The 287618-nt window shown below is 35.5% G+C and overlaps 20 protein-coding genes and 1 long non-coding RNA gene across 30 annotated transcripts; 12 read left to right on the top strand and 9 right to left on the bottom strand.

The window, feature by feature from the left end:
- The first annotated feature begins 12275 nt into the window (after nt 1-12275).
- On the top strand, nt 12276-17258 carry LOC129795859 (cationic amino acid transporter 2-like). The gene is made up of 6 exons (XM_055837375.1): nt 12276-12566; nt 12669-13524; nt 13753-14156; nt 14307-15114; nt 16533-16802; nt 16863-17258. Exons 3-6 carry the CDS (start codon nt 13793-13795, stop codon nt 17230-17232), a joined length of 1812 nt encoding a protein of 603 aa, XP_055693350.1. The 5' UTR covers nt 12276-12566; nt 12669-13524; nt 13753-13792; the 3' UTR covers nt 17233-17258.
- A 2360-nt stretch (nt 17259-19618) lies between these two features.
- On the top strand, nt 19619-30640 carry LOC129795841 (high affinity cationic amino acid transporter 1-like). 2 transcript variants are annotated; one of them, XM_055837351.1, is made up of 6 exons: nt 19619-20423; nt 24502-24790; nt 24858-25142; nt 25216-25711; nt 26665-27356; nt 30215-30640. In XM_055837351.1, exons 2-6 carry the CDS (start codon nt 24544-24546, stop codon nt 30316-30318), a joined length of 1824 nt encoding a protein of 607 aa, XP_055693326.1. In that variant the 5' UTR covers nt 19619-20423; nt 24502-24543; the 3' UTR covers nt 30319-30640. The 2 variants fall into 2 exon arrangements, with proteins under 2 accessions (XP_055693326.1, XP_055693325.1); XM_055837350.1 differs by lacking the exon at nt 30215-30640 and adding an exon at nt 27563-29059 and having other exon boundaries at nt 19685-20423.
- Nucleotides 30641-30759: 119 nt separating this feature from the next.
- On the bottom strand, nt 30760-32935 carry LOC129795909 (ORM1-like protein). The gene is made up of 3 exons (XM_055837458.1): nt 32668-32935; nt 32432-32583; nt 30760-31151 (listed from the first exon to the last, which is right to left on the bottom strand). Exons 1-3 carry the CDS (start codon nt 32836-32838, stop codon nt 31016-31018), a joined length of 459 nt encoding a protein of 152 aa, XP_055693433.1. The 5' UTR covers nt 32839-32935; the 3' UTR covers nt 30760-31015.
- A 1464-nt stretch (nt 32936-34399) lies between these two features.
- On the bottom strand, nt 34400-38156 carry LOC129795856 (cationic amino acid transporter 4). Its single transcript, XM_055837370.1, has 4 exons — nt 38067-38156; nt 37596-37932; nt 35415-36449; nt 34400-35322 (listed from the first exon to the last, which is right to left on the bottom strand). The coding sequence occupies exons 2-4, from the start codon at nt 37930-37932 to the stop codon at nt 34757-34759; spliced, it is 1938 nt and encodes a 645-aa protein (XP_055693345.1). The 5' UTR covers nt 38067-38156; the 3' UTR covers nt 34400-34756.
- Nucleotides 38157-38254: 98 nt separating this feature from the next.
- Nucleotides 38255-40487, bottom strand: LOC129795853 (THO complex subunit 5 homolog). The gene has a single exon (XM_055837368.1). The coding sequence runs from the start codon at nt 40414-40416 to the stop codon at nt 38326-38328; it is 2091 nt and encodes a 696-aa protein (XP_055693343.1). The 5' UTR covers nt 40417-40487; the 3' UTR covers nt 38255-38325.
- A 2105-nt stretch (nt 40488-42592) lies between these two features.
- Nucleotides 42593-44206, top strand: LOC129795886 (lipoyl synthase, mitochondrial). Its single transcript, XM_055837413.1, has 2 exons — nt 42593-42764; nt 42832-44206. The coding sequence occupies exons 1-2, from the start codon at nt 42738-42740 to the stop codon at nt 43912-43914; spliced, it is 1110 nt and encodes a 369-aa protein (XP_055693388.1). The 5' UTR covers nt 42593-42737; the 3' UTR covers nt 43915-44206.
- Nucleotides 44207-45950: 1744 nt separating this feature from the next.
- LOC129795850 (transferrin-like) lies at nt 45951-50339 on the top strand. Its single transcript, XM_055837365.1, has 5 exons — nt 45951-46191; nt 46826-47718; nt 48535-49555; nt 49643-49905; nt 49969-50339. The coding sequence occupies exons 1-5, from the start codon at nt 46131-46133 to the stop codon at nt 50143-50145; spliced, it is 2415 nt and encodes an 804-aa protein (XP_055693340.1). The 5' UTR covers nt 45951-46130; the 3' UTR covers nt 50146-50339.
- A 5960-nt stretch (nt 50340-56299) lies between these two features.
- On the top strand, nt 56300-80761 carry LOC129795843 (uncharacterized). Its single transcript, XM_055837353.1, has 5 exons — nt 56300-56521; nt 60858-61297; nt 76293-76601; nt 76672-76877; nt 78194-80761. The coding sequence occupies exons 2-5, from the start codon at nt 61153-61155 to the stop codon at nt 80639-80641; spliced, it is 3108 nt and encodes a 1035-aa protein (XP_055693328.1). The 5' UTR covers nt 56300-56521; nt 60858-61152; the 3' UTR covers nt 80642-80761.
- Nucleotides 63388-68708, top strand: LOC129795833 (uncharacterized). Its single transcript, XM_055837328.1, has 2 exons — nt 63388-68015; nt 68095-68708. The coding sequence occupies exon 1, from the start codon at nt 63424-63426 to the stop codon at nt 67684-67686; it is 4263 nt and encodes a 1420-aa protein (XP_055693303.1). The 5' UTR covers nt 63388-63423; the 3' UTR covers nt 67687-68015; nt 68095-68708.
- A 1026-nt stretch (nt 80762-81787) lies between the features above and the next one.
- Nucleotides 81788-82965, bottom strand: LOC129794474 (protein yellow-like). Its single transcript, XM_055835226.1, has 3 exons — nt 82390-82965; nt 81885-82103; nt 81788-81805 (listed from the first exon to the last, which is right to left on the bottom strand). The coding sequence occupies exons 1-3, from the start codon at nt 82963-82965 to the stop codon at nt 81788-81790; spliced, it is 813 nt and encodes a 270-aa protein (XP_055691201.1).
- A 1556-nt stretch (nt 82966-84521) lies between these two features.
- On the top strand, nt 84522-87771 carry LOC129795870 (beta-1,3-glucan-binding protein-like). The gene is made up of 4 exons (XM_055837387.1): nt 84522-84819; nt 85440-86007; nt 86868-87231; nt 87299-87771. The coding sequence occupies exons 1-4, from the start codon at nt 84684-84686 to the stop codon at nt 87713-87715; spliced, it is 1485 nt and encodes a 494-aa protein (XP_055693362.1). The 5' UTR covers nt 84522-84683; the 3' UTR covers nt 87716-87771.
- A 12849-nt stretch (nt 87772-100620) lies between these two features.
- Nucleotides 100621-102918, top strand: LOC129794473 (probable cytochrome P450 313a4). The gene is made up of 8 exons (XM_055835225.1): nt 100621-100624; nt 101300-101488; nt 101579-101648; nt 101718-101844; nt 101934-102128; nt 102210-102364; nt 102436-102512; nt 102572-102918. The coding sequence occupies exons 1-8, from the start codon at nt 100621-100623 to the stop codon at nt 102916-102918; spliced, it is 1164 nt and encodes a 387-aa protein (XP_055691200.1).
- Nucleotides 102919-119862: 16944 nt separating this feature from the next.
- On the top strand, nt 119863-180969 carry LOC129795835 (SH3 and multiple ankyrin repeat domains protein 2). 4 transcript variants are annotated; one of them, XR_008751155.1, is made up of 13 exons: nt 119863-120564; nt 133499-133743; nt 147725-147850; nt 147919-148250; nt 158476-158644; nt 164201-164395; nt 164517-164583; nt 166431-166628; nt 167147-167525; nt 167603-167804; nt 168849-170242; nt 170309-175116; nt 180244-180969. XR_008751155.1 is itself a non-coding variant. In XM_055837333.1 (12 exons), the coding sequence occupies exons 2-12, from the start codon at nt 133561-133563 to the stop codon at nt 170997-170999; spliced, it is 3936 nt and encodes a 1311-aa protein (XP_055693308.1). In that variant the 5' UTR covers nt 119863-120564; nt 133499-133560; the 3' UTR covers nt 171000-175385. The 4 variants fall into 4 exon arrangements, 2 of the variants coding, with proteins under 2 accessions (XP_055693308.1, XP_055693309.1); XR_008751154.1 differs by having other exon boundaries at nt 170309-175135; XM_055837333.1 differs by lacking the exon at nt 180244-180969 and having other exon boundaries at nt 170309-175385.
- Nucleotides 180970-181441: 472 nt separating this feature from the next.
- Nucleotides 181442-182242, bottom strand: LOC129795914 (uncharacterized). Its single transcript, XR_008751165.1, has 3 exons — nt 182231-182242; nt 181778-181845; nt 181442-181699 (listed from the first exon to the last, which is right to left on the bottom strand). It is a non-coding gene; the product is annotated as an uncharacterized LOC129795914 (long non-coding RNA).
- Nucleotides 182243-187865: 5623 nt separating this feature from the next.
- LOC129795898 (ras-related protein Rap-1b) lies at nt 187866-206059 on the top strand. Of its 5 annotated transcripts, none has more exons than XM_055837442.1 (6): nt 187866-187982; nt 189051-189270; nt 195126-195354; nt 196908-197105; nt 204902-204994; nt 205101-206059. In XM_055837442.1, the coding sequence occupies exons 2-6, from the start codon at nt 189182-189184 to the stop codon at nt 205344-205346; spliced, it is 855 nt and encodes a 284-aa protein (XP_055693417.1). In that variant the 5' UTR covers nt 187866-187982; nt 189051-189181; the 3' UTR covers nt 205347-206059. The 5 variants fall into 5 exon arrangements, with proteins under 5 accessions (XP_055693417.1, XP_055693416.1, XP_055693418.1 ...); XM_055837441.1 differs by having other exon boundaries at nt 189048-189270; XM_055837443.1 differs by having other exon boundaries at nt 187866-187985; nt 189082-189270; nt 205101-206043.
- Nucleotides 206060-206101: 42 nt separating this feature from the next.
- LOC129795873 (somatostatin receptor type 2-like) lies at nt 206102-233289 on the bottom strand. The gene is made up of 7 exons (XM_055837393.1): nt 232989-233289; nt 220632-220865; nt 220358-220548; nt 220064-220288; nt 214164-214386; nt 209845-210234; nt 206102-209781 (listed from the first exon to the last, which is right to left on the bottom strand). Exons 2-7 carry the CDS (start codon nt 220813-220815, stop codon nt 209702-209704), a joined length of 1293 nt encoding a protein of 430 aa, XP_055693368.1. The 5' UTR covers nt 220816-220865; nt 232989-233289; the 3' UTR covers nt 206102-209701.
- A 372-nt stretch (nt 233290-233661) lies between these two features.
- LOC129795904 (THO complex subunit 7 homolog) lies at nt 233662-234584 on the top strand. The gene is made up of 2 exons (XM_055837453.1): nt 233662-233774; nt 233842-234584. Exons 1-2 carry the CDS (start codon nt 233765-233767, stop codon nt 234513-234515), a joined length of 684 nt encoding a protein of 227 aa, XP_055693428.1. The 5' UTR covers nt 233662-233764; the 3' UTR covers nt 234516-234584.
- LOC129795903 (alpha-ketoglutarate-dependent dioxygenase alkB homolog 6) lies at nt 234527-239779 on the bottom strand. The gene is made up of 2 exons (XM_055837452.1): nt 239633-239779; nt 234527-235545 (listed from the first exon to the last, which is right to left on the bottom strand). The coding sequence occupies exons 1-2, from the start codon at nt 239660-239662 to the stop codon at nt 234892-234894; spliced, it is 684 nt and encodes a 227-aa protein (XP_055693427.1). The 5' UTR covers nt 239663-239779; the 3' UTR covers nt 234527-234891.
- A 6968-nt stretch (nt 239780-246747) lies between these two features.
- On the top strand, nt 246748-287263 carry LOC129795872 (homeobox protein SIX3). 2 transcript variants are annotated; one of them, XM_055837391.1, is made up of 6 exons: nt 246748-247571; nt 247688-247794; nt 249366-249532; nt 249638-249720; nt 285127-285416; nt 285584-287263. In XM_055837391.1, exons 1-6 carry the CDS (start codon nt 247273-247275, stop codon nt 285961-285963), a joined length of 1326 nt encoding a protein of 441 aa, XP_055693366.1. In that variant the 5' UTR covers nt 246748-247272; the 3' UTR covers nt 285964-287263. The 2 variants fall into 2 exon arrangements, with proteins under 2 accessions (XP_055693366.1, XP_055693365.1); XM_055837390.1 differs by having other exon boundaries at nt 247688-247806.
- On the bottom strand, nt 276392-277841 carry LOC129795876 (uncharacterized). Its single transcript, XM_055837399.1, has one exon. It carries the CDS (start codon nt 277781-277783, stop codon nt 276512-276514), a length of 1272 nt encoding a protein of 423 aa, XP_055693374.1. The 5' UTR covers nt 277784-277841; the 3' UTR covers nt 276392-276511.
- LOC129795910 (uncharacterized) lies at nt 279496-280486 on the bottom strand. The gene is made up of 2 exons (XM_055837460.1): nt 279962-280486; nt 279496-279902 (listed from the first exon to the last, which is right to left on the bottom strand). Exons 1-2 carry the CDS (start codon nt 280289-280291, stop codon nt 279879-279881), a joined length of 354 nt encoding a protein of 117 aa, XP_055693435.1. The 5' UTR covers nt 280292-280486; the 3' UTR covers nt 279496-279878.
- Nucleotides 287264-287618: the final 355 nt, after the last annotated feature.

Raw genomic sequence — 287618 nt, 5'->3', positions numbered from 1 at the left:
ATGCAATAATACATTTCCTTTTGTATTAAACTTGTGCTGGAGAACAATGAGAAATTATTCTACTTTTGCTTCTCTTATTAATTCACATTTAGAATACCACGCAACGTGTCCCAATTTTTTTTTGCCTAGAATATGAAATTGTTGAGAATATTCCGCACCTGTGATAATCCCTACCACGAAGTTTTGTGTTTCGTTGTTTATTTTTATGGGAATTTCGGCCTGGATTTCGGGGTAGGAGAAATGGCCTCGCAAAAGGTGATAAGATGGTGAATTTAGAGGAAAAGCTCATGGGGTATGTGATACAGTCTTGAATATTAAGCAATGCTCATTGCATAAATCTCAGCCCCACTTTGGTCAATCGTAGCGGGGATGTCGTGTTGTCCCCGAGGGTGGTCCTTTTTTTGCCTAAGAACTTTCATACTTATACCTTCATTCATTTTTTCTTCCCCTTAAAATTAAGGTGGTGGGTATCTTAGCAAGAATATGAGAAACTTGATCTCGAGCACGTTTCTGGGTTGGAGGGAACAGAGGTTGGGTCGTAAAGAAAGCTAAGGGTTCTTCCTACTTTTTGCCTGTGACTTAATTAATTATGAAAACACGCGCCACTTTGCGGATGCCGAGGGTAGCTCACAAGGAAAAATTTAATAACATCATGAAAATTGCTGCTGGCTCAAAAATTATCCCATCAACATTAATTTATTGTTTTTCATGGAGAAAACTCTTTTCCACCCACTCTCACCATCCGGCTCAGTTGAGAAGAATAAAATGAACCTCCTTTTTTTAAGTTATGAGCCCTACGAGATTACAATGTTTTTCTCTTTTGCTTGAAAAATTTCATTCAAAAGCTTGAAGAAATATTTTCTTGCACAGAGAAACTTTTTTATATCAGATTTAAGTGAATTATTTTGTTCATTTTCTTGGAAATGATTTGAAAATTCAATAATTTAGAAGTTTAGAATATCGTGTATTTTACTTAATAAATTATTAAGAATTGTATTTACCAAAACACCCTCTGATATTTACTGTACTTTGTAAGCTTAACTCTGTGAGAGCTATATATAAACATCCTCAGAAACTAGAGCTTTAAAGTTCAACTAAAAATTAATTTTTCACACAATTCTCGACACATTCGCATCCAAAATTCTCCATTTTACTCTAAATGATTTTTAATAATTAAATAGGGTAGGTGGGAGCAGAATGTTTTACTTTAGGAGAATTTTATTCCTTTTTAATAAATCATGAAGCTTTTTTGAGGAAAAAAGTTTTAAAACATTTTCATTGCTTTTTTTTGAATTGCCAAACCGTTTTGACGCTTCTTAGTTAGTCAAATCTTCTTCTTCTTAATATATAAAGCTGAAATTTTTGTTTGTTTGTCTGTCTGTGGCACATGAACTCCTCCTAAACCACTGGGCCGATCTTGATGAAATTCAGTATGGGGGTAGAGGGGGTCAATACGAGTTGCAAGCGCTATATGGGATTCCGCCCCGACTCCCCTTTATAGCGCCCCCACAGAAAAATTGATTTTTCCCATTTTCTACCTGCTGAAGGGTCAAATAACGGGATTTTTTTATTTTTAGAATTTTTCGGTGTACCGTATTATTCATCCCCCTACTAATATACGCCCCCCTTTTATAGCTTAAAATGGAGTTTGCTCACACGTGATTGGGGGCTCGGGTTGACTAGTAGAGTATAAATTTAATAAGAGAAAATCTCTTAAATAGCCCCCTTTTGAAATTCCCAAAGTTTTCCTTTAACAGAGTCAGAGCTTTTGGATTTTGCAGTTAATTTCTCGCAAAATTAATCCTGGTTTTATCCCTCAAATAAACACCACGAAATTATTTAAATCAATTTCCTCTTCTCCACCCACAACTTCCACCTCGGCTTCCGGAGGAGATTTTCCTATTTTAGCAAAACACGAACGCCATTGTATTGATCCTTGGGAGCGTAATTTGTATGAGAGCGGATTCATTTCTTCTCTTGCTGGAAGGCATGCCACAGTTTAGCAGGTGTGAGTTGGGGGTGTTTCGGGAGATTGAGGGAGGTGATTTTTCTGAACGTGCTGCAAAGCTGCAAATAAATATCTTGCGGGGGAAAGATGAATGAATTCCCAAGCAGAGATAATTGGGAGTCATCAATTGAGTGGCGATGCACTCTACACTTGTATATTTTCCACAGTCGTGGTCTAATGAGGAAATTTCTATTTGTATATACTTTCTTATGGTGCTTTCCCCATCGTTTTCCACCATCTTTAATCACCAACGCTAAGCTTCTTTGCTTTTCTTATTCTCCAATCGCTTTTCCCGGGGACTTAAGAATCGTGAAAATGGTGAAGACAGTATCTTCCGTATTTTCAGACTTCTTTAGCTTTCTCTTTTATTGTAGAACTGGAGATGGGGAAGGGGGGGGGGTGAGAGTTATTTTACTCCCACACAGAGTTTTCCTTTCCTCTTCATTCTCACCCTCTGTCCAGCGTATATGTGTGTGTGTGTGCAAATGTAAAATGAGAAGCGGAAAATGCGGAAAGAGCCCATTATGTGGGAGTAAATGTGCCAATCGAACCCACGTTAGCTCGAAAACCCATTCAAATTGATATATGTGTTTGGAAACCAAAGAGAACCCCTCTCGACTTGGACATTTTTCTGCACCATTACCACTTTGAATCTTCGCAAAGGGATTTTCTCCAATTGCCCCCTTGAGCTGGGGGATTGCTATATATGTATATTGGGCTAGTTCACACATGAGAGATGATACACCCTCACTGTGTGATTTACTAAATATATATAAATATACAACCCATAAACGCACACAAAACATCCCCTAGCACACACCCTTAGTAAGGAAAAAAAAAGAGTGCACCACCGAAAGGCATCCCCCTAAAAACAGATTTATTACCGCTTTCGTATGAAATTGATTCAAAAGCTTCTGAATTATTGCTTTTCCCAGCCAAAATTGTAGCTTTTCTTTGTGCTCGAAAACGAGCGGGAACGCGCACAGAGTTGCGGACTCTCTGAATCCATCAAGATAAATTAGAGAATATTCAGGGAGGAGGGAAGTAAGAAAAAGAGCCATTCATTTGCAGAAATCGATCTTCAAAGACACATTGAAAGAAAGTTTGGGTGAAGAAAAGGTCATTTTAGAGTCATTTGTAGAAAAACTTCAATTCTAGTACCTCGTTAGCTCCTTCAGCACGTCGAGCAGACAACATTACGAGGAAAATGTTGGGTGAAAACTCTTACAGAACATATGAGAAATAATATACGATTTAATAGCTTATTCATTTTAGCATTATGATGCTTTTTTACCTTTGAAAAAAAAAGAATTACGATAAAAAGTTTGTTAAATTTAAGTAAAAATTTTCAATAAAATTATCACCGCACATTGCATGAAATATTTAATGATTTTTTGAGCAATATTTCTCACTCAAAACAGTTTTTTAGTTTCTGTATGGAAAAAACATTCATCTTAAGAACTAATCTCGTATTCTTATATAGAGAATTAAGAAACAATAAGAAATCGCCTGAGACTCACTGAGAATTGCTGAAAAAATCTCTTCAAAAATTTGCTCAAAAATGCAAAAACTGACGTCACAATTTAAAAAAAATTATCAATGAAATTAGCGCGAGTACTTCATGTGATAAAAAATCAGATTAATGACGTCATTGTTTGCATTTTCCTGCATTTTTTTTTGAATTTTCACAACTGATTCCAGGGGAAAATAGGAAGTTTCCTTGATGATTTCTTATTATTCTTTTATTCTCTGTAATACTACGCGAATTAAGATTGTTCCCTCGAATAAGAGCCTTTTTCATTCATAGGCGAGTAAAAAAAAAATTTTAAAATAAGAAAAGAAAAAATATAAATATATAAAAAATGTAAGAACTTTAAACAAAAAGGATATTTTTAAAAAAAAAAAGTTAAAGAGTCACAAATTCATTTATTAGATTTAATGAGTTTTTTTCTTGCATTTTTTCGGTGGGAAAAGCGATGGCTAAAATATGTCAAGAGTACTACTGGAGAAGCGCTTTACATAGAGCTTTAATATGGTGTCGAAATTCTTCCCAAGCATAAGGGTGGGTGCGAATGCTGTGCAGTGTAATTAAGCAGTGTGTCTCATGGTGGTTTTTGTAAATTTCCATGGAAATGCTGAAGTGGTCGCTTTTGGGGGAAATTCCACTGAGATTACAGAGGAGCTCCATCACTCCCGGTTGGAGCTTTTGTGTCCCCATCGTGTATTCTTATGACATGCTAAATCAATGGGGTTGGGATTGTGCAGGATGAGGCATGGGAAGGGGGTGGATTTACAAGAATGGAGATGATGTGGCATCAGCTTAGTACAAACCCCCATCCGTAGCAATCCGCAGTCTCATCTGGGCTAGTGTGTGGGTTCCAGAGAAAGCTTGGCTGGCCCCAAGAAACCCAAAAGAGGGGTTTGTACTCGTGGATGTGGGTATACGAGATAGTGGGGTACGGTGGTAAACAGGCAATGGTAATAATTCATACAAATGATACGCAAGGCAAGAGAAGGGAGATTTTCCGTACTACGAAGGGATAAGCTCACCGACGATGGGGACGTCATTAGGGGTGACAAGTGGGGCTGAATGGGTTCGAGAGAAATTCACGCGGTAGGTGGAATAAGCAAAATATGCGGGAACACCTGCTACACCGCCCCCATGACTCCCACGGAGCTCACAGGGTGAAAAAGGTGGAGAAAAAAATGTTGAGGCATTGCAGGCCACTGCAGCTGACTTCAATAATTCACCACACCGAAGAAAATTGGCAGGTACAGCGTGAAATCCAACACTTTTGTGGCCATCCCAACGAACAAAATAAGTTCTATAGTATTCTCATTGAATACTTCAAGTAAAATTTATAAAACCATGAATTTCCTAGAGAACGCTTGTAGATAGCACATATATGTCTCTCAGACCATTATGAGCCAATCTGGCGCACTAATAAGGGCCTACAAGAATTCTCCAGGTTTATCCTATAACAGTCTTATAACTGTCTATAAAAAATATTATAAGAAATTTTGATTACTTATTAGTGCGTCTTATAATATACTATGAGAAACTTATAGCACTGCTTATAGGAACGTTATAGAACTAACGAAAAAATTCGTAAAATTTTTAAAAAAGATTTTTAATTATTATTTTTTTCCAATTTTCTATATTATTTTGATTTTTTTGATATTTCGTATTTATATATCATATTATTTTGTGATTATATTTTATGATTAATTCATTAATTCATATGTATAATTGATGAACATATGTCTTGGATAACTTCCTCTGCATTCCGGGAACATATCTGAAAGAGTTAAGAATACACACATATCTTGCCAGCCAAATGTGTGAATTTCGTATTTAACAAGAACCTTCTGAGAATTGAATTCTTATAACGATCTAGTTAGCTCCTCAAAAATGCTCTCTATTAAAATTTCGCATCTCCCTTGAGAAAGTATTGTACGTACGCGATAAATTTACTTTTTCATGTGAAAATTTGCCTTTCTCAGCTACTATACTTTTGCATGGTAGAGGCGATATGTCAAAGCTAATTAAATACGAGAAAAAATATTTTCTTTTTTTTCCTTTGAAAAATCAACTAGATGATGTATTGTTGCGCATATTAGACCGATTAGATCTCAAATAATAACTTATATTTAGCAATAAAAATTAAACTTTAATAATAATTTTTCATTAAGGGAGAAAGAGGTTTCATAAAAATTTTATAAGCAGTTCTATAAAATTCTTATTGAATGCTATAAGCTTTCTTTTGAGTATTTTTAACTTATAATACCCCATTATGAAACATATTTTCTTGTAGATGATTGATCCTATATGGATGGGCTGTAGGCTTTTATAAGAAGAGACTATTGGAATTATTTTCTTGAGAACAAATGACTCATATCGAAGTCCTATAGAGAACTACAATCGTGGCTTATAAGAGCAAAATTCTAGTAGAATATATAGCCTATTTAATCCCTTTATAAGACAAAAAGTTCTGTGTTACACCATTATAACACCTTTTTAGAACTTTTAGTCTTTTAAGCCAAATAAAATGTTTGTTGGGATATTACACCACAAAAGCGTCACGTGAAGCTCTGAAAATTTAATTGGGGCAATTCCACGAGTTGGGGGTGAATAAATTTACCCGAAGAAATGCGTTTTGTTGGTCAGTGTGATTTTTTTTTAAAATGAAAGAGAATAATAAATTTAATGAAATATTTGACATTTCTTTTCTAACGTTAAACGTTTATTTGTGGCGATTCGATGTTTTTCTATCTTTCGGCACATTTTTTCATGTTTGAGAATCTTTTATATCGCTTCAAATTTATTTTTTAACGTATGAAAATTTTTAGCTACGAATTAACGTTTCAATGTTAAAATTCTATGTTTTTTTCTATCATTTGACATTTCTTTTCTAACGTTAAACATTTCTTTGTGGCGATTCGATGTTTTTCTATCTTTCGGCACATTTTTTCATGTTTGAGAATCTTTTATATCGCTTCAAATTTATTTTTTAACGTATGAAAATTTTTAGCTAACAATTAACGTTTCAATGTTAAAATTCTATGATTTTTTCTATCATTTGACATTTCTTTTCTAATGTTAGAATATTTTTCACATCGTTTGATTTCTCATACAACATTTAAAGTTTCTTTTCAATTATTTGACGTTATTTGTTAAGGTTCAGCATTTTTCTATGTTTTGACATATCTTTTCAAATGTTTGATGTTTATTTCTCTCGTTTGTTGTTTCTTCTAACGTATGACGTTTTTTCGGAAAAAATATAAAATTTAATTTCTCTACTTAAAATAAAACCATTTAGATGACTTTCTATCATCTAATTTGAGTCATTCTATCTAATAGAAAAATGCAAATGTTATCGTCACAATGCATTCACAGTATCAATGCGAACATTGTTGACATTATTTAGGACATAGTTGATACAACACCTGAGAAATTGAGAAAATTGGTAAATAGGAAGACGATATAAGATATTGCCAATGAAGTTCATTATCTCAATGAACTGAAATTTGGGTGTTATCCAGCCCCGAATGTCTGTTGCAGCAGCGAGTTCAATTAGATTTTAGAGTGCCAGCAGACACGATAATCAAATATTGATAGGTGCGGGGAGGTGGTAGAGAGGGTGGGAATCAGTATGGTGCACCAGAAAAGCTCCCCAGCCGCAGAGGAATTGAAAATGAAGTCACCATTGTGTGGCACACACACGGGGTCTACGATGGGAGGGAAATCCACCCCCACAAATGGACTCTCCATACCTCACGTTAGCAATTAAGTGATCAATTGCGGATTCATGTCCTACAGCTCTTCCACGCTGGACATCATGGAACCAACAACCGGATGGGTGCACAATTGAATTCTCGGAAAATTCGGGGAGTTCTTGTTCGTTCAAACTGGCCAACGCGAGCCGAGGACTCATTGACGGGGATACCATTTAATGGGCAATTTTCGGTGGTGAGGAAGAGGCATATTTTGAATTGAGTTGCAATGCTTCAGTCTAATATCAATTCTCATGAATAACTCTAAGTCTTGCATGCATACCACCCTCATCCCCACGTATGCATTTCCTTTCCCACCCCAAACTACCCTCAGATTGTGTGGAAATTTCCAGGAAATGCTGTATTTGCCTCTGCGTGGATGGAAAAGTAACCACATGTATAACCACTTGAATTTCAATGGAGTTGTTAAAACGGAAATTCAAGTCAATTTAAGGGAGATTTCTCAGAATTTGACGAGGGATTTGTGTTATGCATACTTTCATAGGAATTCTAGTATTTTCTGATACATTTTTGTTGTACATCACAATCATTATGCACCCTATATAGCTCATTGACGGTGAGGGAGAGAAGATTTTAAGTTCTACACTGAAAATGGGCTAAAAGTTTGCATGTTTGAGAATATTTTTCAATAGAACATTGTGTGCTCTTTTTGGGGATATTTGAACACATTAATTCACGATAAAATTCATAAAATTTCTCTTTGCACAACGATTGAAATTCACAATGGAAATAACTAAATTTTTCTTTCCTTTCGATTGAATTTTATAGTATTTTATTGACTGAAATTTGATTTTCAATTCATGAAGAAAAACCAAAAGATTTAATTTTCAATTTTTCTCTTAAAAGAAAACCCAAAAGGCATTTTCCATGCCACTGGAGAAAATTTCAGCATTTTTTCTAAATCTTAAAATTTAACTTTTCAACTGTATTTTAATATCCTTTAATGTTCGCGAATGATTACATTGTGCCCATCGGGGAAATTGAAATTAAATTGGAAGGTTTTCCGGGAATTTGAAAAAGCAATAAACACTCTTTTAGAAAGAACATTTTAAGGATTGGGCTGGGGGTGAAAATAAGATATTTTTAAGGGTTGAAGAATAACAAGAATCTCACGAAAACATCCGCAAAACAACATTCAAAGTAACTTTAGAATGTATTTTTGGGGTCGTTTTTTTTCGTGTAACTTTCCTTGTGCAGACAAAATCATTTAGACACATTTTCCGCACCTGAGAAACTTCCCATGTCTTTTTGGCCAAAAGAAGAACTTGCCTCAAGTAATTCCTGAATTCTTTGGAATTCTTACACCAAAACCTTTCTGTAACTTTCTACATAAACCCCCCGAAAATACCCTCCCACGCAAAATCTGCTCAATTTTTGGGAAAAGTCTCCCAGACTTTTCCTCCAGAAGCTATCAACTTTTTCCACTTGAGTGCCTTTTCGCACCACTCAATGGACCTGGAATTTTTATTGCACTTTCCTTGATTCCAATATATGTGATCCACCACCCCCACCGCCCACACGTGGAAATGGGTTATTTTCCACCCGAAAATCTCAGCAATAAACCTTGAAGCATGATTCCCATTCATTGTGACGTATTTTATGGAACAACAATGCGCTCCTTTTTGTGCTCATGTGGGAGAAAATTGCTTAAAAACTTTCATCATTAGCCCCTTTTTTCTCATGAACTTTTGGGTTGAAAATGTGGAGGCGGAGAAGGGACCATCAAAAATATGGCACGAAGGTCATCTAGGGTGGTGTAGTCATCGAAAAGGGTGAGATAAGATAGGCTAATGTTCCTCATATCTTTACATTTTTTCCACACTCCTTCTCCAATTTTTTTGGGGAGAAAAAGTTTCCCAGATGATTCGGTGATTTTATTTTCTAGAGATTCAAGGCATTTTTTTAAATTAAGTTAAGGCGGAAAAGCAAAGGGAAGAAGAAACGATAGCTTAAGGATATTTTTGAACAGATGGGGGCGTTGTGAAAAATATTATTTTTTTTTAATGATTTTAACCCTTTCCGTAACCATTGGGTCGCTTTTGTCAAATTAAATAATATTTTTTGAAATTAAAAAAAATTGAATTGTACGTGGAAGGACAAAAGAGATCATTTTAGCTTTAAAAATATTCTCTGAGGGCATTCATAGAAAGTATCGTAATGCAATGTGGAAAAATGTTTTAGAAAAAAATGAAGGAGCCGATTCTGACAAAAATCTTTTTATTTCTTTTAAAACAAGAAAATTTATGTAAAATTTTGACAGTTTATTAGCCGTGATACTTTCTTCAATTTTTTAATCGTTCTTTTGCAATGTTTTAGATAAAAATAAATAAAAGCCTTACTTTTCCAACAATTTTGAAACTCTTTCGAGTCTACGTATGTTTTTCAATCAGAACGTTTACTTTTGCCTCTCTTTCGTGAATTTAATGCATTTCAAACTTAGAATGTTTCACGTTTGAGTCTACGTATGACCCAAAGAACGTGAAAGATTTAAAAAGTTCCTAAAGAATTTTTCTAATAATTTTTAATAGGATCCATCTAAAAGAAGAGGACAGATTTTTTTTTTTTAAAGTAATTTTTCTTTTAAATAACGAAAGAATAGACCTTAAAGATTTCTTTCTATATAAGAAAATCTTTTAAGAATTCTCAAAAAAAATTGTCAAAAAAGTCTTAAATTTTTCTAAAAAAAAATAATACCTAATTTGTAAAATATTTTAAAAATTTCTTCTGATAACAAATAAAATATCCCTCTCAGTGTTAAAATTTTGTTGACAGAAAAATGATGTGGCGGCAAAGAGACCATGCCCATTATTGTTAAATCAATTGAGTAGAAAAATGGTGCTAATTATGCTGGCGGTTTACTCTCCCTTTTGCCAATTGATGGTTCCCTCTCAACAAAAAAAAATGAACGTGCCATTCCAACCAACCATCACTTGGGCTAAAAAAGGCCATTTAATTAAATTGAGTCGAATGGGTCAAATGTAAATAATTCACTTTTCCACTTTCTCTCGCTTTCTCTCATCGCGAAATGGAAATTATTAAGGGAATTCAATTAAATTGAAATTTTCCAATCGATAAATTTACCTGTACACCACTTTTTTTGCACCCTAAAGTGAAAATTAAATTGCACTTTGTAAATATTCACGCGCGCGGAAAAACTTTCTCCCTTTGGCGAAAATTTTTCATTTACAAATTACATGATGAAAAAACATACATAGCGTTAGTCAGAAAATTTTCCTCTGGCGTGATAATCCAGTGTTGGAAAAAAAGGCAGTAGAATCCAGAAGAGGAAAATATGAAGTTTGTAGTGAAAGCTAGAGGGGATTTTCTTTGTGCAATGAACCTAAACCCCAAGCAGGTGTGGGGGGTGAGGGTTGAGATTAAGAAAATGACGGTGAAAAGCTCATTGGGAAAAGTTTTTGAGAGAAGGAACACACACAGGGAGAGAAAGTTAATATTCCAACGACAATGGCATCACTGAAAAACTTTTAATTTTAATAAATATGTGAGAAGATGAACGGATGCATCTTCTGAGGCAACTTCTTTTGGGGGTTCTTTGTTGGAGGTCGCACCATACTCATACTTATTTTTGGATTAATGCGAAATGTGTCGCCGAGTGTGAATAAAATTGTATAATTATTCCATTTTTGGGATTACTTTGTGGAAATTTCACGAGGAAATTTTGCGCAGTTGTCGAGATGTTGGTGGATGATGGGTTATGAATGAAAATTACGCGACTAATTCATAGAGAAAGGGTAATTCACATTGAAACGTAAGAAAATGTATAAGTTGTGTAAAACTCAATTAGCGTAAGTAAAGATTTCATCCATATCTTAGCTATTGAGATTTTATGTGGGATTCTACCCCTTTTTTCCTTTCACTTTTTGTATCATTGTAAGGATAAGATAACAATATTTATGGTTTAAAAAACGCAGCTCGCGCTTTCCACATGATTTTCCTTGAAAGGTCATACACGAGATTGGGAGCACGAATTAACTAGTTTTATTCTTAAAGGAAAAACTTTACTAACAATTCATGAATTCATATTTCCCGCTGGAAAGGAAGAATTTTACACTGTTTCAAAATGGCGGGTAGCGGCCATTTTGAAAGTTGAAAGATTTCTTAAAAAGTGCACAGTGTTAGACCAAATTTAGCCAGAACACTCAAGATTTTCTTTATTGTTTGATTTTCATGAATTATTAGAATAAAGAACTTTTATGAAAATTTAATTTTACAGTGTACCATACATTAATTTTTACGCATAGCTGCATAAACTAGCAAAACGATAATACATTTTTTATTATAATGTACTTAAAATTAATTTAAATACAAAGAAAACTCAATGAGCTCAATCTAGAAACTTAAAAAAAAGAAACAAAATTTTTGTACGTATGTTCTTTGTCACATCCGGCTTAAAACAATGCAGGTAATTCCTAAGATTACTGAATTTTTTTGTGTTTGCAACAATTACTAAATACCACGTATGTGATACACTAATTTGACAACCCCGAAGACTATAAAAGACAGAAATATGGTCATAATCTTCGGGCGTGTCGAATTAATTTTCAAGCAGTATATTAATTGATTTTTTTTTCAATAAAAAGATGATGAATATTGACCAAAAAAATTGATAGTGTAGTAATTACTCAGTAAACAAATTTTGCCAATAATTGATCAATTATTGAGCTCAATATTGAGTCACTGTAGGTTCCCATAGACTATCAATTATTGAGCAAATAGTATTAACCTGAGATTAACCAAGTCAATTGACTGGCTAAATTGATTTATCAGTTACTGTTCAATCGTTGATCAATCTGATTGATTCAATCATAATTGAGCATTGGTTGACCTAATCATTTGTTTACTGGGTAACATAATTTTCCTCACGTTGCTTTCAAGGTGAACAAAATTTCAATATTCGATCACAAGCTTTTTTAATAAATTTAATTTAATCAACTGGATGCTACTAGAAATTATATTTATCCAATTGGAATGATAAAAATAAACGCCTAAATTCAATTTTATCATTCAGTACCGTCGCGACAAGTGGAAAGAAATCTTTGATTAAATATCAGGAATAAGGTGAAGAAAAATGTGCAAAATATAATTTGATTTAATTGGTGAATGTTTCTATTGCAAAAATTTGTTATATAATTAATACTATTTGAAATTGAAAAGCACAATAAAAAATTCGGAGAAAGTGGTATAAAGATGCGTTTCTTGATCTTATTCCTTTTGGTGGAAATTTCATCTCCTTCCGTGTATGGTGAGTTATTTAATCAATTTATTTAATTAACTTTTAGAACTTTTAGAAAATGTAAAATGAGTTCAAAATAGCAGAGTTATTCTCTTTTTTTTTTAATTTTAGGTATTCCTGTACAGCATTATCCAACTATAGAAACACAAATAGAGGCCCCACCAACTGAAAGGCAATTATCTGTATCAGAAGACCAGCCACAGGAAGAGACTCAGCCAGAATCTCAGCGTCAACCCCAGCCTAAATCTCAACAGTCAGAAAGCTTGAATGAATCAGTTTTTCTTGATAGAACCAACGTAAAGACTTTCGTCGAAGTTACTGGAAATGTCATTGAAACTGGCGTAAAAACTGCTGGCAATGTCGTATCTAGATTATTCAGTGTTCTGGGTAATCTCTTCGGTTAAGTGAAAATTAATGCATTAACCGTCTTGATGTGAATTCAAAAGAAATCTTATCTCTCCAATTAAAAAAAATTGTTTTACTGCCATAAACTGATATGTTGGGAAATAGGTGGTTATCTCAAAGCAAGACCTATTCGGCGGATATTGTAAGAATTATTCGGGGTTAACTGGTTATTTGAATTCTTCAGGGTTAACCGCAGAACACATTACTTGAGAATTTTCTTCGCCAATTATTCGGTTTATTCAGAAATATTCCTTTTGATAAAATTTTGAATGTGAGCAAAACACCCAAAAAAATCCATTTTGGTGCTGCAGTAAAGCTTCAATAGCGACACATTGAGATTGATTGTGGGGGCGATTATCAATTTTCCATTTGTTGTTTTATCTCTCTTATTGCTTCTTGTCCGATGTTAATTAATCTCAGGTAAATACTTTCATCATTAACGTCGGCATATCTCTCTCGATTGGTGGCGGTATTTACAACGTATCATACCAACCAGGTATTTAGTATCACGACAAATCTTTCTCAGTGTAGTCGTTCTTCTGTGAGCAAGTCTCAAAGGTTGGTAGGTATTTAAACTTTCATTTGAAGCTAATGATGTATTAAATGTGTAATAATTTTATTGTAAAAAAATTTATTACGTGATTTATTTACGTCATTCCTTCATAAAAGAAATTTAACAGAAAAATGTGATCATTAAGAAGAAAAAATTCAATGTAGAACATGGTCTCTGAGAAGGTGCGCGCAGAGTTTATGTGCTTGAGAATCTTATCAGATTTGGAATTATTTGCAGAGATTCTGCCAAGTATATTTAAGTACTTCGCCATTGAACCATGAAGTGCGGACGTGCCTACGAGATTCTGCGTAGGAAGAAGCCTCTCGCTGAGACTGTTGATGCCACCACAAAGCTTGCTAAGGTTCTCTCCACCCTTGACCTATCTGCCCTTGGAATTGGCAGTACCCTCGGCGTGGGTGTCTATGTGCTCGCTGGTGAGGTCAGTAAGACAACCGCCGGCCCAGCTGTGGTCATTAGCTTTGCCATTGCGGCCGTTGCATCGGTTTTTGCTGGGCTATGCTATGCGGAATTCGGAGCACGTGTCCCAAAAGCAGGATCAGCCTACATATATAGCTATGTGACTATTGGGGAATTTATTGCTTTTGTTATTGGATGGAATTTAGTGTTGGAGTATGCAATTGGTGAGTAATTGCAAAAGACGCCTGTTTGAGAACATTGATACACTCTCTTCAATTAAATAAAAAAAAGAGCCCCCACGTTGTGAAACATCCTAAAAGCCCCCTACTACTCATTAATTAAATGAATTTCTCTATAAATCTTCATTTACAAAGGTGCTGCAAGTGTGGTTAAAGGACTCAGTACGTACTTGGACTCTTTGATTGATCACGCCATGAGTGATGCCTTCAAATCAATCGCATCAATGAATGCTAGTGCTTTGGGCGATTATGTGGATTTCTTCGCATTCACAGCAACAATGACCTTTGCCATTGCTCTGTCGCTAGGAGTCAGGGAGTCCGTGGTCATTAACAACATCTTCACGCTCGTGAATCTCGCCGTTGTCTTGTACACCGTTGTTACAGGAGCATTTCGTGCTGATCCCGCCAATTGGAGTATTCCACAGGAAGATGTTCCCACGACGGAGGATCAAGATTTCGGTGAGGGTGGTTTTGCACCCTATGGCTTTGCGGGTATAATTAAGGGTGCAGCAATTTGTTTCTACGGCTTCATTGGCTTTGACTGCATTGCAACAGCCAGCGAGGAAGCTCGCAATCCCAAGAGATCCATCCCACTCTCAATAATCATCTCACTGAGTGTCATCTTCGTGGCGTACTTCAGCATCTCAACAGTTTTAACCATGATGCTGCCCTACTTCGAACAGGACGTTAATGCACCCCTGCCACATGTCTTCCGAGTTTACGGCTGGACCGTAGCGCAGTACATCGTGAGCATTGGCGCCATCTTTGGGCTATGTGCAAGCTTAATGGGATCAATGTTCCCACTACCACGCGTCATCTATGCCATGTCCATCGATGGTTTGATTTTTGAATTTATGGGACGTGTCCATCCGCGCTTCAAGACACCCATGATCGGGACTCTAATTGCTGGATTCCTCACAGGGACACTTGCGGCAATTTTCAAGTAAGTCCTCAAACGGTTCTCGCAGCGTTAACACTGAGCATAATCTGCAAAGCTTATCACACGCGCTTGTCCCATAAAAATAACCTAATAAATTAATTATGGGGTTCTTACGAAATATCGCGCTTTGTAATTTCCATTAAAAACACCTTTAATGGATGTAGTAAAAAGATATCAAGTTGTGTATCAATGAGACAAAGTGTTGTTTTCAGAGCTTCAAGAATCAATGGACGAGTATGTAAATATGCGACAATTTCTTTTTAACACGACTAATATTAATCATTTCACGCATTTCAACAAAGCTATTTAGAATAATTTCTCATGACAAACATTGCAAGTAAATGCAACATTATGGGAATTTTCCGCATGGCCTTGTGGCTTTGTGAAAGGCTTGGTGAAAAAATTCAATTTTTTTTGCAAGATGTTTGTCGTCAATATTGTTGATATTTTGAGATTAACTTGCTGTATGAAATGGTATTAAATTTGTTTACAAAATTTATTTAAAATCAACACAATTAACAAAGTTATTGTTAGCATGAATGTGCAAGTATTTGAGAAAGGATCAACAATTAATTAAAGACAGAATTATTATTCTAATATGCACAAAACACAATTTTAAGGATAAAAAAAACGTTTTTAAAAAAGCGAACAAAGTACGATTAAGGCATATACTAAAAAAATAAGCTTTAAAACAGTGAAAAATATTAACTAAATGTGAAAGGTGCAAAAAACGACGAAAATGCCTAAAATACGCTTAATAAGTTTATTTTGTGAATTAAATGTTATAAAATGCTGTAAAAGACGCGTAAAATGTGATTAGTTTGGAATTAAAACACACAAAAGATAAAAAATTTAATGAAACATGAAAAAAATGAGAAAACTCTGAAAAAATGTTATAAAATTTAACAAATAACAAAGAAAACGTTATGGATGAAGAGAAAAATGCGTAAAGAGTAATTAATTTGCAATTTAATTAAACAAATTTTAATAAAATTTACGATGTACTTAAACTTTATAAAAAAAATCACAAAAAATGCGTATGATAAAAAATGCAATTTCTTATGCTCATTATGTACAAAACATTTTGTTCGTAATTAAAATTCAGTTTTAAAATAAAAGAAAGGATTCTTTTTCTAACAATTGCGGATGTTCATTTATCTCATTTTACAGTTGAAAATTATATAAAAAATTAGAATCAAAATTAGTCAGTAATCAAAAATAGATGCTAAGTTTATACAAAAAAAGTTATTTTGTATATAAAAAATATCTTAATGATTTAATCAATCCCTAGACTCGAACTCTCGTCATTTTGACAAAGAAAACTCAATGCGATTAGAACCTCTCGGCTATTTAAGTTCTTCTCTACACTTTATTACAATTAAAAAATTTAATGATTTTTTAAATCAATATTTTTCTTACAGTTTAGATCAATTAGTTTCAATGATGTCAATTGGAACACTCCTTGCATATTCTATGGTAGCTGGATGCGTCCTTCTCTTGCGCTATGAAGTTGACGATCAATCTACTAAGAACTCTTCATTTTCACTTCGACAATTACTTAACATGGATCATCAGGAAGTTCCCACAAAAACCACATCAGCCCTTGTTACATGGGCAGTTACGATCTACTGCATCTGGTGCTTGGGACTGTCTTTAGTCATAACACAGCTTGAAGGCTTTATAGATCAGTGGTAAGACTTTAAGGTCTCAAAAACTTTCTTTCGAGGCTAATATAATGACTCTTCTTGTAGGTATTCAATCTTCCTGCTATGCTTATTTGCTGTTCTGATCATCCTGACCCTCTTCATGATCAGCCGTCAACCACAATCAAGAACGGAGATTGTCTTCACTGTACCCTTCGTCCCGTGGCTCCCTGGACTTTCCATACTCATCAACATCTACCTCATGACACAGCTAGACTGGATGACGTGGATTAGGTTTGGAATATGGATCATTATTGGCTTGATCATCTACTTCTCCTACGGCATGTGGCATAGTGAGTTACGTCTGAAGGCAGGGCCGTGCAGTAGTGCAACAAATAGTCGAAGCAATCTCGTATCAGATGACAAATCCTTCGAAGGTTTTGGAAAGGATGATGGAACACTAGCGACGAGACTGTGAGAAAATAAATCTCCCTCACATTCCAATGTGTTTGTTTGCCAGGGCGCGGGAAAAAAACCCACGCGGGAGATTTGCAATACAGCATGATGATTGAATCATCCAACGGCGAGTCAGGGTCATTTTGGGCAGCGAACACTGCAAATCCTCTCTTCCTGCTTCCAGTGACCCGAAGACATGCTGTGGGGGAAAAAAGCACTGCCATGGCACTTCCGACATATCGGGCAATGTTTCGCATCAACACCATTTATGTGCGAAATTTTTTGTTGCTGTTACTTTTTGAACTTTCTTTGCGCGCGCAAATGCAAAAAAAAGGTCGATCTTGAAGTGTCTCAGATAGGGATGGTGGGATTTATCGTCAAACGGTCGACGATCTTCCCTGACCATCCTTGACCATGCTGAGAAAAAAATCGTGACTCGCTGCTCTTTGCGATCTGCGTTGTTGGACATTCCAGAGAAAGCGGATTCATCATTGTTGTAAGTAATGAAGATTGGAAATTTTCCATGAAACTTTTCCCCCTTTTATCCCTTTCCTCTCATCGCCCTCAATGAACTTTTCTTCCTCAAAAATTCGCTTTTCATTTTATTTCTTAAATTATAAAATTGATTTTTATTACCAGCCAAAAGGTCAGAGGACGCAATTCCCCCCAAGGGATTATGTTTTCATTTGAGCAATCACACCCAATTTGATATTGATTGGAAATTGGGAGCGTGAGAATATGATGAAAAAATCCGGCAAATACAAATAATAAATATCATGTCAATGTCAGGCAATTTGAGGAGTTCAATTGCGCGATAGTCGGTGCAAAAATGCCCCATCGAATATTTAGTCCAACGCCTGATAAGTCGTTTTGCTCGTATTTTAGGTCAGAAGAGCGTGTTTTGCGTAATCTTGCGGTTCACTCCACCTCATCTTCCCAGAGATTTTCTCCAGCAAGCATTCCAGGGAGCTTTTTTTTGTGTCTCTCCTCCAATCCATTTCGTTCTCGCCAGTGCGTTGGAACTTGCGATTGGGAAGCATGAAAGCTCCGCTGGATGCTTGGAGAAATACTTATTTAATTTTAAAATTGTTTGTTAACCCTTTCGCGTTTTTTTGAGTCATACATAGACCCAAACATGAAACATTATATTCTCCCAATTTTTTTATCAATAGGGGAGACCGGGGTTAAAAAAAGTCACTTAAGGGTTTAGAAAAAGCTCAAAATATCATATTTCCCAAATAAATAAAGCGAAATGTATAGCACATCTCTTTAGGAAATATACTGCCCTATAACTCTTTCTCAGATCATTTTGTTCTATCTAGCAAGGAAATATGATATTTTAGGCTTTTTCTATACCCTTAAGTGACTTTATTAGCCCCGGTCTCCCCTACAATTGTTTTTCCAAGTTAGAAATACACGTAATTCACGCAGAAGAAGTCGAAGAAGACATTTTTCCTGATAAATGACCTCTGATCATTGAATAAATATCGTGATAAAAGAGCGTATGTTTCAATGTTTTTATGTTTCACGTTGGACGTGAAAGGGTTAAACTAATGAGAAAATATTTAGTAAAATCATTCTAAAATTTCCTGGTCTTGATCTTAATCTTTTGATGAAGGATTGTTAATCTTTAATTTAAAAAAAATCAAAAATTATTCATTGAAGCATATGCTTTATGCATGAATTTAAACTTTTTTTTTTTTAAATTAGAAATGCTTTAAATTTTCTTTCAAATGCCAAGGAAGGTGTTTTGACGAAGTACTGTACTGATATCTTGGAATATTGTATGAAATTCACTAGTCAGACAGTCTTAAGTTTTCTTAAGAAAACTTTAGATTTCTCAATTCAGGCTGAATTAGTCTAAATGTTATATTTTTTGATGATTTTTTTTAAAAAGAATTTTGATGTCTTAAGACGATCAAAAGTTTTTTTTTCAACTTAAGAAATAGAAAATTCTTAAGTTTTCTTAACTTTTCTTAAGTTTTTCTTTGTTTTTTAAGAAGAGTAAATATCGACATGAAAAGATTAAATGTTTCAACGATGTTTCATGAGGTCACAAAACTATGCTCCGCCCACATTTCATAAAACTAGGAGGAGCTTAAGTGCAAAGTAAGTTAGAATAGTTCAATGACACAGGTGAAAATAAAACAAAACAAGTAGCATAAGTGCCCAAATCCCAATTAACTGATGAATAACTCATCCCACTTGAAATCCCCACGAGATGGCGGGACAATAAACAAATCATTATGGGGTATGATAAGGGGGTCTCTCAGGCATTTTTTTTTTAATCATGAAGCACCACTTTTTTTTGCTCCATCTGTGCTCCTATCTCTTTCCAAGCTTGCCTATATCGCGCGAATTTGTAACGAAAAAGTACTTGAATGAGCCAATGGCAGGGGACACGAGTGTTTCGTGGTATCAGGGAAGGCATGCTGGGTGATGTTATAAAGTTGGAGATGTAGGCTTTGGTGGGCAAACAGAGGCAGTCAGTCAGTCGCTCTCCGGGAATCTCGTCGCATCTTCAAGATACTTGGAGAATTTTTCCACCACTGCAGTGGTCACCAGGCAGTGGACTGGTGGGAAGTTTTTTCTTTGTACTAAATTTCATTCTTAAAAAAAGTAGAGAAACTCTTTGGACAAGCAAAGGTGCTCTATATATAGGATTTTCATTTTTTGGCGCCTTAAGTGCACAATTGTGTTTTTTTTCGCGGGATACTATCGCAGCGCAGAATCTGCAAAAAAAAGAGTGGTGCTCGCGAATTGGCCGTGTTCTGTGGAGGAGACTCATATACTACTCATCAGAAGGAATTTGGTGTTCGAGGGAGGGACATCATACAAGTACATAGTACAGGGAGCGAGAGCCCAACTATATCAAGTGCGCCAAGTGAAGAAAAAATGCCTACGAAATTGGAGCTGCCGCGTATCTTATCGCTGTGGTACTATAGAAAACACTTGGTTTTGTTTATCACCACATATTGCTGGTAAATAATCACGGGAGATTACAATTAATTTGCCATTGTGTGAGGCTGAACGCGAGAACATTTTGAGGAGGGTTTCAGTGTGAGCCACCAACAGACTAAAACCGCCAAGTGATTTTTTTTTCTTCATAAAAAGCATAATATTGTGCAAAGCTCCCCCGCAGGCTCTGAATTACCATCAAAATTGACGCAAAAGATACCTCAATCGCATCATACACAGAGGATCCCTCTCTAGGTGAGTCACAGTGATGGTCATACCAACGTGAAAGACTTTCCACATAGCATTACTCATCGCCGCATGATCACATGTTTCTCAAGAGCGATTTTTCCTCTCGTGGGGAATTCTTATCGGTAATGTCTCTTTGGACGAAATATGGTGGTGTAATCAATAAATGTACAGTGAATTACTTTTTGTCGATAATAAGCAATTTTTTCTTCCCTCTGTGATCATTTTATATCACACATTGTTTAATAAATGATGCGAAAATAAATCAGAAAATTAGCGCGGAGAAATCAAAGGGAAAATTGCTTTCGTGTGCCGATTTTTTAAAGCAAAATTTATTTCCTGAAAAAATTCGTTGTAACAAATAGATTTTTGGTATTTAGGGAGAGATGGTCCAAGTTGGACCTTCTGTGATTTTTTTTAAAGAAAACATGGAAACGAAAATAATAGAAAATGTGAAGAGAGAGAAAGGAGTTTTAAAATAAAAAATTCTTGTTGATTCTGCTAGATAATTCTTTGAGGAAGTTTTTCAGAATATTTGAGAAAGTTTAGTAATTTTAATCGTCTGGTAATCACTGAACGCCTCGAAACGTTAAAAACCGGTAAATTCTAGCAGTTTGAAAGAACTAGCCAGTGGGATGCCTTAAGGTGTCTAGTAGTGGCTCTTAGGGATTAAAATTAATTAACTTTCCTAAATATTCTAAATATTTCTTAAAGAGTTATTTAGGAGAATCAAGAAGAAGTCTTGTCAGTCAAGAAACTGCTAAAATTTGTTGATCCCGAAAGTGTTAAGAATATAAAGAAAACCAATTAGATTAGTCTGATGAAGAAAATGTGATAATCGGTCCTGCTTAGCGACCACTTTGAAATTTCAGAACAAATTCTTGAAATTTTAAAGATTTCTTGGTCGCAGAATAGAATTGTTCTAACATTCCAAAAATTGAAAAGACTGCAATAATCGGTCCTACTCCAATGACCAAGAAAACTTTCATATCGTTTTACTTTGTTCTGAAATTTCAACGATTTCAAGGGTTTCTCGGTCGCAGAATACGAAGCAATATTGTAAAAATATGATTTATATTTTATTTACAAATTATTGTATTTTTTTTTTAAATTTTAATTCGCAATTTTTTCAAAGAAATTCTACAGATAAATTCCGCTGGAATTTTACTAAATCTCCTCAGAACTTAACTAGCAGATCTTTACGATGCATTTTTTTTGTATAATCAGTTACTTGCTCGTCAATGTTTCCAATTAGAGTCGATTAATGATAATTTTATTTAGTTTTCCACATATATTTAGTTGAACATTTTGCAACAAAGTTTGTTACAAAACAAAAATGTATAGAAAAAGATGATTAATTATGTTTGTTTTTTAATCTGATCTAGGAATCTGATTACCCAGCCGGCACAAAAGGTCATTATAAGGTCTAATGTGCCGAAAATGATCGTTAGAATAACGTTGATTATTCGTCAAAAATAAGTCATTTTACGTGATAATGGGGAATAAAAAAGACCCACGTTGAAAGTCAGTACACCGTCAGAATAACGTTATTGGAAGAAATTTCTGACCTTTTTCTTACGTTCTACTGACCTTTAAAATTTGAGACCAAAAGGGGAAATTTTTGACATGGCATCCCAAAAAAAATTTCCCAAACATATTTCTCTCTCTAGCATACATGGTAGCATAGGATAATGGTGTCTGCTCTATTTCCCTACCAATATACCATATTTATTAATATGGGAAGGAATATTTATAATTTTTTTTCGAAATTTCCTATATCTCAAATTTATATGCCGAAATACTTTACCGTCGCAAATAAGTCAAAAAGAACCTAAAATGGACCTTTCATTAAAAATTAATTATTTTTTATAAAAGTTTTTGAAATATTTCTGATGATGGAAAATAGACTTTGTCTTTACTGCTTATTTAAAATGTCTTGGACATCCTTCCTATTGCTTAAAATGCTAACCCGGCTTGATTCAAAAGCAATTAAATATCCTGAATTTCGCGATAAAAATTATTGATACTCCCGGACACATAAATCTACGCCATATCTCGTAGCTTGAAAATTTTTGTAACATATATCGTAATTGACCGAAACGTTAAAATGAACAGATAAATGATATATAATGTAGAGGAAAAAGAGACCTTTCATAATAAACTTTATTATATTTTTGAATAGATTTCGTATATCATCGAATTAAATCAAAAAGCAAAGTTTGCATCAATAAATTATTTTATGTAAAACAAAAACATATTAAATGCGATCAAATTAAATATTACTTAATCTTCAAGGGAAACAAGGTTTAACCTGAACCCATTTTCTCATAAGTATTTCTTTAAAAGTGGGTACCCAAAATGAAACCTAAGCATAATACATTTTGTCTTATACGGATTATGACCTGCAAGCCTGCAATAAACATTTAAGAGATAATGAGAGCAACCCTTGTAAACTGCAAAGCAAGAGCAATTAAATTGCCTACCTGGGAATAATTTAGGGTTTTTAAGGACCTTAAATATTTATTTTGAAAAGAAAATGTGAGATTTGGCAATTAAAGTTTATGCAATACATATTATATATACGTTAATGTATTTTTTCTCTTATTCTAGAAAAAAAAATTGAAATAAATTGTAGGAAAATATTGCAAAAAATTGATGAAAATCATTTCTATCAAATGATCTTATGTATCTAATAGAAAAAATAATTTATGATCTTTTTTATTGAAAAGAAGACAGATTAATTATTCTTAATTTTGTGCACGCGATAGGTTTACATTTGAATCTTAAGAAATTCTATGCGGATTTCCTTACGTTCGGATGTCCCTTTTTGAACGCTCGTTTCTTCTTAGGGAATTTCTGAAAAGGTCTTCCAAGACACCTACGCACAATCTTGGTCACCCGCATAAGCATTCTTCCCTATAGTTATATGACATGCGCGAAATACTCAAATTGCGGCAATAAATGACGAATTTCTTAATGAACAAGACCTGGCGCACCCTCATTATGATCTCCTTTAACGATTTCATTGATCATTTTGCTCATTTTTATTGATTTATTCGAGAAAGTCGTGAAAAACCTAAACCAAAACAAACGCCTGTCAAAGGTCAAAAGAAGAGTGCAGAAATACAAAAAAGAAATATCCCACGCAGTCTTTCTCTTTCTGTCTCTTCCTCAACACCAAAGGTTGGTGGAGGGTAAGTATACTTACGGTATTCTGACGTTGAGATTTCGGCAGGAATTTTGGCCAAAGTTGATGGAGGGTCAGAAATTTTGTGCTTTCTTACGGTATACTGACGTTCTCAAGGAAGAAATTGAAAGTATATTTTTATATAATAAATGAGATTCTTCTGCTCAAAAAAGCTTCTAAAACTATTTGCTCTCTTTCAAACAATCATTTTAATGCATTTATATGCCATTTTAATTAGTTTTTGATGATAGAAAAAATGATTGATTATTCATCTTACTGACCTTTAATGACTTATTTCTGACGATATTCCAACGTTTACACAAAAAAATTGAATTTATGCAAAAAAAATGAAGTAAATAAAGCAAAAACGTCTTTTAATAGCTTTTTGATCATCTACAAATAGATTTGTAATGTTTTAATTACTAAAACTTTGATTTCTGCAAAATGACTAAAAATGCCTCAATTTTTACTGACTTTACTTACCAAATAATAACGTTATTCTGACGTTAGAATTTAGTAAGCTAATGACGAAATTCTGACCATTTTTTACGATAATATAACGTTATTATAACGTTAATAAATAGTAAGTAAAGTCAAAGTTATTATGTGTTAGCTGGGTACCTACTTTTTCTCTAAGATTTCTAACGACTTTTTGTAAGTTTTAATTGACTAATTTTATTGCAGAATAAAAGAAAAAAAAATAAATTAAACATAAAGTTATTTAATAATTTAAAAAAAAATAAGAGATAATTATACAAAAATATTTTTTATCAAACTTTAAGTCATATTTTTTTAAGGATCATGTGGTTAAGAAAAAATCCTAAAAGAAAAAAAACAAAAATTCTTATCCTACTTTTAAGAAATAAATAAAAACATTTAACAAATAAATTTTCTTCCCAGAATCATTAGAATTGACGGAGAGAGTAGGTGAAGCACGTCAAAATGTCTATGCCGTGGTGGCGTATTCTCACACGTAGGAAGAATCTTCCTAGTAGGACCCAGCCAGGGGGTGCTGATGGGGAAACAAGACTCGGCAGGGTGCTGAATACATTCGATCTCACAGCCCTCGGTGTGGGAGCTACCCTCGGAGTGGGTGTCTACGTATTGGCTGGTCATGTTAGTCGTGATCAAGCTGGTCCAGCTGTGATCCTTTCCTTCCTCATTGCTGCTGTTGCATCCTTTCTCGCCGGTAAGGCTGTCCTGTATCCCTTCCTCCGTGAATAACTTTATTTAACAAATAATTTTTCCTTCGGCAGGACTCTGCTATGCGGAATTCGGAGCTAGAGTTCCAAAAGCTGGATCAGCCTACATCTACAGCTACGTCTGCATTGGGGAATTTGTAGCCTTCATCACAGGATGGAATCTCATCCTGCAGTATATCATTGGATCTGCTAGTATTTCAAGGGGCTTGTCTCTGTACTTGGACACACTAATTGGGGATATCCTCAAGAATACCTTTAGAAACATCGCGCCCATTAATGCATCCTTTCTTTCACCTTACTTTGACTTCTTTGCCTTTGCTCTGCCCATCCTTCTTGCAGGTTAAACATTTTTTCTTCTTTTGCCCTTTCAGAGAAAATTATTAATTTTTAATGAAATCGTTTCTCTCTTCAGTTGCTCTGGCATTTGGATTGAAAAAGTCCGCAGTGATGAATAATATATTCACATTAACGAATATAGCAATTGTGCTCTTTGTAACAATTGCTGGAGCTTTTAAGGCTGACATTGCCAATTGGCAGGTGGATCCTTCCACATTGAATACCACCATCACGGAGGGGCTGAACATCGGCGAAGGGGGTTTCTTTCCTTTTGGCATTGAGGGGATGCTAAAAGGTGCCGCAACGTGCTTCTTTGGCTTCGTGGGGTTCGACTGCATCGCAACAACGGGGGAGGAAGTTAAGAGTCCCCAGAGGGCCATCCCACGTGCCATACTCTTCTCTCTCATCATAATCTTCCTGTCCTACTTTGGAATCTCCACAGTTCTCACCCTCATGTGGCCATACTACCTACAGGATGTCAATGCACCCCTACCATATGCCTTTGAACAAATCGGGTGGTCAGCAGCAAAGTGGATCGTGGCTATTGGTGGTATTGTTGGACTAATTACGAGGTGAGAGAAATATTTGTTATTTTTTTCCTTTCAATTTGTTTGTCTCCCAAGCACTCGCTTAAATTTAAATTTGATCTCTCTGACCCGTGTGGATTAAAACTAGTCACGATCGTGATCTTTTGCCACTGCCAAATCTCATTACGTATGTAACGAGCATTGCGTCTCTATGGGAGGTTGCTATGAAGTCACGCTCGTTGTATCTTCTATCGCGCATTCCGGGAAATTAAAGCATATAAGTTTCTGTTGAGAATTTAACGATTATTAAAGAACTATTTCAGACACTAGATGGCTCTGCTTTAGAATTAAGCCCTCTGGTGGAAAAACCGTTTTTTTTCTTTCAATCAAAAAGCTAGAATGATTTAACTTCTTAAATGAATAAAAAGAGAATATTTCTACTTTACAGAAAAAAAGAATAAATAAATGAAAGAAAGTTCTAAAGAACAGCAATATGGCTTTCTGGGGCTTTCTTGAGCTTCTTAAGAGAATTATTCAAGAATGAGACACTTTATGACGAAAATAAGACTTTTTACTACAAAAAAATCTTTAAATGTTCTAATAGTACTAACTTAACTAATTTTAAAAAAATATATAAATTATACATACCTAATTAGAAAAATGAATTCTTTGTTCAAAATTTGACGTTGCATGCTATCTTGAATTTATTGAACATTTTACTGGAAATTCTCTTGACCAAAAAATCCTATCTAACTATTTGTTCGTAGCAGTAAATTACAGAATTTCTGGGCCTTGAAATTGCTCATCAGCTTATTTCAACACAAAGTAGGTAGTCAATTTTACAAGCAGCATCAGAGATTCATCTGGAATCTCAGTGTGCGTCATTAAAATGATAAGAGAGAGATAAGACCGCGTATAAGGCGTGCTTGAGGAAGGAAATGTCTGCTAAAGCGCGGAATAAGCAAAAAATGATTTTTTTTTCTAAAAATCTTTTACAGCCTATTTGGTGCCATGTTTCCACTTCCGCGAATAATCTACGCCATGTCACAGGATGGGCTTGTCTTCCGCTTCCTAGGGCAGGTACATACGCACTTCAAGACTCCTGTTGTGGGAACAATGTGTGCAGGATTGCTAACAGGTCTTGTGGCTGCTTCGCTGGATCTCAAGCAGCTTGTTAGTATGTTGTCAATTGGAACACTCCTGGCGTACACTGTTGTCGCCATTTCCATTACAATCCTTCGCTTTACAAATCGCGAGGAGACCTACATTGAAGCAACAGAGTCCAGTTCATCCATTAAGATGAAGAAAAATTCATCCTTTACCGCAACTTTACTTCAAATCTTCAACTGTCGCGTGCTCAAGCATCCAACGAAGCTTTCTTCACGTATCGTGGGTGGAATGATCTTTCTCTATACGATTTTTTCACTCGTCCTTTGCCTCCTGATTGTGCATTCCAAGAAGGATTTAGCAGGAGGAGAAGTGTGGGCGATTGTTGTTTGGAGTATCATCTGCTGCGCTATCTTAATCACCCTGATTTCCATGGCGGTGCAACCAAGAGACGCCTCAGAGGCACCTTTCAAGGTTCCCCTGGTTCCACTGCTTCCTGGCATCAGTATTTTCATCAATATCTACCTGATGCTAATGCTGGACACCTACACGTGGATCTTCTTCAGCATATGGCTAGTTATTGGTGAGTTTCTCATACAAATTTATTTCTTTGGGGTTTTAATGCTTTTATGCTAACATTAAACTAACAATCCTGGAAGCTTTGAGGATCATTTGTAGTACAAGAAAAATTATGCTTCAATGCTCCTCAGATATTCCTGATAAATTTTTCTGGCTCTTAACTGCATGCGCTTGAGTTTTGTTACTTTTTCTCCTCCCTCGCATGGCCAGGACTTGCCATTTATACAGCCTCTGCGTACCTCTATGGTCAGGAGGAAGTTGATCAGGAGAGTGAGAAGAAGGAACCACACAGTACTAGTGTTACAGCATCATGTAGTGGATCCCTCGGGGAGCCACATAAGCTGGAGAATGGCCACATTGGTCGGATGGCTAATGAAGAGATGCCCGATGATTACGATAGAGTGGCCAAAGTGAAGCTATCTGAGGATTTAGATCAAGAATCCGACGTCGATGAGGCTGGATCGACGTCAACGATGGCAAAAGTTGAGGAGAAAATACAAAAGACTGAAGGAAATGCCGAATTGGATAAGAGAACTTCATCCCTGGATGAGATACATTTGGTCAGTGAGCTCTCAGATACGCACACAGAGAAGAAGGAACCAAATGGAACGTCTTACTTTGTTGAGGAAGCTCGAACACCATCTCCGCCGCAGGATAGGGAAGCCAGGGTACTTGCCTTCCTCGATGGGGTGATTGAGACAGAGGACACGAGTCCACCAGCAGATAGGAAGAACTCAATGGACTCCGTGATGGACGATGAAGTCATTGAGAAGTCTACAGTGGCGATGATTCACTGCGAAGACACACTCAAAGAGGAAGACGAGGAATGTACTGATAAAGTGGATGATACGCCAGAGGCCACGGCAATTGCGGAAGTTGAGGGATCAGGGGGTGATGTGGTCACTGCCACAGTCAATACACTGCCAAGGAAAAATCACGATGAGACAAATAGGATGAAGCAATCAAAGAGCGAGTCAGACATGCGGGCACTTCTCATGCGTGAACTCCAACAGAGGCAACCACTAAAAGAGCCCGATATACCACCAGCTGACTATGATCCACGGGATAGCGTTGAGAAATCTCCAGAAGCTCCCAAAAGGGCTTCGGAAGATTCAGCAATCCCAAAACCGCCAATATTTGATCCAATCCTGTACAATGCAACCACAAAACGAAGCCCAAAGCTCAATATTCCCCGACCTAAGATTATATCAGCACCGCCGATGAGTCCTGGAAAGGTAACACCGCGGCAACGACCATCCTCAGAGCCACCACATGCACAGAATTCACCAGCAGAAGAGGAATCAGCCGAGGAAGCTGATGAGAACAACAATGGGAAAAAGTTTGCAAGGATTAAGGGGAAATTGGAAGAGATTCTTCGTCGAGGACCTCCACTGCTTTTCCCACGACCCCGTTCGAAACCCCCAGAAAATGTTCCACAATCCCCAGAAGCACCTGCAACGCCCACAGTGGATGAGGAAGAGCCCGTCTTGACGCCATCCATTGCAAATCCTACCAAACCCTTCGATACGTTCCACAAACAGAAAATTCTCTTCAATGATGTCCTTAAATCCATCCATCCTGACACAAGACCCAGTGTTATTCGCAATGAATCCCTCAATCGACGATCTGCAACATCCGATAGCCCTGTTGTGCTCGATGTTCCGGCTAGTCTCCCTGAGAAAGACTCACTAACTCACTAACTTACAAGTAAAGGCCTTGAAATACTAATTAGTTGATATTCTTAATCTTAAGAAGCTTATTCTTGGTAATTTCCGGCTCAAAAGACCAAAGATTTCAGCAGCAGGATGTAAAGAACTTCTACATACTTGCTCTTCATTCTTTGTGTGTAAATTAACGAACATTTTGTATTGGTTTGTCTAATATTTGTTCGGATTTTTAACCTAACATATTCACATTAAATTCAGTCCAATTTTGATTTTCTTGAATTTAACGAAAATATGTTAGGTTAGAAATCCGAATAAATATTGGAAAAAACCAAAATTTTCTGAGAAATAGTTACATAATTAATGGTGCTATACTTTTAACCTAGATTTGAAAAATCAGGATAGTATAACATCATAATTTAGCGTCATTGGGTGAAATTCACTTGTCAGACAGTCTTAAGATTTCTTAAGTTTTATTTAGATTTCTTAAGATTTATTTTTAAATTTCTTTAAGAATGAATCTTAAGTTTTTTTTTTTAAAGAAAACTTAGCACAGTCAAATTTAATAAATCTTAAATGTGGCTTAAGAGTTCTTCAAAAATCTTTAGTTTTTCTTAAGGAAGCATATTTTTCAATGACTTTTACGAATTTCGATTAAGTCTGACTTAAGAAATCTTAAGTTTTTCTTAAGTCTTATGGCTTGAAAAAAAAATTTCTTAAGTTTTTCTTAATAAAATTCATGACATTTTTAAGATTAATAACTTAAGAAGTCTTAAGAAAACTTAAGCCTTTCTTAAGAGATTTTAAGACTGACTAATAAACACCTATATTTGCCTAATGGTGTTAAATAAATTTTGACTGCACTTAAATGAAAATATTTTTGCCTTTTATTGGTTGGTCAATGTTTACGAAAAGGCTAACCTTATTCCGCTTGGAGATTTTTCTAGCGAAACAATAGGAATTCCATCTATTAATCTTTGGAATATTTTTATAAAAATTAAAGAGAAATGTTGAGCAAACAATAAATTAACGAAATCGTAAAGAAAAAAAAAACAATTTATAACGTAAGAAAACGAAAAGTAATAATGTGAGGTTATGTAACAATGGCTGAAGAAGGTTTTGGGAAAATTAAAACACATTTTTCCTTTTTTTTTAATGATTTTTATGTCACAACTTTCTTTATTATTTCTCTTTCCAGGATTCATTCTATACACGTGCTATGGCTTCCGCAATTCTCTGAGATTTACAGAAATGGAGCCTCTGCTGCGCAGTACCAATCGCTTCAAAATTTACACTGTATAGTTTGCAAATTATTTTGTCCTTTTGAGCGATCAAAAAATCTTTGAAATTTTAATGATTTCAAGAATTTCTTGATCGCCGAATACGACCCATTATTTCATCTCTAGCGAGAGGATTTTTTTTGTATATAAATTTTCCTCTCCACAATGTGATTGATAGATGAAGAACTCCTTGAGAAAACTTTCTTTTCTTGGGATATTAATACTATATACTATAGGTATATAATTATTATAAATGATTGCGTATTTTATAAGGGTTTTTTGTTAAATATCTATGTATATAACTATGTTATTAATAAAACAACGAATTTTTATCAAATACATCATTTTTCTTTTCTCTACCAAACTCCAAAAGGAATCCCGTGGGAAGTTTCATGGACTATCTACATAAACATTCTCTATCCTTTTGTAATTTCCCGAAAAAAAAGAAGAACAAGAGACAATCTCTAATATCACGAAATTATGTATTTTATATTATTTTTCTTTCTCTGTCGGAATAATCTCTTCGGGGTTTCTTTTTTTTTACTTTTTTTCCTTTAGAGCACAACCTTCTGAAAGTTTTGTTTTTCTTTAAATAATTTTTATCTTGCGCACAATTTCCCCATACATTCGTTGAATAAATAAAGGATGATAACAAAAGTCTTCGCAAGATAGAATAAAAAAAAATGTTAAGTAATTAGGTATGACGCCAAGAGCTGTCTTCAGTACTTGTTGATTCCAAAGAGGCGGACTCCGTGGAATTGGGGCATCTTCGGCAGAAGTACCACGACGAGTGATAAGAAATTTGCCACAAAGTGATCATTGTCGTTCCTTGTGTACATGCAGGTTAAAAGGAATCTGCAAAATTTTAATCAATTTTTAATCAAATTCTGCTGACTTTTTATCCATTTTTTTATCGGCTTATAAAATTCTTTTTATAAATATTTTTAACCTTGATGAGTCAAACTTAATTTTTTGTTGAAAATTAAGTGAAAAATCAACTTTCAAGCAAAATTTTTTGAAGACTTCGTAAAAAAAATCAAAAGAATTTTTTCTATAATATTTTTTAAATATTAACTAAAAATAAGACACGTGTTCCATTTTTGAGTCTTAAAGGCTCCAACAGATGGACGAGAAATTCCTCGTGCGGTGCGGTGCGGCGAGGTTTTCGGCCAATCAGAAGCGAGAGATGGCTCACACACTCTCACCGCACCGTGTGAGAACGTTTTTCGGCCAATCCGAAGCGACGATGGGCCACGAAAACCTCGCCGCGCCGCACCGCACGAGGAATTTCTCGTCCATCTGTTGGAGCCTTAAGAAAGACTAATCGTTTTTAAAGAGGTACATTCTTCTCTTCTTTCTAAAAAAACTTGTTAAAATTAACCCTGGAAGATTTTACTGGCCATCGCGGCATTTTTTTTTTTAACATTTCCTGATAAATTGAACATTCTGTGTAATTTGTAGCTCAATTACTTCAAATTCGTTGAAAGAAAACTTGGAAAAAATGTTCTTTTGAAAAAAATTAGGGTCAAAGATTTGGAGGTTAGTAACATCGATCCTCAAAGGGTTAAACGGGTTAAACAATCTGTGATATAACTATTTTTTTATTCTTCAATTTTTCAGATCACCTGTTGCATTAACGTTGGTATTTAGCAAATTTTAAACAAATTTATCAAAATCGGTTTAGCTTTTATGTTTTACTAACCGTTTTTTTTGTTAACAATTGAATACTTTTTATTGGTTTTTAATATTTCTTTACTTAATTTTTTAATTAAATAAAATAATAATTTTTAATTAAAATTTAATTTTGATAAAAATTTAATAAAAGATCAAGAATAAATTCACCATTTTACCCCAGGTTCCCCTATGTCGTTTAAGTTTCTTTCTTTTTTTTTAAATAATTTTAAGCTCAGATCATAAGCGTGGATAAAGGTGAATGAAACATTAAGTAATTAAAGTCACAAAAAAAATTCACGCAATAAACTACTATTTTAAGAGCTTTAAAAGACATTAAAAAAGGAATATTAAATGTTTTTTTTATAGTTTGAACAATTCAGTGACTAATCAGATTTAAAATTGTTTCTAATCCGGAAGTTAAAAGAGCTTCAAAATTCAAAAAAAAAATAGAAACAACTCACAGGATAATGGGCAGAGCCGTGAGGAATTTTCTTGTGGCCGTAAATTGTTCCCCATTGTTGATCTGTTCCCAGTGGGTGAGGAGGCTGCAACTGTCTGGATCCGTACTCATCCATGGGGCCCCCTTAATTGAATGCAGGAAGTAGAGATGAGCCTATTTTATGGGCATGAAGAAGTAAAGATTCATTTAGACTAATTTTCTTCTTGAAACAATCCTTCCACTCCCAGGATAAATTACCAAATTGTGGAGGAGATTTGTGATTGTCCAGGCCATGGGGATTGTGACGAAGGGAATGGCCAGGAGGATGACATGGAAGCCAAGAACAATGAGAATGTACACCAGCCACATCCCACGGGAATCCAGCCAGGATGTATTGGGATTGGGATCGCCGTGTCCTCCAGCAATCATTGTGTTTATTTTTGCGCACTAAAATTATCAAAGAATTCCTTTCTGCTCACTGATAACAAACTGAGGTAACGTCGCGTAATCTTCTGCCCTAAGCCTGTTGCTATATCAAGAAGTGAAACTATTCACTCAATGTGCGTTGAAAGATTATTTATTAGCTGGAAATATTTATTTATTTTTTTTTTGGAGAGGATAAGAAATTGAGAAATTGGAATATAATTTAATTTACTTATTCTTAAAGATAAAATATTGAGATTTTCATTTGAAAATTTTTAAATTCAAAATGGTGGACACATTCAACTTTTTTTTACTACTTCCGCCATAAGAGTTGAAATTCACGTAAAGATGTGTTTTTATCTGTTTTAGTCTTTTGCTTAACGATAAATCAAGCAAATAACAAAACCCAATAGTGAGGCGCCCTGAATAGGGGGGCGCCACAGGGCTTTGGTCAACTCCTCTAGTAACCTTAACCCTCGTAGTCCTCAAACTAATCTATAGAGCACTTTACACGCACAGCCATTCCCGCACAAGGCTGAGCTTCGACTAACTGTCTCTACAGCTCTACACACATCAGCACTCTTTGCCGTTCTACACTAATCAGCACTCTTTGCCATTCTCTCATCTAATTACTCTCTCAGTGCTCTCCTACATTCTCTTGTGGATTCTCATATTCTCTCGCCTAGTTGAGGGTTTGTAACCTAGAGGCAGAAGCCGTTGCCGAGGGAGGGGCAATCGTTACAGTTACCGCCAATCTAAGGGTACTCACTCTATGAGCAGGTTAATATTCGCTGGATAGTGAGTCGGGCGCTACAATAGTAAGTAAAATTCGAAGCGATTTGGAAGCATAAATCAAAAACCGCTTGACCGATATAAATAAGAGCCATATTCAGCGTAAAAGATCTTTTACGTTTATTTTATGAACTTTTATCGTAAAAGTCGTCAAAAGAATATTTTATAAGATAAAAAAATATTTTGTCTCGTAATTATAAAAAAAACTCTTGGGCTCTCTAAGATGTTAAATAAAAATAACAGATAAAAAAATCTTGAATAAACTTTGCTAATCTTTGACCATAAAAAACTCACTCACAAATTCGTCTTTCAAAAATCTGTTTTCAAAACTATCAAGGATCACAAATAAAAGATAAAAAAGAATTTCCAAAAACACTTTTTTTCATTTTTTATCAAATATTTTATTTGGGTTAATTGCAATATCAGGGACTTTCTTCAACTGAATTTCTTTCATTGCTATATTTTGTTATTTATCCCGCAAGAGGTCAGCACTAGCCCATGAATTTTCCACCGATACCACAAAACTTGTCGTTAAAATTGAATTCAAATCCAAAACCGCCAAAAAGTAACGAATTTTATGATCTTTAAAATTTTTAGAAAAAAAATTAAAATGGAATTTGAAGTAAAAATCCTTATTAAGTTTACGAACAAAAGCGATTAGAAAACTACTGCGGGACACTACTGTATGAATATTATTTAATGGACGAATGAAGAGAAAATTGAGGGATTACAGGGATTAAAAAAAAAGAAAATGTCTGAAGAATATTGCATGAAATATAACATTTATAATTTTATTTTCTTTGTTATTACATAGATAATTATATGTATGATCTCAAGGATCTCAACAGTAATATGTATTATATAGAGCTTCTACACTCATTTTTTTATGATTATAAAGTTTACATATTTTTGTATATATATAATTTGTAAGTTGTCAGAGTGAGAGCTTCCTTATCATACTGAAAGGTGAAAGATCTTTTAATCTCCTTCCAGGATGTGGCTGGTGGAAACTTTCTATCTCCCTTGGCCCATGTAGGATAAGTTCCAGACTTTTTTTCTGTTTTTTTTTGGGCTTTGTTAGTCTTCTTCAATTTGTGCTAGAAGATGAGCACGAGAATCTCAATGGAGGAATTTACTCAGGAACTTCCTCTTCCTCAATAATAGGCGCTTTGTCTTCCTTTGGAGACTTTGCTGATGATGAGGATTTCGTCTGAAGAGCTCCCCAATGCCCTTTGCAGGCTTCTGCAGAAGTCATTAACATTGAATAGGATGTCCCGCAGTCCTCTGCCTCTTTGCTATGATGAATCCCATAGAGGAAGTACACGAGCATACCGATGGCGATCCAGATGAAGAAGCGAATCCACGTGAGGAGACTCAGGTGCACCATTAGCTCAATGTTGCAGAAGATACTCAATGCTGGAATGTATGGGACGAGGGGAACTTTGAAGTCCAACGAACGAACATTCTGATGATGCGCAGCAATCACCACAACGCAAGCCACGAGGCAGAAGATGAGGAACCCATAGAGACCAAGAGCCCACCATGTGCCATGAACAAGCTCCTTCCAGGAAACCTTCAGCTGGAGACTAACGGCCACGCTGAAGACCACAAAGAGCAACACACCAGCTGATGCAGCTGCTCCTGGTTCACAGCGTCCCAAGAGTGGTTCCAACCAACGAAATTGTGGCCTTAGGCGACCTAAAAATAAAATGGCCGATTAACGGTTTTAATCCGCCGTTATTCCGCCATTTTGTATGCCAAAAACAAAGTAGAATAATTTGTAAACTTACCTGTAAGAGCTAATTCAATGACATCACTGGTAGGAGAGGCCGTATCAATGCTGGATTGTGAAGAACGATCATCATCAGGGGTATCAGGGGCAAAAGCATTCCCAGGATCAACATGAGGAGGTCTATAGCGCAGTATGATGACACTAGCGCTGACGATTGTATACGCAAGAAGTGTTCCAATTGACATAAACTCCACGAGCTTCTCCAGATCAAACAGAAGAGCCAGAAGGGCGCTCAAGAAGCCAGCCACTGCTAAATTCAACAATGGCACCTGAGTTTTAGCATCAACATTCCCAAAGCAATTGAAGAGGAGCCCATCAGACGCCATGGCGTACATGCACCGCGGTAGAGCAAACAGGGAACCAACCAGGGTTGTTGTCATACCACACAGAGCGCCCAGTGAGATAGCATACTTAGCCCAGGGCAAGTCAAGAGCACCAAAAGCTTCGGGAATAGCAGCAGTTGGATGAATATTCCTTATGGGAACCATGAGTGTGAGGGCAGCACTCACGAGGATGTAGACAAGGGTAACAGCGCTCAAGGAGAGAATTGTAGCCAATGGAATTGATGTTGCGGGACTTCGTGCTTCCTCACCGGATGTTGCGATGCTGTCAAAACCCACAAAGGCATAGAAGCATGTTGCAGCACCTGCAAGAACTCCCGTCATCCCGTACGGTAGGAATCCCCCTTCAGCTTCTGACCAATTGTGGAGGTCAGCATACCAGAAGCCCAGCGCAATAACAACCACCATCACGAGGAGATTAACAACAGTCAGGAGGCCATTGATGACGGCTGTTGCCTTTGCACCAGCAGCTAAGCCAACGGCGTAGCTGATGCAGACGAGGAATGCAAGAATGTCCGGATATTTGGCCAGAAGTTGCTCGTGCATCTCTCCCGTGATGCTTACGGTGATGTTGGAAACAACCCCATCGAGCATTGAGTCAACATATCCACTCCAAGCACGTGCAACCGATGCAGCACCCAACAGATGTTCCAAAAGAATATTCCAACCAATCACAAAGGCCCAGAATTCGCCTGAAAAAAAAGGAAATTGAGTTAAAATAATGAGAAGATTTTGATAAAATTAAAGAGAAGATTTTTATATAAGTAAAAAAATGTTGATTAATTTCTTGAGAATATTTTAATAAAATTAAAGAGAAGATTTTGATAAATCAGTGGGAAAATTTTGTTAAAATTCTTAAGATTTTGATAAAATAAATGAAAAGATTTTGAACAGAAAGTGAGAAGATTTTGATAAAATCATTGAAAAGATTTTGAACAAATTAGTGATTTTTTTAAGAACAGATTTTGAATAAAATTCATGAGAAGATTTTGATAAAATTAGTAAAAAGGTATTGTTAAATGAGCAGATTTTGATAAAATTTTTAAACAGATTTTGTTAAATTAGTGAAAAAATTTTGATTAAAATAAATAAGAAAATTTTAATCTTTATGTGAAGATTTTGAACGAATTAATGAGAGAAGACTTTGATAAAATTATTGAAAAGATTTTGATAAAATTGGAGAGAAGATTTTGATAAAATAGATGAGAAGATTTTGAACAAATTAGTGAGAAGATTTTGATAATTTTTTTGGAAAGATTTTGAATAAAATTAATGAAAAGATTTTAATAAAATGAACGAGAAGATTATGAATAAATAAGTGAGAAGATTTTGATAAAAATAGCTAGAAGGGCTAGAAGATTTAGATAGAATTATTGAGAAGATTTTAATAAAAATCGTCAATAAGTCTTTATAAAATTAGTGAGAAGATTTTAATAAAATTTAAAGAGAAGATTTTGAACGAATTAATGAGAAGATTTTGATAAAATTATTGAAAAGATTTTGATAAAATTGGAGAGAAGATTTTGATAAAATTCTTGAGAATATTTTAGTGAATAAAGAGAAGATTTAAAAAAAAATTAGTGAGAAGATTTTGATAAATTTTTATAGAAAGAGTTTGAATAAATTAATGAGAAGATTTTGAATAAAAAAATTAAAAAGATTTTGATAAATTTCTTGAGAATATTTTAATAAAATTCAAGAGAAGATTTTGAACAAATTAGTGAGAAGATATTGATAAATTTTAATGGAAAGATTTGAATAAATTAATAGACAAGATTTTGATAAAATTATTGAGAAGAATTCGAATTTTATTGATAAAATTTAGATGAAATTCTCACCAACTGAGACGTAGCAGTAGATGTAAGCACTACCAGCTTTGGGTACCCTCGTCCCAAATTCAGCGTAGCAGAGAGCCGCAAGGAGGGAGACAAATCCCGCCAGGATGAAGGAGATTATTATCCCCGGACCAGCTATTTCCTTCGCCACTGCTCCTGTTAGCACGTAGATCCCTGCTCCAATCATATGCCCAACACCCAGGAGCGTGATGTCCAGTGTGCTGAGGCAGCGATTTAGCGGAGTCTCCAGGATATCAGCTGGGAGACGTTTAGTGCGATTCATCTTGTGGCAGATGCCGCTCATCACGTGTCCCAGGATCATCCTCCTTGCCGTCGGCATCTGAGAGTTAGAAGAAAAAAAAATTCATCACGAGCTGCTGAGGGAATTGTGCTAACCATATGTTGCTCTGGGAATGTCTTTTTGTGCTTCCTGGAAGTGATCCTTGGGGGTGGATTAGCTGAGAGATTTGCTACCTTTGCCTTTTCACTGTCCTGGACAGTCCTGCTGCCCGTGGGCGTGATTGAAACCAAATTCGCCTCGTCCACAAAACTCCTCTCTCTGGGCCTTTCCACGTCAAATATATTGGGAAATTCGACGCGTGCGTCCTGCAGCAGTTTTCCAGCAATTTTCATTTTGGCGGGAATTTATTAAGAATTCAGGCTTTTCATGTTTAAATTTCATTTATTTCACATTTATTAATTCAAATAGTTCAAAGAAAGAAAGAAAAAAAAGTTAAATTTGTGTATAGAAAACTCCTCCGCCATTTTCAATCATCCTGTACGGGCGGGATCTCTGCTTTCCCCGGAAGGCCTTCAGGAAGGTTTTCTCAGCCGGAAAATCAATCTTGGCGTGCATTGTTGACTCAGTCTCGAGGAGGATGTCCAGTGAAAGCATTGCCCGACGCAGCTGACTGACCAGGATGCAGGCTTTGCGTGGCTGGGAGCCCTCATCGAGCGAATTCACCCAGAATTCCATTTCCCTCAAGGCGGGATTATTTGTCGCGTCGTGCTGACCATTCCACGTGAGTCGAAGCACCCACACCGGGAGCTGTGCTGGGAAATCACATCCCACAGCCAGGGAACAAATCATCTTGGCTGCATCCCGCACAATGGTAGCTTGGAAGAAGAGATCATTCTCCGAAACAAGACGCTCCTCGAGGAATTTCGCCGCAGATGGGAGAGTACCGAAGTCATGGTACGTTGTGGCAATCCACGAGGTGAGACGACTGGAAATCCTCACGGGAATCTTCTCATTGGGATGATTTTTGGGGAAAGCAATATTCCCGGATTCCAGGGCGATGATTTGCTTAAAGAGCGCCACCCGGGATGCCCACCGGGAGCGAATTTGACGAATAATCATTGACATGGAGTTCATGGAGAGTTCATCGGATGCTTTGACATCCCCATTGGGATTCACTTCCAACCCACAGACACGCTGAGCCCACCCATAGGGCTTTCCCAGCTTCTTCTCCACGAGCATCGCGATGAGACGTCCGGGTTCCAATCCAACAGCCTCCAGTTGGAATTTATTGCGCTTCAGGGGGCTCTCAGTGGCAAAATCATCCGGATAGAGTTCATTGAGGATGTGCCGGGGATTTATGACGTCACCAGCACTCACTCCAGCACTCGGAAGTTCCTTTGTCTTGCACCGAATTGCGATGATTCCCAGCTCCGGGATGTAGTTGAAGATGACACTGAGTGTGCCAGCATCGTTCTTTGTGGAGAAACTAACCACCACACGGAGGGGATGGGGTTTCAGGAGATTAGCACGCTTCCTCTCGAGCAGAGCGGACTTCGAGAGGCGCCCCCTGTGGTGACTTTTCCCCTCATTTTCCTCATTATCCGAATCTCCGGCATTGTCATCGCTCTCATGCTGGGATTGGAGTTCCTTGGCCAGATCCTCAATTTGCTTTGCCTCCTCCTCATCCCCATCAATTGTCACTGTCATGTACTTGTCACACGCATCAGCATACCCCTGAGCATTGGCGAAGAAAAGGTACAGCGGACGCGGAAGAAGCCTGGCGAGTCTGTGAATTTCCCATTCTTTCTCCTCATTCATCTCCAGCGCTTCCTGCAGAGGGCGCGTAGCCTTCAGCAGGGACTGCAGGCGTGGCGCCAGGGAGGCCAATCGTGCTGCCTTGTTGCTTATATCCTCAGCCACCTGTTCCGTGGATGCCTGGAGATCCTTGTAGAGTGCCGTGAGTTCCTTCCGTTGCTGCAATTCCCACTCCAGCCGTGCCAAACGCCGTGCATGCTCATCCGTCTTTGTTTTATCCGGACGCGAAATACTCTCCGGAGCCTTCTCATAGAACTCCTCCACTGAAACGAGATCAATATCCTCATCCTGACTCTTAAACTGATAGCAACGCTGCACTTCGCGCTTCAGGTGATCCGCCTCGTACAGCAAATTCTGCAGCTGCAGCCGATTGCTGTCAACATTGAGCTTCTCCCGGTGCAGGGCATCCCGTCCCGAACGAACACGCAGCTTATCCAGGCGATTGAGCTTCTTCAGCAGAACAACCATCATTGACCCATCAACGCGCTTCTCGGCAATTTCTGCCTTATTCTTCTCCGGATCCTTCTTCAGGGCATACACATCGGCGAAGATTTTGCGCAAATCCTCACAGGTTTGATGGTAGAGCTTTGAATCCTTCTCCGCGGATCTCTTCGTGGCTTCGTGCTCCTCAAACTTGATGGCATTCATGTAGACATTTTCCTCTTTGGGCACCTTCAGGGGGGTCACATCACTCGATGAGGAGGATGTTGTGGTCCTGCGGCGCTTCTTGTCACTCGATTCCTTCTCAGATGATTCCTGCTTCACCATTTTCAAGCCAAAAAAGCCTCCACGAAAATCTTCCGGAACAGCAAACACAAAGTTGTGAAAAAATTTGAGGTTATGTTGCGCTTTTTTTCCAAGGGGTGTGCAACTGGTTTTAAAAAGATCACGGATTCTCTTTTTGTTGAGAAATTATTCGGAATAAATAGTTAATATTGCTTCTTTTAAATTTATTATATACTTTCTTTAATTTCCCTGCTTTGACATAAAATAAAATAAAAAAAATTTTTTGAGTAAAATATATGGCGGTATTCTGAGATAAATATGTAAGATCAAAATAAAGAAAAAAACCAGGGGGTAGACAAAGCCCTTTTTTACCCGAACACCAAATAATGGCGAACGGTTTGCAAAGAAATTAAAGGAAGAAAATGACGTCACTTTATTTCCAAAAAGTGCATCAAAATTTTTAAAATCAGTTTTAGTGCATTAATCTTCGTGAGACACCCCTCAAAAGCTATCAATCGATAGAATATTAAATTATCTATCCAGTGGTGGTGGATTTTTTTTAGATTGAAGCATTTTCCTGGGTGTCTCAGCGAGTGAGCAGTGAATTCCTATGGAAATAGAGTCTTTGTCTACCCCCTGAAAAAAACCAAGATTTGGTATTCTACTTTAAAATTCAAAGAAATTATCAGGATAATCTTGGAAATTCAAAATATTTCAAGATTTGGTATTCCAAGATAGAGATTTACGGTCAAACCATAACCTAAAAATCTTGTTTCTTCATACAACTTCCAAGACTTTTAGTATTCTGAGATGCGAATCAAAATCAAAATAAAGATTTACAAAATGAGTTGTCAAAAGAGACTTGGATAAAAATATTCCAAGATTCTGTATTCCACGATAGAGATTTACGGTCTTATTATAACGTAAAATGTCTTGGATTTATGTGAAATTCCAAGACTGTTTAGAGGTTGCCTGAAAACTTAGTTTTTAAATGAGGTAAAGGCAAAGTAATTCGCTATGCGGGATATGAAAACTCTTGGACAAATAGGGTATACAGATGCAAAATGATGGGTTTTTTGCCGGATTTGTGTTCACTCCATCTTGCTAATGATAGAGTGACCTCCGGGTTGTACCAGGATTGTCAAATCTTGGACAAATATGGGATGTTGGTGAAAAAATTTCTGTTTTTCACTGGAATTGTGGTCACTTCTCCTTTTTAATGGTGGAGTGACCTCCGGATTGGGGATCTCATCTCCGGATTGTCACATCCTGGACAATCCTGGAATGCTGGTGCAAAATTGTGGGGTTTTCGCCGGAATTGTGGTCATTCCTGATTGGTAATGATGGAGTGACCACCGGATTGAGGATCTCATCCCAGGATTATCAAGTCCTGGACAATTAGGAGATTCTGATGCAAAATTGTGGGTTTTTCGACGGATTTATGGTCACCTCCCATTAGTAATGTTGGAATGACCACTACTCTGGCGAAAAACCACAATTTTGTACCAGCATCCCAGGATTGTCCAGGATGTGACAATCCGGGGATGAGATCCTCAATCCGGAGGTCACTTTAACATTACCAATGAGAAGTGACCACAATTCCGGCGAAAAAATTTAAAAAATTGCCCCAGAATCCTAGGATTGTCCAGGATATGACAATCCTGGGATGAGATCCTTAATCCGGAGGTCACTCCATCAATAGCAAGAAGAAGTGACCACGATTCCTAAGAAAAATTCAAAATTTTGCAGTAGCATACCCCCCCCCCCCAGTTACCTCCAAAATTATCATAATTTGGAGGCAGAAAGCACCTCTCCGACAATATTCATTCCATTCCCGGAGCAATAATGCCTGGAAATAATAGCCGAGATTATACAATCAAGGCTCCTGGATGTAATGGTCATAAGGAAGAAATTCCCATAAAGTGTTTAAATTTCGTTCAATTGTCATCCGAGAGCGAACGAGAAAGTGCAATATAAAAAATTATTGTGTTAGAAAGAGATATCGCTAAAGTTTTCTTGGCGCGAAGCTGAAACCAAGAAACTGACAAGTAGGATAACGCAAATTTTGATTTTACTTTCCTGGATAATTCGTCGTAAAGTAGAATACCGACAGTCTTGGTCTTTATTTTGATTTTTATCTTGATCTTGAAAGGTGTCTCTATCCTAGAATACCACCCATAGTCTTCCTGTGCATAGAGAAACCCCTTGATTTTGTAACTCCGCGAATTCCCGCAAGAGGGCTCTTAGATCAATCAGCTGTGCAATATTCGTCGTTGTTTCATAATTTAATAATTTATTTTCTTATCAATCTCGTGGTGAAAAGTTATCAAAACAAGCTGAAAAAAATCTCGAAGTGTGTGAAAATGTTGCGACAACCTTCCAAATTAAACGTAAGAGGAAATTTTGTGGAAATCATTTTCTTTTTAGGCTTAAAAACTTGTTTTTACCCCCTTCAAGGTGTTTGCCAGGTGTAAACATACAACGAGTAGCAGCATAGAGCAGATCCGGGAGCGCCTGGCTGCAGGACCGACTTTCCAGGACTTTGTACAGAACCCCACACATACACGAAGCGAATGGGAGGATTATGAAGGGAAGCTGCGAAGGGAGAAGAATGAAACGGAACGCCTGCGGTTGCCGCCGTGGTTGAAGACAACAATCCCCTCGGGGGCGAATTTCAGCAAGATCAAGGCACAGCTGCGGGAATTGAAGCTCGCCACGGTGTGCGAGGAAGCACGTTGTCCCAATATTGGAGAATGTTGGGGTGGTGGAGAGCATGGGACGCAAACTGCAACGATTATGCTCATGGGGGACACATGTACGCGAGGATGTCGCTTTTGTTCGGTTAAAACAGCCCGAAATCCACCCCCGCTCGATCCGGGAGAACCCGAAAAAACCGCCAAAGCCATCGCCAGTTGGGGATTAGACTACATTGTTCTCACATCCGTTGACAGGGATGATCTCCCGGACGGTGGAGCCACACACATTGCTACAACAGTCAAGGAGATTAAGAAGCGCAACGGAAATATCTTCGTTGAGTGCCTCGTTCCGGACTTCCGGGGTAATTCAGACTCTGTGCGCGTTATTGCAAATTCCGGCCTTGACGTGTATGCCCACAACATTGAGACAGTGGAAGCACTAACGCCCTTTGTGCGAGATCGCCGTGCAAACTACCGGCAAACCCTCAAGGTTCTCAAGGAAGCCAAGGAAGTGAATCCCAATCTCGTGACAAAGTCCTCAATTATGCTGGGTCTCGGTGAGACTGATGAGCAAATTGAGCAAACACTGAAGGACCTCCGGGAGGCAGGAGTGGACTGTCTCACCCTGGGGCAGTACATGCAGCCCACGAAAAGGCATCTCAAGGTCAATGAGTACGTTACACCGGCTAAATTCAAAATGTGGGAGGAGAAAGGAGCCCAATTGGGTTTCCTCTACACTGCAAGTGGTCCCCTGGTGCGGAGTTCGTACAAAGCTGGGGAATTCTTCATTACCAGCATCCTCAGAGGACGCCGCGAAAAGTCTGCATGCACGACAGAACAATGATGAGCTTTTCCATGGAGAATTATTGTAAATTTACTTTAGTGCAAGAAAATCTCGAAAGAGGGAGTAAGGAAGAAATAAAGTGAAGAATCAAGCCCTTGCTCCTGTGCTGGTCACAAACAAATGTCCGGAAGATTCCTTTCTCTCCTCTTTCAGTTTTTTTTGTTATGAAATTTATTTTGTTTGTTTGTTCAAAAGAACTTTGCACCGAAGCTCCACATGGAAAAGCAAAATTGTACAAAAATAAATTCAACCAATAAAAGTTCAGCTCTAGTTTATCAACCAATCAGAGAGACCTTTGAATTCTTCTTCTTATTTATTGTTATTTCAATACATATAAAAGAAGTTCAATTCGAGTTAATTAAATGGAGCTTTAATGCATGAAAATGAGAATAAAATTGTTATTTTTAGACAAAACTTAAAAGAAAAGTAAAAAATAAACAAAATTATAAAAAGTAAAACACCATCACTGTACCAGTCGGGTAATAAAATAAAGTTACCTACAATAAATATTTTTGTGCAATAAATCCGTTTTTTTAATAAAAAAAAAAACGCAGAAAAGGCTCAACTTTGATTTTGTTGAAAATGCAAGATTTTTTGGGAGATATTCTGTGAAAAAGATTTAAAAGCTTTGACCGTTTTGACAATAAAAGAACTTAATCTTTAGAATCCATTTACATAATGATTTAATTTTTTTTAAATAAAGAATATTCAGCAACTCCATTGCAGTTTAAAAGAAAAAGAAACCACAAGAATATAATTTTTTAAGTTCTAAGAATCCTAACATACTCTTACTTATAGATTTGAACCTTAACTAGCTTAACTAAGAAGTCAGACAACACTACAAATTACGGGATAGATTCTATAAAAAAATCTTTTCTATTCTTATAACTAAAAAACTCTTTATAAGATTTTGACAGTTGATGCCTTAATCGTTCTATCTTTGTAATTTTCGTACAATAAAAGAAAATTGAAAGATTTTCTGTTTCGCAAATCTTTCAGAAAAGTGTTCAAAGTGTTTAAGATTTATAGAATTTTTTTTTAATTCTTTCAGCTCGTTTTTCTATGAAATATTAAGTTGTCAAAATCTTATAATATTTATTTTAGAGAATACCAAAATTCGTACAATTCTTAAAACTCTCGAACAGTAAAAAAAAGATTTTTGACAGAATCGAGTCCTTCTCAATATCTCACAATTAGGCATTTTAATTCAATTTTGTCAAGGGAAGAAAATAAGAATCTTCTTAGAATAAAAAAAAATATTGAAAGAAATTCATTATCCGCGTTTTTGGCGCCATTTTGAAAAAGAAACTTATCAAAGTACTATTGGTTGATTTTTTTTCGGTTTTATTGGTTAGAAGCTAGAAAATTTTCAATTTGTGTTTTCAAATCGTTCTTAAAGTCGTGCTTAAAAAAAAAAATATTTCCATTCCGCCTTATTCATTCGACCTAGAAACCCTTGAAATTCGCTTAAAATCTTGGAATTTCAGTACAAATTTTAAAAATTTCAAGGATTTCTTGTTCGCTGAATAAAGTCAATTCTTTATAAATAAATCAGGTGCCAAGCCAACCCATATAAGGTTGAATAGGCTCTTTCATTCTATTCAAGAATGTATATCAGTGTAAGACCCTATGGCTCTCAAAGGGTTAATTATTTAAAAAACTTTCCAGTGAACTTTCTTGAAAATTATAAAAACAATGAAAAGTTGTTAAATACATAAAGAAAATTCCCCAATGTTAAACAAAAAAAATCAAAGAATTCTTCTGATGAATCCATCCCATTTGTGACTCTTCCAATAAAGGAAATGACTAAAGGATCATTCAAGCTTTTCCGCGGAAACTTCTCGTGACTCAATTTAAATGTTGAGAGTCAATTTGAGATCGATTTTTTTCTCACAAAATACACGAAATAAAGCACTTGAGGAGTTTTCTTCTTATCAATTTTTATTTGTCGATTTTCTTATCAGCAATGGGATTGGTTTTCCTGCACGCTATTCTCTGGCTCTTTCACTCCTTTGCACCTGGCCAAGGTATGGGTTGCCAGTATGTGATAAGATAACACCTCGCGCACTCCAATTTAATCTCCGTCCACGGAGTTTTAGTTAATTCAGAACCGTAGCAGAGTGGAGTTTTCTCTCTATTTTCTTGTACAAAAGTGCTACCAATTTGGGGAGAAAATTACAAGAGGAAAATTTGTGTTTTGTGAAAAATTTTCCAACATGGCGTGGAAAATTGTTCTTGGATTATTTGCAACACTTCTCAGCATCGCAGCAGCGCAAGGTGAGAATTTTCTCCGATTAGGTGTGGCCGGTGCACTGAAGAAAAAATCTCCCTTTTTACCTACTTTCGCGCTATCACCTCTCCTGGCCTTATCTAATCTTACCACGGTCATGGAAACCAATGAGGATTATCCTCCTTCTCAATAGCCACAACGTGAGATATGTTTCTGTTACGCAATGGCGTTAGATTCATCCCGTAGGCATGACGTCATCTCGCGCATAACCGTCATATTTGAAAAAAAAATGAAAAATGGATGATGACTGTTTCACTGTGTCAGGGAAAGTCATTTTCAGATTGTTTGGTCAGTGCTATCAGCTCTTGAGTCACGGTGTGTTGTCTCAAAAGATAAGGCGATTCATCAATTATTCCGCGAAAAGAGTGCTCTGTACTCAAAATATACCAATATAGCTGCATTTTGATAACTTTACCGCGCTGTCAAGGAAATGTCAGCTCACATGAGATGTTTAAGTTGCTAAAAATCGCACAAATCCTCCAGAATTGATTCAAACTTCTTGTAATTCGTTTTAGAATTTAAGAGCACAACTAATGATTCCAATACTTTATAATATTCAGCTCTAGATTACCTAAAATATTTCAAAATACAGAAATGATGACATTTTCATAAATTTTCCAGATGGCCGCATTCGATTTTGTTCCTCAATTCGTTTTGCCGCCGAATGTGAGCAAATGGATCGGGGAAATTCTCAAGTTGAATGTATACGTGTCCAGGATAGCATTGAATGTGCACAGAGGATGCTGAACAACACAGCAGACTTTGGTATATTTAGTCCTGAGAGCGTCCTGCAAATTGGAGCACTAGCATGGGATGGGATGACGGTGGTGAAGGAGTTACGTCATTTAGATCGCGCAGACAATGTCGTGGACTACGAATCCGTCGTTATTGTACGTAATGATCACCTAAATGGGCTCGAGGGACTCCGTGGAGCAAAATTCTGCCATCCAGGACTCTTCTACGATCGCTCACAGAGGTGGTCGGAGCGATTTCTCAAGCACTTCGAACGTACCGTGGTTCCCGTTGACTGTGAACACGATGGTGTGTCCCCAGCTGAAATTGAAGCATCCGCCATGTCACGCTACTTCTCAGCAGCCTGCCGACCCGGTGCATGGTCCAATAACCCAGATGAAGATGCCCGACTCAAGGAGCTCTATCCAAACTTGTGTGAACTCTGCAATTCTGATTCTAACTCTTGTGACTACGCTCGCGATGGATCTGGATCGGAAAATTCTCACGCGGAAGCTCTGCGTTGTCTAATCCGTGGTGGTACAGCAGCATATGTTGCACTCGAAGTTGTTCAAGATCTCTTCAATGGGGAACTCAAAGAGCACGTTGACAGCTTCCACTACCTCTGCCCCAATGGTACGCTGCAGAGTATTAGCTTCAATGAGCAACCTTGCGTCTGGCTCCGACAACCGTGGCGTGTGATTGTTTCCAGTGATCCAATGGCCGTCCAGCTGCCACAACTCATGAATGATTGGTTCAATACGGGAAGGAGTGAACCATGGAAGGTTAGTCCTTGCCTGCTTAATTTTATTTAAAAAAACGTTTGCTTAAATCTTGTATTTGAAGCCTGTTTTACAGACTTATTTGAAGTCTGTTTAATAAAATCTGAGGCCTGTTTTTAGATCCTTTTTGAAGCAGGTTACAAGACTTTTGGAAAACGGTTTTATAAGAATTATTGAAGCCTTAATACAGGTTTAATTAAAGCTTGCTTTATAAGCTCAATAACAACCTGCTTCACAGGTCCATTTAAAGTCTTTAATAAGTCTGCTAGAAGCCTTACAGAAGCTTGTTTTACAGGCTTGCTTAAGGCTTCGTTGAGGTTAAGTTTGAAGCCTACTTTACAAGTCTATTTGCAGTCTGTTTCCCAAGTCTGTTTGAAGCCCTTAGAATTTTGTTTCACAAACTTGACTGAGGTCTGTTTACCAGACTAGAATAAGGCTTCTTTGAAATCTTTTCTAGAACCATTCTTCAAGCCTGTTCATAAGCATATTAGAAGCTTCTTAAGAGCTTTATTGAACCAGATTTTACGCGTCCAATTAAAGATTTTATGAAGGCTGTTTAAAAGAATTTCTAAAGTCTGATTTAATACTGTTTTACATATCAGATTAAAGACTATTTGAAGACTGTTTTAAAGACCTGATTAGAGCTTATTTGAAACCTTTTTAGGAACTTATTTGAAGCCTGTTTTGAGGCTTATCTGGAGTCTGAATGAAGCCCTTTTTTTAAACATTGTCTGTTGATCAGTTAAGATCGTTTAGATCAGACTCAAGGAGCTCTTTTGCTACCAGCCTTTACCCATACGATTTGTTTTCCATCCTCAGGATGCCATCAAGTCAATCATAACGTCGGAAAGTTCAGTAATCCATCGTCCCCAGTCCCTTCAGAGACTTCGTGACTACGTTCGAACCATTCGTGAAATTCCCATTGACTTCAACTTCTGCTCAACACGTTCAACATGGTGTACAACGTCTGCTGATGAGTATGAAAAATGCAGAGTAATCTCTGCCGGTGGCTTAACATCGGGAATTCTTCCAACAATTGAGTGCCGATCCCCAAGATCCAATGCTGTTGCCTGTCTCAATGATATCAGTACAAATGGATCTGACTTTATGGGTATTGATTCAAATTATGGCTTCCTGGCAAGGCAGGTTTACAATCTGTCCGCGGCTATGTATGCAGAAACTGAGAGTAACAAATACTCATCTGTTGTCATACTGGTACGAGCAAATGCAACATTTAATGGGCTGGAGTCTCTCAGGAATGCAAAGGCTTGCTTCCCAGAATACGGTGGAATTGCTAAAGTTACCTTCCTCACTGCAGCTGTTAATCAGAATATCTTCCCCAATAATAATTGCAACTACAGCGTCCTTCTTGGGGAATTCTTTGGATCATCTTGCGTTCCAGGGGCACGAGATCCACTCCATGATCCCGCAGGTCATACTCCAGACAACATGTGTAGCCTGTGCCGGCACAATGTGGCGCCACTACGACCGATTGTTGATGAAGATGCATCAGTTGCAAAGAGATCCGTTCCCAGTGAAGATGATGGTGAAGTTAAGCCTGCTGAAGATGGTGAAGAGGCTCCGGAGGATGCTCCGGAAGATGAAGAAGTAGCACCGGCAGCTGATGAAGAAGAAACCCCTGTTGAAGATGAACCGGAAGAAGAAGAAGCCCTTCCGGAGGAGACGGAAGAAGAGAAGATAGCACGACGCAATAGACTCAATCAGATTGCTGGAAACTGCAATGCAGACACTACTAATCGTTACTTTGGGAATCAAGGGGCACTCAGGTGTCTAGCTGAAGTTGGTGATGTTGCCATTCTTGAGCTGCAGTACCTCAGACGTGAGTTTTAATTTTCTAATCAGCTTCAATAGCCTCCATCTTGGCTTCCATTTTGTTGCAACTGATGATTGTTTTGATTTATTCCAGAGCACGCTCATGAACTCTTCCTCAATCCAAATGACTTTCGTATTATGTGCAAAAATGGCAGCTTGGCAGCCTATACAGGCTTCAATGTAGATCCAGGATGTGTCATGACGACCATTGTTGATGGAGAAATTGTCGTTCGGCGCAATTCAACAAGACGCGATGGGATTATCAATGCTCTCACCTCCCTTGATCTCTACTTCCAGAATCAACCTGACTTCAAAATGTACAACATTTTTGCAGGCGTCAAGCATCTTCTATTCAAGGTTGACTACTGTTTACATAACCTCCAAAATTTCAATTACCGATTTTTTAAAATTAATTTCCAGGACTCAACAATCGGGCTTGTGCCAGCTAATGCAACCGATGTGAGCTCAAGTGTTCAGAACTACATCGATCTCTTTGATAGCATTGAAGTTTGCCAGAGAGGAAGCGCTCTTACGATATCCATAAGCAATTTCCTTCTAGTAGTCCTTGCTTTCATTACAATAGTTCGATTGCGATAGAATCCTCCATCTTTTTTTTTTGTGGGTGTTTGGAGTTCGAAAAGTCCTTGTCAGCACATTCAGTTCAGCCTTATTACTTAAATCACCAACGAGAAATCCATCTGGTGCATAGTTTTCATTTTATTTTAAGGAAATCGTCAAGATTATAGAGATGTATCGGGGAGTTTTTAATAAAAATTAATGAATTCACTTGACTTTTGCCAGGATTTTTATTTTTTTATCTAGCTTTTTTTTGGACGAAATAACCTCCAAATTATTAGATTTTTGATAAAATTAAACAGGTAAGAAATACAATAATGGAATAATTTTATTAAATTAATTATTAAAATTAATAAATTGAAAAGAAAGATGCTTTTTTGAATTTATTTAACCCTTTGAAGACAATTGGGTCTTGTATTGATTAACATTTAAAATATTCCTAATGTTTCATTGATCCTTATCTAACGTTTCAATGTGCCATTAAAAAAATAATTAAAAATTGCCATTAATCATAATATTTGCTTAATTAATCCTTTTGCGATCGCATGAAGCATTGAAACTTTCAGTCTTTTTATTAGAATTTTTCTGTAGATACTCTCTTTTGTAGTCTTCTCTTCATCATAATGATTTCTGTAGCCTTACCTACGCTAACGTGTTTCAAACTAAAAAAACGGTTTAACTCTTTGAGGACCATTGAATGATATGCTGACTCATAGGTGAAACATTAAATTTTTTTGAATTTAAGTTAGTATTTTTTAATGTTTTCTTACTGTATCTATTAAAAGATATCGTGATGATAAGACGTGAATATTTCCATGTTTCATGGGATCATGAAAACATTATAACTAACCCTTTTGCGTCTGCGAAAATAAATGAAAACAATTAGGAAACATATATTAATGTTTCGTGTTATGTATAAATGTTTCATCTCTGTTTCACCAGTCGTAAAAGATTTTTCTTGGATTGTTTGAATTTCATTTTAACTCTTATATTAACCGCGTTCTTTGGGTCATACGTATACTTAAATGTGAAACATTTTCTTTTCTCAAGTTTTTTTTATGATAGAAATAGGTAGTTGAAATGCGTTAAATTGACGCAGAGGAGGCTAAAGAAACCTTTTTTCCTGATAATAAAAGGATCGCCAATATTTCTGTATTTCATGTGGACACAAAAGGGTTAAAAAATAATCCAATTCAAAATTATAATTAGTTTTTGGGATCTCTTTACACTTTTACGCAAATACTTTGAAATTTTACAAAATGATTAGTGAATTCCCGTAAATGATTTATATTTATGATTATTTCTCTTGCTTATCTGTTTAATTGGCAATTACAATTTATGTATTCAATAAATTTCTACCATTGCTGTTGGAATGTGCATTTTGTAAGGCCAATTCATCAAGCTCTGTGTGAGATACTCGAATGCTAATCTGTCTCTCAGATCAGCTATTTGAGTGCATTTGTTGAGTTTTGCTTGGGAGGTGAATGAATTGCGTGGGTTGAGCATCAGATGGCATCCAGCCATCAATCACCAACTTTGTCCCTCTTCCTCTTCTCACGAAATTCTTATTTGAAAAAAAAAAAAAAGTAATTGGTACACCACAGCAAGGTTTTGCGGCCCCTTGTGCAAAATTCCTCCAGTAAGCGCTAAAAGTTCTTTTGGGGAGGGAATTAAAAAGCTTCGTCAAATAATGAGGAATTTTTTGGAGGGTCATTGGCATATTTTAGGAGAGGAAAATAAATAAGTTATTGATTTCCGAATCGATGAAGAAAACAAAAAACACGCGGCAATAAAAAAAAACATGGGAGCGTCGTAAAATGTCTCGCGGATTTTTTTCTCTTAGCTCACCACCGGTTGGATGGATTCATTAAAATATTCCCGTGTGGCACTTGGAAATGATTTGGTGATGGTTGTGTGGAGGAAAAATTGAGGAAAGCCGTAAATCAATTGAAATTATGTGTAAAATTCACAAAAAATATGTATGTGCTGTGCATGCATTCCCTGGGTGCAGAAGTGGGTTTCTCACTTAAATGCAATTGAAGTCTTTCGTAATATCTCATTGCTGCGGTGTCTCTGCGCACCACGAAAATACGAAAATCTTCATCTTTCCATGCGCGCACGGAGAGTGCCCCAAGAAGTGCGCACGGTGTTGCCCCTGTGTGTGTTTGCTTTGGAATGCAATTAAAGGTCCAATCCCTCGTTTTTTTTGTTACCTTCCTTCGCTTTACCTACCTCTTCAGGTGCAACAGTCCAAAGTTGATTTCTCAGTGAAACACCGCGCGCACGCCTGTGTGTGTGTACGGTGGTAAAGTACCACCTGAGACGCACCTTCAATCCACCCATAGATGGTGGGTTAGCAGCAGCACATGTGGTACCCATAGAGACCTCTCTGTATATAGCCGAACCACCAAAGGAGCCACAAACCTTCGTTTTTCTCTCACATATTAGAGGTAGATTCTTTTTTTATTTCATTTCATTTCTTAAAGAAAAGAAACATAAGCACAAGAATGTGGGCAGAAGATCTATTCCCCCATCCCAACACACCAGAAACACACTTCTCCAAAAGTTTCTCTATGAGCATCGAAGAAAAAAATGTACTGGTAAGCTGACCAAGCTTACGGGAGCTGTGTTTCTTTCAGTGTACCAATTTTGTGAGAGCAAACTAGAACGCGAATTAATTTAAATACGCGCAAAGTCGGGAAAAGTTGAAAAGTCATACCCTAAGAAATGTTTGGAAGGCCATATCTCGAGAACGGATCCATAGATTTTCATAAATTTTTTTTGTTTGAAAGGTCTTGAAGTCAGCTATAACATATCGAAAAATGAAAAAAATTTATGTCGCCATTTTCGAAAAATTCGAGTTCGAAATTTTCGAAAACTTTGTTTCTGACTTTAGCGCCTCTTGCGGTCATTTCTCGAAGTTGCAATGTTCTAGACATTTGTAGGGTTTCTCGAAACCTTTCATTTGCGCTTGAGTTGATCAAGATCGGACTTGTAGAACCCGAGATATGACATGCCAACTTTAGAAGGCTATATCTCGAGAACGGATCCATAGATTTTCTTCATTTTTGGCATGAAGCTAGATAATATGGTCAGCTACAACATATCAAAAAATGAAGAAAATTTATGTCGCCATTTTCGAGATATTCATCGAAAACTCATCGAAAATTTTGTTTTTGATTTTTGGCCCCCTAGCGGTCACTTTTGAAACTTCGGATGTTCTAGAGAGTTGTAGGGTTTGTTGAGATCTTTCATTTGAGCCCGGGTTGATCAAAATCGGTCAAGCCGTTTTCGAGTTATGATCGATTTTCGATGAAAAATTGTGGCGGCCATATTGACTAAACGGCTTGACCGATTTTCGAAAATGAGGTATTGTTGGAAAGCTCTTGATGGCCCCTACAACATATCAAAATTTCAGCCCTCTGGCTATAATAGCGGCTGAGATATAGCGAAAACAAAATTTTGAGGTTATTCAAAATGGCGGACGGGGGGGTGGGGGGTAAAATTTGACGTCATAATCGGACGTCTTCCAGTCGACTTTTAAACTTTGCCGTTTACCGCAAGTCTCTATCTATTACCGTTCTCTTGCAATTTAACGTTGTACTACGGACGGCCGGACGGCCGGACGGCCGGACGGCCGGACGGACGGCCGGCCGGAAAAAAATTTTTTTTGGCGCATACGTTTTTTGGAATGTGGGGACCCTAATTCGTGCTCATCCCAAGTTTGAGCCCGATCTGACGACTTTCGATTTTGCTCGGTACACAAAAGCTGTGTCTGAAAGAAACACAGCTAAAATCATTTAGATGTGAATTTATTGTAATTTTGTCTTCTTTTCTATTTGGGATGCGATTCAGTCTCATCCACATTCCACGCGCAGAGACATTTCCATCTCGATGGTGTCTCTCGCATCTTGAGGAATCATCAATCAGTGTATGGAGGTATTTCTGAGCCATGGCGAGACACACAAAACGCATCTCGCGATCGTGACAAAATTCTCTACACGCGTGTCAACTTTATATACCCACAAAGCAAGCCAAAGGTAATCAATATGGCATAAAAGTGAGGCATGAGACATGAGAAAGTGCAAATAGATGATGAGAAAATCACACCTTGTTGGTAAATTGCAATAGAAAATATAGGGTGGTCAAGATAAGATGGACCGTTCTTATGGGCTAAACCTATAAAAGCGGTCCATGTTATCTTGACCATCCTATATATTTTTCTTTCAAGTACAATATTACATTGAAATGAATTTTTATTTATACAAATGAAAGAGGAAGTTAAGGGAAAACTTTGGCGGAAAATTCACTACATTCGTGTCTAGAATTCTAGAATCTGATGAGTTTTGTGTCTGAATCAAATATCATAAAGGAGAAAAAGAATTTAATTTAGAATCTGGATACAATTTCAGCAATCAAAAATTTAAAAAAATCAGATTTTGGATAAAAAGTGTAATATTTGGATAAAATATTCAGAGGCTGGATAAAAGTCAGTGAATGAATAAAACATCGATAATTCCATAATCTAATTCACTCTCAAAATCTAGAATCTAACTTTAAAACAGGATAATTGAAAATTTAAACAGAAACTATGGAAAATGAAAGATAAAATTTACTGCCCGTTCAAAAAATCCTAATCTGGATAAAAGATTTGGGAATTAAAGAAAAATTTTAAAATCGGTTACTTTAACAGAAAATGTGAACAAAACTTATAATGAAAACTCGGTATTGGATAAAAATTTTTATCAACATATCAACCATATTTTGATTTTTTTCTTGTTTTATATTTTTTTTTACATTATGATTCTTTTGTTTTAAATTTTGGAATTTAATAAATATACACATTCTGCATTTTTGCACTGATTGTTATCCCGATTGTACTGAATTTTTATCCATATTTTAAGTTTTTTTTTCAGGTGAAGAATTTTTCAAAGTTTTAGGCTGAGTGTGGTTGGGGAAAAGGACGACGTGCTCAAAAGGAAGTAAAAAGAAAAACTCATTTTTTTAACCAAAGTCGGATTTTTAATTCCTATTTTTTTTTTACAGTTTTCTTTTTTTTATATACAGTGGGACCCCAGTACAACGACCACTCGGATGTACTCTTCACACTCATTAATTTCAATGCGCGAGAGTAGTTCAACCAAGCGGTCGTTGTATTGGGGTCCCACTGTAGTTTCTGAATTTTTATCCTTAATCTTAAATCTCTCTAAAATATATATTTTTATCCAGATTAGGAATACCTATCTTATTCTACTACAATCTGTACTTGTTGCATTTTATCCGTTTTCTGATTTTTTTTACTTAGATTATGATAATGGATATTCAAAATGCTAAATCTGGAAACTTTAAGACCCTAAATCTCTGCCAAAGATTAAGAATTGAAATATTAAAATTTAATTGTTTTATTCGTATTCGGGATAAAAGATTTCAAAATCTTGATTTTTTAAATTATATTTTATGCTGAATTTTAGAACAAACAATATTCAAGATTGATTTAAAAAATTAACAAAATGTTTTTAAAAAAACCCGGAGAATGTACTAAATATGACACAGTCCCACTTCAGTCAACAATTCAGCGTCATAAACAGGCACGTAATGTAAGAGCTGCCCAACACTTGTGCCAGTTTTGAAAAGAAACGCGTGTGTGTTTGGGAAAGATGATGGGAAGAAGTGGTTGCAGGAGGTATAAAAAAAGTGGTCAGAGATTCTCTTCTGACGCCTAACACTGTGTCCCCATCATTTATTCATCAGCATCAAGTATAATGTTTCGAGATTGAAGATGATGAAATTGGTTAAAGATTGACTAGAGAAGGTTGAGAAAATGGATTTTTTTCTTCCATCTTGGATTGGAGCGGAAGCTGAAAGGGAAGGTTTTTTTTTCAGGTGGAAAAGTTTTTTTTTTATCTTTCTAGCGGACTAATTGAAGGGTTAGGAGTGGGATTCAGGTGAGTCTTTCGGACAGGTATGTTTGGAAAAGCAATAATATGGAAGTTGGCACAGATCTTGTTGCGCACACTCTCACAGATTTTCCTCTCTCACTCACTCTCTCTGGGAATCTCTCACCTGTGTATGGGAACAAGCTTACCTGGGAGTGGAGCGAATGAATGTGTATGGAAAAGTGCCAAGGTGGTGGTGGGTATGGCGGTTGAGGTGGAATGTTCAGAAATTCAAACACGTAGTCAACTTCTGGTACTCAATTGAGGTGCTCCACGCAGATCTCGCGCTTCGGTCGTTTTTTTTGGATGTTGAGATTTCAGTGGGAAAGGCGCAAAAGGAGCTGAGTGTACTCACCGCCCAGCAGAACACGGATTTAGTCTGTGAAGGAATATTCAAAAAAATAAATTCAGAGCAGCACCTTTCTGGGTGGATCCAGCAAATCCATCCCAGGAAATAAAAAGTGAGTGTGTTTGAGAAATTCCTCGTTTGTGCGCATATTTTTTTTCCCTCCAATCTTTTCACTGCATTCCTCGAGGTGACAAACAAGTGATCATAAAAGCGAGTTCTCATGCTGAATTTCTTCGTGCAAGAGAGCCGCCTCAGTAAGAGAATTCTCCGTGGCACGAAGCCCATGTGAAAAGTGTAATCATTTCCCAACAATATTTCTGCATTTTATTCTCTGCATTCGACACACTCTAAAATTCCACACTCTGGAATTTCGAGAGGCGATCGAGCGCAGAAAAGATCAACTTCGATCACCGTCAGCGGTGGACTCACTATTCCAAAGGATAGAATGTTGTGTGGCGTAGAAGTGTTTTTTTTTCATCTCTTCCCAGTTGCTAAAATTGATGATTATTTTTCTCAATGATCTATCATGTCAATGCTAATCACTGGAAAATGTAGTGAGAGTCAGTTAAAAAGTTAATGACAGATTTTTTTAAAATTACTTTTAAGCCATTAAAGTTGTTGAAATCGTGTAAATTAATGAATTGTTGCTACTTATTCTAAAGTTAATTTTCAAATTTGTTTTAATATTTATATTGTGGGACTTTGTAGAAAAAATGAAGATCTTCAAATCTTGATTCTAGAATATTAATTCTTTTTTCTCGTCTCTTATAATTCAAAAGTGAAAATGTCTCGTATTCCATGAAAAATATTGTAAGATTTGGCCTTTTATTTAATTATTTTGATGTGTTCAAAAGGAAAAATGATTGCCCAGATAAATTTATAATCCGTATTAATAACGTAGAAAGAATAAACATAAACTGTGAAAATCTTACAAATATTTTTTAAGTTGTAATAAAGAAAAGAAAAAAAATTTGACTGAAGCGAAAAAACTGAAGAATTTTACTAATTCCTAAACGTTTAATGAAACTTCCGGAAAAAAATTCGAAAGAATCACAAAAAACATTAAGAAAATAAAACAAATCATAAACAAAAAAGATTAGAAAATTTAAAAATAAATTGAAGCTTAAGTTTCAACGGCATGAATTATTATACTATTTAAAAAAAAATAAAAATTTAGATAAAGAAAACAGGAGGAAAAAATTTTTCGTGGTTCTCTTTAAGAAAATCTTAGAATAGATAGAAGGAATGTCTTTATACATTCTACGTGCTACCTATCTCTTATATTTTAAAGTGATACTACCTTAGTTTTAAATTTAATTCATTCTTTTGCATTTTAGTCTTCTTCCGAACAATTGACGTGTTTCTTAAAGAAAATTCATATTTCTTATCCGTATTGATTAAAAAAAGAAATTCTTCAAAGGATTTTTTTTAGTATCCAGACGAGTTGAAATAAAATGTTTTCTAGATTCAATTTTCTTTTTCAAATCAATCTTGTTGTGTTTTTTAAGGATTTAAATCTATAATACCGATCTAAACTAGTTTTAGTGCGAGTTTTAATCAATCATTGATAAAAATCTCATCTAATTCTTTATTAAAACCTCTCACAACGAATTCTATTTACTAAAACTTTTTTGGTTTAGTTATATACCTACGTCAAATAGATGATTTTTATCTGTGAGATCCTTAAATGTAGAATTCTCCTTTTAAAACTATATACAACTTTAGCAATATATATGTATATATAGCAGACATTGCAAGTTTGTTGCACATTTTCATACCTGGAATTCCTATGTTGTTTCTCGCCGAACAGATACACCCAAAGTGCCCCAGAATGCTACATCAGTGGGAGACAAGAGTTTGGTGTGTTCTCGGGCAAAAAGAGAAAGACGCATTTGCTCGGCATGATTGACTTTCGAAAAATTAAAATCAAATGAATTGCTTACAAAATGCTTTGAAACAAAGTTTAGAAGAAAGAAAAAAAAACCTGACTGAAATGCCTGACTTTGCTGACTACAGACATTGATGGTGCTTAAAATTCAATACCAATTGGCAATTGTCTTGTATCTCTCACACACAGGTGAGGGGCTACATATAATACATATTCCATCCTTCACGTAGACAGAGATGATGCAGGTGAAAAGATGAAAACAAACTCCTCTGCATGAATTCAATCACGCATTCGAGAGAAAGTAAGACAGAGTATTTATTGGAGAGAATTGAGGCAATTTTCTATAAGAGAGACGATCTACCATAAGGAATGCAAATGATTGCACCCAAGGAGAGGATGGCATTTTACTTTTTTATTTCTTGCACAATCCGAACGTTTCAAACTGACAACGTCAAGTCACGAAAATGAATATTTTACATATCTTCCATTTCCTGTCTATCGTTGAGAAGGAGGGGATTTTCCGACAATTGCATGAGAATTTATTGAAAATAAGCAAAAGGAAATGAGATGTCCTCGATGTCTTTAGTCGAAGATTTGTAATTTTCTTTCGATATTTTCTTTCAGTTAGAGATTCTTTCAATTGAGAATTTTTTTAAATTCTTTTTATTGTTGAATAAATGTTAAGGGACATTATGCACGATGTATTAATAAGTTCTTTAAATTGGAGATTTCATTTTTTTAAGTCCTTGAAGAATATTATCAAAGATTCGTGAAAAAGGAACAATTTTCTGAAAAACTGTGAAAATTATATTTTCTCATTAATTGGCGAAAAAATGGATTTATTCTTTCTTCAAACGATTTATATCAATGATATCGGGTTGTTCAATATTTACACGAATTTCTAAGATACTCACATAAATTCAGTACAATTTTGATTTTCTGTCTCATTCATCCCCATTGAATGTAATGGTAAAAATGTTGGGTTAGAAATCCGGATGAATATTGGACAAACCAATATTAATTAAGTAGGGGAGGACGGGGTAATTTGGCCACTTTCGATTTCTAAAAATGGTATTACCGCTAATGCTAGAAAATCCATTTCTTCACAGTTTATACTCCCTATAGGGATAACCAATTGTACCAAGTTTGGGGAAAATCCGATCATTAGATTTTCTTTTATTTGATAAAAACCATTTTTTCCATTTTCAAGTGCTTTTGGCATTTTGGAAATTCGACTCTTCCGATAATTTTTTAATGCTTAAAAATTAGTTTATACGTCACTAAGGGCCATTGATTCCCCATAAACACGATAGTGACATCCATTTTCCGATATCTCAAACAGATTTTCCTGTGGAAATGGTTTTATCCGGAAAATTGGAGTGGGGTAATTTGGCCACTTGAGTTTTTCCGGCACTATTTTCCGACGCATGTTCATGATATTCACTATGGTTGTGCCTTTTAATGATTTATTTATGATTATAAACAATTTATACCAAAAAATTTTAGCTAAAAAAAGAAAGTTACGAAAATCTGAAAAACGGCTACTTTTAGTTTTTGCTCGTTTATGGTTCAGAAAATGTTAAAGTTTGAGGCTCTGTTAAATATTTTTATCTGGCAAATTACTGGAAATGAATCTTAGATAAATGTCCTATCTTCCAATAAAATAATCGGAAAAATAAAATTATTTTATTGTCCAAAAATTTTTATGTTCAATAATTCATGCGCCAAAGTGTCCAAATTACCCGTGCTCGGGGTAATTTGGCCACTAAGCTAAGGGTCCAGGAAAATGGAAAATTCACCCATTTCTCATCGAGATAGAGAAAAGTGTTATATGGGAAAGTTGTAGGCCGGAAAATTTCCTACAAAATAGGGCTATTTGTTTTTCTTCGTACTACCACACTTGCTTGATATATCCCAAAAACCCCCAAAGTGGCCAAATTACCCCGTCTTCCCCTACCTATATCTAAATCCAGGAAATTTTTCATTAAATAAATATTCTATTCTATTCTTTCATCAGTTTAATTAGATTAGGAATTTTCTATTATATTCAAAATTAGGCGTTGAAATAACTTAAAATAAAGAGGGGTCGATTCTGATGAAAATCTTTTCTTCTCTAACAATTTAAAGGTTGTTGTGAGATTTTGACAATAAAAAATCAAGTTTTTAAATCATTCTTTTGTCGTTGAATATAAGAAAAAAACAAAGAATTTGTTGTTCCATAAAAAACTTCAAAGATCCCTGAAGAGATAATTTTCCTACAAAAACAGAAACAAATAAAATGTCAAGTTTTATAAGATTTTTCCCAGAATACCAAAAATCTTGTAATTGACGAATTGTAATAAGAGAAAAGAATATATTTTAATCAGAATTTACTTTAATAATTCTTTTAAACTGCAACAAAAACTTCAAATAAAACCACAACACGAACAAATGTGAATTGACTCCTTTTCTTTGCATTTTTATTGTTAAAAATGTTTTTAAAAAATCATTTCAAATTCCTATAATTTACACCTTTGATGGGAGATAAAATATTTTGAGTCTTCTCTCATTTTCTTTTTAGGCATTCCAGGTGATTGTTCGTCGACATTTTGGAATTTCCTGCAGATCGTCGGCCCAAATGGAAAGGCATGTGATGGGAAAAGTTTCACCATAGGAAACACTTTATCATCATCTTTCCCGAAAATAACGTGTGCAGTGTGTGTGAGAAAAATTCAGTGGACATTCTCACGGCGGAAACTTGGGAGGAGAGAACCTAGTTTGTGTGTTGAAAAAGAAGTTTTTTTTGTAGTTGAAGAATTCCACGTTAGTTCTGAAAGTGAATTAAATTAAGAAAAATTAAAAAAAAAAAGTGAAGAATGGATGCAAGTGGAACAACAACGACGGAGACGTGCTACGGAGGCGGAGATCTGGCCAGTGCCATAATATTGACCATCATCTTTGGGGTTCTTTTGCTGCTACTACTTCGGTGGCTGTACAAGAAGTACTGGATTAATCGGAAAGGTAAGCTCATTGAGTATTTCACGTGCACATTCCCGGGAATTCTTTTTTAAAACACAACTTCCGCCAATATTCAATGGAAAACTCGCGCCACAAGAATCTCCACTCTTTCCTTTTTCCATTATAACAAACCTTTAATGCCAATGAAGAATTTGCCGTTTGTTGGTGGTAACAAACTTGCATACTAAACATACTTTTGGGCTATTGTAAAAAATCTATAAGGTGTGCACACACCTTTTGGGTGGTAAATATCCACATAATAGAACTTGACCCCGCACTCGCGCGACATCTTCCACCCACCGTACAACCCATCCAGGTAAACACAAACGCGGCGCTATACGTAGCCGACCACCAACGGTCTTGTGAGAGAGAGCACCGCACAACAAAAGCCACTTAATTACACAGAAAATTGTTAGTTTTGCCAGGCACACGTGTCCGAGGAAAACTCCTCGGAGTTTTTGCGTTTTATTCTTTAATGGGTAGACAACATGTCTACTTTTTGTCTTTTTCATAACCTACAAATGAGTTCAATGTGTGAAAACGTGTTTGCTAATATTTCTTTAAAATAACTTGTATTTTCTTTGAATTTATTAAATAAACGTAGTTAGAAGTATCCATTGAGTATATAGTTGGATTTAGTGAGTGCGTCCACTACCTAGGAGAAGAGAGATACACACCAGCTGCAATTTTCCGTCGCTTCAAACCGGATGCTTATTAATTTTATGCTATATCGTTCAAGGTGTGTACTCCCGTGCTGGACATCTCCGGAAGGTTAAATCTTTGTTCCCCACTAATCCTGTACCAATATATATTTAAAGGTCTGTGTTATTCTGACTGAATCTACCTCCCACGCCAATTGGAGAGTATTACTAATATATGCTGATATACTTAAAGGTATTTCTCGCTACATATCTGGTCCTTCAAACCGGATGCTTATTAATTTTATGCTATATCGTTCAAGGTGTGTACTCCCGTGCTGGACATCTCCGGAAGGTTAAATCTTTGTTCCCCACTAATCCTGTACCAATATATATTTAAAGGTCTGTGTTATTCTGACTGAATCTACCTCCCACGCCAATTGGAGAGTATTACTAATATATGCTGATATACTTAAAGGTATTTCTCGCTACATATCTGGTCCTTCGTCCATCACGACCCGCCCATTGGGGATACAGCAATAGATCAAGATGGCATCAAATATTCCTTTGAGCGCCCTAGAACGGAATCAGCGCGCAAATGTGCGAGAACTCACACGCATCGTTGCCACTCTACATGAAGCCTCCACCAAGTCGTTGGCAAAATGGACAGCCCTGCGCAGCACCCTCGAGGAGGTCAAAGCAGCTTACATTTCAACACAGATGGGCATTTTTCAGTGGAACGCTGGGAATGATGCTAAGTTGGCACTATACGAAAAGGAATATGCAGACAACCTTGATCATATATCTGAAGCAATGCTATTTGTCAGGGAGAAAGTTGCGGAAGCGGAAGCGGAAGCTGGCTTCACCTCTAGTGGCCAGCAAGGAGCGACAAATTCATCTGAAGAGTTGAAGGAAATCCTGAGAGATTTGGTCGCAGCCACTTCCGGGCGTCCATCTGGTGGCGCCAAGCCCAAACTTCCCCAACTGGAGCTTCCAAAATTCAACGGGGAGTATTCGAATTGGCAATCTTTCAAGGACGCTTTTGAGAGCACAATTCATACCAACAATGATCTCTCACCCGCACAGAAGCTTCAGTACTTGAAACTATCTCTCACAGGGGATGCGGCAAAGTCTGTGCAACATGTGAAAATCACAGACGACAACTACCAGCAACTGTGGGATAGTCTGCAAGATCAATACGGAAAAAAGTCCCATATTGTCAATGAATGCATTGAGAAGTTTTTGGCTCAGCCCAAGATGAAGGAGGGCTCCTTGCAGGCGCTCAAGGACCTCACCGTCAACAGCAAACGGATCATCTGGGAGCTGAAAAATATGGGAAATGAGTACTACAATCTTGATTCATGGCTCATCTACTTGATGAAAAACCTCATGGATGAGGATACTCGAAAGTCTTGGGAAGAGAAGCGAGTTGACAGCGACTTGGCTTCCATTGATGACTGGTTCGCTTTCCTGGACAAGAGGATCGACGCTATGGAGCTTTGGGCACCCAAAGGCACAATCTCGAGTGGCAAACAAGAGAAGAAACCGCAGCCCAAAGGCACTGTGAAGTCGCACCACACTGAAACCTTGAAGTGCCCCAAGTGTTCTTCATCTCATCAGCTGTTTCAATGCGATGCCTTCAAAGCCATGACTCTTCCAGACAAGCGCCGATTTGCATTCGCTCAGAAAGTGTGCTACAATTGTCTGAGGACAAACCACATTTCTGAAAAGTGTCCATCAAAGTCGACGTGCCGTGAATGCAATCAGAAACACCACACAATGTTGCATCCCAATGATGCTCCCAAACCACAGACGCCTCCTGCACAGCCTGCGGAGGCACCCGTGCCTGCCTCCAGCATCACTTCCCACCACATGTCAGCCAAGAACCGTGTTCTACTCCCAACGGCATTGGTGAAAGTAGCGGACAAGCATGGCAATCAGCAGGAATGTCGCATTCTCGTTGACACTGGGGGAGAATGCACATTCATTTCCGAAGCATGCGCTCAGCGACTTGGTCTCCCTCGGCGCAACGGCCGACTTGGTGTGAATGGCCCCGGGGAAGTCACCGTCGCACACACAAAAGGATTGGTCAGTCTTGTTCTCTCCTCCATACATGATCCCGGGGAGCACATTCAAGCGGATGCTTATGTGCTCTCCAAGCTCACGTCTATGTTCCCTGGCGAAAAGATTGTTGAGCCAAAATCGTGGCAACATTTGAAAACGCTCCAGCTAGCCGATCCCACTTTCGGCACTCCTGGTACGATCGACATCATTCTGGGAGGTGACTATGCGCTGGCGATCAATTTGCCACAAATTCTACACAGCGAGACTGGCGTTCCAGTGGCTCAATTGACTATTTTTGGATGGATTTTGGGCGGCAAGATCGGAGGTCAAGCTGCGAAAGTCACGTCGTTCCATACTTCGGTCAATCTTGACGCCGCATTGACTCGCTTTTGGGAACACGAGGATGTGCCCCACCCGAAAGCAAAATTCCTCTCGGAAGAGGAACAATTCGTGGAAAAACATTTTGTGGAAAATGTCAAGAGGTTGGATTCTGGTCGTTACGAAGTCCATCTTCCTTTCAAGCCCAACCACCCGGACTTGGGCAACTCGAAAGCAGCAGCTCTCCAGCGACTGCGAGTGATGGAGAAAAAGTTCACGAGGGAGCCCATCTTTCAACAGAGCTACGTAGACTTTATGAAAGAATACTTGGAGATGGGTCATATGGAGCTTGTGGCGGCGGAGGAATGTTTTGAGAACGCCAAATCATACTTCATTCCTCATATGGCCGTCCTCAGGCCCTCCAGCACCACCACGAAGCTGCGAGTCGTGTTCGATGCGTCGGCGCGCACGAAGCCGACAAACGTCTCGCTGAACGACATCCTTGCGATCGGGCCAACCATCCAACAGGATTTGGTATCCACCCTTCTAAAATTTCGGACCTACCGGTACGCATTCGCAGCAGACATTGAGAAGATGTACCGGCAGGTGAGTGTAGCACTCCCAGACAGAGACTACCAGCTGATCCTCTGGCGTGATAGCATCCAGGAGGCCATCAGAACGTACCGTCTCACAACTGTTACATACGGCACAGCCTGTGCGCCGTATCTTGCAACTCGAGTCCTCCAACAGATTGCGTTGGACAATGGAAAGGACTTTCCGGAGGCATCTCATGCAATCCAGATGGGGTTCTATATGGATGACCTTCTCTACGGGGCTGATACAGTGGAGTCAGCGATGCAGTTGATGCACGATATTCATGCCATCCTAGCCCGCAGCGGGTTTCGTCTTCGAAAATGGTCATCGAATTCATCGGCAGTACTCAACGAAATCCCTCCCGAAGACTTGGCAGTTACCCCAGCGGATGTAGACAACTGCTCCAAGTCAATATCAACTCTCGGTCTTCAATGGTCACCCGGCAGTGACACTTTTGCTCTGACAATTGAGAAAATTCCACCGGTCACAACAAAACGAGAGCTTTGTTCAGCAGTGGCGAAGATTTTCGATCCGCTAGGGATCATCTCTCCCGTCACTTCCGCAATGAAGATGATCTTCCAAAAGTTGTGGCTCTGCGATGCGGACTGGAATGACTCTTTGCCAAACGCAATCATTGATGAATTCAACTTCTTCAGGGACGAGATCGAGTGTCTCACTGAAGTCAAGTTGCCTCGTTTCATTCCACATGGAGATGTGATGGAACTCCACGGTTTTTCAGACGCGTCGGAGAAGGGAATTGGAGCCGTCATTTACGTCCGAGGATGCAATCAAGACGATGAGACCACAGTTCGACTCTTGATTGCCAAAGCTCGCGTAGCACCTCTGAAACCCACATCTATCCCGCGCCTGGAACTTTGTGCGGCCCTCCTTCTTGCAAAACTGTTTGAGAAAGTCAAGGAGGTGTTCTCATCCCGATCAATCGCAGTCACTGCTTGGTCGGACTCAGCAGTTGTTCTCCACTGGCTTCATCATCATCCCAGCAGGTGGAAGACCTACGTGGCGAATCGCTGTGCTGAAATTCTCGACATTGTTCCTGCAGCTCAATGGAGACACATCGCATCCGCCGATAATCCAGCAGACTGCATCTCTCGAGGCTTGACACCAAAGGAGCTCAATCAGCATCATCTATGGTGGACAGGGCCACCCTGGCTCGTGCAAGACAGTGAACAGTGGCCTCCAAGTCTCATTGATCTGCCAAGTTCTCTTCAGACTGGTGAGGAGAAGCCACCCAAAGTTACGTCGCATCTGGCGACACCACCGAAAACACTTGAGCTCTTCCACAAGTACTCTAGTGTCTCTACATTGATACGCATTGTCGCTTACGTTCTCCGCTGGAAACGCAAGTATCAGGGTGAGCAATTGAAAGGACAACTTTCAGTTCAGGAACTTGACAATGCACGTCACTGTCTCATCAAGATTGTCCAAAGCGAGGGCTTTCCGGACGAACTGAAGCATCTGCAAAAGGGTCAGCAGATGAAGAGTGGCAGCAAGCTCCGCTCTCTGGTGCCATTTCTCGACAGCGAAGGAATTATCCGAGTCACGGGCAGAATTCAGAACTCTGAGTTGGGACCTGAAACGCGACATCCTATTCTGCTTCCCGGAAAACATCCTTTCACCCTGAAGCTCATCGAGAATGTGCATATCTCTCATCTACATTCAGGCCATACACTGACTCAGAGCATTCTCAGGGCACGGTATTGGATCATCGGAGAACGTACCAGTGTCAAGTCAGTGATTCACAAGTGCATCCCTTGCTTCAAGGTGAAGCCAAAACCGGAAACTCCTATGATGGGAAATCTACCAAAAGTGAGAGTCACCGCAGACGAAGTATTCAAAAATGTGGGGATTGATTACGCAGGTCCCATTCGTCTGCGATCCAGCAACTTGCGAAAGGCTCCAACTCTGAAAGGTTACATCTGCCTCTTCATCTGTATGGCAACCAAAGCCATTCATCTGGAAGCCGTGTCGGATATGTCAACAGAAGCATTCAAAGCAGCTTTGGCCCGCTTCACTGGTCGACGTGGACACCCGGCTCATATTTATTGTGACAATGGTTCAAATTTCCTTGGCGCTGTTGAAGCAGTTGGAGGCAAGGAGAATCGCAAACGTCAACAGGACAAAATTGTGAAATTCATGTCTGACACCGGAACTCAGTTTCATTTCATTCCTGCGTACTCCCCTACGTTTGGTGGACTTTGGGAGCGGGGCATCGGAAACGTGAAACATCACCTGAAACGAGTTCTTACGGACACACTCCTTACTTTCGAGGAACTGGCCACAGTACTCATCAGAATCGAGGCATGCCTCAATTCTAGGCCTTTGTGTCCCCTCTCTCCCAACCCAGATGACTTCGAAGCTCTGACTCCAGGGCACTTCATTGCGTTGAGGCCGTTGACACAGCCTCCTTCAACAAATTACCTCAACACCAATCCCAACCGGCTGACCCGATGGAAGTACCTACAGAGGCTCTCTCAGGAGTATTGGAAAAGGTGGCACAGTGAGTATGTTACTTCTCTACAACAACGACCGAAGTGGCAGATCTCCCAGAGGAATCTTCAGCCCGGTGACCTGGTGTTGGTCAAAACTGACAATCTATCCAGTGGTGATTGGGAACTAGGAAGAATTGTTGAGGTACATGTGGGTTCTCAAGGAGCAGTTAGAGCGGCCACCGTCAACATCAAGGGCAGCATCTCATGTCGGGCTGTCAACAAAATGGCAAAACTTCCTGTGGATTCAAACCCGGAAATGGATTCTTGAGTTAAACTCAACCCGGGGAGAATGTCCGAGGAAAACTCCTCGGAGTTTTTGCGTTTTATTCTTTAATGGGTAGACAACATGTCTACTTTTTGTCTTTTTCATAACCTACAAATGAGTTCAATGTGTGAAAACGTGTTTGCTAATATTTCTTTAAAATAACTTGTATTTTCTTTGAATTTATTAAATAAACGTAGTTAGAAGTATCCATTGAGTATATAGTTGGATTTAGTGAGTGCGTCCACTACCTAGGAGAAGAGAGATACACACCAGCTGCAATTTTCCGTCGCTTCAAACCGGATGCTTATTAATTTTATGCTATATCGTTCAAGGTGTGTACTCCCGTGCTGGACATCTCCGGAAGGTTAAATCTTTGTTCCCCACTAATCCTGTACCAATATATATTTAAAGGTCTGTGTTATTCTGACTGAATCTACCTCCCACGCCAATTGGAGAGTATTACTAATATATGCTGATATACTTAAAGGTATTTCTCGCTACAACACGATAAAAGTGAATTGAAGCGAGAATTCAAAACTGTATTAATTACAATTTCCACTGTTGAGCATGTTGGAGCAGCAGCTCCACAAGTGTTCCATAGATTTGTAATGTATTTCCCCCGATGTTGTGTGTCGGACAAACCGGGAAAATGAGCAATTTTCACGGTACAATAAAAAAAAACCTACAAGCAAATTGCGCGCTTATTTGCTATTCTAATTTGGGATTTTGTTTGAACACCATGTTTTACAGCCGTAAGAAAATCTTTACATAAGATTAGAATCCTCCATAGCACCTCTATGCTCTTCCCGCACTGGAGACACTCCTAAGTCTCGAGAAAAGTGTCACAGAGGTTTCTTTCTCTCTTTAAATTAAATTTCTTCATCGTGGAGTTTGTGGCACACACACGAAAAAAATTGACTAATCGTTTGAATAAAAACTTCCGTGTTTTCTACTAAAACAAACATTATTTTTTCAGCAGAAATTTGAGATTTTATATTTTTGAAAGGGAATGCATTTTTGACCTTCGAAAGCATTAATGTGCTCATTTTTTTTCTATTTTTATTTCTCATTTTTCAATCGTTTTTATTTATTGAAAAATTGTATGAAATATTTAATTGTTGTATTGAAAAAGATAGAAATGTTTCTTTTTTGAAAATCAACTATTGGATAAGAAGAATCCTTGGTTTACTTAGGACACTTTGGGATATTAAATGCATTTTGAATATATTTTGGATAAAAAGGATAACGTTAGAAATTTATCGATAAATAAATCTAATGTTAAATGTTAAGAAAAAGTACATATTAAAGATTAGAAATTATCCAGGGATAAGAGACCAAGCTTAGAAAAATCATGGATAAAAAGCTAACGTTAGAATTTTATGGATAAATTAAAAAGATAAGACATCAGACATGTTATTATTATTAAATGTAAGAAAAGTAAGATAAAAATTTCAAAGCTCTCTAATAATCTTCAAATGAGCTCAAAATAGATTAAAAAATATTCATAATACAAATTAAGAAATAGAAGAAATTAAGGACAAAAAGAACACGTTAGGAATATAGGAATTCAGGGATGGAAATAACAGAACTACATAAACTAGACGAACTAAATAAACAAATATTCTGGGATAAAAGAACAAATTAAAGATTACTAACGAATTAAATGATAAGACGTTCTTTATATATATTTCGGTACATATAAAACTTAAAATATCTTGGATAAAATTATCTTATTGATAAAAATTCAAGGATTGAAAATATTAAATAAAATTCCAAATAAAAAAGTAAACAAGCTCAGAAAACGTTAGAAATTCTTGTTAAATATGTACTTCAACGAAAAAAAATTAGAATGAAATTAAATTTTAAAAGAAGAATAAAAGCATAAAAATTATTTGTTTAAAAAATTAAATTAAGTTTGTGCTGAACTAAATAAAATTTAGTCTTTCTAAAATCCATTTTTTTTATACCAAAATTCATTAGTCAACGTTATAAATTGACAGAACAGTAGTAAAATGAAAAATCTACTAAAAGTAAATTTAAAAAAAAATCAATTCTAAGTTCAATTATCCATATTCTAGTCTTAAGAAATTCATCAGGAAGGTCAATATGTATCACTTCAAGTCTTTTCTTTTTGGATTTTTTGCAATCAGCTACAAAAAATATTTCTTCTCGATTTCGAGGGATTTTTTTTAAATGGGATAATTTCCTTTCCTAAATTTAATTCCTTAGGAAACAATAAATTAAAATTTTATCTTTAAATTAATTTATGAATACCTAACTCCATTATTCCGTCAATTTAGTTGGTATTCTTGCCTCTTCACTGCTCGTGTGAATATTTTCCTAAAAAAAAAACAATATTTTACCCGAAATTCCTTCCTCGTGGAGCTTTTTTTCGTAGTGCTGACAAAGAACCAAAAAAAACACACAATTCTTTATTATCGCGACTTTACAGTTTGTATGCAAATAATACAATTTTATTCCGCTATCATCAGTGGATCACCTTGAAGAAATTCGCTCTACCTCGTGTTTTTAAGCCACGAGAAATAAAACTTCTGGGATTTTTGTTGATGTGCTTGGATTCCTCTTGGTGCTCACAGCTTGAGAGCTTTTTCATCCTGCAAACAAAACACGGGTATTGATCGTAAATTTTAGGGGATGGACGATGTGGGCTTAATTGGAGACCATTCTTGTATGCTGCGGGGGTTCGTTGAAGAAAGAGAAATTGACGATGTGTGAGAGAAAACCTTTGTTCTCCTAGGTCATTTAAATTCCTTACAAATTCAAGAAAAAAAATAAGGAGGTGCACCACATGTATCCAATCCTCACCCAATCTATGGAAATTCCACAGTCATTTTGTTAAGAACGCGCCAATGCAGGAGGCACTCTATCCATCTTCTCATGGCATCTCCATACCACCCCCCACACCTCTCGCGCAGCCCAACGCCATCGTCTTCGTATGATGGCGCAGGTGGTCGCACTAGGTGAGACTCACGGGGAACAAAATCAATTCCAACACGCCGGAATGGATTTGCTCTCGCGATCCAATGGAAGAAAAAAAGGCTCAACAAGTTGTTTATGCTGAATGAATTCATGTCAGCGATTTCTTTCAAGGTCAGTTGCCTCTCACTCACTCCACGCTGTCTCTCTCTTTCTCTCGTTTTACAATGATTTAAAAACTTAATGACAATTTTCCAATTTTATCCACCTCTTTTTGTACTTTCCTCCAAATGCTTTTTCTGCCGCACATCAGGTGAGAAAAAAAGCTCACACGATGTAAATCAAGAAGCTCGCCTCATTAGTCTCAAGGTGGAGAGAATCTACAGTATAGGAATGAATTGGATAAGATTAGCAATTGGTTGCACGCGAGGTGAATTAAAGACATAGAGAATGATTAAAGGGTTCATTTTTTTCATACAAATATTCAGGTTTTGTTAAAATGAAATGGAATAAATTAATAAGATTCATCTTTTGAAGAGATAATTAATAAGTATTTGCAGGAAATAATATTTAATTTATTTACTAAACTGTGAAAACTATTGGCCAGCCGGGTAAATTATTTTGACACAAGGTACTGATTTTTTTACGCATCATGTAAAATATTTGCAGGAAATAATATTTAATTTATTTACTAAACTGTGAAAACTATTGGCCAGCCGGGTAAATTATTTTGACACAAGGTACTGATTTTTTTACGCATCATGTAAAAAATACGCGGGATTGAGAATGTTTTAGGGAAAAGTTTAAAAAGGAATTTAATTAAAAATTATATATCAAAATGTGCAAAAGATAGCACATATTAGGTAATAAAATATGTTTTTAATACTTCCTGTAAACCTTTCCTATATATTTTCTTATTTTTATTATCCAAACATTAGAAAATAAGCTTTAAAAGAAAAGAACTAACAATCGTTGTAATACTTGTAATGAGAAAGTCAATTTATAGAAAGAATCAACGTCAAACAATTAAAATGAGAAGTTAAACGTTATGAAGAGTATGTCAAAGTTTGAAATATTGAACGTTAAAAAAACATCAAACGTTAAATTTTCATTTATTGTCAAACTTGTCAAATGGATTCTATCCTTTTAATGAAAAACTTTTCTATAAAAGAATTTGCAAAAAAAAATCATCAGAAAAAAACATTTTAAAAACATCAAAAATCTCAGCGAACCATTGACCAGCCGGGTAAACTTTCTCAATAGAACAGTCTATTTATTACATGTGGTGTAAAAAATATTTCTTGGTTCTCTCTTAATTTTTTTCATATAATTCTATTGTAGTTTAACTAAAATTCTCTTCAATCTATTCTAAATTATTAACTTTGTGATTCTTCTTCTTTATTTCCTATTAACAAAAAAAATTGAAAAGAAATTCTTCACAGCTTCACAATGTCTTAAAAAAGCATACATAGAAATATTTGCTAAATAAATACGGTTGATTGACGTATAAAAAAGTCCCATGTTTATTCTTCTGCTCTCTCTTCACGTGAACACACCTTTAGTGCTTATTTTTTATTATTTATATTAGCATTTTTTTTTTACTTTTAGAAAACTTCTTGTCTTTTTGTTCTTTTCTAAAATTCTTTTTCAATCACCTAATCCAAGGAAAAAAAAACAAATTAAGATTATTTAGGCCGGAATTGCAATCCTCGAGGAATCTTTTGTGATTTTTTTTGTTTTCTTTGAATTTTCTCAATTGAATTCTGTGTGTGTGTGTGTGCTTTTTTCATATTGTTTTTGGGATGATAATAAGAAGAAAAGGAATAAAGATAAAAAAATGCTTAAACACACAAAGGCTCCACAGCAGTGACACCGTGTGGTGGATTATGTTTCTCATCCAACAAATAACTTCCATTTTCTCTGCGTACGCGAATGTTGGACAAATATTGAAAAATAAGGTGTCAACAAGGTGGTGGAATCTCACAAGAAATTTATAATTATTTCCCATCTCATTTACTCACGAAATTTCCATTTTATAGTGGAGTCTTCTCTCGCAGCTTCAGCAGGTTGAAGAAAAAAGATCTCATGGAGAGTAGGACAAAATTACTCAAAATGGAATGATCGAGTTTTTTGAATTTATATCTAATGCCATCGATTGAGAGAGAGAAAAAAAAAACAACCAATTTCTTCCTATTTTGGAAACAAGACGACGGAGAATAAAAAAAAGTAAGATACTCACTGAGAGAAAGATGCGAAGAGTGGTTAGAAGAAAAAAAAATCTCGAGACGATTTAAATGAAAATAATTTGAAACGAGTTCTCGATCATTTTTGTAAAAGAGACTTGAGGTCTCTTTCGTACCTCCTTCCTCATGTTGCGTTCCACCGCATTAATACCTGTTGGCATGGCATATCATGTACATATGCATACCTATGTAGCATATAACTATATGTAATACCTAATGTATGTAAAGGCAAGTGAAATAAGGCACAAACACAGCGAGATTGCTCAGCATCACTGGGAGGCACATCACCAAAGCAATGTTGATGATCAAAATGTACCCCAGCTATGGTCAGCAACGTGCCACAGAAATTGTGCCATACAAATACTCACTTTTCCACTCAGCAGGTACCACAGGTTGTCAAAGTGTGAGATTGGTGAAAAATTAAGCGCAATCTTTTGATTGTCGTGGAATAAATTGAGGGAATGCTCTACTTTCTTCACATTTGTAGGGTAAGGATCTGTGTAAAAAAATCTATTGAGGCTTTTTATGATCTTACTGATCCTTTATTAAGGCTTCCAGAAGGAGTAGAAGTTTCCAAAAAAATGTTTTGAATTGTTAAATTTCTATTCAACTTAAAAAAACAAAACTTCTTATGAGTTCTAAAAAAATTTAAATTATCACAATATTTATTTTAATATTAAATGTATATAATTAATATTAAAATTCTTTTTAGGTTTGATTTGCTTATTTGATTTAAAAAATTCGTTAGTGTTGAAATTCACAATTTTATTGGAAAAATTCACTCATTTAACAGAAAACGCAGAAAATCAGTTTATTCATTTTTGTTCTTGTGCATTGTTTTGTAGAGTATCAAAATATTTAATTGATGCTAGATTGATTTTCCACAAGAGGGATTTTCCGGAAATCCTTGTAAGATGCAAAGTATGTAATCACGTTCAAATTTTACCTAATTTTCATCAAAACATGTTTCAATATTCCTGAAATCTTTGAAACTTTCTGTTTTTTTTATCCATCTTTTTATCTCTCTTTAAAGTCAGGAAAATATATAAAGAAACTCTCAGAGATAGATTAACAATCAGAACTTAATTTTCACTGCTTAATTTTGCATTACATGATTGACTGATGTATTCCTGGTTGCGACGAGAAATTCAGAAAATTGATGTTGAGAACTAGTGGTGCCATCTAACAAATGTGCAGTATAAAAAATCCCGTAAATGAAAAGAAATTTTCTTAATTTTTGGCAAAAGTTCTGCTTACTTTTGAAATATTAATTTAATTTTTATTTTCAAAGAAACCTTATCAAAAATCATGGACAAAGCATAAGCATTAATGCTTCGTTCGTCCAAAGAGGCAAAAACCATGTAAATGACGTCATAATATGCATTTTATTCTTAATTTTTATGAATTTTTATCGTTCTAATTCACGCGTTATTATCAATTATCAATCACTTTATGTAAGCTTTCCACTAAAATTCATTTGCCTCATTCGCAATATTTCACTTCCATGTGAATTTATGCTTCTTTAATCGCCCATATAATCAATGTTTAATGACTAATCAGTAGGTAACTAAACCCAGTGAAATTTCATCAATATTGGTAATTTTTGGATGATTTTGAAACGTGTTAATGGAAATTTAATAAAACAAATTTTACGGCTCAATTTTTGGGTGAGAAATTTAATTTCCACCTCTGAAATTAGCAATAAATTAAATGAAAAATTTCTCTTTGTCTTTTTATTCGTCATTATGTCGGAAGGTAGCTCATTATTAAAAAAAAAAACTTAAATTCTTTTATTGCTTTTTGGGAGCTTTCGTTGAAGTTGAAAGATTTTTGAATTATTGGCAATTTCGTGTGGTTCAGATTGAGAAAATATTTGAGCACTTGAGCATAAAATAATTTAAAAAGTATAATAAAAATGTTCAACAAAAGTCGAAGATGCATGGAATTTCTGCAGAGTTGAATTGGCTGGGTATATGTATGTTGGAATTTGCTGGTATTTTTGGATCGCAGGGAGGATCGTCAAAATCATGCGAAGAGGAAGGGACGAGGACGTCTTTGGGGTCGCGGTATGTGGAGAAATTGCATTTAGTTGATTGCATTGAATTGATCTTGTGCCGATAATCGAGATCTCACAGCGGTATATACGAAAAGATGAGTCTGCGAGGATTTTCTGCGGTGCGCACCTGAGTTGTTGGTCATCTTGCAAGAGTGTGGTGTGTGACACTTGCTGTGAGTCTTTCACATGCCATCAGCATCTCCGTGGTGGTACATAAGCAAGTCAAATTGGGGCCCCCGGGCGGTGTGCAACGGGAAATCACTGGGTAACCAGCGAAACCAGGGAAGATCAGTGTCAATGAGACATGGTTGGAAAAAAAAGAGGGGCAAGATCACCAAAATAAACCTCTCTCGATCACTTGAAAGAGCATCTTCTGAACCATTTAAATGTTTTTCTTTTTCATTTAAAAGAAAAATCTATCCCATTTAGGGCTATTCTCTGTATGTATTGGCGCACGCGATTACCCATGGGACGATCGTGGCATTTGATCCTCCTCCTCCAAAATCGATCGCACGATTTGTCAATGACACAAATATTATGTCTTGAGAAATTTCACTTCAGCATCTTAGCAAATATTTTCTGCTTTTTCTACAAATCCGTTAGATTTTTTTCTCTCTCCTCTCGCGATCACTCAAATTTGGACCAAATTACCAATTCAACTTTTACTTGATCGCGCATCTCTTTTGATTTTTTCCCAATGATAATTTGTCAATAAATCGCACACTTCTCAATCGCAGAAATTCTCCTTGGCCATCAATATTTGTGACAAAACCTCTTTCATTTGGTAATCTCGTTTAAGCGTGTTTTTTTTTGCTGTTGCTCTTTCCTCAAGATCACTGGAACACCGTCTTTCACACGAAAGAAAGAAAGTGGCAAGCTTGAAAGCCTCAACGGCCGTGTTAATATAGCCTATAAATTATATTTTTAATTAAATTACCGCCCGCAATCGCTAAACATTTTAATTTGTTGCAATTTGTCTGCGTAATATTTCTGTATTATTAATTAAAATTTTTCCTAACCGACAAAACCCTCAATTAGGTAATAATTTTCAGTATAACATTATGTGTAGTTAATGTAACTTTCCCTGATTTTTGTATTGCTCTTTTCAAGTGGTTTTTGTTATCTAGTAAAGCATTATTAAATATCTGTATAGGAAGAAGAAGTTTTAGTTGAGTTGTTGATGTGGAAGATTGAAGATTTATGATCTGAATTAATTTAATTTGCTATACAAAGAAAAAAAGTTAAATTAGGCTACTTTGACATGGAGATCATATGCTTCATTGAAGTATTTTATAAAAATTTTCAAGCAGTAGAACTTATGCTTCTTATGATTGACAGAATTTTAATAATTTTGTAATTTTTCTTAATTCCAGGACCACATTTGGTGCAGGAGGACGTGGAAACGGGAAAATCGGCCGAATATGCATTCGATAATCCCGCTTTTAAGACTGAAGCCAAGGGTGGGAGCACAAGTGGAGGAACATTGGAAACCAAGTGGCTGTCAAAGGAGAACGGAAAGGCCATTGATGAGGGTCCAACAACTCCAGTAGCCACCAGGAATGTCTCACTGCGTGGTTCAGACTTCACAGGATTGGGCATTGAGCTCAATGGTGGCCTCAAGGAGGGTATCTACGTGCGAAAGGTTGCATCTCAGGGCCCAGCGGCTGGGATCGTCAATATTGGTATGAAAAACATTCAAAGAATTTTCTTTTGGATGAAGTTTAATTGGCTCTAATTGACTCCTATTTTCAGGTGATCGTATCACCAGCATTACAATTGATTTCCGACATATTGTCCAAGAGGATGCTGCGGCAATCCTCAGCTATGCATCCCCGTACAATGTGAGGCTGGAATTGGTCGAGGGGAAGGGAGTCGTTGTGACACCAAGCCCCAAATCTGGACATACATCCATGGCTCAGCAACTGGGAAGGACCAGTAGTCAGTCAGATACGAGCTCGGTAAGCAATTCGATTTTTTTTTAAATTATTCGGAATTATTCAGATTATTCGGAATAACTGATCAGAGATGAATTTTTCAACAATTCGACTGCATTAGAATAGGCAGCAGTATAATTCATAAAAAAATGATATTAGTTTGAAATCAAAAGAATATATTCGTAAAATAATCAAGAATATTCGTCGATTGGATGAGCAGTATTCGGAATATTCTGGCTCCTTGTGAATATTGGGAAATTATCATATATCAAAAGATAATAACCTACAAGAATATTCAAAAATATTCCACTATATCCGAAAAATGAACAGATTATATTCCTTATATTCGGAATATTCTTATTCTTTATAAATATTTGGAGTTTTCTCTTTAATAAATATTGATACTGTATTCACAAATGATCAGCAAATGTTCTTAAACATTCAACGCTTTTAGTCAAAATAAGTAACAATATTTCTTTAATTCAATAACTTTAAAAACAATTTAAATATTCTATTCTATATTTTATTCTATTCTGGTTCTTTGTCAATATTCGGAAGTGTTTTTAGGAAACCCATTAAAAGACAAAAAGTTTCCTTAATATTCGCCAAATAAACGAAATTTGTTAATAATTCTCGTTGCTTGTCAATAAGCAGAATTATTCGTTATATTCTCCAATATATTCGGAATATTTAAATAAAAACTCCCAATATTTATTAAGAAGTTAAAGTACTTAAGCTCAGTAATTAAATTTAATCGCGTGGGAGAGATTTAATTGCTTTTAAAGCACCAAATGACTTCCTTTCCAACCCAAAATGCAAATTAGATTCCTTTTTATGGGAACACTTGCAGTCGCATTTTTAGTACAAAAACTTATGCAAATACATAAACGATCATTAAATTTTTTTACGACGTTTCAAATAAAAATCTTCTCTAGCATGTCCTATTAGAGATCTTTTGCGACCGGCGCGTGGGTTCTAACCATCATTATTAATATTTTCCAAAAATGATCTCAAGTGATCATTCATGGGAAGTTCGAGAAGATCGTGTGGAGATCACACCGCTCTCATACCAATTTCAGCCCAAAAATTCATTCAGAGAACATTTTATAAATGAAAAAATTGTGTCGCAATTGCGCAAAAAAAAACAAACAAATAGAATACAAATGTTTTTTCAAGCATTGTGGTTTCGTGATCACAACGAAATGACCTTAAAAAATATCAATGATCACGATCACGGCGTGGAGAAATTTTTTATTTCTAAAATAATAAAATCCACGGAGCATTTCATATGAAAATGCGTGCCCTAATTTTTTTTTCCTTTCTTTCTTTATTGTTTTCAGATTGATCGCAATACAAAGAAGAATCTTTTCCCGGGAGATGATCATGTGGATGCCAAATCATCACCTGTGCAGGTGATTCAGCGCGAAAATGAGAAGAAGCCATCATTCACGCAGCAAGTTAAGGGGTTGATTGAGGAGAAGTTGCAGCATAAGAGTGAACCACCAAAGGTACGCGATGAACCAGACAAGGAAGCCCCAGCATCCCCCACGGACAAGAGCAAGGGACTCAAATTCGGGATCCGTGTCCTACCGCCCAATGTCAATGAGAAACTCTTCGGGAAGAGTCCAACAAAAATCCAGGCAGACAATGAGAATAATTCAAATCTCGAGAAGAACGACACGGATGATGTGAAGAATCAGGAAGTTCCACCTGTGGCACAGAAGAGGAAGGAAAAGAAAGTCCCGGAAGCTGCTGAAAATGCCACAGAAGTGGGTTCCTTTGAAAGGACCACTGTGATCAATTCGAGTGGAATTAAGCGCGATGCTGCAGGGATCCCACAGGAAGTCCCCGATCACATGATGCAGGCAGCCATGTCGGCTAAGGAGAACCGGAAGAGTGTTGTGCAGGATAGTGGGAAGAAGGGTAAGGGCAAGGCACCATCACCACCACCGGGTGAAGTGGAAGAGAAGGGAGATGTGCTGAACTTTACGGATAACTTCGTAAAGGAACCAAGTACAAATTCCACGCCCAAGAGTGAACGGAAGAAGAGTCCGAGTGACACGGAAAGTCAGCAGGCTGATCGAACGGGTGATTCAGACGGGGAAGAAGAGCCATCGTCACACATTGAGTTGTCTTCAAATCATATAACCGTCCATCAGTTGAGCGATGAAGAGGAAGGCAGGAGAACAGCTAGCCTGGGTGATCTGTCGAAGATTGAGGCATCAAAGAGTCCCACAGGTGGGAGATCCAATACAGCAACACTTGAGCGTGCACAGAGTTTAGAGATCACCGAACAACCCGGTTCAGTTGTGACGCCGAAAAAACGAAAGGCACCAGCTGTTGATGTTGATATCTTCATTGAGAAGGAACCTAGGTTGAGCCTAGACATGGGTGGTGGAATGGAAGCCCTGAGGGGTCGTCTTAAAAGTGCCAATGAATGGGGAAATCTCGAAGATGCCATCTATTCAATCAAGGATCATGCCGATGAGGAGCATAGCTCGGACACAGAGTCCCTAAATCGAAGTGATGAAGATCACAAGCCGGACGCTTCGAACAGCCTTATGAAGGAAATAATGGCGGTTGCGGATAAATTTGAGGCTGAATCCCGGAAAGTCATTGAGGAAGTGCCCAAGAAGACAATGGATCAGCTGCTAAAGGAAAAGCTCGAAGAAGCCCAAGCTGCTCTGAATGATGACTCCGATCTTGTACCCGTTGTCAAGCCTGCTATACCGAAGCGAAGTAGCCTGGAGACCGCGAAAGTGGATACACCGTTGCGAAATGGGAATGTTCGGGATGTACCACGTGAGGAGAACATCACATACACACCGATAAATGTTGTGGATACTTTTGGGACGAACGTTCCAGATGACGTCAAGGTGTCCAGATATCCGTTTGGTAGTCTGGAACGTCCCAAATCTGATGTTCTGAAGAAACTTCTTGCACAGAAGATAACACTGGAGGAACGGGACGCCCCGGTGAATAGAACAACAATGACCATCCTTCCGGATGAGCAGCTAATTGAGAATGAACCCCAACCAATAAGCCTCACCCTTATTGGGGGTGTTGAGTCCGACAAGACGGAGAGTAGTCAAATCTCTCCGGTTTATTCGAGTGACAATATGGGTGTGAATAGTATCAGTATCTCCTCAATGGAGATTCCACCACAGCAAGTTGAAACAACAAGCCTCACCACCCGCATAGTTCCAGATGCAGACAATGTGGTGACAATCACCACAGATGCCAGTCAACCGTCGTCAATTATAATGATTGACGATGAGTGCCTTGACTTTACGTTGCAAACACCCCCGCCCGAGAGGACGCCATCGCCAGTGCCACAGGAGGAAGACGCCGAAGAGACGCATGAGCATGAGGAGCAAGGTGGTCATGATACCAAGACCTTCGTAACGGAAATTCGAGTTCAAACACCCGACAAGAATCACACGCAAATCAAATTAACAGACTCCAATGATCTGCAAGATAACTTCCCACGCAACAGTGAGATTAAGTTCACGACGTCAACGTATGAATCCCCCGGAAGGGTTGCCGAGAAGCGTCTGAGTCAGATTGAGCAGCTACGGTCGAATTTTGAGAAGTCCCAGCAGCAATCTGAAATCCCCGTGCCAGTACGCAAGAGTTCAATTCCAACACTGAAGCTCAGCCCCTCCAAGATACCCGTGTTCAATTCGACCAAGAGTCAGGAGCCACCAACACAGCGACCGACCAACAATAAAGTTTCCGTGAGTGTGACGTCCATTAAGAACTCAGCCAGGCATCCCAGTGGGAAGTAAGAAGTCTTCCTGCCATGCTTTTGGATGCGACCAATTTGCTCTATTTACTCATCTATTTGTAATATGTACATAAAATAAACGATCATGGTAAAATATTAAATGAGAAAAAATAATTCAAAATCTTTTTTTTTTAAATTTTTTTTGAAAGTGCTGCTAGGTATATTTGGTTTACCATCTTGGAGGTTTCAGGGGCGAATAAATACTAAAATATACGTCTTTAGAATTCTTAATGGTTTTTGGACGAATATTTCTAATAGGTAAGTTACATAGCTTTTAATCTTTCAAGAAGAAAACAAAAAATTATGAGAGTATGTAGTATAAAAACTTCTAACAAGCTACTCTAAAAGTCTTAAAGTATGAGGTGAAAAACAACGGTGTTGTTTTTCTTTTCTTATATGTTACAAAACTCAGTCTTATGTAGTTCAAGTTCATGATATAAATTAAAAGTTAAGCAATTTGAAGTAAAAATCAAATAAAAGATATGTATAGTAGCATTGGACCTACATAACAACCTAAATATAAAATCAAAACGTTTTTTTTTTAAATTCAGTTTCTTTTTTTTTTCTTGAAAAATCCCTTTTTAATTTTTCATTTGTTTTTGTGAAATTCTCAATCTAAAAATAATTTCTTTTAACGTTTAAGAAAAACCAGATTCTTTAAATTCTTCTTTAACCTAAGGTCCCAAGTCCCGTAGGTCAGTCATGACCATCGTGTGCGATTATTTTACATATTTATTCATCTTTTTTAATCATTTAGCTCGAATTTGTATTTTTAACTGATTTATTTTATTCCATTATTGTTTAAAATCGATAAAACTTCAAATGACTTTCAAATGGTATAAACAGACGTTTAAAGGTCCAAATTGGGCTACGTTTCCCCAAGTTTTCATCAGTTAAAAACCGTATTCATTTTTTATTCGTTAATTATTCATTTATTAAATATATAAGTAGGTATAAGGATATTAAACCACTCATAATAATTTTTTGTTCTTTATTCAGACTTCCTTAAATATTTTTTATTAATTTACATACTTATTCAAACTTATTGATTAAACTATTTAGTAATTTAGTAGTTCTTTTGAGAAATTTTAATTCCAAACTACATTACCGACATTACCCCGTTTTCTAGGATCACATACGGAATCTTTTACGGCTGCTTTGGTGTCTGCACGAAGGATGCGAATATTTACTTGGGTGTAGTTCAAATTGTAATATAAAAATCGAGGAAAGTTATTCGCAAGTACCCAAACACCTTGATCTGTTTCCTTGTCAACTTTGAGGTCAATCGGAAAAGGCATGAACATATGGCTTTGATCCACATGATGAATATTATTTGGTAAAAGAGGCTTGTTTGTGTCCCAACATCCTACTGCATCCTGATCAATTAGTGTGTAGAATAGAACACCATCCCGATCAATTGCTGAAATTGAGGATTGACTGTTGGGTCCTCTATATCCAACTAACTGTTGAATTTCAAAAATTTAAAATGAAAATTAATAGTTTTTCTTTTAAGAAAATTTATCAAAAAGTTAGAAACTGTGTTAATACCTTAAATTGTCTGTTGACATCAATGCCTTCTGTCCAGATTGTTTCATTTTGTAGTATAGAAATGGGAACGGAGAACTCCTGAAGTTTAAGTAGGAAGAAGAATTAAAATTTTTTTTTAAATATTTGCAAGAATAATACCTCAAAGCTAGACATTGGATGAAAGTAAAGAAGACGTTCTCCTTGTGCATCCTCCAGACCTACTGCAACCGTAAAGATACCATCAGTCCACTGGAAGTATATTTCATTATTGAAATTATGCTCGCAGGCGTGAGGATCTGGCATCATAAAATGATGAGTTACACGCCAGCTTTGTCTCTTTCTCAGGCTAAACACCAACAATCCATTGCGCCATGCATCGGCCACATAAGCATGAGCATCATCACATTTCCCATTGTGAACGTCAACAAATATGCTCGTAAGAAGATTATCCTCCTTCACTTGAACATCCGGTATGCGATAGGTGAGAATATGTTGATCTGTTTCTAGGTCAAATATAAGAATTTTTGGAGGGCAAACATGATTAAAATTAGTCGTTGTGTTCACTAAACCAGCATCAAGAGCCCACAAACGGCCACATGGATCAATGTGAATCCTAAAAACAGACATTATTTTCCTGCAATCGGGATTTGTGGGTGTTGTATGAGACTCCCAGTTGGGGTAAGGGCGCAATAATGGACTCATATCTCTCGATGGAAGATCAATCGATGTCAAGCTAGCTGGATTTCCAACAGTCCAGCGTGGAATTGAAATGAATAAACGATTCTTCCATGCATCCATTCCCAGAGGTATGACATTTTCTTGAATAAAATCTCTGAAAGTCATGAGATTTAGTGAGATACTCCATGAAATTACATAGTTCTTTACATCAACCAGAAAGTTCTTCCCCAATTTCTACAAAAATAGCAAACAACTTTTGAATTCAAATCGCTATAAAATTTGAATGAGTGAGACAGTAAACTGCCACTAATTGCTATAAAATTTATCATCAGCGCAGTACCATAAATTTTCGTAAACATTTTATATACTTTTTGGAGGCCAACCTTTGCGAAAAATGAAGGCTATTTTGTCAATTTTATAGCAATTTCAGGCAGATATTTATTATAGACTTCCATTTGCTATAAAACTTATAAAACAGCGCCCTCAGTCTTCCGTAAACGTTTACGATGCAATTGAAAGGTCACACTCCAACAGCCACAAAAAAATACTTAACAGAATCCACCACCAAAGGCGTTTACATAAGATCACGGCACTGTTCATTTATAATTTTATAGCAATTAGTGGCCGCCATTTAGCCAGGACGCATTCTGCTATAATTCTTTTTTTTTTAATATTCTGACAAATCGATTTTACGTACCCGGAATTTATAGCATCTATTCTTTCTTGGGCACTTGGGTATTCAAAATCCAATATTTTCCACTCATAAACAATTTCAAAAGCACTTGTTGGAGATATAAATTCGCGTCCATAATAACTTATTCTTGGCTCAGGTATTTGAGTAGTATTCGTAGTGCTCAAGTTATCGTTGAATCCCAAATCATTTTGACGGTTATCAACGTTATTTGAAAAAATGGATTTTCTATTGCCAAACGATGAAGATCCCTGCACAAGCACTGCAGCTCCGCAAAGAAGAGCCAAATTTATAATTTTCTTCATTTTAATAATTTTTGAAAAATGTTTTCTCGCGATTAAAAATATTGTTCAACGGGTTTCTGTCAGTGTGAAGAAACTGACTCTGGAAACAAATGTTGTGCAGAGTTATATATGCCAGAGTAGACAAGGCTACATTAAAGTGTTTTGTCGGTCTAATTATGAAATATTCCTCTATTTTATTCGATAGCATAAGTAAAAAATTTAACGAGATCGAAATATTGAAAAAAAAAATAAGAAAGTATGCGCTACATCGTTAAAATAAAATGTTTAATGAATAAAATAAAATAATTAATCACATATTTTTTAAGACCAAGCTTTTTTTTATTTTCTACTTAAAGTATTCAAGATTTATGTTGGGTAAAATATATTTAAAATATTTCTATATTTCTTTTAGTTCTCAGCACAATTCATTAACCTTTTGAGGATTATTAATTTCAACGAATTATTTCGAAATAATTTCAAAACTTTTTTTCAGGTCGTTCGTTACCTATACCATATTAACAAAATTAATTCAGAGTTCTGTTATAAAGAAAAGAACTTTTCCGTTTATTTGCCCGTTAAAAAGTTCCCAAAGCTCTCAAGACTCTTTTCATGATTTAGCGGAAAAAAGCTCAAGCAGCAGATTGTATTCCCCCGCTCACCTTTTGAACTCTCAAGCACAGCTCAATCGTGCTGTACGAAACGACTTGGTATGAAACTTCTCAGTCAGAGAGAGCTTCGTAAAGTGCCTCGAAGCAACACAACGATCAGTGCAAAGTTGGAGCTCGTGGAATGTAGAATCGTGACTCAAGAGACTGAGAGACATTTAGTTAACGTGGTGAGATCATTTGGATATTAAAGGAAAAATGTTGCCGATGCTCAATCGGTTGCTTACTGTCTACGTCATCATTGCTTTGTGCTTCAACATCGCGGCATCCTACAGGATTCAAGCACCCACATTTGTCGTTACAGAACCCACAGGATTAAAAGTTTCCATTCCAGGTAATGCAAATTGAGTGACAATTAGGAGCTTTTTGCATGTGTGTTGAGGGGAAACTGTTAAGATGGACACGACATAGTCGTCATTGAGAGTTTTGTATTAAAAAAAAAGATTATGTGTGGATTCCCAAGAAAACCCGTTTTTTTTCTTTAAGATTGTAGCATTATATACATATATTTTTGTATTAATTCGCGATGTGTTTGTGAGAAGCAAAACAGTACAAAAAAATCGAAAAAGTTATCGGAGGGGTCAAAAGATGTGAGAAATCACAATTCTTTGATCATTTTCCTTACTTCTGCATCTTTCTCAAATGGTTCAAGTTTATGTTGCGGAGGTTGCGCAGAAGAAGAGGGAAAAACATCAAAAATTGCAACAGGTTTCACACGATCGCAATTACGCGATCAATGATCTTCAGCAAAAAAAGAAGAACATAAAGGGGATTCTCGTGGGGGATTTTTTGATATTTATAGAATGAAGACTGATGGAAAAAATATATATAGTAATGGTAGATCCCAAAACGATCATATATACATACAATATATGTAATACGAAGATCGTTTGCAAAAGCTTCTTATTTGTATGCGAATTTAATTTTAAAATAATTCTTTTCTCATAAATCCAGATGAAAATGGGATCGCTCTCTTTGCTTTTCACGGGAAAATAAATGAGCAAATGGAACAGAATGAACTGGGTACCCTCTACGATGACATCTTGTCCGCAAGGGATGGTCGATGGATCTATGAGAATAACACAGTAGCACTGAAGAAGGGTGACAAAATCTACTATTGGATCTACGTACAGCACGAACGTCTCGCCTACCGATTGGAGGATCAAGTCTTCGAAGTGACTGAATACAATAAGCCCACAGTGATCACCATTCCCACACCGGAAGTGACTGATACAGCACCCCAGTGTGAACTATCGCGCACCACCATCAATGGGGGACAGCACATTTGCAAGAATACCCTACTGTTTGAGGATAATTTCGACGCATTGAAGCTGGATGTGTGGAATAGGGAAGTTAAATTCCCCAAAGATACGGAAGATGCGGAGTTCTGTTCGTATCAGGATAGACCTGAGAACTCCTACGTTCGTGATGGGGTGCTGTACATTGTGCCAACGTTGCAAACCAACGTGCCAGGCTTCAATGAGTCAGCAATTCGAATTGGAAAAATTGATTTTGGCCATAAGTAAGTACAGGAAGTTCTGCTATATGTATCCGGAAAGAATACAATATCCTACAGTTTAAAAAAATTATAAGAAGAAGAAGAAGAAGTAACGTCTTAATCGTTTAAACACATGTGCTACCAAGTATCTTAATTACTTCACTCTCTCGCCATAGAAATTTCATCGAAATCGATATAGGAATTTTCTAAAAGCTCGAGGGCTTTTTGGAAAGTTCTCTTTTTATTTAAGCATATTTTCATTTTATTTTCTATATTTTTAAGTTCTAAGATTCTTTAACATTTTTGTGAAATTTGCTATTCACCACCAAAATAATTTATTTTCCCCGCATTGTTCATAATTACCATAGATTTTAACCATTGTGCTTTTTCTTTTGAGAATACCCGCTAAATTCAAATTATTCATTAACTGTCTGTGACAATTTATTATCTCAAAGAGAAAGAGATAAAAATTTGGAATTTCCCATTGAAAAAAATGTTTATAATCACAACATTTCTTGGGGATTTTGTCCCAAGAAAAAATGATAAACAAACAGAATGAAACACAGCTAAAATTAAATAGCGGAAAATCATCAATAAATATTACAAAAACATTAAATGAATTTGAGCTGATTATGAGTAAAACCGTGGAAATAAGAAGCTTTATTTAAAGAGAAATAGTTTCAGGAAAAATTTAAGAACACTGTTTGATTTAAAATTATAGCCCTCCCCTCTCTTAACATCACGAGAGCCCATCTGCTACTTAGTCTCAACTACCTTAACCTTCAGAAGCCAAGAGAGGTCGTTGAACTTATTTTGTTTTTTTTTATAATCCTTTTTCTTCAACAAATAATTAATAATTTATTTATTTTCTTGTATTTCTTTAGGTGCACCCCTTCAACAATTGTTAACAACGACATTGAGTGCGTGAGACAGGGTGGTGGTCGCCAAATCATTCCTCCTGTTGTTTCAGCCCAGCTCACGTCGAAGAATCATTTCAGATTCAGGTACGGAAAGATCGTTGTCCGGGCGAAATTGCCCAAGGGCGATTGGCTCTTCCCGGAAATCTGGCTCAAGAGCTCGCAGAACGTCTATGGCGATGAGAATTTCGTGAATGGACTCATGCGGGTGGCCTTTATACGATCCAATGAATACCTAACATCGGCGGATGGACGTGAAATTGATGGGCTCTACTTGCGCGGGATGCTTGTCCTCGATCGTGGGGAAACGAATCGAGAGAGATGGATGAAGGTAAATTAATAAAAGAAAATTCTTTAAAAATGTTTTTTTTTTATTAAAATCAAAACTTTTCTTTTAGACTGAAGTTGGTCAGCGGCATTGGGGTTCAGACTTCCACGAGTACACGCTCACGTGGACTGATGAGATGATCTCGATGGCGGTTGATGGGAGACCGTATGCTCACTTCCGTGAAAAGTTCTGTGATACAAATTCAACCAAGTCCTGCGGTGTTGCACATGCGAATGTCTGGGAGAATGGACAACCCCCGATGGCTCCGTTTGATCAGGAGGTCTACGTTGTCTTGGGAGTTGGGGTAGCTGGTCTGAGTGACTTCCCCGAGGGCTGCTTAACGACCAATCGGCATGTTAAGCCGTGGCGCAATACTGATCCACGTGCTGAGTGGTTCTTCTATCGCGACAAGGACAACTGGTACCCAACATGGAAGGGAGAGGATTCAGGACTTCAAGTGGACTGGGTACGCGTGTATTCTCTCTGAAATTTGTGCCATTTTTTTATAGATTTTTTCATATCAATAAATTCCCTGAATTTTAATTCTTTTTTGGTTTTATTTCAATTTATTTTATTTATTGTTATTTTTCAACTATTTTAATGTTAGGAATTTAAATTTAAAATTTTTATGGGCTAAGCCTAAGTACCTTGAGCGGAATTTAAAGTTTTTATCAGCTGAAAGAAGTATTTTTTTTAAGTCAGGCTTCCTTAAACCAGAATTTAGTTTTTTTAACTCCAGATTTGAGATTAAGTGACAAGCCTAAGTTTTTTAAGACAGCCATACGTCACATTAAAGACTTTTAAGTCATGTTTTAGTTCTTTAATTCGAATTTAAGTTTTGTTAACTAGCCTAGCTTATGTTTTCTTAAGCTAGGCTTTAGTTTTTCAATTTAGGCTTAAGTTTATTAAAGACAGTTTTAAGTTTTTCAGCTAAGATTGAGTTTTCGTAGAATAGGCATTTATTTTTTAGGATCTATTAAAATATTTCAAACTAACAATTTTTTTAAAGCTTGTTTTAAGCTTTGTGACCTAGGTTTAAGTTCATTAAAATCCCATTTGAACTGAACAATAAGCTTTTTTTCTTAAACCAAACTTTTATTATTTATAGCTCACATTAAAATTTTGTAATCTGCCTAATTTTTAAGTCAAGTTTCAGAGTTTGGTTGAAGTTTTTTAAGACGGGTTTATTATTTTAAAGTTTAGTTTTGAAAAAATTAAGCCGGATTTAGCGAATTTCACCCAAATAGGCTAAATTCTGAAGTCAAGATAACAAAAATTTTTTTTTTGATTTTTACATTTAAAATGGAACTTGAAGATTTTTTTTTACTTCATTCACGATATTCAAAAGCTCCACCACGTGCAACGAAACGTTAAAAAGAGAGATAATAAAAATTCCATTCAAAAATCCCAACATACCTTTCAGAGCGCCATCTTTCGTACAATAGCTGCTGATTTCTGGTTTCATTTCCCCGCCATTTCTCTCAATTTCCGTTCCGTAGGGGAGACCGGGGCTAATTGTGACAGTTTGGAATTTTCAAATGGCAATTTCTCCCAAGTTATTAATTGCAAGCACCTGAAAAAATTATGATAATAAGTCCTGTCTACCCTCAATAGTTGACTGTAGTTTGGAGATTATCCGATGAATAGTTTAGGAATAAAAAATAAACAAATTTTGAGGCCTCCAAAAATACGTTTTGGGTGTTGAGAAAAATTCCGGCACTTTTATTTTAGCGATTTTCCAATCTCAATTGCTTCCCTATTGCTTTTCTCACACGCTGCTCCATTGAGCTTATGAAATTACCCCAAATATCGTGAATTTGTGGTCCAGAACAGTTGCACAAGGCATGAAAGTGATGACCCGCCGTGTGCTGGATGCTTCTTCCTCATTTTTTCCCGTCCAAATGGGCGGACAATTTTTTCGTTCATTGCCGTTGATATGCTGAAGGAGAAAACAGCGCCTGAGGGTCTGGCGTGAGCTCAAAATGCACATACAAAATCAATGAGTTGTACACGAAAAAAAAAGTCGCGAGAATTGTGCAACGAGCATGAAGATGAGATTAGTGCAGGAGACGTTATACATGAGATTTTGCAGACGCGAGGAGGTATGAAATGCCTAAATGACAGTGTAATGGGATTTGTGAACAAAAAGCTCATTACGTCCAATTCATTTGCAAGAAAATCTCCATTGGCGTGTGTTAAGAAGTGTTTCTAATTCATTTTGCTTTCTTTTCTCATTAAATTCCAATGGAGATTTTCGGTGAAGGCATGACATTTGCATCTGTCAATTTTTTTGACAGATGTGGAATTTTTGACAACTCCCTGTCAAAAATTATCCGTCAACCCTTTTCAGACGTTAGATTTTTGGTTGCGGGAGAAGGAAATAATTTTTTACGCATTGATACGAATTTCTTTCTCCTCCTAATTAGCCACGCTCTCGCTCTCAAAGGTACCTCCATGTACATAATACTTAATTCCAGCTGGTAAAGGCAGTCTTGGCATTCCTCCGGATCACTAGCGGTGGCTTTTGGTTATTTACCTCCAAACACTCCTGCTTCCGCGCGCACCTCTTGAACATGGAGAATGCAATTTGCGGGCGCACAGCTGCAAAATGTGTGGTACCTCTCGCGTTCACTGCACGCAATCCCAAAGACTGGTTATTACACATTCTCCGGGGATTGATTGCTCAAGACAATCCTCACTATGTTGCGTTGGAGCTAAATCTCTGCTCCCATTTACCTTTCTTGCGCGCCAATCTGCACGCTGACCCCACAAACTCTTTTTCTTCGCTTCTCTTCCCCCCATCTTTGGGATTCTTGTTCTGTGAGCTTTTCTTGCTCTTGTTTATTTAAGAAGCTTTTAAATGGGGTTTTCCCATGGGTAGAGGTACCTGTCTTTGTACATAGAGGAAGTATTTAAAATATTTAATTGTATTAAAGACACAGCTCAGAATAAATTATCTTTGTTGAAAATCATTCAATTTAATCGATCAATTTGTTGAACGGACTTTTTCTTGCAGAAAAATTTAAACGATTAAAAAAATTCTTTCAGGTCACAAATTAAAAATAAATAAATGTTCTCAAAACTTCTATTAATTGTGCTTTGAAGATTTAATGCTTTAGCAGAAAAGGATTAGCAATGTGTCTAAATCTCCGCATATTTAATAAGAAAACTTTAAAAGAATGATCTCCAATGTTGCAATACGACATAATATAAATTTCTTAAAATTTATAAGAAAGGAGTTTATTCATTTTGATGCTTTTATAGCACACTGACTACATAAATTACATAGACAGTTGAAAAACATTAAAGAAAAGCCAAAAAAAAGATTTTTACATTTTTTACGTTAGAAAATTGTAAAATTTTGCAAAAAATGCAAAAATCGCGTTCTATTGTAACTCCAAAATGCATAAAGCATATGCGTCAACGGTTGATCAATGATTTTTTTTCTGTTTTAAGAGTGACTGTGTAGATCTCAAAATAGCGATTCAAAAAAGAGGAAGATTCAACGGTTAAGGATCATGAGGATCATTGATTGAAACATCGAAGCATATGTTATATGCGCTTACATTGGAGGCGTGGTTTGTTCTTTAATTTAAAAAAATCTTTTCAAGCTGATTTCGCTAAAAAAATTAAATCTGTTTATTTTTTCTTTAATGTTTTTTTTTAAACCATTGAAGATTTTCCTCAGAGATTTCAAATCAGGCAACGGTAGGAGCTATAAAAATGAATAAACTCCTTACAAAGTGCAATTGATCGCTGGTTGCTGCTTGTTGGCCAAATTGATGGAATGCCACGAATGTCCGCAGCAGCATGAGAGCAATTCGGGTGATTTGCAACTGAAGGAGAGTGTCTTTTGTGGGATTGTTTTCAGATGGAATTCAGCGGCTCTGTGAGTTACAACGGGGGGCGCCACATAACGGTGTACCCCATGTGTATTTATGTTTGAAGGTGCAAAAGGTACCTACACAGCACATAAGGAAGCCAGCAAAGAAAGAGAGAGAGACCTGGGATGTCACCTGGGGAGAATCGCGAGCCAAAGTCGACCCTCCATTGAGGAGGAAGTGACCACCAGAAGCCCATGGCGGGCATGCGGGACGCTGGAGCACCCGTTAGACCGCGCGATTTAATAGCAATAAATTTATTGTTACAGCTAAACACTGTGCGCTCCGGTGAGTTCTTGACTCGGCTTCTTATACACCTCTCCTGGGCACGTCTCATTGGCAAACAATGAACCGTGCGCATGGAAAGGAGGCTCAAAAATTTGTCTTCCAACTGTTTGTTTTATAGGAGAGAAAGAACATTTTCTCCGCTAAAGCTTTTGCCCAATTCTTGTTTGTGGTGGCGCGCGGTTGTTCTTATTTGGCGCGAGAACTCGTGCAACATTTTCTTATGCTGCCTCCACTTTTATTATGCTTACTAAGCCACGCCGTTATCGCGCTTACTTATATCGCTACGAGAGAGGGAGAAAGATTGTTCAGAAACTCCAGCAATGTGCAGTTCTTATTCTTTATACGATGCAAGAAAGAAAACATGGAAGATCACTTGACTATGAGCAAGCAATGATTATAAACGGTGCTAATGATATACTATAGAAAATTTATTGCATAAACAAGGTACAAAATGCATTCAAACATTCAAATGATTCAAATCAAAGGAAAGGAAGGAACGTCCGTATCTCCAAAACCGTGAGAAGTATGGGGATGTTGACCTAAATCGGAAAATTTGCATTCGACTATTGCAATTTATTCTACTGAAGAGTTGAATTTGTTGCTATTTTGTTAATAAATAAAAGAAAAAAAAGAGAAAATATTTTTTAGCGGATTTAGTTTTATTATAAATAGCAAGAATAAGCAAAATTTTTATATGTAGCTCGCTTGAATGTATCTTAACTAAAGCCATTCATACTTACAAAGAATTTTCATTATAGCTATCTTTTCTCTGAAACTTTCGGGAAAGCATGATTTGAGAATTGTTTAGAAAAGTCTAGGAAATTCTTGACATTTCACCTAAAAAGTTCTAAAACTCTTCTTTTAACTAAAGCTAATCGACTTTGTGAACATAAATAAATTTTTTTCCGAACTTTGCGTATTTTGGACTTAAAGTTAGCAAGAAAAATTGGCCAAATCTGAGTTAATTCTTGCTAGAATATCCTTGCAAAATGATTCACAGTCTTATTATTAGTTTCTTTTTCCTAGAAATCCCTTAATTCTATAATTTTGTTAAAGAAAATACCAAGAAAACTTTAAAGCTTTCAAGAAGTAAATTTAAGGAAAGAAAATTTAAGATTTTTTTACAAAATCAAATTTCTTATTTTGAATTCAAAACCATTAGTATTCAATAACGAATAAAATAATAAAAACAATTTTGTAGATAAAGGGCGAAATTCACTACTCAGTCGAGCTTAAAAATTTAAGTCAGTCTTAAGGTTTTAAGTCAGTTTTTTTTAATCTGACTTAAAATTTTTAAGTCGGTCTTAAAATTTGTAAGTCGATATTAACATTTTTAAGTCAGATATAATACTTAATACTTATATTTTATAAGTCTGATGTACGGCAGTTAGTTCTTAGTTGATTCTTAGTTCTCGGCTTTCTAATTTAGTTTTTCATCCTACAAATCAATTAATTCTACAATTTTCTCAAAGAAAATACCAAGAAAACTTTTAAGCTTTCAAGAAGTAAATTAGGAAAATAAAAGAATTTCTTACAAAATCTTTTTTTTTTTTTAATTCAAAACCATTGGTATTCAATAACGAATAACATAAGAAAAACAATTTTGTAGATAAAATGAAAGGAAATCTCAAGAATTTGAGCACCTGGAGCACACCTCTTGGAATGAAAGTTATTCCAAGAATTTTCTAATCAACTTTGGCCAGTTGGATGCTAAGCAATTTCTGCGATGGCCGATTGTTTTTGTGGTTCAGTTGGTGCGACGGGAAAAGGTTGTATTTGTGTGGCGATTGTTTGCAAATATGCTAAAGAAACTTATCCGATTGAATCTTTCCACCTTGTGGATTTTTTTCACTTTCGATTCCGGAATTGCGGGAAAGTGCTCCGCATTTGGCTCTTTCACTGGCATCACTCGAAAATTTATAATAACGCTGTGCGGCATCGTCCGAAACACATGGCGAGAGACAAAAGGTCGATCTCAATCAATTTCCACCATCTCACGTGCGCGCGAGGAGCCTACATTTTTGATCCATTGGCAGAGAAGCTGTTGCGCAGAGATCTGCTGGGAGTATGTGCTGCAATTACCAACTCTCCTAGCACCACAAAGTACAGAACCAATTTGATCTGGAATGGTTGCGGAGTTTTTGGGCGCTTGGGGCGGTGTTCGATCGGCCAAGTTCATGTGCTGCCCAGAAAATTTCCTTCCTCTCCCAGCACACGGAACGTCTTTCACTTTGGTGTCGTTGACTCTTGTGTACAATTATCATGTACGTACAAGATGCCTTCGGTCTTGTTTCTTTTGGCATACACACATATTCTTTGCTTCCCTTCCCCTTGGCCGCTCTTGCGTCCTTTGCCACCCAAATGGTAAAAGGCGCGCGATGCTTGAAGAATAGAAGAGGCACACGTTCAAGAACGCAATTATTCAATCCAATAGAGTCGCCTTTTGTGGAATTTGTGGTCAAGGTGCGGGAAAGAGGCGAAGAAGCCACGGCAAAAAAGCATCACGAAGTAAAATATATATGTATGCGCATATATATTGTACATAGCACATCAAAAGGGCGAGAGGTATTTTGCATAAAACGCGCGCCTGGATAGAAGTAAAATTCTATTGAGGAAGTGCCACGAAAAATATTTGAGAGCTTTGCGCGCATTATTTATGGCATTTTGCTGTCTAAATGAAAGGCAATTGATGAGAATGTAGGAAAAGTCTCGATAGGATGGATAGGATTGATGATTTTATTGTAGTCTGTTGTCACTCGTGTCCACAACAGCCTATCTGCGCGACATATTTTAGTGATGAAGAGCAAGAAGAATTCCACAAGTGATTAAGCTTTGGAATTTGTGATACCTCTCTGTGTGAATTTTTGCCTGACTCACCCACACTCATAATGGGGCTTATCACTGTGGTATTAATTAAAATCAATTGCAACCAGAAGCTTCTGATTGAGGGGTTAGTAAATATATAGCAATGATTTAAACAAACAAATTTTCCTGATAAGAATCTCTTGGAAAATTTGGAAATTTTCTTCTAAATTCTTTTCAGTATTTTTTTCCGGGAGATTTAATCGTCATTAGAAGTCACAGCGAATTTTTTTCCCAAAGTAATTTGCGACATGTGACTCATTGCTCAATTGTCTGAAGAAAAATCACCACAAATCTATGTCACAAGACTCAATTGAGGAAGATTGAAAGGTATCGCAACAAAGCACGTATTTTATCATTGAAAACAGTGCTTCCCATTCATTTCTTTGCGACGAAATCGATGGTCAAGCTGAATGACAAATTAAATGATTAACTCTTTCGGCGAAATGTGCTCCTTTGATGGACACTGTGTTGATATTCTTCGCGATTTTTTTTTGAGTCAAAAGAATGCAAAGAATGTTGATGAGGAGGAAAATGAGACTCATGTGATTTCCCAAAAATTTTTTTTTCTCTTTAAATTTCAAATTTGATGACCTTTACGTACAAAACAAACAGAAAAAAAATCATTCCCATCTTCATTTGAATAAATATCGCAAAATAGTATAATTTAATCACTGTGGGGGTGCATAGCGCAGTAAAATAATGGCGCCAAATTAGCCTGGTTGTGTCTTGTGAGCTGAATGTGTTAAATTCAATAAAGAAGCTTCACAAGAAGGTCTCGAATTTTATTGGTTTATATACGACAAATTAATAGAAAGGAGACCCCCTTTTTGGCCAAACCATTAGATGAAAATTATGCTCTATGCTTGCACAATCTCCTACAGAAAAAAAATCCGCTTTGTGTTCAATTGCACAATTCCCCAGTCCGAATTAAATTGCGATATAAAACACAAAAAAATGTTTTTTTTTTACAAATCTTCCTCGGAAAGTGGACAATGGACATCGGGGAGTGATTAAATATTTATTGAGATCATTAACGTGAAACTCGCGTAGTTTTTTTGTGCCTAAAGGTTCATAAACATTGACATAGTGTGGCAAAATTCACGCATTTCGGTCGCAATTCTCATTTTTTTGCGGCAGCTACACGGCGGTCTTTTATTCTCTTGCTATCTTATCGCCAATATAACTTCTAAAATCAATCATAAAAGCCCCACAACAATCAATATTCAGCTTGACATTGTTCGAATTCTTTTTCTTTACTCACCACGAAAAAGTGCTGACACAATGGAAGCATTTAAGTAGATGGAATGAGCTGGAGTGTACTTTGCTGATTGCTCGATGAAAGGAGTTTATTCGTTCATGTGTGGAAAAACTCCCCATTCGAGGAAATAATCGGGACAAGCGTAATTTGAAAAGAATAAGAAAACATCAAAGATATTTCTCGTACTTTCTACTCGGATAAGCTGGAAAAAATTCAGACGAAATATTTTCCCAAAAATGCAAACAATGACGTCACTATTCTGTATTTTATTTCTTCTTATGTATAAAGCATTAAATTATTTACCAAAAATCATTTTCGAAAGATTATCATGATTATTTCATGCATTTAGAAAACAAAAGAAAAAGTACAATAATGACGTCATTGTTTGTATTTTTGGACAAATCTCTGGCATCTTTATCTACAGAATTCTAGTTATGAAACAATGGAAAGTCTGACGATGTTTAATTTTTAATTATTTGTAAGATTATGCGTGTTTCGATTGTTTCTACAAATTATAAGTTTATACTCGTAGATAGATGCATAAACTCCTTTTTCTGTAATCTAGACTAACTTTTATGGTTTGATTTAATTTTAATGTGGCTTTATAGACTCTATTCTCTAAAAAAAGAGAAACTTGCAGAAAGGATCTGATTTAACTAACCTTTCAACAAATCTGTTGCAAAATTTTTAAAAAGCTTTTTGATAATTTCTGTATTTTTCCGGAAGTTTAATTTCTGTGATCTGGAAAAAATTAACAAAATTTAAAAATGTTTTTAAACATCAGAATAATGTTTAAAGAAAGACCTAGTTTATTTCCAAATTTTCCAGAACATCTGTTATTTAACAAAATTATTTTTTTTGTATTGTAATAAATTTTAATTAATAAAAGGATAGAAAAAAAATTAGTTTTATTATTAGAGGCTCTAGAACTCCTAAAACTTACTTTAATGGGCTAAATAAGATCTTTTCATGGAGAAAACTATGAAGAGATGTTCCAAAAAATGTATCAAAGTATTTTTATATTAAAAAAAGACTAATTTTTAGGCTACTTATAAAAAGTTTAAAAATCGATGATTTTCAATATCCGTAAAAATATTTTCTTTAATATACAGAACTTATATATTTTTTCCAATAGCTGCGCTTTAATAATCTCTTTCTACTCAGAGAGAAACCGAGTGTGACAGAGCTATTTCACACTCGGAGAAGTGTGAAAACACACCTGGAGAAGTGTGAATGAGGGTCAGTGACGTCACCGAAAATTTCAGCAAATATTTCAACAAAGATGAAACTTGAGTTTCATGGTCATTTCAAAAAGTATGTCGCAACCCTTCAAAAATTTGTTTCTGTCAAAGGAATTCGCGACGACATGTCGTAAGACAATTCTAAAATTTTCCTCTTTTCGAGATTGGATAATTCTTTAAACAATTTAATCACTTTTAACTTTTTTATGTTATTTTTTTATTTAATAAAACTCAAAAAATAATTTAAAAAATAAGAAAATATTTTTTAAAAAATGTAAAAAAAAATCGGTGGTAGATAACACATTTTTAGGTTTTTAGGATCTTTTCTTTTTTCAATCGGGATAGCGTCCTCTCATCACATACTTCCGGCCGCCATATTGAATACCAAAACCTTATTGACTTTTTTTATATTTCCGAATCTACAAAAAAAGTTCTGATTTTTAATTAATTAATTTTATGAAATTATTTTAGCTAGGCACTAAAATATCTAATTAGAATGAGAAATTTGTATTCAAATGAAAACTTTTTTGAATAAAAAAAAAAATACAAAAAATAACGATTTTAGGAAATTACCTTTTTTATTTTTTTAGTTTATCAAAATTGGTAATACTGAGTAAACATTCTAAATTGTATATAATAATTATAATGATTAGGAAAAAAAAAATTTTCAAAAATTTTAAAAGTTATTGAAAAAAAACACCAAATTCACCATTTTGCCCCAAGGGGTACTTTTTACTATCAGTGTTCTACGAGAAAACTTGGAAATTTCTTTTGGAAAATTCAGATTAGATTCGTGTTTAGCAATAGTTACTCTGTCTAAAAATGCATTTGGATCAAAAAATTGCAGAGAATTTCGCCAAAACTTAATTTGTAGTTGAGAGGTCAGAGTAACTTTGAGGTTCGAAAATTTTGTTTTTCAAATAAAAGCCAAAATATTAGATCAATTATTATGAAACTTTCTAGGCTCAGGCAAGGGTATGAAGTGCAACTACTGACAAAATTAGACAGATTAGCTCCCACTGCTTCTTGAGATATTAATTTTAATTTTTTTTCAAATTCACCATTTTACCCCAGTTACCCCTATGAGTTAAAATTTTGTAGGCAATTAAAAAAAAATGGTCGCCATTTTGTGTGCAGCCCTCACAAGCCCCGGGAATTTCATTTCTTTAAAAATGTTGTACAACTTTGCGTCAGGTGTCGTTTCTCACATTTCCTTTTTTCCCATAACTATAAGAACTTGTTTTTTACGTAGATTTTTCATTTTTTTTAATAAAAAATTTCCAATTTACTTAATAATTTTTTACAACTTTTTTTTATTTAAAAATTGAAATATTTTAAATTAAAATAAAGAATAAACATATTAAAAAAAAATTCATAAAAAATACAGTGTGGTTGATGCTCGAATCATATTTCTTTTATAAAAAATAATAATATTAAATCCGCTTTATGATTATTTTAATTTAAAAAGATAAAGATATAAATTTTTTATATTGTTTTTTTTTCTAAATTTTATTTTTATATATTTTTTTATTAATTTTATTTTAATTTTTATTTAAGGAAAAAAATTTAAAAAACTTATATTTTTTTTTTAATTTTTTTCAAATAAACTTGTAAAAAACTATTTTGGTTTTTAGAGGTAGTCCGATTGACTTTAATTTTTTTTAAGGTAGGTTAAAGACTTAAAAAATTTCAAATTTTTTTTGTAGATTCGGGAATATAAAAAAAAGTCAATAAAGGTTTAGTATTCAATATGGCGGCCGGAAAAATGTGATGAGAGGACGCTATCCCGATTGCTTTCTAAAAGAAAAGATCCTAAAAACCTAAAAATGTGTTATCTACCACCGATTTTTTTTACATTTTTTAAAAAATATTTTCTTATTTTTTTAAATTATTTTTTGAGTTTTATTAAATAAAAAAAATAACACAAAAAAGTTAAAAGTGATTAAGTTGTTTCAAGAATTGTCCAATCTTAAAAAAAGGAACATTTTAGAATTGTCTTACGACATGTCGTCGCGAATTCCTTTGACAGAAACGAATTTTTGAAGGGTTGCGACATACTTTTTGAAATGACCATGAAACTCAAGTTTCATCTTTATTGAAATATTTACCAAATATTTTTTTCTAGATAATTTATGATTTATTAGACGGTTCTAGCTCTGGTTCTATTTGAGCTTATATTGCCGTGGAAAAAATATGCGAAATATTTGCCAATAATCAACAAAGATCAATTTTATTGTGTCTTACAAATATATCAGTAGCGACATCTATCGATTGTTCCACAAAAATTTCAGAGCTGAAATTTTCGGTGACGTCACTGACTCTCTTTCACACTTCTCAGGTGTGTTTTCACACTTCTCCGGGTGTGTATATCGGAAGAAAAAGTGTGTATAACGGAATGAGTTCTCTCTGAGTAATACAATGAAAGCGAGTCTGAAAATATCGTTGGACTCACCAAAAACAAATATTTCGTGAGTCAATTAAGGCGCGAAGCAAAAAGAACCTTCTGCACAACAAAGTAAATAAATTTAAAGAGGAAAAAAATCGTGATTATTTTTCTGATAAGCGTTATTTCCTGAGTTGAAAAATCGAGAACTTCTTACAGAGTATATGTACCTTCTAATCCAATAGCGATGGATATTTTCACGTTTTGCTGCATCAGCAATTACATGGCGTATTACAATAAATCTCCCCGGTATGATGGATTCTTTCACGGCGATTGGGATCTCTCGGGACCTCTCTTTGGGTTCACAACAGGTTAAATCTTAATCCATTTCACCGCGTCAAACACCCATACGGCATAATTTGAAGAATGTGCCAGGGAGATTAATTGGATGATTTGCGCGGGAAAAATCAGAGCATTTTATGTTGCAGAGCAAAGAGGGCACACCATATAGAACAACCTGAGCCAATGTTCTTCCTATGAGAATCAGATTGTGCTAATTTGTGAAATACTATTGTTCTGCACGGGAGAGACGTGAAGAAATTTTGATGAGTTTGCGTGGTGAAAATTATGCTGCACATTTTCCGCACCTTCAAAAGGCTTCATTGAGTGTTGAGTGAGTTGAAGAAAAAAATGGCAGTTGGAATTTGAAATGCTAAATAGGGGAAAAAAGGGTATCCAAATGGTTGAGAACTTGATATTCTCATCGCAGCATTTCCATGGAAGACATTCCATAACTGGCGGATGTTTGATTCTCTCTGGCAAATTAATTTTTGCCTATGATTGCAACTTTTATGAAATATGCTTCAAATGCAGTCTCACTATTTCATTTGTCTTCTCATTTAACCATCTTTCTTTGTATTTCATTCGCAATTTCTCTTGTTGCCTCGACAAACACATAGCACCAGATTTATGAGAACAATTCATAATTTAATAATTTTTGATGGGGGTAAAATTCTTGGGAGTGTTTTGTGGGTATTGTATTGAGGGTACACCAGTTATCATTTTGTTTTTATTTTCCTCCTCATTACGTTCGGAAAATTAAAAATTTCATAAAAATAAATTAATTTTCAGAAAAGTCGCAAACATTCTTTAAATAAAAAGAATAGTTTCAGAACTTCTTAAGCAAAATTTCAAGAAATTTAGCTGAGAATTGAATTTTTCGCCGAATCAATTTTATTGACATTGTTTAGAAGCAGATGTAAGTGTATGATGAATTTTTTTTGGAAAATTAGCTTTCCCCCGGTCAGCATATTTTATTGACTTTTTTTTTTTTTTAAATTATTATGTATAAAGAACTCATGTGCTACACACATTTTCCGGCTGTTTTATACGTAAGAAAGCTTAAATACTTTAATTAATTAATTAGCAAAACATTATCTTATGGAATACGCGGATACAAGAAAAATATTAGAAAAAATGGGTAAGGCTAAAATAAAACAGTAAAGTTTCTTTAAAAAAAACTTGGTCGTAGTTTTACAGTAACTCTACTGGTTAACTGAAGTTTTTTCTCTGTCTCTTTGGCCCACCTTGTATAAAATGTAGTATAAGTTTAGTTTTATGACCTTTATAACAATTCTAAACGATAGACTCACCACACAGATTATAAAAAGGCTGAATACTTGAGTTTGTCTCTCAGTTTAATTAGGAAAATTGTCTTATTTGGAAGATGATGTGGAACTTTGTCTTTGTGATTTTGTGCCTTTTCTTGGTTAATCTCTTTTGGAAATTGTGGAAATTCTATAGATGTGCATTGCAAATACCAGGACCATCCTTGTGGCTGCTTAATAAGAAATTTGGGGGGTTAAGTCGTGGACTTCCACGTGGAAATGTCTTTTTTCGACTTATGCAAGAATGTGTAGAAATTTTCAAAACTCCAATGCGATTCTTGTTAGGAATTCTGCTGTATGTTGTTTTAGTAGAACCAGAAGATATTAAAACTGTTCTAAACTCACCTCTTTGCCAAAATCATTCGTATAATTATGATTTTCTAAAACCGTTTTTTGGTGATGGATTGAGTACAATTTCAAGTGAGCATAAAGTGAAAACTCCTAAGACTATTAACTATTTTTATTTAAATAAAACTTTTCTATTAAAGCTCCTCAATGGAATGTGCATCGAAAGCTTCTCAATTCAATGTTTAGTTTGAAAATTCTTCAGTCTTATCTTCCAATTTTTAATAAAGAATCCAAAATTTTGGTTTCTCGTCTTGAAGATCTCTGCAACAGGAAGGATCCCATAGATATTTGCATGTATACGAAAACAATGACTTATGATGCAATTTACCGTATGTGTTAGATAATATTATTATATATTGCTTCTAAAAAAAATAACTTGTTAATTTCTTTTTCAATTTTCAAAAATTCTTTGCGTTAAGATACAACATTGAATAAGGAGCTAAGTACGCAACAGAACCAGAATTTTGATCTTCTCGAAAGCTCAAATAAGTAAGAATGAAATCATTAATAATTAAGGAATATTTAGAATTTTCCTTTATTTTGAATTTTCATCTTAAGGGTCGCTGCTATATGTGGAAAAAGAGTTTTCAATCCTTTCCTTCGGTGGGATTTTATCTATCGGTTAACATCCACTTACAGAGAAGAAAAGAAGTATGAGAAAATTATTCGAGAACCAACAATAAAGGTTATTTTTTTTTGTTTTAACTCAAATATTATGAAAAACTCTTTCCATTCTTCAAAGCATCTAATTCTTAGTTTTCTTCTAATATCTAGGCTATAGAGGAAAGAAAATTAATTTGGAAGGAAAACTTTGAGAAATCTCAGGAAATTCAAAGTACAAATTCGGAAAATGAAGAAGATTTTAGAAAGCCTCAAATTTTCGTAGATCAACTCATGAAACTTCTTATGATTGAAAAGAAATTTACCCAGGAAGATGTTATTGGTGAAGCTTCTGCAGTAATTGGAGGAGTAAGAAATTGTCTCTTTTCTTTATCAATCTTTGAGTGATATTTTGTGTCTGAAAATGAATAATCTCCTTTCCTTTTAAAGGGATACGAAACAACAGGAAATGCTCTTGCCTATTGCATCCTGATGCTAGCAATGTTTCCAGAAAATCAGGATAAAATGTACGAAGAGATTAAATCAGTTGTTTTCGATGAAGATGTTCATTGTGAGGATCTCAACAAATGCCATTTTATCGAAAGGTTTTTAATTATAAAACTTATATCAACAAAAGTCTACTGAAAAACACTTTTTTTCATTGAAAATCTTACAGATTTATCAAGGAAGTTTTGCGTCTATTCCCATCGGCACCACTTATTGGCAGAAAAGCTGCAGATACAATTAAATTAGGTAAAAAGCCCTCATTTTGTATTTCTTATTTTATTCTCATTTTTTTTCTTTCTTCTCAGGAAAGTACATCATTCCAGAAGGAACCAACTTCCTAATCCCAATAATTCTCGTACATAGAAGTAGAGAGATTTGGGGTTCTACCGCTGAGAATTTTGATCCAGATCGTTTTCTCCCGGAGAATATGGAAAACATTCATCCCTACGCTTTCTTACCTTTCGCCGGAGGACCAAGACATTGTATTGGCATTAAGTACACCTACATGATTATCAAGACAGCCCTCATTCATATTGTGAGAAACTTTAAATTCCGCACTGATCTTAAATTGGAAGATCTTGATTTCGAATGGGATATTACGTTGCATCTCCTGAACAAACATATGGTTTACGTGGAGAAAAGAAATCATTAATAGATTTTTTTTTAAATTTTTCCTCACCTTTAATTTAACTTAATTAACTTGAATATTTTTTTCCGTAGAATCGTTAGTTTTATTAATATTTTCTTTGAATGATTCTTTTAATCAGTTTGTATTTTTTCAAAGATGAATTTATAATTCTTTGTTTAAAAAAATGTAGGATGTCAATGTTTTCTAAATTTATTTTGTGAAAATAAACTGATTTTTTTGAACTATTAAAGGAGTGTATTCATTTTTGATTGTGCTATATTTTGTACGAAAATATACGACAAATAAAATTTAAAACTAATATTAAACAAAAAACGAGAAAATAGGAAAGATCGCTCATTTTTTTTTCATTTAGACGATCTGGAAAAAAATGGGAGAGATTTCCTTAATAAATCCTCTTCCCTTTGCACTTGATTTTCTTTTTAAAGCTTAAGCTCTGCTGCGAATGATAAACAAAATATCATTGACGGATGCACTGACGCATATGCTTTACGCATTTTAATGGTAAATGAGATAGAGGCGTGGTTTCATTGAATTTTCAGAGAAATCATTAAAAGGCATTGGTAGGAATCAATTTAAGGAGACGTTGAAAGATATAAATTATTTTTTTCCTAGTTTTCAATGTTAAAATGGATTATAAAACGAATTATTACTTTGTTTTTGTTTAAGATTTTCTTTTCTAGCGTTTGATGTTAATTTTTAAGGATTTCTTCTCAATCAATTGCAAGAATTCCCAAATAAAATCTTTCCATCTCTAAATGATTCCCTGATCTTCATTGAAATTCTTGACCTCATTGCTCTGCATGTTAACAATCACTTCTTGAAGCATATATGTATGTGTGAGAAAGGGCCAAATGTATTTGAATTTAATCTTCCATGCAGCCGCGTGTTTGCTAAGTAATTTAATCTCATAATACAATATTCTAGAGTTGCTCAAGTGTGAGACTCTTATAAATTTTTCTGCTTTCTTGTGCACACATTTTTTTCACGCGACATCCACACTGCAAATGAAGTGCTGCATTTGCATTTTGGCGGGCACATACAATGAAGTCAAAATGATGAAGATGTCGGGGTGGCGATGGGAAAAGCAAGAGCGGATTCTAACCGTGTTACACTTTTTCCCAACAAATCAGTTTGTGTTGTGACCGCATCGTGGCAATTAGCAACTTCGTCGTTGAATTCCATTATCAATCATAAGGGGCTCCTCAATGGCATTTTCCACGCCTCTTGTGTGACTTTTTTTCTATTTTTTTTTCTTTCTCTTCTCTTGTGTGCTAATTCAATTTTATTTTATTTATTTATCGTCGTTGCTGTGCATTTCCACTTTTGTGAAATACTCCGCAATGATTTTTTGTTTCAAACCCGCGTGCCTTTCCCGCGCGTTTATAGATAAAAATTACATAAGTGGCCGTTTTTTTTTTGTCTTCATCTTCGGAGTATTGCTCAAGATTTATCAGGGCAAAGTGAGTGTGAAAAAAAAACCAAATAATATTTCTTCGTAGATAAAAAGTCACTTTTGTGGCCACAAGCGATTCCTCTCGCCTTTTCTCGCGGGGGCTTTTTTTCTGTGCTTCTCTGCACTCTCTGTGCAACTTTATAGACATTATGTTGAATGAAAAAAAAAAGTGATTTTTATTTGCGCATACAATGAGAGTGACTTCAAACTTCTTACAAGACGCCATTGAGGAGCAAAAACAGATGAAGAAAAAAATTTCTCCGCTTCGGCGTCCAAATACATTATTAAATATTATTACGAAGCGATTATTTTGTGTGGAATCACCTTCCTTCTACCCCATTGTGAGATCTTATTGACTACAACAGAGTGCCCACGAGGAAACTATGAGAATAAGTATCTAGATGAGAGATGGAGATGAAATGGTGATGTAGTTAAAAGCTTTTTGCAAAAGCTCTGAAAGTACATAATTTTAGAGTTTCTGGCTGAAATTCGTCTATTTGAGTGAGAAGAAAATTAATTTTATTTTTCATATTTATTTTGTTGGATTATTTTGTTCTTTATTAGGGAAATAAAAAAAATGTCTTTAAAAACAAACAGTTTAAATAGTTTTGGTTATAATTTATTTATCTTAGAAATTCCAAAAAATTACATTTTAATGGATTAAACTAATTAAATATTTTTGTATGAACTTAATTAAAATTTAAGGATTTTCCAATGTGAGAACCTTAAAAATTAAGTGGTGATGAAACTCGGATTTTTAGTTAGAACTTTTTGATTTAAAATATTTTATTTAACCGTAGGATTTGAGTCCTTTCTCAGGTTACTAAATAATTTTTGAATTTAAACTAATGTCATTAAACACCTTGAAAAAAGCCTCAAATTATCCCTGAAATTTTCCAAAACTTCGGTATTAAATAATTAAATTGTTTAACCAAAAAACTCTGATTATAAATTTGATTTTTTTATCACAGATCGACCTTAACAATTAACTTAAAAATTAAGGCGAAAATTCTAAAAATATTGTCTCAATTTTCCCATAATTTCATCTTTATTCTTTTGCAGATAAAAATTTAATTCTTATTGTTCTTGATTCTTTAGAATGATTTGATGTCTTTGAAAGCTTAGTTTACATTAAAATCTTCAACGTTTATTATTTTATTGCAAAATATTTGAAGAAAAATTGTCATAATTTAGCAGATTTTCACGCTGTTTTTTCAGGTACTTTTCATGATAGATTTTTTCTGTGAAAATTGTTTTTTCCTAATTAATTCGGAATCAACCTAAAAGATGATTTCCTTGAAAATTTAAATTTTTTAAATTTCTTTATGAAATCTTAGATCACTGTATGTTGGCTTTTTTATCGGTTGGAAAGCCAATCAGAAGGTCAGAATCTTCACCATTAATTTATCAGCGACGTTTCGATCCATTCACAGGGATTAGTCTCTAAAATATTCATCAATTTTATAAAACATTCCTTATAGAGAACTTTAATAAAATAAAATAAAAAATAAAATAAAATTAAAATAAAAAAATAAGTAAAATAAAAAAAATAAAATTCTGGGTAATCCTTTTCTTTAAATAAATGATATGAATTTTCAATATTTTCCGCAATTTTTCTAATTAAATTTATTCTAATTTCAATTCATTTTTATATATAATTTATTTGTTTTCTCTTAATCGGGAAAAACTCGGAAAACTACAAAAAAAAATTTTCAATAATCTTCAATCTATAATCTCAACAAATCAATCGCATCTCAACGAGATAATGGTTTTGTGATAGTTTAGCGATTACGGTATACAAAATTCAATCAAATGCGCCCGCGAAAAGAATTAACTGTGTTGTAGGTTTTTTTCCCTCACAACCATTTCATTGTTCCATCATCGGTTTGTGGCTCTCTCATTTGAATTTTTCCAGCTGCACGTGAAGAATTTTCTATTTGTGCGCAAGAAGTGGCGGAGAGGATGGCTGTGAATGGTTTTCGATGCACAATATTATTAAATTGTGTACATTTTTTATCTTGTTTTTTTTTTCTTCACTGTTGCACCAGTGTCTGACCCAATTCCATACGATTCTCATCAATATGATTATTGTTTTACTCATGTTCAGGCAAAAATCTTATAATGCATAATGTGGGCAATTTTGCCATAATCTCATTTCTTTTATCTCATAATCAGATTATGCTGTTCTCCGTTTCTTTTGTGTTTTTGTGCAACTCTATTTTCCATGAGTTTCATCTCTCATTCTCTCTTTCTCACACAATGTTGTCTTTCTAGGTAGGACAGCACGGCTGCTGCTGCTGCTGCTATTCTTCCCATTCCGATACTTACTTCCGGAAGGTGGCCCCCGGCGCGTGCAAATGGTACAGCAGAGGCACGCCGCTACTTTACTATCACGTGGTTGTGAATTTACTTCACAATTTTTCCAATCCAGGAAAAATTAGAGAAATTCCATGTGATGTGACGTAGTGGTATACTTCTGTGTCCAATCGCACGTTGATTTATGGTTGCAATTAAGCCAACTACATGCACAATCAATCACACCTGGGACACATTTCTCCAGATGCAACTGATGAGGTGGAGTAACACAATTTGAGAGACTTGAAGAAGGCCGACAATCCCGCACTGACATCCATGCAAAATTTCAAATGGAATTTCCAATTGCACTATGCCGACTTTCTTTTGTGATATATGCAACAATTTCGAATTGTATTTTAATGTTATTTCTTATAGCATTATCAGCAACAAATGTCTCACCTATGCGAATGCTATGAATTCTAACAAAATGTGTCAATTGATTTTTTTTTTAATCTTAATTTTGAAAATTTATTTTATCTGTACCTTTTTTGGATCTTTTATGTTTTTCTTTTGGAACAATTTTCTTGTTTCTTGTGTTTATGAAACTATTTTGTGTTTATTTTTTATTTAAATTTTTGGAAATATTTTTTTTATATTCTGCAAAATCGTTTCGGTTCTTTCACCTTTTCCGAAACATTTTTTTTTAATATCTTGTGTTTCGTTAAAGTTGTTTCGTTTTCTTAAGGTTTTTCGTATATTTTTTGTTCTTTAAGTTTTGCAAAATTTTTTTTTATAATTTTCTGAACAATGTTCTAGTTTAATTTATTCTGCAGAGCTTGCTTAAAAGCTTACACGTTCGTCAGTTATTTTATGGTTTCTTATGTTCCGCAAAAAACTTTAATTTTTCAAGTTTTTCGGCATAATATCGGTACAATATTCGAATCAATACTCTTGTCTCTTGTGGTTACTTTCTATTTAATATCGCACATTTGGAAAAAAAATGTTTCGTATGTTTTCAGGAACAAGTATTAAGGCTTTTGCATTTTACGAAACATTTAATGTTTCTTATGCTTCGCGGGATTACTTTGGAGATATTCGCATTACTATTTAGGGTTGTTTTCTGATTGCTCATGTTTCGTAAGACCCGACCCATAAGACAATGTTTGGATTTCTCACATTTTTCGAATGATTTTTTGGTTTCTTGTGTTCCACTGAGCTATGTAATTTTGAAACTTAAAAATACATTTCTATTCAAAAATTTCAAATAATAATCCATTCGTTCTATAAACTCTCTTTACTGTAATTACACTGTAATAAATAAATCGTGATTTGCAAAATCTCTTCCTTTTTCTTTTAAAAGAAAATCTCATTCAGCATCTGTTCTTTGTAATTAAGAGAAATCTGCGGGGTTCTAAAAGGCAACATATGGTTCATTGAGATGGTTAGAAAAATATCTAAATAAATGAGTTCAATAGTCTGCTAAGGGGGGAGGGGAGGGGGAGGGTGGGTGGCATACATTTGCACATGAAGTACGGAGGAGAAGTAATTTTAATCAACGCCATTTTAATTGACGCGGGAAATAATCGTGGAACATTTCCTCTCTCAAAGCGACACCCGAATTGACTGAAATATTCAATTAAGAGCATAGCTGATGAAGAAGGCGTTCCCTGGGGGAGCTTTCAAGGATAAGAAACTATCAGGATTAATTTTCATCAGACGTAGCATTTGCTGTATGATTGAGTTTTCCACGTTGAGCCGTGGAAATGACTTAAAGTGCCACCAATGAGTGCTTCCGGCTACAATCTCGGCAAAATCAGCGGGGCGGTATGTGATGCAAAAAGAGGTCCACCGCCACACTCTCACTTTATTTTCGCGGAACCCCCGTCGAATTCCTCAACTGTGACTCTTTGTTTTTACGAAATCACGGGGATTTTCTCAACTGTGATGGAATATCAGACGATACCATCATCATCAAGAGAGATTTTTTCATGGAATTTAACTTGATTTGCATCGATCGATAGAAAAATGTGTATGGGAATAAATTAATTAGTCGTGGACGTTGAATTTTACGACTTTGTGGTAAGTTCTCGTTGTAAAAGCTTTTTCAATTTATTTATTCTCTTTATTAGTTTTTTTTTTTTAACTATAATTGGATATCTTTATTACGATCTTTTTCATAATTTGAAATAATTAATTTTGACTTCAGTTATGTTCATTCTTAAGATTTTTTATACAAAAATTTACTCTTTGAAAAAGGAGTTTATTCATTTTGAAATAATGTTATAAATATTTACAAAGTTTAATTGAAATTCAGAAATTCAAATTAGCAAAAATGATATGGAAAAGATATCCAAAAAATACTTTATTCTCGCTTCTATAGTAATTTTTCCATTTTTTGCACGAAGCATATACATCAGTGCTTCATTGATTATATGAACACAAAATATATTAGATCTTGATGTTTTGCTGAATTTTTCCAAATAGTTCGTCTCTTAGCAAATAATCTGCATTGTCATGATCTTTTCAGATTAATTTTAATTTCTATAAAAGCCATTTATTTTAAATTATTCTTAGGGGAGACCGGGGTTAAAAAAGTCACTTAAGGGTTTAGAAAAAGCTCAAAATATCATATTTCCCAAACAGATAAAGCGAAATGTATAGCTCATTTCTATAGGAAATTTACTGCTCTATAACTTTTTCTCAGTCTCATTCGCTGTCCAAACGTTGCCTAGTGCACATCGACAGAGCTCTCTGATAGATTTTTCTCTTTCAGCTATTTCTCTATTTTTGGAGATATTTTCTTGATTTTTTCTTTTGCAGGTATTATTATTTATTTATTAGCATTGGTCTAGGCCATTTTTCTGGCCATTTTCCAGACCATTTTCCGGAAAAATATATCTTTTCTCGGCAAAGTTTGATTTGTAATTAAAAGGTTGAAAAATATTTTTGGTCGGCGGACCGGAGAAACGCAATTGATAGTGGGGAGAGGCACTCCCGTTGGCTGAGCGTTTGTGATAACGCGGTGAAGCGTAGGGAGATGGCAAGTGTGTCACCCGGTGATAAAGCAATTGGAGGGAAAAAGAGCAGCATTGCTCTCCCTTCGGATGAGATGCAATCGGATATGAATTGCGATGAGAATGAGACGGACAATAATGCTGGCTATATGGGAAGTGGCGATATGGATACCGATGATATCAATGAAGAAGAACGTGATCCCGGTGTGTTGATCTCAAGGCAAATTGAGAAATCAAGGGATATTATTGCTAATTATAAGCGAAGTAAGGTGGATATACCGCCCCGCAAGAGATTTTATCCCGCTGATGCTAAGGGCCCGTACCGCGTCTATATACGCAAATTGGTCAACAACAGGTCGATCCCCGAAATCTCGTTGACAAAAAAATTGACCGGCAAATATAAGTCAATCACTGCAATGAGGATGATCGTGAAGGAAAAACTATGCGTGGAATTCAGCGACCTAAGGGAAGCAAATGCACTGCCAAACGATACAGATTTCAATGTAGACTATCATGTGTACATTCAGTGCACAGGAGTGGAAATTCAAGGTGTGGTACCCTTTTCACTCGGGGAATCCTTGATTGTATTGCAGAGAGAAGGTGCTGGTCGTCTCAAGACGCAAATGAGCAAAAAGATTGAAATCATTGAAGTCAAGAGATTGTACAAAGTGGTCAAGGTGGGCAATGAAAAAACCGCCACGCCGATCAATTTTGTAAGACTCACATTTGCAGGTCAGATGCTCCCTGATGTGGTTGAAATCGATAAGCTTCTTCTACCTGTGAGATATTACACAGAAAATGTTCTCCAATGCACGAAATGCTTGAGATACAACCACACAGAGAAATTTTGCTATGCAAAGAAGAGATGCGATAAGTGCGGAGAAGTACATGAGAATTCCCCTTTATGTCCGCAGGAAGCATTCAAATGCCCTAATTGTGATGGAACATTTCCAGAAAAAGCCCATGATTGTCCAGTGAGGGATGCCATCCGTGCGAAGCAATACAAAGCTGCGGAAGATAATCATAAGAAGCTATATTCAGAGATTTTGAGGCAACAGACCCCTGCAAACGGTGCTGTGAGATCAACCCCAAGGCGATCCCAGAACACCCAACCCACGAATAGATTCGAAGCACTCTCAGAGCCAGAAGATGAGGAAGAGGAAGAAGGAGCAGTGGGTGGAGTACAAGAAGAAGAGGCAAGTAATCAGGAGAGACAACGAAGGCAGAAGAGGAATAGAGCACAGAGATCATCAGAAGATATTGATGAATCTTACTGGTCCAGTCTGGGTGCAATCCCAAAGAACAGAAGCTTTGTACAGCCCCAAGTAAGCAAAGCACCACAGCAACAGCGGAAAAATATTAAGAAGAAACAAGACAAACCATCTGAAGACGATCAGGAAAGCCAGGATTGGATCGACAAAATTGTGGATAAGTTCGTTGAGTGGATCGAATCTTTTGGACTGAGTGATGGATTGGTTGAAATGATAAGAGCTGTGGTTGCCCCATTAATCAAGAATTTAATAAGTGAAATGATACCAGCGTTAATGACCCGCATGTTCTCTGGTCTATGCGGCAAGAATGAATGAATTCGATAGTACATCTGAACGAGATGATCATGGAGTGCGTTTAAATTTGGTTCCGCCTGTTGGTGGTGATGGGTTTAGAATTATCCAGTGGAATGTTAATGGTATAAGATCTAGATTGCAGGATGTATGTGTTCTTATGAGATCTGTTGGGGCTGATATTTTTGCACTACAAGAAACAAAAGTCACAGAACGAACAAATGTGCGTGTACCAGGATATGATTTAATAAGAAATGACCGAACAAATCATGGAGGAGGGGTTATGATTGGAGTAAAAAGTCAGTTGAGATGGACAAGATTAAATTTTGATAGCCAGAGAATTGAGTGTATAGGCGTTAGGATTTCATGGCATGATGAATCTTTTATAGTTTGGTCGATTTATTCTACAAGGGATAATGAGTTAAGAGGAGAAGATCTAAACAGCATCATAAGTGTCTCACAGGGAAGTAAAATTTTCTTACTGGGAGATTTCAACGCTCATTCTGAACTATGGGGTTCGCTAGAATCTGATAACCGAGGGAGCGCACTTGAGGAGTGGGCACTTCAATCGGACTTTGTTATTATGAATGATGGAAGACATACTCGAATTGCATGCCCTCCTAGGCAATCTTCAGTATTAGATCTCTCCTTTGTATCACGTCAGATAGCTCTAAGGTGCGAGTGGGATTTGGTGAATGACTCCCTGGGTAGTGATCATATACCAGTTTATTTGTTGATTCATGGACAAGCAGATGATTCGCAACCCGAAAACCCTACTGATGCTTTAATCTCTAACAACATTGATTGGAAAAAATTCAAACGTGAGGCTGCAAACGGTTTCAGTAACGCAAGAGAAAATTTTGATTGTGCTAATGACATGAATGCATTCTTCAATGAAGTGGTCATTGAGGCTGCTAGAAGATCAGAGCGACGATCTCAGGGTTCAAACAACAGACAATCTAAAGACTGGTTCGATAATGAATGTAAAAGAGCATGGACGGATAGGGCAGCCAAATGGGATGTTTTTAGATGTACAGGGTTAAGGGAATCTTTTCTGGAGTGGAAAAGAGCTGATGCAATTGCAAGAAAGCTTTTCAGAGAAAAACGCATCCAAGGGTGAAGGCAGAGATGTTCTAATTTTTCGTCAACAACCTCATTGCAGGAAATGTGGAGTATAGCCCGCAGCTTCCGAGGAGCCCGACGACAGAACAGATCAAAATTTAATCCTGAATGGATAGACGAATTCGCAAATAAATTGGCACCACCCTTTGCCCAGATGTGTCCACCTATGAACGATCAAGATCAAGACCCATCATTATTAAATTCTCAATATCTCGAACACGAAATATCCCATGTAGAAATTAAGCATGCATTATCGCAAAGCAAGAATAAATCACCAGGTTTAGATAGAATAAGAACTTCGTTTCTATGCAATTTGCCGGTGTGTGGATTTGAATTTATGGCTAGTTTGTTCTCTAGGGTTTGGGTTGAAGCAAGTATCCCTGAGGTGTGGAAAGAAGCAAAAGTCGTACCGGTCCCTAAGCCTAACAAAGATTTAAATGAATTATCGGGGTATAGGCCCATTAGTTTGCTGTCAGTTGTTCGTAAAGTTTTTGAGCGAATAATTCTGAACAGGCTTGAATTATGGGTCAGCAGTAATTCCATAATCCCAGAATCTCAATATGGCTTCAAAAGAAAACGTGGGGTCACAAACTGTGTCGCTGCCCTCTATACGAAAGTACAGATTGGGTTTGCACGCAAACAACAGACAGGATGTCTATTTCTTGATGTTGAGGGGGCGTATGACAATGTGTTGGTAGACGTTCTATGCAAAATGCTTCTTAATTTGGGCCTAAGCGGTAGGATTGTGCAAATACTATGGGGTCTACTAGCTGAAAAGCACCTCAGTTTTGTTGTTAACAATACTATCCTTGCGAAAAGAGTTGGTCAAAGAGGTCTTCCACAGGGGTCCGTGCTTTCCCCAGTACTATACAACATATATGTACACGAACTCGATTCTGTTCTGCCGCCGGGGGGTTTCATGTTGCAGTATGCGGATGACATAATGATTGGCATAAGCTCACGGAACGAAGAGTGTATTGAATCTACATTGAATGAAGCAGGTCAGAGAATTTACACGAAATTAGGAGAGCTTGGACTTAAGCTGTCTGTGTCAAAATCCGTATCAATGATGTTTTCAAGGAAACATCAAGATCCAATACTCGAAGTATCCATTGAGAATAGAACCCTTGAATGTGTAACATCGTTCAGATACTTAGGTGTTATATTTGACAGAAAATGCCGTTTTGCAGCACATATCAGAGAAGTGGTATCTAAATGCACCTTGAGGATTAATTTTCTCAGAGCCGTAGCAGGATTCGAATGGGGAGCACACCCCTTAAACATGTTGATCCTGTATAAGACAACTATAAGATCAGTACTTGAATTCGGTAGCATTGCTTTTGCAGGGGCAGCTGCAGGGCATATGCTTAAACTGAACAGAGTTCAATGGAAAGCTCTTAGAATGTGCATGGGAATCATGGTGTCCACTCACACACTTAGTCTTGAAGCAATAGCTGGTGTTATGCCACTTAGTTTAAGATATGAGTTTCTGAACACAAGATTTTTCGCAGGTGCGCTACAGTACCAGCCAACCCTTTGGGCTGATCTGACACTTCTTAATTCTCTTGATCCTAACAACAGACTTTGTAAAATCACTAGAGTTATTGAAAGTATGGGCTTAACTGTTGAGAACGTATGGGGAAACCCTGTTTCTTCTATCGTGAATGAGGTCAGCGTAAATGTCTGTTTCGATGTGTGGGAATGCGTCAAAGATATTGAGAAGGAGCTACGAGCAAATGTGTCTCAGCACTACCTGTACGAAACTCTAAACCGAAGGGAATTTGGTAATGCTCCTTTGTTTTATACAGACGGTTCACTGTTGAATGAATCTGCAGGGGCTGCAGCCTTTGAAGAACGTTCACGATGGCAAAATACGATTCGATTGAAAACCCCATCCTCTAGTTACACTGCAGAATTAATGGCTTTTGTATTGGCTCTAGAACGTGCAGTTGAGACTGTGGTTGACGCGCCGAAGATTTGCATTATAACTGATTGTAAGTCCGCAATTGAGACTGTGAAGAACGCATGCAAGCAATCAGGGGATCGAACATCCAAACTACTAGCTCGTATAGTAAGTTTAATAAGTTCTCTCGAAAATCGCAGCGTGAGTGTATGGTTTCTATGGGTACCTGGACATTCACGTATACCGGGCAATGAAATCGCAGATAAGCTCGCAAGAAATGCCACGGAATTGCCAACAGAACAAGATACTGAAGTCATGCCAGGTGATTGGCACGCTAAGTTCAGGGAGAAAGCAATTGAGAAATGGCAAACCATGTGGAGGGAAAGTGATAAGGGTAGGCATTGTTTCTCGATATTGTCTGAAGTTTCACTAAATCCTTGGTTTAAAGACAGATGGGACATGAAACGCAATGTGATTGTAAAAATATCTAGACTTGTTTCAGGCCATACAAGAACTGCTGCGCATCTGGGCAGATTTAACATTGTAGAGACCGCGCTATGTGATGTATGTGGAGTCGTAGAAGACATTGATCACGCACTGTTTGACTGTTCTAAATATTCCCTAGGTAGGCAAAGAATTGTGGTTCCGGTATCAAATGATAGTACTACACGAAGTTCTGTTTTTCTTCGCAGATGCATAGTTGATAGGAACGAGCAAGCACTGTGGGGTTTAGTTGAGTTCTTAGAAGAGAGTGGTATGAATGTTTAGTGTGACGCTTTTGTATGTTTTTTGTTACAATTTCAGGATTCAATTGCTTGACCGCGGCCTCAAATATTCTACGAATGAGGGCCTTTTTCGCATCGGGTGGGTGGGTGGCGAAAAAAAAAAAAAAAAAAAAAAAAAAACTTTTTCTCAGACCATTTTGTTCTATCTAGCTAGGAAATATGATATTTTAGGCTTTTTCCAAACCCTTAAGTGACTTTATTAGCCCCGGTCTCCCCTATACATAAATCATATGCATCAATGCTTCAATAAATGACGTATTTCACTATTTAGCTTGGTAGCTTAATTTAATATTAATTCATTATCACTATATGAGCAAAATTTTACAGTAGACGAATATTTGAGCTATATATGGGATATTAATTGAATAATATTAAATGCTTTTAGTTTAATTATGTTTTTATGCTGAACGTTAAAATTCTGATTGAAATAGATCATCGATTGGAGCAGTGACGTGTATGCTCTATGTAAAAAAAAGTAAATTAAAATTCATGTAATTGATTTAAAGTGACTAAACTCCTTTTTAAATTATCTCTAAATTAAAGAATTTGAAACAGAATAAGAACAAATAGGCTCTACTATGCTAATTAAATCATTATTTAAGGGAGCTTTCCAATTGAATTTTTCCGAGAGCTTTTCCCACCCAAAAAATCCTTAAAATTTAATTCCTTCGGGCAGTTTCGGCAAGGACTGGGTAAATATGGAAGAGGAATTAAAAAAAAAGTTCGACGGAGGCTGATTAAATTTGCCTGAGGAGCTTCGTGGGAAAATCAATTTACCGTCCCAAAGGGGGAAACGCGTCTCGGACCATTTTGGCGCGACACTCGAGGATGAATCTCCAAAGTGAATTCCAATCCTCCTCATGCCCACCGTTTCCCGCGTTGTGAGACGAAGGGAAGATAAATAAAAGCGCGAGTGGGATTTATTGGTTGGTGCGTGTGCTCAGGTCGCCATGGAGAGGTGGCGAACTGATTGCGAGCACGAGTGGGCGAACGTGTTTGCCAAAGAGACACCACACATAAAACGCAAAGAAGTTCCCCCAGAAGAGAAATCCACAAAGAACTCTCCACACCGCTGAATCAATTCAACTATGACAGAATTCTTGCGGCAAAGAAATTTTAACTTGAGAACAAACAGTTTGGATTTTTTTTGCCTAATGCTTGGAGGTTGAAAAAAAAAGATTCTTGATTCTTACACTTCAATTTACATTTCTTGCGCCCCAAAAAAAGCCAAGTGATGGATTTTTTTCTGCACATCATGGTCTTGACTCATGGTTTTTTAATAGATCGATGGTAAGAACATTAAATTGCTTTTTTCTCATATTGATGTCAAGATTTGCTCTGTTTTTCAAATAAGAATTTTGGTGGCCTCGTGCAGGTAGACGCAGAGCCACATTCTGGATAGTATGACAGGATGACCACCAATGAAGCTTAAATCGATGGAGCAACTGTATATTTTGGCTTCTGATACAATCAGAAACATCGACAACAGGAGCTTAATATAGGTAGCTTATATATTAAATAGAGAACAAGGATGCCGATGGATGTTAAAAAAGTCTTGTGTAGCATATATTGCTAAAATTTTGGACATTTTCTCAAGAAGAATGAAAAAAAAGCCTAAGTATTAAATGAAGCATATGCTTGATGCTCAAGAAGTGGAAAAAAAACAATGATGAAATGGTTTTGTAATTCCGATAATTTTTTTTAAAGATTATTTTAAGTTTATTTTCTTTTTTTTTATAAAGCTTTACATTGAAAATCAGACACTTTGACACTCTAAAATGTGTCTAGTGGTCACAAAGGGTTAACAGTGTTAATCTCTATTTACCATTTAAATCAAAAGGCTAAAAAAACATATCGGAAATATAAGAATTAACACTTTAAGAACTATTGGCTTGACATCAACCCAATCTAACAATTTTGCTTCTAATAATTTATTTTGTCAGTTCTTAACCCTTTAACGACAAATTGGCCGTACTCTTACCAAAATATGAAACATTATAATTTCCCAGTACTTTATCTATTAATTTTCTTCTATGAGAATTCGATCAATTTTCATGACAAACAACGTGATAATACGTTAATTTTGTATTCGAAATAAATTAAAGAAAACCTTTAAGCTTAATGTTTTACGGTCTTTATGTTTCAGAGTGGACACGAAAGGATTGATTATGCTAAAACTTAAGTTTTTTGCGTTGGAAACATTATTTTTGTTCTTGATAGTTATTAGTTGGTGTTCCACTTCGTGGCCAACACCAAGTATTGTAATCGTCGGAAAAACCGACCACCTCAGATCGGGCTCAAACTTAGTATGAGCACGTTTTAGACAACCCACATTCTGAAAATGGTGGTGGAAAAATTTTGATCCGGCCGGCCTGCCGGCCGGCCTGCCGGCCCGGACTCCACATTTTGCCTTATAGCTCAAGAACGGTAACAGATAGAGACTTCCGGTTTGAAGTTTTCTATAGAAATGTGGGTGTAAAATTTCATTTTTTCGCATTTTTAAAATCCAAGATGGCCGCCGTCCGCCATTTTGAAACACCGTCAATCAGTTCCCTTATAGCTAGAGGTCTGAAATTTTAGTATGTTATAGGGCTCAGTGAGACGTTTTCATCAACAATTCATACTTGACAATCGGTCAAGCCGTTTAGCAAATATGGCGGTCTAAAGCAAAAAGTGTTTTTTCGATATAACTTGAGAACGGCTTGATCGATTTTAACCATCTTGGTGTCAAATGAAAGGTATTGGGAAGCCCTACAACTGTCTAGAACATTCCAAGTTCCAAAAACATCCGCAAGAGGCGCTAAAATCAAAAACAAAAATTGCCTAATTTTAAGGGGCAATATCTCCGAATCCCCATCATCGATTTTCTTTAAATTTTGATATGTTGTGGCCTGACTCAATATCTTTCACCAGTCCGAAAATGAAGAAAATCTATGTCGCCGTTTAGAAGATATGGATATTTGAAAAATTCTTGCATTTGAAAAGTTCTAAGCACCATATCTTTTGAACCGCTTGCCCGATTTGACTCAACTTGGTATCAAATTAAAGGTTTCGCAATTATCTACAAGTTTCTAAAACATCAGAAACCTCTAGAACCATTTCTTCAGGACGAAAAGTGCGAAAAACTCTTTTTGTGAAACAAAAATCCGCCATTTTGTGTTCTACGGGTGACCTTGAAAATCACTGAGATATATATCATATTATAGCTTATTTCAGGACCTTTCCAAAACTAGTCACGAAATTTCTGTAGGTGTTATAGAACTAGAGATATGACCATTTTTATGCATCAAATTGCTGAATTTCCCAAAAAAATCAACTTTGCCTACTAATTCTGCTCACAAATAGTATTACATCGCATAAACAAACTTCTATACGTTGTGGGACACCAACTCTTATAACTGGACGCGTTATGATTGACTTCTATATGTGCTCTCAGAGGCCTAATAGGAAGTAAAATTAAATTAATTTAACCTCTTGACGTGCATTGGGTCATACTATGACCCCAAATTGAAACATTATATTTTCCTGAATTTAAATAAATTTGTTAAATTTGCAAAGTTAGAAATGTATTAAATTATCCTACAAGATGCCAAGGAAGACGTTTTGGCAAAGAAAAATGTCTTCTGAGAGCACCTACAGACTTATATCTCAGTAAGATTGCATGTTTCAATGTCTCATGTTGAGATATTCAAGAAAATGCAATGTTTCACGCAATGTTTCATGTCTTCCGCAGAACATGACCCTAGGTTTACGAAAGGGTTTTAAAGCAGCAAAAAAAACGTATGAGGTACACCAGCTAATAAATCTCTAATAAAATAAGTTCAACATTTTTCATTTGTGATTTTTCTTATACAGCTTCATTTATTTGTTAAAACAAAAATGAATTTTTAATGCTCTTCGCTGACCAACAGTGCTTTTTGTGCAGTGTGCGAATAAAAACGATCATGAAATTTTAATTGCTGTTACGATGCTTTAACATGGAGGAATAAATAATGAAAGCGAGTGTTGTTTTTTGACATTTTAATGTTTTATTGCTTGAAAAAAAATTATTTAAAAAATATTTGTCGCTTTTCAAGGAAATGACTCGCATGGCGTTTGAAGTGTTAAGAATTATGTCTTACAGAGAGAGGTCTCGTAGAGGTCTTGCAGAGGTGTTTGACTTGAGAACTTTATGTGAATGCAGGTGAGAGATTCTCATTAGATGCGATTTTCTTTTGTCTCCAGACGATCCTTGAAGCAATTTTCCGCAATGTCTCCATAAATTCAGTTTCAATTTCAATTTTGCCCCAGAGCGAGACGAAACGATACTTTGCACCATTCTTTGTTTTGTGACCTACAACGCATCTCACTTGGACGTGGCCCCTTGGCGTTACATTAGAAAAGAAGGAAAAGAAGCTGAGGAGTACATATTCGGTCCAAGAGATTCATCTCTCTGTGTGCTGAAATGTTTATTTATCTCTTTCATTCCTATATGTGTTTCATGGATCGTACTACCTGTTCACATAATGTTATCTCTCTTCTACATTGTCTTGGAGTACGTCTGCGCGAAAAAGAAGTAATAATAAAGCAAAATCGTTCAAAGGGCCGAAATATTTAAAAGAAATTAAATAATGAATGATAAAAAATTAAGAAATTTAACGGAAATATAAATCCAAGTTCAAATTTCTTTAAAAATTTTTAATCAGATCGTTTTTTGAAAGAATTTCCCAAAAGAATGTTGTATGTTTAGCTACTTGTGTGAGTAGTGCTAAAACGGGACAACACTATAGCGTAAAGAGAGCCAACTTGACACCGTAATATGAAACCGCGGAGAGTGGAATCAGTTTGAGGCGAATGTGCAATGAGTGAGTTTGTATCGTACGTCTAGAAGAATTTTTTTTATACATCAAAAGTGCTTTTATCACCTTTTTTGTTGTTTAAATTGAAAACTGTTCTCTTTTCCTGTCTTGTCCGTTTTTTCACGTGCGAAAAAAATTTAAAAATTGTGCGTGCGTGAAGTCAGGACTGTAAATTTTTGACAGGTTCATCCTGGTCCCAAGTGAAACGTCACTCGGTGAGATTTTTTATGAAAAATCTCACGTTAGAATTGGAAATTTAGCATTCTTCTTTTGAATTAACTTCACCTGGAGACTCGTAAAGTGCCTCATTTTCATCCCGGATACTGCAAAGAAAAAACGGTCCGGTCCGGATTTGTAGGCTTGGTTTAAATTTAAAAAAAAGAAAAAAAGAAAAGTGAAAAGGACTTTCACGGATGATATTTCCGTAAAAGACCGTAAAAGAAGTGTTTTTTTTTAGGAGTAGAAGTGTTTCTTAAGGTGATTAGTGTCTTTTGGTTTAAGAAAAAACCCGTGAAAATAAAAACTTGTTAAATCTGTGCGGAGCAAAGGCCCGAAAGTGTGTCGTATTGGATCTCCTCGTCTTTTTGGATAATTAATTCGAGTGGCACAGCATTTCATCGATTTTTGGCATCGTCAAACGGTCAACGAATGACATAATGGAATACCTTTTTTGTTAGGTACTGTAAACTTTGTTTTTTTTATGTTTACTCTCACATTTTTTTTCTTCTTCTCCGATATTTCTCCGTAAGAAATGGTGGTATTCGCGGATATACAGCAAAATTCTCCTATTATTCAGAATTTACTTAAGCTATTAGCACAAATTTACAAGTACTGATTCACGAGAAGTCGCAGAAAATGTTTTTTTTTGGAAGGGTGGGAGGATGTTTTGGGTGTTGGTGCGATGGTCTCATGCAATGGCGGCAATTTTATCGATCGTCCCTGTTGTATATACATACATATATATGTGGAAAAGGACACCCACCCAGTTTTCTCCTGAACACGGGTGTTTTCTCAATACTCAAACACCCTGTGTGAAAGATTTTTTATACATCCCATAAAAAAGTCCCGGAGAAAAGTGTTGTGGCTAAAAAAAAAAAACACGGACCAAGGTCCTGGCTTGTTAAGGGTTAAATAAAAACCCGCCACGCATTTGGAGTGAAAGTGTTCGTGATAAAAACGGGATGATTTAGGGGAGAAGGCAGCAGAATTCATCAAATATTGATTTTTATTCCTTCAGCTTGAGCCAAAAAGATTCCATTTGATCCTTGGCGGAATACATATAACACCTATATCGTAATATTTAATGATAGACCTTTTCCACGCGGAATTTCCCCCATATTACGGTATAATCCAACAATTTCTTCAAGACGCATTTCTTTCACACACACACTCCAATTAATTATTCGGTTGATTACGTTCAATTAAGTATTGGATTGAATGCAGAACATTTTTGGATGACCCATGAAACGGAGAACCTTGAATTATATTTTTCGAACCGAATGGTGGGCTGAGACACCACTGTGTTAAATGAATAAAAGAACATACCGCCTGTGATTGACAAAGTCACTTATTGTTGAGGAAAATCGATCTCTGAAGATATTTTGGAAGTGGCAGCGAATCAGAAGCAGTAGCTGACCTTTCGGCAATACGAGCTTTCTTTGAAGTTCCATTTGTGCTTGAAAAGCTCTCAACTTTAGGGCGTTGTTGCTCAATATTAAAAATTAAAGTTTTTGTGATTAAATTTTCAATTGTAGTACAATGAAAAGCATTTTCTTGGTGAGAAATGAGTGGAAAAATTTTAGGGGTAAAAATTAGAAATAAGATTAACTCCTTAAGCGACACTTCGTTTAATACGTTAAACACCGGTATAATACTCGGAGTCATTTTCTTGTCGAAAAAGTTAACCCGTCTGACCCATTAATTATTTACAAGTTATTGCAACATAATTGAGACATTTTTATATTTTTCTACAAGAAATTCTTTTTTTTTTAAAGAATTATGTAGGTACGGTTTTATAGGTAAATGTAATTCCTTTTTTGTCTTATTCAGCAAATGTTAATTTTTGTCAGCAAACCTAATTAGTAGTTTCAAAAATGCTTTACCAAAAGAATTCAGTCTAATTCAACGTTTTTTTTTAATCAGCTGTGATTTTAATAATGCTATTTTTATTCCAAAATTTTGGTCAGCAAGTAATGAATTTTGTCAGCAAGTAGTTTCTTTTATTACCAAATTTTATATTTTTTCTTCAATAACTTTTTGTCAGCCAGTAAATGATTTTATCCGAAAATTGTTTATTTTGTCAGCCAATATTTCAACACATATAAATAAGTTTTAGTTTTTTTAAGGAAAAAGAAATAATTTATTGTGTCAGCAAGTAGTATGAAGTTAATTCATTTTGACAGCACAATCCATGTTGTAAGCAAATACTGTTAATTTGTCAGCCAACAATTCTTATGATGAGCAATAAATTATATATAAAAAGGCAGTCTTCTTGACCTTTCCAATCTTCAGGGAATAGTTAATAATTTAAAAAAAAAACTGGGAAAATGGGCCTAATTCAGCGACCAAGAAACTCTTGAAATCTTTAAATTTTGTACTGAAATTTCAAGATTTCAAGCGAATTTCAAGGGTTTCTTGGTCGCTGAATAAGGCCCAATATTTCGTTTTTATGAAATATAATTTTTCACAATTTATCAGCATTTCTATTTTTATTCAGCGAAGGATATCGTTTTGTCAGCAAATATTTAATATTGAAAAAAATTATTAAAAATGTTAATAAATAATTAAAGTCTTTTGAAAAATAAATAAATCAAAGCAAAAAATGTTTTTGTTATTTAACTTTGGAGTTTTTGGCTGAAATAATAAAGGTCGCAGTGAGCTTTAAAGCATACCAAAAATTTCAAACTAAAATTCACATAAGAATTAATTACGTAAACTTTAAACTGTTAGCCCTATTAGGCCCTAGTTCTATCACTCTTATCTAACCTCTTTGCACTAATTTTGCTTATCTTAATTGCATCAAATTGAGAACACCCAAAAATCTAATGTTTCAAAATGAGCTCTTTAATGCAAAAACAATCTACAAGAATTTCTAATAAAGAATAAACTTCTCACACTATTTAGGCCTTAATAATCTAGATTTCATTTTACAAATTAGCCCTCGTTCGTCTCCAAAATTAATGATATTTTCTCTGAAGACTCTTCCCAAGTTGTGGTGGAAAAAGGTTTTCATCTCTCTATCTCCGACTCTTTTTGTTGGTATGTTTTTTTTTTATTCTTTTCTTTTCTTGAATATTAATTCAGTGAATCATGCAAATGGTCATCGAGCCGCGGACTTGGCTGCGGATGGACAGAAAAGAAAAGAAGACGATGAGCTTGTGATACGTTATTTGACCTTCTCGTTTGGTTTCTTATATTTTTTATTTTAACCCGTTTGCTATCATTATTGCGGTAATCGGGAGAATTTGATTCAATTTTCAACGCTGCGTTCCGCCCAGGTGATGATTTTCTAATACAACAGACTTTTCTTCATCACATAACGCCATTCTTATTAGCTAGAATCAATCACTTGGTTGGAAGTCTAGCAAAAACAAGAAATCCCCCCGGAGAAGTTTGAATTTCTCTTGAGATTTCAGACAAATATTTTTTTCTTGCAAAAATTCCTCCTTTTCTTTGCTTACGATTCTCCATCGTTGAATGTTTTTGCTGTCTCGACTGTTAAATTAGTATAGAGCAGCTATAGAGTTCAAGATTAGACAGCAAGTCCCACATGATAATGATGGGGATGTTTTCTCTCTAACATGCAAATTTCAAGACCATGCGCACCACATGTGGGTATATTTTGTTGTTGGATGAAATGGAGAAGAAACAAACAGACGCCCAATGGTTGGTGAAAAGATAAAATCCGGGGTTATTTTGTGTTTAATGAAACTCAATGCTCAGGGTGAGATTGCAAATGACTAGAATTACATGAATTCTAACTCTACCACATCAAATGAGTTGAAATTGGGTGAAAATTACTCCACACAACATGCTATGGGGGAAGTTTTCTTTTCCTTCCAAGAAACCAACATAATAACTGCTTTCTATGCAATGTGCTATGTATGTATGTATGTGAAATTATTCTTGTATGTAACGCTCACTTCCTTTCGTGAATTTTCTTGGCATTTTCCCACAAGAGCATGCTGATGATGGCGTAATGGATTTTTGGGGATTTGGTGGAAAATTTATTTCAAATGAATTTTTCATGGAGATTCCATACCAACTTCCTCCCTGGGGAGAGATATGGATTGCAAGAGGAGAGATAAAGTTTTCAAATTTTGATGCTTCCTGTGAATTTATCATGAACATCATATCCTTTATCCTTCATGCAGTGCAATGAATAATTTGATACGTTTTTTTTTTAATTTTATACATAATTGCAAAAAAAATTGTATAAGCAGAAAAAAATATGAATTATTTTTTTTTTTAAGTAAACCAGCCTTAAAGTCTTGAAACTTAATAAGAAAAAATGCTTATTGGATTAGTTTTATTCGGGGTTTTTGTATTTAAATTTAATTTCTTTTGTAAGATATATTTTCTTGCTTCATTTCTCTGCATTTTCTTTAACATAACGAGTAAGAAAACTAGCTTAAATCTGTTGCTACTCAATACAAAAGCTTTTTAGTATATGTAGTTATGTTCGAAGTTCTTAAAATTTAATTTTTAGTTCTATTCTAATGCGATAGAGCATTTTTCTTTTATTCCCTCATGCTCCAGTGTTGCATTCTCGAGATGAAGAAGAAAAATAAATTATTATTTCATAAGAAAATTAATTCAAAACAAAACTTAAAAAATTAAAAAAAAATGCTTTTAAGGATAGTTTTAAGGCTCCAACAGATGGACGAGAAATTCCTCGTGCGGTGCGGTGCGGCGAGGTTTTCGGCCAATCAGAAGCGAGAGATGGCTCACACACTCTCACCGCACCGTGCGAGAACGTTTTTCGGCCAATCCGAAGCGACGATGGGCCACGAAAACCTCGCCGCGCCGCACCGCACGAGGAAATTCTCGTCCATCTGTTGGAGCCTTTAGTCGCATTCCCTGATTGTGAGACTAAAAATTTTCAAATTTTCATGTCCTTATAGGTAGCTTCTTAAGAAGCTAACTAAATTTATAATCCAAAGAAAACTAACCTAAAATTCCTTCAATAAATCATAACAAGGCCTTAGAATTTGGTTTTTATGAGGCAATCGAAATTAATTTTTATTTCCATTCTAGTAGGTAAATTCTGATATGAAACTGAGCACTTCTCTCGAATTTTTTGAGAAGATATTTCTGTGATATTTTTGTGCAGGAAAAACCCAAAAAGAAAACTAATTGTTAGATGAAAAGTATAAAAATTGTTTCATAAATAACGTAGAAAAATTGCATATCATATTAGAATCAAGGCACAGAAATACATAAATTGTTTTATTTTGCTTCATGTCTTCTTCATTGTTTTTGACGTCTTAACATTGATCCTTGGGATCAAATAAGGATTAAATACAGGCTATACTTTGAATCAATTTGCATAGGATTTTGTTCCATAATTTTTTATGTTAATTAAAAAGTCCTTTTGATTAATTTTTTTGATCATTCTAAGTGAAAAATCCCTGAAAACTCTATTTTGTATTTAACACCGCACTATCTATATGGAAATATTTATTGTCAATTTTTCCGCAGAGTTTATTAAGCTATAGTTTTATTATTTTGCGGTTTTTACGCAGAAATATCTAAGAATGAAAAACAAAATACATTCTGAGGAATTTGCGGAATTTAATTAATTTAAAATGCTCTCAAAAACACCAGCTTATCTCACAATATTCTCTGAATCATTTTCTGTGGTATTTTATCAAAATAAAATATACAATATATATGTATATATCCGCTGAGTAAATACAAAACTAATCCTCATTCAACAGAGTTTCTTTTTTTTTACAATTTTTGCTTAGTAGATTTTTATTATCATGAATCATTCTCAGAATTATCGATAAAAGTATTTGTTTACCTACATCTACCTGATATCTTACTCACTAAAGGTGACTTCAAGAAATCAATAGAAAATCCACACAAAGAATAAAACTTTCCTTCAACAATATCACGTAAATAAATCAGTAAATTGGTGGGTTATAATCTCTTTTTTTTTTCCTTCCACCGTGCTGAACTACGCGCGCTGGATTGAAAAGACAAGACATATGATGTATTTTTAGTGAGAAATAAAATGTGGTTAAATTGTTGTATTACTCTGCATTATGATTATGCAAGATTGAACCACATTTGAAATTCAATTTATGTGCGCGGCAGTTTTTTTTTGCTCACACTCCATTCATATGAAAATGTGTGTGCATATTACGGCGTTCACCATAGAAGACGGTGTGATGTTGGAGTGTCTCAAAGGCAATTTCTTGGCACTAAGAAACTTGTTTTCCACACAGATTATTTTATTTATTTTATGGTCATTTCTTCGCCCATTATATACCGTTGTCCCCAACTATGATTAGTATCTAATTAGGCCTCTAAATGTCTCCTCTCTACCTGCAATTTTTGCACGGTGCACTTTGCCGTACAGTAAAGGTCATTCCTTCCTGCAGTTTTAAGCATCATTTTTGAATTCTTTCAGCGGTGTCCCCAATTTTCCTGCAGTCACACAAGGTTTTTCTTTTAATTCAATTACCGACATTACAGTGTATAGAGTTCAGAGCACTCGGTCAGCTCTCACAGCACTATTAAAACAGCAACAACATGCGGAGAGGAAAATGCGAAAAATACAACACGACCAGGGCAGTTAGATGGACGTTTGAACAGAGTTTTCGCGGACTTTTCCTGCTAAATGTTTCACAATTCAATTTAGAACGTGTTACTGTCGTAAAATAATAGTTGAAAGGAAAGGTATACTAAATGCCAGCTAATAAATCGTGGAAGAATTTCAAAATAATTTACTGACTCTATGAGATCATTCTTTTTATTATTAGAAAATGATTTAGTGCCAGTTTTGCTTGACAACACAAATTTCATACTAGATGGCGGTGTATTAGCTAAAGGCCCTCTGGTGGGGAAATTAAAATTGGGTTCTTGGTACTGTTTTATTATTTAATTAACCCATTTCCCCTTTGGGAATAAATGCACTCATGTTGGAACACCCTGTCAAAAGGGTTCAATCTGATAAAAATAAATCACTTACAACGTATACATTGAAGCATGGAAAAATGAATAAGTAAATTACTATGCACTTATTTAATGTAGCATGTGTGCAGGTTCTCATAAAGTATCATGCGAATTTTCCTCATTAACCCATTTACAACGGGTGTTCCATTTTAAATACATTTTAGATGAATTTTAAAAATGATTTTTCTTTCTATAAAATTTATTTTATTTTATTTTATTTCCGTATTATACTATAATCAATTTAATTCCCAAAAAAAATCAGTCTACTATAAAAAATGTTGAATTTTTAAATGATTAAAAATCTGTCTTAATTTTTAAACAAAACTGCTTGAACGATTTTTCATGAAAATCGTAAGAGCAGCATTTGTTAGACAAGTATATTTTTTATCATTTAAATTAGTTTTATTTAAGAGTTTCAACGTTAAATTTCATAATTTTCCCAATTTTCTTTTGAGATTTTTCTTACAAAATTCATAACCTGAAATTTCTTAAAATTCTTGATAATTTATCAACTTTATTTTCATCGAAAACTCGTTGTTAGGGTTCCTTTTGTTATTATTATTTTGTTCTAGAAAACTAATATTCTTGAATATTTTTTTAACTGTATTAAATAGTTTTAAGAGGTGGCAGAAATGGGTTCAATCGATTGATTCTAACGTAAATTATTAAGTAGAATTGAATAAGTTATGAAAGGACTTTCTCGTTGATGTGTTTGCATTATTATCTTCTTATTAATTTATCATTGATTGAAACTAGATTACATTTTGTTATAGACTAGTTAAGGGCTTATAGCAGAGAGCTTTTACACTATATATGAATATTTTGCACAGGAGCATTGATTACATTCTTCAATTTTTTCCAATAATAAATGGAACTTTTTGATAAATGAATTCTCCACCTCGTTTGCTTGCCTTTTTCGTAAATTGCATGGCAAATGGGAGAAAGAACATAATTTTAGCTATATACGTACCAACAACATAATCCCCAAAGGCAGCAAAGAGCGACACTTAGCTATGCCATAACTAATGCTCTCTCCGAGCAAATACATCATATAGTGAGGGCTTCTATGTGCAACTTTTAACCTCATTTCCCGTACAATTACTCAGCTCTTGGGGTTTTTCCGTAGTACCAGACACCAATGGCTCTCAAATGCTCCTGCTGGCATGGTTGAAATTAATTTTTTCATATAGCGGAGAGCACCAGCTGAAGAAGTTAAGGCGAAGAAAGAAAAATATAACATAAAGCAAAAGAGGTGTGCGTCTATCCTGGGTGAGAGAAATCAATGAGGACGTTGCCATGACAATATCTCGTCCATGTCGGGATTCGGCGTCGCAAACCGTGACTTCTGGTCCTCGAAAGGAAACATCCATCACTCATCCTCGAAGTCCTCGGTACTCGAGCTTCCAACGCACTTTTTTTTTCATCGCATTTTGTTTACCAAACAAGAAGCAATAGAAGCTTCTCCCTGGAGCCATACACTTGAGCACAATATTTTTTTTTCTCTCCAAAGAGACACGACGCGCATATCCAACGCAAGTTTTTCTGGGGGCTCGCAAGAGGGAAATGCAGTGGTTGTGTGAGATAATAGGCAACAACGAGCAATTTATCTAAAGATATCAGATACACAAACATTCATCACAGATTACATTAATTGGAGACAAAGAAGCTTTGACTCAGAGAATGAGATGAGAGAGAGAGATGTCTGGAGGAAAGTTTCTTTTTCTCTAAATGTGGGTCTGTTTTCCGGGAAATTCTTGTAAAGGCGGATTATTGGGATTTTCTTGTTCTTCTTTGGGAAATTCTCTTTTAGATTTGTACCACTTTCTATTGCCTTTAGTTTTTTTTATCTGTTTAATAAATATGATGAGGCCAGACTTACAATATAAGAAAATGAATGAAGCATATGCTTATGAAACAAAAGAATTATTCTTATATTAAAAATTATTTATATCTTTTGAATATCTTTTTTGGATCAGGTATAATTGTTTTCCCAGATTGAAAAAAAAAAGATAATGATAATATCATACTTTAATTATACTCAAACTCATAAAGCATATGCGCATGAAGCATTTTTATTTCTTTTTAAAGCAGATTTTTTTCAGTACTTCTACTATAACTTCAAAAATATTTTGTTTTTTTTTTTAAATAAATGAAGATACTGATACAAAATGTCATGAAGCATACACAGATGGAGCATATGCATATTTAAATATTTGTTTTTAAAATCTTCAATTTAATATTCAATCACAGAAATCATATCTTGGTTAATAAACGTAAAAAATCGTCATAACATAAATGAATGAAGCATAAGTTCATAAAGCATTAAAACGATTGCAGAAATTAAAATTTATTTCAAATAAATGTTTTAACAAATGCGATTTTTTAAAGGATTCTTTCGAAGATTATATTTAAATTTCTTGTTGAATTTCTTTCTTCTTTGTTATTAACTAAAAAAAATAATATAAAATCCTATGAAGCATATACACCTGAAGCATCTACATAAAAACCCTATCTAAAAAATTATTTTAGAATTTCAATAGACTTTCTTTGAATGACAAGATTTTACTGGTTCTTCTTGTTGTAGAAAATTGTTTAATTATGAAGAAATTAGAAATTTAATATTAATTAAAATTTAGTATAAAGAAGAAGCTTTATGCCTACTTCAATAAAGTTCTATATATTTTGGTTTTAGCTCAAAGTTCAAAGCTTTCACCAATTATAATGCCATTCACTGTCTTTGCTCTCTTGCTCACAATATATGGGCTGTAATAAGTGATCTCACCTAATACTTGTTACAAATTTAATATTACTTTGTAATGAAATTGTCGGTTACCATGGGTTTGTGTCATTACCCAAAAAAGAGCCCTTCTAAAGCACTTCACATTACAATTCTCGCTCCATCTAAAAAGCATCATCAGACTCATCTCAAATACAATTCCCACAATATTTCTCAACTCATCGCATTAATTGAGAGTATTATATTGGTGTTGAATTAAGTACCTTTTCATAATCTTTTGAGACCAAAGTGTTGATGAATAAAAACGGCCTGCAGAGCTACCAAAGCGACACCCAATGTGAATTAAAGTATCACAAGCTTTGGGAAACAAAAAAACTTACTCAATGCCTGAGACCACGGGCCATAAAACACTCCCGTGAATTAATTTCTGGACATTGCAACAGTTCGGACGAGCACCTGAGAAAAAATTCCATCGATAATAAAATTCAGTGCTTGGGTGTTCGTCCAATTTTCTCACCATCCATCTCTTTTGCATACAAATACCACCGCACGCAGAGTCAAAAAGCTCTCGCGCCAGGTGGGAGGACGTGAAAATGTATGTAGATGAAAGACAACTAGCGACGACGATGAAGAAAAAAAAAGTGAGAGAGACCCTGAAAGTCAAGGAAAGTCACTAAAAGCCAATATTTATCGTTGATCTCCATGGAAGTAATTGACAAAAAGATCTCTCGATGGGTTTCCTCCTTCGACACGCGGTTTATTTGTTTGACCTCTATGGCACCATCTCTGTGCTACATTTCGCGTGTCGCCAATGATAGTATATCAAGCACTATATTAATTCTTGATTTTTTTTGGTATTGTACCTGCTGCTCCTCCTATCTAATCCACCTTTTACAGCCCCATTGTTGACGCGATCTCCGCACCTGTTCGCGGGGCTGATTTATTTAATGTTCAACAGCAGAGAAAAAAAAATCGTGCGTGTCTGATGTGACATTGAGATCGTCTCCGAATAAGTTGATTTTTTTTCTGGCTGGGAGTGTGCAAAAAACCAAACTTCCTAAATTGGTACGTCTCATGCAAATACAAACCATATCAATTCGCCACCATGTGACATTTCTGCCCCCGGTGTTGTACCCGGTCAATCATGGAAAATTCGTTTTGCTCCATTCAATTGGCGCAATTATAGTTCTGTGACTTTTGTCGCTTTTGTTACATCTCGCGAAATTCCGCTCCTCGCGTGTCCCACAAATTCCCAAGGACAAAATTGACCTCATCAAGCGAAATTGGTGTTTATCTACCGAATGCCTCCACAGTTCCTCTCCACCGCAATCATGCTCTATATATTTTCTCTACTACTATTACCATTTCCAAAGCGCTGTCACTTTGTGCTCCCTCGCATAAAAAGCCAAAATGAGGAAGTGGCCAATTTGTGTTTATTTCGAGGCTCAGGAAAAAGTTTCACGACATAAGCTAAAGCTGAGTTTTTCCACACACACACAATGACTGATTGAGTTCCATTGTTTGGGGGAAAGGAAAAGAAGGATTTCCGTCCGTTGATTTTCACACTAAAGAAAAAATTCCCTCATCTTGTGAGAGAAAATCTCAATCAGGGATAAATTGTCTCCTCTTCACAATTGCAGGAGTGAATCAATTTTATTTTTGATGAAGCTTCGTAAATGTTCGTTAAGCTTTATCAAAGGGAATTGAGATTCTAGTAGAAATGAAGATTTTCCTTCAATAGAAGTTTATGTTCTTCTGTATTGGAAAATTTCTCATACACAGTCTTGTAGAAATAGAAACAAAGAAAAATAAGAAATTTGCCGAAGAATCTTTCCATTTACCATTGGGATCAGCTGAAAAAATTCTCTGAGAATTTGCAAGAAAAAAATTAAACAATAACGTCAATATTGTGCCTTTTGTTATAATACTACATACCGAGAACCAGAAAAGAATCAGAAATCACTTATTCTTAGACTTGTTAGTTGAGTTTTTAAGAGTTCTTTATGCTTAATTTATTAAATTGAAAAAAATATAATACTGATGACGTCATTGTTTGTATTTTTAATCAGGTTTTTGCTAAATTTTCTCGTCTAATTTCAGTTTTTTTTTGTAACCCCCCTTACCTACCCCCCCATAACCCAGTCTTAAGCTGTCTAATTTCAGTGAAAAACACTGAATGTCTTTCTGAAGATTTTTTATCTTTTTCAAATAAGAAGTTTTCTCATGCAGAAACGAATAAAATCCTTTATTGTTGATGTAATATCGTAATTCTGTATTTATTACAAATAATCTAAAAACTTTGAATCAAAATTAGATTTTCTGGTTATTTTTCAAATTACAATATTCTGTGGATTTTTTTTAGAAAATGTTCTGAATGTTTTCTAAATATTCTGAATACTTTCCAAAAAATCGTAATAAATTCATCTGAACTAAAAAAAATGATTCAAAACTTTAAAACTTTTTAAAATTAAAAATAATTCTCTAAAATAAAACACTTTCAATACTAAAAATTGAATTTTTCCTTGTATCAAGACAATAAATTGTCTTTTTCTCATAAGTTTCTTATCCACCTGTTTGTCCATTTTTAGCTCCATCCAGCTCCCCTTCCATTGACCTGTAGTTCCCCTTGTATGTTAAAAAAAAAATATTTAAATTAGCTGTAGAATAATTTGTCTGATGAAAAGTCAACCAATTAATCCACAACGGCTTCTCCTTGCAAACATATGAGAAATATTAAAATTCAGAAAAAATACATATATTGAGATTACAATTGGTGGATTAATTATGTTGGGAGAATAGGGAAGGGGGGTACATGCTAAAAAAAAGCTTACAGGTTTGACATTTAATTGACTACGGAGGTGAGATAACAAAAAAATCGATCAAAGAACAACCATCGCGGCGATCTAAAAGGTGATATTTAAATATAGAAGGAGGGGGTTTGAATGTGTAATGACCAGAAAAAAGGAACATTAGATGCCCATAAAAACACGTGAGACTTTTTGCGAGGTGCTCAGTGACATTTATGATGTCACCTCTTTTAGACGAATAATTCCCTAATGTTGTTGATTTTAGCATCGGGTTCAGAGATTACGACAGGTGGTTGGCTTAATTTTATGAACTCTAACTAGTGATTTGTGGCTTTTTTTTGTTAGGATAAAGTCTGTCTCTTTAATATTCAGTCAATTAAAAATTGCTAAATTAATTAATTTATTAGGGAAAATCTTTGGAAAAATAGCCGCTTGGTTGGAAAATATTGTAGCTTTGTCAATTATTTATTTCCTTGAATAAAATGAAGATATTAAGCTTAGAATTTATTATTTTGATATTTATAAAAGACGGGGTATTTAATTAATAAAATAATACAAATGTAAATTTGCAGTAGATCTTGAATATTTTTGCAAAAGGTTTTTCCAATTTATTCAAAGAAAAAAATTATATTAGTTACTCTTTAAACATTCAGCGACGTTTCAACGGATTTTTTTCAAATGTTTCTGAATAATGAGAATTATTGCTTTGTCCAATATTTATTCAGAATAAAACCCATAAGAAAAAAATTGAAAAACAAGGAAAAATCTGGGAAAGATAACAAATTATCTTATTAATGAAAATGTTTATAAAAAATTTTAGAAACAATAAAAAATAATTAAAATAAATTATAAAATAATAATTTTTATTTTTCTTTCTCATTTTAGGCCATCAAACAATTCAATGAAGACACCGAAGGATTAGCAAAGCTGTAGTGTGCAAGAGAACCATGGATCCTGGAGGATTCGTAGTTGACGATGACCCACCACCACCTGGATCACCAGAGCCACGCGATGGATGGCTCCTGGTTCGCATCCACGTGCCCGAACTCAATGTATCCAAATGTCTCCAATTCCCCTCAGATCGGTTGGTGTGGAATGTGAAGCAGCAGGTTCTGGCATCTCTTCCAAAGGTAAGACCATATTCCCATTTCTTCTCTCTCTTAGCGAAAAACTTCCTCTACAAATGGAAAATTAAGAGAAAAAAAAACACTGACCACAGCAATGGAAGTGAATTGTCGTGGGGCAAGAAGTCTTCTCTCTCTCTGTCTCACGAAGTATTTCTTCCATGGATTTTAGGCAGATGAAAGCCAAGAAAGCCCTGTTGTGGTAAGTGCGGGTATATTTCTTCCTCACTCGCACTATCGTACCACTAAATCATCCCGGCAATTTCGTCTGTCCGCCTCGTCAATGTGTCTCGATGTAGAGTTGTCTGGCCCATAGATGGAAGTTGCTCATATATTAATTTGTAAAACATAAAATGATGATCAAAAAATTGAGTGGTCACTCGATGAGATAATATTCAATTAGAGTTGGAAAGTGAATTTTGCGATCATAAATTACTTTGAGATCTCTACGAGGGGATATGTTCATAAAATTCTCTCCACAAATGGCACAAACTTTGGGTAAAATATCCTCACTGGAAGAACACTTGGCTAAGTCAAATTGTTGAATGATGAAAAGGTTAATTGTTTCCCATTTGATTGGATCATTTTGGTCACATTTAGATTATTCTACAGGCACATTTTAATGGGTTTTTTCAAATTTTATTATTGATATTTTATTGACATTTTTAAAATAATATTGTTGCGATACTTAATGGAGCAATTAAAAAGTCTATTTTTGGTTAAAGTTTGAAGGCATTTCTGTATCGTGAAGTGAGGAAAAAATCCCAAGAGATGTCGGTAGTTGTTATAATTAAAATTGGTGTTTATCTTATGAACCTTTTATACGTTTCTTTAAAGGAATTAAGTAAAAGAAAAATCGGAATAGTTCGTCTATTCATTGCTAATTTAGATGTATTGGTTTTGTCAAGTCTAATGAAGAATTTAAAAATAAAAGAATTGAGTCAAAATATTTCTGAGGATCGTCAGAAAAAAAAAAACGTCAAAACAATGAATTTTATGCTCTTTGTACGTTTTATTACAATTTCGCGCATTTTCTTTACATTTTCGTGTTTTTTATGTTTAATTTTGCAAATTTTCTTTGGAAATTTTTTCAATTTTTTCCATTTTATTGCCATTTTCGTGTTTTGAACACTTTTCAACGATTTTAATGCTATTTCACATTTTTTCGGGTTTTTTGTACATTTTTTGTGCTACTTTATGTAATTTAACTGACATTTTCACATTTTAATTGCATTTTGTGCATTTTATTGAATTTTGTGCATAGCTTTTGCATTGTACGATTTTTGAAAATTTATTTTTCGTGTATTTTATTCAAAATTCTTTGCGTTTTTAGTACGATTTTGTACGTTTTTTTTGCGCAGTTTTTTACGTTTTTATTGAACTTTTTCCTTTAATCTGCGTTATAATTTTAATTTTAATAAAGAAAGCAATTCGAAAAACGAAAGCAAGGGAGACACCCTCGTTTTTTTTTTTTTAAATTTCTGATGAAGTTGAGAATATCCGATTTTTTTTATCTAAAAATTAGAACTATAAAGTAGATCTAAAATTCTCAAAAGAATATTTAAAAAACCTAACGTAAGAAAATGCATTGTATTCATTAGAAAACATAAGAAGACGAGGAAATGACTGAGAGAATGATCATCGCATTAAAATTTTGATGATAATTGCATTTGGGAAGTCAGCATGGAGTTAAAGTAAACTTGAGGAATTCTCGTAATTTTGCGCACTTCCTCGTTCACGTCACTTTTCAAAAATTTAAACACATCGTAAAATTCTCTAATAGCTATCGTAAACATTAATTAAATTATTAATTGAATTTTCTTGTGCGAGACGTTCATAAAAAAATAAAAGAAAAAACTTAGAGAAGTGCTCTGTGCTATATACAATGCATACCTACATATATAGCTTCCTGAACTGCTTTTTTTGCGAAGGTGGCCCACAATTTTTTGAGAATATCGTGGTGGATCAAGTTGAAAAAAAAAAAAGAATGCTCAGCATGTGATAAATAATATCGATTTATTGGCAATCGTACACCATCTTGGCAGGAGATTTTCAAGGAATTTCCACATTTATGGTCTTCAATCTATAGTGTTTGGGTGGGTAAAGATAAACTGGCGCTATCGCAACTCTGACGCCCTCTTGGGATTTTTGTATTTTACCAGAGTCGCGAAGGCTCTCACTGGGTGCTCTTCTCATTTCTCTTTTTATATTTTCTTTTTTATTTCTTCTCCATACCGAGCCAATTGACACAGAATGAGGGTAAATTAAATTGCCGCAATTGGATGTTGGATGTGTGTGAGAAGAAAAAAAATTGAATTTTGTCCATTCCATTTGCTCCAGAGAGTGTTGTGGAAAAGATTTCGCTTGTCAATGAAAGTAAATTCCATCGAATTGCTTTCAACAGCCGTGTATCTCCTTCGGTCTTTTATCTTATCGAACCACTTTTTGACCATTGTGAACACACGCATTTTAGCGCAATCGCGAACCCCAAAAAGATTGACAATCTGCCGAAAAAAAAATTGATTATCAAATCTTATTTGGGGCGTAAACGCGACGAAATCTCGTGTGGAAATGTGAGGAAATATTCTTTTTTTTTTCTTCTCTGTGGAAGATCATGCGGAAAATGTTCTTTCGCTTAAATCACTTTTCTTCAATGAAATAAATTTCGTATATCTTAAATCCAACAATTTTCTTCTTCACACAATTAATTTGCAATGCACATAATTTTGAGCAAGAATACATTAAATTTTTTATTCATACATATAGGCACCATAGGTACACACCGTGGGCAAACATTTATTTCTCTTTCATTCTCTGCTACTCTATTTCACTTGTGTAAATGCGTTCTTTGTGAGTAATTTCTGTATTTACACAACTTGCTGAATATGTTATTTTTCGAGAGTATTTTTCTTCTCCTCCAACATCCTCCATTTCCAAAAATTTTTCTTTGGCTTTGGAAAATTCAACAATGGTTCGTACCAAGAGACAGAGAGAGCGACTTTGGGTAAAATGTTATGTGATGAGAAGTGCCTCAAGTAGCTTTGAGTGACTTTCTTATCGCACCTCTATACCTCCCGGGATGGATATGAATTAATTACAATCATAAATTTTCACGATTATATTCACAACCAGCTCAAGACAAACCCCCCTAATTCAGCACACACTTAACAAACCCACGATAAGGCAAATTTAGAAGCATCATTTCTGGAGACAAACTCATTGATTTTGCCCCGCTAGCACGTGGGCGTAGAATTGTTTTAGTCCACTGCAAAAGGTCACCTTATAGACTAAATGTTTAGTAAATTACTTTAAGTGATGTATAATCTCGGAAGCTTTTTTTCTCGCCATTAATTAGCATTTATTTTGTCTGGCGACGTGATATTTTAGCACACAGAAGTAAAAAGAAAATGCGAAATTAAATGTTCTTTGAGGAAGAACAATTAGAACTCATTTAGTGCATTTTGTGTTGAAATTAATGCAATTTACCTTACTCATCATTTAGTTTGAATTGTAAGAAAAAAGTGTAAGATGTAAAGCATAAGCCGTAAAACGTAAGCAGTAGAGACTATGTAGGTATATAATACCTGTAATTGTAAGAATTGGAGAGCTTGTAGTTAAACGTTAGAAACTGAATGAATGAGGATAGTATGACTTCAATAATACAACATAAGCAGTAGAACAAACGTAGGGCGTAAATACAACAGAGCGTAAATAGTAAAACGTGAGAAATTATTTAGACGTCAGCACTGAAACGTATATAAATGTATGTAAATATGTACATGTACAATAAAATTTAAGCAATATGGCGTAAATGAGAAGAAGTAAGACATAATTAACGTAAAAAATAGGCATAATCATAAATCAACATCAATGAAGCGTAAAAAAACAAATTAACTAAAATAAACAAAAAAAATGTGTGGTTTTATTATATTTTACACAACTACTAAAACGTAAAAAAATGCAACATAACCTTATTTTACAGTGAAAAATTATTTCCTTTTCATATTGGTATTCTATCCATTAGTGTAAGTTACGCACGAACTAAAAAATTTCTGTATTGCACAAAACGAATCAAAATATTGAGAAGAAAAAATTCAATAAATTTTTCTTGGCGTAAAAAAACATAACCTCACATTTTCTTAATTCTTTACATGGAATAGCTTTTGCGTTCCACATCCATACAAATTTATTTCTTTATATAGCCTAAATATGATTGCAATTGATTTTTTTTTACATTTTCTTTTCCGCTCAAAAAGCTCTTCTAAAAATATCCACAAAACACACATAAATCGTGCGTATTTAAATGGTATTAAAAGACATTAAAAGCTCCAGCTCATTAGGCTTAATTTTGCTTATCTTGATTAACTATTCAAAAAGCTACTCCAAAATTTTGACAACACATAAAACGACTGAATTGATATACAATTCCCACTTGATAGTGGCGATATCTTTATTATTCTCCGCATGTGTGCTGAATCAATTGTTTCAGCATATTGTTGTGGGCAAAATGACTTTGTGTAAAAGCAAATTAAAACGATCTCTTATCAACCACCAATCTCACATTCTGTTTATTCTATTTATTTCTCACTCGAGATTTGTTCGCAAAAGCAATTAAAATCACACTTGTTGGTCGCCTTTTTTTGAGCTGCAAGGAAAAATATGTTTATAAAGTGCTTTATTTGCGTTTTTCTCAATCAAATTGAAATTCTCTGTTGAATTAAGACGGTTAAATAAATAGTGTTGATTGTAAAAGGGGAAGATATCTCAAAGACACGTGCCTTGAAATTAAGAATTCAATTTGAGCGGAGAAATGCTCTAAGAAAGGGTTATTGAGAAAGCTTTCTCGGGGAAGCTTTTGGAGAAATAATCTTGTAAATTAAGTTAAAAGGTTAGTTCCCGTTTAATGGTAAAAGCTTTTTAGATCGGGTACACAATGATTAGTTGGATACGAAAATTTATACTCTTCTATATGTAAAAATGCCCTCACGTTGTTTATCCCAAAAGCCCCCTATTACTTCTCCAAAAAAAAGAAGAACAAGGTGGTTGAAAGGTCATGTTTAGAAGATGTTTTTTATAACTATTTTTAATTGTTCAGAATGAACGTTTGCTCATCAAATGTCCCAAGAAAACCTTACCCTATTCACCCCGTTAAATACCGTGTATCTTAAGTATAAATTTCTGCATTTTTAATGTGCAAATAATAAAAAATAAATAAATAAATTCAATAAATTGTGCTATATAAGATAAGTTTAATGCAAATGCTGCTAAATTGTCGTCCAACCTCGCATTAAGTACACGTCAAATAATTCACTCTGTCTGGGATATCTTGACCAAATCGGAAATGTTTTTATACTTCTGAGAAAATATCTACTTTTTGCATACATTGTCTTAGTTTTCTCCAGAAATGTGCGTGGGCGAAAGTGCCCGTCCTTGTTGGGGGTAATACGTTGCATTCAATACAAATAAAAAACTAAAAAAAAAAATAGATAAAATGTCTCTTGCAGTGACAAAGCACCACAAAAAGGCTTCGAGTTTTTTTCTTTTCTTTTTACAAACCCAACTTCCTGTGAGGTGGAAGGAAATATATATCAACCAATTGAAATTACCTCGATTCATTGATTTTTGTGGGAAAAAGAATTCTTTTGCGTTCTCAGAGATATTTTTTTTGTTGTATTTAGAAGCAAAAAAAAAGCGCCATAAAAGAATTACCAGTCATTGAAAAGTTGAGCTGCCCGTAAATTTTAAGTGTCTTTTGTAGCAGCAGCGAAAACAAAAATGCTTGGGAGTCACTGCAAAAGTACATTTATGGAATTTCGATCTCCTGGGTATTTTTTTATTATTGTTTTCTTACTCCTTCATTCACGATTATTTAATTAATAAGAGACTTTTTTTTATTTTCTTACGATATTTTTCTTTTTTCTTGTATTCGGCACCAACAACATCAACGTATTTTCTGTCGTGCACACTGTTGAACTTTTGCTGCAATATTGTTGCTCTCACCACAAATAAATACACAACAACAATAACATTCCACATGACAAAAAAATTGTATAAAAAATTCACGAAAAAATGTGCTTCAGGTTGCTTTTTGGTTTCGGGTAGGTGGTAAAAGCTTTCTTCACAATTCTTTACATGCTTGATGAACAAAAAGTTTTTGTTTTATTTTGCTAAAATATGTTTAAGAATACATCTAAAAGCCATCTCACGAGCATGTCGAAAATATTTGTTGGTCTCACTCCCCATTTATTCAACCTTCATGGCAATATGTTTATCAATTTGCAAATTTTTTTTTCATTCTCATGGAAATGTTATTCATTGTTTCATTGCTCCCTTAACACCTCATCTTTGAGTTCTTTACGCATTTTTTATTGCTTTATTTATCGTATAAATATTTTCTTATTTCATGTCTCTTTTGAAAGGACAAATAAGTGTTTTAATGTTCAAAAGAAAAATGTTCTGAGGAAAATATTATGCAAATAATTAAGATAAGAAGGTTAATGTTTTGCACATTTAACTTTGATTTTAATTTTGCATCAGATGCATATGCTCATAGGTGAATCAAATTCCCTCCGTTTGTCTAATTTATTGGATGAAATGTACGAAATTAATACAAAACGTACCTGCTCAATGTTTAGGAATACTTTACTATCAACTATTTAATATTCTGAATACAATATGCAAAGAAAATTGCTTGGAGAATCGTCAATTGATCCAAAACTTATAGAAAAGCATAAGCTTCTATATGTAGCAGAGCAAATGCTCTTTACATTCACTGAGCGCCAAAAGAGAATCAAATGATGCGTTAAATGTTCTTCACACACCGCTATTTAATTAAAAAAACAAACTTTTTTTTATGATTTATTAGGTGGTTTGTTCAATTTCAATGGAATTTTTATTATTTTTATGCCAGTCACATCATGGAATTAAACCATCTGTGGGGATTTTAGAGTATTACTGACCAATTTAGGTGACTTCTTTGGTTTCTCGTTTCACTCTTTTTCTTTTATTTCCGTCGACAAGATCTTTGCTTCTTACTGTGTGTAAAGAATATTCTCAAAAGTAGCGTGTTTGCTAGTAATCTAATTCTATGTGTAACCATGTAAAATTGCATTTAAGGGCTTTCTTGTGAATTGCTGAAGCTCAACTAATTTGCAATTCTGGGTCTTCACACGCGTTGATTGCTATTGGTGATAAAACCTCGTCACCTTTTGCCATTGTTGACGAACAAATCAATTAATATGTTGAGCAGTGGGATGCAGTGACAAAATCATTCAAGCTGTAATGAGAATGTGGAACAATGTCAAAAGCGCAGTATCTTTTACCAATCAATGCAACAAGAAGAAACAAGCAAAATGTAGAGCAAAAGACGCAAAATCCGAGTTGTTTTTGGGATGGAAATTACTTTGCGCCCACAATTTTTGCATAAAATTTCCAATGAATGACATGAAAAAAAAAGTATGTAAATGGGTGGTGTTATTGTCATACAGATCTGTAGAGAGAGATACATTATACACGTCTCCGTGTCAAAATATTGTGATTTTTTGGGCGTATCAAATAGGATTTTCCTCCTGACATGCGGTTACAAACTCCATTGATATGCAACAAACTCATTTTCATTTCAAATTCAATGGATGAATAATTAAAATTGCACAGAAATACTCCCACGCATATGCTCAAGCAGTGTTTCATTTCGTATATTATTGCATTTCGCCAAGTGTCATAGAGCATTATACCATGGATAGCTCAGAGAGGACTGAAAGATACCCAAAGGGGTGGATAAGTAAGGAAAATTTGAGTTGTCATGGGTTGTTTAAGAGAAAGAAAAAATTTAAGAGAATAAAAAACTAATATTCGAATACTCGAATTCTTTAGAAGATTATTATCTCTTTATTCTGCTGTATTGAATAAAAACTTCTAAATATTCTCAATAGCATGATTTTGCACCTGATGAAGGTAACAAATGAACTAGAAACGTTACAATAAGTTAGTTTTAATAGAAAACAAATCATTCTATAGTAAAATGGAATAAAAAATCTAGGGAAATTAAAGTGAAACGAATTTCTTAAAAATATTCAGATTTCTATACTATTTATAAGATATTTTAGCCTGGATTAGGTATTTTTTCCCTGCCAATAAGATAGATTTGCGTTCACATTAGTTTTATCTCTTTGTTTAATATTCTCTTGATCTTCTCAGAAAAAAATTGCATTAATATTCGGTTAATTACCAGCCCTTTCAGCTAATAAAAAAATTGTCATGGCATGAGGAGAATATAGAAGCTGCTAGAGTATGAAAGGGAAAAAATCGTAATTCTTCGAGGCGTGCTTTTCCAACTTGGCGATGGTGTCTAAAACCATTTAATTTGTACAAATTGTTGGTGTAAGAAAAATTTAATGGTGACTTGAGAAACAACCAATTCCCTACCCTTTTTTTCTTCAAGCAATTGTCTGCACGCCAAATTAATTAAGACAGATGAATGGGGAATATAAAAAGAGCCGTCTCTAAATTATTGGATCGACGGATAAGGAAACCATCGCGTACAATACCGAGGGGATACTACACTGAATAATGAAAAAAAGCTCCCATATAGCAGATGCTTTTGCAATCAATTCTCATAATTAATGACGCGATAATTTTCCACGTTTTTCCTTCTGTCAACGTGTGCAAGAATAAAAAAGAGAATTTCAAATGCAAAGAAGGAAAAAACAACAACAGACTCTTTGCAAAGGGAGTCTGTGAGACGAAGCAAGGCCATCATCCGTGAGATTATTATTATTTATGTTCTCTATATTAAAATTGCTGCGTCGCGCTTTTTTTCGTCACACCGTCAGTTTCTTCTCAATGGCATATCATTTGTGACACGATGCCAGGCTATTTTGCTTGTGAGAAGGTAGTAAGAAAAGCAAAAAAAAAAAGAAACAACACACCAGAACACCTGTTGTTCTTCCGGGTTCTCCCACAAGCATTGCGGTGCGATGGGAATTCTTAAAAGAAGTGCACGGAGACTTTAAAGGAGACCAAATGACTTTCACATGAATTTCTTCCTTGATGCAAGCATAAAGAAGATGTTTCACTTTCATCGTAAAAATTCCGCCATATCTCATTTTAAGGGGGTGGGGGTTGGAGGGGCTTTCCTTCATCCCAGTACATCATCAAAAGTTTGATGGACTATATTTACCTTTGGCAAATACAAGATGATTTGGTAAAACGCAATAAAGAATGGATTAGGAAGAGATTACACTCCTTCACATTCCAAAATTCTCTATATGAAAATGTTTTGTCTTTTATTGGAAAAGTTCTTTTTATGTTTTCAAATAAACTTCAAAGTTTTCCGGAGCTGAAATTTAAGTCAACGCCAAAACCGTTAAAGGAGACACTAAAGAAGAAGTTTAGCAAAGATAATGATACAAAGTTTGGTCTTTAGTTTGAAATTCAGGAAATTCTGTAGAAGAATGGATTGTTTTTGAGCAAGAGAAATTTCTTCTAAATCACCTAACATATATTTTTCGTCCTGAACCTCCTGACATTTTAAATTTGTACCTAAAACTAAAATTACAGGGTTGATTTTCACAGGAATAAACCCCGAGATTTATTATCCTTTTCTTCCTTTTCGAAGGAACAACCGCAGAGAGTTTCTTATAATGCTCTAACCAACATCTTACCCACAGAGCAATTTATTTTGCCTCTCCTTCCAAAAACGCAACGAAATTCTTTCACATGTCGGAACCCACCCTCTAATTGATGACTTCCTCTCAATTAAATCGACAAAAATGAATTTATTTCGGTACAAAATCCCCCTCAGAAAAAAATCTCTCACGCAATAATCAGAAAGTTTTAAGACATTTTCAGTGTCTCGCAATCAATTGCATAAGTCGCGGGTTCTCTTTTTTTTTGGCAACAAAAGTCTTGACCATCGACATGGGCTTTTCTCGTGGTATCGTCATACAAAAACAACTAAACTATACGAGGTTATTTTGAGGTGGTTGTGTACAGTTAAATTTGTACTCTCGCGCGCATTTCTTGAGGCACACGCAAGACGAGCGAGAGAGGTGTGATTTTTTACCTTTTGGCAATCGATCTCTTGGAATGCCAACAAACCCAAAACAAGACATGGCTGTATGACATAATTTTTTGATGTAGAGTCAGGGTACAGAAACTCATTGACACGGACTAGATTGTAAAATACCTGACAATGAGATACCAATTGTCATAGCCAGGTACTACGATTCAGACTTATGGGGTGGGTCCGTCCGTACGACCCCATGGCCCACGAGCAACTGAGCCAACCGTACTAGGGTGGTTGGGAGAGAGAGTCACCTTGAGACTCCCGCCAACCCCACACTCATAAGCCAATCTGTCCTATACCATGACAGTTAGTACCAGCGGTACTACAAGATGTAAGCTAAATTGTCAATTTTGTAGTAGAATAGGAATTTGAAAATGTTCTGGAAAAGCGATTTGACTTGTTCCCAAAGGCTGTAGTTGAATTTATTTGTTTTTTAGAAGAAAATTGAATTTTTCCTAAATAATCAGTGACCTGTAGAAGCGTGAAATTTAACCTAAATGTCATTTGAAACGCGCAAAATTAACAATATTTATCCTTAAGGAGCGTTAATGTTTTGATTCAATTTTTTTTGTAATTCAAGAGATGTTAAAAATGATTTAAGAAAATGACAATCAAAGTTTATAAAGATTATGCAATATCAATGACAGTTCGATTCGAATTAGAAGATCTTGACAATTTTTATTTCTACGATTGCAATATTTGACGTTTCTGTCCTAACGTTTGACATTTATTGTAGTGTTTAACTTCTTTCTAACGTTTTGGTTTTTTTCTGTCGTTTTATATTTTTTCTGACGTTTAACAATTATTTTATATCCTTTGACGTTTGTTTTCAAACTTTTGACTTATTTCTGACATTTAACGAATATTTTTAACGACTCCCGTTTAGTATTTTTTTTACGTTTGACGTTTTTATTCATAATGTTCTTCATAATTCATTCATAACGTTTGACATTTCTTTTCTAGCTCATCTAGTGTCTGACTTTTTTCTAACGTTTGACGTTTCTCTTTAACTTGTTCAAGTGTTTGACATTTATTTTCTATCGTTGAACGATTTATTTAACTCTTGGAAAATCAATTTTTAAATTTTTATGTCATTTTTAGCTTTGAAAGAATTATTTTTAACTGTGAACTTTTTATTTTTTGGGTGCTTAGATAAAAAAAAAGTTTCCCCTGACTACACTATATTTATTGTTGTCTCTTATGCGGATATGTCTGGTAATTTTAGAAACTTTAGCAAAGTTAGTGAGAATTCTGAACTTTCTTGCTCCCTTTAAGCTATTTTTTCTCTAAGAAAATTCAATTCGAAATCTTTTCCTAATTAAAATTCTATTTCCTTTAAATTAAGCTCATTAAATTACAAGACTTTGTACAATATAAAAACTCACCGAGTTTCTCTGCCAATAAAATGTTCGTCACCCCTGATGGAGAGTCTTGGAGACTTTTCAAGAGTTCTTCACTTTTTTTTCTCCTTCAACGGATTACTCTTCTATGTGCAAAAGATACCGCACGAGGGGATGGATATATAACAGCAAAAATTACACGTACAAAAAAAACTGCCCACGAGAAAGAGAATGTGATGACGAAGGCATCATCATGAGACAGTGAGGTATTTTTCACAGCCCACGTGTCACTTTTCAAGACGATGCATATCGGAGGTTTTTTTTATATTTAATGCAGAGAATCTCCTGGAATAGCGTGGCGCGCGTGTTTAAGTTAACGTAACCCAATGCTGTGTAGCATATTGAATTGCCCCATTGGAGTCAGCATTTTGCCACCCTTCATGCAATTTCCGTGGTGGAGTGATTAAAATACTGATGACTCTCGGCATTCCAGCCCTCGTATGTTATAGAAATGAAGGGGGGTGGATTTTCCCGGCCATCCGGTGGGATTTGTGGGTGTAGCGTGAATCCCTACACATGGAGGGTGACACACCCCATGTGGAAAATTCATATTTATGCGACACAATTCTTCCATTTTGGTTTATTCCTCTTCGTATAAGCGCTACCTTGTATCCTAGCATTGACGACTTTGACATTGATTTTCACCTCACATAAGCAAAATGCAATTAATTCATTTAATTGCTGCAATTATTAATGGAAAAATCTTGAAAAATTTTCCATCAATGCAATTCTTTGTACTGGGATTGTCAAAGGAAAATTACTCCGAGAGAAATCAATCATTAATTCATTCAATTTCTTTAATTATATTGCTCTTCTATGAGGTCTTATAAAATACAACATGGATGTATTTGAAAAGAAAAGCTTTCAATGAAAATTTAACAACAAAGAGTCGCTAATTTCAGGTCTATTTGTATCTAAATGGTCACACACTTTTTTTTACATCTGCGAATGTTTTCCAACAATTTTGCTAAAGAGGTGCCATTTTAAATTTCTTGTGGGAACGTGCTAAAGTGTCTTATTTTCTTTCACTTTTAAACAAGTAATTGGACAGTGTTAAATTGTGAATTTTATGTAGTTTGTTCGTTACATAAAATTGCAGCGTTTTTTTCTAAGCTCATTGAAATGTTTTTGTGACTATTGAGAGTCAAAGGAGAATTTCTTTAACCCTTGGAAGCCAAGAAAAAAAATAAATCCTTAAAAAATTTCTTAATTTTGTAATTTTTCTTGGGGACGATTGCTGATTTTTTTTGGATAGACAAAGGGTTTATTTGAGGGGAAAATATTCAAGTATTCAGATTTTATGAAAATTAATTGAATTAATTGGAATTAATCAGAAAGGAATTTATTCATTCCCTAAAGAAAAAAAACATTTCTAAATATTTTTTTTTAATTCACAATTTAGATTGATTTTCTTTCAATTCAAAACATTTTATTTTCATAGTTTTCAAATAATTCAGGGAGCTTTATTGCTTTAACTCTTTTCCGTTAGATTTTTCCTAGATATTTGAAATATTCAGATGAATTAAAAAATATTTTTGAATGAAAGGAAAATTGGGATCAAGAATATTTTTTGGTGCATAATGATTATTTTCTCTTAAAAATTCTTTTATTAAAAATCAACAAGAAATCTCGTGAAAGCCCCGAAAGTACTAATTAAGTAAATTAAGCTACAATTTAAATGTTCCTTCGGTAAAAGCTCACAATCAGAGGTCATAAAATGACTACAAGACATTTTAATGGAATTTAATTTATTTTTTTAACTCCTTTTTAGCTATTTACCACCTTTGGCATTTTCTTTACTTTGCGAATTTGCACAGAAGTCTTTATTGACTTTCGGGTGCAAATAAATAAATTGCAACTTCGTCTTAATGCTGTTGACGCTGTTCAACACATTTCATTTTATGTTAACAAGACGGTTAAAAAACGAAGTAAAAGAGATTAAAAATAAATCAAATAGTTACTTTAAAGTATTTCTTATTTAATTTTATTTTCTTCATTTTAATTAAATTGAAAGAGGAAAAAAATGTTAACACAGCGAGGCTTATAAGAAAAGCTTCTTCAATTAATCATCTCATGTTTATTTTAAGTATAAAATTTGTCTTGGTGAACTTTTTGTTTAGCTTACATACATATATGTTTCTGAAGAAGTTCTGCAAGTGCGCATAAATCACTTGAGAGAGACTCAAGGATAAAATCTTAACATATACACTGTCTGCACGCTTCAACTGGCTGTGGCTGGGTGTTGTTGACCCCTCGGTGGTGCAGATCACCTGAATGCGAGGGGGGTCGCCTCAATGGAGGGGTTGCATTGCATGGTTATATATTTTTCTCTTCTTTTTTAACATTCACATTTCCTCCCCCTTTTTATTGCTATGGTTTGTTGTTCAAATTAAAGCAAATTTATTGAGGAGACAACCCCCCACATAGGGAAGCCTCTCCCTCATTTCTCGTTTTCACGACATGGCTCAGAGTAATGGGATTTATTTTTCTTTTTTTTCTCTTCTTCTTCTACAACAACCAGGAGCTGAAGGAGTCATTCAACTATGGCCTATTCTGCCCACCATCGAACGGTAAGGCAGGAAAGTTCCTTGATGAAGAGCGTCGCCTTGGGGATTATCCCTTCAACGGACCAGTTGGATATTTAGAGGTGAGAAATTTTTCTCTCCACCTCCCAAAAAATTAAATTACTTGACCACTGTGTGGGTTCTTTTTCAGCTGAAATACAAGAGGCGCGTGTACAAGATGCTGAACTTGGATGAGAAGCAACTGAAGGCATTGCACACACGGGCTAACCTGAGGCGATTTCTCGAATGTGTTGGCGGTGGGCACGTGGAGAAGATCTCCAAAATGTGCGCAAAGGGTTTAGATCCGAATTTTCATTGCCCCGAAACCGGAGAGACGCCCCTCACAATGGCCACGGGTGCAAAGAAGCCCAATAAATTGCTAATTGCTCTAGTCAATGGGGGCGCCATCCTTGATTACAGGACACGCGATGGAGCCACTGCACTCCACAAAGCTGTCGAGAGGGATTCCCTGGAGGCGGTCTCGTAAGTTTTCTTATTTTTATTTTCGTGAATTTTTCCATACTTCCATCAAAGGAATGTTTTTAGCTTTAAAAAATCCCCCCAAGGAGATTCTCGGAAATTCTCCCAAAAAAAATTCCCCGTGAAATTGAGATGAGTGTGAGTCGAAGCGGCTGAGGTGATCATAAGTAGCCAAACTTATCTTCCATGTTTCATTTTAAATTTAACCACAAATAAAATCTTTTAATGATTTTTTGTAGCATTAAATTATATATTTGCTATATGTCTATAAAAATATTACAGGGAGGCTATGAGAAGGTTAAATGGCCACATCGGCCAATTTCGTCCTTATTGCATAATTTTAACCATAACCTTAAATATCCTTCAAAAATTAAACCTTTTTCTTTCTTTGGGAATTAGTTTATCTAAAATTGTCATTGATTTCGATTAAAGAAAAATAACACAGTGATGATTTTAATGTCCAAACTGGCCAATTTCGTCTTTCATGCATAATTTTAATCATAACCTCAATTTATTATTCAAATATTAAACTGATTTTTGATTTTTCGTTAAGTTAAATTCCTTGAAATTCTTTGGACGTTAAATTCTTTACGATGTTCTGATGATTTTAAGGATCGATTTGGCCACATTTGCCAAATTCGTCTTCCTTGTATAATCCTAATCTTAACCTCAATTAACATTTAAAAATTTAACGTTTTTTTGTGATTTCTCCTCATCTCTTTTTTTAATTGAAATTCTTGAAAATCTTTGAACCTTTGAAACTTTTTAAGAAATGTAAAATATAAATTTTTAGTAAAGAAAACTCACCCAATTAGCCGTTAAAATCCCATAGGTGTTAAAGAAAAAAAATCTCATCTGCAACACGTGCTCTAACGCAATGAATTGATTAGGATTAAAGTTCGTATGCTTTCGACATGACCATGATGGCTCTCTCATAATTTTAGCAATAGTAATTTTAAAACCATATAAGTCCCTAAATTGGTAGGTATACTCTAAGAAAAAAAAATAAACGAATAAAGAAAAAAAGATCTGTCAATACATTTCAAATTGATAGAATATTTTAATTGCAATTCGGTGGTAACGAATGGTCATTGCGTAACATTTCGCGGTCGAATCGAAAGTATGTGTTTGCTGTATATACCTACTGAAACTCCGGGAGGCGTCAATCAACTTTCGTCGCGGTGGCCCACATCTCTCTGTTCTCTTTTTTTTCTCTCTACCTGCCTATACCTCAAAGACAATGGCAAATTGATGGATTGTGGAATTTTTGCTCATTCTGTGAGGGCATCAAAATGACTCAAAAATTGAGAGAAGGAAAAAGGGGGAAAATCCTTGTGCTGAAAAGGAATTTTTCTATCCTTTTAGAGATTCTTTTTGAGAGTTAATTTATTTAGAAATTGCGTTATTTTAGTCAATGAAAAATAGTATACTCACAAATAGTTAGAGTGACTGTGATAGTCAACCCTTTTTCAGCATCTCAGCACCTCTCAGCTCTGTGGCTTACGAGAGAATGCCCATGCATGATAAGCACCGCTAGGGCAATGCTTATCTCCTATCACAGCCCTCTTCAACACACACATACATACATACACAGACCATGGCTCGGGGTAATTTTTTCGGCCTTTTGGTCTCAATGCCTACAATTCGGCCAGCCCTGACATTGTTGCCGTCCCTTGGCAACGTCATGAGTCGAGGGTGGCATGTGAGGCAATTCATCTGTCGGCATGAGGGTCCTCACTCATACCCAACTACACTAGGGTCCACACTAGTGTTCCATCCTCCGACGTCTACTAGGGTCCTCACTAGTAGATCACATTAGGGTCCACACTAATGCTTCTCCCTCTACATCTACTAGGGTCCTCACTAGTAGATAACATTAGGGTCCACACTAATGTTTAGCCAACATCATTCTGCTAGGGTCCTCACTAGCAACTTGCCCGATAGGCCAACTTCTATCAGGGAAAAACTCAACACGCATGCAAATCCATCATCGAAACAACATGACATCTTACTGACCTGCTCATCCTGGGATTCTCACTATGGTCGTTATTGAGTATCTGTCAATTGTTCCCTTTGGGGTACTTGATTCCAGTTTCGAACGTTGACATCACAAGAGGCTCACATATGTGCGTACATATCTCCCTTCAGAGCACAACACAGGAATTTAGTTCATCTACTTAATTCTCATATAATTTCCATGAAGTAATATAAATTCAAATGATAAGAGAAAGAAAAAAAACACATGTGAATGATGAACTCCTCATCCTATTCCTGATTGACTCGTTCATCTGGTGGCCTCCAGCATCATCGGTCCAGCGGTCTCTTGCATCCCTTTTCCCCAGAAGAAAAAGAAGACAGACTATGACATAGAGAACACTACGAGATACTGAAATGGTGATGCCTTACTTCGTGTTTGCAATTGGTGTTGACCTATGTGTCAATATCCATTGGGGAATTCTCTTCCCCTGACGCATCCTCATAAGCCCATTCCTCCTCAATTTCAGCCCTGTTTCCCCACGGTTTGATTTTGTCGGCAGTGTAGAGGCCGTGGAAAGGCTTTTGGCTGAGCTGAGTTACCTCCGTGTCTGTGATCTCATATCGATCCCGATCCAGAACTCGATTGATTCGATATGGGCCACGATATCGGGGAAGTAATTTTCTTGATCCACCAGTGGGAGGTGGCTCCCACCGCACCAGTACCAAGTCTCCTTCCACATATTGTCGTGGAGCTACACGGGTTTTGTTGTATGTTACCATCTGTTTCTTCTGCAACTCATTCATCCTTTGGCACACCTTTTCCCGCAACTCACCCACATCCATTTCTCCTTTATCGTCCCGGTCAAGCTCATCACCCAACGTTGAATACAATTGATTTCCAGTGATGTCTCTAGGATGATACCCAAACAACATCATTTGGGGAGACTGTCCGGTGATGCGATGTGTGGTGCTGTTCAAACTCCACTGGACAATGGGAAGATGCTTCACCCAGTTGGCACTGCCTTCTTGGCTCATCGTCTTCAGGGCCTCAGTAATGAATCGAAAATATCTCTCCACTTGCCCGTTGGCTTTTGGAGTCTTCACTGCCACCATGGAGTGGCAGATGCCATGTTCCTCACAAAATGACTTAAACATTGATGAAGTGAAAGCGGTTCCTCTGTCTGACACGATTACTGAAGGCATCCCCAAGAATTCACTCACGTCTTTCAGTGCCTTGACTACTCCCTGAGTGTTTGGAGATTTTACCGCTCGGAGAATCACAAACTTTGTGAAGGAATCTACGATTGCTAAGACATGTTGAGCTCCGAATTGTCCCTTGGGGTAAGGCCCACTATGGTCGATGTGGACCACATTGAAGGGTATCGGTTTTCGATCCACAGTGTGTAGGACTTGGTGGTGTTCATCACGTCCTGCTTTGGCTTTGTTGCATGCCATACAGCTGTCGATGTACTTCCTAACCCATGGTGTCATTCCTTGGAACCAATAAACTCTGGACAACTTCTCAATGGTTTTGGTTAAGGAGAGATGCCCTTGACGATCATGTGCCTCAAACACCACATGGTGACGTACTCCTTTGGGGACAACAAACTTCAAACCATCTGCAGTTTTCCGGAATACTCTTCCCCTTCTCAGAGCATAATTCCTCTCGATATCCTTCTTCTGTGGATCAGCCACTACAGATCCCTCCAGTACTCTTCGGATGTCCACTATCTTATCATCTTTGGTTTGCAAGGCTACCACCCAATCTTCAGGCTCCGTGATGGCTAGGATCATGGATTGCTCGTCTTGACTCACCGGATTCCGACTCAAATAGTCCACATGTTCCATTTGCTTGCCGGCGCGGTATCTCAACTCAAAGTCGTACTCCTGCATTTCCATGAACCAACGAGAGATTCTCGCCACCATTTTCCGTTTTGAGTATGCCTGCTCGAGTGCTCGGCAATCTGTGTGGATGATAAACGATTTGCCAATAAGATAAAATCTAAATCGCCGCAATGTTTCCACCACTGCCAGGGTTTCCAACTCATAGCTGCTCCAAGTAGCTTCGGCAGTGGTGGTACATCTACTAAAATACGAGACAGGCCGTGATAATCCGTGTTCCACCTGCATGATTATTCCTCCGAGCCCATAACTGCTTGCATCACAGTACACCTCGTGTTCTTTCTGCGGATCATACAATGCCAATACGGGTTTATTCACTAGTGCATATTTTAGAAGTTGATATGCTCTCTCGTGTTCATCTTTCCAATCAAATGCCGCATCCTTCTTCAAGAGTGCATACAGGGGACCTGCTATCTCAGAATATTTGGGTATGAAGCGCCTGAAATAGCCAGTCAAACCCAAATATTGGCGAACCATCCGTTGATTCGTCGGTCGTTCAGATTCCGAGATTGCTGCCGTCTTTGTGCTTCCTGGTCGCACTCCTTCTGCATCAACTTCATGTCCGAGATAGTGAACACTTGAATACAAGAAATGGCACTTTTTGATATTCAACGTAAGACCTGCTCCTCTTAGTACAGTCAGCACTTTCTTCAGAGAATCCAATCCTTCATCAACAGTGGCAGTGGCAACCAAGATGTCATCAACATAGTAGGAGATATTTTCTTTCAGGATGGGTTGTAGCACTCTGGTCATCATTCGGGTGAACGCTGCAGGAGAATTTGCCAACCCATACGGAACTCGTTTGTACTGATAGTGTCCCTGGGGTGTTACAAACTCAGTGTATCTCCTACTGTCAGGCTCCACTTCCATCTGGTGATACCCAGCCATGAGATCAAGGCTTGAGAAGCATTGTTTTCCCGCCAACTTATTCAGCTCCTCTTCTATGTTAGGGAGTGGGAAATGTTCCTTGCGTATGATTTTATTCATCTCCCTAAAATCCACACACATCCGATGCTCGCCGTTGCTCTTTTTAATCAACACAATGGGGCTCGCATATTCGGAGTCGGTTTCCTCAATTATTCCTTGCCTAAGCAAATCTTCGATCATGTGTGTCAATTCACTCTGGAGAGCATATGGGACTCTGTATGGATTGTGCCTCACAATTTTGTCTTCCTTGAGTACAATCTTCATGGGATACAGCGAGGTATGCCCCAATTCATTGAGACTTTGAGAGAAGCAGTCTCTATACTCATTCAGTAGATTTAGCACCTGTTCCTTCTCCGTTGGCTTCAATGAGGAATTTATGTCCACCAACTCAGGAGTCAGTCGGGTGCCCTGTACACTTCGTTGGGGTGACTGGACTTCATTCTCCTTCTGTTGTGTCGATTCATCTCGAATGTGGCAAATTCTGACTTCTTCACTCCCTTGGGTGACCACCATCGATGATCCCTCGATAAAATCAAAGCCCAGTACCATAGAGCTCTCTATTGCTGCATCAGATATCACATGGATTGGCATCTTCCTTACACTCTCATTAATCTTTATTTCCACCATTAATGTTCCCAATGTCTTCTTGGTTCCTCCTCCGAAACCCAACAAAGTCTTCTTCTCACCTTCACCCTTCCAGCCAATTTTTCCCGCTTCCGATTGCCGAATCAAGGTGTAGGAACTCCCTGTATCGACAAATGCTTTCATTTGCCGATCATTCACCTGGACAGTTACCATCCTGACCAATTTATTTTTTGGTGGGGTGGCTGGTCTCACCACCCCCACTTGAAAATCCTTTTCTGTCCCCTTTTTTCCTGCTGGTGCTTCCTCCTTCTTCGCCTTTTTGCGCTTCGGACAATCACGAATATAATGACCTTTCTCATTACATCCAAAACATCGGCCGTTCCTATCGGATTTTCCGGTGGCTTTACTCCCATTTCCTGCCTCTTTGCCATTATCGGAATCGTATTTGTATGGCCTTCGATTCCGATTGTAGACCTTCCTCCGATGGGGAGGCAGTGGCGAGCGACGCTTTGATCTTTCATGATGATCGAGCTCCTTCTCCTTCTCCTTCTCCTGCTCAGGGGCTTTCGAGGATTCTCCCTTCTTCTCCTCGACTTTCTGATTGCGTCCCCTCTCCAGCATTCTCATGAGCAGCAAGAAGTCATTGAGTGGCTGATTCAATTGGGTCATCAGTTGCATCTTCATCACCTCTTCATCCAGACCGTGGATCAGGTACTGTTTGGTCCCGTTTTCATCCAAACGGGCCCTCTTGCAGGCTTTGACCACTTCATTGAAATAGTCATCAATTGACTGGGTTGCCAACCTCTTCTTATTGCCCAGTTGGGTAAGGATGCCCGCCACATCAACTTCATCTGGGTAATATTTCATCAACATAGTGCGGAAGACACCCCAATCATTAATTTCCTCCAAGTTCATTTCATACCATTCCCGAGCTGGCCCTTCCAGGCACATCACTGCATAAGTGAGCTTTTGATGAGGATCCCAACGGTACAATTGGCTCTTCACCTCCACTTTGTGCAACCATTCCCTGGCAGTACTTCCAGTTGCCTCGCTGGGGTTAAATGTCGGCAGTATGCTCCGAATCTCTTTCAAGTTGAAGCTCATGTAGACCCTCGAAGTGGAAGCTTCACCTCCACCCCCTCTAGATGTGCCCTGGGCAGGAGTCTCACCGTCATCACTTTCTTCAACCACACGTCTCTTGGGAGGCATTTTGGCACTCATAGTAATCCACACGACCTTGAGTGCAGAGAAAAAAAACACAATATTCCCTTTAACGTAAAGCGAGATGTGAAGAAAAAAAACCCAATCTCCTAAAAGATGCTGAATGTGATGAATTCCTGTATTTTTTTTTCGTGTGATCTCTTTTTTCCTCAGCATTCATCAACCTTCCTTAATTCCTGATTTTCACCTACCTAGGTTGTCGTCTGAGTTTCACTTTAACCACTGTCACTCACTACTCGCAATTTTCTTCCACTATTTCCGTGAAAATGCTTTTCTTTTTCTTCACTGATGCAGATCTCACTTGTTAAGCCACTCAAAAAGCTCGCAAAATGATTTTTTTCCAAATCTCATTAACGGGACATTTTTTTTTTCTCATCAATTTTTTTCTCTCTGATCTACGTTGCACTCACACAATTGTGTGGTGAATTCTCTCTCTTTTTTTTCTCGTTTAATTCTCCCGTGGGCACTATATGAGAGATCCCACTTCTGAATTTTAGTCAATGAAAAATAGTATACTCACAAATAGTTAGAGTGACTGTGATAGTCAACCCTTTTTCAGCATCTCAGCACCTCTCAGCTCTGTGGCTTACGAGAGAATGCCCATGCATGATAAGCACCGCTAGGGCAATGCTTATCTCCTATCACAGCCCTCTTCAACACACACATACATACATACACAGACCATGGCTCGGGGTAATTTTTTCGGCCTTTTGGTCTCAATGCCTACATTAATAGAGTTTGCAATGGATGAGGTATGAGAAGATGATGCATTTGAGAAGAAGAAAATCTCATCTTGTGCACAGGGTGGTCAGGATTGTGTGCAGAGAAGGGGATTTTTTGCATTGTAGTCCACCCTGTTGAAGATGGATTTTTGCAGCACAATCAGAGGTGAATCCGCACGAGGTAAAAGAACTCCACGCGCGCAATTTAAAATTGTGTGCTCACAGAAAAGTCAGGTGCGGACTGTACGCCATGACAATCATTGTCAATTGATCACCATTTGGCAAGACATTGATCTGTGAGTGGAAATTTATCAAGGAGAAATCAATATTGGAAGTTGTGAAGACGTTGAGGGATAGGAGTTGATGATGGCGCGGGTTGAATTAATAAAAATTGAAATAGAGAAGAAGTACCTTTACAAGAAGAAAAAATTTACCTGGATTTATGACACAATCTCTGTGCCATCATGAGCCATCATGGGACAATGCGAGTGAATTGATAAATCCGCACCTGATGGGGCTTTTGCCTGTTGGCAGAAAGCTGGGCTGTGAGGTTGTTGGTACATTACACACTCATATGAGTTTAAGAAGAAGTTGGAAGGAGCGCGCAGCAGAGAGAAAAAAGACAAATACAACTTGAGATTTCTTGAGTTTGCTCGCATACAAGAAAACTGGTTTCTTAAGCCATATTTGAGGCTCTCCTCTGGGAGGTATAAGAAGAAGAAAAAAAGGCATACAAGTGAGCAAGAATGAGTGGTAAACCCGCATCAAGTATTCAAGTACCTCGCGAATGGTATTATATACGCAAACTGTTTTTCGCGTGATTTGCGGTGCGCATTGCCATAACTCCTAGCCTGGCATCCACACACTCTGCGGTATCTGGTTCTGTGCCATCGTCTCCTCGCACTAGCCAAGTGTCTCTCCTCCGAAGAGGTAGAGGACCCCATCTGTGGCTCACACAGATATTCCGTAAAGAAATGCAAGAAGGTGGACTCAGTGAGGCAAAGCCTTATCACGCATGGAATTTATCATATTCAAATTTGGCGCGCATTTCTGGAGTATCTTCTGGATCTAGAAGTTCTGGCAGAGCGTGGGCAGATTTTTATAATTTTTTTTAGTAGTCTGAAGTACTTCGTAAGTAGAGTAAGGTAGCTAATTGTGGGGTTGTGGGGTTCTTATCTCAGGAATATTAAGGACGTTGTTAAGAATATTTGTAATTAACTCTCGAATGTATCGATTTTGTTACAAATAATTTGAATATTTATCCCTTTTTAGCAAAAATATTATGAATATTTTGTTGTTAAAGTATTAAATATTTTTAAAATTTTGTATTTTACTCATAATTAAAAAGACTTTATGAAAACAAATATTTTTATTAAAAAAATTAATATCAATTTTAATATTGTTTAACAATAATATAATTTTTATAATTTATTGTTATCGAATTTTGAAAAATTTCAACACTTTTAATAAATTGTGGAAATTTTTATCTGAATTTCAAGCGCATTATATAAAACTTATTTTATCAGTTTTGAAAAAGCCCAAAAAGCTTTTTAATGTTTTTTTAGAACTTGTATTTTGCAATTTTATTTTATTAAATAAATATAAAGAGTTTTTTATCGAGTTTTGGAAAATTTTATAATGAATTTGAATCGATTTTTTTTCGCATATATCATCTTCTCACTCTACCTCAGAAACATTCAAGCAATCTGATTATTTTTAAACGAGGTTAAGAAATCCGGAAATCGTCTTTAAGTTAGAAGAAGTCTCCTAATAAAATTTTGAGACATTTTTTTCCGAGTTTTCGATTAAAATTGCAGACCTTTTTCAGGAGAAATTTTTCAAGGATTTTTTATGGTCTAAGGTCCTTGCTAAGGACTTTTCAAGTTAGTTAACTGAAACTTTGTATTAACTGTACCTAGAGGGAACATTGCCTGTTTCTCCTGATTCGGACCTATTACGGCCTTTTTTGTTCAATCCGCTATTACCAAAAATTAATAAAATTTTAAATATAGAAAGTTATGAAAATATAAAGAACATTAAATGAGCTTTAAAATGGTAGCAAATTTTATAATTATTGCTTTTTATTTTATACAATTTTTTCTCACTCTGTGTGGAGCTTTGGAGGTTGGAATTGGGCCACGTTCTCCTATATATTAAATTCTTGCTAATCTTTTTTTTGTGATTCCAGCGCTTTGAGATTAATTTTCAAAGAAAAATGTACAAAAACAATTAGAAGTTTTAAAAAATTCTCAAAATCTTAAAAGTTTATTAAGAAAGCCCCTTTCAATCTCAATTAATAATAATTCAATAAAATATTGCCCAAAGAATGTTTTAAGATCCTCAATATTCTTTATTATTGCGTATTTCTTTCAAATAAAATATATAAAAATACATAAGCTGTGCCATGACATAGAGCTCGCGTGATTCTTTATGAAGAAGAACTCAATAGACGCAGAAATTGCGTACTCTTAGTTGCGAGAGAGATATTGGATAAATAAAAAAGGAATTCTTCTAACGACATCAAGTTGTGAATGACAATGAGACTGTGGATGATGAGAGAGATGAAACCCACACTGGTTTCCACTTGGAAGTGGTCCAGAGAGAAGGTGGATTGGAGTTTTTGCCTCATATATACCACGACAAACTCTCCGGATGTCCACTTTTAATCGTACAACTATAAATTTTCACCCCGAAACCCGTCTTGAATGTTCTTTGCAGACCACACTTATATTGTCACTTGCAATTGAGTTTAATTTCTTGCTAAATGGAAGGAAATCTTATTTTATTCTTTTTTATCGTGCATCAGCCTCGTCTATTCTGAGAGAGAGAGAAGAGCGAAGCGAAGACTTCTTCTAACAACTGAAAATACAATATTTTATACATTTTGTCCACAGTACCCTCCTCGAGCTGGGCGCTTCGCCAAATTACAAAGATATCCGAGGAATGACCCCGGTGTACTTGTCTGTAACGAAGAAGACGGACGCCAAGATTTGCGAGAGTCTCCTGCATGATCACGCTTCCCTCGGCACACAGGATACCCAAGGATGGCAAGAGGTTCACCAGGTAATCCTCCCCGTAAAATAATTCTGTATTTGTCCATCCCTTTTGTGGGTGGATTCTGTGGTTGTGGTGCACTCTCCTGGGGTATTTGGCTGGGTTCCAGTACACAAAAGCTCTCCTCTAGGTTTTCCCGAATCGATTGATTTTTCCTCTCTCTCTGTCTGTTTCTCTTTTAGTTTTAACCATCCTGCTGCCTTTCATCGAATTGATCATACTAATTAAATTGGATTTTACTTCAATTTAAATTTCAATTTCCATGAATTTTCTTTTTCAATTTTCCAATGATGCAATTTGTTTTCTCTAAATTATATTACAGTTTATAATTTTCCACTAAAAGCCAAACTAAAAGCCATGTTAAAAGCCCTTTAGCAGTCCCATCAATAGGATTTTCCATGGAAATTGAATAAAAAGCTTCGTGGAAACTGTAGGGAAATTATTAAATATATTTTACAATATTTTTTTTAATTCGGCTTAAGTTTTTAATATTTTCAGAGATTAAGATCTTTTTATTGCCTTTGTTCTAACAGGATTTAACCTAAAACTAATTCTTAGAAAAAATTGGAAAATAAATTTCTTAAACAAGCTCTTAGTAAAAATCATAAAATTCCGTGCTAAATGTTTCTATCTTTCTTGAAAAGATTGAACAAGTATGAAACATTAAAAAAAAACACTGAAACATTGATCGTGATGTTTCAAGTATTTTCTCTATTGATGAAATTTAAATTAAAGGTGCTTTTTGTTGAAAATATTTTCTCTGATCTCAGACCTTAAAAAAAAAACGAAATGAAATTTTTTTTATTCTTTCAGTTTTATTATTTTTTTTTATAGAAATTCAAGGAAATTTTGTAGATTTGAGAATGGTTCAGAATATGGACCAAAAAATTAAAATTTAGAATATAGGGGTAGTTTCTGATAAAAATCTTTTCTTTTATTTCCTTGCAATTCGTCAGTTATAAGGTTTTAACCTCTAGGCCGCCAAGCGGGGTCTTTGAACGACCCCAGCCCTATATTTCGTGCTATAACTTAATAAATATAAAAGATACTATTCCCATCTTTTGGAAATAAGTTCTTTGGTTATCTGAGGAGGTTGTGTAAAAATTTCAGCTCAATCCGTCCACCACAAGAAAAGTTATTAAGGAAAATGTAGAAGAAGGGAATTCAAAAATTGGTGTAACGGCCATGCTGCGGAAAATTTCTTAGAATGAAGTTAGTCACATCATGAATCATATGGTTGAAGGGGGTTGAAGGGTTGTGTTTACTTTCTCACTTTACTTTTTCAGTGTCAGAATTATCGCGAATAAGTATCATAAACAACATAAAACATAATTAGAAGCATATAAATGTGCAAAACAATAAAGAATATTCGAGAAATATTGCCATTTATCACGGTGCGGGAAGTGAGGGGAATGTGGGGAAGTAGTGAAAAAAAATAGCAGTTGCGGTCAACTTCGTGGCAAATTTCTCACGAAGAAAGTGTGAAAAATGAGTGAAAAATGTTTTTCCCTAATATCTTCTTCTGCGTGTTTCCGGGTGGCGAATTTGTGATGCAAGGGGCAAGAGGACTATATAAAGAGTGACCCGACAGTTCCCGGTTTTATAGTTTATGAGAAAATCGACTTCCTTCTTGGGGTCGTTCAACGACCCCACCTTGGCGCTCTAAGGAAGCTCCAAGGTCTTGGCGGCCAGCAGGTTAAAGGATATGACATTTTATTTCTTTCTTTAAATGGGTTTTTGAAAGAAAATTACTTTTCCAGGACCCTTTAAAGTTCTTTCTGACTGTTTTCTGGAACAACTGGTTCTTTGTTTTTTTTTTAAAGTAATAGAATAATAACAGTAATAGAACGAAAAGAAAAGATTTTTATCAGAATCTACCCTTCTATCCCTATAAGTTAGAGCACTTTTATAAAGAAATTATTCGTCCCTGAAAGGGTTAATCCATGCTAGACACGTAAAGTTCTCTTGTCTGCGATGGGCATGCAAATAAATTCCTTTAGCATATCCAATCAATCCATTTTAGAAGCTTCATTTCATTGCATATTTGTGGCTCTTTTTTCTACCTCTGAATCTCTTGCGGGCGCATAAAGAGATTGCGTGGAAAATGCAGCAAAGAACGGCTCTTGAGAACGCATCTCTCAATAATTTTACCTCAAGAATACATCAAGTTTGCAATTCTGACGCTGCGAAATATCAAGGTCCAGTGATAATTGCAATTTCTATGATTTATGATCGCGATAATTGCATCCCATTCATACGATGAGCCATCGATTAAAATAATATTTAGGTTTCGTAGCGGAATATTTTTCTCTTTTCATCTTTTTTGTTGTTATTTCCTCCCCGTCTGGGTGGATTGGTCTGTGTGGAGCTTTTCAAGGGATTTTCCAATGTAGAAGAGCTATTTATAGATTCATGGAGAATTCATCATCTGCAACTGTATGACGTGGGGAGAGAGAGATGTTGCTTAATGGAAATATCTATTAATAGTTTGTGGGGGGGTTGGAATAGCTTTTCATGGTGCCTCGGCACTTGCGGAAAACGCACTTGCGGACTTGGCTGATTTGACGACACTTGCGGACAGAGAAGGCTACCTGGGTACGAAAGGGATTTACCCTAGACATATGCGGACTCCGGAGGGTAGGTAGAATTTTGAGCATCGACAAATTTGCCACTTGCGAACAGTATGCTGCCAGCAAAAGGGGCCTTCTGTATGTGTGTGACCCGAAGGCGCAGTGTGGGTTGTGAAAACTTTAAAAATTAGCTAATCGTTCATTAATTCAAAATTCTTCAAAACGATTTTTCTTTTACGATTTTTAGCTCTCCATGCCCCTGCCCCAAGGGGTGTTTATCTGAATGAAAATCTTCGGATTATTCGCTAAAAATTCGGATGATTCGCCAAGATTCAGATTATTCGCCTAGATTCGATTGATTCGCCAATATTCGGTTTATTTGTTAAGATTCGTCTATATTTCTGATGCACAAATATTACTTTTTAGGCAAAAAACTATAGCTTTTAAACATTTCGCGTATTATAGACGTACCTAAATATATTTGTTTGAAGTTTTTAAACTTGGTTTCAAATTTAGAACGATTTTTTAAAAATAAGGGAGTCTCAAATCGTCGTAAAATTCGATTCCCTAAGTTCGGGTTCAAATTGTGCTTAATAGCACATTTTACAAGTCACATATTTGCGTAGTAGAACTGCTTTTCTGGCCTGTAGGCCGTCCAGCTTTTTGTTCTTATAACTGTTAGTTAAAAAACTCAATAGTTATAAAAACTCAATAGTTATAAAACTCAATAGTTGGCTGAAAACTCAATATTTATAAAACTCAATAGTTGGCTGAAAACTCCATAGTTACAAAACTCCATAGTTATAAAAACTCAATAGTTAAAAAACTCAATAGTTATAAAACTCAATAGTTGGCTGAAAACTCAATAGTTACAAAACGCAATAGTTATAAAACTCAATAGTTGAAAAACTCAATAGTTGGTTGGAAACTCAATAGTTAAAAAACTCAATAGTTATAAAACTCAATAGTTGGCTGAAAACTCCATAGTTATAAAACTCAGTAGTTAAAAAACAGTTAGTTCTTATAACTGTTAGTTAAAAAACTCAATAGTTATAAAACTCAATAGTTATAAAACTCAATAGTTGGCTGAAAACTCAATAGTTACAAAACTCCATAGTTATAAAAACTCAATAGTTAAAAAACTCAATAGTTAAAAAACTCCATAGTTATAAAAACTCAATAGTTATAAAACTCAATAGTTATAAAACTCAATAGTTGAAAAACTCAATAGTTGGTTGAAAACTCAATAGTTAAAAAACAGTTAGTTCTTATAACTGTTAGTTAAAAAACTCAATAGTTATAAAACTCCATAGTTATAAAAACTCAATAGTTATAAAACTCAATAGTTGAAAAACTCAATAGTTATAAAACTCAATAGTTGGCTGAAAACTCAATAGTTACAAAACTCCATAGTTATAAAAACTCAATAGTTATAAAACTCAATAGTTGAAAAACTCAATAGTTATAAAAACTCAATAGTTACAAAACTCAATAGTTACAAAACTCAATAGTTACAAAACTCAATAGTTGAAAAACTCAATAGTTGGTTGAAAACTCAATAGTTAAAAAACAGTTAGTTCTTATAACTGTTAGTTAAAAAACTCAATAGTTATAAAACTCAATAGTTAAAAAACAGTTAGTTCTTATAACTGTTAGTTAAAAAACTCAATAGTTATAAAACTCAATAGTTATAAAACTCAATAGTTGGCTGAAAACTCAATAGTTACAAAACTCCATAGTTATAAAAACTCAATAGTTATAAAACTCAATAGTTGAAAAACTCAATAGTTATAAAACTCAATAGTTGGCTGAAAACTCCATAGTTATAAAAACTCAATAGTTAAAAAACTCCATAGTTATAAAAACTCAATAGTTACAAAACTCCATAGTTACAAAACTCCATAGTTATAAAAACTCAATAGTTGAAAAACTCAATAGTTGGTTGAAAACTCAATAGTTGAAAAACTCAATAGTTGGCTGAAAACTCCATAGTTACAAAACTCCATAGTTATAAAAACTCAATAGTTAAAAAACTCCATAGTTATAAAAACTCAATAGTTACAAAACGCAATAGTTGAAAAACTATTGAGTATAGTTGGTTGAAAACTCAATAGTTATAAAACTCAATAGTTGGTTGAAAACTAATAGTTATAAGAACAAAAAGCTGGACAGCCTACAGGCCAAAAAAACAGTTCTACTACGCAAATATGTGACTTATAAAATGTGCTATTAAGCACAATTTGAACCCGAACTTAGGGAATCGAATTTTACGACGATTTGAGCCTCCCTTATTTTTAAAAAAACGTTCTAAATTTGAAACCAAGTTTAAAAACTTCAAACAGATATATTTAGGTACGTCTATAATACGCGAAATGTTTAAAAGCTATAGTTTATTGCCTAAAAAGTAATATTTGTGCATCAAAAATATAGACGAATCTTAACAAATAAACCGAATATTGGCGAATCAATCGAATCTAGGCGAATAATCTGAATCTTGGCGAATCATCCGAATTTTTAGCGAATAATCCGAAGATTTTCATTCAGATAAACACCCCTTGGGGCAGGGGCATGGAGAGCTAAAAATCGTAAAAGAAAAATCGTTTTGAAGAATTTTGAATTAATGAACGATTAGCTAATTTTTAAAGTTTTCACAACCCACACTGCGCCTTCGGGTCACACACATACAGAAGGCCCCTTTTGCTGGCAGCATACTGTTCGCAAGTGGCAAATTTGTCGATGCTCAAAATTCTACCTACCCTCCGAAGTCCGCATATGTCTAGGGTAAATCCCTTTCGTACCCAGGTAGCCTTCTCTGTCCGCAAGTGTCGTCAAATCAGCCAAGTCCGCAAGTGCGTTTTCCGCAAGTGCCGAGGAGCCCTTTTCATGGGATTTAATGGCTTTATGGGGGTGGATTGCTTTGCATGTTTTTTATGTAGTTTCTTTTACTTCTTCTTATGTTGTTGTCTAACATGCGGTGTCCTCTTTGTCGCTTCAGGCCTGCCGTAATGGTCTGGTCCATCACCTCGAACACTTGCTGTTCTACGGTGCCGACATGGATGGTCAGAATGCGTCTGGCAATACACCACTGCATGTCTGCGCTGTTAACAACCAAGAGGCTTGTGCTAGAATGCTTCTCTTTCGCGGTGCCCAACGAGGCGCCCTCAATTATGCCAATCAGACGCCGTATCAGGTAACAACAAAAAAATTCCCTGATGGTGAATGGCTTGAAATGAAAAAGAAAAAAAAAATTCCTCCTCAATTGTATTTCTTCGTCTCAATTTAACACTGAACTTTCCTATCTTGTGCCGCAGGTTGCCGTAATTGCTGGGAATTTGGAGCTCGCCGAAATGATCCAGAACTACAAAGCTGAAGACATTGGTAAGCTATATTGAATTTAGCGTCAAATTTCCAAATTTATTTCCTGTTAAATTCGTTAAATTGAATGTTCATCTTCACCTTTATAAAGTTTTTTTCTCCTTTGTATTTGTGCTCAAATGAAAAATTAATCTACAAATTTGAGTTTTTTTTCACAAATCTCTTCTATTTCCCTCAATAAATTAAATTTTTCCCACTGCTGTGAAGTACAAAAGGACTTTTTTCTTTCTCAATTAAGAGAGGAAAAAAAAACAATTTTTGATGATGAAGAGAAGGGAGAAAGGAGAGATTTGATATTTCAATTTATTTCAATAGCTCTAAATTCACTTCATTGTTCTCGTTGTTTCGCCTGTTTATTAGCTAATTATTAGCTTTCCTCTCTACTGAGTTTTTTTTAATTTAATTTTTCAATGTTCTTTGCTCCATGAAAAGAATATTCTTAGAATGTTCTTCATAAACATTTCATAAAAGCAAGAAAGGAATATCCAAAAGTTTCGACAAGTTGTTTGTCTGAATGTGATTAGTTTTTTTTTACTCCTTCATTCATCCAATTTAAGTTCTTCTGCCAGCAGCAACCAGTCAGTGTTCGATTTTTCTTTTGAGAGAATTTATATATTGAGATGAGTTTTCTCGCTTTTAAGACGATTTAGTTTATTTCCTTTTAAAAAAGTTTTTATTTTTTTTCCTACAGGACGTAGCATTTTCTTTGCAAAATTCAAAGAAAATACAAAGAAATTTTTCTTTAAAAATTTTTAAAAGAATTTACCAAGTCTTTAAGACAAGGGGGTAAATAACTTACTTAATTCTATGACTTGTATTATGTATTCGGTTAATAATACCTAATCTTATTTTTTTAATTTGAATTATCTACTTTTAACTGATTTTTTTTCAATTTTCTGATGTTTTCTTTCAATTTTTATAATATTTAATTCGAATATTTGAATAATTATTTGCCTTTCATTCTGAAATTAATTCCTAAGTTCTTTTATAAAATATCTTGATGCAAAAAAAAGTAATTTTCTGATTTTTTCGATATATATTTATTAACTTTATTTATAAATACACTTTTAGAAAAAAAGAAAATTATTTTTTGTTTAGGTCTCGAAAGGGTTAAGTGTTAAATTGATTCTCAAAATTTTTATTTGTTTTTTTTTATTATTATTTCTTAATTTAGGGAATTAAAGTAGAAATCTCATCAAAATTATGAGCTTTAGAAAGCTTTTAAAAATTTTCAAGCAAATCACTTTCAAGCACCAAATAATACATATTTCTCATGAAATTGAGCAGAAGAGCATAATATTTCCGTTAATAAAAATTTCCCTAAATTGTTGGCAATTTCTCAATGAAAGAAATCCATCATTTTGCTGCTGCAGAAGACATAATTCTTGTTAACTACCTACCTTTTATAGATTTTCGCTAAATATCCTAATTATTTCATTTAATTCATCGTAGGCAAAATGTTTATAATAATTTATTTTTTTTCTCATCACTGTTGTTGTTACCATGTTCGAGTTCTTAATCTCTTTCTTATTGCCTTGTTCGACATTATTAGTGGCAAGAAGATCTAGCACAAAATATAATTTTTTAAATTGCGTGCTTTCCAAATGCGCCAGAAGGTTAGAGAGCTTCGGCAGACTTTTTTCTTCTTAAATTAAAATTTTTCTTTTTTTATAAAAAAAGAAATATTTTTTAAGAAAAACTTTGGAGGGGAAATTGAGGTGGGAAAATAGATTGCAAAAAAAAGTTAAGAAGAAAAGCAAATAAACTGGCATCAACAATGGGATACAATTTGGAGAGGAGCGAGTTCCTTTGACGGTGTAAGTCAGCAAAACACAAACTTTTCTTCACAGTCCCATTCCGCGGACCGCCCAGGTACAATCCGAGAAGACGCTCAGGGCTAGCGTGGGCACCATCGAGTGCCATGGGGCGCCTTATGGGGCCACCATCGCCCTGCCCGAGCGAACATCCCTTCAGTTCGGCCAGTTCTAGCTTATCGGAGAGCTCTTCCAGCCATAGGAGTCACGAGGATGATATCAGCATTGTTACAGGTAAAGCCATCCGGAGAGTTTTTGGGCAAGAAAATTCTGGGAATTTTCCGACCAACTTTCCAGATGATTATTTTGGGGGCAATCCACACTGGAACAGGCATGTTGTATGAATTTCCGTCAAGTCAAAGAATCAGATCTTTGTGAGGTCTGATCTAAGTCTAGGATTCCTTACTTTACCTTCTAGATGCTCTAGGATCCTTAAATCGAACGGAATCTTTAGAAAAATAAGCCACTATATCAGGGACTAACAAACCTATTGCAAAAACTCCATCCTAGTCAGTGTGGATAGCCGTCAGATCGTGCATGTTTGCCATGCTGTTGCATGTTTAGTTTTGTCTTGTTCCTCATTCAATGCATCTTGCGCTTCAACCATTCCCTATGCCCCATTTATTCATCCTCCTCTTATTTTGTTGATTGCCATTACCCCCATGCACCTTAAGCATTGTCTTATTCATATTGCGACACTCCTGCTTTAAACCCTCGGACCAAGCTGCTAAGAAGAGTTTTCTCCCCTTCAGACAAGAGTATCGGTGATACGAGTGACATTATCAGCGATTCATCGGGAGTGGGTACGAGTTCAGACAGTGCAGCCTGTTCCATTGGCCATCCGAGTACAACTGTTGTCTGCATGGAGCGCTACGTAGCCAAACAACAGGGACATCTGACCATTCAACCGGGAGATGTGATTGAGGTTGTTGGCTCAACGGATTGTGGCCTCCTCGAAGGCTATGTACGTGGCACAAATCGTTCTGGACTCTTTCCCATTCATCACGTGCAGGAAGTCAACATACGCCAGAAGAACATCACAAATGTCTCAACTGCAAGTCAAGAAGTACCGCGTCAAGCGCAGTTTGTACAAAACTTCAACACAGCCACAGAGCCGAGATTGAAGAAAATGTAAGAATTTGAATCTTACTCATCTGAACACTATCAAATGAACTTGGTCTGACTTTTTTTTCCTTTAATCCTTTTAGAGGACTTTCGGAACCCCGCACGGTTGTTTTGCATCGTGGTAAGAGGGGATTCGGATTTGTGTTGCGCGGTGCCAAAGCCACATCACCTCTTATGCAGCTAAAGCCATCAGAACGTTGTCCGGCACTTCAGTATTTGGATGATGTTGATCCCGATGGAATCGCCGATATGGCTGGTCTTCGCCCTGGAGACTTCCTCATTGCTGTAAGTTTCAAATTGGGCTTTTTTTCTGATTTTTTAGTTCATTTATCTAATTGAAAAGTTGTCCAGACTTAGTTTTTTGAGCTTTGCTAGAACGAATTTCTAGGAAGCTTAGTTAGTACCTAATCAAGTTGTTGGTTTTTTAACAAGTTCCGCTAGGACTGTAGGTCTCTTAAAACCATAACAAGCTTAGTTACTTAATAAAGCATGAATTCTTCATAAGTTTTTTGAAAACAACAAGTTCTAACAGGATTGGTTTCCTAACAATATAGTAGAATAAAGGGCTTCTTTTTACCAAACTTACAACAATTTTACAGAAATGTTTAGATTTGTTAATCAAGTTTGATTTTCTGACAAGATTTGTTAGAATACTAAGCTCTTTAAAGCTGCAAGTTTTAAAAAAGAAAACCTGCTTAAGAGAAGAAGTTCCTAAAAAGCTTAGCAAGCTTAGATCCTTAATTAAACTTGAATTCTTTATAAGTTTATTTACAAAATTAAGCTTTTAGCAGACTAGGTTTCCTAATAAACTTTGTTCACGCAAAATTCTTTTTTTCTAGCAAGGTTTAGGTTTGTTAATAAGACTTAGATTTCTAGCAGAATTAGTTAGTACACTAAACTCGTTAAAGCTTAAATTTTCTTTTAAAAAAATCTACTTAAGACAACAAAACAAGTTCATGAAAGGTTTAACAAGTTTAGTTTCCTAATCAAGTTTAGATTTCTATCAAGAAGATTCTTGAAACTGCTAACAAGATCGGTTAGAGTAGACTCATAACTAGCTTACTTAGAACGAATTCCCTATTACGTAATTAAAGGAAAGCCTTATCTAGCTTAGTTTCTTGACTGGAACTATGTCTTAACTAGCTTACTTGAAATAAACTTCTAACAAGCTTACTTGGAACAAATTCTTAGCTAGTTTGGTTCCCAAAGAAGCTTTCTTTCCCAGTACATAAGCTTAATTTTCTAAACAAACTTAGTTTCGCAGCCAAACAAGGTTTCTTAGCCAATTAAGCTTAGTTAACAAAATGTCTTTACTTTCATTTTTTTTAGATCAACGGAGAGGATGTAAGAGCAGCTTCTCATGAGCATGTAGTTGATTTAATTAGGAATTCAGGAGCTCTTGTTTCGATGACGGTAATCTCGCAGCTCCTACCGGATCAGCATGGTTCGCAAAATGGTATGCACGGTGGTAGTCGCACCCCCATTCCGACGCGTCAATGTGCCACCCTGCCGCGCCATATGTCGGGCCTTATTCCCGGGCATGGGGGCAAAATGCCAGCTCCAATGCCACCGCGTCGGGATCCGAAGACAACCCTTAGCGTAGGTAGGGCACGTGCAAAGTCAATGGTGGCTGGGCTCGAAGGGGGTGGTGTGGATGATGATGATTTGGCACCAACGACCAAGTCCAGCTCAGCTGAGAGTATTCATCAGAGTCAGAGTGCTGTATCGACACCGACACAAGGAGGGCCAGGCACTCCCGTACAGCCACGCACAGCTAGTATTAAGGCACGACCGACATCGGGTAGGATCACGGCAGCTGAACTTGAGGAGCTCTTCCAGCGGCAACAGGGTGATGCACGAACGGATGCACGATATTCCGGCATGATGACGAGCTCACGCTTCCAATCGGGAGGGGATTCCGGAACTCCTACGCCTCAAGTGTCACCCCAGAGGGCGCCACTGGTGTACAGCAGTGTTGCTGATATGAAACGAAAGAAGAGTCGTCAGGGCACAGCGACACGTGCCAAGCCATGCTCCATTCCTCTGGTCAATGGGGAACTTCGTAGGAACTTCCACAGCACCCCGGATCTTGCAAGTGCCAGCCAATGGGCGTCCGGGAGTGTCAAGGGACATCGCAGTCAGGATGATGTTCATGCATTGCACAACTCAATGCAGCGTCTCAATCTTCCGCCACCCACGCATCCACCACCACCCCCTCCTGTGGGGCAGGTGGTTAAAGTTGATGTCTCCCGTTCGGAGTACGAGAGCACTGCGTCGTTGCAGCAGAAGTTGAAGCAGCAGCAGCAACAGGCGGCGAAGGAGGTGCAAAATGAACCCGTTGAGGTTATGTCCAGCTTCCGACCAGCTACAAATGCCAAACTCTACGCATCACCGCAGGATATGCGCACTGTGGGCTATCGTGGGAGATCTGAGCCAAATAGGAGGCTCACAACGGGTATTGTGGGACCCCTGCCGGGGAATCAGTACGCTCAGCCATGCCGTTCGTTGTCGAATGCCTCCCAGCAGCGTCCTCAGGTTGCACCTCAAGTTGCTTCTTCTGTTATCCCTGCACCACCAATCCCTGATCCCGATTACAGCCTCAGTGAGTCAGACGGTGAGGAGGACAATTCCGTGCTTCAGGGGAGGGTAATTAGCAAAACTAATGGCACAGTGAAGGAGCCACCACCACCCCCGGCAGAAAGTAGTGGCAACAGCAACACAAGGTGAGTCACTCTTGAAGATTTTTCAGATTTCCCGGATTTTCTTATTGAAAAGAGATTTATTTTCAGTGGAAGCAGCACTGGTAGTAGCTCAATGCCTCATTCATTCTCCGTGGAGGAAATTCAGAAGATGCGAACGAAGCTAAAATCCTCCAAATCCTATCCGCATGATCTTCTCGGTGGTCAAGGGGAGAAGCAGCAACAGCAGCAGCAAGCGGGGATGGGTAATCGCAACGGGAACCTCGAAGAGGGTGATAATTCCTCGTCAGGTGTGAGCAGTGACCAGGAGATCGCACTCAGTGCTCCTGAAGTGGCGACCAAAGCACCTGCGACAAAGGTGACTCCGGGTCCATTGCCCAAGCCCCTCGTGGAGCCCGATGCCGAGGTCCGGAGTGATGACGATGCAAGCCCAAGTCCACCGGCTAAGGGATTCCAGCGACACAATTCCCTCACGCGCAAACAAGCTGCCACAATTGCCATGAATCGCGCCATACAGACCAAACCCGCCGTTTCACTCACGCAACTCCCACCACCCATTGAGACGGAGTCCGACGATGGGGACTCGTGCGTCGTTCCCCCACCCATGCACCTCATTCATCATCATCACCACCGACATCACGCCGTAGCACGTGCCCCCATTCCCGAGGACAACATCGTCCTGGCGCCTCCGCCGCAATTTTGCGATTCCTTCGATGGGCCGCAGCAGCGGAGTGTCCGGATTGTGGGGGCTGTGCCCAAGGCTAAAATGCATTCCCAATAAAAGTCTCACAGTCCCAATCCCATTAGCACCCCCACGTACTCCCAATAAAACCACCCCCATTCAAAAATAATGTACAATTTGCAAGGAAACCAAGTCGGGATGATGAATTTGAAATAATTGTTTTCTCAAATAACTTTACATAAAAAGCATTTATTTATTAATTTCAGCATAAATTTCAACATAAATTTCTATTGATTTGTAGCATGTAATTAAAATTGTATTTTTTGGAAAGTATTTTCACCTTCAATTCGAAGAATTTGGGAAGGTAAATTCAGGTTTAAATAAATTCCAGATAAATTGAAATGAGTTCTACGTAAATTCTCCTTTAGGAGCTTTAGATAAAAGAGTTGGTATTCCACTGTCATTTCTATTGAATAAATGAGGGTTTAAAACAGAATAAAATAATTACGAAAGAAATTTAAATAAAGAAAAAATTGATCAAAAACGCGTTCTAATCATTTTTCAAAAATTAAAGAAACAAGAAAAATAATCTTAAAAAGAAGAAAATATTTGTAACTGATTTTTTCCAAACTATGCGACATATACGCATAGTTTTCAGTTAGTTAGTTGCCCCTTGACCACAATGGTTAATTATTTGGTTTTTTTTCTATAATATAATAACACGTTATTTCATGGAATTAACTGTCAGTGGCGTAGGTAAAAAATGTTAAAACTTTTTTTTTTTTTTAAATCAGGCAGTTAATGCGTTTTCCATTAGTGGTTGAAAGGAATTGTTTTCAGGCAGGGGGATGCCCAACCCCGAGAAATCAGTACTTTTAGTGAGGCAGCAGGTTCTTCCGATCAAAATAATGGATCAGTTTGCACAATTCCACTTGCAATCGAAAGTACATTTAATTAGCTCTCGGTTGATCCCTTCTCATCATCGAAATAACATTATTAATATAAAAAAAGTTAAAGTGTTTCTCGGGAATCGGTCGAGATTGAGCGAGATTCGAGAATTCCTCATACATTTTGTTCAACAAAAAGTGACTTTTCTTCACTGAAAATGAGGTTAAACCATCCCCTTGTTTTCAGGCTAAAATATTCATTAAAAATCAAAAGATATTTTTGAACGTTAAATAAAATGTCAAATTTTGAGGAAAAAAAAAGGAGAAGTCAAACTTTTGAAAAGAAACGTCAAATGCTTGCAAGGGAACATCAAATGTTAGAATATTTATCTAAAATTTGAAAAGAAACGTTAGAAGAAAAAATCAAAGAGTAAAAAATGTCAAACATTAGAAAAGGAACTTCAAACATTTTAAAATATACCTACGTCAATCGTTTGAAAAAAAAAAACAATCCGGAACGACACGTGAAATTTTTGTAAGAGAACGTCAATCGTTAGAAAAAGGCAAAACATTTGAAAATTAACTGTCAAACATTTGGAAAGAATTGTCAATTTTTTTTTTCAAAAAAATACGTGGAATATTTAAAATGAAACATTAAATGTTTGGAGAAAAACATCAAATGTTTGAACAAATGTCAAAAGTTTGAAAAGACATTTTAATTGACAGAAAACAAATTCTAATTATTATAAAAGTTTTATGAAATGCTAGTAAAAAAGGCTGTAAAACTTTTGAAAGAAACATCACATGTTAAAAAGCAAACGTCCAATATTAAAAAAAATGTCAATTCTTAGAAAAGAAAATGTCCAATGTTTGAAAGAATAAACGTCACGCCGTAGAAAAGAAAATATTGAACGTTATAAAAGAAACGTCAAAATTTAGAAAAGATACGACGAACGTTTGAAATTAAACGTCAAAAATTTAGAAAGGAATGTCAAATGTTAGAATAATCGTTGCAAGTTTGAAATGAAATGTCAAAATAAATGTCAAACAGAGATGAAACTTCAAACATTAAAACTACATACTTTATATCTCATCGGTATAATAAATCAAATTCCTCCGCACACTAAATGACATTCGTGGAATACCAACTACACTACAAATCTCAATTGCCTCACTATATATATATATATATATATAGCAATATATGCTCTAAAGAACTCTATGTAGCTCTAAAGTTTGTTCAGGCATTCGATGATGTTTTGCAATGTCCTTTTGTACCTTTTGAATGAGAATTAATTTTGTTGTGAATGAATAGAGAGGAAGGAGAGCCTGAAGTATGTAGTTGACGTTCCTCTGCAAAAGGACGTTCTCATTCATTTGAAAGGACATTACTCAGTTTGCATCATTGCAATGAGAAAGTCTTTTGATGCTTGACAAAATATTTCCTTCATTGAAAAGTTCTTTTGAGGGAAAAATGTATGAAAATTCTAGGAAAATTAAGAGGTATTTTCCTCGATTTTATTGAACGTTGTCCTTCGTCTCGATTTGGTTTTTCTTGCAAGAAAACGAAACTCAATGTCCCCCAAAAGGAATCCGAATAGAGGAAAAAAGATGAAGGAAAAAAAGAATATTAAAAAAAAATGATTAAAAATGTGTCTAAATGTTAGTCAATGAAAATGTTCACTTCATGTAAACTTTCATGTTCATTGCATTCTTTGGTGAAAGATAAAAAAGGAAATCATAGCGCAGGTAGAATTTGTAGGAAATAAGTCGCTCAGAGGTTTTAAAAAAAAAAATAAACAAATAAATAAAAAGTTTGCGGGTTAATTCCGTATTTTATAGGCTTGAAGATGGAACAATTTTTACCCCAGAAAATAAAATATTAGATAGATCGTGCACGAAAATTCCTCACATTTTCAGGTCTTTCTTCGGCAAGGACTTTTTTAAAGCAAAATGACAAAGACTCTAAGAGAAATTTTTGCTCAAGATATCTTACATTTTAAGGGCCTCAAAACATCAAAGACACACTAAGAAAAAATAAGAAATTTCCCTCCGTTCAGCAATAGAATCCACATAAAAATGACCAGAAACAACGAAAAAATATTTCGTCTCAATTCATTTTCAGGATGAAAAAAACAATTTTTTTTTAAATATTTTTTCTCACTAAAAATGGCAATGAAAATAAAACAGAAAAGACCTATAAAAGATTTTTTAAATGATTCTTAAAGAGAAAGAAATCTTTGCTAAATGATCTTTCAATTTGATAACATCTTATTCTTAAGAGAAACATTAAAACAATGAAGAAAAAAAAGGAAAGAACATTCAAAATTCTTAAGCTATTTACACCTTTGCAAGAAGAATTTCAGTTTTTTTTTATATTATATATAAAAATAAATAGAAAGATTTGTAGAAAATAAAAAGAAATGAGGCATGAAAGGGCAGAAAATATTAACAAGATTGATAGGATAGTTTTTCTTTTATTAATATTTAGTATAAAAATGTATTTGTTTTTTCTTTTAATTTTCTTTGTAATTTTGTTGTGATATAAATTTAATTCCTCTACTATTGATTAATTTTCTTGAATAATAAAATAAATAGATTTTCCCCCTGCAATTTATCTCTATAAATTAGTTAATTTATATTAAAAAAAAAACAAAGAAATGAAAATTAAAATATTGATTTTCCTTCTAGCAGACAAACGTGTGTAGCGTTCGCTTTTTGCATGAATTTCTTTAAAAATAAAATCTGAACCGCAAGAAATAAATTGATAAGCCCCTGGAATGATTTAGTACTAAATTGGAAGAAAATGTCAATTTGTTTTGTATGTATGTGTGTGTTCAGAGTTGTTCGCTAATTCTTTTTATAATTTCAGTCAGTCTCGATTGATCACTCCATTAGGACGGAGCGCACTCGCTCTCCGTCCGGAGAAAGAATTAATAAAGATGGTCCCCATCTTGTGGGTTCGTGTGAAAAGTTGGTGGCACGACAGCCTCTCAAAAGGAGACGTATTCCGGATCCCATTGGCCGGAAGATCAACACGAGTGCTTCGTGGGAAGTTGGAGAGTACGGCGGGCACCAATGAAGCCCCAAACGTTCGTCGCGGGAAGACTTGGAGAGTTACTCAAGGTCGACGCGGGATGATCGCCCCTGCGGGGCATAGAAGATCGCCGGAAGGATTCGTCGAGGGAAGATTGAAATCCGGGAGTGGCACTTTGCCCGGCACCGTGTGAAACGACGACTCCGCCACAATTTGGCCTCCGAGGGAGCACCTTAGCCACATTTTGGCCACCGAGGGAAACCCCAGAATGAAGAGAAGAGACTGGAGAACCGTAAATATGTTCTATGTTTGTGAGTTTGTTTCAATCTTATAGATTGATGGCGCCCAAAGTAAAATTAGAGTAAAATCAAATTTCAATTAGTTCTTTTGCTGGAAAATAAAACGTAACTTCTTCTTCTTTTATAAAATCAAATTCTTTTATAATCATAAAAAAATCTATTAATTAAAGTCTAAAATATTGCAAGTAAAGATTTTGTATTTAATTTTGTCAACTTCTTTGGTGGTGAAAAATAAAATATAAATTTTCATTGATCCACCAAACATAGGTTGTTTTAATGGCGCCAACTTTGGGCTCGTAAAGCCATCGGCTGCCTAAGAGAAACCCCGCCTGAGAGAATTTTTTCTTTTTTTTTTGCCATTTTTTTCTTTTTCTTTTGTGGAGAAATGGTTTTGGTTTGAGTTTCATGCTTTATCATTTTTTTCTTGACTTAGCCGTGTGGGCAGGCGGTTTTAATATAATTTTTTTTGTATAGAGAGCTTTTCTGGGGATGAAAGAAAGGTAATTCGTGGCAAATTCCTTTCCCCCAGAACCTCTCGGTTGCACATGCGATTCCAGGACGAATGAGGGAGTTGAATCGTATTAATTCGACAGGCTTTCTCCCTGGAATCGACATCATTTGTAAAATTTCTTGAAAGTTTTTTTCCAAATTTTAATAATTTTGCATTCAATAATGAGTTAAAGCTACACAGAAGGGATAAAAAGTTCTTTTGTGGTGTCCTTAATTGGTGTTTGTCCTGAAATGCAGATTTTATGCCATGAAAATCATGAAAACTTGTGAAAATCCCTGGTAATGTGAAGAAATCTTTGACTTTCATTTAACCTTGTGGAGCCATGACATTGCTCCACGGTCAAAGTGTGGTGGCTTATCAAATAGCGGTGATCTCTCTCGAGATAATGGTTGAGAGATTAAATTAAACTTTGTCCCCTAAAAATTTTGGGGATTCTTTTGTAGTAATTCTTTTTCAAAATTCTTTTTGCAGTAATTTTTAAAAGTTTTACCGGTGCACAATTTTAAATCTTTTCTTTGATTGTGCATTGATGGGGAATATTGTTTCATTTCAAATTTGGAATCTTTTCATTCGCTATCATTCCCCTTGAACTTTGATTTATTAAATTTTAATTCTAAATGATTTGTTCGAGCAATTCTTCATCTTGGCATTGAACGTGGGGCATGCGCTGTGGGCTTATCGGACGCAGGTGCCCTTTGATTTTCTGATCCTCGTATCTTGCTTAGGCAATTGATTAAGCGGGTTGAACAGAATTTGCTGGAACATGGGTGTCCGCTTTTCTCGCGTGCTGCGTCCTGCGGGCAATGATGGGATGAGGAAAAATATCTTGCTCTTTTTGGATTTAATTATTTCCGTGTTCAGCTTTGCGTTGCTGACACGTTCATTGTGTTAAAAATTTGCTGTTATTGATATAAAACTTTTTGAATTTTTGAATTCTGAGATATTTACAGTCATTTATCACAATAGTTTTGCTCTTTTGCGGATTTTATTGAACTTTGTAATTCGCATTTGGAGAGTTTGCACTTTGGAGGCAATCAAATTATTAATTCTTTGCTAAATAATTCATTCTTTTCTCCAATATTAACTAAATGGCATGGCAGATGGTACACGGTTCGGTATATGGCGCCCAAATTGATTTTCTTTTTTGAGATTTCCCTGATGGAGTTCTCTGATTGAAGTTATTGTGATTGAAGTTTACCCGATCACAATCTTCTGATTTAAAGTTTCTTTATTGGATTTTCAATTTGAATCTACTAATTCTTGCGTTTTCCTGATCCCTGCATCGGGCGTTGAGCATGCGATGTGAGCTGACTCGGGATGGGCGCCCGTTTATTTTCCGATCCTCGTATCTTGCCTAGCAATTGATCAAGCGGGTTGAGCGGAATTTGGCGGATCGCTTATCGTAAACTCTGTCCTTGCGTTTAGCGTTCGACGAACGGTGATGGGTTGATGGAAAATTTGCGCTTTTTATTTGATAAGGATGTTTTTGGAACAGCTTGCATTGCTGCTTGGAATTTAAGGAGTAGAATTGCTTTAATTCAATTTAAACCTACTGAATGGGTAGTACAAACATCCTTGGAAAGCTTTCTTGTAAAAGCGTTAGATTTTCTATCCGGGGATGGAGGTCTCCTCAGTGGTTTTTCGGCGTATGTTTTTCACGAGACCTCCTGTTTCTTTTCCCCGTGTGAAGTGGCGCCTCCTTCCACGGGATTCCCAGCTTTAGTCTGGTTTATCCAGTTCGGATGTGAGTCCTTCCCTTTGGAAGAACTCGCCGGAAAAATTTTGGGATTCGTCCCGAAGTTTCGCCGTGGATTCTGGTTTGAGGAGATGTGTACCTTCTCCCAGATCCATCCGACTCCATTGAGATGTGAGACCGTTGGTGGTTTCTTTCCTCACACCTTCTGTGTGAGGATCTCAATGAATCTTGATTGGCTTTTGCCTCGATGCCTCTTATGAGAACAATTAATACTCTTAATGGGTGATTCTCTTTTGATAATTCGTTGGGAACGTCTGGTCGATTCGAGATCCTCCACTTTCTTTTCTTTTTATTTATCTCGTTTGAAATTCATCGCCAACCCCAGGGTTTAACTTTGTTGACCCTTGCATTCTCTTTCCTTTCCTTAATATTTCCAATCATCCAATATCACCATAAAACCAGGATTTGAATTTATTCAGAGATTGGTTAATGCCCTTTTGTACAAGTTTTGCTTGGAGAGAAGTAAATTAAAGCATGTTCCGCTGGAACTAGGTTTTAACTGTCTTTTATTACTCTCTCCATAATTATTCATTTTTGGTCAAACCGGAAGGAAGGTAATGGATTGCTAATTTGTAAATTTATTATTGTTGAATCCTCAATGGTTGCAGTATGAGGAAAGATTGCATGAGCACCTCTAGGGTCGCTCCCTAAAAATTGGTTGTTCAGCCTTGGAACATCCTTGATGAGAGTCACGTTTCAAAATTTGTCAGAGTCGTATCATGCCTTATTTGGCAAGAGCTCTTTCGGATGGCATTCGTTTGATTCGTAATCGGAGATGTTTGTTCCGCGAATTCTTTCCCCTGCACTTGGCAGAATCCAATTAACTCTATCCTTCCCAATCCTATGAAAGTACATGCACAAGATGCATAGGACCCATCCCACCTAACTAGTAGAGTCATTACTCCTTTCGCATTCTCGTCTAGTCCGCGGAAAAAAAAATCACATGAAACAATAGAAAGGTTCCTTCCTCTTGTTGCCATGCGACCACCTCCAATGGTAGGGCAGAAAAGTGTCATCTGGACCCATACTTATTCTCGTGGGCTCGTGGATGAATCACAGGGAAGCGAGGACGGCGTACCTCCAAGGTTGTCTCCTTCTTTTCATAGGTGCTCTCTGACGGTGACCTCGAGGCAAGGAATCGTCGAAAATTGAAGAGTGGTGGAGGAGTTGAGCGGCGAAAGAGAGGAGAGAAAGGCAAAACAGGAGTCAGATTGACAAAGAGCCCAATGAAAGGGGTGGTCCTTTACACCAACCTGGGATAACTCTGCTTATGAGCCTTTTGCTCAAATGGTGGCGGCGACTGAGTTCACATCCACCAGTACGCAATCTCACGGATGGAGCCGAGGCCCTGAAAAGCCAAATCTTCATCGAAGGTTCACCCCGTTCGTGCCCATGTCCTAAATTCCACCCCGTCTACGTTTTTTGAAAGAGAATGAGAGAAAAGTAATTCGGGGCCTCCGGGTGAGCTGGAGATTGGAGGAATAAAAAATAGGGTAGGGGGGCCGGTGAAATGCCGAGGGGAGGTGAACTCAGTAAAGAGAGAGAGGAGGAGAGAGAGAAGGAGGAGAGAGAGAGAAGGAGAAGAGAGAAGGAGGAGAAGAGAGAAGGAGAGGAGAGAGGAGGAGAGAAAGAAGGAGAAGCGGCGTAGAGGATTCTTTGCCTAGAGACCATCTGATGAGATGCTCCTGTGGGGAGTTGGTGTCGGCTAAGAAGGGACAATGGACGAGTGGACTTGTGTGAAGTCTTAAGGTTCTCGGGAGACTTATGGAGCGAGGAGCCAACGAGAGATGCCAGCAGTGGTTAACGCAGTTAGGATCTTTCGCCCCCAAATCCGTTGTCCAAGGCCCACGTTATGCAAAGCGCGTGAGTCAATGTCTTACGAGTTTGCGGAAGGATCAGAGAGAGAAGTGGAGATAAATTTAAAGTCCATCTCACCTTTCCCCACCCAAACACTTCCGCGTTGCTAATAGCAAATGCTGGTAAGGATAGAGAGACCATCAGTTTGAAGAAAGCTCAAGAAGCTTTATTAAGAATCACACCGCCTTCCGTGAGATCTCATTTTCCTCAAAGAAAACATTTTTTTCTCTCCTTCACTTTTGTGACTCTCGAAATAATAATGGATCTTTAAGCTAATCTAGATCCACAAGTTGAAGGAGATGTTGATCAGTATTTAAATTTTTTCATTTCATGGTAATTTTGAGTCTGACGAACCTGAAGAAACTCAATCTACATGATTGAGGAGAAGAAGACTGTGGGTTTTGAAGAAGAAGGGCAATTAGAACAAAGTTATCCTTTGTCATTCCTTAGTTTCCCTTCCAATTCCTTTCCTTGCCTTTTTCCACCTCGAAACCTTTTCTAAAGGGCGTGATATTCACTCGAGGGTTTGGAGGAGCGGGATACATAATCCCCATAGTTTTCACCTCTTCTAGGTGCGATCAGCTCGTATTCCCTTTAAGTTATTTTGGTAAATATTGAGGCATAAATTCTCTGATTTTCATAATAAAATTTCATTAAATAATTACGCCGAATGTGGAAGAAACCGATGCCAGCCATTCTGTCTTTTGCAAATGTTTAAGAGATCTTTAAATTAAAATTTTCTTTGCCTACATCACCTTCTTGAGAATAAGTAAAAGAACTTTTCTTTTTTTTATTTCCTTTTTTTTTCTTTTGTAACTAAGAGGTGATGTAGCGTTCGCTTTTTGCATGAATTTCTTTAAAAATAAAATCTGAACCGCAAGAAATAAATTGATAAGCCCCTGGAATGATTTAGTACTAAATTGGAAGAAAATGTCAATTTGTTTTGTATGTATGTGTGTGTTCAGAGTTGTTCGCTAATTCTTTTTATAATTTCAGTCAGTCTCGATTGATCACTCCATTAGGACGGAGCGCACTCGCTCTCCGTCCGGAGAAAGAATTAATAAAGATGGTCCCCATCTTGTGGGTTCGTGTGAAAAGTTGGTGGCACGACAGCCTCTCAAAAGGAGACGTATTCCGGATCCCATTGGCCGGAAGATCAACACGAGTGCTTCGTGGGAAGTTGGAGAGTACGGCGGGCACCAATGAAGCCCCAAACGTTCGTCGCGGGAAGACTTGGAGAGTTACTCAAGGTCGACGCGGGATGATCGCCCCTGCGGGGCATAGAAGATCGCCGGAAGGATTCGTCGAGGGAAGATTGAAATCCGGGAGTGGCACTTTGCCCGGCACCGTGTGAAACGACGACTCCGCCACAATTTGGCCTCCGAGGGAGCACCTTAGCCACATTTTGGCCACCGAGGGAAACCCCAGAATGAAGAGAAGAGACTGGAGAACCGTAAATATGTTCTATGTTTGTGAGTTTGTTTCAATCTTATAGATTGATGGCGCCCAAAGTAAAATTAGAGTAAAATCAAATTTCAATTAGTTCTTTTGCTGGAAAATAAAACGTAACTTCTTCTTCTTTTATAAAATCAAATTCTTTTATAATCATAAAAAAATCTATTAATTAAAGTCTAAAATATTGCAAGTAAAGATTTTGTATTTAATTTTGTCAACTTCTTTGGTGGTGAAAAATAAAATATAAATTTTCATTGATCCACCAAACATAGGTTGTTTTACGTGTTATTTTTAAAAGAAAATTTAATAAATATTTCTATAGAAAATAATTTAATTTTGAGAAAAAGACATGAAAAAAAATCTCAACTAACTTTCCCCAGTTAATTGATTGGATTTTGCATAGATGGAACGATTATATGGAAAGGATATTAGAGGAAAATTTTAGATGCGATGAATAAGAATATTATAATAATTACGCTATCTACTGTTAAAATGAATTATTATCAGTACGTAAAGTAATTAAAAACAAATTATATATATATTTAACAATCTTGAGGAGAAAATAACATTGCAAGAAATAAATTCAAAATGAAAAATAAAAAAAAATCTCTTTTATTTGTTGATAGCTTGAATAGTTGTCCCTTTGTTGCAGACACACCGGAACTTCAATTTCAAGAAAAAAAAACTATTAAATTTTTTTTTAATTTATAAAATTTTTATTTCATCAGGAACAGTTTAACGTAGATTTGCCTCATTATACTGGATTTTCGACAAAATTTTCATTGCAAACTTTGAATGCAAAAAAAACTTACTTTCACAGAAATCTATGAGATTCGCTTAATCAAAGAGTTTTAAATTTTTTTAGACAAAATGTCCAGAATTTAGATTGAAAATCGACATTTCGATTTCAATAAGGATTTTATAATGCAGTTTAGCTTAAATTTCCAGAACAGATAACTTAAGAAGAAAATTTCACGAATTTTTTTATAGAAAGTATCTGAAAAAAATTGTTTTAAAAAATATTTTTATAAATTTATTTTTATCGTGGAAAGATAACAAAAAAAGGAAAACATACCATTTTAACCTTCCTCCAGGGGTTTCAATTAATCGGAAAATATATCTAATGTGACTGCTCTGCTAAATCTGCAACATTAAAAGGCAAAAAATAATTTTCTTTTAATTTTAGATTTTTCTTCAAGAAAACAAAATTCCAAATATTTTGCATACAAAGCTCCGAGTGAAGAAAATTAAAAGTTTTTTATGGCAATTTTATGTACTCGAAATCACATAAAAAGTACTTATTTACGTAAATGGGTTTACATTTGTTACATATTAGCTGGTATATCACAATCTTGTCACACCAAGTATTTCGTATTTTATTCTGTTTTTATTCTATTTACTATATGCTTAGAGAAGAATGGGGCAAAAAAGTCTGGTTTAGGAAAAATTTCCTAAACCATTGAGAATTTTTTTTGCTACGGCCACTCGGCCACTCTATAGAAAACTTGGGGTCTTTTTTTTAACCTACCTGACAATTCTGGGACAATTTATGTAGCAGAAGTAGCTTCCACGTCTTGAAAAAAATATTTAAAAAAAAATTTAAAATTTTAATTTTTACATTTAATATAAATAAAATAAGCAGGTAGTCTTGGTAGAGACAGTTTTAACACACTTAATTTTTTCTTTTCTTTAGCACAACAATTACCTAACGTTATTGTTTTTCCATTCAAAATCTTACCATCCACACCAAGCAAAGGCTTGGCTAAAGATGAATCTGTTAAAATTAAAATTAAAAAAATGTCAATGAAAAACTTTTTTATTTGTAACTACTTATTACCAAATAGTTGAAGATATAAAAGGCAAAAAAGAATCAAATGAATGCTAAATGAACGTTGTGCCAATATATTGAACACCATTTTGTCTTTGAAACTGACAAAATAATTGCAAAATACTCAGTTTATAAAGGAGCTTTCAGATAGAAATTTTCTTTGCACGAAATCGTGCTAAAGTTCTAAAAACTTTCCAAATCACATCATGGAATTGCTAACGGACTGAAATATAGTTGGTAAATGGCCTTAAATCTTATAGCCGGGAGTCTTAGCTTCTCGAGGTCATTTTTTTGAAGCTAAAGTTCGAAATTCAAAAATAAGCTAAATTCTATTATTAGCCGATTGTCCCTTATTCTTTACGAAAAAAAATTTTTTTTGAGTAAATTATGAAAAAAATAATTGTTTCGGACACCTACTCCATGGTAATGCAAGTGAATATTTTCATTATAGCGTACAGAGGCTTATAAATTGTTAAAAAAAATAGGAAAACTCTTGATTTCCAAACCACGTTTAGATAACGAAATGAAAATCTCTCTGTGGGGAGAGAAGCGAGAAAATGGCTAGGAAGTTCGCTAAATTGGTAATTCGTATAAAATGCGAGCTTCAATTAATGATTTATTAGCTACTAAGTGGAGCTATTAAAATAAATCATATCGAAATGCTTTCCATTTTGTGCGGGGGAGGGAGTTGCATAATTATGGGATAAATTTTTAATTCCTGACTCAACTTTGCGAGAGATATTGGCCAACAAGTGGTGCGTGGGATGAGTCCCAAATGGACCATCAACACGAAAAAGGAGGAAAATATAATTGAATCAATAATCGGATAATTGGAGCTGTAATCAGTGGGATCGTGGCATTTTCTTGCTGCTTCTTCTTCTCCCATTCACACACCCCTCCGTTTTGAGATTTGCAAAAAAAAGGAAGAAAAATTCTCATTGAGTCGATACGCGGGAGGGTTAATGATTGAACGGCTTCCTTCCTCCACTCAATGAGCGATCCTGCCGTCTCTTTTTGCGGGAGACTTACAAATCGACATGCGACAGGGAAGATTCCACCGCAGGTGACAACTAAAGAAAGATGGATTAGTGGGTGAAGGCGTAGCTCAAGGGATTACTCACAGCAATTGAAAATGTCTCTGTGGTAATTCATCCTCTCAATTGAGCCACCCACCCCCTGAGTACGACTCTGCGCTTTGGGGGTTTCTCTTCCTCAATTTTCCCCAACTTTGAGCTGAGTACAGAGCATAAACAGAGAGCGAAGAGCTTTCCCCACCACATGAAAGCTTCTCTCTCTCTCTCTCTCTCCAGGAGGTTCCAGAGGGGATGTTTTCTCAACGCATTGGGGATGTCTACTACGGAGAACAATTAGATGCTAAAGTGGTACTATCGCTTGACATGCCATTGTGGGGTACTAAAATCAAATGGTCCTCCTACGGAATAGCCGTGATAAGAGATGCTCTCTCGAACGATTTTAGTGGAGTAAGAAAGCCACATCTTGATTCAGAGAGCTTTATTGTGGGTGGGCTAGAAGCTTTGATGATCCTTTAAATTTCTTTCTATTGATTTTTTTTTCATGCAACAGGAATGTAAAAAAGACACAGTCTTTACCGCAAAAGAACTGCCAATAGAATCGGTGATAATGTTTAGTGATAGTAAAAGGTTTATGCTCTCTCCAACATATTCATTAGCAGGTACATTATGATCCGTTATCTAGACGTTTTATGGACAAAATGTGTAAAGTCTAAAGAAAAAGAAAATTGTACTTAGGCTTGGCAAGAAACTCTCAATAATCTCTTCTCAAAAGGAGATTATTCGTTCTAGTTTAGGAAAATCCATTATTCTAAGAAACTATTGAGATTCACCTAATCTTGTAGAGAATATAGAAAAGAATAAAAAGCCGTAGAGACTGTGAAGTTTGATATGGCTTGAAATATTCTTTTCTCAAAAATCTTAACAATGACGTCACATTAACGTTTTTCAGCTCTTACTGTATGAAGGGTATGAAGCTTTCATTTTGTGCTGAAGCTTCGTGGATAATTTTTAATGGAAGTTCTTTTTGTATTTCGCAAATTAAAACTGTCAGAGATTGTGAAATTAAAGCAGTAAAAAAAACCCAATTGTGACGTCATTGTTTCCATTTTTGAATAAACTATTGCCAGCTATACCCAATTGTTACCAGTGGAAAAGTCAATCATAACGCGTCCAGTTATTAGAGTTGGTATACCACAACGCGGATGGTGTTGTAATTTAATTTGTAAGTAGGATTAGTAGGCAAAGTTGATTTTTTTTATGAAATTCATCAATATGAAAGATAAAAATGCTCATATCTGAAGTTCTATAAGACCTATAGAAAATTCTTGACTAGTTTTGGAAAGGTATTAAAATAGGCTATAAATTGACATAAATTTCAATAATTTTCAAAGTCACATCTAGAACAAAAATGGCGGTTTTTTGTTTCACCAAAACAGTTTTTTGCACTTTTTGTCCTCAAGAAATGGTTCTAGAGGTTTCTGATGTTCTAGAAAGTTGTAGAGAATTGCAAAACCTTTAATTTAATACCAAGATGAGCAAAATCGGGCAAGCGGTTCAGGAGATATGGCTCTTACAACTTTTCAAATTCAAGAATTTTTCAAATGGCTATATCTTCTAAACGGCGACATAGATTTTCTTCATTTTCGGACTGGTGAAAGATATTGACTTAGGCTACAACATATCAAAATTTAAAAGAAATCGATGATGGGGATTCAGAGATATTGCCCTTTAAAGTTAGGCAATTTTTGTTTTTGATTTTAGCGCCTCTTGCGGATATTTTTGGAACTAGGAATGTTTTAGACAGTTGTAGAGCTTCTTGAAACCTTTCATTTGATACCAAGACGGTCAAAATCGGTCAAGCCGTTCTCGAGTTATATCGAAAAAACACTTTTTGCTTTAGACCGCCATATTTGCTTAACCGCTTGACCGATTTTGAAGTATGAGTTATCGATGAAAACATCTCACTGAGCACTACAACATACTAAAGTTTCAGACCTCTAGCTATAAGGAAACTGGTTGACAGTATTTCAAAATGGCGGATGGCGGCCATCTTGGATTTTGAAAATGCAAAAAAATGAAATTTTACACCCACATTTCTATAGAAAACTTCAAACCTGAAGGCTCTATCTCTCACCGTTCTCGAGATATAAGGCAAAGTTTAGAGTCCCGGACGGCAGGACGGCAGGACGGCAGGCCGGCCGGATCAAAAATTTTCCACCACCATTTTTGGAATGTGGGTTGTCTGAAACGTGCTCATACCAAGTTTGAGCCCGATCTGAGGTAGTCGGTTTTTCCGACGATTACAATACTTGGTATGCCACGATTGTGGTATACCAACTAATAAGAAGTGTTTTTGGTGATTCCTTATACTTTTTTTTATACGAGAAAGTGTTTTTACTGTCCCTTTAAATTTTAAGTACGTTAAGGTTAAGGTTAAAGTCCCCTTAAGGACCAATGGGATGTTTTTGAAAATGCTCCATTATGGTTAGTTCATTTTTATTTATTGCATCATAATTTATGTAGGACCATGTTTTATATTGTCTTTGAACCTATACCCAGGGACTACCAATGACCAGGAAGGCCAAAAATGTCTTATTTGAGTTCAAAGAAGTCCCCAAAAATTATTTTTACTTTATTTCACCCACAGAAATCCTTTCGATCCCTGAGAGGTTGAAAACGATTTGACATTAATTTACAAAAGGTTGACATTTCTCAACTAGTGGGAAGCGGGGTTAAAAAAGTCACTTAAGGGTTTAGAAAAACCTCAAAATATCATATTTCCCAAACAGATAAAGCGAAATGTAAATAGCTCATTTCTTTACGAAATTTACTGCTCTATAACTCTTTCTCAGATCATTTTGTTCTATCTAGCTAAGAAATATGATATTTTAAGCTTTTTCCAAACCCTTAAGTGACTTTCTTAGTCCCTCCCTCCCCTAATGTTTAATGTTAATATTTTAACGTTAAACGATTATTTTCTAACCAAATTCTTATTAGTTTAGATTTCTGTCGATTTGTTTTTTAATGGTATAATTGCTTTAATTTATAACGTTTAATATTATCAAATCAATTTGAATAATCTTAAAAATTCAACTTGTTTTGCATTGGCTTTGGCATTCTTTAACCCTTGGAGGATCCGATATTTCTAACCTCAAACTTTGACCTTAATTTTCTCTCAATAAGAAAATGTTTTCCAAGTTTTTCTTTCAAAAGAATAATGCATAAATTGATGTAAAATTAATCGCGATAGGTTAATTTTTTTAAATTTATCACGATTTAAAAAATTAAATTGGACACTGTAGTCAGCAAACTTCTCCTCAAAGGGTTAAAATGATCTCGACAAACTTTTAGATTAATAAAAAAAAAACTTTTTTAATGACACGTGAAAAACTGAAAGACATAAAGTCAATGTTGTCTTCTCTTAAGAACACAGAATGATGTCACAGTTTATAAATTATTCTCATTCTTAGTACATTTTTATCTCCTTAATTAAGGATATCGTCTGTGTACTAGAGGTCAATTTCTTAGTCACAAATGGAGATGAAGATATAAATTTTTAAATACTTTTCGTTCCAAAAAAGGATTCAATTCGTCATCTAACTTTTTTTTATTTCTTCGTGACCTTATTCTTTCTATATAATCAAAATGTAAATTATGCGTACGAATCTCCTCTATATTTTGCATAAAAAAAAAGAAAAAAAAGAGAAGACAAAGTAGAAAAATTAGAATTATGCGGAGAATTGAGAGAATTCAGAGTGTGTGGTGGGTGTGTGTGATGTGGGGGCTGAATGGGTGGGAAAATGTGAATGATGATTTAGGGGTTGAAAATAACGGCTTTATTTATATCTTCTTCATGGCTTTTGTCCATCAACCCTCAATGGAGAGCACTTGAGGGAGTTTTTTTTTTGCTATATGGGCCAAGTACGATAAGATATCAGACATGCTCGAGAAATATTAAACTGACGCAGGGAGAAAGGTTCTTTTTTCGGGTAAATCAAGTGGAATTTTGCTGGGTAAGAAGCGATTGAATTTCACACAACTCAACAACATTTCACATCCCCACTCTTGAGGAAGTTTTCCAACTTTTCCTCATTGACTCTCTCGTGCTCTCTGTGGCGCCACAGAGTCTCTCACATTAGCCACTCTGTGTTTGTTAGGTGAGCTCCACCAAATGCCCTAGGAGAACCCAGGAGAGGAGAAAAAAAAGCACTGAGCGTAAGAAGAGAAATTTTCCCCTTTGAATGGTATTGCTTTTACCCTCAACAAATGTTTTGCCATAGCTTTAAATTTCAGGCTCCAACAGTTTTCCCCGGGCCTTTCACAGCACCATTTGTGTCTGCTAGTACCGTGCAGAGATTTTGCCTCAATAGCGCTTTTCCCATTATTTTTGAAAGAAACAGAGAAAACACTTTTCCCACGTAGTGTGTTGTTTTTCCCTTGATCCCTTTTTTCTCGCTAAAATATTTCGTGATTTTGTATATTTTTGCCCATCGCCACTTTGCAATGAAAAAAAAATAAGGATTTCGCCTAAACCCAAATCTCAGAGCTTTTGACCTTGCTGTGCCGTCAAAGATCCACGCAAAGGAGACACTTGGTGTCTCTTTAAAAAAAAATTCGCGCACCTTTTTGGCCACAAGGATATCACATTGGGGGAACTTTTTAACGACTGTGTAATGTTGTGTTTGAGGTAGCTTCGGATCGCAGTCAATAATAATGCAAGCTTATTTTATGCTAAATAGCTATTTAGCATAAAATAAGCTTGCATTATTATTGACTGCGATCCGAAGCTACCTCAAACACATATCACATTGGGGATTTTTTTCTCACCATCCCCATATATGCTAAATTCAACAGGATCGAAATCCTATTGAATTACCTTCATGACTTGTCCCTTTTTTTTGCACGCAAAATCAGGCTTTTTTCCGCGTCATCCCCATCGAGCTATAAAAACCCATCCACTCACCCCCCTATTCGTGCTTCAAGAGGATGCTTAATAATTTTCTCTCTGCGATTTTGCTGTTTTTCCTCACATTTTTCATTTTGCATTTTTATCATAATCACCAAGTCAAAAACAGAAAACAATATTTTGTTTGTATTTAGCAGTAAGAAATTTTGCGTGACAAGTGGGGATAATTTTTTTTCATGGTTGTTGAATAATTTATTTAAAATGGAATGATGCTGTTGGTTTTGTCAAATGAATGGGGGTGGGGTGGAAAATAACCCCATAAGTATCTAGGGAAATCACATTAGGTGGGAATTTTTGGAGGAAGAAAAAAAAGGAATCATTTGACATTCACGAAAAGAAGTTTTCACATTTCCACAAAGTGGTGTTGTGGCAAAATCATACATACATAGCAAATGCGAAAATAATTACCTACAAACGTGAACTTATGCACGGTGGAAATTTACCTTGAAATACATAATCAGGGGGCTGAGAATTTCCCAGTTTTTGCCACCACTCTAACCCTTTTCTCCCCTAAAAGTAGTGTTTAGGGGATAATTTTTTAAACTTATTAGAAAGGTGATTACCGACGTAAAGGAAAAAAAGGCACAAGAGTGTGAGAAAAAGAGCGTGAAATAGAGGAAAAGGGGCGTGATTAATACAGCAAAAGTGAAAATGAAAGGACGACACCTGAGACGACGATTCAGTCTTCAGCCGTCTTTCATGAAAGACGACTGTGAAGACAGCAAACACAGGAGAGACAAGTAAGATGAGCTTTCTTCCTTATGAATTTTTCCCTGAATATTATTCTCATGTAGACAACACGCGACAGCTTAATAAGAAAAAAAAGAAAACAATCTCACGGCATTTTAATAAAAATAATTCCCATTTCTTGCAATTTTAAACCCCACTAAATGGAGATGGGGGAATACAGTATTCGTGGAAATGAGACACCCGTTTCTATTTTTTTTGTAATGAAAAATAAAAATCCAATTTCTTCCTTTAATTTTCCTCAAGGAGAAATATTTGTGAATTCCCCATGAATTCCACAGGGAAAGATTGTAGGGAGGTCGCATATTTTAATCAGAAAATTATTTAATTTATCTGGAAAATGTTTCATTTTGATCAGAACAAATGGAGTTAGATTAATTAAAAATAAGTCTAATGCTAAGAGTTAGTCTAAAGACTCGGATTATTTCCAGAATATTTTCATTTTTTAATGAGTTTAAATTCAAAATATAATACAAGTTAAATTATTTAAAAAAAAAAAATGTATGCATAGGGAGTCTATTCACTTTCATTTATGTTATTAATTTTAAAAAAAAAATTTTAATTTTCTTCCTAAAATTTTGTCGACTTCCCACATAATGCTGAAATTCTAATTCGAATTGAATAATTCAAAAAAAAATACTAATTATTGATTCAGAAAAAAAATTTAAATTTTTTTAAATTGATTTTATTCGAAACAAAGGAAACAAAGTATTACTATTTGGGTTTTTTTTCTTACACTAATAATTTTTAAAATTACTTTTAAAGTATTTTCAAATAAGTATTCTTGCAAATTAAATATTTTATAAGAAATTAATGGCATTAAAACAAATAGTTATTAAGAAAATTAAAACTTTCCACATCTTCAGAATAATTTTGATCTTTATCTTCTTTTATCTTCTAAAAAGTCTTAATTCATTCAAAATTTTTATTCAATAATATCATAAGCCTAGTCTAAATTTTATTTTTTGAAGAAAATATATTAAGGAATGCTAAAAATTAGATTAAAAAAATGCTACTTAAAATTAAAATTACTAAAACATATTTGTTAAAGGTTTTTGCAATATAGTGAGAAGCTTTTGTTAACTTTTGTTGTGAAATTTTAACGATTGACATTTGTTTTCTGATGTTTGACAACGCATTTCTAACGTTCTATTGCTTAATATTTATTTTCTACTATTCGGTTCTCTTAAATTTTAACGATTTCTTGCCAATTCATGATTTTCTAGAGTTTGACGTTTATTTTGATAATTTTCGATAGTTTTTTTTCTAAAGCTTAACTTTGTTTTCTAACATTTTTTTAATTTTCTTTTGTTTCATGTGTTTCTAACGTTAGAAGTTATTTTTCATACATTAGATATTTATTTAAACGTTAAACCACCTTTTCAATAATTTCATTTGTTCTTCGAAACAAACCCTAAAACTATCTTTTATTATAAGAATGTTAAACATCCAAATTTCCTTTCTGGCTACGTCACTGAATATTTTTCTATCAGTGTTGTCAGTATTGAAATACGTTAGAAAAAAAATCTCTCTAAAGGAATAAAATATAATTTCTACAAAGACCAAATTGCAAACAATGGAAAATCCTCATGGCGTAAATCTTACATTTCTTTTATCCCGTAATGAATTATTACGTACTCACCGATCCGAAAATTTCAATCATAAAAGAAAATGGGCATTTTCCATGCTATGTGGTATTTAAATAATAATTTTATCCCTTCCATTCCCATTAGAAATATAGACATGGAATTTTCATGGAGAATAAAATAATGAATAAATTATTTTGAATTTGAAATTTTATTAGGATTTATGCTTTCCGGGAATAATGTCCATTTCAATTTTTTTTCTCCTATCTCGTCACTAAAAGCTTACTTGCTGCGCGAGTTCATTGGTGTGACAAAAAAGCAGAGTGATGAACGTGGAAAAAAGTTTTACTTTGTGAAACAATCCATGGATTATAGTTTTTGCTCCTCGCAAAAAATGGGAGATGAATGTGGGCGTGAGTTTGTTGGAGGATGGGTGGAAAATTGAATACTAAAGTTGATTCACGATTATAAATTCGTGCCGTTGAAGGTGCAAAAAAGCTAAACCACCCCCCGTTTGGCTTAAAAAGCTCCTTTGAATGTGCGGCACGAGAGGAAAAAAAAAAGTTTTTTCTGTGCCCCTTTTTGACTCTACCACTCCCAGGAGATTTTCCCATCAGAAAGGATGGGTCGACAAAATAGGACTTTAGTCACAAAGGAACAAAATATCGCTGGGGGTGCGTGTAAGTGTGTGAATTAATGACACATTGAGTTGGGGCTGCGTGGAGGGGTGTTTTGTGCAATAAAATACATAAGGGGGAAGGAAAAACGTTTGATGGAAAAAATTTGGCGTAAAATTAATTAAATTAATTAAAATATTCACAAGAGGTTGAATTTTAACGGTCACCCCCATCCCACCGTTTATACCCCAAACACACAATGCTGCGGATGGGAGAAAATTTGTATGCGCGGGAAAATGGGTTTTGAGGAAGTCATTGCCATTCATCAGGAGAATTGACTTTTATTTGGGCATGGAAAATGGCTAAAAGAGGATATTTATAGCCCTAAATTGTTGAACAAATCAAAATTAAGTATACCAATTTGGACCCTTTATTTCTCCACTTTTGTTCACCTGAAGCATCCACAATTTATCATTTTAAATGAACCTTAAATTTGAACATTGTAACTCTAAAAAAAATATCTCCAACAAGGCTTTAGTGTTAATATATATTCTAATTTACTTTGCACTAAAGCTTCACCCGGTGGAAAAATAATTTTGGGCATTAATTAATCAATAAAAATTATGTGGAGGTATATTAACCAATGAAAGGGAATCCCTATTGTTCCTTTTTTTATTCTTTGATATCTTAACCCTTAGAGGATCCGATATTTCTAACCTCAAATTTTGATTTTAATTTTTGTATCAAACAGAAAATATTTTTCCAAGTTTTCTTTTGACGAATTTGAACTTTCCTCACACAGACGTAGAAAAAAATTATCACGAAATGCTAAATAAAGTCAAATTGGCAATGGTGGTCAGCAAATTCCTCTTAGAGTCGATAACATGTAAATATACCATATGAAATTGAATTAGATAATGGATTTCACTTACAGACTACATGAAATTAATAGAGTATGAATGAAAATATTTTTTGAATCGTGAATTCATTTAATTTACTAATTAAATCATTTATTTATTTATATTTAAAAAAAATACGTGACTAAATTCAACTTTTATATAAAATGCAATGATCAAGTCAAATTTGTATTAATTCCATTTGAATCAAATTCAATTTTATGCAATTCATACTATGCACTCTATATGAGCTATAATTAAAATGTGAAATAACTATGTTTGTATGCATGTAGCATTAAATTTAAATCATGTACGTGTTATGTTACTAAGCTTTTAGACAAACATAACCGTTTATTTGCATTAATTTTAAACGTATCACCTCACAGAAATTCACCAGATTTATCAGAAAATTTATTTTCTAAAGAAAATCCAGGTAAAAAAAATCATCCGTTTTCTTTCGAATTTTATTCATATTTCGCGATGCTACGAAGAGAAGCCAAGATAGAACATCAAGAAAAATTTCTTTCAAATGCAAATTTTCTTTGTAAATATCCTTCCGTGTAGTTATTTTCATTTGTACACATAAGTTTCACATCTTGAACCGTCTTAAGGGGGGTCTCTTTTGTGAGCTGATGAAATTCAATGTTTTTATTTTTCTTAAGGTTTTTCTTAAACTTGATTTTCAAATGTTGGTCACATTTGAAGACTTATTATTGAAGAATAAGAAAATCTTTTTCCGCCATCTTAGATGCGACGCCATCTTGAGATTTTCTTCAAAACACAAAGGTAGGTTTTTCTTAGGATGTACTGCATGGATTTTGATGGGGGTAAAAAGCAAATGAAAGAGGAAATACCAATGCAGATTTTGATGTACCAGAATTTTGAATTTCCATCCTGGGGCTGAGAAAAGTGGAAAAACGTAAAAAAATCTGAACAAAAGTCACATTTTTTCACTTTTCTCAGCCCCAGGATGGAAATTCAAAATTCTGGTACATCAAAATCTGCATTGGTATTTCCTCTTTCATTTGCTTTTTACCCCATCGAAATCCGTCCAGTAGATCCTGAGAAAAACCTACCTTTGTGTTTTAGAGCAGTTCTGTGGAAAAGTCGGAAAATCACAAGATGGCGTCGCACTTAAGATGGCGAAAAGTGATTTTCTTACACTTCAATAATTAGGCATCAAATGTAACCAACATCGGAAAACCAGGTTTAAGAAAAACCCCAAGAAAATGACAACATTAAAAATGGATAAATTCTAACAGTTTTCCCAAGAGACCCCCCTTAAACCTTATAACTTCCACATCACAATGCAGTATGCGGGAAGTAACTTCTGGCACAAATACAACTCTCGGAAACTTTATTCTATTTATACAAAACAACAAAATGCATTTTCAATTGAAAGGTAAATGAATGAGAAAGTTTCCATGTGGTTAAAGAGAGGAAATTCAATGGGAAAACTACAATGAAAGGAATTCATTCATTTTTATTTGTATGGCTACTTCCTTGGAGGACACACACACAGGTTGAATAAAGTCCTACTGAAGATTTTAAAAATTAAACATTTTCCTTTTTCAATTGAACCAGCTGGGAAAACTAAACTAATCTTTGAAAAAAATCTCGTTGGTATTGTAATATTTTTTTTCTCTTTAACTACCTACAGAAAGCATATGATTCAGTGTTCCGAGTGATATTATAAATAATTTTTAACTAATATCTGTGTTTAATATACTTAAAATCTCATCACGTTGAAATGTATGAGAGCACTTCACATTTAGAATGCAGACATTTTCACGCAATAACTACATAGAAACTTTTAAGCTTGGTTTTAAGCGCTTAGGAATTACTTGTGATAAGCTATTAAAATTACTTTTCAAATCGCTTTTAGCTTTTAGATCTGACATCACCTTTACTCAAATCATAGCACAGTAAAATTTAAAGGATTTATCACATTCACTTTCAGAATAAACCGCTTTTAGGTAACAAAAAGGACTTCAGGATAATTATACCAAACAAAAGAAAATCCTTTCAAGGATAATCCATGCTGTAATTTGACTTAATTAACAACATTTTACCCAAAAAGGATGACGAAAATACAAAGAATAAACATTTTGTGACATTATTCCATTTTCTATGTGGAAAAACAGACAAAAGGCGAATTTTCCTGGATTTTCTTGTTTAAAACTTCATATAAAACTTTCCTTTCTGAAAACTTTTCCTCCTCAAATCCAACAAACTCCAAACTAGTTGCTATTCATAGAATTTCGTATCTTCCTTTATATTAATTTCTGATGACATCACCACACATGTATGAATGACACAATAGGGGGTAAGCTGGGTGGTAAGCAAGCTGAAGGGGTGTGGGGGATGTTACGAAATGATATACTCTTGAATTACCATCTCAACAAACCATTAAGTGATACACTACCACATTGCAGATGACTTCGGGGAAAATGGGTGAGTTTTCTAGGAAAAAAATATCCTTGAATATCTTCAATATAATTCGAGAAAATTCCTCAAGTGTAACACCAGTTGGATATTGAAAAAAACGTTCAAGAGCTTTCGTGTTAAAAGCTCCACATCGGCAACTTTGAGCACAAAATCCCTAAAACACACACCCTCCCAACCTTCGAGAGTGTGGTTTGGGAGGAGGGGAGGAGGAGAATAATTCAGGAAGGGTGTTCTTATGACCAGGAAATTGATTTGATGATTTTCCTCACATTTTTTTGCCTCTCTCGTCAAATCTTTCCAGAGTCCATCGACACGATACGGAAGATTCGATTGCCACATCGAATGTCCGGCACAAGATTGTGGTGATGGGTGCGGCAAAAGTGGGTAAAAGTTCCCTCATCAACCAATTCCTTTACAACAAATACACACCAAAGTACAAGAGGACGGTGGAGGAGATGCATCAGGGGAATTTTTCAGTAGCTGGTGTGGGTCTCACACTGGACATCCTCGACACATCCGGTGCCAATGAGGTATTGTAAACTACACTTTATTGAATGGAAACATGTATGTATTGTACAGTGAACGTACATGTACCTATGTTCACATATAGTACGTGGCATTGAAGGTGCAAACTGAATAAATTATACTTCCTTTCATCTTTTTTGTCGTACACATGCAAATCAAAAACAAAGAAGTTTAGTCATTTTTGTGCTCTGATAGTAAAATGTATTTATTTGAAAAGTCATAAGCAATTCAGGAAAAGCTGAACTGATATTTTAATTAATAATTTGGTCAAAGCTCTGAAGAATTGATATAAAAAAATGCATATTAATGTACCTACTTATAAACCACGCCCATATAGTACTTCTACGTAATTATCTGTATGAAGCATATGCATTAATGCACATTTGAGTACGAATTTGAATTCATTTACAGAAAATTTGAAGAAAGTTATTTTATTGATGTTGGAAAAAGGTCGATAGTAAGGATTATTTGCATCTAAAAAAATTAATTTATTCATTGAAGCATATGCTTTAAGATTGAGCTTTTGAATTATTTAACATCTAAGATTCGATGCATTAAACAGTGATTTAACAGCACACAATAATTGCTTCATATTGTTTGAAATTCTCGGTAATTTTTTTTAAAAATTGTTCTGAAATTAAGGAGCATATGCTTCTGGCTTCCAAATAACTAAAAAAAAAAAAACAATGATTTGTGTTTAATGCATATTTGAGCAAAAATATAAACCAATGCCAAGGATTTTTTTTTTAATTTGAGCTAAGTCTAAATTTCAAAATTATATAAAAATGTAAATTCTTATCTAAAATTTTTAAAATTTTGCGCAAGAATTTCTAAAATCCTTCCTTAAACCGAATCCATTAAATTTTTGAGGAAATAAAATTTTTAGAATAGAATAGAATAAAATTTATTCTGCCCTTTGCAGACTAGTGCTTAGGGCTAAAATTTTTAGGCTTTTCCTTTTGGACTCAAAGTTGTTAAAGAAATTTCTGGTTCAAACTTAAAAAAAATAATTTAAAATATTTTTCAAACCCATGACTTTGCATTTTTTACTGATAAGAATTACAAAATGAATAAACTCCTTCCGGGATGTTAATTTTAGTGCAGACTCTGGAGTAAAATTTGCATATTTTACACAAAAATTAAGTTAAAAGCCCTCATGTGAAAGTTAGTGACTAATTTCATGACCTTTCAATTTTAATCAGTGAAATGTAATTCTTTAAAAAATAGAAAGCAACATCAATCAATAGAAAGTCATTAGATAGGTAAGAAATTCGGTGATTTAAACATTGATTCATTGCCAAATACTCTTCGAGAAAATTGTCAAAAGAAATGTAAAAAAAATGTCCAGAATCTCCTAAAAGAGCATAAAAAAATCATAAATGGCTCATACATATGAAGAAGAGTTTCTACAATTTAACTTAACCCTAGAAGACGAACAATAAAATATTTCTACGCAGCTCTTGAGCACCTTCTTCTGCCCACACATTTCCACCTTTTCCACCTTTTTTTCCCCTGTGAATCAACCTCATTAACACTCCTATTGCCAATCTGTGAACAGTTTCCTGCCATGAGAGCACTCTCCATTCAATCAGCCGACGCCTTCATCCTCGTGTACGACGTCACGGATGCAAATACCTTCTGTGAACTGAAACTTCTGCGGGACCAAATTCACGAGACAAAGGGAACGTCTTCCGTTGCGATGGTCGTTGTGGGTAATAAAACGGATCTCCTGATTGAGGACAGCGATCGTCGTGAGGTGAGAAAAACCAACCCCTACCTACCTATTACACACCTACCCCTTATCTCTACCACACCTCTAATTATTAAGCTTCACGCAAGAATAACTTTATTAATTGTCTGGTGTTTATTGTCAAAAGATGAATCCCTGTGATTGCGCACTTCCCTCCTCCCCCAACATATTTGTAACCTTGTCATTTTGCTAACACATTACCTCTCCTAATATCCCTTCATTATATTTCCAATACAATAAACTTGACAATATATGATTATGTATGTATGTATTGAAATTGAGAGAAAATCAGGAAAATGCTGTGTGCAGGACAATGGTGGATAAACAAACAACAACGAAAATCCGCAATTTTCTATGAACCAGCATATTGTATGGTCAAAGTGGGATTATTGATTCCATTCAATGAGGGTATTTGATACAAGAAAAAAAATACATAATACAGCATCTCATTTATACGATCGAATAACAACCCTTTTGAGATTTTTGGTTGAAAATAGAATAAAATAGGAAATAACCTTCGGGACATTTGGAATAACAATCCTCTGTACAGAGCATAACACAACGTAGTACTTGTCAGCATTATTTGCATAAGGATAGAGAGGAGAAAAAAAATACATGAGAATGGCATTGTGTGTTGATCACAGAGAGAGTGAGTGTGTACAGTACAATTAATTAGGAACCTTCCATTAAGCTTAGAGCATTTTGTTGTATGTTATATATCATTTCACGTACACAGCATCCTCATTCGCTGATGCTGCATCTAGATTTAATTCACGGGGTATTATTTTAAATTTTCATCAACAACACCTGATATAGGTGCCTTGTATGTGTGAAATTTTGCATTGAATGTGCATTAAGTGCCAACAATGAGTCCATCATTTTCAGCTAATTGAATCTCAATGTCAATGTTATGTTATTGTTTATTTAGAACCATCTACTGCAATACGAATTGACCTTGCGAGGGAATCAATAATTAATGGGTTCTTATTTGGAAATTATTTGCACTACCCTCGTGAAGGAGATTAGTCATTTCGAGGTTTAAATATCTCGCGTATTTCCCATAATTGATTTTAATAGAATTTATAAATTTTTGACGGTAATTCGCAAATGTTTTTGTAAGAGTATTATTCTCCTACAAAAACATTTGATTTTAATTGGTTTGGCAATTCACGTTTTACGTCGGCTTCTAATACAGTTTATTACTAAAGTTTGTTTTTTTGTAAAATGCGAGTACAATTGGGAATCCGTATAATGAATGAGGCTTGTCCTTAAATTATATTCGTCAAATAGTTTTGTACAAATATGTTTCATTTTACCTTTTAGAACTGAGCAAAGGAATTTTCCGTTTTTTTTTATTTCTACATTTATATATCAAAATTCAGTAGGGGAGAGCGGGGTTAAAAAAGTCACTTAAGGGTTTGGAAAAAACTCAAAATATTATATTTCCCAAATAGATAAAGCGAAATGTATAACTCATTTCATTAGGAAATTTACTGCCCTAAAACTCTTTCTCAGATCATTTTGTTCTATCTTGCTAGGAAATATGATATTTTAGGCTTTTTCCAAACCCTTAAGTGACTTTATTTGCCCCGCCCTCCCCTAAAATAAGTTTTCCTACCCTTTGTGCCATACCACGGAAGGAATTTACAACTTTACAATTTTTCATTTTCCACTATTTTCGTACGACACGTATCACAAATTTTATTTTCTCTTGAATATTTTAACCACAATTTCTTATGAAAAATTATCCCAATTTTGAGAAAATTCAGTTAAAAATTTTTCTTTCAGTGTTTCATTATACTAACATATCCTGAAACACGTTTCACGTTCAACTGAAGGGATAAATAATCATTAAAGAGGATTTATTTAATTTATCTGTAAAAGATTTCCGCGTTCTCTTCATAGGTAAATTTATCACGAGAAAACGGGAAAAATTCTCTAGGAAAGACAGGCACGTCTTAAGAAAAAACGGTTCATGTTTCAATAAAGTTTCATTACTTAACCCTTTAACGTCCAACGTGAAACATAAAAACATTGAAACATGCGCTCTTTTATCGCGATTTTTAAGCTGTACCCATACGACAGCGTCAAAAGACGTTGTTCGTTGTTTTTTCTCACTTGCTCCTTGTCAAATTGTATTGCGCTGTCACTGTCAAACAAGAAACGCGGTTTCTATGTTATATAACCGCCTTTCTTGTTTGACAGTGACAGCGCGATACATTTTGACAAAGAGCAAGTGAGAAAAAACAACGAACAACGTCTCTTGACGCTGTCGTATGGGTACAGCTTTATTCTATGAATATTTTTAGAGGACTTTTCTCACTCAGAACGTCTCCTTTGGCCCCTTCTGCGTGAATGTGATGCATTTGTAACATGGAAAAACAATTACATTCATAAATAATTGAAAAAATAAAATGTTTCACGTATGACCCAAAAAACGCTAAAGGGTTAATGGATGTTTACCAAAAAAATTCGTTACATAGGGCCTTCGCTAAATAGATCGTAAACTGTATTTGTCTTTTGTGCTATATTTAGTTTACACTCGAAAAAAATTCTATATTGACTTCATTCAAGGATATTATTTAAAAATTGATTTTTCTATGAAATTTTGATTCTTTAGATATTACGAAATTTTCTAAAACTATTCTTGGACACAGGGCGAGTCAAAGTGTGACTTTTCACGTGTTTGAGTTTAAGGAAATTTTTTTTCTGTTATAAAAAAATTAATTTCATGTTAGAAATATTCCTGTAAAACCCTTAATATATGGCGCCATAATAGAAAAAAAATTGCATAGAGCCTAAAAGATATTTTCTCAGATTTTCTTTACAAAATTTAAAAATTACCCAAATAACTCAACACAAGAAGAAGAAAAAAATTAAATTAGATTTTCTTTATTTTCTCCTCTTTTTCTTACAAGAGAATGTAATTTTGAAAGAAAATCTCAAGTACTGTTTGCAATGCAAATTCACACTGAAAAAGGAATTTCTCAGTGTAAAAAAAAGGTGAATGCATGAGTTATTTGTCCCTTGGAGCACAATTCGTATGAATGAGTTTTGCATAAATCATCCTGTATGTGAGATTTTTTCCTCCTCTTTCCCCAAATGTATACTTTTTTTTTTAAATATTGTTTTAAGATTCTTCTCTTGCGATTTTTCTGTCGCACGAATGTTTTCCCAGAGAAGGATGAATTCAATAAAAATCACAATTGTTCCACATCGCTCAGACAAGTGAATTTTCTCCGAAGGGTTCGTTTATCCTTCTTACTGTATGAAACTCTTGCTTTCCCTATATATACTTCATGGTTCTTGTACGGAACTTTTTATTGACTTTCTCCAAACGAAACTTTTCGTCTTTTACTTTTTTATTGCTTCCACAATTCCACACAGAAAGGTATTTAACATTGAGTGGAGTTTGACTCATTCTTTTGTGAATGATATTAAATTCGAAGCAATATAGGGATTCCCCGGGGATTTTATGGAATTGATATCATTTCATTTCTGGAAGAGTAGCTGGAGAAATGAGGAATTATAAAACTATTTTTAATCCAAATGGCAAATTGATTCATTCAGAACATAAAAAAATTGATGAAGTATTAAAAATTTAAAATTAAAAGAAAATCTGATATCGAATGAGGTCAAGGAAAAAAAATTAATGTGATTAGACTCTTTGAGAAAATATAATGTTGGCAGAAAGGAACTTCCATAATATTAATTTTAGTTTAATTAAGAAGCAAGAGAAAACAGTTGAAAGGCTTCAAAAATATTTTAATCATTCTTATCACATTTAACGGTTTAAAAAATGCGATTTTTAAATCTCTTAAACGCATTTTTAATTTTTTTTTCACATTTTTATATGATTTCGAAAATTTTCAAGAAAGAAAATAAGGAAAAGAATTTTTAAAGATTTCTTAGAGCATTCTTGGAGCTTTCTAATTTATATTTTAATTAAATTTCACTATTTTTATTCAATTTTCTTGCATTTTATAAGTGTTTGTAAGTACTTTCATCCCATTTTGCGAATTTTTATCGCATTATGCGCACTTTTATCAGTTTTAATGAGACTAAATGCTTCTTAATGAATCTATCACATTTTTATTCCATTTTCTCACAATTTTTAATCGAAATTTTCGTCTTTTATTGTACTTTGATCATTTTTTTGGAGCAAATTGAGCCGATTTGTAATGAAATTTTGAATATATACTTAAAAAAAAAACTTAAAATCAGTACCTTTTTTACACAGATTATTACCCCTTGTTTCAAAATAGATTGAAGTGTTCTGAGAGAGAAAATTATTGAGAGTACGACAAGGAGTGGAAAATCCATTGATTCACCTGTTGAGAAATTTCTCTCATACCTCCTTGGAGACAATATCTATAGAAAATGTTTTATCTAAATTAAATAATTCCTTTTACCCTGTCTACCCTGGAAGAGATGTCAAATAAATAAATACAAAATGGATGATTTTTCAGAATGAATCAAATATCAAGTAGCGAGCTCGTGATGAATGGCTCCAATAATAATAAATAATAGGAAATATATACAGCACGGTAAACATAATTCAATTAAAAATTCCGCAGCGCTAAAATAAACCTCTTTTGTAATACAATTGAGCAGCCTCATGGTGTTGTCATATGCAACACAGAACTCGGCATGTGGGTGGGTAAACAATCAACAGGAACAAAATTGTCGTGTTAACTGTTGGGGAGACAATTGGCACGAGAGGAGTTTGTGCTGCGATGAGGTCAGAGTTCAATTGAATTTGTGTTATGGGAAAATATTGCAACATAGGGGTTGTTTTGTGGAATGAGGGCAATATGGTTGCGTTGTTATGTGCGGAGATTTGAAAAGCCCTTTTGGAATTATTGGGAATTGATGCAATTTCCCTCTCTGTGTGTTATGTCAATACTCCAGTCAATACACAATGCCATGGACACATAATAAATTCTCAAGAATATTCTTCAGGTATTGTGGTTTGAGGCCCACAAAATACCCACCCACACCTCAATGTATAAACGAGAGATGGGTCGACGAGGCGATACAAATTGATTCTGGCGACAGTTTCCTGAAGCCACAGATGGGTTCTGAAGACAAAGAGTGAAATTGTTGGGAGTTTGCTACTAAAATCAAATTAGCAAGCATGAAGGAATAATTAGAAAACCACACAAAGTACAATTTTCTCCTCATTTCCGCATCTAACCCTGTGATGATGCTTGTTTTCCACATTCCCACCAAGTAAAGAAACCACAAAAGCCACCCCCTGTTATCTCACGCGAGATTTTTTTTAAAGGAATGTTCCTTCTAAAAAAAAAGTGAAGAAAGATAAACAGAAGAACAAATTCGAGGGAAAAGAAACCCTCCCTCCTCACAATGGGAATCTCATGAAATTATGAATTTAAAGAAAGGACCATACATAGCATTTAAATCCCACCAAAAGGCAGAAAATTCATTTAAAATCACTCAAACCCTCCCCACTTACACACCCCCTTTAGCGGGGTTCTCGTGTATTCAGTTGTGCTTTTTGGGAAAATTGCGAAATTATATTTTTGCAAATTGATTCCGTGACAGATTGGGAATTCAATCAAAATTGAATATTAATGCGTATTTTAGAGAGGAATTATCTTTTCTCCTACTCCATTTGCAATAAAATTCCGTTCGTAAAACCCACGAAGAGCACCACAGAAAAACAGCGAGAATTCCTCCTGGGAAAATGGTCTCGTTGAAAAGGGATGATGAATAAATGAAGAAGGACAATAGAGCATGGGGGTATATTCGTTCTTTAATGAATATCAAGCAACCCACAACCACCAAGAAGCAAAAGGAAGATACTGGAAAAAATACATAGGAAAATTTATTCATCCATCAACAGATGTTTTGCATCCCACGTGCAGATGAAAGCCCACAGCTATATTCATGGAAATTGAAAAATTAATCTTTCATTGCACCTAGGAAACTATTATGAATTAATAGAAAAATTCTTTCGAGAGCTTTTAGCAGTGAAACTGTCAGCTAGATATTAAATAAATATTTTTAATGGAATTTTTCTTATTTAATTTTCCAGTAAAATCTCTATTTTTAGCTTTTCCAAATGCAGAATAAATCAGACGTGTGAAAAACTTAATAGGAAATGAGATAAATGTGATAAATAAAATCATCTGCAATCAAATGGATTTTATATGTGCAAGGTTACATTCATCTTACACTATGTGGTAATCATAAATCAATATGAATTCTGCAGTGGAAGCTTAAAATATAAAGGAGCTTTCAAGTGGGATATTTTTTTTATTCAATTTTATTTCAAATCTTAAAAAAATCTTTCTCTATATTTTTTTAATTCGGATTTTTTTTTTATTAAACGGTCTTTAAATAAAAATTTTAGTCCAATTCCCAGAAAACTCAATTAAGCAGTATTTTCCGGAACAACGTGCGTAAATACCACGAATTCCCATATTTTTCCCAGAAGTGGAATTAATAAATATTTAAAATCTCTTTTCTATTTATGATGAAAATCTCATAAAAGGATTAAAGAGAGAGAGAGAGAGGAAACTACAACAATTTATTAGGAAATTCATCTATGATTCAGCTGATTCAGTCTTTTATGGAAGCACTAACTGAGAGAGGTATTAATGCCTTCACCCCAATTCAATTGGCCAATTTATTTAGTGAAAAGTTTGACAAGCTCAATAATGATTGATTGGCAGAGGAATCTGCAAAAGATTAATTTTGTGGAGCTATCAACTCATCAAAAATGGTCAATATAAAGTTTTAAAAGTTTTTCTCAATAAACTCAAACTTTTTTTCTCTGAATTTGACGTGTTTTAGTATTATTGTTAAAAGAGGCAGTGATTGAATACGTTTAGATTGCAAAGAAATTTTAATTTTTCGCATGGGTCCGATGCGCACCAAACATTTTTCTCCTGCGGGAAAATTAAACAGATTTTTCTCCCAACACTCTGATGAGAAAATTTATTGAGAAAATCAATCAGTGAGTCCTTGGGGATGTCCGTTTATAGTCATAAAATGATCAGGGATTGTAAAGACAGTCTTGTATGAATTTGGACTTAATATTTTAAAATTAAAATAACTATACAAAAATGAAACATTTTCAAAGTCGAACCTTTTGGATATGACCCAATGGACCTGAAAGGGTTAAAAGCAATTACAGCTTTGTTTGAAGCCTTTTTGAAGAATTTCCAAACATGAGATACATAAGAAAAAGAAGAATTTATCATTGAACACTCCCATTCAAAACTTTTTAATCAGCTCTTAGAGTACCTACTTAGAGGACAGAATTGGTGTTCGCTACCAATTTGACTTTTATAAAGCGTCACAGAATCTAATGTATCTAACTTATTTTGATAAATTCTACATATTTGTGTAGGGGAATTCAATTTCTTCGCAACATATAGGATCATTTTACATAACAAAAAAAAAATTACAAAAATAGAACAATGTAGAAAAGCACTGGATTACCCCATGGATCAAACCCAATATTTATCCGCATAAATAAACATCAACATGGTTTTTTTATTAAACTTTCTCTCTCACAGCTATAAAGTGAATTTAACATTTTACTCATGACAAAAAAAACCTCCCTCCCATGCTGGAGGTAAATGAGCGTGAAATTTCATAAAAGTTGTCTATGTTGTAGAAGCTTGAAGGGGAAACTTTAACTTTCTTGCAGGAAGCTTCCAATTTGCATTAGTTTGTGAAAGCTTTATTTTAGAGGTGTGGGAATGTGGTTGGAAAATGTTTAATAAATTAATCCAACACACACCATTCTCTTTCTTGTAACTATATTGCAGATGAATCGAGAAAATACGGAAAATGTAGTCACGATGGATTGGGAGAATGGATACGTTGAGTGCTCAGCGAAAGACAATGAGAACGTCACGGAGGTATGTTGTTTCGTGGCTTTTGGGGAAATGGGGGGATTTTGTGAAAGTTTCACAGGGGGTGTACTTACCTCGTGGTTTTGCCTAATATTGTGTCTGTCTCCTGCAGATCTTCAAGGAGCTCCTTGTTCAGGCTAAAATCACCTATAACCTCAGTCCAGCACTCCGTAGACGGAGACGACAGTCATTGCCACCGCAACAGAGTGGAGCATCTTCATCAGGTGGCCCACCTGGGACACCACAGAGTCTCCCACCGTCAACATCGCATGTCCCATCGCCGCAACAGCTGCAGCATCTACAGCAAATCCAGGAGCGCTCGATAGGTGGCAAGAGGAATTCGTGCATCTTGTCTTAATCCGGCTCATGCGTTTTTGGAAGCATGAAAGCGCACACACGAAATCCCTTTTTATTCACACCAACAGAAGATAATGAATTTTCCATGCGGAGAAAGTTTGCGAAAAAGTTCGTTATGTGCAGGAAATTAGCAAAAAAAAAACAGCTCTGGGGAGGGGTTGGAAATATATATATATTTGTGCTAGTCACCATTAATCGATTTTCACATAGCATTTAACCACCATAGACTTTCCTTGTGGGGTGTGTCGCTAAATTAGCAAGGGGTGAAAGTAAACGAAATTTTTGAAATGTGAAAATGCCATGAAAATAGCATAAAAGCCCTTAAAACGAACAAAGTTTTCATTTAATTATTAACATTCCACATTTGATAGAATATTAAATATTTCAATACAAAAACTTTCATGTTGCCAAAAGCCGCAGCAATAATTTATCCATTAACGTTAATTTATTTTAATAAATATTAAAATGTTTTGCAATTAATTTTTAATCAGACATTAATTAACGGACACTGTAAAATCCATAACAGTTCAATGAAATATGGATGAAAGAAAATGAAAATTTCCCTTGAAAAAAAGAGCTTTTTGCAAACTTTCTCCGAATACATAAAATTCATTTCATTTCATTTAGAGCATCCGCAGGCGGAGTGTGTTAGGTTTTTAAAAAATATTGCAAAATACTGCAAAAAAAAAGAAAATAAAGTCTGGTGAAAAAAAATTAGGAAAAGTAGAAAAATATGGGAAAATGATAAGGAAAAAAAACGTCAAAAGATAATAATTTTAACAATATTTCTGTCAACAAGAATAAATCTTAGAATTTCACACACACACACCAAAAAACTCAATGGGAAACATCTACCACCGATTTTTCAAGAACTAACGTCACCTTTTGTGGAAAAAATAAACTTATTTTGTAAAACAAAAATAAGACTAAAAATATAAAAGCTCCAGGGACTGGATAATGTTTAAACAAATTCAAGAAATCACGATAATTCCGGATGAAAAATAAAATAACTTCTTCTATGACGTAAATAAATGTTTCATGTGGCTGATAGAAAATAATAAAAAAAAATATATAGTAAATAAAAATTGTATAACCATGAACTAAAAATAAATGAAAAGAAAAATTAATATGTGACAATCATTAATCTACCGAAGAGTAAAATGTATTTTTTTTTCCTTTTTGAGAAATATTTTTGTGCATAGGGAATAGATTATAATATATTTGTAATAGATTTAATGTGTAAGAAAAATAAATAAATAATCCCAAATTTAACGTTAAAAAAAGAGCTTTCACACAACACAACGTAAAGGAGATTGTTTATGGAAAGTTTTATGTTACAGATTTACTGCTTTTTTTTTTTAAACTTGTTTTCTTATTGTTTTTCTGAAGATTAAAGGAAGAAGATTAAGCACAATATATGAAATAAATTTCTAAGAACAGAATGAAATCTTAAACATTAAAATATTATTTTGAAAGCTTCGAAGTCAAGTAAGAAAGGATAAGCTTAAATTGTCAGTTAAAGGAAGCATAAACTCTATTAAAGACTTAAAATTAAAAAGGGAGCATATTTTTTTAAGAAAAAATATATGAGAAAAACCACCGAAGAAGATTTACTTTCGCCTAAAAAAATTAAAGTTTTCTCAAAATATTCTAGAAAAAAGTTAACTCTTCATGTTGAGTCTTAGCTCACTATAAAAAAAATAAATATAATTTCAAATTTAGAGATTTATTTTATATTTTGTGCTTTAAGTAATTTCCAAAAAATTGATAAGGAACTGTTAAAGATTTTTTTGTATTTAAATAATAATTGTAAATTAATTAAAAGACTGAACCATTCTTCAAGAAAAACATTAAAATAAAAGTAAAGAAATTCATTCCAAATTTTACAATCTTTGACGGAAAATTATTAATTATAACATTTTTCTATTTCAATGAATTCATTAAATAGAACAAAAAACCATTGATAAAATATTTTTCTTCTGTAGTAGAAAACTTTCTAAAAAAAATCTTCTGATTTAGAACAGACGTGTGTGAGCTATTCAGGCCATCAAACCTCCATCAAATTTTTCCATTTACTTTTTATCTTTAAACTTAACTCTACGCTGTAATAAAAATTTTATTTGGTGGACTCGCTGTCAAAGCTCAAAGGAATTCTAAGAAAAATAAAATGTAATACACGTGAAAAGTAAATCAGATTGCTGCCTGAATTCCATCAAAACATCATATTTATGAGAGAGAAAATATGGAAATATTTTTAGAATTAAATAATAAAGAAATGTCCCTTGATGTCATTCATGTTATATGAAGTTAACATTGCTTATGCAATTTGTAAATGTAGGGAAAGAAGTTATAATTTGATGATTTCACGCTCAAGTATATATTTTTTCCAAACTAATATCATCTGTTTGAGTTTCCAAAGAGAAAAAGGAGTCTATTCACTCGTATTTGTGTATCGTATTTCAATTAATATCAGTCCAAATAAATAAAATTTAGTAGAAACTTCAAAAATAGTCAAGAAAAACTTTAAAAGACTTCCCATTTTCTATTGAGATCAGCACAGAGAAGAATCGGTAAACATTTACCTAAAAATACGTAAATTATTGCTCTGATTCTCTTAGAAAATTATGAAAATGACGTCATCACACCATTACGCTTTATTCGTCTCTTCCAATGTATGAAGAAGCAAAAAAACATTGACTAAGCTTCCTACATTTAAAGAGATAAAAAATCACTGTAATGACGTCATTCTTTGCATTTCTGAGCAAACCATTTGCAAGATTTTCCCAGCTGATTTCACAGTGGAAAAAGGGAAGTTTTGTTAGCAATTTTTTATTTTCTTTTATTCCTCTAAAAAATTACGCATTTGATTGTTTCCTCCGCATAAGGTTTAAGTCCCCGCAAAAATGAATAAACTCCTTTTAGAGAAAAAACATTTTCATTTTCTTTCTCCCTCTAACTAAAATATCAATAATATAAATTAAAGAAAAATAAATACGGGTTTAAAGTCAGTGAAAACTTAAGGAAGTTTTGAGTTTTAAAATGAAAATTAGGTAGACTTAAATTTTACAATTGGTGCAAATTAGTTGGGTGTGTGAAGGGACTAAGAATGAAAAATTTCCACATTTCTTTTCTTTAAAGTTCTTATTTTTCTTCTCTAAAATCTCATTATTTCTTCTTCATTCATTCATACAGATTAACATGACAAAAAACTTTGATATTTATTTTTCTTGTTTTCATCCATTTAAAATTAAATTACTCCGCCCTCTCCACACGTAAAAATTTTGTGTTGGAGAGAGAATGGAGAAAACTCCATTCATTTTTGTCTCACTGAGACGTCATTTATGCTTATGTAAAGAGTAATTTCACTGCGCGTTATCATTTTAAAACATCGGTACATTGACAAAATGTAATTTTCAAGTATAGAAAGGGCAATGATGTTCATTATATTCTAGAGGAAAGATTCTTTATATAAGAATATATTGCAAAAAGTAGTAAATAATATCCATTTATCCTTCAACATTTTCCCCACCCACATCCGTGGAAATCCCAACCATGCTATGCATGCTCATCATTCCTTCTTCATGGTCCAACAGCAATAGAGGGAGATGATTCAATTGTAACGCGGAGGATAAGAAATAATTCCACCATTCCCTTTAATAAGTCATCACAAACATTTCTTCGTGGAGAAGAAAATCCTCAAGGATTTGGCGCTATAATAAATTTTCCTCTTTGAGAAAAATTTTACGAATCTTTTTTCCTTGTTGAACCCTTCAGAGATTTATCTAATAAATAATTTTGAATTTGCGCGCGCCCCTAGCTTAAAAGTCTCCTCTGATTAATTGTTCTCATCTCTATCGCATCCTTCTGATACATTGGCCGTATTTTTTTTTTACTGTGTATTCCTCTCTGTGAGGATTCACATTTCCCTGTCCTTTTCCTCATACCCAACCACCAGTCACTTCTATATCCAAATTAATCCCTCCCCCGAATCTTGTCAAATCCCCAAATTGGAGTGACTTTAACATACAATAACATGTTGTTTAAAATTGGTATATGTTTAGATAGTTACTTAATTAATGAATAATATTTAGAGACTTACGTTGTGTAACAAATAAAAACTGACAATTAGGATCTTTATGCTCTAAATGCGTTTTACTTTCATCCCCATTTATCCTTTTTAGTGTCCTCTCCGAAGGTTTAATTTCTAAAAATTTCGGGGTAAATATGAGGAATCTTCTAAAAAGAAGTCTCGTTGAATACTTATTTTGTTCCATTTTTTTTCTTATTTTTTTTGGACAGTGTCTGGCTGAGTGCGTATATAATTTCGGTGGGAACCACAGGATTGTTGTTCCTTTTTTAGAGATCCGTATGTAAGACTGGAGGAACTCTTGGTGCTGTACTCGATGTTTGTTGCTCCTCGCATGTCTCATCTTCGCCTATTTACAATGAAAAGAAATTTTTAAATTCTTTTCAACGGGCAAAATGGATAAAATTCCAACCTGGAGGCGATTGTGGAACACTTCCGGTACGTCCATCCTTCTTCTGTGGTGCCTGGTGGGTTTGCGTTGTACCAGCACCACGTGACGTTGATCCCAGGCGCTCGAGAACACTATTGCGACTCCTGCCTAATTTAGCGAAGAAACTATTCTCAATTTGAAGTTGGGCATTGGCGGTCTTTGCGGCGGCACAGGTGCACGCCTTGAGGAAGCTCTTCTTGAAGTTGTCACTGAGAAATGCATAAAGGATGGGATTCATGGCGGAATTGCTGTACCCAAGGCAGCCAACGAGGACAAATATGGTGATCTCGAGGCGGGATTTGCACACAACGGGTGGAGAATAAATCATTGAGATCTGTAGTACCCAATATGGTAGCCAACAACCCACGTAAGCTGCAAAGAATGCCAGAGTGAAAAATTGTTGATGTGAGAATTTTTCCCCACATATATTTCCCATTATATTTTTCCTAAATCCGACATTTGACTGACAAATACAATTTTCCACCCAAATTGATTGCAGATAAATCACACAATTGAACTCTCTATCATCTTGATTTTTATTTATATACATTCTCTTCATTCCTACCAATCTGCCTTCATCTTGGCAGACATCTAACACACCATTCTCTCCACGAAAAGAATGCCATTTCCAGACTTTTCGGGATGTTTTTCTTTTGAGAAAATTGCTTTAAATTCAATTTGGGAAGAAAATGAATAAAATTTGTTGATTTTAGTTATAAAAAGACTTGAAGGATTTTTACTATAATATTGATTCGTTGATTGAAATTAAATTAAAAATATGTATGTTGACACTCTGAATTAGTTGATTTGATGAGTTGAGTCAAGTTGAGAGGTCGTATTAAAAGTCAATAGCACTTACTTGTTATAACAAACACAAAGAACTTCTTAACGAAATTTGTATTTATGGAGAAAATTTCTTAATTCAATTACTCTTCCTTAACTTTCTTTCACCGTGAAGAAGTTTATTCGCTCCTGCATGGAAAAATCTTTTTTAGTAAAAGAATTGAAATACTGATATGAATTTTGAAAAAAGGAGACGAAATCGCTAAAAAAAATATGCTTTACGGAACTATATAATAAATAATAAAAATTTCATTCTAATTTTCCTAATTTTATATATTTTTTATTTATAAAGTTTAAAACAAAAATGAATTCATACAAATCAGTAATCAATCTACATAATAAAGATCATTAGGAATTTTAGAGGAATTTTTCACTTCCTCTTGGATAAACTGTAAAATTCCAGTAATGTTTTTACCAAAAAATGTAAAGAATGACGTCATTATTGTATTTTATCTCTTTGGAGGATCGAGGTTTCTAACCTCAAAACTTTGACGTTGATTTTCTCTCAAAAGAAAATGTATTTCCAAGTTTCTTTCGGCAAACTGAAAGTAATTTAACTTAAATAATTGTGGACTTTATCACGAAATATTAAGTAGATTTTAATTCTGTGGCGCTAGAAAAAAGTCGAATTGGCCACTTTGTGCAGCAAAATCCTCCAAGGGTTAACCAAGAAGGCATTCACGATTCAAAGAAACAACAAAACGCAATAATGACGTCATTGTTAACATTTTTTGGCAAATCATTTTCCAGATTTTCTAGAGAAAGCTCAGAGACGATTTTTTATTAATTTTTATTTTGATTCTCTCCAAATTTACGCGTATCCTGTTTACTTGCTGGATTGAATGATTTTCCCATGCAGGAACAGCTAAATACCTTTTCAAACTATCATCAATATGCTCGCATTAAGTGTTCAGCTTTCTGTATCAAATTGAGTATATAGCAATTTCCGATGATACTGAAGTAGTTTTCACGCTAAGTGCGCGTAAATGCAAACATTCACGATGAGACGAAATGGAAATTAGATAAGCATTGAGTGCAAATAATCCTCTTTCATAGCGTCGATGAGGAGATAATTTGCATCAGAATTAATTAATGTGTTATTTTGTAAATTTCTCTCGCAGAATCATTTCAAATTTCGTACAGAAACCTCATAAAATGCATTTGAGAGGAAAATTTTTACCCAGAATTTCATACAAATTACTTAATGAAATTGTGTGTGAATTATGCATTTTTACCCTCTGTTTTTCAACGAACTCCTGCAGTCAATGTGCAAATATTGTGTATAATGAACTTTTGTGTCCAAAAGCACAGAAAAATTCTTCTCAATCCGCTCAAATGCAGGGGAAAATCTATTTTGTTGAGTTTCCACCAAGCTTTGAGAATAAGGTGCTGAAGAAAAAACAAGTCTTTGTAATTTCTTTGTAAAGAAAAAGCCTTAACAAGGCTCTTAAGGCTTATTGACACTTCAAAAGCTTAATGAATATTTTTTCCCTTCAAGAGAAAGCTCTTCTTTCTTTCAAAGAGCTTCCTGGAAAACATCCCTCATTTGTTATTCTTCCCTTTATAATTCATTCTTAATCAATTGTCCAAAAAAACAATTTAAAATTTCATTATGCATACTAAATTAAGGTGAAAAAAAGAGAAATTACGGGAGAAGAGGGAAATCTCCTTTTTTATAAAGGTAGATAGCAAAGGATGATGAAAAGTGAAAAGGTTTCCCATGATATTATCATAAGCAAACAAACACCTTTCACGCATATATTCAAGAGCACCCTCTCACAGTACAAAAAAGCTCCCTTAAAATGTTTATGTAAAGCTGAAAAAAGAGAGCACTTTCATCCCTCTGGAGATTTGAGTACATTTAAATGTTAAAGAGAAAATTTAGGGATTGAAAATTTTCTATTTCGAACCCCTAAACATTGAATTTAATATTGCTGGAAAAACTTTTATTTGACTTTCGATAGCACCAGAGTGTTGGATACATGTTTTTTTTTTTTGGTTTTTTTGCATACTCGATGAAAGCAATGGTGAGGAGATATCCAGAGGGCACGCAATTGGAACAATGTTGTGCGTGATTTTCAACAAATTCTACTAATTTTAGGAAAATTCTGTCAGCAAAACTGTGAGAAGTATTTTTTTTTAAATCGCACGAAAGTAATGATGGTATTTAAACGAATTTGAATATAACGATTTTGTATTCGATTTGTTCGTGTTGCCTATTTTCTTCCTAATCAAATATAATTCATTTTTAAGTTTTTAAATTATTGTTGTTTCTCGACGTAAGTTATTATCTGTTTAAAAAATATTTTTAAATGAGTTAAACATTAGACAGAGTTGAGTCAAAGTATTTATCAACATTAGAAACTAATTAAAAGATTAAACAGACGATTGTTGGCTCTTTAGCCAAAGGCAGCTTGTTCTTCAATTGGTAGTAGTCTTTTCTTTAAAACAACAGTTTTGTCTTAAATCAGGCATCAGTTTTGTCTCAAATCAGGCATCAGTTTTGTCCTAAATCAGACATCAGTTTTTTTTTAAAATCTAACAATTTTGTCCTTAATCTGGCATCAGTTTTCTCTTTAATCAATCAGAAATTTTGTTTTAAATCAGGCAAAAGTTATGCCTTTAATTTTTCTCAAATCAGATAACAATTTCTTTTTAATCTGATAACAGTTTTGTCATAAATCAGACAACAATTACGTTTAAATCAGGCAAAAGTTTCTTCTCGAATCAGGCATCAGTTTTGTCCTAAATCAGGCAACATTTTGGCCTTAAAACAGAAATTGTTTGTCTTAAATCAGGCAATACTTTTGGCATTATTCAAACGTTAGTTCTGAATTTTTTAAACGATTGAGCTTTTAATTCTTTTAAGGTAACCGAAAACCTTATTAAAATCATGATTATTATTATTTCTTTAATGAAATTTAAAAAAAAAACACAATTAAAAAAAAATAAAGTCTCCACTCGCTCTAATTTGCATTTGAGTTGAGAAATTAGCAACCCCCATGTGGAACACATTGTAGGGTAATTACTGAGGGAAAGCGAAGGAAAAGCTCACGAGGGGATTTTTAGCGGGCGATTTTGTCTGTGCGAAAGAGGAAGTCTCCGGGGGAAATTGTGCAGAAATTGAAGGGAAATATTTGAGAGTGATTACAATGGGGGTGGATTGTGTAGAGAGTGAAGAAGAAGCCTTCGACCCCGATTCCATCTCATTTCTTCAAGCCGATCCCACTTGGGGAAATCACCGCACACATTTTTCTTACAACTCTCCGGTCCCTTGCTTTTCTATGTCACAAAATGTTTGTGGGGGTGGAGGTGTCACGGTGAGGGCACAAAAGGGGCTTTTGGGGGGGTGACATGGTGCTAGGAGTTATTGAGGTTGGTTTGAGGAATTAATTCTCGCATGTCACACCACCAAATGGAGAGAGAGACAGGAGAGATAATAATGGGAGTTCATTCACCTGTGATGACGGTCAGCACCAACTTGGTCACCTTGCGGTGGGAGCGTCTCTTCTCCTTGGATTTGCTTTTGGGTCCGACAGTCTGCAATTTCCGGATGACAAGATAGTAAAAGCTGAGGATGAGACTCAGCGGGATGGCGAAGCCCAGCAGGAATGAATATAAAGTGAATGTGGTACCCGACCGTACTTCCGCCTCCTCTGGCCAATCAATTATGCACGAAACCTGCAAATGTAACAAATAAAATCCACATGACAAATTCACTCTATATAGCAAAATAAGATGCTTATTATTGCGTATATCATGGCATTGCCTCAAATTGCCCAATTTCCTTTAATAAGTAAAAGGATTCTCAGGGATTCCTCTTTTTCTTCTCCCAAATAAAAGGGGGTCTACAATTTCACTTATGGAAACCCTTTCAGCATATTATCCATCACTAAAATGTTCTTTATACTTTCTATTCTCAAAAGAGAACTAAAAGAGATTTACAGAGAACTCCTTTTAAGATGGAATATCATCCAACGAAAGGATGCTTTTAAAGCGACGATGGATTCAGAAAATGTCAAGTATTTATTTATAGAGAAAATATATCTATACAAAGAAGGATTTCTCTGGAGAAAATACATAAATCTAGTACCAAGTATATGAGAAAAAAACCCATTTAGAAATACTCAACGGAGGTATTTGGAATGCTCTTTGAAAAATTCTACGTAAGATATGGGTTTAATGAAAAACCTGAAACACGCAAAAAAAAACAGAATTTTCATTGCATGAAAAGGGTATACGCAATAAAACTCACAGAACTTTATTATCACCAGAGAACATAAATTTCTGTGGATTTATAGCACTAAAGGTCACTTTAAATCAGCTTTCCTCCCAATTTTGGACACTTTATTTTAACCCTTTCATGACTCTCTGGGGTTTTAAGAATTAACTTTAAAATTTTAAATTACTTTTAATGAAAATTAGATTTTTTAAAATGAAAAATTCTTTTCAATCCACTAAAAACGAAAATCAATTTCGACCGATTTTGATAAATTTATCGATTTAAGAAATAAGTTTAATCGAAATTTTATAGAAATCATTTTTCCTCTTAGTCCTCAAACGGGGACGATTTATTCAGCCACTCAATACACAATCGGGCTCCTTCTTCTTCACGTCATCAGGGGCGGCGTCTCTTGTTGTCGCGATGCTCTGCATTCGCTGTCGCCGTCGCAGCACTTCCTTCAGAAGCTCGAGATCCCGCGTCGTCGCTGATAACTCCTTTCTCCTTGCACCCAGGCCCGTACACAGATGGCCGGGTGATCCCAATTGCCGTGTGACGCAATTGACGACGTCACTAGATTCGCAGGGGATGCTTCTACCCCACGGGAAGGCATAAATGCTGGCTCATGGGATGCCCAAGTTGAATTTCTTCGGCTCGGTGAGACTCTCCAATTTGACGGGGAGTGAGCCGGCTTGGGTGATAAATCACTGTCGTCACAGACGCTCTTCCACCTCTGCTGAACTCCCGAATTGTCAGGGAGTATGGCGTGACACGAATTGCAGGTCACGAAAGGCTCCGGATGAAATCCCTCGCCTTGACAGTGCTCCCTAAATGGACTGGGAGGCTGTCGTCACCGATGGTGGATTACTGCTGCTTCTGATGAGCTTCAAACTCCGCAGAACTCTCTGAATTGCCTGAGAGTGAGTCGTGTCACAAGTTGTGGATCACGAGGGGCTCCGGATAAAATCCCTCGCCCTGGCGGAACTCCCAAATTTTGACGGGGAGTGTGCAGTGGCACGGTAGCTGCCAATGGACGCCAATTGCAGCAAATCCCTCCGTCCTTCTGACTCCTCGCCGCGACAGGCGGCGTATCTCCTCCACTTCACGGGTGGCACACTTCACAAGATGGCCACTGGGGCCCAAGGGGATTTCGCCCCTGCTGGTACGTCCGACTCGCACGGAAAATTAGGTCTTTTCCTGCCGGTCTCCCAAGGTGTACTAAACTTTTTCTCTGTCAAGAAGAAGAAGGCATATTAACTTGCCCCACCCCAAAACCCACACAATACATACACATACAAAAGATCATCGGCGTAAGTTGGGTTTTGGAGACTTATTTGAATTGATCGTTACTTCTCCCATAATGACAAATTTTCAAATTTTGTGCACGTTACAATTTCCTAAAGCCTAAAACCAATTCACTAACCAATCAAGACGTGTAAAATTTTTTTACAAATTAAAAAAAAATGTCAATTAAGTTTTCTAAAATGGCTGCCAACATAAAAGGTCAGGATCGATTTTGATAAATTCTAAGGTTTTAACATTAAATAAATGAATGTTGTCTACGTATAATTAAGTACCTATTTCAGTGAAATCTTTAATCAGTTAAAAAAAATCTCTTATTTAATATTACCTATCATATAGATTACCTAAAAACGGCTTGTGAGATTTAGATAATTTTTTTTATTAACCTGACTTCCAATGAATGATCTATATTTAGTTATCAAATTCGTTTCTTTACAAATTAAAAAATGAAAGATGATGAAAGCTTAACTGATTTTAATTTAAAAAAAAGTAATAGAGATGAATTTATATTTGAAAAAAACTTTAAAACTGTCGGGAAATCTTATTCTAAAAAACTAATTCTTTTTTTTTGTTTGCCGAAAACTTTATGTCATGAAAGGGTTAATCATTGACTTGGAACTTTGCCAAAATAACTGAAATTTACACAAAACTCAAAACAAAGAAAAATTTAAAAGTTTCAAAAAAGTTTTATAGGCCAAACAGATAATGTTCTCCTAAATTATTCAAATTGTATCAAATTTCATGAAAATTAGAACCTTTAGAGAGCTCTCGAGGGAATTTCGAAACCCATTAGCGTGCTTTATAGCTTCCATGTCGTATAAATTCAAAATGTACCAGTATAGTATGTATAATATTCGAGAAAATGAGCCGGGAGTTGGGCTGCAATTAAAACACAGTACTTTGGAGCATTAAAGGAAGGAATCACATAAATGAAAATCTCTGTCCAAACCGCCTCGGTATGGCAGTAAAAGGAGCTAGGAAAAAAAGAAGAATCCCTTAATAGCCATGAGACCCACCAAATGATTTCAACTTACCACCCCCTTCCACCCCCAAGTTCCCTTCCAAAAATAAGGCGAGTAATTTACGATTGTCTCGCATGTTTAAATTTTTATCCTCAATTCCACGCAGAAAATGCGCGGGGATTTTTTTATGGGCAAAATGACCCAAATGACTGTGAAAAATGCTTGCTACTCTTGTTAATTATTGACTGCAATAACTCACAACTCCGCGCAGTTGGCATAAAAAATAATATTATACGAAAACGGATGTAAAAATAAACCATCAAAAATATTTTCCACAAGATGAGAAAAATAAAAGAAAAACTCAGGCAAAAGCGGTCAAATGTCCCAGACATTTTGGTCCTCCTTTTAGGATTAAGACAAGAGAATAAATCAGCAAATCTATTGGAAATTTTGCTTTTACAGCACTCAATCTCTTCCACGAGAAATTCTGCGGATGAACTCCATTATGGTAAGTACAAGCTCATGAATATTTTCACGATGAAAATCCACCACCCGCATTAATGAATCTCCCAATGGAGCTGTGAAGGAGCACTATTATGTCTCAAACCGAAAATCCTTTAACTGGCTGACATTGCTGAGGAAAAATGAAAATCCCATACATCAATCCAAAGAGACTTAAGGATATAAGCGGAGGACAATATCAATTTGTCCTGTTAGTCTCCCCCGAAAGACTTTATATTGATTGAGGACATTTTAACAAGCTTTATTGCTAAATTTTTGTTCTCAAAATAATAATATTTTTCTCACAAATTAAATTTTAAAAAAATAACAACCCTTTCTAAATCAACAAGTTCTACAGAAAAATTAAAGTTTCTAAAAGAGCTTTAAAAGTTTCCCCATCTGTCTTCACAAAAAAAACAGACAGACCTTGCTTCTTTTTCTCAGAAGGAACACTTTAAACCCGCAAGCTAAATTCACCAACCCAAGTTTGGGTGGTATGAGTGAAATATTCTCCCCTAGGGAATCCATGCCGAGTTTGTATACCGAAGAGTGGTGGCAAAATGAAGCCAGAACCAGCAGAAGTAAGAAAAGTTTTTTTTTACAACTTCACTTTATAAAAGAGACGTAAAAAACTAACAAAAGAAGCTAAAAGATATCCGCAAAACATTAAAAAATTTAATTTAGTTTCGTGAAATTCCGTAAAGCGTAAAAAAAACAGAATTTTTTGTTACGGAACACAAGAAACTAGGAAAATATCTGCGGAAAGTGAAAAGTCTCAATTCAGTTTTACAGAATACATCAAGAAAAAATTCTCTTCATGTAAAAAAAAATCTGAATTTCGTTTCGAAGAACATGAGAAACCAGAAAAAAGTACACAGAATAAAAATAAAACTCAATTATGTTTCGTAGAACATAAGAAACAGAAAAAAATCTTCAAAACACAGAAGTTTCATAGAATATAATAAAGAAGAAAAAAATCCTGAAAACGTTGAAAATATAAATTCTGTTTCGCGGAACACAAGAAACAGAAAAACAATCCACAAAATGTAAAAAGAACTCTTTTTCAGAGCACGAGAAACCAGAATTACCTGCAGGTAAAACAAACATAATCTCGCAGTAAACTACAAAAAAATGCAAAATATAATTTTTAAAATTTAATTAAACGCGAAAATTATTCATAATCCATTCACTTTGACTATTTTACACCACTTTTCCCTCCTCTCCCCTTTTTTGCCACCGCATATTTGTCGAGAGCATAAATTTCTTGTATATTCAAGAGGCGAGACGCAAAGCAGGAGGAATCCGGGAGGGAGCATAGGGACTTGTAGAGAATTCGCGTAATCAATCGAGGGAATCAAATAAATGGGGACGCATCAGCTTGTGGGTGGAAGTGATGGGGTTGAGGGATGAATAAGGTCTTGGGAATTCCGTCAATTGAATTCCCACGTGAGAAATCGGCCGGATTTCCGGAGAAATTTCTCAATATTAATGCGGTATGGGTGGAATGTTAGACATGTGTGTTTGGTATGTTTCACCATTGAAAATCTTTCCCTACATTAACCACATCTTTGCACATATGTATGTATGTGTTATGTATATATTTAGGAAAAGTCTTTCAAAATATGTACACATCCTTAGAATGTTCGCACGCGGATTTTATTTGAGGAAAACGTGTTGAAAATGTTGAGGAATATTGAATTTTCGCGCCATTTGGAATTTAGTTTTTTTTAAAGATTTTTCTTCACTTTAAATGATTTAAAAAGGGATTCTTGCAAGATTTAAATATTTTGCGTAAAAAGTATTTTATGGTAATCTAGACACAAACCAAAAAAAATCAACAAAGTTCTTTTATTCGTTCTTAGAATATTATTTAAAAAAAAACTAGTAAAGCTCTAGAAAAAAAAATTTAAAAAAAAACCTTATTGGATCCGATAAATTAACTTGCTTTATTTTCTATTAGGCCTTCAAGTGAAATGTTAATTTTTTATAGCAGAGATTGTGTCTCGGTTAATTGAAATATATATTTCTTTACATGTTATGTAAAAAAAATTAAAAATTCTCACAACTCGTGAATTATGAAAAAAAAAAAGATTTTAAATAAAATCGAGTTATTAGTCCTTTGTACGCTGAGCACGAAGGCTAGTGGTAGACCGAACCTACAGAATTATCCCAATTAAACAAATTTATAATCAAGAAAATAAGAAGCCTTTAAACAAATATATGTACTCAAGTAAGGTTTTATGGAATTCTTGTTAAAAAATTAAGAAGTCTTTCGTTCCTTTCATTACAAAAATTGAATTTATAAGGAATTTTTCAAGAAAAATTCTGAAATTATCGATAGAAAACAAAATGAGAAAATTGCATTTCATACCGTACGATTGCGGAAAGTCTGGGCTGTGTTGGCGTACAACATGATGGGTACCATCGTGAGTGCTGATGTGACCCACGCCACCGCCGATACAATCTTGGAGACAAATGCTGTGCGATAGCGTGGAGAAGAGATTGGATGACATACGGCGATATATCGATCAGCCGACATGATGAAAAGGAAGATGGATGAAGTGAATTGTGTGATGGAAGTGCTGATCATGTAGCCCTAAAGAAAAAAAAGAATCATAACTCCTTCCATTCCCAAATATTAAATCTCATTTTCTTTCTTTCTTACCTTGCATACAGTACTCCCAAATTTCCATTCTCCCAAGTACATTGTTGTAATGAGAAAGGGTATCCCAATGAGGAAACATTCATCGGCGATTGCCAGGTTAAGGATGTACATATTTGTGACTGTTTGCATTTTTGTGAAGCGAAGAACAACGTAGATAACGAGGGTATTGCCCAGAAGGCCTACAACGCAAACTGAATTCCATGAAAAGAGATGAAAAATTAGCAAAAAAAAAAATGGAGAGAAAAAAAATTCAAAATGGCGTTGTTTTCCTTACCAATGCCATAAAGAAACATCGAGACGAAATTACCGACAGGCATTTGGAGTGAGGGACAGTGAACAGGCTGTGGGAGGGTGTCGCTCAGGTTCCAGAGATCACCCATCCACGTCAACCCAGCATCGGTGGTCTCATTGGGCCACACTTCGATGGTACCCATGCCCCCCATGGAGATTCCCCCCATCTCTGACCACGGAGATTTACGAGGAGGATTCACACACTGCTCGTGGCAACCTGAAAAATGAGCAACATCCATCAACAGCCCCAAGATAATTGCAAAAATGGGAATGGGTACGGAGCCAAATTCATTATTGACTGCCGCAGACAACACCCCAAACCCACCCCAACTTCTGCCTTCTTCCCGTGCCAATTGGTTGGGGAAAAATTCCATGGGTGGTTCCGGGACAACATACACTGACACTAATGATGGGAAAATGAAGTGAGAAAAAAAATGTTGTGGCGAGAAAAACTTCTTATATAGTTCTTATATCACCACAAAAAGGGGAAGAGAAAACAATATTATATACAAAACACATTGGGAGTGGAAGACACAAAATACAATATAATAGTGGGACAAGTGAAGGGAATTTAATTAATTACAAAAATTGTCGGTGTGGTGAGATTTCCTATTATTATGTGCTGCCACAAGGAAGTTCATTGGGTTGGGGAAATTGTATTATGTGGGTGAGGAAGAAAAATTGCACGACAAGGGTTAGATTCGTTGTTAGATTAGTATATAGCACAAGAGGAAGGCATTTCAAAATGATTAGTGAGGGTGGAAAAGTCAAAAATTTATCTTAATCATCCAGAGTTTCCCATCTTTCTTCTCACTGCCTAGAATAATCAATTTAAAATTAGTGCCACATCATGTAATGTTGTAGCACCGAATAATTTATTTAATATAGCATTTATTTTATTATTGAGAAAAAGGAATGAAGTCATTTTGAGGTCCTTTTTGGATCATTAATAAAGTAAAGATTATCAGAACAAATAAATTATTGTAGAAAAGTCAAAAAGATTTTAAGAAGAATCGTAAAAGTTTACTATTTTTCAGATAAGAATTAATAGAAAAGATTTCACAAGAAAATAGAAAACTATGCCCTCAATGAAAAATTATTCCTAAAAGTTTCATAAGAATCTGAAAATGGTGTATATTTTAACCCTTTAACGTCCAACGTGAAACATAAAAACATTGAAACATGCGCTCTTTTATCGCGATTTTTATTCTATGAATTTTTTTAGAGGACTTTTCTCACTCAGAACGTCTTCTTTGGTCCCTTATGCGTGAATTTGATGTATTTGTAACATGGAAAAACAATTACATTAATAAATAATTGAAAAAATAAAATGTTTCACGTTTGGGTCAGCGAATGACCCAAAAAAACTTAAAGGATTAACAAACATTTCGAATTTTCTTACAATTTAAAATTTATAAGACTTTTGGTATTCTCTGGAAAATATATCAAGATTTTAACAGTTCGTTTCCTTTATTAGCTGTTTCATAGAAGTAAAAATTCTTTTTCAGGTTCTTATCGGATCTTTCCAAAACAATTTTTGGGAAAATAAATCTACTTTTTTTACATTGTGACTATAGAACCTTTCAATAATACTAACTGTCAAATTCTTAATAAAACTTTTTTGAAATAAATGAAAAGATCTTTAACAGTATCAGCCTTAAAATACGATAAGTTTGAAGGAAACGAAAGAAGAAGATGACAAATAAGATTTGTGACAGTTTCTCAAAGAAATGTCAATATTTTGACATAAGGACCTGTCAATTGATCTAAAATGTCATTTATCTTTTACTCATTTTCCCAAAGAATATAAAATTTAATATCACAAAACATTAAGGTAGTCTTCTATATACCAAAAAATAACCAAAATAATAAAATTTTAATACCTCTTCAAAAATAAAATGATGCACCCTAATAAATCAAAAAAGCAGACCTTGATAAAATTTACGGACTGCAAAATTTCGAAGGGAACAAAATGTGTTCCAGCAAGATAGCATAGAGTAATAAAATTATCAAACAGTTAATAAAAGTAATTTATTGTAAAAGTTTCATGCAATGAATTTCACGATCTTCTTACGGAGAGAGAGACTTTCTGCTTACATTGTCTTTGGGACGTACTTTGTCACAACTTTTGAATCATCTCTGTGGAGGAATTAAATTAAGTGGCCTGGAAGACAGGTGAGTGAGTTGGTGGTGGTGGTGGTGGAGGAGACGAGACTCTCTTGAGGGTACTTTCTTTGAGAATTCATTGAACGTGCGTCTTCATCCATTTTAAAGTACTATTTTGCAACTAACTAAAAGCTCCCATTTTCACATTGAACTTTTACCAAACAACCCCATCCCCCTGATTCACCCCCTCTGCAACATGTCTATCAGAAAATGGATTCGTCGTTTTCCTCCTCTCTGACATAATAATTATTATTTTGTCGTTTTGACATCAACTTTTGCCATTCTACGTGGACTTTTCGTGCGAAACTTTCAATAATGGATTTTCTTTTGTGAAAAATTAGCACTTTTTTGTTTACACAAAGTGTTTTGGTGCTCAGCTTGCAAAATCAATTTTGAAAGCTCACTGCGGGGGTGTGAGCTTTTGCAGAGCTCGGCAAAAGAAAACTTTGTGATTCAATTAAAAAAAAGCTTCACAACCCTTTCTCTTTTGCAATTGCTTTCCTTAACATTTTGTGTTATTTGTGTGTGTGTTGCGGATGGATGGAAAAGTAGAGAAGCGTTGGTGGAAGCATTTTAGTGATGTAACTTTCTTTTATAAGTGTGAAAGAGATTTTAAGGGTGAGATTAAGACAACATAAATTCCAATGAAAATTATCTCATATCCCACTTTTTTTCTTTTCTTTCCTTTAAAAGGGGAGAGCACAACAAAAAAACAACCAAAAGAAAATCTCTCATGGGTTAAGGAGAAAAAAAGCACAGAGGGCAAAAAAAATGATATCACATTTTTAGATCTTAATTTATGTTCCGCTCTTTTTTTTCCTCCTTGTATGCTTTTCATGTAGCTTCCGGAGCTTTCTGTCTCGACGGTACCACAATTGGGGGGCTTGGGGGGTTGTGAAAAGTGTGTAACACAAAGAAATGCGGAGGAACTTTCATATCTCGGGCAGGATTATTCAAATTTTTCTCCTTCTGCCTCCATTTTCGTAAAGGACCTATAAATTGAGATTTTTTTTTTGGCTTTCAATAAAGGGAGGATCGTGCGTGTGGCGAATGACCTCTTGCCGAAGAGGAAGTGGAGGCAAGGAATTATAATTTCTTCAACCAACCCCCTGAACAATTTTCTCATCCCTAAAGAGAAACGTCGCATGCATGGTACACACCACATTCTCCTCCCAATGTGTACGTGCGGGTGCTCCTCCGAAAAGATAAAGGGTGTCACATCAATCGTTTATCCCAATTGAAAAGAGTATGGGTGGGGGCAATGGGCGTGGGAAAAGAAGGGACAATTTTTATATTAAACCCCATAAAAAGCGCGTCTTTCATCCCTTTAGCATGATGCTGCGTCGTTCTTGTCCCCATAAAACTTGCCAAATGGCATTTTCCAGCTCCATCGGAGCTCTTCCATGAGTGGAAGAAAAGAATGAGACGAACGATTTTCCGTGACTTTTGTATACATCATCAGGATGGGATATATTGGGAGGGTGTGTGGGTGGAAGAATATAGAGAAGCTACTAAAGAGGACCCAAGAGAATTCATCACCGCACAACTCCACCCTCACACGGTCATTCATCACTGTTGCGACTCCAGAAACCCCTCTTGGTGGTCATGGATCTATGAGCATGTCATATCACATTTTAATTGAATCCCCCACACCGCCCCTAACTGAAAAGTTACATTTCTGTTTCCTTCAAGAATTATTTTGGAAGCTTCTTCTATTTTTTTAAGGAGCTATTCACAATTTAAAAAAAAACATGATTTTAGACGTAAAGACAACAGATTAGCATTATTTTTTATAAAATTCAAAGAATGGGCCTTATTCAGCGACCAAAAAACTCTTGAAATTTTTAAATTTTGTACTGAAATTTCAAGATTTCAAGCGAATTTCAAGGGTTTCTTGGTCGCTGAATAAGGCCCAATATTGAATTAAATTGGAACAATATCGATTAAATTCTTTTCCCAAATTAATTCTTGGATGCTATTAAGCTCAATTTAACACGTAAAAGTATATAAAATATGTAAATATAATTCTTGTGTAGTTTATTTCAACACCTACCACACGTAACAAGCACACATTGCACTTTTCAGGATTTTCACATGTTAATTAGAAATTCTCTTTTGGAAGGAAATTTTTTTCAACGTCATTTAGTAAAAAAAAAACAATAAATAATGTATTGAAAATTAACTCTTTCGAATACAACCAAGGACTTATTTTTTTGCATCAGAAAATACTGTTCAGTTCTTTCGGGAAGGTTTTCGAATCAAGACCATACGCTACGCAGTCCTTAAAATTCAAATTTCAAAGGAAAGAAAACTCTTTTCCCTCAAGATGTCCATTAACGAGATTCGTGTGAATTTTGAAAAAAATGTGAATTTGATAAAAGCTTCGCGAAAGTTTACAGCTTTGATTTATTCGGAGGATTTGTTTAAGAAGAACAAAAAATTCCTCATTTTCATCCCAGTTTTTTTTGGGTATCCTAACAATGTTACCATCTATTACGAAAATATTCCATGGAACAGAAGTAATATTGAATTTTGCCTTCTCAATTCTTGCCGTGATTGCTTATTCGCAATCAAGTGTGAAAGTTTTATCGCTTCTTTTGAATATTGATAAAATTGATGAGATCTTTGAGTGGTTCAATGAGTTGCATCATCAGCAGGAAAATGATCAAATTTGCCAAATTTATGCTAAAAATTTGAGAAAAGTCCTACAAATTGTGGAAATTCTCAAAAGGTAACAGGTAAACTTCTACTAAAGGATAAGAAAAGGCTATTAAAGGAATTGCTTATTTTTTTCCAGACTCTTTTTCGTCATCTACGGTCTCACATTAATTTTGGCAGCAATTTTCTACATGACAACTGACCTCTTCAAAGTTCCCTTCGTTGCGGAGAGTCACAAGTTTGTACATCGTGTTGTATCATTTGTGGGACTTTTCTACAATTGCTACAATATTTCTACATCCGATGGCACGATGATCTTCATTGGAATCTACTTCATTGCAGCTTTAAATATTTTGAGTGATTTAATCAAAATGCTTAATGAAAGCTCCAACATACCAAAGTGCTCGAAACATATACACCAGTATCGTTATCCTTCACGTTCAGATTCTATCAAAATTTGACGATTTTTGTGAAGTTTTCAGTTTTCTTTTCTTCTATCAATTAATTAACAGCGGAATTTTTCTCGTATTTAACTACTATCTCATTCTACAGTCTACAAATTCTTTTATTTATTGGGTAATTCTTAGCAGTGTTTTAGCTCAATTTGCCCTCTTCTGCCTCTTTGGACAGATTATTTTCAATCGTTCTGAAAGAATCTTTACTGATATCAAACAAAATGGTATGAAATGGAAATAAAGGATCAAAAATCACTCCTTTTGATTATGAAAATGTTCCAAAATGCTTTTGGGCTTAAAGCTGCGGGAATGTATGATATAGATATGCTGATGTTTGTTCAAATTTGTAAATTTTGCATTTCTTGCTATGCTATTTTGTATGCAGTTTTAAACTAATTAACATTATTAAACATTGAAAAGGGCACTCAAAAGAAGAAAATTTGTAGAAAGGAGTTTATTATTTATTTCAATGCTTTTGTGACGTCGAGCATGAGTTAATTGTGAAGTAAAGTCAAATAAAACATAGAATTCGTAGTTTATTAGAAGAAAAACCAGTTTATTCTTTAGGTATTCTGAATTTAATTATGTTGTATTTCATGTTAGTATCAATGTATTGATGTATGAAAAAAAAACAGATTTTTATTGCAAAAAAATATATTTAAAAGCAAAGATAAAAGATTTATGTATATTAAAAATATGTTTAAAAAAAATAATAAAAATTTTCCTCTGTGAAAGTGATTTTTTGACGTTTTACAACTTTTCTCAGATGCTGAAAAGAAATTCAAAAATCTTTGCCACTAGAATCTTTATATTTAACCTTATATTTTACGATTTATATTTTTCAATTACAATGTTTATTAAAGATTCAGCTTATCTTTCGATTCAAAAGTGAGAAAAAGACAACTAAAGTTCATAAAATTTTTCTTCAAATTCTTTTTAAATCAATTTTTCAATTTTCTTTCATAATTTTCAGATAAAAAGGGAACATTGATCTTATAAATTTTTCTAAAAATTTATATCATCTGAATTTAAACCCACCCACCCTCATGCCACGGGAGAAAAGATATAGTCCCACGTGTTTGTTCCCTGCCAAATGGGAGAGCTGTTAAAAATTTTTCATTGGGAAAATAATACTTCATACAACAGTGGCAATTTTCCAGTCAGAAAGCATGATAAGATGGTGCGGCATGAAGGGAAAATGTTGGGTGGTTGGGTGTGAAAGCATTTAATGCATTATCATGCACGGTGAAATGATATAAGAAGCAATAAAATGTGTAACACGACGATAATATACCGAATACACATTTTTATGTATGAGAAAGATGCAGCCGCAGCACAAGGAGCCAACCGAAGGAGCAACATTAAAATGTGGAATGTTGTGTGAGAGTCATAAAAGAATGCGGAGGTGTGGGTCGCTTGTGGCTCCTTTAGCCCGCTTTAGCGGCTTTTCTTTGAACGAAAAAAAAAATAAAGAAATTTTCCACGCAAGAGATAAATAGCCTCATGGGGATTTTATTGAGCTTTCCCTAAAATTTATGCCATTCTCCTATGTCACGTATTTTACGACATAAAAATCTCTTGAGATGTAAATTTTAATATTTTCCGGATGGAAAGAGAGACGGAGAGATTCCTCCACCACAGAGGGGGTATAGCCGGTGTGATGAGTGATGTACACAATACCTTATGAGATAATCTACCCACCGAACCATCAAGGAGGTTTGAGATAAAACCTTTTTGGGAAACTTGGGAAATTATATAACTAATTTGAAAATTTTCTCCGCCAAAAGAGGCTTTTTTCCCATTAAAGCCGATTAAGGGATTTTATTCATTTTAATTACAGCCTCCTCGTAAAGGATCGTGAGGAGCTTTTTGAAATTTTTCTAATAAATTTGTGAGAAATTCTCAGAATTGCTAACATAAGGAGGTTATGTATAAATAAAAAATGGTGTCAAAGGCTTTACCTTTTCCTCCACTTGACATAATTTCTATGTAATTTTATTTGTTAAAATGGACGTAGCTTTAAAATTATGCTTAAAGAACATGCCTTAAGATTGAGTAAGACGCGTAGATTAGATTTTTGTTACATTTCGTCAATCAAAATTTATTTATTTGATATTTTAGATAATTCATTTTTACTAAAAATTTATACAGTCGATATGAAACATAAAAACTTTGAAACAAACCTTAAAACATGAATCTTTTCACACATATTAGCGCTTAAAAATTCATTCTTTCAGTGAAAAAGCATTCTTAGACGTTTTTACTTAATTTTAACGCATTAGAACATTTAATGATTAACCCTTTCGCGTTCATTAGTGCTGACCTAAACATGATTCATGTTCTTTTTGTTGCTTTTAAATTAATTTAATTTCTGTTTTAAGTGGGAAATGTGTAAAGTTTACGTAGAAGAGGTCAAAGAAGACAATTTCCATGAGAAATGTCCTCTAAGAACCTCCAGAGACTAAATATCGTGGTAAAAGGAACGCATGTTTCACTCGGACGTGAAAGGGTTAAGTCGTTACATTTTTGCACATGTTTCAAGAAAGGTAACAGAAAAGGTGCAACCTTATGAATTTTCAGCCTGGACGCTAATTCCCGCCACTGCGACTCACAGCTCCAGCATGTGTGTGTGAAGCACCTTGTGAGTGTTCCCATAGCAACTGTTGGAGCTTTCTCATCATCCACATTTTATGAATGTGCTTTCAGCGAAACTTTATCCTACCGCACAATGCACTGAAACTTTCGCTCTCTCCCCTCATTCTCTTATACCCTTCCCACAACGGGGATGAGAAGGGGAGAAAATATAATAAAATATGAATTAATTGAATGAACTTTTTATGGGTATCTCCGAAGCTCTTTGAGGTGTACATAAAACAAACAAGTAAAATGCGCGGTTAAAAGATAAAATTTCCCCCCTCAACCCTTTTAAATGTACACACCCCCCATCGCCCCAAGAATTACCCTCGTTTGCACATTTTTTTGTGTAGGTATCCTTCTGCAAGGACTTGTGTACATAATGCGAAGTGGTGAAAAATTGGGAGATTTTCGTTCACTTTTACCCTTTGACCTGTATTGGCGCGGTGTGAAAGTAGATTGCCCCTTGTAAATTTTACCACCCTGAGAATAGCCCGTCATATGAGCAGTCCATTTGGAATCAATAATACATTCAATGGGTGGTTCCCATTGAGAGCTTTTTTTTGGCACAGTTGGGGGATAAGAAAAAGTTCACATGAGTCGCCCAACCTCGCAGATTTAGTTTTTTTTCAGTTCACTTCATATGACCAAAAAATGCCGCGCATCAACCCCAAATATTTGAAAAGGGTTAGTTCTCGTTTTTTTTTTCTCTTTATTCTGTCCATAGCTTTCACCATATATTCTCACCCCCACTTTTGCCCAAAATCTCTCGTCCCCACTTAGTTTAGGAGAGAAGAAAGAACTTTTTGCTGCGGGTTTTTTTCCTAGAAGTTCATTCTGTGGCACAATAAATTTCCTTTGAAAAGGAGAAAATTTCCTCTTCTTTTTATTTGAGCCCTCCTTTCTGCTTTTCATGGGAAAAGTGAAAGCGATTTTTGTCTATCATCCACATTCAACCGCATGTGAGAGACACACGAGACTTTTTAGGGCACATTTGATATATCGAAATTAATAATCCATGTTCTTGTCACATTGTGTGATCTATGCCGGCAAAAGGGTCAAATGTTTGATTTATTGGCATGTCTCGAGAGGAAAGAGGAAGTGCGCGATAGAGCTTTTAAAGTTTTTAAAGCATCTCTGAAAGTGATAAGCTCATACATATTCGGATTTTCTTGTTTTTCCCATCTTTTCTGTAATATTTTACATGAAAACATTTTCAAGATAAATTTTTATAGCATGTAGCTTAACGTTTCATTTCTTACGTTTGAGGTTCCTTTTTTTACGTTTGACGTTCTTTTCCAAGCCTTTTGGCGTTTATTTTATAATAATTCGACAATTATTTTAGAACTTTTTACATTTATTAATGTTTGAATTAATTTTTCAAACGTTTGACCTCTTCAGTTTGATATTTTCTTAAAAATATTTGACGTTAATCTTTTCAAAAAAAATTACTAACCTTTTTTGACGTTTGACGTTCATTTTTCTTAAGACATTTGGCATTTCTTTTAACGTTTGATGTATTTTTCCTAACGATTTGTAGCGTTTGACGTTTTCTTAATGATTGATGATTTTTTATGTCATTTGACGTTTTATGTTTATTATGACATTTCTTTTCAAACGTTTGACGTTACTTTTTTCACATTTAAAAAAACATTTTACTTCTAATTTTTTAAAATCTTTATTATTTAAAAAAAAAAAGAAATTAAAATAGAATTTTCAAATACAGTAGTGCTTCGACTTATAAGTAATTCTTTATGGTTTTCTTTTACGAATCATTTCAACATAACAATATTTGTTTTTTTTTTGTGATTTCTCTTTCAGCTTACGCCCCCATTTCCACTCAATGAAAAATGCAAAATATCATGGAAAAAAATTTAATTGGATGAAAACTGAAAATATGATTTTAAATATAAATCAAAACGCAACTGGAATGCATAATAAAGTTGTGCTTATTTTCGTTCTCTCATCAAATTCATCTCACTCTGCTTTCGTGATGAATGCGATGAAGAAATGCAGCTGTTTTGTGGTGGCAGAAGGAGCGTGAGAAAATTGTGTACAATCCCACAGGATAAATAAATTATTAACAGACAAAACGTGGTAGAATCCACAAGTTTTATCAACACTTTAATACCTCAAAGATTTTTTTTATTTTGTTTCTCTTTTGTGGGATTTCCCAGCATTTTCCTACTAAATGTCTTTCAGTATCTCCAACATGAATTCCTTTATTGGGCATTTCCTTCAAAATGAAATGAAAAGAGAATCAAATCAATGTTTTTTTCCTTTCTTTCGTTTATCCCATAAATAATCTCCTGTTGGGAAGGAATTTCTTTTTCCTTTTCAAGGAAAGAAAATCAATGTTGTTTATTTAGTATTTGAGGCTTTATGGATCAAAATCAAATTCAACTCTCGATATGCTGTACGAGAGTATTCGATTCCCCCCTAAAAATTGAACGCGCATATATAATAAAAAAAGCTCAATAAAATTTTATTCATATTTGATATTCATTAAATATATTTCTGCCTTCCGCTCTCTCAATGACTTCAACCAAATATAGCATTTTATATGTTGAGGAGGGGGAAAATTGGAGATAGAATCTAACTTTTATTGCATCAAACGATGCAATTTCAACTCATTGAAATGTTCCATCGATGGCACTCCCTTTCACCATACAACATAGAAAAATTTCACTTTTAGATCATTTTTCTTCCGAAGAAAATACTTCTCACACGAAGGGGGGTAAAAGCGCGCAATGTGTGGAGGGAAATGTAATAAGGAGTGAAAATCGTGTATTTATTTTAAAAACACACACATAGAGTTTTCATGGAAAATTCGCAGTGTGTTTGAAACTGAATTTCCCAACGAAATCCCCATAAAACAAATATTGCGAACATCGTGTGATTATTTGCATTTTCTACACGCTACAAAACAAATGTATTTCAGTATTACGACCAATAATCTGGGGCATTTCAGGGCATTTACTGCTGCGCTGAAAGCAATGGAAATGCAATTTGAGGTTATGTCGTATCTAAAATAAAATGCCGGCTCCGCCCCAAAAAAAAAAGAAAGAATTCCTAAAAAGAATTTACATTTTCAAATTCATTTAATTTCATCCCATTAGCAATGGGACAACTAGTGAGCTCTCTCATGCATGAAAATCATATCACGTGTGGGAATATGTTTTGTAATTGCCTTCATTAATGTTTCCACCTAACGGGTTTAGCATGGTGCTATGGGTGGAATTATAAGTTGATTCCCAAAATGATTATTTCACGTGAATCTGCGGATGAGAGCACGGGGATTTGTGCCTTTTTCGATGGGGATTAGTTGGTGTGGGTGACAGCATTGGCACGATTAAATTCCATGTCTTTTATTATGTCGCAACTGTTTGCTTTAATTACCTGCTTGTACATAATTTTTACGCGTTGTTGTGCTTGTAAAAATTATGAGTACTTTTGTGACCAAATATATTTATAACGTTGTGTACAAAATTAGCCATTTTTTCTGTATACAGTACTGCCTTGTAGTGTTACGTTTTTCAATTTTTGATCTTCTGACAAATATTAAGATCCTCTTGCAATGCCGGAATTTTTTTTTATTTTGCTGTTTTATAAAAGAAACTTTAAAAACATTAATTTTTCTTTATAACTTGAATTATTACGAAAAAAAGGTTATTTTTACTCAATATTTCAGAAACATCGCTTCTAAATTAATTTTTCTTGAAAACTTTTAATTTTAGACCTCTCAACAGATCAGAGAAATTCAAGTAATTTCTTAGCCAACTAACGCTATATGCCTAACGAATTTCTCAATTTTTATTGTTGTGAAAAAGCCTCAAATGGACGTATAAGGATGTAATACTGCGAAGTATCACTGTAAAGTAATCCCATAAACTTTAAACCATAAAAAACAAAGATTCTTCCCCATTCTTGTCTTTTCTTCACATCAAAACTCCTAAAACTTCACTGAAACCCTAATTAGTTGAAAGCGTCCTTTGAATATTTAAGCTTCCTATTTAAATTTTAATCGTTACGATCACCATGATATTAACCATTATTCACTGCTTGCTGTGAAATTTTCACAGCCAAAAATATAAAAGTTTCACAAAGGGGAGAACAGGATGGTGTAAAAGGAGAAGAATGGATGAAATGGATTGAATTTCTCCCCGATAAAATATCGTCACTGCCTTCGGGGGGTGCCGCTAATAATTTTCCACCCACACCCAGAATTGTCATGTTAGTTTCCGCCGCGACAAAACAAACAAAAGGAGGCCACTGAGAGTGCATTGGCGAGACAAAGACGTGCCAAAGACTTTTGTGAAATTGCACAAAAGGTATCAAATGGCACTCAATATGAACCCCCCAGTGGGGGGGCAAAGGGTTAAATGTGGGAAATATTAAATATTTAATTGAGCATTCAACAGACTCACCATAAATCTCTCAAAGAGATGCCCTTCCACGCGATTTCCACAGCCTGTGATGCCGTCCGATTCACCAAAAAAAACCTCCAAATTACACCATGCAAAAGGATTTAATTCGTAAAAAATTTTTAGAAACGATGTGACCGTGCAGAGGGTTTTCCGGGAAATCAAGGGTGGACGCCTAAAGGGGGGAAAAATCTAAAGCTTGGTATTTGATGGGGGCTTTCAGTGGAAAAGGGATTTCGCGAATTTTTGCAACCGGGACATCCTTTTGGGATGAAAATTGACATTTAACTGATGCGAAACACTCATTCCGCTGACTTTTCCTCCTTTGCCTTTCCTTTCGCGTTCTTGGAAAAATTCGCTGTATGTGGAAAATTTTCGCCCTCGTGTGGTTGATATGGTTTTTTATACCGTGGAAAAAGCGGGAAGCGAACAGTTGAGCTTCTGCGGAAAAACTTTTGGGATAATAATGTTATTATTTTCCTCTAAAGGACGCTTTATTGAATAAATTAATAGTTTAGAATTAAAGTTATGAGCTTAAAGATATTTTCTATATACAATGTAAATCAATTTAACTTACCTTTTCATTTTAATGAAAATGCGCGGTAAAAAATGGCGCAAATTTTCCAGATAGCCATTTTGGAGGAACATAACCTCACTGTTTTCATAACCTCACAACATAACCACACAAAGAGAAATTGAAAAAACGTAAACAAACACATCAAGTTATTCAAAGTTTTCTTATTTTCCGGAGAATTTTCCACAAATAAAAGGAATAAAACATGACAGATGGTAAGAAATATGCAAATTCTTTAATAAATCACAAGAAATTCACTAAAATCCTTCGATAACTTTGCAGAAGAGGTAATAAAGCGGAGGCTGTTGATTGACGGCGATGGGACAGGAGATGATCGGCGACTCAATGTCCTGCTGAAGACCTTCATCAAGTGGTGCAGTTCCAATGAATCTCCGGAAAATACCGCAGCCACCTACGATCGGATGCAAGCTCAACTGGCCCAGTGCGAATTTGCAGTAACAAAGTCGGATTTTGCCACAAAAATGATGCAGCAGGAGCTAAAGAACTACGAATCCATCTCCCAGACCATTGAGAAGGGCATTGAGCTGGCAAAAGTACAAATTGAGCACAGCAAGGAGAATCTGGTGTTGGCAAAGAAGATCCGGAAGAATCGCATGGAGTACGATGTGCTGTCGAAGGTGATTAATCAACAGCCGGACCGGAAGAAGACACTCCAACAATTGGATGTGGTCAAGGGGGAGCTGAATCAACTTCAGGACACTCGGCGTGTGCTTCAGCGAAAGCTCGCACATCGCCGGAAGGAATTTCTCGTACTCATGCGTTCCATCAGGGAGCTTCAGGCAACGCTGCAGGAAGACGAGGAAGCTTCCGAGGATGAAGATACGGAAATGGCTGAAGATACCCATTCACCGTCACGTCCAAGCTCTGCTGCATGCAGCCCGGATTCACCTGACTTCAAACCCGTTTCTCCTGCCTTTGTTATCGAAAGGGACTAGAAGGAGCAGAATAAATTCAAATATTTTATTTTTTTTTGGAATAAATTATCCTTTCTTACAATCTCCTAATTCTTCCTTTTAATTTGGCACATTTTACTGCTCCGAAGCACTTGAGCATTTGAGCATAAAAGGCAAAATTTTTTAATGCTTCAACGGTCTATGCGCGAAAATTTTTAATTGAAGCTTTTGCTTTAAAAAATGCATTTTTAAGACACAAAATATCCACCTTCCCTACATTTTTTTTGATTATGCTTTAATTTTTTTAAGGACTATGTAGTTCCTAAAAATATCCCTAAATTACTGAATTGAAGAGATCTTACAAGAATTTTTGAATTGGAGGACGAATAAAACGGTTAAATAACGTTTTTTTTTTTGCTTAGAAGCCCAGTTTGATCTTCATCTTACTGGTCTTGGGCACATGTCGGATTGTTAGGGAGATCCGACGACTCCTGGCAAGAATTGTCCCTGGACTATAGCTCTTCTCACACAGACTGAGGTTCATCACAGCTTCATCAATCCTATCTTCGAGGAGCTCCTCAATTGAATGCATATGCTCATGGTATGCTTTATCCTTAATCAGGAGTAAACTACGTGGTTCCACGAGAATCTCCTGCACAGCCTGAGAATCATCTTCCACGCTCTCATTTCCAGCACTTGTGGGCGCCATCTTCTGCAGACGAAGAATTGTGTGGGAGCCGCAGGAAATTGTGGAGATCACAGGATGAAAGAGGGGACCATCGGTGTGTGGCATAATTCCCTGCCCCGGAAGGTATTCATTCACCAACACATGATTCGCCTTCTTATCCTCCAGCACTCCCAAATTGTTAATCTTCTCCACAAAAGTCTGCAACCACACGGGCATCTCCTCTGCAATCATGCCATTTTTGTGCGGAACTCCGCCATAGTTTATTAACCGCCGATTTAGCAGTTGCGTCCATTTTGGCTTAGGTGCTGCAGCTACGCAGGACAAGATGTACTTCTCCTCGTCCGATGTGATGAAATTTGGGATGTAAATCACAGTTTGTGGGCACTGTTTTCATAAAGAATTTATTTACTTTAAATAAAATAAAATAACTCTTAAACAGTTTGTTGCAGTTTATTTAAATTTCGCGCGTTTTTTCCATTGAGAGAAGCTTGGTGGTGAATTTTAGTGGTGAAAATGGATATGCGTAAAAATAAAGCTTCTTCTTTTAGCTGTGATTCTTTCTTCAAAGAAGCACAGCTTCTGTGTACACTCAAAAATCGAAAGTCGTCAGATCGGGCTCAAACTTGGGATGAGCACGAATTAAGGTCCCCACATTCCAAAAAACGGTGGCGCCAAAAATCTGTCCGGCCGTCCGGCCGTCCGTCCGTCCGGCCGGAATATAACGCAATATTGCAAGAGAACGGTAATAGATAGAGACTTGGGGTCAACGGCAAAATTCATATATCGGGTGGAAGACATCCGATTATGAAGTCAGATCCGACCCCCCACCCCCCCGTCCGCCATTTTGAATAACCCCCAAATTTTGTTTTCGCTATATCTCAGTCCCTATTATAGCTAGAAATCTGAAATTTTGATATGTTGTAGGGGACATCAAGACCTTTCCAACGATACCTCATTTTCGAAAATCGGCCAAGCCGTTTAGCCAATATGGCCGCCACAATTTTTCATCGAAAATCGGCCATAACTTGAGAACGGCTTGACCGATTTTGATCAACTCGGGCTCAAATGAAAGATAATAATGAGCCCTACAACTGCTCGGAACATTGCAAGTTCAAAAAATGACCGCAAGTGGCGCTAAAATCGAAAACAAAATTTTCGATGAGTTTTCGATGAATATCTTGAGCACCGCTTTATAGAATTGCTTCAAATTTTGATATGTTATAGCTGGCTATAATATCTTTCATCATGCCAAAAATGAAGAAAATCTATGTAGCCGTTCCGGAGATATCGCGTTTTAAAGTTAACATGTCATATCTTGAGTTGCATAAGACCAACGCCCCGCGAAGCGGGGCGTTTTATATATACATATATAAAAGTAAAGTAAAATATATATATGCATAGATATATACGTTATATATACATATAAAAAATGCAAAGATAAATATTAAATATAGAATGGATGGAACAGTATAAAGCGAAAGAACGGTAAGTAAAACTTACGGGCTGTGATTCTTTCTTTGTCAGTGAAATGTGAAGATGGCTGAAAATTGAGGATGGGCAAATTTTGAGGAGAGACTTACTCGTGAGCCGAATCACAGCCAACGCCCGCCACGATTAAGGATTTCTTTAAAATTTCTGCGCGTTGGCTGTGATTCGGCTCGCGAGTAAGTCTCTCCTCAAAATTTGCCCATCCTCAATTTTCAGCCATCTTCACATTTCACTGACAAAGAAAGAATCACAGCCCGTAAGTTTTACTTACCGTTCTTTCGCTTTATACTGTTCCATCCATTCTATATTTAATATTTATCTTTGCATTTTTTATATGTATATATAACGTATATTTTATATTTTGATTAAATTTAGAAGTGTCAGCACTGTCAGTTAAGTAAAAACACGACAGGAAGCAGGTAAGTAAACGGAGTTTTCCCCGTATGGAAATCCGTGTTTTACGCGCTTTCATGAAGAAATCAGAAGAAACCGGCAACCAAAGACGTATAAAGAACAGATTTTGCAATATTTTCTAGTTCTAGTTATTTGAAAGATAGTTTTGCATCATTTCGGTAAGTTTTTGAATTACCAAAGGCAATTTCTAAGCTTCCGGAAGAAGGTAAGTAGCGTTTGTAAGAAATCTTGCAAGTTACCAAGACTACCAAAATCGTTGCTACTACCTCTCGAACAAGCAGGAGCTTTACGCTCGCCTCAAGAACCTCAAGAAACTCAAGAATCACGTGACCGTTCGTTATAAGTAATAGTTTGGGTGTTACTTTGCTAAATCCGGAATATTCGATTTTGGTAAGTAGGTGAAAGGTAAGTAAGAAACTAGAATAAATTATGCAAACAAAATGCGGAAAGGTTAAATGGCAGTCATTTATTTAAGCTTTTTTCGGTTAGAACCTTTTAAAAATATTAATTTAGAGAAATAGAAATTAGTTTAAAAACTAACGAAAGTGATTCATTTAGCCCCACAAATCATGAAACTAGATAGAAAGAAAAAAAATTCTTAAAACCTTCCTATATCTTGATGATTTATTGTCTTGAAGGGCTTTTCATGTCTCGAAGAAACCATTTAGCCATTTCATTCTTTCATTCATTACCCAAGACCTCTTCACTCACGGAATAATCTCCTAAAATAATAATAATTCTCTTCCGTCCTAAATAAACTGCTCATAGCGAAGAAAAAGAAGCTTCTCATGGCTCAACAATCACAATAGAGAAAAATCCATCTGCTTGGTTTTTCCGCTTGGTTCTCAATCAAAACTAACTTGGCAAGGGGGTGGATTTGGGGGTAAGGGAATTTCGCAATCTTTTGTGGGGGACTTATGTGTGGAAATGTAGCGGAAAATTGATGAGAAACCTTGAAGGGAGGGAAAATTAGTGATACGAAATGACCCAGAAAAATTTTATCTCTTTTTTCACGCACTTGTTGCACCACCTTTCATAAAATTCTGACCAATCCTCATGCCGCCTTATAGTTAGTTTGATCGATAAAAAGGAGTTGAAATGTAATTTTCATGTGAGGGATTTCCTTTTACACCCAAGAAGGTGCCTTTTAGTGCCTACCGTGAGGCCTTTTGACGATGAACACCGCGAAAAAGACCAGGAAGTTTACGCATTCCTGTTACTTTCACAAGTGCAATGAGATCCTGCATCTCATCGTTGAGTGCCACTGTTCGGGAAATGAAGAATCCAAGGAGAGTGTTAAGAAGGAGGAAGAATCCACAGCAAGACGAGTTTCATTCAACAAAGTCCAGGAAGGAGTACCAATGCGTCCTAGACGACCATCTCGAGATCCCGTGGCGTTGAACTGGACTCTAATGGAAAAGTACCTAAAGGATGAATCATCGCCACATCGTGGAAAACTCCTTCAGGCCATTCGATGGCGGTTAACGGGCAATGTAGGCTTGGGAGCGAAGACAGCTCAAGAAGTAGCTAAAAGTGATTTCCTAGGTGTGAGGAAATTCACGGGGAAAGTCTTAGAAGAACTCCTCTGGGCACCTGAGAAGCGCAAAGAGACGCATCATTTGCAAACCTCAACTGCGAGATTCCTGAATGCTCTAACGAGCTATGCTGAAGGTGTGGAGTACCTCAGCAGGGCATCTGTTGTGAAATCTTTGACTTTTGGGGAGCAATTTGCCCTCATTTCACTCAATAGGCAATTTGTGGATCCGCATACAGCTGGACAACTCCTGGCAACAATGAGACGACTTAGTGAACGTCCAGAGATAGCCAAGGAGATGCTTTCACGCAACTTCCTCATCTGGATTATTGAATATCTCGAGGAGATTGAATATTCAGGTGGGGAATATCAAATTCGCGAAGGTCTATCTCTCCTAGCAGAACTCATAAAATACCCCGAAGCATTCAGTGAAGAACTCTTTGCAAGAGCAGCACAGTTCCTTGCTCTTCTAGCCAGATATGCAAATCGAACCAATGCATATCATACACAAAAAATTCACAGCATTGCATCGCATCTTCTGAAAAATTCGGAAGTTGCTAAAATTGCTAAATTAATGGATTTTGAGAAGATTCTCACAAAGGGTCCGGACACAAAAATCCCATCTTCCGGAAAACAAATTGATCCTGAAATTGACATTAATGATCCCATTTCTGAGCTTCCTGGACTTGAAGGGGAGATTTTCCTTGAGGAGCATTTTGCAGAGATAAGAGAATCAGTGGAAAGTGGAACTACTGGCAAAGGGGATGAAGTGAAAACCCCAGAAAAATCATCCCATATTCCGGTAAGGGTGGAAAAGTCCGGAAACAAAAAAGATGAGAAGGTATCAAAGAAACCACCGAGGAGACTTTCCAAAAAGGACATATTGAGCGATAGTGATCCCGAAATTGCCCAGGCTCTCAGTGCCATTTTCCCAGGCAATGGGGAGGCGGGAGATTAGAGGAAAACTTCATCTTCCAATTGAAATGTAATGTTTAAAAGAAAATTAATTTCACAAAATAAATAAAATCTTCTCACCTGTGTTACAATAAATTCACTATAATCCATCTTAATTTTTTTAATCAGAATTTTTAAAATTGAATCATATTTTGAAAGAAATTAGATAAAAACAATTTTAACTACTTTCTTGTTTTCTTCTGAACAATTTGGACATTTAACATAACCTCCAAGTCTTTTTCTCGCTTTCTCCCTAGATTTTCCCGGGAAATTTCCATATTCTCGTGGAACGCTTCAATCAACAATTGTCGTAATGGAAATTTTGTAAAATTAACAAGCAAAAAAAAACTTTGTTTTAAATAATTTTTTAATTTCAAAATTTACATGAAAAGCGTTTGTGAATGAAATTTTTTAATAGTTCTAACGTTATAAAAAAATGTCAAGATATTAGAATAAGATACGTCAAACGTTAGAAAATGAAACGTCATAGCATAGTTAAATGGAATGTTTATGGTTAAGAGAACATCATCCGTAAGAAAAGACATGTCAAACGTTAAAAAAAATTTCTTAATTTAAATAAAAGAGTAATATGTTTTGCTTTGTACTTGATCTTAATTTTAAAATTTATCTTAAAATTTGTTTTTCTAAAAAATCTCTTTTAAGAACTTTCTAGTTTATTGAAGCACAACGCGGTCTTCTCTTCGTATAAACAATAAAAACAAAACATAATGAAAAAAGTCCAATTTAGGCCATCTTCCCCTATTATTCGGGAATTCTTCGATTTCTCGGGAAATCCAAAAAGTTCCCGCGCATATTCGAACGTTCTTTCGAATATTTTCCTATTTTAACGACAATTTTTTAGTGCTGAAATTTATAAACTGTAATGTTTTCCGGATTAACTAAATAAATTGACGCCTCAGGAGCTTCTTTTTGATTTCAAAATCATATTTTCATTACTCCTTTTCTCTATAAGCATCATCGATATTTTCCATCTTCATTCATCTGTAAATTGCACATTTATATTAATACAATAAAGGCTCAATTACAATCCTTTTTTTCGTGCCTCGAGGAGTTCCTTTGCAGGCGGTCTTCTATTGTTTCGCGGAGCCCTTCTCTAGAGCAAAAATAAAAATTACACCTCCATGGAAAAAGGGGCAAAAGCAATGCAGACAAAATAGCAGCTCTTTTGCAACACCCCAATGTGGGTCAGAAGAAAAAAAATCCAATTCATTCCAATTGCCGCGATAATCGTGAGTTTTGAGACAATCTTTGTCAATTTTCGCGCAATGAGCAATTTAAAATCACCCACAATTTTGAAAGAACCCATTGGAGGGGCAATTTAGTTAATTTAAAATTAAATTGTGTCTCTTAATAGTTTCAAAAAAGGTGCCAAATTGATTGGTTAAGTGGGCTAAATGGCCCTGAAGATATTGAGTATTTAGTGATAAATATGCTTATTTTAAAGTTATTAATTTGTTTTCCCTTTTTTTTATGGAGAAAAATAAATAATTGAATAAGAAAAGATTTCTTTCTTAAAAAAATTGTAAAAATTTTATTGCGTTTTTTTTTTAATTTAACAATGTAAAAAATATTTCATTGAGAATAATCAGAAAATAATCGTCATTAATCGGGAATACGGAAATAATCTTTAAAATAAAAATATTTTTAAAGATTTTAACACAGAATATTGAAAAGATCTATGAAATGTATGTATATATTTATATTTCTGTAATCATAATAAAAGGATATAGTAAAGTCTACGTAGTAAAAAAATATTCGGAATAAAAAAAAATAGTTATTCGGAATATTTTTTAAAAATAATCAACGATTTTTTCTTAAGAACTGAAATCAAAAGTAAATCATAGATATTGGGGTAGATTCTGATAAAAATCTTTTCTTTTCTTTTCTAAAACCTTAAAAGTTTGTTGTACGATTTTAACAGATGGAATTCTTCAATCGTTCTGCTGTCGTTCTATAAATGATAAACAAAGAATCAGTTGTACCAGAAAACAAAGAATTTTATAGAGTGTGGAAAAGTAATTTTCTTTGAGAAACCCGTTTAAAGGAATAAATAATGTCCAAATCTCATAAGATTTTTCCCAGAATACCAAAAATCTTATAACTGACGAATTGTACGGAAAAAAGAAAAAAAATTATATCAAAATCTACCCTAATAAATCAATAATCATCAACATTCACTTTATTCTTTAGAAAATCAGAATGTTCAGAAATATTTTGCAAAAGTTTTCAAATATTCGCCAGATAAATACCCCTTGACTTTTATAATGCAAAATTATTTATTTTGAGTTTTTCTTTAGTTTTCTTGAAAATTCAACACTATATAAAAAAAATTCTGCTATATGCTGTTCTGCTATAAATAAAACAACATTAACATATTTATTCATCAAAGTGATTGCAGAGGATACAATCAATATTATCAAATGGAGTTAATTAAATAATTGAGCTGTATACAGAGATATGTACAAATATAGTTCATAGCAGAGGGAAAAAAATTCAAATGGAACATCCGTTTTCCTCTTCCCAAATGCTGAAAAAAGTGCTCACATTTAAATCCCTCTAGAGAGTAATTCGCCAATATTAATGTTGAAAATTACATAGTTCCGTCTCACCATCTCACTCAATCACCCTCCCTGGCTGTGGCGTTGGAAAATATCATCTGAGGATCAAATTTCCACGCGGGCTCTGGTGGATTATGATTTTATATGTTGCCCTGTTCATCCCTTGGAAGGGCCATGAGAATGATTGGAAGACAAAAGGGGCGTCTTGAATTTCAATTCATCTCTGTGTTGTATATGGAGCTGGTGCTTCTTCGTCAAATCCACATTGAGTCCCAAAGGACGAAGAATCACCAAGGTTAATTCACTAATTGAGCCTCATTTCCAGCATTGCGTACACAACATGCATCATATCTTCACAAGATGCCATTTTTTGTGCCGCAGCAGCATTCAATGGGTTCCTCGTAATTATTTTTGATTAATCAATTAGTATAATTTATCTGGTGATTTGGGATGGAATTAATAAATTGAGACCAATCGAGAATATTTATTGGGAGACAAAAGAGCCATGAAAAGAGCATAAATAAATTATTTTTTATATTAAAAAAATAGTCAAAAAACTTTTTAAAATAACTTTAAGTCTAATAGTTAGAGGAATTTATATACTATTGAGCTATTTGGCAAACTATCGCTATGTGAAAATGATTATGTATAACATCAATTTTCCCATCACATTGATACCCCACAGTGTGCGCACACCTAAAAAACACAGGACGAGCGATTATATGGTGGAAATTTGAGGAAGTTTTAGGGTAATGGGGGATTGATGAGGAACGGCGTCAGACAAGCTCAGCTGTCAATCAAAAAACTCCCGGAGAATAAATCGGATTTAGCGATTTATTAATGTGGCAAAAGAGCTGAAATTTTTGGGATGCGTGAAAGGAAGTTTGTTGTAAAATGCATAACCCTCCTCCTCCCCTTCATGTAAACGTGCCATGTTAATAGAGAGAGGAGAGAGTTCATTTCTCACCCGCGGGGTCCACCATTTGTGTGCGCCCTTTTACTTTAATGCACACGTTCCAAAGTGAGATCGAAAGGGTTTCCGATGGATGATTTTCCACATTCCCCGACATGGAAAATGGGAAAAGTTTACCATCTTGACACACTTGGCGGAGGGAGGTCTGGCGCTAATTTTAGGTGAAAGTGGAACAGTGGGACTCCATCTTCAGCTTGCAGGAGACACACATTAGGACATCGTTTACTAGAAGAAGCAAAAAAAAACTGGCGCCTCTTCCAGAAGATGAGAACCAACTGCTTGTCATCCACCCAAAAGAGATTTACTTTCTCATACAGAAAACTTCTTCATTATCGTGACAAAAGTCACTGGGAAGAAACATTTTGTTGAGATTTCTCTCTCAAAGATTATTATGAGAAAAACTCACTAAAAGAAAATAAATATTACTTAGAAGAGATATTTCTTATGGGGAGAAGTTTCTTAAATCCCATCCTTGTTTCTAACTACTTAATACATTAATAGAGAGGGGATGAAAGTTTTTTTTTTTTAATAATTACGCTGAGTTAAGCCAATAAGTTTTGACAAGAAAATCTATTATTCTATTAATAAATAACAATTTTCCCTACAAGAACATAATGATTTTCATTTGTATTTTTTTTAATAAACTAGGAGGATTTAATTTAAATTTTTAAGCTGATAAAAATTTACTGATATAAAGAAAATCTTTTGAAATAAAAGATTTTCGTTAATCGGTACCTATATATGAACAAAAGGAAAACTCAAAACAATAAATGATTAGGAATATAATAAAAATCAGTCGATTTTCCCATTTTTATTCTGGGAAAAAAGCTCTACAATTCACAAAATCAGTCTTCTCCTGTAACATCTATATATACATTAAGACGGTGTTATATTTTATTCAAAGAAAGAAATCCATTGCAATGATTTTCCGTTGCTCATAAAAGTTTCCTCTCAATCTTATTTCTATACATGGTGTGGGTGAGTGAAAAGTTTCCCTTTTTGGAGTAAATAAGTATCTTTGCAACTTTTTTTTGCGCTCCAGAAAGATTGTGGATTTGGTGCTGAGAAACTTTTCCTACAACCATTCTATATATAGCTCGATCGCAAGCGCATTGAGGAAAAGCTCTCTCTCTCTCTACTCACAAACTAAATTGAATTATTTAAATCTTTCCTTTCTTCACAAAATCCACCCGAATGGTTGTTTGTGTGTTGAACGAAAATGCTACTGAAAGGTGCTTTGTTTTGTGGATTTGGGATATATTATATATGTTTTATAGATATGGGAATGGATTTCAAGTGCCGTCGCTTTCGAGCATCTATTCTAAAAATTTTCTTATATATTTTGTATGTATGTATTTTTGAAAATAGCAAGAGGCAAGATCTTTGTCAATTTGGCAGGTTGTCGCGTTAGGAAATTCTCGCAACGCAAATCAATGTCAATCATTTTGGGCATTTTGGGTGACGGAAATTCACGCATATACCATTTTCACCTTAATTTCTCTCTCTCCGTGGCATTTTGTCATCCAAAAACCGAAGGAAAATGGTCGGGAAAATGTTGAATAAATCCGGCTGTTTTCCATTTAAACGGATGCTCATGATTAAATATAAATACTTTGGGTTCAATTTACAGCTAAGCATTAAAAAAGGCTAAACGACGTGGTTTTTTTTGTTGTATTTTTTGGACAAATTTTTGACGCCTTTTTCCAGCCGATCCTGAGTCGGAGTGGTAAATTATGAGTCTCTTTGATGATCTTATTGTCATTCTTGATTCTCTAGAAAAATTTCCCGAGCCCCGATTTTTTCCTAAATGAGGGGTTTTCCATACAAGAATGAATAAACTCCTTTAATCCAAATGCTTATGATTTCAAAACTATCTTTAATTATTCTTTAATCGATTCTCTTCGTCTTTTCGTGAAAATAAAATCTTTTTAAGAATTTTTGAAGACAAAATTAAAAAAGAAAATTCTCTGAATACAAAAATTTGAAGAAAAAAAAGTTTAAAAAAGGTTTCAAATTTATCATAAATCATCAACATTTTGTAAAGTGAATTTTCTCGGAAAAGCAGTCGGGAGAGGTCAAGAAAAACGCAACGTTTTTTTTGCAATCAGCGAAGTTTCGTAAATATTTTTTTTTCATTGTCAGGCTCCAGGAATATACATAGGTAAAAAAAACTCTGCAAAGAACACAAAAAATCTTAATTTTATGATGAGTATAAATTATTCGAAACGTCGCTGATTACAATAAAACGACGTGTTATTCTCGGCTCCTTTCCGACCGATTTACCGAGAAAATTCACCACACAAAATTCTAAGGTTGTTACAAATTTTTCTTCAATATTTTGGGAATTAAATGATATTTTTCAAAGATCAGCAGAAAATCGGAAAATTTAACAGATAAACATTTCAAGACTGCATTTAATAAAACTTGAGTTGTTAACCCTTTCGCGTCCACATAAAACGTTGAAACATGCGTTCTTTATATCACGAAATTTATTCTGTATAGATGCTTTCAGAGAACGTTTCTCAGTCAAAACGTCTTCTGTGGCTTCTTTTGCATGAATTTGAAAAATTTCTAACTTGGAAAAATCATTAAATTCGTGAAAATTTAATAAAATAAAACGTTTCACGTTTGGGTCTACGTATGAGCCAATGAATGCGATAGGGTTAAGAAAATCTTTAAAATATTTCATGAGAAATATTCTGGAATTTTATGAGGAAAAACAATATATAGATATGTAATAAAATTAATGCATATATGTATAGCATTAAATGTTCATACCATTATGCAACATATTCGGGTTGTATGAGATAGCCTTTGGGTGGGTATCGTATTTAAAACTATACTATACCCCCGTGAAACCCCTACCCTTGCTGCTAGTTGTTGTGTGTTGGTTTAATTCGGGTACGATGCGGCTTTTCCACGAGGAAATTGCACCGCAGTTTGTCACGGAGGAAAAAGTGGATTGTATCCATTACGATGTGAAGGAGACAGCCATATGATTATATAGGGGGTTTTATTGATACCCGAACCGCAAGGACGCCGGCGCTACGGGTGCGTCGAATTCGTATTGCCAGCTCTTTGGTCCGGTAGCTATATATATGTGCTATGCTGTGCTATGTATATAGGGAGAAGTAACAAAAAAAAACGAAGCTCCTTTTTGCCAGATGTGTAATTTGTGATAGCGTCTCAAAAACATCCCATCTGCCTGGTGAGCATAGCAGAGCCCCCATTCTGGTGTTACGATACGTTGGAGTAAGCGAGATACCCTGGGTTCATCGAGCAATGATTCCAATCCCTCTCAATGTCTTCAACCACACACAGCCGGATGGATGGTGAGTAAATACACCATCATTTTGTTGTATGTTTTACTATATGTAGCATAAGGAGAAGCATCATACCGTCTCTATCTGCTATATGTGACAAGACTCATGCTCATCATGAGCATTAATATTGCTTACCCATTGGCGGGAAAGAGATACGGCACGGCGCAATGTTGTTTCCTCCTTCCCAAGCTGACGATTGGCGTTCTCGTACCAGCTAATCGTGAGCCAGGCAATGGCATATTCTGGGCGTTCCTCCAGCATACACACTGTGGGCATTCAGTGTGGCAGCTCATACAAGATCCGGGGGAACAATGGCAAGTCAGTAGCTATTCGGCGGTCTCACGGGGTTATACATATTCCCGCGCGCATAAAATTGTATGTTTCTTACGGAATAAATTGAGGAAAGAAAGGATAAAGGGTTGATGCTACGGACATCACGGACCTTGCAAAATGCAAAATTGCAAAACCTTCAATTAAATGCATCACACATGAATTTCCCGGCTGGACATTGATTTTTTTTTTATTTAATTAAAAAGTAGCTTCCAGTTTCAATCCCTAAAGTGCTCCTTAGAATTGTGCTGCGAATTGTGTGAGAAGGAAAAAATAATATTTGTGTGTGCTAATTCATTTGGATTTTCTTGTGCTTCAAAAGTGAACAAAATAATAATTCGGCAGGGTATTGGGGGACCAATCTCACGTGCCTGTGGCATCCTCAATGGTGACTGTGGCTGGCGATGTGAGAGTCCGGATGATGTGAGGAGTGACCAAGAGTGTGATACGTGTCCGACCACATCAGGCGGCAAGATAGCGCCCAACGGCCACACTCTGGCGGTGGTGCGTCCATCCATGGTGGTGCCGCCGGGTGAACATGGTAGTCCCCCGGCGGCGTCCAGCCATCCGCCTCAGCAGCCACTGCAGCACCACATTGTGGCACCAAGTCCCCTATTTGCCCTACCCACCCTCAATTTTACCGCCGCCCAAGTGGCAACAGTGTGCGAAACATTGGAGGAATCTGGGGACATTGAGCGTCTCGCCAGATTTCTCTGGAGTCTCCCTGTGGCGCATCCCAATATACGTGAATTGGAAAATTCCGAGGCTGTGTTGCGAGCGCGCGCCATTGTGGCCTACCACACTGGACACTTCCGGTGAGTTGACACACCCTTTCCGCCACCACCCGCCCTGTTTGAAAATTAGCCCCCATCATGTGAACATTTTGTTGTAATGTCCCTTCCGGATAACACACACCCATAACTCTTCCCAGGGAGCTGTACACAATCCTGGAGAGGCATAAATTCACAAAAGCATCCCATGGAAAATTGCAGGCCATGTGGCTCGAGGCGCACTACCACGAAGCGGAAAAATTAAGAGGTCGGCCTTTAGGTAATTTTGTTAGTTGACCAAAAAAGACAAGTCCCTAAATCTCTCAGGGGTGCTAACTACCTATTTATTATATATTTTTAAAATCTCCAATCTTCAATAAATCATGCTAATTTTAGAGATTTTTTTTTTGAAAAGGTACCTAACCCTTTTAGGACAGTCACAGCATTAACTAAATTTAGACAAAAAATCTTAAAAAGTTTTAAATTTTATTAGTAGGACTACTAAATTTTTGATGGAAGTAAAATCTAAAATAAATAGCAAAGAAAATAAGAGATGAAATAATTTGAATGGTCTTTAAAGGTTTACGGTAGTTAGGCTTTGCAAAACCTTGGTTTTACTTTCTGATCTACTTATGACCAATAAGCCGAAATTAAATTTTAAATTTAAATTTAAATAATAAATTAAATTTTAGGCCCGCACCCAATTTATTGACACCCCCGGAAGGAGAAAAATACTTCTACAAAAAACATTATAAAAAGAAAGAATATGGAAATGTTTTCAGAAGTAGGCCAAACACGTCTAGGAAAAACTAATAGTTGAAAAGAAATGATTTTTTTTATATAAGAAATAATAATTAAAACAGTTGAACTATCAATAACTTTTCAAAACTGATTAGAAAAAATTCTCACAACACTTTTTCAAACATTTTTAAACTATTTTTTTTTATTTTTACATACGGATTTTTTTTTATTCTAAGACTAAGACGTCAAGTTTCTGGAGTAGTTTTAACAAAAATTTAAACTAAACAAACATTTTAAATTATTAGAATAATATCACAGATTACATACTAGTTCTGATCTTGAAATTTTTGTCTATGATTTTAACAAATTAATTTATGTAATTATGCTCCTTTTAAACCAAGCGATAAACTCAAATTCTTAAAACCTTTGCTTTTTAATCAACAATTTAGAATTTTCTAATTTTCCGCAAGAAAAAATATTTAAAATTTATTATTATTAAAATATATTTATTATTTTGTAGCAGCGAAGATTTATTAAAAATAACTAATTAAGTCGTGTGATATTTAGAAACTTTCATCATAAAAACAATATTTCAAAAATTATGCTAAACTGTTCAAAATAATCTCCTTTCTTATTGACGAAAAAATATTTAAAAAAAATTAAATTTAAAATTTTTCTTTAACTATTTTATTTCTTTGTCCATTTTATTATATATTTTTGATATATTTTAACAAAAGGAATTATTTTTAATTCCTACTTTACGGGGGATTTCCGCAAGAATCTTTCTAATTGAAACAATAAAAAAATTAAATAAATAAACCCCCTGAAAAAAAATCATTTTTCTAAAATTAAACCCTTTAGTAGAAACCTGAGAGAAAACTATGTCTAAAAATTTGAATAAGCCAACCAGGGGGTAACCGACTATGCTTAGAATGTACCGCGAGACTGCACCGCGAGTGGCAAGAGTGGCAAGAGTGGCAATGAAAAAGTGGCAGGAAGTGCACCGCGAGTGGCAAGAGTCGGATACCCCCTGAAGCCAACGTAAAAGAACAACGCATAATTTGTAAGATATTTCTAATTCACGCGATATTTTTGCAGGGCCCGTGGATAAATATCGCGTAAGAAAGAAATTCCCCCTGCCTAGAACAATTTGGGATGGTGAGCAGAAAACTCACTGTTTCAAGGAGAGAACGAGGAGTCTTCTGCGGGAATGGTATCTCAATGATCCCTACCCGAATCCCAGTAAAAAGCGTGATCTAGCTCAGGTACGAATTAGCACATTCTTTGGCTTTTTCTCCAATTTTTATTAAATTTTGAATTATTTCTTTATTTTTTTCTTTTCAAATTAAAAAAATAAATAAAAAATGTAGGCCACAGGACTGACACCAACTCAAGTTGGGAATTGGTTCAAAAATCGTCGGCAACGAGATCGAGCGGCGGCAGCGAAAAATCGGTAAGTTTTTCTGTTTGTTTATCCACCACACACAATGTTTTTGGGATTTTTGGGCTTATGGATGGCCCCTCCTGTGTGAAGTACATACATAATCTCCCCCATCATAAATTATCATCGTGATTTTCGCCACACTCGCACCACACAATGGCACGTTATGTAGTTTAAGGTGAGGGCAAATAAGAGACCCATTTCTCGCCTCTAAAAGTCCCCAATACATTACTGTGACGACAGATTTCCCAGCATGGGGTCCTCATTATTTCCATTGTGTACCCCTAAATGGTGTTTGGGACACATGCAATAAAAATATTTTGTTGCTTACACACCAAACACGCACGCCAAAAAGGACGTTTGGATCTCACTTTCAAAAATATTATTTATTGCCCTCAACTGGACGTCTCAATTCCACTCGATGAAATTGACCAAAATATTTACTTTCCTTTAATGCAGCATAATTTTGCACAACAGAGTTGATATGAATTTCTTTTTATTTTAGAAATTCAGATAGATTAGAGATTTTTCCATGAATTTTTTTAAGAAGTTGAATTGAATTTAGGATAGGAAATTAATTTCACAAGGTTTTGGATTAATTGAAAAATTAGAAAATATTACTTTATTAGAAGCATGAAGCATATGCTTCAGTGTTCAAATCTACCTAAAAACACATTTTGATAAAAATAAAATTGTTTCGTTTACATTAAATAATCAATTGACAGTAGAATTCTAATAAAAATCTAATATTCCTTAATTATCAATTTTTTGTTTTCTTTAAGGAGCATATGCATTTTTTTTCTAAACATCGATTATAATGCTCAATGCATCCAAATCTGTAAAAACAGGATACATCTCAATCTTAGAGAAATTCTAGGAAAGATTTGTCTAAAAAATGAAACCACGCCTCCTAATTTTTTAGTGCTAAACCTATAACACATATGCTTCAGTGCTTCTTTTCTTTATTTCCTCCTTGCTCTCAAGCTTTTTTAATCGTTTAACCTATAAAAGACAGCTGAAGGTAATCAACTAATGAACTTTTGTTTTAATAAAATATATTTGATCGAAGCACTGAAGCATATGTTTTATGCGTTTGAAAAAAAATGCTGGAATATCAGAATAAATTCTAGAGATTTCAGTGATTTCTTGGTCGCAGAATAGGACCCTTTATCTACAGTTTTCTTCTTTTCTGTACGGTTTGAGTATTTACATCATTTTATTTTTCTTAAAATCCATCACTTTTATATATGCAATTTCTTTTTAAATCAAATAAAACGCCAGTTGTCTTCATTTCACCAATAAATTCGCTAATTGATGCCTCTCAAAATAATAACCAAAAAAAGAATTTTACAAAATTGCGTGTCGAATACTTTTTAATATCCCGAAAAATAAAGAAATGTTAAAATTGCACCTCAATATCAACAATAAGGCAAGGGAAATAAAGTTGTTTTATGCTGTGAATGAGCAATGGAGGGATTGTGAATGAGAAAAAGCAGTGGAAATGTTTTTAATATAATTGCAGATCAATAAATTTTGTGTGGCGCGCGCGTTAAAAGTAAATTGTATGGTATGTTCTTTTCTTTTGCTTTTGGGTTTTATATAAGAAAATCTCATGAGATGTGAAGAGAAGAAAGAGAATTTATTATCAGCGATATCTACCGTGACGTCTTATTGCAAATAAATGTTTTAATATTAAAATATGATACACTTTTGCCTCCATCGGTCGTGGAAAATCAAGAAGCTACTCCGCGCGAACCATTCTTCGTGCATGATGTTGCCTTTTGCAAGATTTATGGCCCATGGCGATGGTTTTAATCGTTCCGCCAATATCTCGGGAGCTCCGCGTGTGTGTGTGGTCAGGCTTTTTGATGAAATAATCAACGCTCTCTCGTAAAGTATCCCTCTGCAGGAGATGTGTTTTAGAGGAAAATAATCGGGTCAATAGCCAATTATCGCAAAAAGGTGCTTCTGCATTCAAAAAAAAAGTCCCGCCCTAACGTCTCATGAGGGTTTCATATTTTTTTCTCATTTTATTCTCAATGCAAACTTGGTGGGATTATGATGACGATAGAAGAAGCTTCTATTAATGTACCCTCAATTTACTTCACTGCTACCGTCCCATTTGACGGGATAGATAAAAAGCCCAACGGCAATTAATTAAACGATTCATCGTTACAGAGATTTGCAAAGGAAATCCCACAGAATTGTCTCTGAAATGTGCTTCTTCTTTGAATTAAAATGCATGTAAATGCCACAATGTGGAGAAAACAGTAGGTAGAGACATAGAATCCGTGACAGAGATCTTTAAATAATCTTGAGAATTTTCTTTAGGGATGACTAGGGCATTAGAGGAATTTTAAATAAAATAATTTCTTTTGAATATGAGAGAAGTTTCTAAGTATGTAGCTTTTTAATTTAGTGTAATGTTTGTTCTACACGGACTTTAAAGGTGTTTCGGAACCATATTTTTTGCAGAAAATTACTCTAATTTTCCCAAATCCTTTTGTTTTTTAGGCATTTCCATTATATTTTTTTTTTGCTTTTTTACGTTTTGGGAGACTTTCCATTTAATTACAATTTTTATCATATTTTGTTATTGTTATATGTACTGTACTGTATATTAATATATATTAAGTACCATTCTAAAATATATTTCAATTTTGGCGCGACTTTTAAAGGAATTTGAACTTTTTTATTATATTTTCTCAAGCATTTTTTTTCACGATTTACGCAATTTCATCGCATTTTTGCGTTTTTCTCACACTTAATTCGTCATTGGTCTATTTTTCTCTTTTTATGAAGTTTATTCATTTTTTTAAGTCTTTCAAATGACCTAAATACCAAATAGCACCCAGTCATCCCTAAATCAATATATAAGAAAAAAATGATTTGCCGCTGAATTAAATTTTTATTAAAGAAATAATGCAAAAAATTGCAATCTATGCTCAATTTATTGGAGAAAAAAATGGAGTTGGAACTAATGGTGCAAAATTGATGTATTTTATTGTATTTGTTGGCGTATTATGCACCCGGTGTAGAAAATAAATTTCTCAATGGATTGAGGAGTTTGTACGTTAATTTTATTTTTAATAATTAACCCCATCGTGTGTCAATTAATCATGATGTCAGGAGGGAAGGTAGATATGTGAGAGAGAGTGCACGAATGGAGATGTAACACAATCATCATCATGTTTCCAACAATTTATCCTTCGGCACATTGTGAATTAAGCGCGAAATGAAAGAACTGGAGGAGGAGGTGGAAAAGTGCATCAAAAGGTGGGCTCTATTGGAGAGGAAATGACGGGCGAGCGTAAGAGATAAAGGTGTTAAAGTCGATTGTGCAAAGTGCACAGGGGGAATGTGTCAGAAAAAATAATATGTAAGGAAGGTAAAAAAAAGGTCAAATAAAACAAATAAGCGCGAAGTCATAGGACAAAAAACCTCCAACGATAGACATCTAAAATGCAACTCCTCCTGGTTTTTTTTTCCTTCCTCACAGCCACCTCTCACACACGTAATTTCCTCCCGAGAGAATAATGGTGCGGAATTTTTTTGTCATTTGACGAAAAATGTTTTTCCTTACAAATAATTAATTATCACGTCTGTGTACCCAATAAATGTTCACCTAGCAATTTCCTGTTTAGAATATTCCTCAAATGGTTACACATGGATGCACATCAGTCGACCCAGTGAGAGAAAGAGCTTTTACATACATACATATTTATGTACATAGTATTTAACGAAAAACCACCATTTAGTCCACATAATGTTGAACTGAATAATATAGAAATATGATTTCACCTTAATTCTCTACAATGAAATGGAACACAAGTTACCCCGAAAGATTATGCTGCTGCACAGCATAATTCAATATTTAAAACCCGACCTATTTATTTATGACTGCTCCATACGTCCCTGATTTTCCCAGAAAAGGAAATTGACCAAATATGTATTTCTTTCATGTGAAAATGCATAAGCCAAAAACGTTAGGGGTTGATGGGCATGTTTTACTCCAAATTGAAAGTAATTTTTAAATGTTTTTATGCATTTTTTAAGATTAAAAAACTTTTTATTAAATTCGACATGAGCCAATTTCATTGGAGAAGAAAAGTCGGAAAACGTATCATTTTGTAGAAAATCAAAAGCAAAGGAAACTTCCGATTTTCCACTGGGATCACTCTTTAAATGTATGAAACATGCGCTCTAATGTTTCATTTGTGTATCCTGGTATTCTTGTGCTTCAACATTTAATGAGATAGAAATCACAATGATGACGTCATTTCTTTTATTTTTGAGAAAATAAATGTAGTTTTTCTCATCTAATTTTTGTGGAAAATACTTAGTAAATTTGTCTCGCAATTTCTTATTCTTTTTTACTTCTTTGAATAAGGAATTTACTCTATCACCAGCGAATAAACTCTTTTTGGTAGCGAAAAATGACTAAAAATATTCTTTTCCGCCAAAAGAACTCTTTAAACAATTCATTGAAAAATAGGAAGAAAAACTTCTTTCAAAGTTCAAGAAATGAATAAATTTAACAACAGTTAATACAATAACTTGCCAACAATTTACAAGTAAATAAAAATCCAGAAATAAAGAAATATCAAAGAAAATAACACGTTTTGTAAAATATTTTTCAACACCTTTCAAAGTAATAGAAAAAAATTAATGCGTGATGTGAAAAATTTTAATTGTCGAACAAATTAAAGGATGTAATTTTTCAATGAGGTATTTTATTGAGTAAAATTAATAGCTAATTAATAGACTTATTTGTAGATCATTGTCCTCGTGACTTGAGGTGTTGCACGAGCCGCCAATACGGGCTCCGGTGGAGTTGAATGAAATTGTACAGAGACACACCTATGGTGGAACTCATTATACTTTATTTTTACGTATCTGTCGCGTTGTGCTTACAAAAGCTCCACAAAAATAAGACATTCTGCTGCACGTCTATTTTTCGAGGGGGTCGTTCGTGTCGAGCAATCTGAAACTTTCAATATTTATGAAGTTGTTGTACAACGTACAAGAATCTTTTTTTTCCTACTCTCCATCTTCGTTTCAATCACTTTTGCCTCTCTTTTTCTCGTACCTCACTGTACCGTGGTTTGATATGCAGGTTTACACATATACAGAGATGTGCAAGAAATAGTAGAGCACATTTGGTATTAAAGATAGAGCTTTTACAGAGATAATTTAAATCTGTGCAACATATTTTTTAAAATTATTATTCAAAAGCTCTCGTAAGGAGTAAAAGCTTAAGACGAAAGCTTGTTTTTTACATAAAAATTTTCAGTGGAGGTTCAACAATTTTTGCCATGGCACTGTCAAGTATTATTCGATACGAAGTAGATGTGAGATCGAGGACTTTTCACTCGTTCAATGTAGGTATACACAAGTACAATAAATCGATTTACTGGCTCTTGTGGAGTCGCCTTCTTTCTCAATTTTCATCTCCTGCCGTTTGATTTATGATCTGCGTTTCATTTCACCGGTAGTCTCAATGATGAGTGTTTGATTATTGAGTACTCCATCCCCATTTTTGTTCACACAAAACCCGAACGGACAATTCCACAAATATATACATATGTATGCTCCCATCCACGGGATATAGGTACCATGAAGCTACTTTGAAACCCAATACATGATTTTTTTTTCTTTTGGGAATATTCCTCACTGAAATCTCCCGTAAAACAATCGTGTCTTATGTCGCGAATTTTTTTCTTCTTCTTCACATATCATTTGAGAACACATCGCGAACTTGGTGGGCCGCCGGTGGAATAAACGCGGCGTGAAATTAATTTTCAGCAACATTGGTCAGAATTTGGTGAAGTGGACAATTTGTCCAATCTGTCGTATAATTTCTCCAGCAAAAATCGCAGTGCGATCATCCATCAAATTAAACACCCAAAAATTCCATACACGAAAAGATTTAATCAGTGTGTGGTGGGGGGATGAAAGGCAATCCCTTGACTCGTGTTCATCTCAACATTTACCAGGAGTGCGTGTCTCAATTCACGTGGAAAATGATTTTGTGAATTTGAGATGAATCCCAAAATTTGAGTTTGAGACTCCCGGAGTAGTAGCCAGATGGGTATAGACCAAGAGAAATATCATCTCCAATTTCATCCCCCCGTATCAATTTCAGCGTGCACCCACAAATCAGCAATGGGAGTGGAAAAATGCCAAAAGGTATTTCACACCATGTGGACAGGGTGAAATTTCACTGAATAATCTCTCATCATGGTCACTATAAAGAAAATTTATGAAATTTATATATCTGAATGTGTTAATTTATTGTATCTAAATAAAAAAAATTACAGGGTGTTTATCTAGTAATATTTGGAAGGATATTTATTTATTTTTTAATTTCAATTACTCGTGAATATTACAGCCTGAAACTATTAACCCTTTAACGTCCAACGTGAAACATGAAAACATTGAAACATGCGCTCTTTTATCGCGATTTTTATTCTATGAATTTTTTTAGAGGGCTTTTCTCACTCAGAACGTCTTCTTTAGTCCCTTATGCGTGAATTTGATGCATTTGTAACATGGAAAAACAATTACATTCATAAATAATTGAAAAAATAAAATGTTTCACGTTTGGGTCAGCGTATGACCCAAAAACGTGAAAGAGTTAACGGATATTCCATTCAAATTAATCCTTTGACAAATTTTTTGTGCATTTCTAACGTTTGACGAATTATTTTTAACATTTGACATTACTTTTCTTTTCTTTGGCGTTTCTTCAGCACTTTCGTCAAGCATTTGACGAACTACACTTTTTTGTAATTGTTTTTTTATACGTAAGAAATCTGTATAACAGTTCGGAAAATTGCTTTTCCATGGGACAGTGTCGGACCGTTTTTTCCAACATTTGTCGTTCTTTTTCTAATGATTATTTTTTTTCTAGTGACTAATATTTCTTTTATTTTCATTTAAATATTCTTTTTTTTCATTTTTTATGTAATTCTTTGACTCTGGAAATCACATCTTTTGACCTCTAAGGAAAACTTTAACTTCCTAGAGCTTTTACGATGATTAGAGAGCAGATATCCTTCTTGGGTACTCCATTGCATAAATTTAAAACGAATATTCCGAATAGAAAATGATTATTCGGAATAATTCTTATAAATTCCGAATATTTATTTATTTTTTTATTGAAATAACCCCTCTTGGATAAAATAATAGAAATTTAATTCGAATATTAAAAGATTAAATTGAGTTATTCAAACTTATTAATACGCTAACTGACGAATAGTGCACGGAGCAATAAGTCTCTGTAATTTGACGCTAAAATTTCAATCCTGCACATTGCCTTTTACCCCTCCTCGCACAAGTTTCTTCAATATCTGCATGAATTGGTTGATTGGAAAGAGGCACCCGATTCCCGAAAAATGGAGTCAATGCGGCGTAAATCATCTCAAATTTCAATTTTTAAACCATCATCGAGCATTGGATTTTGATCTCTGACATTGTGTCTATCCACCTTTTTTTTTTCTTTATGGGCTCTTCGTGTGATTTTCCACGAGAAGTTTTTATCCATTCGGCTGCCACAGAAACCAAGAGGCAGCCACTGGATCAATATTTTTTTGTCAGTGGAGCATCATACACATCCTCTTCTGTGCACTCGAGCCCCTTTTTGTGGTCCATTTAATCCATTCACGGCACCACGAATGGGAATCACCGAATGAAGAACTTTTTTTTTTGCTTTTCAATCGATATATACTAAAAGTTCCCACCCATACCACCCACTGAATGGTCAGTGGAATTATTGCAAAGGTAAACCGCAACTATTGGTCACACTTCCGAATATTCCTCCAACATCCAAACTCCGCACTCATTGTTCAGCCAGCGGATATTTTTGTTGGCAATTTTGTGTTACCTCCAATTTTGCGATACGTTGATATTGAATCGTAAAAGTGTGGAGTCATAAAAAGGGATTTTTTAATGTACCCCAAATTGCTGTTGTGTCTGTTTGAGGGGAGTTTTATTAATTCATTTGCGAAAAGTTGAAAAATTATTTATATATATGACCAAAGGGGGTAATCAATTTAATTTATAGAGGATATCTACAATTGATTTTGATACACAAAGAAATAATCAATTAGAAAACTTTATTTAGGGGGTTTGCAAATGGATTTTTTTTGAAAATTAATTAATCAATTTACAATTTCAGCTTTTGCACCACAAAAATTCAGCACTTACGTACCCTTTTTGCATTTAATGGAGAAAAAAATCCGGGGCATAAAAAAATAATTCTCAGTGCGAAGAATGTGTAATTATGAAAAAAAAATTTGTGAGGTCCAATTACACACCATGAATTCGTCTAATTTTGCTCGTGAAGCAGGTGTTTAATCAATGAATTTAAAAATTTTTATTTGTATATCGCTCCCGTGGGTAATGATGCTACATAAAAATCACAGAAACCGTCAATTTTCGTCATAATACATTAAAAAATATATACAACTGCACGATGGTTTATATACCTATAAAAAAAATTGTGCGATTGTTATCTGGAGAAACATTCATTCCACTCGGCGCATTTTGGTTATAATTTTTCTCCATGAGCCTGTCACATCCGTCACAACTTTTTTTTTTCGTGTGTGGTGCCTTCCACCCGCCAAATAAACGAGAACATCTATTAGTCGAGATGGAATTTATCAGCACATCAAGATCTCTTTTCACTTTGGCGCACTTTTAGTTTACCACATAAATAAGAATGGGACCAATATACGGGGCAAATGGTAGGCCAGAAAAAAAAAGAAACGCGCGTGTTATAATAGCCCAGCAATAAAGCGACAACTTTACACCTCATTGTCAAAATCATGAGCTCCACAGAAGTGAACAACTGACACGTATATTTATTTAAAAATGCTCACACTTCCCGCGGATTTGTCATCTCGTCCCCCACACTCTGTGCTCTAAATTCAACACTGATTGAATACCTCTGCATCGCCCAAACCATTCACCACCCTCATTGTTTTTTCAAGTTCTCTTATGCAGGAAGACACCTTCCTTTGTTCTCACTAAAATCCCCCTCAATTCGTAGTACCTCCTCTGAGTGACACATTTTAGCCAAAAATACACAAAACCTCTCAGCACCCCTCCTTGGAAGGATCCTAAGGGTGAAAGACTAAAAGCAAAGATGTGAGCCTAAAAGGATGGAATTGATCTTAATTTTATGATCTGGAATTTTGCGAAATTTCCTTGTGTTTATGCTGAAGTTAAGACCTTTTAGAACGTAAGATTTTAATTATTTTAGCTGTTATATTACATACAGATTGATACAGATGGAAGTCCTTTAACTTTTTCAGGTATGTGATCAATAGCGAGTTGATTGAACTAAAAATAATTTTTATGGGTTCCTTTAAGTTCAAATAAGACATTTTTGGCAAAAAAAAACCCCAACTCAAAAATTTATGGTTTTTCTCTCTTCCTGATCCTGTGAGTCCTTGGGGATGTACTTTTGTGGTCATAAAATGATAAAGGATCATTTTAAGGAAATGAGATAATTACTTTTTCCCAATAATTATATTTATTAAAAAGAGTTCCAGGGAAATTTTTTGAATTAAAAAATGCTCCATCTAATTGTGACTCAAAAAAGACTACTTGCGACGGAATAGTCTTATTCAGACTCAGCTTTTGCCTAATGTAGACTCAGTTTTTGCCTAATCGTGACTCAATTTTTAACTAATGTAGACTCACCCTCTACCTTATGATGACTCAATTTTTATCTTATCTGTACTACAAACTAACCAATGTAGCCGCGAATTTTAACTTAAGGGCACATTAAAAAGAAGACAGAAAATATTTTAAACAAAAGGAATCTTACTAATGGAATCTTAATCTATTAAAGAAAATCTGTTTGTTTGTGATAAGAGAACTCCTCCGAAATGGCTAGGTCGATCCTAATCAAATTTAGTGAATTAAAGTTTGTACAGGAGAGGAATTAAAAAAAATGATTTCTCTTAAAATGGAAGGAACGGACTTTTTAAAAAGAAATCTTTTCAAGCAGTAAAAGACATTATTTTAATCACGAGGAACCTATCTTACCACTATTTTATGACATGACGTATGAAGGGTTAAAACAGATTTTTTTTCAATATTAAATCTGATACAATGACTTCAATTGAAACTGATTTCTTTTCAATTCAAAACTCGAAAGTTTTTCATTTTTTTCTCAAGTGTTCTGTACTTGATGATTTTGAAAAAAAAATTGAAATAAAATAAAATTAAATGCACCCCTTGATGCAATGTTGCCCCCTTAAGGTACCTCCCGGTGAGTACGGCCCTTCGGAATAGACCTCTCTTTGCTTTCATGTTTTGAGACACAGAGCCGCAAGTTGAGCGAACGGTGTGAGGTGCAAAAAAGAAGCGTCTTTAACAACTCAATCGAATGCGAAATGCAGTAGCGAAATGCAATATCTGAACGAAGAGACGCGAATGGAATCTCATGGGTGCGCAATCCAACGCGAAAGCTAGCAAAAAGAAAACATTGTAAACTGTGTATATGCGGTCGGGAGGAAGATATAGGGGAAATGGGCTCACAGTGTGTTCCATGGACTATACAAATCATCCACCTATCTTTTTTTCTTTCCTTTTGCAGTACATAAATTATTGCTATTTCATAATTGTGCCTTCATGTGCGCCCATATTTGCAATTTATTAATTTCAAAACACACCACACCGATCTCTTTTGATTTTACCTACTTTGGAAAAAGGAAAAGGAGAAGAGTTGGAAAGTTGTGCGAAAGGCTTAAGCTGTCTTTATTATTTTAATTTTGAAAAAAGTAGTAGAGGGCTTTCGGGGTACTTTATAACTGAAGGGCATTTTTTTATCAGTCTCATGATCCAATTAAAATCCTTTAAACACCTTTTAATAAAATTTCTACTCATTGTGGATATGGAAAAACATTACGCAGAGACTAAAAAAATCAGCAAAAGAAATTTTAAAAAAAATGTTAGAAGTCATTGCACTTGATGTTGTGTTTTGTTCCTATACTATGTACATTCATATAGCATCTCACAGCCTTTTCTACTATATGGAATGAGCAGTAAAATCAATTTTAATCGCTATGAATTGCAGAGAATCTCATCACATCTCTCTATCTCTTTCAATTATGACGATATTTCCCTCCTGCTGATGCTCTTGAGCTTCTGGTGGTGAGGCAAATCGAATTGATTATTGAACCATCCCGATTGGACGTAATGAGTCAATTAATGGCAATTTGATACTTAGCCACAGAGATATACGAAGAAATCTCCCCATATGTGCAAGTTCAAGTGTAAACATCCAATCGATGCAGCTGAGAGACGTCGTAGGACGTTGTGTGGATTGCATCTCAATCCTCATCGTCTTGGCATCATTAATCTCTGCCCTCACCGTCTTTTATGAAAATTTTCTTTCTTTTCTCCCTCCCTCTGAATTTTCCTTTATATGATGCAAAATTCACGTGGTATGGCAATTTTAACACCATCATTGACCATTTCGTCACACACACGCCAAAATTACCAACTTCCCCCTCACATGAGATTGTGCTGGAGAACTTCCTCAGGTGAGAAATAGGATGGTGTGTGGGGGGAAAGAAAAAGATTTGCCAATTCATTCACAATGCGCTAAAACAATAGGATAATTCGTCTTTCCATCTGTCGTAATGAAATAATCGTCAACGCATTGTCATCATTGTAAATTTGCCCAAGTGACTGCATTTGTGGGGATATTTTGCCATGTCACGGCGCGATATATAAAATGCAATTCTCACTCAATAATCATGCCACAATTGTACGTTTTATGTACTTTTTTTTGCCCTGACACTTCTTCCCTCCACTAATGCCTGAGTATCCATCGTGGGGGCTTTTAGCCATGTAAGATTTCACAGATTTGATAATGAGAATGTCTTGAGATTTTTTTTCTTTGCAATCGTCCTAACTTAAAACTTGACCTACCTTTGTTCTTTAACAATTATTTTCATCATTTAAAGATAAAGGGAAAATTCAGGGATTAAAAGTAATGTAATTTAAATTAAAAATTGAATTGTTCTATGTTCTAAATAGAACAACTTTGAATAAAATTTAGATTTGATCACAATTTCAGATAATTTAGGACAATGAAATAGCGTAAAGAGTTCGCCAAAAAGTAAATATTCTTCATTTAATTTTCTTTAGCTTTCCTATTAAAATCTGTGAAAGAAAGTATTAAAGCCTCTGCGTATCAAACACATTATCCGAAGGCGTTAAACTTCCTATTACACTGCCATGAGTATGAGTTACTTTGATGAAAAGAAACCCAATACATGGGGCTTCGCGCAGTGACTTCAATTCCACAAGGAGGGTAATTGAAAGGAATATCATCAAATTCCTTTGATGGAGAGACGCCACGCAAGGGACACCCCGTTGTGTGTTTCTTCTTGCTGATATTGCCACCATTTGTGTGAGAAAACAATCTTCATCAGAGGTGTGCGATTGAGTCTGTGGATGCGGGGGTGGGGAAGAAATAATCAAAAAATATTTTCCTCATCCCTTTTCGGGGGTAATCAACTAATCTCTGACACAGAAAGGAATATTTCCCAACAAATTGCCATCACAATCATTAGCAAGATTTTTCCTCAAATTGTTCTGTCGCGAGAAATGATGTGAGGAAAAATTTTTGACACAAAGAATAACATTTTCTGCGTGAAAATCTCCATCGGGACTCAATTTTCTCACTCCACGAAGATTCTTTTTCGTTCTTTGCTGAAGCACAAAAAGGCAAACCATTGAGGAAAAATATAACAAAAAAAGGAGACTGAGAAAAATGAAATATGTGTTTGTGTTAAGTTGAACAAACATAATACAAACTCTATATAATAATGTGACAGCCATCGATTACAATCTTGACTAATGAAGATTATGAGTGCAGGAGGGAGGGAGAAGCAGTTTGGTTAAACAAAAAAAAATCTACAAAATGTATATCAAGAAAATTTATATAAATTTTTCCATTTCAAAGTAGTATGGTGAACACGTTTCACTAATTATGTCAAGGAAAGTTGTATTGAGAAACCAAAAATGGAAACTAAAATTGAAAGAAAGGAAGATTGCATTTTTCTTACTTCTACGAATGCAAATAGAACTAGGTAATTATATTTTATTTTTCTAAATATAAATTTTTCAGGATATTTTACTAAATTGAGTATATGCCCAGATTTTTAGAGTCGCAAAAAAAACTATTTTGCTATTTATTTTGTACTGAAATTTAAAAAAAAATTAGCTTTAGATACCTTTTTGATTTCTAAATAAAAATTCCTAGAAATACAAAAGCCACGCCCCCATTGTAACAAATATCACCTTTATGTGCATAAAGCATATGCGCATGCCCGCAGAGTGGCGAAACGTTGGGAAAATAATCTGTTTTCTTCCCATGAGAGAACATTTTCATGGTGCTAACTTGATTCCCATCTTTCCCTTCATAAAGCATATGCTTCATTGCTTCAAACTTTGTTAAGAACACAAAAAACGAGTTTTTAACCAATTCTTAAAATTTTGTTTTTGAAAAATAAATTACATTATAAATTGAAGCTATATATAAATTCTATCAAGATCATCAGCAAAAGAATTTCTACCTATAAGAATTTAGAACATGAAATATCATTAACCTTTCTCTATGCTCTCAAGAGGTTTGAATATGCTTCCGCCTTGCTACATATCCTTGTACGTACCATATATTTTAATTTACATTCTGCTAGCCAAACTGAGAGAGAGACTTTTGCATGCAAAGTGGCCTTTCTTTTTAATCGCTTCGCAAGGCAATTTAATGTGTTTCTGTGCAGGTAACACACTGCAACCGTGGGTGCCATTAATGAATGCTGTTGTTTATGCTGTGAGGTTTTTTTTTTCGTGTGTGTTCGTCTTGGGGTATATCGTGAAAGATTTGTTGCTTCTGTGGCGAAATTAAGTCATAATACGTCGGCAACACCTCGCAAAAGAATAAAATGGACAGACGGGTGGTATGTGTGCACAGAGGCAATAGGGGAGAGAAGGAATGAGAATTGTAATGCACCCAGAAAGATACTTTGATGATGGAAATAAACATTCTTTAAGTTCATGTGGTGCGGAACTGAACACGCCAATTCCACCTCAATAATCCACTTTTTCCACACTTTTTTTCCCTACCTCCTTTAACATTTTATCTCTTTTCCTCAATTGCAGAAAGAAAAGAACTAAAGAAAGACTATTTTCTTATTATGTTTGCTTGTAAGTCTCATTGAATGTCTTCAATTCTCTTGACAGAGCCAAAGAAGAAGAATCTCACTGCGGGATGGCGATTAGAAAATTGCTTTGAAAATTAATTGAAACATCTTAACTCAATTAGGTCCGGCAGATAGTCAGGTACACGGGAGAGGACAAAGTTGGGCTCCTCGGCAATCATCACACGGGGATAAGGCGTTTGTGCTTTGTCGGGGTTCAAGGGCAATGCCAAGTATTTTGGCGATGGTATAAGAAATCGCGCCGAAACGCATCGCGATTTAGCGCCACAGATGACGCCAAATTCCTCAAATAGCATCACAACAAAACCCATTCCTGTATCGCATCCCTTGCGCATTTATATTTTTATTGATTCATAGCAAATGCCAGAGGAACTTGGAGATATTTTGACTGAAGATTGCGCCTCTATTTAATCCACCACGCGAGAAAGAGAAAAGAATCTTCATGGATATTTTTTAGCGAGAGTATATCTTTGACTTTAATCCTGACTATTTCCGCTTATTATTTATTAGATTTTTTTAGGGTTTTTGAAATATTTTCCAGATATTAAAAGCTGAATTCATATCTCATTTTTTCTCATTCTATTGCTGCTATGTTGAAGTTTTCCTAAACAATTAAAAAAAAATTAAAAATCCAAATTATATTAGTTTTTAATGAAAAATTATTTTACGTAATTTTTACCAGAAAATTCTCACTCCAAATATTTCTCCACCCATCGCTCTGTTAGAAGTTTTTCAACCACAAAGATTAAGCATAAACCCTCTCGTTGAACAAAAAGGCTCTGATACGGCAGTGGTTTGCATATTTTGTGTGTAGTGTACATACACCCTCACCAAGTGACAAGTGCTTTTATTTGTTGAGGACAATTCACGAGAGGTTTTGCCTCTTTTGCCCTTTTCGTAGAAGACCCCGTACTCACAGGAAAAACATCCAAGCTCTTCATTGGCAGGAAAACACACTTGAGCCCTATATGGGCATATTATACAAATTCTTATTCGGGAAAATATACACCCTTTTAGTCACTAAGTGGCCTTTCAATTTATATTAAATCAACAAGATGCTTAAGGATGTTCTTTTAGTCAGGGAGCGCATTTTGGGAGTGGGAGTTGAAGCGTCTACGGCAGAATTTGCATAACTGAATTTTATTTTCTAGAAGTTCAACAGAAATGGGTAAAAAAATTGTAAAAAATGAACTTTTAGGGAAATTTTATGGAAAATTTCATGATTTTTCTTATCTCATATTCTTTCTTGGATTAAAAGTTTTCAACACTAAAAGTTTTATCAGAATTCTTCGAGTTCGTCCAAGAATTCTTGAAAGCAAAAAAATTTACCCTTTAGTTTTCAAATATTTTTTATAAACAAGAAGGTAATTGTCCAAGAATACAGAAAACATCATTATAGACATCCTCATTCTTCCGTGAACTGAAGAGTTGTTTATAAACAAACTCAAAATGTTAAAAAAGAATTTATAATGATTGTGCTTCTGTATTGATCAAAATGATGCATTCTCAATTGCTTTTAATAACACTCAAATGTTGAAGAGTAATAAAATTGTTGGTGCAGCCCATTCGACTCCCACCTCCATCTCAACAAGGAGCTGATCCTTCTTCTACGTTTTTTTCTTCTTCTTAGTGCCCTTCCTCTGCTGTGTAAATAGTGTATGGGGGAAGATGTTGAGTTAAAAATACAAATAAAAAAGCAGCAGAGACAATCAATAGGATGCAGAAAACAATTTAATAAAATGACGAAGATTAAATGGCGCCAACAGAATGATTATCACAATCTCAATGGTGGTGCTGGGTTGCCTTCAATTCAATTGAAGGAGTAATTTGAGTGAAAAGATTCCCTTGTGTTGCCCTCCTCGTTTCTTGGGCTAACAAGACGACAGGGTGACTTGCAGTTCTCTTGATAATTCTATTTGTCTGGCCACTTCTTTTCCTCTTCCATCGCAACCCAAAGTATAATCACCTTTTAGTTAGTTTTTCTCTTCAAAAACAGATTGAAAGCAACAATAAAAAAATCCTCATCCATTTGCACCTTTATCCGTAAGAAAATCCTCCATTTGGGACGAAATGCAAAAGATCATTCATCTCCAAACAGGAGGGAAAAAAAGAAAAAGGACCTTACAAGAAAAAGGTACCAGTGTGTGGGGCGAGAATGATGATATTAAATGTATAAATGAGACAAAATAAATAAATCACCTAAATTGTAGCTCATTATGAGATAAAGATGGACATAGTTTCGGAGTGTTGTATGTGAATTAGATTGTATTGTGAGTTGATTAGAGACAAATTTCATCACGCAACTGTCTCATTAATCATTTTAGCACGTTCAGTTTCCTCTCGTGCCCTCAATTACATTTCCTCCGTTTCCCACGTGTCTTGCGGACTTTTCTCCTCTATACGTGGTGGAAATTGGAAAAATATTTCTTCCCCATAACACTCTATTGTTGCTCTATCTTTGAGTGCTATTCAATTAATTTTGATTGAATTGAAATTATCTTTCAAGTATTTTTCATGTTATACCACGAGTAGTACTTACGAGAAATTGCTCATCGATTCGCACGGAATAGAATTGAAAGGAATTTCGCAAAATTGCATTTTGGTTTAGCTTAAGGCTTTGGGATATTTGATCAGTTTAAAACTTCACATAGTTCAAGATTTTCTTTTGAGATCAAAAAATATTTAAAGAGTAAAAAGTTCACGATTTTTTTCAAAAGTTTTTTCAAAATTAGAAAATAAAACGTTAAACCAGAATTATTTATTCCTTTCATCAGGTAATAAATTGTCATAAAAAAAATTTAATAAATTGAAATTTCTGAATAAAAAATAAGAAAATAAATAATTTTCCAAAATTGAGTCATTTAGAATATTTTTTCGCTATGCCATGTGCCTCGTGAATGACGTCTCAATCCAAAATTACGGATTACAGATTTCCCTGAGACATATAACCCTTCCTTCCCACAGTCAGCACAGTTCCTTCTTCCGCATTTCATTGTCATTTGATGAGGTCGAAAATTGACTGTGAAGGAAAATTGAGAAGGGAAAGCTCAACTTCCCCAATACAAATCGATTTTCATGCAGGACAATGCTGCAACAATTCAAATTACACGCTGTTTACCCTCAATTTGTCACATGGAAAAGAGGGATAAATTCAATCCTCGTCTCTTGTGTATACATTCTACTTCCCCGCATCTCCGCATGGAGTGGAAGGGAAAATCGTCTACGAGGATTTTTCACCATCTCACCCCATTTGATCTACACAGAAAAAAAAATACTCACCCTTCCTCGGGGGTTTTGCAATACGCATGTTGTGTTTAGATAATTACTGATCATACCGTCAGCTGCTGCTCCTCATACCACCCCCTCCTACTCCCTTCAAGAAAGTGTTGAATATTTATTTTTCTAATATTATTTCAATTCAACGCATTTTTGTTGGCACCAGCACCCACACTTTTTTGCTGCCAACGAGGGGTTGAAATTATATATCAAGAGGATTCATTGCTGTATTGTATTAGTGAATTGACACGTGACCATTTTCGTATTACATCAATTGCCACGCATTAAATGTATTACAATATTTACAATTTATACTGTAATTGAGAGAGCTTAAGTGAAATATCAGACGCAATGTGCAGGAGTATGTATGTACATAGCGACGGATACATAATTTGAAAGAGTTCCACAGCAAAATGGAAGCTCCTGCAGTTTAACTCCCTGCTGGTCACGAGCAGCGAAAACTCTTTGAGTGCACCAACAAAGACACATCACTCATTCAGCTCTCAATTTCAGGACTACGACATTGTTTTGAGTATAAAATTTCCGTGACTTTTAAAGAAAAAGCTCAGCGCACCGAGACGTTAGATTTATTTTTTTCTCCATTAAAGCCTGCGTATGGAGCCTGTAAACGATTAATTTGTACTTAAATGGTGATGATTGCTCAATTAGTAAAAATATTGCAGTTAAAAGTGAAAGTATTTAAATGCCTTCTGTGAAGCAACAATATTACAAAATGACGGCAAAAAGTTGTGAATATTAATGTGGATTCAGTTGAATACCTTTAGCAATAGAGTAGGGTAATACACACCACTTCAATGCTTTTGTTATATAAAACGGCCAATTTGGAATCATTAGACTTATTGACAAACAACATTTTCTTACAGTGCAATAGAATTCATGGGAACGTGACTTTCTGTGCTCAGGAACCTTGTTAAGGAATGTGAAAAAAAGAAAGATTTTTTTAAATATATTTTTTAAGGGTTAAATATGTTCCTTACTGATGATTTAAAACTCTAATTTATGTCCTTTTTAGGGGAAAAATAGGCCAATTTTAAATTATTAGTAAAAGGAGCATGGGGAGGGAGTGAAAACATATAGGAGTTGAATTGTTTGAAATTTAATTCCTCGTTTTTTTATTTATGCTACATTTCGAAGACTTGATTCTCCTTCATCAGGAATTAATGATTGGGGGTCTTTCGGTTAATTTTATTGTTTTGCATCACCGAAAGATCCCCTATTATTAATGCCAGAAGAAGGAGAAAAATATCTCCGAAATGTAGCATAAATAAAAATCAAGGAATTTCGAACAAGCCAACCCCCCTGTTTTCACTCCAGCAACATTGAATGTGATCGAAGTCTCACATTTAAATGAGTTTATTCATTTAAAGCTAGTCATGAAATTTTGTTACATAACTGTCTTTCATGAAAAGTATTTTTCAAAAATCATCTTTAAGAAAATCAGGTTTTCCTGTTTTCCAATGAGTTTAGTTAAGAAAACTCGATTAATGGGCCTTATTCAGCGAACAAGAAATCCTTGAAATCTTGAAATTTCAGTACAAAATTCAAAGAAATCAAGGGTTTCTTGGTCGCTGAATAAGGCCCAATATTTATATAAAAATGCTTCAACCACGCCCTCGGTATTATATCTCTTTTTGTTGCGTGATGCATATGCTCATTTGCTTCAATATATTGATTAATATAATTTCTTGTTCGTAAATTACTTCATAAAATGGTTTTCTTTATTTTATTTGTTGTTTTTATTTATGCTTGTCTACATAATGTATGAGCATACATATTATGTGGAAAACCAGAAGATAAAAAGACAACAAATAAAATAAAATCATCCCATATTGAAATACTTACCTATGTGTGCATCAGGTAATAAAATCTCCTCCTAAGATCTCTCCCAGATCTCTCAAGATCGTTTAGAGAGAAGATGAATAGCCAAAAAAACAAGGCTTTTATAAGATGAACCGTGAGTGTTTTATTTATAACAAATATACTTGATATCTTTGGAAACTTCCTTGTCCGAAAAATACAAACTTTTGAAGCAGCTGAAACCACCAAATTTCTTTTGTCTTTTCCCACACGCCACCACTCTTGCCCATTTTTATGAATAAAATATTTCTAATAAATATTTATCTAGGTATTTCTCCAACGTCATCGTATTTGAGTGAAAGAAAAGAGCAAATGGCAAATATTTATTGACCACCCTTAAAATCATGCTTCTTGGGATGCTCTTTTCTGTGTGTACGAGTGCGTTGTTGGCCCTTTTGGAAAATTGACAATATCAACATACTAAAAGGATCTCCTTATATTCCATTCACTTCCTCACTCATATTCGTTTCCTTTAAACATACAAAATTAAAGCATTGTGTGCTTGAGTTGTGCAAAACTAGAACAATTTCTCGGGGAAAGAGGAGAAAAAAATAGAAGAATGGAATTTTCCACAACGCTTGGAAATAGCTGGGGGTGGGGGAATGTATCAATTTTCAGGGCAATTGTCAACACCAGGACCACACAGGGACTACGTAAGGGAACTGAACCAAAAAGGGGCTTATTATCGCATCAAATCTCCACCGTGATACTGTTCGTATAAATTATTAAATACAACCCTTTTTGATCTTTTGCGCGCACATGCACGGGAAAATTGGTGTGGAAATCAACATTGTTCCGAGATGTTGGGAGGGAGGGGAAGGGGATTGGAAACGATGTATCTTCAAAAAAAAACTTGAGGGAAATTCCATGAAAATCATCCCCTTTCGACACAATCAAATGCACCCCATATAATAGAGTTTCACAATAACGAGGTAAAAATGAAATTAAATTGTGGAGGTTGTGAAAAATTGGCATATTAACTAGTTTTTTTTCGGGGAAAAGGGATTCAAATGAAAAATCATTTTTCCATCCCCGCCCCCTCCCCCGCCATATAGGAGTCAACTTAATAGGTCTGCATTGCCCTGAAGACTTTTGTGCTGGAATATACATTTTGCTGCACTGTATCATGTAAACACCATCCTCAGGGCATAATTCCAAATCCTTTCGCATGACGGGACAAATTGTTCCCGGGAATTGCCTCTTTCGCCCTGTCGTTGCGGGAAAAGATATTTTTGCCATTGCGGTGCACAACTCTAGAAATTATTAACTTAATATACAATATCCCATGGTTCTATCTAATAAACTTCATTCATGAGACAAGAGAGAGATTTATATTCAAAGTCTCGGCGACCCTTTTAGTCATACGATGGAGGGACTCTGGTATGACGAATATAAAGCCCTCGAGAATCAATTCAATATTCTTTCACTCAACATTGCACCTCCAGGGATTTCCAAAAGTTATTTGCTTTCCTAGAAATTGCTTCAAGAAATTCTTTGTCTAGCCACAATGTGGGGGTATTAATGTGAATGAAAAATATTCAAATATTCGGAATTTGTTGGGAGTATTCGGAATAATTACAACAACAAAAAAATCAAGAATATTCATAACTTATAGAGAATACTCGTAACTTGTAGAGAATACTCGTAGCTTGTAGCGAATGTTCGTTAGCTCAAAAGGCAATTATGTGAAATGCACCAAAAACTTTCAAAATCAAATATTTGAAAATTGCTTTAAAATGTTACATATTCAATAAAAAAGTCCAAAAAAAACAAAAATTATCACACGAGAAAATTGTAAAAATTGTGGAAAAATGCATATTTTTTTTACCCCTGATTAACTCTTTGAGGATCACTGTTAGTCTTCTATTTTTGACTTAAATTCTTTTTTAAATTTTAAATCACTACAAAAAAATCAGTTTACAACATCCTACATAATATTTAAAATTCGACAATAGTCATTAATCTAGCCCAACAAAATTCTAGAAGCAATTCCGACATACCTAGCTTTCAATTTCTTTGTTTTGAATCATTTTAATTCAGATTATTCAGAAATTTTATTTAGAAATATTCAGCAAAGAAATCTAAATTAAATGGATTATATGCCAGATAAACACCTCTTGGTCTTCTTTGCAACGCAGACTTCTCTATCTTTTGAGACTTTGAAGAAATCCAAAAAATCAAGACAAATTAATGAGATTTAAAAAAAAATCTCACATTCTTTAAAATTATATTCGAACTTGAAAATTGCACGTCTCACTATCTTTTCCAATTTTTCTGCGTGATTTCACGTAAAATATCTCTCTCGTTGAAATTTGATCTTGGCAAGAATCTCAATTTCATTCTCGGTAGCAAAATTGCCCTTCTCACTCTTTCTTATTATGACGCGATGTAAGGAAAAAGAAAAACTTCCATTCTTGGCAATTTAAGACGCAAAATCGAGTGAAAAACTTGCGCGGAAAGAATCATTGGTTGGATGTTGGGCTGGGGGGCTGAGAATATCACCCACAACCCCCATTGATCAATGACGGATGTGAATGATTAGGTGACGCGCATCGATTTTGAGACTTGCGCTCATTGTCGCACCCGGATGCTGCGTGGGTGTGGGATAAAGATTACAGAGTACGCATGAAAGTCGATGGGAGTTCATTTCAACCACCCCTTTTTCTGTGGGTGCCCTTTGATCAGTCGAAGCACCCGACACGTCGAACACCACCCGTTTTTGGAAGTTTCCACAAGGCGGGAAGGGTGTTGTGGTGGTGGTATTTGGGGGAAAACCGTCAAGAAAAAAGGGGTCCTCTCAACTAAGGTGCAAATTCTCAAATACCAAGAAGTCATCTAAGACGATGGAGTTTGTCCTTTTTCCGCCACATCAACCCCCGTAAATTTTGTATTTCTTCGCAAGAAAAAGGTCGATGTGAGGCAAAAGAGGCTGGATTTTGGGATATACAATTCACAAAAGTTGAAGATATTCCCTCTCTCTCATGATTTTCCATATGTCGAAGGGTGCAAAAAGGTTTCACTCACGGGGATGAGGGGAAAAGCTTCTTTGTAGCATAAAATAAACACAAAATACATCCTTATTTGCTGCCATGGAGTTTGGTCCAAAAAGGAGATTATAGTGCATTAAGTCACCTTTTCTTACACATTACCTCTCCTACGTACACAGCACATGGTTCTGAAATACGATTCCCTTTGTTTCCACACACATCTGACACTTTATTATTTAACACATACTACAGAGGTGGGTTTGTACCTTAAGAGACTAAATATTTCCTCCATTTGCATCTTTAGGATTGATTTTTCGCTGAATTATTCTTCTCCTTATTTTAAGGAGGATAAAAAGGTTTTTTCTTAAAAGATTAAAGTTATATTTTTAAGCTACAAAATATATTAAAAATGTCAAAGATTTCAGTAAACGTCAAACGTTAGAAAAAAAGTAAAATATCAAAATATATGTAAATCAAACATATATTAAGCGTCAAATGTTTATTATCAAATACAGTCAAACGTTAGGAAAGAAATGTCAAATTTTGAAAAGATTCGTTTTAATGTTTGTAGAATTGCAGCAATTGCGAAAGGGTTAAATTATTTTAGTGAACCCCAAAATTAACAGAATTACAAAAAAAACAAACAGAAAATCTATTTAAATCACATATTGGCTCACTTGACGTTTAATTGATTATAATTCATTTAAAAACAATCTTTACCAATTAAATTCATTTGCAATTCAATTTCAATGAAGAATTTAAAGAAAAAATGCAGAATTGTAACGTTGTACACCATAATTTCTGCGCAATTATTGCGATATCTTACACTAAAATCATTTTTTTTACTTTAGAGCTCCAGTCCTTCCTACTTTTAGTATTTTTCATGACTCTAAAAAAAAGAATTCGTTATGAAGAATTAATGTTTTAATATTCCTAAAATTTTTATTCTTTTCTAACCCTATATGATCACAAGTTGATATCTTTATCTTGGAATTCAGAAGAAACAACAAAATATGGATCTGTATGATATGTATACGTTGCTATATAAATACATAAATTGCATAACGAAAGCCATGGAAGTGGCGCAAAAGTTGGTATGATGATGAAGTCGCCAAAGGGAAGAGAAAAGGGGTACACCACAGAGTTGAGGGAGAAAAGGGCATGGAGAAAGACACAAAAGGGGGGGCCCTGGGCAGGAAAGGAATGACGATGATATAGCGCGATGCATTTTGTGTTTTTGGCGTAATATATTGAGCACATCCAGCACGGCAGGGCAGCCAAGGAGAACAGATAGTACTACACATGTACATACATGAAGATGTGCATTCCTCTGATTGCACACCAAAAGAATGCCGCTAATGACTTCATTTTAGAAAGATGCGCGCGCATAAAAAAATGATATTCACATAACCATCATCTTGTAAAAGTCTTTGTTTATCGCTCACTGACTCCGTATAGGGTGTTGCCTCTACTTGTATATGTGGTACAAAGTGAGGAAGCACCCGCGGGAAATGCAGAGAGTAATTTTCACGCTTTCCACATTACTTCACAAAGAAATTCAACACTTTTCCACTTTTGGCGGGAAAACTTTAAGCGAAGGGTCTGGAAAAACAAGAAAAATTTCAAAAGTAGCAACAAAAAGTGCATCCTCTTGCATTTTTCGCATTGTATTCTCATCCATTTCGAATGCATGCGAAGGGTGCAAAAAATTATTAATTATTTATGCAACTATTAAATTTTATGTGTATCATTCGATTTTGGAATTTAATTAATGAGACATTTGGAGGCACAAATTGTGTCCGCGCAATGGCCAGCGACTGCCGTGTGGCATTTCTTCGGGTCAGACAAGCCAAAAAAGGGGTTCACTGCGACATACCAATGTCTCGACATGAGCTCTCTGCGAAACATATCCAAATATCTCAATCTCGGCAATTTTTCGCCCAAGAAAATAACCCCAGAGTATGTTCGTGTGTGAATGCAAATTGCGACATTTTCCCATCGATTCTTCTTCAGCCAAATAGTTGCGCACCAACAATATCATCTTCTACAGCACACACCACACGAGTGGGCTCACGTCAATTAACTTCCTCCTTAGCAGCCCTTTTTTTCAATGCAAAAATTCTCGCTGCACTGTGCCGAAAAGGAATTTCAATTGACGCACTAAGAAGTCAAGGGAGGGGTGATTCGTTATTCAATTAACAAGGGAGGGTTGATACGCAAATTGATCTTGAGAATTGTAATAAAATTTCTACTGTTTCACTGAGGGGCGATACCATACAAAGAACATTTTGCTGGGAGTCAAGAATTCTCAAGTCTTCGAAAAAAATCTTTTTGAATTTGATATTTCAAATAAACCTTTTTGTAATGTAATTTGAAGTCGTCAGAAAATTCTTATTTTTCTCATCCCAAGTAGCACAAATTGACTGATTTTCCAAAGGAATAGAAAAGTAAATATCAACCATTAATTTGATTGATTAAAATAGATTTTTGATATAAGTGAAAAAGTGAAAAACAAATAAAAAATTTCTTTTCAATATTTTTCTTAAAAATATTTATTTGTCTACAGTGCATAGTCTCCTTTTCTATTGCAGTAACAAAATAAGGCCACACTGAAATCAATTCTCAACGCATTTAAGACTTCTTTTTCAATTTATTTGGAAACATAATAAAGAAGGGCAAAGTATGCCCAAGCTGTGCATTAATTGATTCCCTACAAAAAGATACATTTTACTGAATAGATAGATAGAAAAAAACCTCCTCATACATAAAACTGGGTGGGCATGATACTGAATTTTCTTCCATGCTCCCCGGAGAAGAATGTTTATTTATCAAAGTCAAATTCAAAGTTATCTCTCAGAAGGAAAATTCGATACTAATATGTCAAATAGAGTTCAAATTTCAAACTAAATAAACCAAAGATCTTTTCCCCTCCCTCTTCTTTTGCATTTAACTTCCTTTCACAGTGTTCAGTGGGCCCCATGAGAAGATAGAATAAATTTGTGAATAGCCCAGAAAATCTGCAAGTTCTTCTCACGGATTTTTCTCCCCCTAGTTTTGTGCAATCACATTTCCCTTAATTTTGGGGTGAGTGGAAATGTGTGAGGTGGGATGAATTGCAACGCCATATCTCAATTGACATCTAATCAATCATCGAATGAATTTTTCACTTAATTCTCTTCATCGTGGGGGAAGAAAATTAATTTTCTCTACTGTAAGAACAAGATTTGTACTTTTTTGTATTTAAATTTTCCCAAAGAAAATTTTTAAAAAATTCGTTAATTACTGATTTTTCACAGAAAATACTTAAATCTCAAATTCTTCGAAAATAAAATCATGGCTAAAGAAAATAAAGCAAAACGTCACTGGAAATCGCAAAATGATGCTCTTTTCCTTGCAGTTTTTCTCCAACCTTGTAAATCAATCAAACGACAAACAAACATTTAGGATAAAATATCCTGCAATATATCAACGAGGGATAATTCAAGATATAATTTCGTTGTGTGTGTGCAATTTGGCGGGAGGGATCGTCTCGCAAAATGATTCAATGCAAATAAGAGGCTAGCTTTGGGGGCAAATTGGGATGGAATGTAATCAAGCGACACTCATTCGATTAGGTTCAATCTCATTGGCATCATCAAACGATTCATTGGCGAGAGAGTGGCTCCAACCCACACGCGTTTTCTGCAGAGATGGGAGGATGGAAAAAACAACAACGTATAAATTGGCAGGCAGTTTTGACGATGCTGAGAATAATGAGATCAAAACCAAAGCCTATTTTCAAACATCAACCAACTCAACAATCCGCCTCGACAACTTTCCTCCAACTCAATTTTTTCTCTTTAACTTTTCCCCCTTCTCTTTTTGGGATAAACTCAATTTTTTCTTGCTCTCTTCCTCTTATTATTTCAATTCGTCTTAGACCAATTTGAGATCGATAGAATATACAAATCACATTGATTTTGACACCCATGGGAGGAATACGATGGATGGTGAAACTTTAAATTGGAAATGGAAAGAGAAAATAAATTTAAATAAAAAAAAAACTTCTATATAGTAATGACATTCGAACATATTTTCTCGAAACAATCACTGAATGAATCATATCGCAGCGAGAATTGCATTAAATTTTCATTAAAACACAACATTGATTTAATCACCATTAATAGGAACCGCAAATTCCCCAATAATTAATTAACCCTTCATATTGATTGTGGGGAACTTTAACTGAATTTTGCTTTAATTTATTGCTATGTACGTCCGGTAAATGAATGAAAGCTCAATGAGGGGGATTAGATTAGATTAGATTAAAATAAGGGGGCGGCTGCATGAGCAGCCGACTGCACCCAGGCCTCTATTTGGGCCCCTTATGCAATCCCCTTTTAACTCGTAAGGAGTTTTAACCATCGAAATGGTGTTTTAATTCATCCAGCCAGTTTTGCGAACAAATCGCATAAGACTGACTGGATTCAGTAGTGGGAGCTCACTAGGAGTCAGGAACCCCTTACCCCACACTAATCTCCTGTGATTGACGAGGCTGGGACATTCGCACACATAGTGTACAGCAGTCTCCTCCTCCTCGCCGCATCCTCTGCAAATGATCTCATTGCAGAGTTTCAAACGGTGAAGGTGCTTGCGTAAGCAATGGCCTGTCACCAGGTTGCAAAATTGCCGGGATTTCCAGCGATTACTTCCAACAACGAAGTCAGTTCTGCTTTTCAGAAGATCCACCATAAATATTTTGGAGACCCGACATTTGGGTGTCGATCTCCAAGCCAACTGGTGGCTATTCCTTAGATCGTCCTTAATGAGGGACTTTTTAGATTGTAGGGCCATTCCTACAGCTGGTTCTGGTCCGATGAAGGATGACTGTGCACCTGCCACGGCAAGTCTGTCCGCCTCCTCGTTGCCCATAATCCCAGTGTGACCTGGTACCCAATGAAGAGTAACCCCACAATTCTGTGAGACCGACTCTATCACTTTTTGGCATTCAGACACTAGAGCGGAACGCGTATCCCAGCCAGAAATGGCCTGGATAGCAGCTCTACTGTCCGAAAAAATTCTAATACTCTTGTTCTCAATGTTAGCATTCGCCACCTCGAGAAGACCAAGTATGATAGCTGTAACTTCAGCTTGAAAAACTGTGGTGTTTTCACCCAATGGAATTGAACCAGAGACTGGTGGGTCCAGACAGCTGTACCCTGCCCCGGCTGATCCTTCCGTGAGGGAGCCGTCTGTAAATAGGGATATGGAATTTGACGAGATTATCGCCTCAGCTTCATTTGCCCACTCGTCCCTTGAGTGGAGAAATGCCTGGACACATTGTTTCGGAACTTTCTGTTCCGATGTGAAATCCTCCCTCATTTTTAGTTTTGGGAGGCGTCTGTAAGCCTTATTGAGAATTTTCCCATGGCCGACTTGAGTCCCGCCTGATTTCCACTCATTGACCGAAGATAATCTAAGAGCAGACATCTCCGCCTCCGCCTTAACAAAGAGCGGCAGCGGTGGCAGGCCAAGAATCACCTCCAATGCAGCAGTAGGAGAGGTTCTAATAGCTCCAGTAATGGCGAGACAAGCCATTCTTTGAAGCCTTTGTAGCAGTCGAGCGGACGCTTTAACATCAGCTCTCGGCCACCATATGATAGATGCGTAAGATATAATCGGTCTTACAATGGACCGATACATCCACATCGTTATCTTTGGAGAGATGCCCCAAGTCTTACCAAAGAGTCTGCGGCACTTCCAAAAAGATCTCGTAGCCACCTGAACACGGCTCTCCAAGTGCTTCTTCCACGAAAGTTTTGGGTCAAAGATCAACCCCAAATACTTCACTTCCCTTTTGAGTGTTAGTTGTTCGCCAAAGAGAACAGGATTCCTGAAGTTCTCTAGTTTCTTCTTTCTAGTAAAGAGAACTAGCCCTGTTTTACCAGGATTGACATTCAGGCCATGCTCGATGCACCAACTCTGCACCAGGTTCATTGCTCTTTGCATAAGATCACATAGGGTAGAAATAAATGGACCCCGGATCATTATACAGATATCATCAGCATAACCTTGAGCATAAAGATTTGCTGAATTCAGTTTTACCAGTAAACTGTTTACTACCATTGACCATAGTAGAGGGGACAGTACCCCACCTTGAGGGCAACCATCTTTAACGGCTGCCGTTTTCATTACCCCACAGTTTTCAGCTACCACCAGACGTTGTTGGACAATTTTGGCAATAAAGGTTTCAAGAGTGTGGCCCAGCCTGAAATCCTTCATAGCCCTAATTAGAACATCCGAGTTGACTCTGTCAAATGCTCCTTCTATATCGAGAAATGCCACCAAGGCAGACTCCTTGTGGTGCAACGATTTCTCAATACGACTCACGACCTGATGTAATGCCGTTTCAACCGACTTTCCCTTTTGGTAAGCGTGCTGCATAGGACTTAGGGGGTTCTTTTGCAGAATGCAACACCTAATGTGCCTATCGCAAATTTTTTCTAGGGTCTTGAGCAGGAAAGATGTCAGACTTATTGGTCTAAACGATCTTGGCTCCTCAAAATTGCTTTTTCCCGGTTTCGGTATGAATACAACCCGTACTTTTCTCCATGCTAATGGTACATAGCCATTAGCCAGGCAGGCTCTAAAAATGCTAGTAAGTCCATCGACTATCAACGGTGCTATCTTTTGTAGCATTATTGGAATAATGCCGTCTGGCCCCGCTGATTTCAAAGGAGAGAATGTTCCTAGGGCCCACTTAACTGCATCCCCTGTAACGATCTCCCCCGCTTTTCTCCAATCAGAAGCTGATGATGTGGTGCGACTTGTTTCCACCGTCTCACCCGCATCCATGGAGCACCCCGGAAAGTGTTCCTGGAGTAAAACCTCCAAGACTTCACTCGCAGTCTTGGTGTACGTTCCATCTGGAGCTTTAAGCATGCCCAGACGTTCAGAAGGGTCTTTTGAAAAGGCTTTCTTAATTCTAGCAGCTTCATTCACAGACAGAATTTCGCCGCAGAATTTTTTCCAGCCCTCCCTTTTCCACCTTCTTATTGATTTCTTATATTCTTTTTTCAGCTGAATTGCTGAATCCCAATCCTCGTCACCCATAGTGTTACGAGCTCTATTTATGGACTTCCTCGTTTTCCGTTTCAATTGACGCAAATTCAAGGGAAGCATCTTACGATTTCCCTGAAGCGGCGCCGTTGTCAACGGACACGAGTCGTTAAATGAGGTAATCAGGGCTCGATTAAGCTCTGTTACTGAATGCTCAATTTCCTCTGCGTTCCTTGGCGACATATCATCTCGTTCCCAGCCCTCGTTAAAGGACTTCTCAAAAGATGACCAATTTGCCTTCCTCGGATTCCGAAAAGGTTTGGATTCTCCCCCAGACGCCGCAACGTTGAAATATATCCTAGAATGGTCTGACATAGTGAGATCATCAGAGACAATCCAACCATCGATTAACCCCGATATAACAGGGGTGCAGATAGTAATATCAATTACTTCTTTCCTACGTCTATTTGCAAATGTAGGTTTATCTCCTTTATTTGCGATTTCTAAATTGTTTGTAACAATAAAATCCAACAGAAGCTCACCACGTTTATTGGTTCCGCTGCTGCCCCATATTATATTATGTGCATTAGCGTCTGCTCCAATAATCAATTCCCAGGAGTTCTTTTCACAAGCTTCCACGAGCTGAGCTACCTCCACGGGTGGTGGTGGATCTTTGGAGTCATATGGCATATATGCCGAAGCGAAGATCGCCTCCAGCGTCCCATTGGCGGTCTTTATATCTACCTTAACAACTGCCAAATCGCCAGTGCTAAATTGTGGTAGAAATAAAGCATTAATATCTTTTGATATAAACACACAGGCTCTGACCTTAGTATTGCTGTCCTTTTTATAGAACAGCTTCCCCCTAGATGGGTTAATCCCTTTCACCTCCTGTCGAACTACCCAGGGTTCCTGAAGTAATCCAACGCCTCCTCTTAGCACCGCCAGCTTCTCATCCATGGAAAACATGGCTGCGCGGCAGTGATGCAAGTTGGCTTGAACGACGTGAATTTTTGGGTGGCTTGTTTTTGGTTGGGAGCTAGCAGGACCATCGATGATGCACTGCCCAGGAACATCACCGACTGGGTCTCCGGAGATTATGAAGCCCGTGCCTTTCGGCGCCGGATACTCGGGGCGTTGCTGATTACGACCTTTCATTATGGGTGTGTTGGTCAGGTCCGCGACTCGTTATTACACTACACGAAAATGACAGTGCTATTTACGAATTGGCCGTTACAAGTTCACCCAGACGTACGCCTACAACATTCCGCCGAGGCATAAATCCCTGATGAACCTTGCAACGGTCGCTCCCCTATCCGCCACCTGGGGACGCGCCTGATGGGTGACCAGCCGCACAGGTCAATGAGGGGGAGATGTATGACATAATTTATGCAGCCAAATAATTAAATGTCGGTCTGATCTCTCACGACTACATAATTATGAGATTTTTTTTGTTCTGTAGTGGAAACACAATAAACTCTTGCAATTTTTATCAATCAACATCTACTCTTACACGACTCAAGTAAGAAAAGAAGGTGAAGAAGGTACAAAAGTGAGGCAAAGAAAGCGCCGAGAAAAGATGCCCAAAAGCATTGCGAATAAATGTAAACTAATAAATCATTTCTTTGGGGGATTTTCGGGCAAATAAAGCGTGGCGCAATCGATGAATTTGCAATGAGATTTCCTTAGCAGTGAGTGTTCTTTTATCGGTGTCATTTATGATGTTGATGACACATTTTGTGACGACTGCCAATTTGTTGATGTGTCTCCTCCATCCCTTTGACGACACACCAGCCTCAATCGATTGCGTCAATGTTGCCTCCTTGTCTGTTTTTAGGTGTAACAACATAGTCCTGTATGCTACAGGAGAATATAAATTGAGACAGATAATTAGTGATAAATCACCTGTGAACAAAGGCGCCGCTTGTCGTTTGCAAACATACATGAGCTTTTCTTCTCTCTTATTTTCTTCTTCACCTTCCCGTTGCGTTTGGTGCGCGGAATGATGAAGAAGGGCGCAAGAAAGAGTACAGAGGCGGATTAGCTTGTCTCTATGAACTTCTTGTAATTTTTTTTTCAAAAGAAATTATTTATTGAATTTTAAAAAAATTAACGGAAGCATCAAGGAAAGTCTAAATACTTTGTGCTCAATAAGAAAAATTTTCATAAAATTAATGAAAATTGCTGAGAAAAAGGCAAAATTCACCCCAAAACCCTCCCTGGTTTTCGTGAAAAATTCACTCACGCCAATATTTAATCGTTGGTACAGAGTAATTCATCTGTCTGTGTCAGAAGAAATGGCGCTTTTTGTCTCAATCCACCTCAACTTGTCACATTTTTGTGCATTATACTTCTCGCTTCTGCAATTGACCGATTAAAGTTTCTTTTTCCATGTGTACACACCATCGGCCTTTTCATCGGTGCACACACAATTTTTGCCGCGCTCCTGGAATTGAGACACCACAAACGCGAAAGGAGAAGAAAATGTACTGGTAAGCTGACCAAGCTTACGGGAGCTGTGTTTCTTTCAGTGTACCAATTTTGTGAGAGCAAACTAGAACGCGAATTAATTTAAATACGCGCAAAGTCGGGAAAAGTTGAAAAGTCATACCCTAAGAAATGTTTGGAAGGCCATATCTCGAGAACGGATCCATAGATTTTCATAAATTTTTTTTTGTTTGAAAGGTCTTGAAGTCAGCTATAACATATCGAAAAATGAAAAAAATTTATGTCGCCATTTTCGAAAAATTCGAGTTCGAAATTTTCGAAAACTTTGTTTCTGACTTTAGCGCCTCTTGCGATCATTTCTCGAAGTTGCAATGTTCTAGACATTTGTAGGGTTTCACGAAACCTTTCATTTGCGCTTGAGTTGATCAAGATCGGACTTGTAGAACCCGAGATATGACATGCTAACTTTGGAAGGCTATATCTCGAGAACGGATCCATAGATTTTCTTCATTTTTGGCATGAAGCTAGATAATATGGTCAGCTACAACATATCAAAAAATGAAAAAAATTTATGTCGCCGTTTTCGAGATATTCATCGAAAACTAATCGAAAATTTTGTTTTCGATTTTTGGCCCCCTAGCGGTCACTTTTGAAACTTCGGATGTTCTAGAGAGTTGTAGGGTTTGTTGAGATCTTTCATTTGACCCCGGGTTGATCAAAATCGGTCAAGCCGTTTTCGAGTTATGGTCGATTTTTGATGAAAAATTGTGGCGGCCATATTGACTAAACGGCTTGACCGATTTTTGAAAATGAGGTATCGTTCGAAAGCTCTTGATGGCCCCTACAACATATAAAAATTTCAGCCCTCTAGCTATAATAGCGGCTGAGATATAGGTAAAACAAAATTTTGAGGTTATTCAAAATGGCGGACGGGGGGGTGGGGGGTAAAATTTGACATCATAATCGGATGTCTTCCAGTCGATATTTAAACTTTGCCGTTTACCGCAAGTCTCTATCTATCACCGTTCTCTCGCAATTTAGCGTTATACTACGGACGGCCGGACGGACGGACGGCCGGCCGGAAAAAAAATTTTTTTGGCGCATACGTTTTTTGGAATGTGGGGACCCTAATTCGTGCTCATACCAAGTTTGAGCCCGATCTGACGACTTTCGATTTTGCTCGGTACACAAAAGCTGTGTCTGAAAGAAACACAGCTAAAATCATTCAATTTCGTTGTGATTCCGCAGGTAGATAAATTGCCGCTGGAATGCACAAGACGCAATGTGTCGGGTGCTATAAATAATTCTGCAATTTAGCAAAATTATCTGCACCAATGGATTCATTTGACCATGATCACGGGCGGAATTTATCATTAATTTCCACCACAGTATAGATACCTATTGATGTTGTGTGAAAAGTGAAACTGAGACATTTTCATTATGCCCCATTTTGTCTGATACTTTGAGTAAAGAACATTAATTTTCTTCTTCGCGATTGAATGTTTTATTAATTGCTGATGTCTTTATCTTAAAATTAAATCGATATTAAAAACATTTTTGCAATTTATTTCAATACTTTCAATCCTTATTAATGGATCTGATGAAGGGATTAAAATAGCACGAAAAAATATGAGAAATATTATTAAATTAATGATCTTCATTTTTTATTTCTTGAAATTCCGCATATAAAATATGAATCAAGATCTTGAAATCTTGATTTTAGAATACGAGTTTATATTAAAATAAAATTAACCCTTTCATCATAAAATATTTTACAGAATTGTATATATGGTAATATTTTTTTATTTAATTTCTTTCAGCTTAAATTTATTAAGAAAAATAGAATTTTTAACCCTTTCACGACAGACAGAAAGCTAAAAATTCATTAAAAAGATTTTTTTCTTTTATCGCTTTATTCTGTATGAATAGAATATTCTAAATGAGATTCCTCTTAAAAATATCGTTTATGATGTGTTCTATAAAAACGTGTCTCATTAACACGTTAACCCTATTCGTTGGTTACACGAATCTTTCAAAAAAAAAAAAAACATTCAATCATTTATCTTTTAATGGAAAGTATTTATTAATTAACCCTTTATATTTCCCTGGCGTAGGGTTTACCATGATCACTAAAGCCTTTATTGTTCTCAATAATCTTATTGTTAGAATCATCGAAAGATTTTATTAGTATAGTAGTTCTTTTATGCTTCAAGAGGACTCTGGTCAGTCTAGACGACTTCTTTGGCACCTTCTGACCTCTTCTGCATTAACTTAACGTCTTAAATTAAATTAATTTAAATTCGAGAAAATAAAATGTTTTACGTTTGAGTCAGCGTATGATTAAATAGACACGAAAGGGTTAAAAGACTCTTATATGTAAAAATGTCTTCTTTGACCGCTTTACTGTACGTAAAGTCAAACCACAACAGGTTAAAAAAATGCTGAATTTTAAAGATTTAAAAATAAATATTTTTAAGTCTAGATCAGCATGTGATCCAATTGGTTTTCAAAGGGTTAAAGAAATAAATAAATAAAGCGACATTATTTAATTGTAATTTGAGACATTTTTGACCCAATAATCATTGCAGGGTTAAAACAGAAAAGGAAATAAAAATAAAATATAATTTTATACTTGAAAGCTTTATTTAATTAACCGCAAGCTTTACAAGCTTCTTTTATATTAATTCTATAAAAATTAAAATCTTTAAAATTTTATATTTTAAGATGACTTTCATGTATTAGAAGTTTTTCACGCGCAATACCAGTAGTAAAATCCAAAGAAAGGTGTCAACAAAATGTATCTTAAGACTCACCACCAGGTATTGTGCTCTAAGACAAAAAGGGATTTCTCAAGTGCACAATAAACTGAGGCAGGTGACAACAAATTGCACTTGAACATTTCATTTAAAATCTTTCTCGCATTCTCATTGGCATTCTGTGACATTTGGTGGCACAAGTGTGCAAATAGCACCACTCCTTGGTTGCTCTGTGGAAATTTTCCTCTCTGGGTCGTGTTGAATTTTCGCGGTAGTCATCAACGTGAAGACAATCATGTGGTGGGTGTGTGTGTACACAAAATCCCCCCGAAAATGCACATTTGAACATCACACAAATCTGTAGAAAACCCCTAGCTCGGAGGCTTTCAGGGGGATGAACTGTGAACATCATTTTCTCTCTGTGTGGCTTTTCAACCCCTTTCGCACCCTCGCGGGCAAATAAATTCGATTATCATTATTTACGCTACGCATTTCACATCAACGAGAGAGGAGAGAGAGATGCGAAAAGCCAGAAGAGATATTGTTGGTTGGTAATCTGTCGGTGAATTCTGTGGCATCTCCTGTGGCAGTTGAGATTTAATAAAGTCCATGATATTATTGGCAGGAAATTCTCTTGCTCGTTGGAACTTTGTTTGCTGATAGAAAAGGAATTTTCCTCACTAAAAATGAAATTTTATTGACTTCTGGAAAATTCTTCTGATTTTATTAAGGAATTTTCATTTTGAAAAAATGTTAATTTGTGTATTTTCTTTATGTTTTTTTTTTCAGTATGCAACAGCCACCACTTTCAAGTTCAGGTGCAACATCCCTGCCACCACGACGGCCAGATGCAAACCTCTCACCGGCTCCGTCGGATGATTCCGATTCGGACATCTCACTGGGCACACACTCACCCGTGCCTAGTAGTATGTCAATGCAGCATAGCCCTGGATCAACATCCGGCGGCGGCAATGATCGCGAGGAGCGCCTACACGAGGAACGCGAAAAGGACTTTAGTCGATCCTTTTCTGCACTAAATTCCTTCCGTTTCGACGTCCATTCACCCGCGACGATGGCTGGTGAGTTACCTCAAAATGCCAATCAATCTTTCTTACCGCAAAAAAATATTTTTTTTTGCCTAAATTAAAATGTTGATAGATTAATGTCAGCACGTGTGAGCATAGAAAATGATTTTCGTGTCTTTTTTTTCGGTACTTTTTCGCATAACAATTTGTGGGACTCTTAGGTGCATTCACGAGCCGCTTCTTGCCCACTCTGCCTTATCGATTGGGGGAGAATTCTCCGCCTATCGGCTCCCATTCACCACCAATTGGAATGCCACCCCACCTGCCCCTACAACCAACAGTCCTACGGCCACAACCCCAAATGCCGGGGATGCACCATCCATCGCTCAACGGCTCACCGGCACCACTGTCGCCGCTACGTATACGCGTTAGCTCCCCCGGCCGCATAAATGCCACGGATTTGGGTGCCGCAGCGCTGGCGCAAACACTCACCGCCGGTATTACGGGGGATGCTGGAATTGTACGAATAGCACCTCCGACTGGCCCACCGCTACTCCATCGGCCTTTCTCACCGTCGCCACAGCCTAAAGATATCTCATGATGGATTGATGCAGCGCCCTACAACATGACGCCGCAATAGGCCGCTTAGGCTTACAGATCTCCTCTAGTTCTCACATTCTCTGTACGCCGTAGTGCAAATTAAAGGTTTCTTTCATACAAAAAATCGTGATTCATAACTGTAAAACTTAGGGAAAATATTACAGAATTTTCCGAGGAATTTCCCGAAGAATTTTCCTTCTATGTGAATTTTGTTAACAGAATGTTTTTAAATTTTTTTTGTGAGAAAAATAATTCTTAAGATCCTGAAAAATAAAATGAAAGTAACTTAATAATTTGTTTAAATTTTCATGATCTTAAACATTTTCTTTTAGCCTGTGGTTTACTTGAAATTTGGGTAAAAATTTTCTTTAATTTCTACAAAAATTAGAGCTTTTAGCCTAGAATTGAATGGGAAAATCATTGGATTTTCTTAGGTGGAAATTTTAGCATAAAAGAATAGATCAAATCTTTTGATAAGAAAAATATTCTAATAAGAGAAATGTTCCATTTAGTTTACTGATCAAAATCCTAATTTTCTGATCAAAAGACAGTACCCTAAAAGGATTTTTTGAATGACTTGAGTGCTTCAGATCTGAGATTAAAGCATGAGACTTTAATCCCAGAACTCAAGGATAAATACCTGCAGTAGCTATTTATTAATTAAAATATTTTTTATTACAATTTAAAAAACATTAAAAGATATATTTTAAAATTCTCAAAATGATTGCTTCTAATTTATTAAATATAGCTGATCCTGACGAAGGGGAAAATGATCCTCGAAATCAATTAAAACAACGAGGTTTTAGGACTTTTTTCAAGCTTTCCCTAATCGTCCCCACAATGCCCATTCAGGTAAACTTTGCGATGTAAAAAAAATCTGCAATATTTTAAATTTAACAATGGCGCCAAACGAAATGGCTTAATTATTTTAATTTGCGTAAAAAATAACCCACAAATTTCAAGTGAATCAGATGGAAAATTAATGTATTTTAATAATAAAATTCATTGTAGTCTTTTCATTACAAACATTTCCATTTGAATGAAGGTTATAGTGGAAAAAAAATGAGAGGCAACAGACGCCAATTGCAGTTGGATATAGACACATAAAATTTTATTAGTAAAATTAATTTTTACTGAAACGACTCATCAACATTGGAAAATGTGCGTCATTTTAATTGCTGGCCGCGATGCAACGATTGTTGAATTAATTAACAACATTTCGACAGAGATGTATTCAATATGTATTGAATGAATGGAATTCTCTGATGCATTGGGTTTAAATTAAAAAACAACAACAAAAATTAAATTTAGAAAAAAATATAAACAAACTTTAACATTGAACTGTGAAGAGCAAGAGGAGAGAATTTTGCAAATTTTCTTTGGGACAGCAAAGTCTTCAATGTGAGGAGATGGCATTTCAAAGGGTCCTCAAAAGAGCACACACTGTAAATAAAAAAAAATGAATAAAGTCGAAAAATTCACAAAAATGTGAATAAAATAGAAGATATTTACAAATGAAAAAAAAGTAATGTAATTGATATGCAATTTTTAGAATGCACAAAATAAATAAAAATGAAAAAAAATAACTTTGGTCAAATGACCAAAACAAAAAATCCCTTTAATTATTTCTAAGGTTTGAAATTAAAAAAAAAAGGA

This window comes from Lutzomyia longipalpis, chromosome 4 (genome assembly GCF_024334085.1).
Source record: "Lutzomyia longipalpis isolate SR_M1_2022 chromosome 4, ASM2433408v1".
Lineage (NCBI taxonomy): Eukaryota > Metazoa > Arthropoda > Insecta > Diptera > Psychodidae > Lutzomyia > Lutzomyia longipalpis.
Note: the sequence above shows the minus strand (reverse complement) of the source record. Positions and strands in the feature narration are given on the sequence as shown.

Coding starts and splice junctions, on each gene's coding strand:
- LOC129794473 (XM_055835225.1), top strand. Junction 102,365..102,435: donor AAATGCCATTTTATCGAAAG/GTTTTTAATTAT, acceptor AAAATCTTACAG/ATTTATCAAGGAAGTTTTGC. Junction 102,513..102,571: donor TGCAGATACAATTAAATTAG/GTAAAAAGCCCT, acceptor CTTTCTTCTCAG/GAAAGTACATCATTCCAGAA.
- LOC129795876 (XM_055837399.1), bottom strand. CDS start 277,783: ATGTGGATGTATCGGTCCATTGTAAGACCGATTATATCTTACGCATCT.
- LOC129795870 (XM_055837387.1), top strand. CDS start 84,684: ATGTTGCCGATGCTCAATCGGTTGCTTACTGTCTACGTCATCATTGCT. Junction 84,820..85,439: donor ATTAAAAGTTTCCATTCCAG/GTAATGCAAATT, acceptor TCATAAATCCAG/ATGAAAATGGGATCGCTCTC. Junction 87,232..87,298: donor ATCGAGAGAGATGGATGAAG/GTAAATTAATAA, acceptor CTTTTCTTTTAG/ACTGAAGTTGGTCAGCGGCA.
- LOC129795850 (XM_055837365.1), top strand. CDS start 46,131: ATGGCGTGGAAAATTGTTCTTGGATTATTTGCAACACTTCTCAGCATC. Junction 46,192..46,825: donor CAGCATCGCAGCAGCGCAAG/GTGAGAATTTTC, acceptor TAAATTTTCCAG/ATGGCCGCATTCGATTTTGT. Junction 49,906..49,968: donor TCAAGCATCTTCTATTCAAG/GTTGACTACTGT, acceptor ATTAATTTCCAG/GACTCAACAATCGGGCTTGT.
- LOC129795853 (XM_055837368.1), bottom strand. CDS start 40,416: ATGGTGAAGCAGGAATCATCTGAGAAGGAATCGAGTGACAAGAAGCGC.
- LOC129795833 (XM_055837328.1), top strand. CDS start 63,424: ATGGAGCTTTGGGCACCCAAAGGCACAATCTCGAGTGGCAAACAAGAG.
- LOC129795843 (XM_055837353.1), top strand. CDS start 61,153: ATGGATGCAAGTGGAACAACAACGACGGAGACGTGCTACGGAGGCGGA. Junction 61,298..76,292: donor GTACTGGATTAATCGGAAAG/GTAAGCTCATTG, acceptor TCTTAATTCCAG/GACCACATTTGGTGCAGGAG. Junction 76,878..78,193: donor GTCAGTCAGATACGAGCTCG/GTAAGCAATTCG, acceptor TATTGTTTTCAG/ATTGATCGCAATACAAAGAA.
- LOC129795856 (XM_055837370.1), bottom strand. CDS start 37,932: ATGCCGACGGCAAGGAGGATGATCCTGGGACACGTGATGAGCGGCATC. Junction 36,450..37,595: donor CTACTGCTACGTCTCAGTTG/GTGAGAATTTCA, acceptor CTTTTTTTTCAG/GCGAATTCTGGGCCTTTGTG. Junction 35,323..35,414: donor CATTGAATTAGCTCTTACAG/GTAAGTTTACAA, acceptor TTTTATTTTTAG/GTCGCCTAAGGCCACAATTT.
- LOC129795872 (XM_055837390.1), top strand. CDS start 247,273: ATGGTGGTGCCGCCGGGTGAACATGGTAGTCCCCCGGCGGCGTCCAGC. Junction 247,807..249,365: donor ATTAAGAGGTCGGCCTTTAG/GTAATTTTGTTA, acceptor ATATTTTTGCAG/GGCCCGTGGATAAATATCGC. Junction 249,721..285,126: donor GCGGCGGCAGCGAAAAATCG/GTAAGTTTTTCT, acceptor TTTTTTTTTCAG/TATGCAACAGCCACCACTTT.
- LOC129795859 (XM_055837375.1), top strand. CDS start 13,793: ATGAAGTGCGGACGTGCCTACGAGATTCTGCGTAGGAAGAAGCCTCTC. Junction 15,115..16,532: donor ACACTTGCGGCAATTTTCAA/GTAAGTCCTCAA, acceptor TTTTTCTTACAG/TTTAGATCAATTAGTTTCAA. Junction 16,803..16,862: donor GAAGGCTTTATAGATCAGTG/GTAAGACTTTAA, acceptor CTCTTCTTGTAG/GTATTCAATCTTCCTGCTAT.
- LOC129795909 (XM_055837458.1), bottom strand. CDS start 32,838: ATGATTGCTGGAGGACACGGCGATCCCAATCCCAATACATCCTGGCTG. Junction 32,584..32,667: donor CAAATCTCCTCCACAATTTG/GTAATTTATCCT, acceptor CCCATAAAATAG/GCTCATCTCTACTTCCTGCA. Junction 31,152..32,431: donor ACGGCTCTGCCCATTATCCT/GTGAGTTGTTTC, acceptor AAAATTTTGCAG/ATTCCTTTTAACCTGCATGT.
- LOC129795873 (XM_055837393.1), bottom strand. CDS start 220,815: ATGGGGGGAATCTCCATGGGGGGCATGGGTACCATCGAAGTGTGGCCC. Junction 214,387..220,063: donor AGACTTTCCGCAATCGTACG/GTATGAAATGCA, acceptor TTACATTTGCAG/GTTTCGTGCATAATTGATTG. Junction 209,782..209,844: donor TGTTCCACAATCGCCTCCAG/GTTGGAATTTTA, acceptor CATTGTAAATAG/GCGAAGATGAGACATGCGAG.
- LOC129795903 (XM_055837452.1), bottom strand. CDS start 239,662: ATGGATTATAGTGAATTTATTGTAACACAG. Junction 235,546..239,632: donor GTGAATTTATTGTAACACAG/GTGAGAAGATTT, acceptor TTATGAAAACAG/TGCCCACAAACTGTGATTTA.
- LOC129795898 (XM_055837442.1), top strand. CDS start 189,182: ATGAAAGGACGACACCTGAGACGACGATTCAGTCTTCAGCCGTCTTTC. Junction 195,355..196,907: donor ACACATCCGGTGCCAATGAG/GTATTGTAAACT, acceptor ATCTGTGAACAG/TTTCCTGCCATGAGAGCACT. Junction 204,995..205,100: donor ACAATGAGAACGTCACGGAG/GTATGTTGTTTC, acceptor TGTCTCCTGCAG/ATCTTCAAGGAGCTCCTTGT.
- LOC129795910 (XM_055837460.1), bottom strand. CDS start 280,291: ATGAAAGGTCGTAATCAGCAACGCCCCGAGTATCCGGCGCCGAAAGGC. Junction 279,903..279,961: donor AAAAGGACAGCAATACTAAG/GTCAGAGCCTGT, acceptor ACCACAATTTAG/CACTGGCGATTTGGCAGTTG.
- LOC129795886 (XM_055837413.1), top strand. CDS start 42,738: ATGTTGCGACAACCTTCCAAATTAAAC. Junction 42,765..42,831: donor GACAACCTTCCAAATTAAAC/GTAAGAGGAAAT, acceptor ACCCCCTTCAAG/GTGTTTGCCAGGTGTAAACA.
- LOC129795841 (XM_055837350.1), top strand. CDS start 24,544: ATGTCTATGCCGTGGTGGCGTATTCTCACACGTAGGAAGAATCTTCCT. Junction 25,143..25,215: donor TCTGCCCATCCTTCTTGCAG/GTTAAACATTTT, acceptor TTCTCTCTTCAG/TTGCTCTGGCATTTGGATTG. Junction 25,712..26,664: donor ATTGTTGGACTAATTACGAG/GTGAGAGAAATA, acceptor AATCTTTTACAG/CCTATTTGGTGCCATGTTTC.
- LOC129794474 (XM_055835226.1), bottom strand. CDS start 82,965: ATGGATGCATGGAAGAATCGTTTATTCATTTCAATTCCACGCTGGACT. Junction 82,104..82,389: donor ATGGTATCTTTACGGTTGCA/GTAGGTCTGGAG, acceptor GAAATTCAACAG/TTAGTTGGATATAGAGGACC.
- LOC129795835 (XM_055837333.1), top strand. CDS start 133,561: ATGGATCCTGGAGGATTCGTAGTTGACGATGACCCACCACCACCTGGA. Junction 133,744..147,724: donor TTCTGGCATCTCTTCCAAAG/GTAAGACCATAT, acceptor TACAACAACCAG/GAGCTGAAGGAGTCATTCAA. Junction 148,251..158,475: donor GATTCCCTGGAGGCGGTCTC/GTAAGTTTTCTT, acceptor TTTTGTCCACAG/TACCCTCCTCGAGCTGGGCG.